This window comes from Corythoichthys intestinalis, chromosome 6, assembly GCF_030265065.1.
Source record: "Corythoichthys intestinalis isolate RoL2023-P3 chromosome 6, ASM3026506v1, whole genome shotgun sequence".
NCBI classification, from domain to species: Eukaryota; Metazoa; Chordata; class Actinopteri; order Syngnathiformes; family Syngnathidae; genus Corythoichthys; species Corythoichthys intestinalis.
The window spans coordinates 56,235,388-56,523,745 of record NC_080400.1 but is presented as its reverse complement, the minus strand read 5'-3'; the positions used below and the strand labels follow the sequence as shown (position 1 = coordinate 56,523,745).

Sequence of the window (288,358 nt, the reverse complement as noted above, 5' to 3'; positions counted from 1 at the left end):
GAACTGTTTAAGTTGAAAATTCTTGTAATTAAATGCTTAAATTGCGCAATTTGTATAGATATCAACGCAAAACGGTCTAGATTATTGGTTAAAAGCACAAAAAAACAAAACAAAAAAACAGGCAGTTATCGTTCATTTTACGTAAATATTTCAAGCAAAAGTTACGGTATTGTGTAATCCAAGATGGCAGCCGTCACGAAACAAAGAGCTGTTTAAATTGAACATTCTTGTAAATAAATTTTCTATAGATATGAACGTAAAACAGTCATTCTTGGTTAAAAGCAAAAAACAGGCAGTTGTCGTTCATTTTACGTAAATACTGTATATCAAGCCAGTTTCACAAATTATATCCATTGATGTTTTTCACAACGTTTCAAAGTGCATGCATGGTGCTATTTAATATAATGATTACCATAATTACCATTACCAAATTACTCTTTAGACACTTCCTCCCTTCTTGTATAAAGTAAAACCTTCGTCCTGTTTCCACCTAAATCCGATGTTAGAACGCTGGGTGTGTTTGAGTTTATCACAGTGAAAGCCAACTCAACGTTCTGCCTGGGTCTGCCGCCTACGGGAAGGCGTGGAGCAATGTTTGTGTGAGTTGTCTTGTTAACTGATGGTGGAGTCTATGGTTTTTCAGCCATCAATAATCTAACATCAAAATTGGGAAGTCCCTTGTTGATAGTGAATTCACCTCTGCTCATGGTCATCAATTTCCATCTCTCCTCCACCTCTTCCTGCACTCTGCTGCTCTACTTTGTCTGGACAGAAATGGGGATATATCATTGGAGCATATTATGCAATGAATCAGTGTTTCTCAACTGGTAGGTTGTGACCTAGCACTTATCTATCATAAAAAGTCAGAAATAGCGCTTGAAACTACAGGTAGGTCGTGGAATGAGTAAATAACGGTGGAAGCGGATTACACTATACAAGCACTTTATTAGGTTTGTTGTTAACACTTGTGTATGTAGGATCAAGTAAGTACATTGTTTTCTTCTAGGAGATGCATGTGTGGCAGCTTAGCACTTTTCTTTTAACATGGGGTTTTGACAATTGGCGTCATATTTTGGGGATCAAAGCACCGATCCGACCCCGAATCTTTTACCGGAACTGCGTTCCGGCCCACTTTCACCCCTTAGAATGACGTACAATACATGTTTTTGAATAGTTATTTTGAGATTCAGGGTGTATTTAGGGGTATTTAAAGGGTTAATTCCGATTTACGCAGAAATTCAGGTTAAATTGCCAGCGTAGGAACGGGTACTACCTGTATAGCTTTAACAGAGGGGACAAATTATTATCAACCACACAGAATGTACTTTATAAAACTGCAAAATCAGATTTAAAACAAATTAAAAATAAAACAAAAATAAAATAAAATTGCTTACCATAGTTTAACTTCCCGCCACGGGTGTGATGTAATCGCCGAAGAGTGATGTCATAAATAAATGGGGAATTTTCTTAAAGGGATACTAACGCAACTTAACATAGTGGACAGATATTATATCCAGGACAATAAAATCCTAACAATTATTTATTTATTTTTTTTCCTACTTACATTAGTTATTTTATTGACTCGATTTGAATGAAAGTCACTGGGGACATAGCAAAATTGCATAACAACCTTTCACTAGAAGTAAATTAAATGAAAAATAGAATTTAGGAGCCTATACACTTGAATTTATAATAAACAGCAATTAATAATACACCAAAAAAAATAAAATAAAATGAATGAGTATTTGTCCAACTTTCGTAAAAATACAGCTTCATTTATACTGGGGACACGAACGGTACTCTATTAAAAAAAAAAAAAAAACTGGTTCCCGTCCAGTGGAGTTTACACTGAATGGGTTTTCTCCAGGTACTCTGGTTTCATCCCAAAAATGTGCATGACTTAAAGTGCCTACGATAGGATAAAAAAATCTTAAATAGCATTATAATGTGAATTAGAATTAAAGGACCTGCGCAAAGTTACGGACATTACAGTATGATCAATATTTGTTGTTCAATGTTAATGACCTGAAGATCAACATTCAAGCATTCCATCTCCGTTGGCGTTGCTGTGTAACCGGAAGAAAACTAGAGGAAATCGACAAGAGTCCCCCGAAACCATTCAAACACAATGCCACACCCCTCTAGTGGCTTGGCAGTGAATTACAGAGCACTGCATTCCCTTGCCGCAGAACTATTGAATTTTAATTGACGCCGCAGTCGCCACGCCATCACCGCAGCCCAGAAGCATAACTCAGGGTTTAGTCACGGCTTTTGTCATTTCCCTACCCCGGCTTTGGAGAGTGCAAACAAACCATGAGACGTGACAGCTAGCTGCCATGCTAACCCGAACCCAGTGATGTTTCAAATTGTTATTCTCGGCTGCTGCGGGCAAGAGAGCTCGTTTGCCGGGGAAGCAGCTGGACAAACCGGCCGACGTGGGACGAGCGCCTAGCTGCCACATGGTCCACACGAATATGCCGTAAAATAATGCTTTACTACAGGGCGAAGACGTAAACAGTGAGAGAGCGGCGTGCAGTTGTTGTGCTTGTACTTTTCCACATGTCTGTCAATGATCAAACGTAAGTAAAAAGTCCTTTATTTAAAGTAGTGATGCACGATAATACATTTTTCAACCGATACCGATAACCGATAATTTCCTCCTCATTCCAACCGATAACCGATAATGTCAAGCCGATAATTCTATTAAAAGATTTATGTAAAATTTTAAAGTATACACAAAAGAAAATATTACTGTGCAAAAATATAATTTATTGCTCTTTTTTTCAACATAAAATATGAACAAGTCGTCAATTCAAACATCTAAATAATGACAGATTGTCTGACATTGTGTAATGGTAAACCTTTGGCAACAATTACTTACAGAGTAAATACCTAAGTTGCACAAAAATGCCTTTAAAAGTAAGCCATTCCTAACATATATAACATTAAAACACTGCAAAACACACCTCCTTAAAACTAGTCAGTTTTAAGTGTAAATCTATTGGCAATAAGTGAAATTATCTGCCATCCCTTCAAGTGTATTTCTCTCAGATTTCTTGGAAGAAAAATAGCTAGCTGAAAATAATCTTAACAGCCTTGTTTTAAGCAATACATTATTATACTTAATCCTAAAAATGAAAAAAAAATGGAAGAAGGAAAGATTTTGAATAATATTTGTGGCTACAGAATATTGATTTAAGAATTTGATTATCTACTGTGACTGTAATTGAGCAGAGAAATAAGTTAAATAATTTGAAAAGTGATTGCTAATGGTATATGCTTTGTTGCACACTGTGAAAATGATTAACTCAAAAGGGCGAGATGTCATGTACCCATTCTGCAGCGCTTTGTTTACATTTGCGGCTTTCACGACATTTGCTTTACAGCAGCTAAACTGCTACACGGCAGTACTATTTGGACGGAGTTGGAGCTCGCATCCGCGTGCGTGTTGTTTTGTGCCTGAGTTTTGTTAAGCCGAAAATAAAGGCAGTGATACAAAGTCATCTGACCGATCGTCATTTTACATACTGAATGCATTATTGACTGGCTGACTTCGTTTTCTCCATGTTTAAATTATCATCGAACTACTGTGCCGTCATGATAAGCTTGCTTACTGGACATCACTCTTTCAAGAAGAATGGTGGTCGTATAAACTGCATTATATTTTTATCCAGGGCTTTGGTTCTAGGGTCATTTAGGTAAAAAAAAAAAAACGTGTCTCGTCTCGGCGGCGGTGGCAGCTACGTTCGTACCGGATAATCCGCCCACCCCGGCCGGTTCGCCGCGGCGTATTCGGGTCCTGGCTCTGCTCGCACGCCGTGGGGGAACGCTCGAGAAACCGGGGTGTTCGCCGGAGGTCCCGAGGCCAGGGAACCGGGCTCGGCCCGCCCCACCTATGGAGAGGCGGCGGCCTGCCAGACCGGCCAGAGCGGCAGGCTCCGTCCGAAGACGGCTACTTGCCGACTATCGGTCTCCAGTCGTGCCGGTGTTTAGCCTTAGATGCGAATTTACCACCTGCCTTGGGCTGCATTCCCAAACAGCCCGACTCTGTATCGTCACAAGCCCTGTAGTTTAACTTAGTTAGTGTTTACAATAGCTTTAGCATTCCCGCTAGCAGCAGCCTCGTATTCGTTCCAAAAATCTTTGTGATGCAATTTTAGATGGCTGCTGGGTTAGTGGTTTTGAATGAGGATGCTTTCTTTCTGCCTCGTGGAACTTCTATGGCACATGTTTCGCAGATGGCGAGAGCGTCGTTTTTTTAGTAACAGCCGCCATAATATTCAACTACTTCTTCAATTCAATTCAATTCAATTTTATTTGTATAGCCCTCAATCACAACAGAAGTCTCAAAGGGCTTTACAGAGGCAATATGATACACAATTAGAAATGAAGCAACAAAGATGAATAGATACAGTTCAAGTCCTGGGTATCCCCTATCCTTAAGACCCTCCATGCCGGCAAGGAAAAACTCCCAAAACTCCAGAGTCAATTGGGAGAAAAATGAGAAACCTTGGGGAGTACCACAGTCAGGAGAGATCCACTCCCAGGACGGATAGACAGGACCCCCAGAACTGCTAATGGGAATTAGCAAGCGAAGTTATAGTCCGTAAAAATACAGTGGAGTAAAGGAGCAAGAAGAGGTCCCTCTAGTCAGATGAGACGGGGGTAGCAGCGAGGACGTCTATCCAGCCAGGGGTCCGGACAGTCAGGAGGCTGCAGCTGAAAAATAGCCCCTCCCCAGAGGGGAGGGGGGAAAGGGGACACCGGGTGACTAGTGATGAAGAGACTAGACAACTAGATATTAACATTGGAAAATAGAAATAAAGTAAGACATGTGGTAGGTAGAGTAAGAAAAGGAGATAGAACTCAGCGGCTGTACTGCCCCCAGCATTATAGCTTCTAGTGCAGCTTAGACTAAACTGTGAGTCTACTCCGACTTCAACTAGCCTAACCATAAGCTTTGTCGAATAGGAACGTTTTTAATCTAATCTTAAATGTGCAGACTGTCTCGACTTCTTTAATACTAGCTGGAAGCTGATTCCATAAAACAGGAGCTTGGTGGCTAAAGGCTCTAGCTCCGACAGTACTTTTATAAACCCTGGGAACTACCAGTAGACCTGCATTCTGAGATCGGAGTGTTCTGTTGGGGCGGTATGGAACCAGAGCATCGGTGAGATAAGGTGGCCCCAACCCATTAATGGTCTTAAATGTAAGAAGGAGTATTTTAAATTTAATTCTAAACTCGACTGGAAGCCAGTGAAGTGCCTGGAGCACAGGGGTGATGTGCTCTCTTCTATTGGTTCCTGTTAAAAGTCTTGCTGCTGCGTTTTGGACTAGCTGAAGACCTTTTAGAGAGCTTTTAGGACAAGCTGCAAGTAGGGAGTTACAGTAATCCAATCTCGATGTAACGAACGCGTGAATTAATTTTTCTGCATCGCTGTTAGATAAAATATTTCTAATTTTGGCGATGTTGCGCAGGTGAAAGAAAGCCGTTCTACAGGTTTGTTTAATGTGTGCTTTAAACGATAAGTCAGGGTCAAATAAAACTCCTAGGTTTTTAACTGTGGCGCTGGAGGCTACACTTACATTATCCAGAGTGACTATCTGGGCAGCTAAAGAGTCTCTAACACTTTTCGGGCCGATTATAAGGACTTCTGTCTTTTCAGGGTTAAGTAGAAGATAGTTAGTGCTCATCCAGGTATTTATATCTCGGACGCAGGCGTTTAGTTTTTCTACTTGCCTGACCTGCTCAGGTTTAATTGATAAATACAGTTGTGTGTCGTCAGCGTAACAATGAAAGTTAATGTTATGTTTTCTGATGATATTACCTAGAGGAAGCATATACAGCGTAAAAGAGATGGGCCCGAGGACAGATCCTTGCGGCACACCATAACTAACTCTAGAGTACGATGATGATTGCTGGTTAACATTGACAAACTGGTATCTATTAGATAAATATGATTTAAACCAGCAGAGGGCTGCTCCTCTAATGCCTATGTCACATTCTAATCTCTGCAATAAGATATTATGGTCGATTGTGTCAAAGGCTGCACTCAGGGCCAACAGAACCAGGATCGAGACTAATCCAACGTCAGCGGCAAGTAACAAGTCATTAGTTACTTTAACTAATGCAGTTTCAGTGCTATGATGAGCTCGAAAGCCAGACTGGAACTGTTCAAATAAACTATTGTCCTGTAGGTGCTGACAGAGCTGTTTAATTACCACTCTTTCAAGGACTTTGGAGAGAAATGGTAAGTTAGAAATAGGTCTATAATTGGCCAAAATATCAGGATCAAGAGTAGGTTTTTTCAAGAGCGGTTTAGTAACTGCATATTTAAAGGACTGCGGCACGTAGCCAGTAACTAATGAGGTATTTATCATATTCAAGATAGTGTCAATAGTTAGAGGCAGGGTCTCTTTAAAAAGTTTGGTTGGGATTGGGTCGAGGAAGCACGTTGATGGTTTGGAGGACATTATAATTGAAATTACATCAATTTGGTCTACAGTGGTAAAGTTATTTAATATTTTAGAGGGGTTTATAGGAGATTCCGAATTCTTTGTCTGCACTTTATCAGACCTAATAACTGGAAGTGATTCATTTATTTTATTTCTAATAGTTGCGATTTTATTGTTAAAAAATTTTAGGAAGTCATCACAGCTAAGGGTGGTTGGGACATAAGGTTCTATTGAGCTGTGACTGTTTGTCAGCCTTGCTACAGTGCTGAACAGAAACCTAGGATTATTTTTGTTTTCCTCTATTAAGGATGAGTAATATCTGGTTTTAGCCGTACGCAAGGCCTGCTTATATGTCACTAAGCTGTGTTTCCAGGCAGAGAGGGTGTGCTCTGTGTTGGAACGGCGCCAAAGTCTTTCTAATTTACGTGTCGATTGTTTAAGAGAGCGTGTTTCAGCATTATACCAGGGAGAGGCTCATCTCTGCTTGACAAACTTTAATTTGGAGGGAGCGACGACATCGAGGGTAGTACGAAACGTAAACATAACACGATCCACAAACTCGTCATTAACAGCAAGGCCGGACATTATTCCTTCATAATTAGATGACATGGAGGCAAATATAGGCTGAATTATCTGTTTATACTCTGAAACAGAGCGATCACCTAATGTCCTTTTCATCTGAGTTCTAGTCACTAGTGGCGGATTATCTTGAAGCACAAACTGAAAGGTAATTAGAAAATGATCAGACAGTACGGGGTTGTGGGTATGGACACTAAGATCACTAATCTCCATACCGTAGGTTAAAATCAAGTCCAGGGTGTGCTTGTGACTATGAGTTGGTTTATTTACATTTTGAATGAAGCCAGTCCCGTAGGTCATTAAAGGCCTTACCAAGGGAGTCACCTTCATCGTCAACATGTATATTAAAATCCCCTACAATTATAATTCTATCCCATCTTAGCAAAATACTAGATAAAAAGTCAGAGAAATCTAACAAAACTGTGAGTAGGGACCAGGGGGATGGTAAACCACTATGAAAAGAACTGGTTTTTGGTTCTTCCAGTTAGCATCTATAATTGATAGTGCTAGACTTTCAAAGGAGTTATAAATGTAATTAGCTTTACTTTTTGGGCTCATACCTAAACAAGAGTGTGATATTACTGCCACGCCCCCTCCACGGCCCGTCCTTCTAGCTGTGTGAAAATTCACGTGACTTGGGGGTGTGGATTCATTAAGTCTAACAAAGTCATCCTGCTGAAGCCAAGTTTCAGTCAGGGCCAAAATATGAATATTATAATCCCCAATTAAGTCATTAACTAACAGAGATTTGGGCGAGATTGACCTGATGTTTAATAATCCGCATTTTATATATCTATTAAGAGCTATTTTATTTTCACTGCTATCAGGGGCTATATGTATTAAATTCTTTGGTCTCGTTCCTATAGTACTCTGTTTTCCCCTGTTCACTATACGAGGCACGGACACAGTCTCTATCTTCTGTCCTGAATGTTGGATTTGTGACAGCTCGGAAAGAGGCGAGTGGTCACTACTAACAGAGTTGTGTTTTACACTTGTCGTGTAACTCCGCCTCCTCAACCCCTCCTCCCTCAGGGGCTTCAGAGAGGGGAGGGGTTGAGGAGGCGGCGTGTTGAATTCTTCGGTTGCGCACATTTGGAGGCTAAATCAAGTAGATAATTATCGGATTGCATTATCGGTTAAATCATTTTATTATCTGGATTATCTGTGTGACGTCATAATTGCCATTATCGGCCGATAATTATCGGTGACCGATATTATCATGTATCTTTAATTTAAAGAAAGTTTGAAATGTTTACTTTGTAATCGCTGTATTCGCAGCTATTTTAACACAAAGTTGCAATTTCTGATGGGGTTGAAAATGTGACGGTACACCGGGCACACGAAGAGGGCAATAAGCCGAGTATAGTGCTCTACCGGCGGGCACGCGAAAGACCAAGGAGGGTGTGCGACAAGCCGCCGGTCGTCGGCCGAGTGGCATTCTCGGTGGACAATCAGCCAAAAAATGCAAGCCACCACCATACTAAAACGTGTGCCATGATTCCAGTATTTGACATAATACCAAATACGATGTTTACTCACTTCCTCACTCACATGCACAAAATCAGCTGAATCTGCAGTCCATCTGCATGCTATAAAGCAATGCTGTATTGTGAGATGCTGACCTGGGTAACGTCACATTCCTCCTCAAAACAGGAAGTTGAAGAAATAAAACGATTGCTTCCACATCCAAGTGGTCCATTTCATTCAGGAGCATAAAATACCATATGAAATATGAAATAAACATGCTTTTTGGTGTCATATACACTTTAAAGAGTACAATATATAGTGTTAATAAAGTAAAATTGCAGCCGAACACTTCTTATGTTACACTCGTGACATTGAAGTTTATTTGAACCGCAAGCTCCTCTCACAGTACAGCACACAAATATGTCTCTTATCATCCCGCGAGCAAATTTCCTCTGAAAAGACTGATATCTACTGATTCGCCACCAGATTGAAATGCTGCAAGTCTGATGGGCCGTTTACATGGTTATTCTGCAACAACAAGACGTAAACAATTGTTTTGCAGACTGGTCTCGTCTTTACATGGTGACAGTGAAAACGGAAAGTAACAACCTTTTGATTCTGGTGTCCAAAGCGAAGGATTCTCTTGCGGGGCTTGCTCCGCAACCATATAAATGGAAAGCTCTCGCTCCGATGGCGTCAGCAGTCGCACACGTCAATTTGGGCATGCGCAGCACTGCTCCTGAACATTCAAAACAGCAAACAAGACGGAACGTCGGCTTTAATTTACTGTTTTTAATAATATTTTTAATTTAAATAAAGACAAGCTTTCGAGGTACTTCCGTTTTACTTCCGCATTTCTAACCAAAACAACAATGGAGTGGAGTAGCGTCACTTATCAAAATCCCTTAAACAAGACAATCTGGAAATCCCGCATCCATTTGCCATCATCACGACATGGGAGGACAACATGGAGAAATGGTTAAGAGTCACCTCAACCAAAATATTATTGTATTTTATTGATTTAATGGCAGTGGAAGGAAACATAATAAGGAGCCTGAAAAGCTCCAACACAACCAGTACCTGCACAGCAACAAAGTTGATGAGTCAATGTGTCCAAATACATGAACACGGGAATTTTGTGTTCATGAAGGCAGATGTGAAACCAAGACAGTGCCACAGAGGTGGGAGACGTCGAGACTGCAGGCTGCACGCGTTTTCCAGTTCTCAGGCATTCGTAAAGCTATGCTGCCGCTGTGTTATGAAAGGTATGTTCTTCCTATCCTTGCATTTTCATGTGTCCAGTGCTCCAAAAATACGAAAGCTAAAATCATGAAACTACAAGTTGTCTTTGATATCGTTATTACAATGATGATTTTAATTATGATGATGTTTAATGTTATTTACTACAACTATAGGGTGATAAAATGATTAAAAAAAAAAAAAATCATATCATGCAGACCCATGGAAATGTCCAGTCAATACACACAAACAGTAGGCTATGTGCCAACTAAACATTTTTGTAAATGACTATCACAGCAGCTGTCGTTGACAAATTATTATACCCACTCAGTTTTTGTTCTCATTCAGTGTTCTAGAATCTAGTGTGCACGCAAACAGTAACCTGTACCGGATGGTATTATTGAGTCTCGTCGTTTGTTGAGTAGAGTTCGTGTTTCCAGTTCGGCCATTCGTGTCTCTTCTAACTCTCTCGTGTCTCTGTAAAAGAGTTCCCCCCATAACACAAAATACCTCAAATTAGTTCCACGGGTGAATTATGAACACAGAATGAAGGGTCACCACACACATCCCCCCAGAATTCACCCACACAGGAAGCCAGGCCACACAGGAAGCCAGGCATAACCCGACTTAACCGAACGAAAAGGTCGGACGCCTGGGGCGCCGGTGGAAGACGACTGAATGGGAGGACGTCCAGAATGCCAGGTGTGGGACTTCTGAGCAGGACGATCAGGAGGACGTCCGGATAACAGGCATTGGACGACAGAGCAAGACGATCGAATGGAGGTCCGGGATGCCAGGCGTTGGATAAATGAGCACGACAATCTGGTGGATGTCCAGAACGAGGAGTGCGTCGTGCAGTACTGTCCAGGCATGGCCAGAGAATCAGGCAACCAGAGAGGCGGCATGCGTTGCTCAGCCATGGCTGAAGACGAGAAGCGTGACGTGCAGTGCCACCCAGTCGAATCTGGAGACGAGGGCGACAGGCGCGGCGGTCGGAGTTGACCGGCTGTGGCCAGGGACGAGGGCGACGAACCAAGTCGACCGGTCATAGCAGGAGCGAGGGAAGCGCCAAAACCGGAGTCGAAGCGACGTCCTCGTAGTCTAGAATCGGCGAACGAGGACAGACGTCGGTGGCGGCATTCGCAGGCCTGGCTAAGGAGCGACCTCGGAGACTTCCGGAAGCACTGGCAAAGCAGCGAGGTCAGCGGCGGTAGCATCCAGCTGCGCCGGTAGAGGGGCGACCTCGGAGAATTCCGGAGGTGCGGGTGCTGGACTGACCTCAGCAGTGGCCAGAGACGCACTCACAGGATTGACGTAGTTATGAAGACCAAGAGCAGACGCTGTGTCGAGGAGAAAACCAAGGCCAGACTGGACGTCGTGTAGAAGGCCAGAAATGGACTGGACACCGTTGAGAAAGCCAGGAACGGACTGGACGCCGTTGGGAAGGCCAGGAACTGACGGGGCGTCATTGAAAAGGCCAGGAACTGACGGGGCGTTGTCTAGAAAGCTGGGGGCAGGCGCGTCAGCGTCGAGAAGGCCGGAGAGGGGCGCGACAGCATCAAGAAGGCTGAGGACGGGCGCGACAGCGTCAAGAAGGGCGAGGACGGGCGCGGCAACGGGCAATACAGCATCATCGTAGAGCAGCGCCGAAGCGGAGGCAAGCGAGAGTGGCCTGGAGAAGAGACGGGAACGTCGTTGTCGGGAAATGCCAGAGCGGGAGTGAGCTTTGACGGCGCGGGCACTGGGACGGAAGTACGACTGCGAGGAATCGGGGCGGAAGCACCGCCATTGTCGGAAGGAACCTCGGGCAGTAGGGCTCTCGTGGCGGGTCTTTGAAGTCGATAAGGCATACGATGGTTCAAAACGTATGAGAAGGTCCGCCTTAAGCGCCTCATACTTGTCCTCCTTCGGTGGAAAAGCAACAAAGCGCTGAACTTTGCCCAGCGTCGAGTACCAGAGTGCGGCCACCACGTGGTAGAGGCGCATGGTGTAATCTGAAATACCACAGAGGATGAACTGCGCCTCCGTGCACGCGAACCACGCGGCCGCAGAAGACTCACTGAACATCGCAAGCTTGAAAAAGCCTGGTCAGCACCTCACAATACAGCATTGCTTTACAGCATGGAGATGGACTGTGGATTAATTTGTTTATTTTTCACATTACACCAGCCAAATGTGCTGTAAGGTTTTGTTGCCGCACCAGGGAGAGGCGTTGAGCCTTTTTGGGTTTCAAAAAGTTCCCGTTGACCCCGAGACTGGCCAAAACAAGTCCGACAACTGTGGGACCGTTCTACTTACGAGGAAGTGAGTAACCGTCGTGTTTTATATTATGTCAAATACTGGAATTATGGCACACGTTTTAATACGAAGGTGGCTTGCATTTTGTGGCTGACAATGCTCCTTGTCCATCAAGAATGCCATTCGGCCGACAACCGGCGGCTTGTCACACACCCCTCGGTCCTCTTCACGTGCCCGCCAGGAGAGCGCTATACTCGGTTTATGCTCCTGTGGTTCTCCATATCATCCAGACTTCCAGCCCCCTCTGCCCTCTTTGTGTGCCCGGCAATAGACCACTATCCTCGGGTTGAGCTCGAGCAGCAATGCGCTCCTCCGATGTCGGCCGGTTTGTCCGGCGGTCATTCTCCAGCTGCTTCTCCGGCAAACAAGCACTCCTGCCCGCAGCAGGGGAACGATGAGCTGTAACTTGCGCGCCGCCGTGTGAGACGATCCGGGGTAGGGTTGTGTGATGTTTTGCTTCGAAAGACGAAAGAATAAGACGTCGCTTTTTTGGGTTAGCAGTTCAGCTAGCTGTCCCGCTTCCTTGGTTTGTTTACGCTCACCGAAGCCGGGGCAGGGAAAGTGAAAAAAGGCAGACTACCTACGCTGGCATAAAATATAGTTCCGGAGGTGCAAGAAGTTGACAGTTTTGACTGTTATGAAGTAATTTTGCCATGTCGTACTGAATACATGCATTTTTAATATTTTATATTCCATTTAGCACAAGACTGTTATTTTTCATGACCACACCATTTATTTAGCAATTGGGGGAAAATGAATGAATGAATGAATGAATGAATGAATGAATGAATGAATGAATGAATGAATGAATGAATGAATGAATTTATTGTCATTGTCATCATCATCATAATCATTGACAGTTTCAGAGTGTGGAATTTGCCCAAAAGAAAGACGATGACAGACAAAGGAAAGACGGGAAAAAGCAAATGCTTATCGATACCCGTCCCCCAAAAGCCTGGGACACACAGTCAAGCATGTTTGTGTTAGAGTCCAGTTATTATCAGTTTTTTTTTTTTTTCTTTTTTTTTTACTCACATATCATTCAAAAGTCATTGATTGCCATGGAATTTCACATATTGTCAATTTGAGTGGGTTCATTGTATCAGTTGATGTCCAAGTTGGTGTAGGGATTTTAGCTTATTTCTATATTTCATAAACTTCTCCTCAGCAGGCCTTGTCCTTTGGGAATTAAATACTTACACAGAGCTGTTTTCTTTTTGCAAGCGTTGATAAGCGTCTTGGTCATCCAAGGTTTGTTTTGCATTCTTTTTTTTGTGGGAGTCAACTTAACCGGGCAGTGCTTATCGTGCTGAAGTGTATTCATAAAGCACCCATAAGCTGCATTCACATTGTTTGCATTGTTAACATCATTCCAGTCTTGAGTTGAGAGAACTTTTTTCATGTATGTATGTTTTTTTTTCAAAATACTTCGATAAAAAGAATATCCTGTAGAAATATTGGAGTACACAGATTGAAACAATGACATTTTGCTGCTTTCTTCGTCGTATTTTCATCGTTCTGAATAATTCCCCCTCAATGAGCTGAATTTCAAATGAGATGAAATCGGGACCCTGCCGACGTCATCCTCCAGTTGGGGACGCTAGAGCGCTATAATGACAGGCGGGGCTAAACGGCAAATTAAAAGACTAATTTCTCGACATCTGCGCTTTGCCAAATTGTTGTATATAGTCGAATCGTCTCAAAATATGTTTCTAATTCACATATTAATGCTATTTAAGAGTTTTTTTTGCTGTCGCAGGCACTTTAATGTTCACATTTTCGTTCCTTTTGGAGCAAAAGAAAAAGAAAAAAAAACAATTGCTTGGAGTGGGCGGGTATGTTGTCTTCCGCGCTGAAGAAGTTGTTGTCAAGGAAGTGCATCACTGACTGTCACCTTGAAAACTGCACTACCCCCAAGGGCCTGGCATGAATAATACATCGTTTTCACATGGAATTGTGACATCGTTTTAATGGAAACGGAACAAAGACAGACCCATATAAATGCAAATATGAAATTTATCGTATTCTTGGAGCGTCACCACGTAAGCGGCTCCTTCGTTTAACACTATACTATATTGCTCTCAGCTGTTCACATCAAGTAAGCGGCCCCTTCGTTTAACACTATACTATATTGCTCTCAGCTGTTCACATCAAGTGACGTCACAACTTTACTTGGATGACGGAATTTTCCGTTTTTTTTCGCTATCTACCAAAAACCAGTGCACTTAGCTTGACGTATATACTTATTCATATGTATAGCTGAAGTGTTGGGTTAAAAAAAAAAAAAAAAAAAAAGAATAGAGGAGCATTTTATGGATTGAGCTAAATTGTATCCACATTGACGTTATAAAACATTCCATGTGAATCTTTTGTAGCTGAAGTTGAATACAACTGAACTGGGTTGAATAAATGGGGGAGGGGGCATTCTACTGTATTTATCTGATGAATCAAAAAGGACATTGCATTCACCCTGGAGAACCCTTGATTATTGCAAGGAAGTGTCATTAAAATATGTCTGGAGGTTATTAGGAAGTTGCTGATGTATGCTATGGTTTTGACATATTGACAGATTTTGCCATCTGTAGGTTTTACTGCTTTGCCTCATAAATCTGAGCTCCCAAGACACTTTTGTGTCAAGGACTCTGTCCATTTTAGGAGTTATCCTCCTGTTTTCCTTTTATTGTCTCTTTCAATCACATTACCAAAAGGACAGCACTTACATAGCACATTTTATTTTTCATGATCAATATCTCATCCAACCTTTTTGAATGAGGATTGTTGTTTGTTTGCTTGAAAAGCTTATCTGATAATCTTAATCAATAAATTCTTCTTCTGGATAACAACAGAAAAAAAGGAATCTAATTTTGTCTCCACAATCATTACTCTCACAAATGGTGTTGGAAGCCATGTTTTATCTCCACGTAATGTTCAACAAAAAGTTGTGTGCCTGCTGAAGCCTTAGAAAGAGACCCCCAAAAGTCATTTTGTACACCTGTTTAAAAGGGGCTGTGTAAAACTATTGTGTTTAAAGTTATATGTATGGTTTGTTACTTTGTGTGTTTGTTTGATTGATTGAATGTTGTGTGAAGCCTCTGTTGAATAGTTTTTTTTATTTTAGTTTTTTTTTTAAACAACACACAAAAATAGTATATGCACAGTAAACATCCCAAATACAAAACCACCACTGCGAAAACTAACCTACTAACATTCCCTCAGGGCCGATAGCAGAATAAATAGTAAATAATAAAAAATTAGACAGAAATACTCATTGACGTTGATGAGGAAGTCTTAAGGCTGGTTTATGCTTCTGCGGCGGACCTACGCCGTCAAGGCAGACCCGATTTATGACCCTCTGCTGTAGCCTGACATGCACCTCCCCAAAATCCTGACTACGTGTCACATCAACACATGGTGATGTGACGCAAATGGACTGTGATTGGTCCGCTCAGCGCGAAATCACTGCCATTTACAAACAATTCTTGCGCGACACTCAAACATGGACCAAGCCAACGAAAGAATCATCGAAGAAGTCTGCAAGTACAGTGGGCCAAATAAGTATTTAGTCAACCACCAATTGTGCAAGTTCTCCTACTTGAAAAGATTAGAGAGGCCTGTAATTGTCAACAAATCACATTGTTTGATTTTTAAAGAATATATTTCCAAATTAGAGTGGAAAATAAGTAATTGGTCACCTACAAACAAGAAAGATTTCTGGCTGTCAAAGAGGTCTAACTTCTTCTAATGAGGTCTAACAAGGTCTAACGAGGCTCCACTCGTTACCTGTATTAATGGCACCTGTTATAACTCATTATCGGTTTAAAAGACACCTGTCCACAATCTCAATCAGTCACACTCCAAACTCCACTATGGCCAAGACCAAAGAGCTGTCGAAGGACACCAGAGACAAAATTGTAGACCTGCACCAGGCTGGGAAGACTGAATCTGCGATAGGTAAAACGCTTGGTGTAAAGAAATCAACTGTGGGAGCAATTATTAGAAAATGGAAGACATACAAGACCACTGATAAGCTCCCTCGATCTGGGGCTCCATGCAAGATCTCACCCCGTGGCGTCAAAATGATAACAAGAACGGTGAGCAAAAATCCCGGAACCACACGGGGGGACCTAATGAATGACCTACAGAGAGCTGGGACCACAGTAACAAAGGCTACTACCAGTAACACAATGGACTCAAATCCTGCACTGCCAGACGTGTCCCCCTGCTGAAGAAAGTACACGTCTAGGCCCGTCTGCAGTTCGCTATAGTGCATTTGGATGATCCAGAAGAGGACTGGGAGAATGTGTTATGGTCAGATGAAACCAAAATAGAACTTTTTGGTAGTAACACAGGTTATCGTGTTTGGAGGAGAAAGAATACTGAATTGCTTCCGAAGAACACCATACCCACTGTGAAACATGGGGGTGGAAACATCATGCTTTGGGGCTGTTCTTCTGCAAAGGGACCAGGACGACTAATCTGTGTAAAGGAAAGAATGAATGGGGCCATGTATCGAGAGATTTTGAGTGAAAATCTTCTTCCATCAGGAAGGGCATTGAAGATGAGACGTGGCTGGGTCTTTCAGCATGACAATGATCCCAAAAACACAGCCAGGGTAACAAAGGAGTGGCTTCGTAAGAAGCTTTTCAAGGTCATGGAGTGGCCTAGCCAGTCTCCAGATCTCAACCCCATGGAAAATCTGTGGAGGGAGTTGAAAGTCCGTGTTGCCCAACGACAGCCCCAAAACATCACTGCTCTAGAGGAGATCTGCATGGAGGAATGGGCCAAAATACCAGCAACAGTGTGTGAAAAGCTTGTGAAGAGTTACAGAAAAAGTTTGGCCTCCATTATTGCCAACAAAGGGTGGATAACAAAGTCTTGAGATGAACTTTTGGTATTGACCAATACTTGTTTTCCACCATGATTTGCAAATAAATTCTTTAAAAAACAAACAATGTCATTTTCTGGGTTTCTTTTCCACATTCTGTCTCTCATGGTTGAGGTTTACCCATGTTGACAATTCCAGGCCTCGCTAATATTTTCAAGTGGGAGAACTTACACAATTAGTGGTTGACTAAATACTTATTTGCCCCACTGTATGACCACCAGTACAATGTATATTCAAGGCATTGTAAAGATTGCCAAATGGCAAGCAATTCATGGAAGGAGATTGCTGAAAATATGTGGCTGGAGGTCAGCGAATGCATAAAAAAATGGATAAATCTCCGAGACAAGTATGTGTGTAGCGAAGAGCCACACGAAGCGGTGACCCAGCCGGCCAAAAACTGCCAGCTTTTTATCACTTTATGTCATATTTTTGGCCGGTGCACTTTATCATATATTTTGTACATATTTTTGCTATGAGTCTACGGCTTATTTACATTTTACACTTCAAGTATTTGAAGAATAAAGCACATGTTTGGTGTCAAAAGAGTTGTTTTGATGTTTAATTTTCAACAACAAACAGTTTACGTGCTTGATACATCATCCCTGATTGAGAGTGACTCAGTGCTATTATGATAACGTTTTTACCTATCAAGGCTTCCAATGCAGTTTGGGGAGTTCCATAGCCTCCAGAAATCTGCTATGGCTTCCCACTGGCTGGTTGTAGGACACAGCAAAGATATCAGACAAAACGCTGGACACATTGCTCGACGCCAGTTTGTAGTTAGCCGCCACAGCATGCTGGCTTCCACTCGATGCTAGAATTTGTAATGTGACTGCAAGTCTCTGTGCGGCATCAAAAGTCGGACAGACCACCTCCGCAACTGTCTTCTGCATCGCCTGCGCCTTAACATTTGTATGATCAACATTTGTTGTTCATTGCTGATGAGCTCAAGATCCACATTGAAGCATTCCATCCCCATTGCAATTGTTGTCTAACCGGAAAAAAACTCGAGGAAGTTGACAAGAGTATCCCGAATGAAGACAAAAAAAACGCAACACCCCTCTAGTGGCTTGGCGTTGAATTATAGAGGAACGCGTTCCCTTGACGCAGAACTTGGAATGCTCGTTGACAACGTATGGTCTACGCCGTCGCTACTCTGTCACCGCAACGCAGAAGCATGAATTAGGCTTTAGTAAAGACATAAAATGAACTACAACGGGCCGGCTCCCTTTACTGGATAACATGAACTTACAGGCAACAAGAAGTCCGTAGTCAATTCATGTGATTAACCGGTACTGAGACACTCAAACATCATTTCCACAGTTATCTACCCAAATTTCCACACTATAAGACGCACCTAAAACTCTTCCATTTTCTCAAAAGCCGACAGCGTAAAGTAATTACACTTCTTTGAAACAAGAATAAGAAGTAGGACTCCGACAATCGTTGCATATACATACCTAGAATATATCGACCAAATTTAATTCTTAACCACCAATGAATAACGAAGGGATATCAATTTCTAATCTTGCAATTACTTAAAGTAATATATTAGCCCTGAGATGAAAAAATAAATAAATAAAGGTTTGGCGCCGAGAATCAATGTATATACATCCCTCTAATAAAACTACCGAATCGCAACTTGATCCGTCCACGAGTAACAAAGGAATAGCAATTTTAGTTATTGTCATCCTCAAGAAGGAGAAGAACAAGAAGAAGCACAAGCTCGAGATACTTTTACACTTATTTATTTTAGCCCCACCCCTCGCCTACCACGCCCCCTTTAAATTGGCAAACTAGGCCCCATGGAGGCCGGGGCCCAGATGGGGGCTCACCCCCCAATTCCGCCCCTGCCTCAACCCATTTAATTAAAGAATACTGCATTGGCCCGAATATAAGACGGTGTTTTTTGCATTGAAATAAGACTGAAAAAGTGGGAGTCATCTTATATTCGGGATCTAGACATTATACCCATTCACGACGTTAGATGGCGCCAGATATCACTGAAGTGAATGCTGAACTTGGAGTAATGTTCTGTCATGACAGATCTCAGCTACTCTCAAGTTTAACCAGTTTGCATTATTTTATTGCAATGTTTTTCCTTATTCAGATTTGTTTCAAGACAGCAGTTACAGTTAGACCTCACTTTGATGGTTAATGCAGTTATTGCAATTTTGTTGTTTTATTACAATAGAAAAACAATTCAAAAACCAGAAGCCATTTATATACGAATATGATCGCACTTTAGTTTACATATTTAAATGTTCAGATATTAAGATTTGAATGAGGCAAAATAACATGCCTTTTCTCTCAAATTTATTGTTATAATCATTTGTTTTGGATGTACTGTAATTATTTTATGTATAAAAAATAATTTGGTGTTCAAAAAGTCTTTTTTCAAACTTGAGTCTTGAAAAAGAGGGGGTCATCTAATAATCAGGGCCATCTTATATTCGGGCCAATACGGTATTTCATTTTCTCCAACCGCTTGAGAGACAGGACTACCTGGGTTATTATCATTCTACTATCTTTAGCTGCTGTATCAAAATTTCATTTTGAATATGCACTGCTGTAGCTTAATTCAAACGACAATATAGAAACTAATTTATCTGCTGGTTTGCCAATTTATCATAAATAATATTTGTACTGTAACTTAAGCAAATGATGTTGCTTTATTTTGTGCATTTTTAGTATCTATGTTAATGCGACGTCTAGCATGTGGGTCTATACAGGGCAAAGTTAGCGTCTTTACCTACTGTAGGTACATACAGTATACAGTGGCTCCTTTATATACGAAACTAATTCGTTCCAGGACCTTGTTTGTAAGTCGAAATGGTCATATGTCGACCAGGATTTTCCCATAAGAATACATTATTATTACATTAATTCGTTCCACAGCCTGAAAACCTACACTAAATCCTTAATAAAAACATCCCTAAAAAAAGTTTCTTTGCTAAAGCCATGCCTACCCTGAACCGCCAAATGTAACACCACAACACCAAATGTCCAATATTCATTTACATTCAATATGCTACGTATGTGCAATACTTACCGTATTCTCCGCACTATAAGGCGCACCAGATTATAAGGCGCACTATTGGCTTTTGAAAAATTTTGGGGATTTTAGGTGCGCCTTATAGTGCGGAAAATAAGTTACTTACACGCAACATATTAACGTGCAGTATTCAATGCATTGCCTGAACATAGGACAATCCCATGCACATTTTATATTTATATTATATTATTTAGAATTCATATTTTTATACTTGCAAGTCACTTTTGAGATTTTAACTTGTCCTGCACTGTAAAGGGAGAGGCTCCACAATTTCATTGTACAACTGTATAATGACAATAAAGAGCTATTCTATTCTATTCTATTCTATTCTATTTTATTCTATTCTATTCTATTCTAATAAATGCTGCTGATACTATTGCAAATAGCAATTCCACAGAACAAAACAAATAAATTATCAAAATAAATAAAAAATAATAATGGTAGTAATAATGATAATAATAATAATACCTGTAATAATGTAACAAATGGGGTTCTAATGTGGCGAACGTGTTTTGCGTGGTGTACCTGAACGCACCGCGTGGCTGACTTGACAGAGTGACGTAGGGAGGACTTTTTCCTTTCAATTTGTAGGCCTACAGGTGGGGCGGACAATAGGCATGTTATGTTGCACAAGTTCTGAAATAAATGATTAAAAACCTGGCGAAACAAGGTTTTTTGGCAATGTTACCACAATAATAATTGCCACCTTAAATAATAAAGACTGGCGAACGGAGGCCGGAGGAGGACAGTCACGATTCTAGACAAATTGTCAAATCAGCTCACGGACGCGCCCACCACGCTCATATTTTTGTATCATTTCCAGCTTTGTTTCAATGGTAAGCCTCACCTTTTCCATTTTACACCACCTGCACTAACATTCTTGGAACCCATGTTGATTTCTCTCACAAGAAAATCCACTGTGCGTCAGTCTTGCGGGAAAACAAAGTAACTGTGGTGCTGTTATAAATCGTCATATTTCGAGCATGTCGTCGGATGTAGAAACAAATGGCGAGTCAAATTTTACGTTGAATGTCGAAAAGATTGTGTGTCGAAGCGAGGTACCACTGTATTGGTGGGTAATTGAAATATAAAAGGATTGAGGAGAAAAAAAATTATGTTAGTTTCCCCACTTGATATGACGATCGCAACTAACCTATAGCTTGTAAGTTTGTAACTCCGCTCTTATTTTTGTGTTAAGCAAGCTAAAATGTCTGGCCAATAACAGGCATATTTGTTAAGATTAAATTCAATGTATTGTTGTACAAGTACTGAGCCAACGGTATGTTGTTTATCATCAGCATAGAAGTGCAAAGAGCAAGTGCAAAATGTGTTTACATGAATGGCAGTGAAACATACATATAAAACCCAGAAATGTATGAAACAAGGCAAAAGTGCGAAAATTTTATCCTAGCAAAAGGTGCATCATCTAATGGTATAAGTAAGAAATATGCAATAAAATGTGCAATGAATACTATGGGAAAGATTTAGAACTGTAAAATTTTATTTTTTAAAAATGAAGATGACCCATACATTTCGATGCAGGCATTTATTCACTCAAGAGATGCTGTCTGAAGTTACAAATTTCTTGTCAATCACAGAGAATTATTGAAGAAGAGGAAAGTTGATTGATTAAGATGAAAATAAAAGGATGACTCTAAGCTTTGATAGTGTCTCATGATTAGCAAATTCCATTGCGAGAGGATGATGGTAAGAGGAGTGATCAGTGGCCACCATGTTCTGCACTCATGAGGCAAACATATTCTTGCAGGTTTGTGCATTGAGAAGTTCGCCAAAGTCCAGCTGTAAGAAATATATGGTGCAGAAAAAGAGCATTATATTCTTAACAAACTTTAAACACATATTTAACTTACCATTCTCGGCAATCTCAATGCAGTCACCGTTGGCAGAATTATGCCAAAAAACACCGCTACTTTATTTGAGATATCTAGATGATATATTTGGTATCTGGGATGGTACAACAGATGAATTTAATACATTTATTGAAACATTAAACTCATACCATCTGAATATTAAATTAAAATATAGTATTAGTTACGAATATATAGAATTCTTAGATACGACAGTATTTGTTTATTATAATAATACCTATATGAATATCTCTAAATATTTAGCCACCAAAGTCTTCTTCAAATCAACAGACAGACATGCATTACTATTTAAAAACAGTTATCATCCGGAACACACGTTTAAAGGTATTATTAAATCTCAACTCATCCGCTTCCACAGAATATGCACCTTCCCTGAGGATGTAAAAGAGGCCACAAGCACTTTGTGTAAAGCCTTGCGCCCGAGAGGGTACTCCAAACGATTTCTTCGCACATTAAAATCAGATATCGCAAAATCATATAAAGAAAGTCATTAAAACATAGAATCACAAAACAGAACTCAACAGAATAATAAAAATAAAAAATTAGTACCCATGATAACGACATACTCTAATTATTTAGCAATATTTAATTTTAGGATCAAGAAAAATTTTGAAAAATTACGGCAGGTTCAGGAAGACATGGGGGGTGTTCAATTAATTCGAGCATTTAGACGAAGTAAAAATCTGAAGGACTTATTGGTACATACGGCCTTTGGCCGAAACATGGAGAAAACTAAATTGGAATCGATGATGATGGGGTACTCACCTTTCTTGTTCAACAGAATCACAGGTCAGGGCTTACCTATTTTCCAAAAATTAAATATGCATACCTCAAATATTATATATGCAATACAATGTTATAAATGTCATAAAATATATATAGGAGAAACGGGTAGACCTTTATTAACACGCATTAAAGAACATTTATATTTTATTAAACATTATAATAGAAGATCCTATGTTTTGTATCAACATTTCCAAACTTGCGGGGTCGAGAACTTCAAATTTAAGGGCCTACAAAGCGAGGTCACGTGGTCCAGAAGGCAAAGGCTCCGCTTCGAACATCGTTGGATCCAAAAACTGGGCACAGTGCATCCTAAGGGGCTAAACGAAAAAACATAATTTATTAATTTGACAGTTGTGTATATGTATGTTCACCTCCTTCACGTGTTCTGGTCCATTCCTGGGGAGACGGGGTTCCTGTTGGACAAGGTCCATCCATTTTGGGTTTTTTTGATTGAATTTTGTAAATAAAATTTTGTGAATTGCTTTATTGTTTGAATTGTTACGGCTTTGGCACTTTTTTTGTATAGCACTTAGGACACCAGCACTTAGGTTGGACTTTGCTGATCGGGTTGCCCACTGTACACCGTATCGGGACTGGTCGAATTTTTTGGTGTGTTGGGGGGAGAGTGGGGGCCCTGTTCGACATGTAATGCCGTTTTTTGGCACTTATATTTATTTTTGTATATATTGTAAATAATGTAAATATGTTTTTTTTGTATAGATGTGTTATGTGGATAAATAAAGATATCCACCTGTATATAATTGGTTTGTATATAAACAATTGTTCATATTGAATGTTATGGTGTTGCATGTCGGACGGGGTCTCGATTCTTCGGGGTTGTAGGGAGGCTCCTTTGCGGGGGTATTCCCCCCACCCGACCCCCCCACACTAATCCCAAACCTCGAAGCCCCTTTGGGATTTCGGGGGGAGGCAACATTACTCCCCTTCTCTATGGAGAGGGGAGGGAAGGAGGGGTGTTATTTTTTGCGCGATTTGTTAAATTTATCTTATCTTTCGTTTAAAAGTTGAATAGAGGTAAACCCTACCCTTTACTAAACTTAACTATCGGAAATACTTGCCCTCCTAACTCTAATTAATTAATAAATAACATAATATTTAAAGCCTAACCTCAATAGGGCAAACAATTAACCCTAGGTGATAAATGAACCCTAATTGAATAAACCCTAGAGGTTAAAAATAATCCTAGCCCATATTACCCCTAATATATAACTAATGGAATTGATTATATGACATATTATTTATACCTTTATCCTATATTATGCGTGTACCTAATAATATGGCCTTAGTTGCGCCTGATGATGGGACTGCGTCTAGGCCTAATAATATAATTTATTATATAAAATATTATTTAGATCTTCACTCTATATTACACCTGTACCTAATAATAAGGCCGTAGTTGCGCCTGAGGATAGGGCCGCGTGGAGGCCTAGTCCTATATATAGTGAGATTTCAGATTTATGTGTATATATATATGTTGATGTGTACATATGTATATATATGGATATGTGGAGGTGTGTATGTCGATGTATATATATATATAAAAATGGGCTTATTCGATTCTATGGTATACTAGGTAAAGGATATTATTATTATTATTATTATTGTTTCATACACATATTGGTGGGATATAGGATAACTGGGTCATAATAGTAAGATAGGGGATCGATATTGTATTGGAAATGTTGTTATAATCTGGATTGGATATATATTATTAGGTGAAAATTTTCTCTATGCGGTTGAGATAGTATAATAATAATAATAATATATGATATAAATCAAAACCTAGTAAGGATATTCGCCTGTTTCTCTGTATGTATTGCATAGTGGGTCCTGACCTGTGATTCTCGGGTTCTCAATGTATCCCTGTATATGAATTAATATAAATTATATTCTGGACATTCCCCACCAAAATAATAAACATAGTAGTTGCTGAAGTAACAATATGATGATTCAATATGTATGGAATATAGATAAAAGGAAAGGAAGTATTTATATGTAGATCTATGTGGGTTTTATATGTGTGTATATATATATGTGTATATGTGTGTATATATGTATATGTATGCTCATGCATGTGAATATATTATATCCTATAACACAGTTCTTATTTTCTTCTATGTAACCATATATTAGACTTGAGCCAGTGCCAGTGAAATTTTCACTCTATATACATATGTCATCTAAATTAAGTGCACTAAAGTTAAGGAAATCCACAAGTGAGCCATCAGTCCACATGAAGTCATCAGCCCGTAAGTAATACAGACATTTGAATGATTTACATTACTTAAACGATGTGCTTTTTCTTGACAAAATGGAGTCAGTAAACGTGATTCTTGAGGGGTGTCGGTGGGGGGGATTGTTTAATTAAAGTAAAGTCCTGCTGTTAGATATTTGGCCCGTGCTCAAAGGCATAAAATGCAGCACAGGTATATTTTTGTACCAGTGTAGACCAAGCTACATGTGTTTTGTGGTAGACCAGTGAAAATGAAAGCTTCTTTCGGCTGCTTTAAGACCACATAAATAAAATAAAAATGAAAATTGGGGAGAAGGGTTATACCTCGGTTCACTACATTTCTCACAGTTTAATGTTATGCTAACTCTGATGCAAGTCGGACTTTCAGGAGCGAAATTTGTAGTGTGTTCGCCACCTCTACAACATTGTTATCTTTTTACTAGGACTGTCAAACGATTAAAATTTTTAATCGAGTTAATTACAGCTTAAAAATTAATTAATCGTAATTAATCACAATTCAAACCATCTATAAAATATGCCATATTTTTCCATAAATTACTGTTGGAATGGAAAGATAAGACACAAGATGGATATATACATTCACATACAGTACATAAGTACTGTATTTGTTTATTATAACAATAAATCAACAAGATGGCATTAACATTAAAATTCTGTTAAAGCGATTCATGGATAGAAAGACTTGTAGTTCTTAAAAGATAAATGTTAGTACAAGTTATAGAAATTTTATAATAAAACCCCTCTTAATGTTTTGGTTTTAATATAATTTGTAAAATTTTCAATCAAAAAATAAACTAGTAGCCCGCCATTGTTGATGTCAATAATTACACAATGCTCATTTGTGCTTAAACCCATAAAATCAGTCGCACCCAAGCGCCAGTAGAGGGCGACAAAACTCCAAAGAACACAAGTAACAAGTGGGCATTGCACTCAATGCACTGTGCTGTCATTTTAATCTGTTTGAGCGGGGCATGTGCGTTAATTGCGTCAAATATTTTAATGTGATTAATTTAAAAATTTAATTACCGCCCGTTAACGCGATAATTTTGACAGCCCTACTTTTTACATTACTGGAATTTCTGGACTACCAGCCGCTACTTTTTGATCTCATTTTGAATCCTGCGGCGTGTGCAATGATGCAGCCAATTTATACGTTTTTCTAACGGCTGCCAGGGACACTTCAGCATAAAATGTAAGAGTGAGACATGTGGGGTATACTGTATGTGTCGAGGAAGACGCTTCTTTGGATTATTACTGGTAATTGAACTTAGTAGCAGACCCTCATCGTTGTGCATGGCTAAAATTAGCAGACCCGCATCATGGTGAATGCTAGAAGAAATGCATATGACGCAGGTTTTAAGGTAAGACCAACAAAAGTGGCTGATCAAGAAGGAAACAGCGCTGCTACACGTAAGCAGCCATCATGGGGACAAACTCCCTTCCAGCTGTGATTCCTGGGGGCACAACAAAGTGTTTGCAGCAACTTGATATTAGTGCAGTGCTTCTCAGTTATTTTCTCTTACGCCCCCCCAAGGAAGACGTAAATGTTTCGCGCCCCCCCAAACTCTGCCGCCACTGTAAATAGTATCATTTGTCTATAATATTGCTATTATAAGTATGCCTCTGCCTCACATTGTATCCTGTTTTTTCTATTAGAGAAAATAACAGAGATCAACTTAGAAAGTATAACTATTAACATTGTTTTGTATGTAACAGAAAAGACAACGCACATCAATTTGCCTAAATTTACAAAAAAAAAAAAAAAAAAAAAAAGTCACATCCAAACTGTAAAAATACACTCAAGGTGCATTTTTGACCATTTGATACTGAAAAATATAATCAGTAAATAATAACAAATTCAAATTGATTAGAAACATTAACTCATGAGGACAATATGCCAAAAAAATTGACTGAAAAAACAAAACTGAATAGAAGAAGGGGGAAAAAAGTGTCTTTGGACAGAAGGACAGTTTTTATTTTTGCTGCTCCCAGTATCACCTCCAGTTTGCAATGATGTGGGGTTATTTTGCACTGAGCATGCTAACAGTGCTCAATGGTTTACTGATATCACACTGACAAAGCGGGACGATTGTTGGCAAAATTCGGCACGTTTTCACTGAAAAACAACCAAGCGGCTTATCAATGAGATTGGGGTCTAATGTCTTTAAGTGGCGTCATAATTGATTTGGCTTCCGGCTGTCCGCTATAATCATTTTTAGACACAGTAAACAGTGGTCTTTCCTCTTCTACCACTGTATTAAATGTCGAAGCCAAAAGGCAAACGGCCCGAAAAAAAGCGCATTCTCAGCGGCCGAGGGAGAACCGTAGGTGAGGGCGGTCGTCGTGACGATCGCAAGTCGAAAATGGCACTTCTCGGGCGGACACGTGAGAACTGGAGAAGACAGTGGGTCGCTGCGTGAGTCCGGCCGGAAAACGGCTTTCGAAAACGGTGCACAGCTCTCCAGCTCTTCATGAGTCTCTTCCGTGAATCCGTGTGTTCTTGCTTACTTCAAAAATACTGCGCGCACTTTGAAAATGAGAGCGCCACTGCCACCCACTGAGTGGATGTGCAAGTACACTTTATTCTAGTACGGCAAAAAAAAAAAAAAAGTTCCCCAAGGTCACACGCGCCACCCCTGGCATCGCTCTGGGCCCCCCTAGGGGGGCGCACCCCACAATTTGAGAAGTACTGTATTAGTGTGAATCGTGTATTGAAAGTGGCCTTCGAGTTGAATGGGAGGCTTGGATGATCAGCGGCGAGAAATCATTTACCAAAACTGGCTGCATGCGAGGAGCAACTTTTGCAAGTCTGCCAGTGGATCCTGATAGCATAGCACAGTGTGAAAAAAATCCCCATCACCAACGGGTTTCGAAAAGTCGGTCTGCTACGTGACGAAGACAACAGCACAAGCTCAGGAGTGAATTTGCCTCATTATGAGAGACATTGAAAGTGACAACGAAAGAGAGACTGAGAAGGTGTGTGGCGAAGTTTATCTGAGCCTATTCATATCCGACACTGAGAATGAAAACTTCCATGGTTTCAGTGCACAGGAGGAAGATGAGGATGGCTAACATTTACTTTTCTGTAGTTTACATCCAGCCCAGTTAGTGCTGTACTGCCGTGTTGCTGCTATGTAACTGCCGTATTCCTGGCACTGTTTGGAAAGAAAAGTTAAGGTACTGTATGTTATTAAAATTTTGAAAACTGTGTATTTCTTAGTAAATATCTCATGTTACTATGTGGGCATTCGCAGCTTTTCGACATGAGAGGCTTATGTACAGTATGTACAAATTGGTTTTTCCTTCACAAATGTACTGGGTGAGGCTTGTAATCAGGGGCGCCCAATAGTCCACAAATTATGGTACTTAGTGCCAGGCTGTCGGGGATGTGTACTTGTGTTTGTGTGTGTGGGGGGGGGGGGTTTGGCCCATTCAGCAAGTGAAAAGGGGTAAATATCAGTCTTAACATAACGAAAATACTCAATAATGGTATGGTCAGTTCTATTCTTACAACATACGGGACGACAATCTAAATTACCCTTATTACTGAACTCATTACATACCTGTCAAGTTGTACGGTTTCGGCGTAATTTGTACAACTGAGCACTGATTTTTTTAAATGTGTACGGTGTACGATCAAAATCTGTACGTTTTTCGTGCATTACGTTTTTTTTTCTCAGTTAGGATTTTGTCACCGTTTCGGAAAGGAGACAATGTGCGTTACTATGCGTTACTACATTAATCCAATGACGCGAGAAAAGTCAGAGACACCGAGAGAAAAGAACGGGAGTGGGAAGGAGAGAAGAGTCTTGTGACGCTGTTGCAAACGCGATGCTAGGCTAGGTGGCTCCAATATTTCCTGACTGTAGCCGACAGCACACTAGATATCACATGCATATAGAACTACATGCGAAATGACAGACTCGGCGGCGTTAGTAAACAGCTGCCATTTTAAAGCAGGAGACTTCACAGAAAGACTCCGTTGTTGTTTTATTTATTTGTTTATTTATTTTAAACCTGTCCTGTTCAGCTGTTTGACACGGAGAATTGAAGTCTAAGTGCCTGGTTGGTCTGAACAGTTTTAATGTTTCACATTGAGAGTATGACATTCTCCCATTGTGATCATTCAACATACCTCGTTTATGATGACAAAGCAGCGAACAGGAAGGGGTAATGGGGGAACAGAAGAAAAGGAACACAAGAGAAGAAAGAAAAGAAAGACAAACAACAACAAGAACTACATTGAACGTCTACACTAACTACTAATATGTTGGTGCTATCGTCAGCTAGATGTATTTCCGGTTGACACCATGTGGGGGGCCTGTTGACCAGGGAAAGAGGGTGACGGGGGTAAGGGAGTCTATAAGCTAAGTGATGGAAAGGGGTAGAGTGTACACAAATCAGCTCTGTGATCTAGAACCCAGTAATCGTGTGAATCCCTTGTGAGTGTAAGCCCATTGGCGACCGACCCTACACCACCCCATCGCCAATCCCAGCACCGGGACCCCCACCCGAGTGTGCCCACAACTATTGTTGATCACTTCTCAGAATTAGCAAAAGAAATGTTCCCTGACTCAAAGATCAAGTTAATTTTATCAATTGACCTTTTTAATTTATAATTGGACACACTAACGAACTTCCTTCAAGTCAAACTGAATTGCAAGCTGAAGTGCAGCCATCAAAAGACATGATAGAAATTGCCAAAAGTGTTACTTACAATTATAACAAAAGTCACTGTTATATTTTAGTAATCATGATGTAGCTGAAGATATTGATTGTTCTTTGATTGCACCAGGTTATATGCGACAATATTAACATTAAATTCATAGTATTTTAAAAACTGAGTTTTATTTTTGTTTCATATTGCACGCTATATAAAACGTTGTAAGATTTGTCACCAATTTGTAAAGGCATATGTCACTATTTGTAAGATTGCCAACGGCCTCGGGTTGACAGGTATGTCATTATATAATGCAAATAAGGTTGCTTGGTGGGGACAATTTGAGCATCCTGAAGAGTTGGTAGTGTTATATATCCCTACCGTCCCTATGCTAACCTACGCCCTTTGCGTGCAAGTGACAGTTTCTTTAAGAAAGATGCGCTTTTACTGCACCGTCAAATATTGAGTTTGCAGTCCGATGCAGGGTAGACTAGATGCCTTGCACGATGGCAGTGTTGCCAGATTGCACATATTTTCAAAGACTCCAGCGGGAGAAAAATGCATTGGGCAGGTTGATCAAATTTAGGCTACTTATTTTTATTTTATTTTTTTACATAAGTTGACAGTATTTGGAAGGAACCATTTTGATTAGTTTTAACAGTTAAACCTGTATGTCTAGACCTGGAAGTTCAGCTACTTGCTTTCTCACGGCAACATCTGTTGCCCTAATTATATCTGGCATTTCAGCACCTCACAGTGTGTGTAGCTGTGAACTGCATATCATTTCTCATTTGGAAGTTCATGGTCAAATTCAACAAAATAATTCGAAAAATGACAAAACATTTTTATAGTTTTATTTGATATTTTTTGCTTAAAAAGTGTATTGCTGGGTATTATGGTTTGTTTGGAATTGATTCCTCATTACAAGTGGATTTGCTTCAATTTCTGACACCAACCTCAGGAGAATTATTTTACCCAGAATGCACAGAATGAACTTTGAATCCAATCAGGAAAATCTTGTCTAAGATTTGCTTTGACAGGTATTTCTATTGTGAAACATGGATTTTGACATCTAATAATGAAAAAAAAAAAAAAAAAAAAACGAAATTAATCATTACCTGTTTTGTTTATTCAAATGAAAATGATACAATATTTTTAGCCTAATGCAGCTAAACAGCACGATTCCTCTGTAATGTGTCTCCCACTGTTGATATTTTTACTGGTAATAATGTAAAAATATAGATTGAGTTGTCCAAAGAAACATCTTATCTTGAAAAGGAGGATTTAATTTGGGCTGGTTTGTATTGGAATGGGCATATTTTACAGTGTGATTGGGGTGGAAACTGTCCTTCCGATCTGGCAACCCTGCACTAGTGACGGGATCTGTCGTTCACTTGAGTAAACGAATCCATTCCGGATCGTTCAGTAAAAAGATTCGTTCAAACGAATCGTTCAACGAATCGTTCGCCCCCCTCATCTCCCTCCCCGCCCAAATGAATCGTTCGGTTAGTGAACGGGAAGTGACGTTGCCGAACGAATCACCAAAGACCGCTTCGCAGTATAACTGAACGGGAAGTGACATTCTTGGTCCCTCCCTCTCTCTTGCACACAGGCTCCTCATTGACCGCTCGTCGTAGTTTCAGTAATGAGTGACAGGCAATATCATTCTGCTTTCACAGACAGCCTCGTCTCCCTCCCGCTGCTGCAAAAGCGAGGGAGAACTTCCGCGTCGTCTGTCCTAGTTCTATGGGCTCAAAGTCATGGCTCGTGCTTGCATTTCGATTGAGGACACGGTTAAACATTTTCCTTTTGTGGGGGGAGCGGGGGGTTGGGGTCGGGGGCGCACGGACTTTCTTTAGCATGTTCTTGATCACATTTACAATGCTTGCTGTCACGAAAATAAAAATAAATCGAAAGTTTAATTTCAAAATATGGAACGACCAACACATCATATTTACCTCTCGCTCTGTTGTAATTTTTGTTTTTATGCTCATCACTATTATTTTTAGTTACTATTGTTAAAACTATAAGTGTAAATAGCTAGTTGTCGAATGTGCTGCTCTGAAATAAAGATTTTGATATTTGACAGTTTAATTGCAAATCAGTATTAAGATGATGGTATTGAATTTTTGCACTGGTATTAATAAATAAAATAATCCGGTCAACTCCCCCTGTCGTCCCCGCATCTCAGATCGTCAAATGCTGACAAGAAATGATTGCTTGCTCTTTACGATGTCGCCTTTCTACCCTCATTAGTCTGTTATGAAAAATGTAGACATATTGCGACATCTCCCGTGTCCATGTGCGTTGTTTTGGGGCGCTTGAGTAGCACATGATGGACGGATTGACATGATTTGTCAAACCAACCAACACCTGACACGAAAAAAAAAATAAAACACTTGGGAAAAATGGACATGTATATACCGTTTCATTGCAAATCAGTATTATGGTGATCATACTAAATATTTTTTTCTGTGCACATATGAGGTAAATATCGCTGCCATGAAGCCTCCTTATAGTGACAGTTCTTTGCCCCCTTCATTGCGGTCACGCAACCGCAGCTCAGCATTTGCTTGCCTCGTAGCTACCCGTGTTTTAAATTGCTGTAAATTTGATAGTATGTGGTAATAGGTAGTCGCGAGTCTGTTGAGAAAAGTAGTACACTAAACCATGCTCGCTAGATTTGTGTGGTGTTTTTGTCTTTTTGAGCTGCATTTGATAGGCTCCACGTTAACAAATATGTGACAAAGTCCTTTCCTTTCATTTTTTGATTCGTTCACCGCATATTCATTACTGGAAAGTCAAGTTAGCAGCAAGCTAGGTCAGGAACCGGAGGACCGAGTCACTGAACGGGAAGTGACAAAACTCAGTCTTGCCCCCCTGCCTGCACGCTGGCTGCTCATTGGCCACACGTGGAAGTGAGTGACATACGCCCTGATTCTGTTTCCAGTCCCTCCCCTGCCCGCGATAGGCTGGCGTCTGATTGGTCGTGTGCGATGTCAGAAGACGCTGCCGCTTGCTCAACGCCCTCCCACGCAGTGAACAAGCACCAACTTCATAGAACGAATCAGTGCAGATGGTGATTAGTTCGGTCTCGTTCACCCAAACAATTCGTTCAAAAAGAACGAATCGTTCGTGACCGATACAACACTACCCTGCACATGGGGCCGGAAGCAGACAAATGCAAACCTCCATCTACATAAGGTGGATTTCAAGCTATTTCATTTTTATACCATATTGTTTAAGTGAATAACATGCACCGATTCTCCTCTGAAGTCTTGTATAACTACAGTATGTATAACTTATTTGATGCATAAATGTTCTTTTCATTATATTTCTATAACCATCTCACTGAGCAGTTCTCCCCACCTAAAATCATGTTATCTCCCCCAGCCGTTAAGTCTGTTCATCATCACAGCAAACGCGTCAACCTTACACTGGGCAAACAAGTTTCTCCATCTGTCAGGCGGAAGATGAGCAGCACAGACAAACCTGCTGGCACACACAGGGGATAGCCTAGTCATTGGCGAATGAGTCGGCGAAGCTCATCGTACAGTACCCTACCTGTCCACGAAATTATCAAAAACCTAAATTATGGCTCAAGATGATGACGTTCAAGTTTTTTCACAAAGTACTCAACTCTATACCTACTACCCCTTGGCTTCTTAAAGGAGCACTATTTAAGAATTGCACTTCAAGTATTCATTGAATGTCTCTAAAATTTTAACAGACATTAAAGGAAGTCCAGTCCAGGTTGCCAGAGCACTGTAGACTTCGTAAAACAAGGTTGCTGAAGCTTTCACAAACAGTCATAAGTAACAAAAAAAACTTGTTACGAATCTCAAATGAGTCATGACCAAATCAGAAATAAGACAAGGATATGCATAGATGTCGTTCACTTGTACTACAAGCACGTTTTCTTATACAACAAGAACGTGTACTTAATTGTACTAAACGATGGTTATTTGAACTACAAGTACGTGTACTTGTACTACAAGTATGTTTACTTGAATGCAATTTTACTAAAGGTATGCATGTACTTTCACTACAAGTATGTGTACTTGTGCGTACTTGTACTACAAATATGCGAGCACTTTTACTACAAGTATCTGTACTTGTGTGTAATTTTACTACAAGTATATGTACTTGCGTGTACTTGTACTACAAGTATGTTTACTTGTACTAAAAGTTTGTGTACTTGCGTGTACTTGTCATACAGGCACGGGTACTTTTACTGCAAGTATCTGTACTTGTGTGTAATTGTACTACAAGTATGTTTACTTGTGTGTACTTATACTAGAAGTATGTGTACGTGCTCTAAAGTATGTATACTTGTGTGTACTTGTACTACAAGTATCTGTTCTTGCATTACAAGTTTGTCTACTTCCGTGTACTTTTACTACAGAACCTGAACCTTTACTACAAGTATCTGTACTTTTACTAAAAGTATCTGTTCTTGTGTGTACTTTTACTCTAAGTATCTGTACTTGTGTACTACAAGCATGTGTACTTGTGTGTACTTGTACTACAAGTATGTATTCTTGCGTGTAGTTGTACTACAAGTATGTGTTCTTGCTTGTACTTGTACTACAGGGACGTGTATTTGCATGTACTTGTACTACAAGTATGCGTGTACTTTTACTACAAGTATCTGTACTTGTGTGTACTTTCACTACAAGTATGTGTACTTGCGTGTACTTGTACTATAGCCATGTTTACTTGTGTGTACTTGGACTAAAGGCGCGTGTACTTGCATGTACTTGCACTACAAGTATGTGTACGTGCACTACAGGTATGTAAACTTGTACTACAAGTATGTGTTCTTGCGTGTACTTGTACTACAAGGACGTGTACAGTATTTGCGTGTACTTGTACTAATAGTATCCGTGTACTTTTACTACAAGTATCTGTACTTGTGTGTACTTGTACTATAGCCATGTGAACTTGTGTGTAGTTGGACTACAGACGCGTGTACTTGCATGTACTTGCACTACAAGTATGTGTACGTGCACTACAGGTATGTGTACTTGTACTACAAGTATGTGTTCCTGCGTGTACTTGTACTACAAGTATCTGTGTACATTTACTACAAGTATGTGTACTTTTACGACATGTATTTGTTCTTGTGTGATAATTGTACGACAAGTATGTGTACTTGGGTGTACTTGTACGACAAATATGCGTGTACTTGTACTACAAGTACGTGTGCTTGTACCACAAGTGTGTGTACTGGTACTTGTGCTACAGACACGTGTACTTGCGTGTACTACAAGTGTACTAACCAGCACAGCTAAGCTTTCTCTTGAAATTGAATTTTCTAGTTTTTTTCTGATTGAAATGCAACATTGGTATGATCATGCAGCTTGGGTTTAAATTCCGAAGCACTTCTCTGGCAGCCCAAAGGGGGAAGGGATGTTTTGTATGTCATTATTTAAAAATTTTTTTTTTTTTATCCTAGTTGCAATACTACTTTTGTCTACCAATCTTAAATATTGCTCCTTTAAGCTGGTACAAAACTGAGTCAGTTTCAGTGTGGCAAAAGTACTACTGAACACAAGTGATTGGATTCAATCAGAAAATTTCTACTGGTTAACATTTCACCTCAATTGTATCATGGAGTCCAATCCAGACTTGTTGGGAGTCACCACCCTCTCGAAGCAGTTCAAAAAACGACTTCATTTTCCAGCTTACTGTGGATGGAGGCCAGATTCCCACCAAGAATGTTGCAGACGGCCTAATACAAAAAGTGTATACAATGAGTATCTATGTATGGTTCACATATTATAAAAGAGTCAACAATTTTTTTCTTTACCTCTGCATCTGCAAAGGTCCTCTTTTCATCTTGGTAGATATAACAGTTACAGTCCAACTGAAGCCAGCCTTCAGGACAAGTATTGTCTGCAACACAATTGTTGTTTGGGCGGAAGGAGCCACTAATTAAATCTGCTTTCAATACCAACAAAACTAATAAATTGTTCATTTGCATGTATATCGTTTGCAACAACCAACCTTTCATAAACTGTGTGGGGAAAGGCCACTTTAAAGAAGTAAAGCACAGGATTAATATAGGAACACTTGAACGAAATAAACAGTTAATTACAGTAATTATGTATTCATGAGAGAAACTAGGATTTTAACTTACAACACCATTCAAAAGTCCACTGATCCCACAGAGAAGAAACAAAAAGCGTGGAGTCAATGACATCTTGCCCTGTAAAAAAAAAAGTATGTGATTAACATTCAAAGTGTCATGAAATTGAGTTTGAAAAGTATGTTGTAGTTATCTACGTAGTCGTGATGGTTGCTGATGAGGATGACAACTGACATCTTTTTATATGATCGGTTGGCAGTCTTGGAATGTTTCTAATGTCATATGACTTATACAACCAGATTTCATAATTAACATTTCACTTAAGAAAACAAATCACTGCTACTTCATCTTTTTCAAGTGACTGAATGGAACCCACCTGGGGATTAATAAGGGGATATTTTAGTAATGAATTACGTGAAACTACTGTTAGTTCATGGTTTTGCAATTAATTTTCATTCATACGTTGTTGTAAACCGAATTAGTCAGAACAAATGAAAAAATTTGAGGTGGTAACTATAGGCCAGGCGTCAGCAACCCAAAATATTGAAAGAGCCATATTGGATCAAACATGTCTCTAGCCACAAAATATTAAATACAGTATAAGCCTTATAATGAAGGAAACACATGCTGTATGTATCTATATTAGCCAACTATCCAAATGACTAAGTTGGCTACAAATACATAATAAGCCTCCATGATTAGGCATATATTTTCACTGCAGTGCGTCTAATAGAGCAATGTTTTACAACCTTTTTTGAGTCACGGCACATTTTTACATTGGAAAAAATCTCACGGCACACCACAAACCAAAAATGTTCCAAAATTATTTTCTGTACAGTATATTTAATTATAAAATAATTTCTCAGTATGTATACTTACTCAGTGTGAAACTTAAGCCTGTTTAGATGAACACAAAGTTGATATCCTTATTCTTCAACAGCTGTCAGTCTTTCTCTGTTTTTATTTTTTATAGCAGTTAGGCTTGCAAAAGCTCAGAATTATCAGACAGGGGGACTTGAGCAATGTCTTTAACCACATCAGGGCTGAGCTTCTCGCAAACAATGGCTTTGCAGGCAGGTAGTATTAATGTTTTCACGAAGGCAAACAAAATATTCCATCGACTTGTTTTGAAGTGTTTTGTTTGGAAATGACATTTAAACTTGCTTGGCACCATGGCGCTGTTGGATAGCTGCTCGTGCCGCGTTCAAGAACTACTCGCATTTCTAGCCATTAGCCACCTTGCTGTCCTCAACAATGTGTTGGAATAAAACTCAGGGGAAGGATTGGCAGTCGTCACAAATGGATAAAATAAAAAGGACTCTTTCGATTATATCAACACATGATGTGTCTAACCAAATGATGTGCAGTAGACGTGCGGGGGTCCATATTGTCGCGGACAGCAAGGTTGCTGATGACTAGAAAACCGAGCAGTTCTCGAATGCAACACGAGCAATACCTCGCTTATCTTGCACACGACCGAGAACTTTTATCCTACTCCTTCTTTCCTTCCTACTGCAACTCCGCCTGACGACGTAAAAAATAATATATATATATATATATATATACAGTGCCTTGCAAAAGTATTCAGCCCCTTTGAACCTTGCAACCTTTCGCCACATTTCAGGCTTCAAACATAAAGATATAAAATTTTAATTTTTTGTCAAGAATCAACAACAAGTGGGACACAATCGTGAAGTGGAACAAAATTTATTGGATAATTTAAACTTTTTTAACAAATAAAAAACTGAAAAGTGGGGCGTGCAATATTATTCGGCCCCCTTGCGTTAATACTTTGTAGCGCCACCTTTTGCTCCAATTACAGCTGCAAGTCGCTTGGGGTATGTTTCTATCAGTTTTGCACATCGAGAGACTGACATTCTTGCCCATTCTTCCTTGCAAAACAGCTCGAGCTCAGTGAGGTTGGATGGAGAGTGTTTGTGAACAGCAGTCTTCAGCTCTTTCCACAGATTCTCGATTGGATTCAGGTCTGGACTTTGACTTGGCCATTCTAACACCTGGATACGTTTATTTTTTAACCATTCCATTGTAGATTTGGCATTTTGTTTTGGATCATTGTCCTGTTGGAAGATAAATCTCCGTCCCAGTCTCAGGTCTTGTGCAGATACCAACAGGTTTTCTTCCAGAATGTTCCTGTATTTGGCTGCATCCATCTTCCCGTCAATTTTAACCATCTTCCCTGTCCCTGCTGAAGAAAAGCAGGCCCAAACCATGATGCTGCCACCACCATGTTTGACAGTGGGGATGGTGTGTTCAGGGTGATAAGCTGTGTTGCTTTTACGCCAAACATATCGTTTTGCATTGTGGCCAAAAAGTTCAATTTTGGTTTCATCTGACCAGAGCACCTTCTTCCACATGTTTTGTGTGTCTCCCAGGTGGCTTGTGGCAAACTTTAAACGAGACTTTTTATGGATATCTTTGAGAAATGGCTTTCTTCTAGCCACTCTGCCATAAAGGCCAGATTTGTGCAGTGTACGACTGATTGTTGTCCTATGGATAGACTCTCCCACCTCAGCTGTAGATCTCTGCAGTTCATCCAGAGTGATCATGGGCCTCTTGGCTGCATCTCTGATCAGTTTTCTCCTTGTTTGAGAAGAAAGTTTGGAAGGACGGCCGGGTCTTGGTAGATTTGCAGTGGTCTGATGCTCCTTCCATTTCAATATGATGGCTTGCACAGTGCTCCTTGAGATGTTTAAAGCTTGGGAAATCTTTTTGTATCCAAATCCGGCTTTAAACTTCTCCACAACAGTATCTCGGACCTGCCTGGTGTGTTCCTTGGTTTTCATAATGCTCTCTGCACTTTAAACAGAACCCTGAGACTATCACAGAGCAGGTGCATTTATACGGAGACTTGATTACGCACATTTGGATTCTATTTATCATCATCGGTCATTTAGGACAACATTGGATCATTCAGAGATCCTCACTGAACTTCTGGAGTGAGTTTGCTGCACTGAAAGTAAAGGGGCCGAATAATATTGCACGCCCCACTTTTCAGTTTTTTATTTGTTAAAAAAGTTTAAATTATCCAATAAATGTTGTTCCACTTCACAATTGTGTCCCACTTGTTGTTGATTCTTGACCAAAAAAATTAAATTTCATATCTTTATGTTTGAAGCCTGAAATGTGGCGAAAGGTTGCAAGATTCAAGGGGGCCGAATACTTTTGCAAGGCACTGTATATAGATGTATATTAGGGCTGTCAAAATTAACGCATTAACGGGCGGTAATTAATTTTCCTAAATTAATCACGTTAAAATATTTAACGCAATTAACGCATGCGCGGGACGACCCACTCAAGCATTGCCAAGAACAGATTACAATGGCGCCGTTTGAAGTATATTGAGAGCTAAGGGCAGAGACAAGCAGGTGGAGTGGACGCAGGTGTTACCGGAACCCGGCAAGGGGGTCGCTGTTATTTTCAATGTGACCGGCATTGGCAGATTGAGCAGTGAGGAAGAAAGTGGTCGAGCGAGGGAGGGAGCGAGAGAGTAGTAAAATTGCGCAGTTAGCGCAGGCCCGAATGCTGCGTCTCCCACATGCTTTAGTTTTGTTAATAAAAGAATTCACAAAAAGCCATCCAACACCTCTCGGTGTTTATATGTATGCCGCAGTTTTCCTCAGGAGGAAATCGGACGAACCGAACCAACCAACGATAACGAGCCAACATGAATGGCCGGTCCATAGCTCCGTCAATTTTCAAGAAGGGCGAAATGGTAACGCAGACTTTTATTGGAGCCGTGTTATTTAATGGAATAACCGGTAGCATCTCTTCCACAACTGTCATAACTATTGTGACAAGCAACATGTGGAAGAATAACTGGAGATGACCTTTTCTTATAACCATGTATCGTACAAAACGCAGAGAACATATACCCTTTGCAGCAACCACTGTGACTCATGGTTGCTCAAATTACCATCATGCATTTGGACAGTTAAGAACATTTAAGTCGCTACAGTATCATTTAATGAAAGCACAACAAAAATAATATTCCTATCTCTCAAAAATAAAAGAATGTTCACAGAAAGAAAAGCGCTCAATGCAAAGAGATCTGGCATTCCCAATCAAAATGGCTATGCAAAATAATACTCTATTCAAACATTAAGTTTAGCTCAACAAATACACTAGATAGCAATATTTAGTCACAATATACAAACTATCAAAATTACTATAACTTGTACTCCCATTTATCTTTTGAGAATTACAAGTCTTTCTATCCGTGGATCCCTTTCACAGGAAGAATGTTAATGTTAATGCCGTCTTTTGGATTTATTGTTATAATTAACAAATACAGTACTTATGTACAGTATGTTGAATGTATATATCCGTCTTATCTTTCCATTCCAACAATAATTTACAGAAAAATATAGCATATTTTAGAGATGGTTTGAATTGCGATTAATTGCGATTAATTACGATTAATTAATTTTTAAGATGTAATTAGCTTGATTAAAAATTTTAATCGTTTGACAGCCTTAATATATATATATATATATATATATATATATATATATATATATATATATATATATATATATATATATATTAGGGCTGTCAAAATTATCGCGTTAACGGGCGTTAATTAATTTTTTAAATTAATCCCGTTAAAAAAATTGACGCAATTAACACACTTGGCCCAGCTCAGACAGATTTAAATGACAGAGGAATGAAAGGCCCACTTGTTAATTGTGTTTTGCGGAGTTTTGCTGCCCTCTGCTGGCGCTTGGGTGCGACTGATTTTATAGTGTAAGTAATTATTGCCATCTGCAATGGCGGCCTACAAGTTTAGTTTTTGATTGAAAATTTTACAAATTTTATTAAAACGAAAACATTAAGAGGGGTTTTAATATAAAATTTCTATAACTTGTACTAACATTTTTCATAAAGAACTACAAGTCTTTCTATCCATGGATCACTTTAACAGAATGTTAATAATGTTAATGCCATCTTGTTTATTTATTGTTTTAATAAACAAATACAGTCCTTAAGTACCGCATGCTGAATATATATATATATCCATCTTGCGTCTTATCTTTCCATTCCAACAATAATTTACAGAAAAATATGGCATATTATATAGATGGTTTGAATTGCGATTAATTGCGATTAATTACGATTAATTAATTTTTAAGCTGTAATTAACTCGATTAAATTTTTTAATCGTTTGACAGCCCTAATATATATATATATATATATATATATATATATATATATATACAGGGGTGCACATAAGTGGTCCGCATGCGCGCATGCGTACTGGACCTAGACAAACGCGCTGGCCCTCAACGGCTTCCATACGTTTTTGCGTACCGATGGCTGACCACTGTATTTGCGGCGGACACGAGAAAATAACTTCTCAAAATGTCGAAGAGGCAGGCCACACTGAGTAATTACTTCCGTGTTCCCCCACCCCCGTCAAAAGACAGACAGACGACAGAGACGTCACCGGAGCTACCGAAAAAAAGGATTTTTGCTGAAAAGTGGCTACAGGAGGTACCATGGCTAGAAGCAAATGCTGCTCGCACGGAAATGCGGTACAAAATGTGCCGTGAGAATTCCAATGTCGCCGATAAGAGCAGCGCATTTTATGTAGGGTCAAAGAATTTCAGCCATCCAAACTTTGAAAAGCACGAAAAAAACAGAGAGCATGTGGCAATTAAGCAAACTATCAATGTAAGACATGACCCCACCCGCCCTATCGACAAGTCGCGGAATAAAGGTAATGAACAGCGACATGCACTGACAAACGTGTTTTTGCTCGCATTTTACAAAGCTAAACATGCACGTTCAATGAGGTCTTATCAGGAGGACATCCCACTTTTAAAAAGGCTTGGAGTTAATGTGGGAGCCGCATAATGCCCTTTATTTTGAATTGGTGCTTTTATGTTTATTTCTTTACATTTCACTTCAAAGTAATGCCAATTTTGTTGTGCCAGTTGATGTTAATCAAGCATTAATTGTTAATATAATTAATTAAAGTTAATTGGCTCTAAGTAAAGCTTGTCATAAATTTATCGCATCAGGCGGGTCGGCTCTCAAGCCCAATGAGGACCAAGTCACATCTCCAGGTCCTCCTCTGAGAACCTGGGCGAAAAAATTATGTGCACCCCTGTATACACACACACACATATATATATATTATTTGGTATTTCTGTGTGTGTTTGTGATTCCTCCGATAGCTATTATGATGGTAAAGCATTCAGCATAAAGTACAATTCAACAGTGTATATATATAGTATGACCGTTTAATGGCCACAGCTATTTTTCAGTATGTGTTTGCTTTATTCTATGTCATTACTGCCATCATAAATTCTTTAGGGCTGTCAAACGATTAAAATTTTTAATCGAGTTAATCACAGCTTAAAAATGAATGAATCGTAATTAATCGCAATTCAAACCATTTATAAAATATGCCATATTTTTCTGTAAATTATTGTTGGAATGGAAAGATAAAAGACAAGACGGATATATACATTCAACATACTGTACATAAGTACTGTATTTGTTTATAATAACAATAAATCAACAAGATGGCATTAACATTATTAACATTCTGTTAAAGCGATCCATGGATAGAAAGACTTGTAGTTATTAAAAGATAAATGCGAGTACAAGTTATAGAATTTTTATATTAAAACCCCTATTAATGTTTTCGTTTTAATAAAGTTTGTAAAATTTTCAATCAAAAAATAAACTAGTAGCTCGCCATTGTTGATGTCAATAATAATTATGGTGCTGAAACCCATAAAATCAGTTGCACCCAAGCGCCAGCAGAGGGTGGTAAAACACCAAAAAACACAAGTAACAAGTGGAAATGACACTTTGCTGTCATTTTAATCTGTTTGAGCGGGGCATGTGCGTTAAATGCGTGAAATATTTTAACGTGATTAATCAAAAAAATTAATTAACGCCCGTTAACGCAATAATTTTGACAGCCCTAAAATTCTTAAATGTTTCATTGGCATAAGAGCAATATAGCTTTAATGTGTGTGTGTGTGTGGGGGGGGGGGGCATGTGTGCGTGCATGTATTATAAAATGGTGTGGAGAAAAATGAAACCTGAAACCTTGAAGTAAACACTTGTGTTGAGTAATTATGTCTCAGCAGCCATTAACATTAAGTTTTCTGTTTGAAGTGGACTGTTCAAGCTGTAAGTCATTTGTGTTACAATGGCATGTTTGCACAGTCGTTGTATTGATTTTTATAATGTTGTACATTGTTCAAGTCATACAAGCTGTTATAATTGTTCATACTTGAATTCTTATTGTTTACAAGAAATGTTTATATACTTCGTGTTTAGACTGCATGTACAATTGCTAAATATGTTACATTGAAAGCTGGTAAATAAATCAACGAGAAACGGTTAATTTGTATTTAATGTTTTGATTCAGATTTTCAAATTATATAACAGTCCGCCTGGTCGAATTGATCGTCATTTATTGTTATCGAGGTAAGTCTGCTCAATTTACCTTGATACGTACTTAAGGCCACATCGCCCAGACCTAGTTCCAGCTATAGAGTCTGGTGACTGTTCCGCGGATCAAATTCCCAGGGCGGAGCAAGCCACAGCAAACAGACAGCGGAGTCGACCAATCAGCGACAGGCGGACGTGACGTTGGTAAAGCGACAAGAAACTCTAGCATGAGGACGTAAACATACGAGGAGAGCGGAGAACGGAGAAGTTTATTCAACATGGTTAGAGCGAAACAGACTGTTGGTTTTAGCGACTCAGTGTGTTTTTGGTCATTTAAAACTGAATTTACTGCGGCTAGGAACATTCTCAGCTCTCCCGTTCACCATCTGTGTTGTTGTGGAGACGACTTCCGATGCGCAAGAGTGATGTTGCTCGTTAAGAACTCGTCACGCAAATAAACAAATCTGATTGCACGGAGGATTTCGTTCGGGCTCGAGAGGCCAATAAGGAGCTGGGTCCCAGACTCTATAGCTGGAACAGCAGTGAGTCTGGAGTTCAAGGCTAACTAGTATGTACCACCGTGAAGTTAGCCCCCCCCCATAGGATGCAAATTTATAGAACAATTATGTCATTTGTTTGTGCTAGGTTTGTGCTTAAAAAAAAATTGTTTGCGCTGTTTTTGAGATGGTGATATTAACAATATTTCTATAGGTCAATATGAGGTTAACCAGTCCACATCTTGATTAAAAATTGTGTCAATTTTGAGATATTAATTTTGAGTGATGACGTCACGCAGCAGCCCAGGCATTGCAAAATGGATTCGAAATGGTGCCATGCATTTGTGCTAGGTTTGTGCTGTAAAAACCTTTGTTTGTGCTATTATAAATATCGAAATATTAATTTCGAGTGATGACGTCAATCGCACACCAGTTTGGCACACGCACCGTAATATTGATGCTGCATTCACGTATTGTTGGAGTCAACGAAAAAAAAAAAACGATTCTCTACACCACACAAGAAGCCCGGACTTGAATAGTTGATCTGAGAACTGTGATGCAATTGCGCTAAACACTCTCACGTCGTGCCAATAAAAATAAATAAATAAATCCAGTTAAAAAGTACAGTATTTATTTAGATTTATTTCTGTCCCCAAAGAAAGAAAAGAAGGAAGAAAGTCCTTGAGGAAACACTCTACACATTCTTGCGCACAGTCTCTCTCTAAACAATGTTCATTAATTGAGAACCCTCGTTGAACCTGCCAATCTTTTGTGCGTTTCCTTGACCTGGATAGTTTAGAATCAACACCGAAAAATGGTGGTGGGGGGGGGGGGGGGGAACACACAACTTTCTTTTGCATGCTTCTATCTGTAGTTGTAGAAATTATGTGAAGTATTTAGAGTAAAGAAACTTTTAATATAGTGAGTACAGCTGCGTTACACATTTTCACACATTTATGAGAGGGACCATGTTGGGTCCTTAGAAGGTTTGATGTTCATTAAAACAAAGGATGCCTGAGTAGTAGGTTTAACACTTCTAATTTGTTTGCTCCTCTGGTATGAAGAGGTGCTGACAGCTGGCAAAGCACAGCGTGTAGAACGCTACTCAACAATGAGGAACTAATCATAAATCCTGAAAAACAATTTCCAAAGTCGGTTAAACAGATCAGACATAATGATGTCCAAAAGTTGAGAAAATATGAGTATGAATATAAAAATATATTTTATTTTAAATACAATGACTGCAAAAACATTTCCCCCACCCTAATGTTTGCATGACATGACATGGCAAATCATCAAATTAGATAAATATCTGAAGTACACTTGTCATTTTCCAAGATGACAATGCACAGAGCTAAAACTGTTAAAGCATTCCTTGGAGAAAGACTCCTGCAAATAGCCCAGATCTCAACCCTATTGAAAACCTGTGGTGGAAATTGAAAAAAATGGTCCACAGCAAGGCTCTGACCTGCGAGGATGATCTGGCAATGGCAATCAAAGAGGGTTGGCACCAAATTCATTAAGGAATACTCATCAAGTCCATGTCTCTGAGACTGCAAGCTGTCATAAAAGCCATAGGTGGTGCTACTAATTACTAGAAATGTGTTTTGATTGTTATTTCTTTGTTTCTTTTGATTCCACATTTTTCCCCTCAGAATGGAGTGATTATATATATATATTTCCCTGCACTTGCTCTATAAAAGTAACATTTACTGACAACACAATGTTTTTTTTTTTTTTCCATTTCTTTTAGTGTTTCTGAATGCTAAAGAGTTGCACTTTTGAACTAATTCATTATTCTTTTCAAGCTTTTTATCTGAGTTTGTTCTACATGATAAAAAGTCTGAGTGAGTGCTCGTCCGAGACTGGTGATTCCATACTTTTTGCTAGGGGTTGTATATCTTCTTGGAGATGCGTGTGTGTGGCTGCCTGGCAGTTTTTTTTTAACATGGAGCTTTGACAGTTGCGGTCATATTTTCAGGATCAAAGCACTATTCCGCCCCAGAAATTAATACCGGAACGGCGTACCGGACCATTCCGGCCCACTTTCACCCCTGGTTGTAACCTATCCATTGTGTCAACTTTGTTCATTCTATCTTTGGGTTTTAGAGAGAATGCACATTTCAATTATCTGTATGTCATTTACATGCTGTATAAATGAAATCTAGGTATCTATCTGTCCGTCCATCCTTCTGTCCGTCTATCCATTCCTTCTGCTAGCTACAGCTCATCTTAATTCAGTTATGCTGTGACTGCTTCTGCACATGAGTGCTCACTGGCAGGGTCTCTCAAGGTTTTCATGTCCGATATGCTCGAAGCACTTGGCTGCAGGGCTTATATAGAGTCCAAAATGATGGCCACGGTCTACGCACGTTGTGTGTTGATCACTTGAAGCAGCCTGGCCATTATTGAAGTATTATTCCACATGCGGTGCGGGTGGCCCATTTGGCTGCTTTCGAGTCAAAAACTAGGAAACTAGATAATGAGGAATCCGCTCAGTTAACAGCCCTCACATTTGAAAATCTTTCCAATGACTATCCTTTCCTCCCTTTCCCCTGATAAATCAGGATTGGGCCTTGGAGCTTGGAGTAGCTGACTGCCCATACAGATCATCTCATGGCAGAACTGTTTAAAATTACAGCACTGTTACAGAATGCTCGTCCATTTCCTAAAGGGAATGTTCGTAGCTCTGCTTCCGTTGCACAGCGGAGGATCACTGTTTGTGACAATAATACAATACATACACTGCTGGCCAAAAGTATTGGCACTAGAGGTGGGAATCTTTGGGCACCTAATGATTCGATTACAATTACGATTCAGAGGCTCCGATTCGATTATAAATTGATTATTGATTTTAACCCACCCCCCCATTCCCCGCGCCTTTAATGTGTTGTACATTAGTTCCAAAATTCTTCAAAATTCCTCTCGGGCTAAACCAAACTAATATTTCATTAAGTTAACAGTTAGAAACAGTAAATAAAATACTCAAATCCCCATTCTGTATCAGCAGCTTTAAACTACATTCAATTAATCTAATGATGTGAATCAACCATTAAAGTTGTTAAAATTGCTATCGTTATTGCATAATTTCCCTTCTGTTTATTTTCGACATGCCAATGTTTTAAAACTGTTTCTTCATTTAAAGATAGATTCAAGCCAAGATTTTGTCGATTTAGGAGTATTTTAGATAAAATGTTATTTAGGTTGGCTGCAACAGAGCCTTCTAGAGAAGTCTACTGCTTTAAGATGGTGGCTGTTTACAATGCGGCAACTACGAAACTCCAAGTCTGTCATTTCGTATCTAGTTCTCTTTATATGTTTTAACACCGCCATCGTCTGTCATTCTTGCATCTAATTCTACGTATATGTGATAACTATTATAGCCGTATGTGTCCGTATGTTTTTAGCAACTAGCAACTGGGTATTGTCTGAAGCAGCTGTCTGCCGCAGTCAGGTATTTTTTTTTTTTAATCTAGCGGCATGAGTTGAACATGATATTTACTCTCGTTCTGTTCCTTATTGCGTCCCCAAGACTGCGCTGACTGTGTTTTAGTTCTGCTTTACCTGGTATAAAGCAATAATCGGAATTTGGATGGTTTTGAATCGTTCTCGAGTGCTCACGGCCGAATCGCAAATAATCTAAGAATCTGAAATTTCGCACGCCTCTAATTGGCACCCCTGCAATTCTGTCAGATAAAGCTCAATTTCTCCCAGAAAATGATTGCAATTACAAATGCTTTGGTAGCAATATCTTCATTTATTTGCCTTGCAATGAAAAAACACAAAAGAGAATGAAAAAAAAACCAATGATTATCATTTTACATAAAACTCCAAAAATGGGCCGGACAAAATTATAGGCACCCTCAGGCTAATACTTGGTAGCACAGCCTTTAGACAAAATAACAGCAAACAACCACTTCCAGTATCCATCAATGAGTTTCTTACAATGCTCTGCTAGAATTTTAGACCATTCTTCTTTGGTCAACTGCTCCAGGTCTCTGAGATTAGGAGGGTGCCATTTATTGGATTCAGGTCTGGACTCATTGCTGGCCACTTTAGAAGTCTCCAGTGCTTTCTCTCAAACCATCTTCTAGTGCTTTTTGAAGTGTGTGTTTTGGGTCATTGTCCTGCTGGAAAACCCATGACCTCTGAAGGGAGACCCAGCATTCTCACACGGGTCCCAACATTATGCTGCAAAATTTGTTGGTAGTCTTCAGACTTCATAAAGCCATGCACACAGTCAAGCAGTCCAGTGCCAGAGGCAGCAAAGCAACCCTATAACATCAGGGAAGCTTCGCCATGTTTGACTGTGGGGACCATGTTATTTTCTCAGAATGCCTCAAGTTTTTTTCCCTGTAAACTATATGTTGATGCCTTTTCCCAAAAAGCTCTACTTCTGTCTCATCTGACCAGAGAACATTCTTCCAAAACATTTTTGGCTTTCTCAGGTAAGTTTTGGCAAACTCCAGCCTGGATTTTTTTATGTCTCTGGGACAGAAGTGGGGTCTTCCTGGGTATCCTACCCTTTTCATTCAGACGCCGACGGATAGTACGGGTCAGCACTGTTGTAGCCTCCGACTGCAGGACAGCTTGAACTTTGGATGTTAGTCGAGGTTCTTTATCCACCATCCGCACCATGTTTCGTTGAAATTGCTTGTCAATTTTTATTTTCCGTCCACGTCTAGGGATATTAGCCACAGGTTACACTTAGTGATGACACTGCGCACGGTAGACACAGGAACATTCAGGTCTTTGGAGATGGACTTGTAGCCATTAGATTGCCCATGCTTCCTCACAATTTTGCTTCTCAAGTCCTCAGACATTTCTTTGGTCTTCTTTATTTTCTCCATGTTCAATGTGGTACACACAAGGACACAGGTTGAGTCAACTTTAATCCATTTTAACTGGGTGCAAGTGTGATTTAGTTGTTGCCACCACCTGTTTTGTGCCAAAGGTAAGTAATAGGTGCTGTTAGTTACACAAATTAGAGAAGTATCACATGATTTTTCAAAGGGTGCCAATACTTTTGTCCGGCCCATTTTTGGAGTTTTGTGTAAAATGATAATGACTTTTTAAAAATTCCCATTCTCTTTTGTGTTTTTTCATTGCAAGCAAAATCAATGAAGTTATTACTCCCAAAACGTTTGTAATTGCAACCATTTTCTGGGAGAAACTGAGCATTTGACAAGGATGCACTAAAGGACCCAAATGCTCGACAGTTCAATCCAAACAAAGATTTATTTTGCAGTTCATAAAATTCAAAAAAGGAAGTTAACAAAAATTCACAGCATCGGCTGAGCATCAATCAACAAAAATTCACAGCAACAGCTGGACATCAATCAACTGAGTAGATTTCACTAAAAAACAAAAAAGGCATTTTTTCAAAAACTTGAATCGTTCTCAAGAAGGGGCTTACACAAGGACGTGGCAGGATATCAGACAAACCGACACTGGGCAAGGTTAGAAGCAGGCCATTTATGCAGAGGGTCACAGGTGGGCGCAATCAGCCTGATTGGCAAGGGCAGGAAGTAAAGTTAACTCTAGGAGGCACGCCACTACCAAAATAAAAGAATCTGACATGAATCAACACAAAACATTAACTCTTTCACTCCCAGCCATTTTCACCAGAGCAAGGCCCTTCGCTCCCGGCCGTTTTTTCTGGATTTTGACTGATTTTGCAAGGCCCACAGAAAATTCTGTTCTATTGCTATATAAACTTTGAACCCACCAAAAGAAAGATTGGACTCTCTTCTTTCAGCAGAAAAAAAAGTAGGTTCGTATCTTTTAGCTTAGTTTGAGCAATTTTCCAATTTCTGATGAAAAAACAGAGAAAATGAGCTTTTTGTAAACGCATACATTTCAAACATAACTTTGACTTTAACAAAGCTATTTTTTGCATTAGTTACATCCCAAACATCTGAATAATGTTTTCCTTTTACAAAATACTATGAACAACCAGACAAATAGAGCTTTAGATAGAATAGTAACAATTTATTCACACACAACGACTGAGAGATGACGGTTTGTCGCCGAGATGACGCCGTTGTCGCCACGTCAGCTGTGTAAACTTTTCCCTCATCGTTGTCTGTCTCACAAAGATGGATTATTTTTGCATTTCTGCGGGGTCTGCTAGGCGAGCCGCTCCACGGGGGGTTTCACTCGTTTTGCACGATCGTCCAGCGCCTGGTGTCCCAGGCGTCCTCTCGTTGTTTTGTCCGGTCGGAGCGCCGCCTGGGCTCAATCCGCCAGCGCTTTGACAATGCTGGCCGGCCGTTCACTGCTGTTGAATCGGCTTGTCTAGTCTTCCAAAATGCGCTACTGCCCTCCAGTGGCCAGTTTTATTGCTTTAAAATTGGTTTGGAGCATTTTTCTTTGTTTCTCAGATACAGCGGAAGCTATATATGCTTCTTATAAAAAAAAAAAAAAAAAACGCAAAAGACGTATAAATACGGTTGCGGGACAGTTGAGCATTTAAAAATAAAACGTATTTATACGGTTCCGGGAGCAAATGAGTTAACAAGACTTCCGAGACGTGACAGTATTGACTGACAGAATTGCAGGGGTGCCGATATTTTTGGCCAGCAGTGTTGGACACCGAATTCCGACAGGATTCCCGGAAATAAGGGTAGCATGCCTTTGAAACTGGACTCGGAGACTAGAGAGAGCTAATGCTCTTTGGACAGCTGATATTCAAGTGTTGTTCTGGTCTGAATTCGATGATTTTTGTGTCATTTTTTTGACCTAATATGGTTATTGATATAGGTTATAGGACACTATAAGAATAACAGTTCATATTGATGACGTCGTGCCGGGAAAAAAAAATAAATAAATAAATAAATCAGACATTGTAAGCAGTCGCTCACAATGTTACCCGTTACTTGAGTATTGTTTTCAACTAAAATTTGGTAGCCACCACACATGTACTTAAGTGGAATTTGGATGGCTACTTTTACTTTAGTAATATTATTTAGAAGTAACGGAACTTTTTCTGGAGTAAAATTTTTGGCTACTCTACTCACGTCTGGCAGTGACTAAATCATAAATTTGCCTTGTGTATCATTTATGCACAGGGGATTGTGCATGTGTACTGTGACTTGTTATTATTTATTTTATCTGTTGCACCCAATATATATTCCTTTGTACACCTTCGCAAACATCCAATGTACAGTATTGTTATTACCATATTCATATATGTTCAGAATGAATTGCTGTGCAATGTTTTAAATGACATGATTAACATTGAGAGTGTGCTGCCTCCTTCTCTTGTAATGCAAACTGAGAACCACATAAATTCTAACCTCAGGGCTCATTCTTAGCAATTCTTCATTAGGGACTGATATTAGTATGACATGTTAAGTCATAAATAAGTAATGAATTTCAAAAAAAAAAAAAAAAAAAAAAGCAAAAGCATGAAAATAAGTTTGTCATTCTGGTTTTAAATCAGTCTTGTTCTCAGCCTTGTCTGTGAAATATTTGTTGAGTATCTGAGGGGGGAAAAAACTGCATGTACACATTGAATTTTAATGATATGTAAAACCAGAAATTGTCGCCTTACTTCTGTGTATCTTTTATTCATCATAGTGCTGACTTAGCTTTTGCTGTACGTTGTGCGACAGGCTTCTTGATTGAGCACCTTATGTTCCAAAATCCAAACAATCTTTCAGCACAGATATAAGATGTGGTCCATGAGGCACATTCGTGGACACATACAGTAGATAGTGTAAATTGGTGTAAGTGTTAAAACAGTGCCAGTTCAGTAACCTGAAACGGCAAGCATGGATTCTGATAGTTGAAGCATTTGATCACTGAAGAGAAGTCAGACTTTGCTAGACCAATTCACTGTAGAGCAGTGATCCCCAACCACCGGGCCGCGGACCAGTACTGGTCCGTGGCGCATTTGCTACCTGGACGCAGTGAGAAATAATAAATCATTTGTTACCGACCGCAATCTGGCTTGTGACTGTGGCCTTGACGCATCAATATCGCTGTCTACTCTATAGACTAATCTGATTAAAACTTTGTGTAGGTTGCCATCTAGTGGTTGGCCTCAATGACTAGTGCGTTTGCACACCTATAGCAGCCCAGCGCCAGTAAATGTAAACAGTAACCTAAACTGCTGTTGGCTGTGTGGTGCAGGCGGCCACATCTTTGAACAGCTTTTTTATGGGGAAAAGGCCACCTGCTGAGCCAGAAGAGGAGCCTCCAATCAAGCTCATTCTGCATAATATGTGGCTAAAAGCTTAAAAACGAGGCAACAAAAGCGAATGCACTGAACGCATCACACCTCATGGCGAACCGCATTGCTAATGCCAAGAAACCTAATAATGCTTGCGACCATGGATATTTGCCTTCAAGTTTCAGGAGAGGCCGCTGTTAAAAAAAGGTTAATTCAGTGTATGGTGAGTGACATTTTCCCTGCACTTAGTATTCATTTTTAGCCCCGTCGTGTTATTTTATATTTATTGTCATTTTCTGCCACACATTGCCGTTCCATGAAAAAAAAGGCCCACATTACACTGGTCTGTGGTGCAATAAAGGTTGGGGACCACTGTTGTAGAGGTTTGCCACGTGTCATCAGCCCACTTCTGCCCAAATAGTGTGCTGTCATTTTATGTCTCTGGCCATGTCTACACCTAGCAGGGTTTCAAAAAGCTTCCACAGCCAACCAAATTCATTCATTTTTAAGTAAATACTGTAATTGTGCATCATACCAGCATCCTTCACATGTGTTCTTCAATATGAACCATTGCAGGAGTTTGTATATAATTGGAAGCCAAACAGCACCTGTCTAATTTACTCCAAATGTAAACATTGGTCTCATGAGTGACGTAGGGACAAAGCTTGTTGCAGTCAGTGACGTTTCAACAATTTAATCTTCTTCTATCAGTGTCCACATGATGGCTCGCTAAGGGCGTAACATAACGCGAGCCACACATTTACAAATGGACACAATTTATTTAAACAAGTGGTAATCCCAAGTAACAATTGGAAGAAGACTGCGTTCAGGGTAAGCCCAGGCCAAAACAACAAACAAAAGGAATCTACACTTAAACCCCACCCGCTAACTAAACCCTGATCGTACAAAAAGAAATAACAAAAAGACAGCCACTACCCTGGCAGTAGAAAACGGGTTGAACAGAAATGGCAGCTTACCTCTACTGCTTCGGTGCCCTTATTTACAATGGTGAACAAAAACGATCCGAAAACGAGCAAACACAAAAGACCTCAACAAAAAAGTGTGAGTGTAACTAGCAAATGATCGAATGTGAAGGCAAATGGATGGCGAGCAAACAGCTGGCGAGGAGGAACGCGGCACGGACTCTGTCAATGTGACCTCCCAGAGCGTCGATAGCAGCTGTTTGTTGAAGTTGTTGGCGTCCTACAGTGACCAATCAGCGGCGGCCACGACGTCTGCCCACTCGGCATCAATCAGCACACGTCACGTTGGGAGGGGAGGCAGCATAAGCGGATTTTATGGGAGGGGCGGGGAGGCCAGGCCCCCCTAGTGGCCAAAAAGTGTCATTGCATGTAATTGCCTTTCCTATATATGATTATACAATTAAGCGTTTTCCAGTAAAAATTGTAGATAAAAGTTGTAAAGCAATAAAACAAACAACAAAAATGAATGAAATGAACAGATATTTTTATAACGGGTCAAAATTTGTCTCCTCCGTGAGTCATCACACTATCGTGGTGGAGGGGTTTGCGTGTCCCAATGATCCTAGGAGCTATGTTGTCAGGGGCTTTAAGCCCCTGGCAGGGTCACCCATGGCAAACAGGTCCTAGGTGAGGGGCCAGACTAAGCATGGCTCAAACTGACCCCTTATGATGAGAAAAAGAAATGAACTCCAGTTTCCCTAGCCCGGACGCGGGTTACCGGGGCCCCCCTCTGGAGCCAGGCCTGGAGGGGGGGCTCGAAGGCAAGCGTCTAGTGGCCGGGCCTGTCCCCATGGGGCCCGGCCGGGCACAGCCCGAAAAGGCAACATGGGTTCCCCTTCCCATGGGCTCACCACCTGTGGGAGGGGCCAAAGGGGTCGGGTGCATAGAGAGTTGGGCGGCAGCCAAAGGCGGGGGCCTTGGCGGTTCAACCCCCAGCTGCAGAAGCTAACTCTTGGGACATGGAATGTCACCTCTCTGGCAGGGAAGGAGCCTGAGCTGGTGGGTGAGGCAGAGAAGTTCCGACTAGATATAGTCGGACTCTCCTCCACACACAGCTTGGGTTCTGGTACCAATCCTCTCGAGAGGGGATGGACTCTCTTCCATTCTGGAGTTGCCCACGGTGGGAGGCGCAGAGCAGGTGTGGGCATACTTATTGCCCCCTGGCTTGGTGCCTGTACGTTGGGGTTTACCCCCGTAGACGAGAGGGTAGCCTCCCTCCGCCTTCGGGTGGGGGGACGGGTTCTGACTGTTGTTTGCGCTCATGCACCGAACAGCAGCTCAGAATACCCACCCTTTTTGGAGTCCTTGGAGGGTGTGCTGGAGAGCGCCCCCTCTGGGGACTCCCTCGTTCTACTGGGGGACTTCAACGCTCACGTGGGCAATGACAGTGAGACCTGGAGGGGCGTGATTGGGAGGAACGGCCCCCCCGATCAGAACCCGAGTGGTGTTCTGTTATTGGACTTCTGTGCTCGCCACGGTTTGTCCATAACGAACACCATGTTCAAACATAGGGATGTCCACATGTGCACTTGGCACCAGGACACCCTAGGCCGCAGTTCAATGATCGACTTTGTAATCGTGTCGTCGGACTTGCGGCCACATGTTTTGGACACTCGGGTGAAGAGAGGGGCGGAGCTGTCAACTGATCACCACCTGGGGGTGTGTTGGCTCCGATGGCGGGGGAAGTTGCTGGCCAGACCTGGCAGGCCCAAACGTATTGTGAGGGTCTGCTGGAACGTCTGGCAGAATCCCCTGTCAGAAAGAGTTTCAACACCCACCTCCGGCAGAACTTCTCCCTTGTCCCGGGGGAGGTGAGGGACATTGAGTCCGAGTGGGCCATGTTCCACACCTCCATTGTTGAGGCGGCCGATCGGAGCTGTGGCCGTAAGGTGGTTGGTGCCTGTCGTGGCGGAAATCCCCGAACCCGCTGGTGGACACCAGCGGTAAGGGATGCCGTCAAGCTGAAGAAGGAGGCCTATCAGTCCTTTTTGCCCTGTGGGACTCCGGCGGCAGCTGACAGGTACCGGCTGGCCAAGCGGACTGCGGCTTCGGCGGTCGCCGAGGCAAATACTCGGACATGGGAGGAGTTCGGCGAGACCATGGAAAACGACTTCTGGACGGCTTCGAGGAAATTCTGGTCCACCATCCGGCGTCTGAGGAGAGGAAAGCAGTGCACCATTAACACTGTGTATAGTGAAGATGGTGTACTGCTGACCTCGACTCAGGACGTCGTGAGTAGGTGGGGAGAATACTTCGAAGCCCTCCTCAATTCCACCGACACGCCTTCCTTTGAGGGAGCAGAGTCTGGGGACTCTGAGGTGGGCTCTTCGATCTCTGGGGTTGAAGTCACTGAGGCGGTTGGTAAGCTCCTTGGTGGCAAGGCCCCAGGGGTAGATGAGATCCGCCCGGACTTCCTAAAGGATCTGGATGTTCTAGGGCTGTCATGGCTGACACGCCTCTACAACATTGCGTGGACATCGGGGACAGTGCCTCTGGATTGGCAGACTGGGGTGGTGGTAAATATACCAGGAGTAAACCATCAGAGAACAAAACTGATCAAAGTACACATGCAGGACCTTTAATTCAAATGTTCTCCATATTGGTCCAGTAAAATGCATAGTTTTTGGGAGTTGTCAGAGTGCTACAACTAATATTTACCTACCTACCAAATTTATTCAGAATTTTGGATTCACAGTACCACAAAATGAGAATTGTAACCTCTAACCAGATCAAAGTTCACATGTAGGACTTTTAATTCATTTTGTCTAAGTGTTGGTGCATCAAAAATGCAAAGTTTTGAGTATTGGAGTAGTCATAAAGGTCCACTACTGATATTCACCAACCTTGGCCAGAATTTATTCAGATTTGTGGATGAATAGTGCCACAAAAATAAGAACTGCAACCTGCCATCTACGAAAACAACCCATTGCTAAGGGGAATCGCATAATATTGTACTTACGTGACAGCGTACATAACGCACAGTTGGAGCAGTTTTTAGATCAGGTGACTCAGTTAGGGCCCGAGCACCAACATGCACCAGACCCTGTTGTTTTGCAAAGGATTATTATTCCTTTTTCAGAGTAAATGAAAATGACCATATTGGAGGTCTGAACATGCTCAAAAACTCACTAAAATTTGCACATTGATGCGGTTTTGCGTAAATTTTGACAATTTTGCAACATTGCAAAAAAATGTCACAAAATGGCTCAGTGGCACACCCTTGAATTTTTAAAAATGGCCTCTCCATTTTGTTTTTCTTCACTGTAGAGCAATGACATTTGGGGAGTCAATACGTTGTGCCAAACTGCTTCAAAAAGTCTCCTGCACCCATATTCCAAACCCAACAGGAAATCGGCTAGTTTGGACTGTATGTTGAAAAACATGCAACTTTAGTCGAAAACCAGCGTGCACGTTTGAGACCATTGCGTCAGGTTGTTGGATCCTCCTCAAAATTGGTGAGACTATTCATGAGACATATGAGATGCTAAGTTATCAAAATGGTGAATTTTCATTCACGGGACTGACCTGGGCGGGGTACCAAGGTTGGGCGTTTTTTTGGCAACACTCCAAATTCAGTAAATGACTAATAACTTCCTGATACAAGCTGCATTTTTTTGTCATATCTGGCATGCATGAGAGGTATCCCAGCCTGAACACGACTGCATTGAAATATTACCCATTAGGCCTGCCCCCCACACCCAGTGGGAACAGGAAACACCCCTTTTTTATGAGAAAGGCTACTCCTCCTCCGTAAAAAAAAATCAATTGATCTCAAACCTGCATCACGAAGCCTTAAGACATGTGTTCAGGTATTTGATGAAAAATACTGAGTTTTCGTTCAAGCGGCGGGGTCAAAACAGGAAAGTGAAAAGACCCTCGGCATTTTGTCTCTCCAAACATTTTGAACAGTCATAACTTGGCAGATATACAACATATCTGCGCCCAACGCCCCATGCTTGTTGAGAGTTATACCCTGAAGGGTCCAGTATAGGTCATTTGCCTCAAATCTGTAGCGCCAACTTGTGGCAACAGAAAGTCACTCATTTTACTTATACATATCCAGTTCTTTTCAGGTTAATCATTGTAGTTTAAAGACCTTTTGTAACACAACATTTTAAGGCCTATGTCCACATTTCTCTGTCTGTTGCCATGACCACCATTTGTTCGCCATTAAGAGGAAATATATTTATTCAGGGACTTAGGCAGCTTACAGAGCCACAGAATTTGGCACACTTTGTCGAATTGGCCCAAATTTGAAACAAGTTTGCGTGACATCCGAGTTGCGCCGGACTGCGAGCGCGAGGGCCCATTCAGTCCTGCTTGCAGGGCTAGTTACATTTGAAGTGCTTAAAAACCATTTATCAAAATATATATACATTTTGTGCTACTTTGCAGCTTTCCACTTATCGCGGCGGGTTCTGGTCCCCATTAACGAATATTGAGGGATCACTGTATTGTTCTATGAAACACAACAGTTCTTTTGACTCAACAGCAGTTTATTTTAAAGAGGGGTGCAAGAGCAGAAACTGCTTTTTCAGCCTTGTCTGTGTTTTCCGCCATATATATATATATTTTTTAATGTAAATAAGCTCCGCCTCTACTTTTCGGATTTTTTATTTTCGCGAGGGGGGAAGGGCATGGTCCCCGTTAACCGCGAGAAATGTCTGTGGCAACAAATATGGATCCGTTGACCCAATCTGGGTAATCTTGTGAATGTACCGTTCCCAATGAATGTCTGTTAATCATTGTAGATTTTCAGACAACACAACAATTTCCATTTCTTTCTGTGTAAAATTGAATTGTCAATACACGCCACTGGAAGTCCAAAATGTCTTTCGGCTGGAAACACGTCACGAGTCAGGCAACGGTGAAAAACCTCTATATAGAGTAGCTGCTTGCAGCTCTAATTAAAGTTGCTTTTTTTTTTGTTTGTTTGTTTGTTTTTTTGCAACCCAATATTTCCCCTTGCCCAGAGCATTTGCCTAAATCCTCTCATGTGCAAACTAGACCTGGACATACGCTATATGTGCTGGCAGCAAAAATACTATTACATGCTCCTTCCATATCACAAGTGTATGAGTTTCCCGGCAGCCTCTAACAAATAAAATTGATTATGCCGGCAGCACAAACACTAACGTGCACGCTTGGGACACATGCATGCATACACACACACACACACACACACACACACATTTTGTATAATAATAGGGAAAGATTGGAATGAGAAATCAGCTTCTGGCTATTTCACGTATGCACATAAATACATTCTTTACTGAATCCCAGAGAGAAAGCTTGGTTTTGCATTTATTCAGTACTACACATTCCTATCTATCACACAAGATAAATAAAAAAACAACATCAAATGAATATATATTTTGTGCACAATGGTGAGGAAAGTCTGCTCACAGCTGGTATATTATACAGATTCACACTTGTAAAATACTGCCCTCCCATAGACCCAAAACACACGTCAATTGGCAACCCCGCGTTTCTCCTAAGCGTGATTGATTTTCTTTAGCTGCGAGACTGACACAGTCCAGAAAATAAGTCTCAATTCCATTGGTGTACAAATGATATTCTGAGGGCCTTTTAAACCGAGCTATTCATTATTTTTAGTAGTCCATGATATTTACTAAAATATGAAATATATAAAAATAACATTTTGACTGGGCTTCACTGCAACACTATTCAACCCTATAACCAGGGGTGAAAGTGGCTGGAATTTCTTGTCGGAACTCCCCGACGTGAAAGTCGCCACAGAGCCAGAAATTTGATTTATTTTTCATTCAAAATTGTATTTTTTCAATGATTTGCAAAATAAAAGTTAACAAAAACAGCCATAACCCCAACCTCCATCTCCTAATTTTTATTTTACCTAAAAGTCTAAAAAATGTTTAAGAACAACAACATTTTAAAAGGCATTAAAATATATAAAGTTAAAACCAGTTCATGCTCTCTGCCTGGAGCCACGCCTGCCTCCTTCTCGCCTCCTCTTGCTTCTCGGTCCTCTCCCTGTCCGGTCGTCTGGTCTCTCTTATAAACCTGTCACAGCCAATCATCTCCTGGGGGGGTGGCATGGTCCCTCAATCAATCAAAATCCCTCTCAGCTGCCAACAATAAAAAAACACTACTAAAACCAAGCCATATCAAATACTTGTAAAAAACACTAAAGTGACAAACAAATAAAACCAGATATAAATCACAAAATTCAAACTAAAACCATTAAAACATAATATGGTAGCTGAGATAAGAATAGGGTTGTCATGAGCCTGTCCCATTTTCACTGATGGGGTAATATTCCAACACACTGCTGCCAATCCACCTATCATGAAGCTCATCTCCCAATCACACATATTTACTACCACCTGCAGCCTGTTAACAGCTGTGCATTTAAAGTGCCTGTGACACCAAAAAGCATATTACACGCGGTATTTTATGCTCCTGAATGAAATGGACAGCTTGGATGTGTGTGGAAGCGATCAATATATTTTCAGTTTTTTTAATCCTGGACCATTATGAATGACTTTCGGCTCCGGCCTTGGGTTGAGAAAAAAGGCGAATGTGACGTCAGTGGTAGAGATTATCTTCACAAAACAGCCATTACTATATAGCATACAGAAGGACTGCGGATTCAGCTGATTTTGTGGATTAATTTGTTTATTGTTTGCGTCACGCCAGCACGATGTTCTGCAGGCTTTTGTTGCTACACCAGGGAGAGTGATTTGAGGCTTTTTGGATTTCCAAAAGATCCTTGTTCACCGAAATGGCCTAAACAAGTCCGACAACGGAGGAACCATTGGACGGACAAGGATGTGAGTAAGCTTCGTTTTTTTATATTATGTCAAAAACTGGGATCATGGCAAACATTTTAATACGGCGGTAGCTTGCATTTTGTGGGTGATAATACTCCTCCTGTTTTGTTTACACTTACGGCGTTTCCCCTTCTCTTCCCGACGACGAGCACTGCCTGCCCGCCGGAAGCCTGGCTTTGTGTGACATGAGTCGAGTAGTTTTGTCTAATTTTTCGTTTTAGAAAGGCAAAAAAGATTGGAAACGCCACTATTCTCCTGCCCACAGAAGGGGAACGACGAGCCGAAACTTGCTCACCGCCGGGGGCTGGCCAATCGATTAAGGCTGTCACCCTCGCGGCCATATGTGACATGAGTCAGGGTAGTTTCGTGTGATTTTTCGTTTTCGAAAGGCATAAAAAAAGAAAAGCCGCTTGGTTCGGGTTAGCATGTCGACTAGATGTCAGGCCTCCTGTTTTGTTTACGCTCTTTCCTCCGTCTACGAAGCCGGGCGAGGAAATGACAAAAGCCGGACGAACTCCGCTGGCATAAAATACCATTCGGGAGGTTTAAGAAGTCGGCAGTTTTGACCATTATATAGTAATTTTGCCGTGTCGTACTGAATAAATGCATTTTTAATATTTCATATTCCATTTAGCACACGACCATACCATTTATTTAGCAACTGGGGAAAAATAATAGATAAAAAGAATATCCTGTAATAATATTGGAGCAGAGAGATTGAAACAATGATTGTATTTTGGCGCTCTCTGTCGCATTTTCCTCATTCTGAATCTTCCCCCCTCAATGGGTTGAATTTTAAATCAGCTGAAATCGTGACCTGCCGACATCATCCTCCAGCTGGGGACACAAGAGCGCTATAATGAGAGGCGGGGCTAAATGGTAGATTAAAAGACTAATTTCTCGTCATTTGCGCTTTGCCAAATTGTTGTAGTATATAGTCGAATCGTCTCAAAATAAGATTTTAATTCACATAATAATTCTATTTGACTTTTTTTTTTTTTAATCCTGTCACAGGCACTTTAAGGCACGGCCACCAAACAGTCAGTGTCAGATCGTCAGCAATACAGTACATTTCTGCTTGTCGACCGTCCTTAACCAATTGACCTGCTCAGCTTTTCTTGTGCTTGACTACACTGGCTCTCCAGCCAGCTCTGCCTGTCCTGCTAGTCCCAAAGACGCCAGGTCGACAACCCAATCACACTGCTTAGCCTGACCTCCTCGACCCGACCACACCATCCCTCCACTTCCTGTTTGTGTTAACTGCCTGCCAACCTCAATAAAACCTAGTGTTCGTGGTACACAACTGGTTCCCACGTCTCGTACCTGACAAGGGTCCATTTTGAAAATTGTTTACCACAGCGTATTGAAGGAATTTGGCCCCCCCAGCCAAGCCGCCGGAAGGGCGACAGCCAAACCGGTAGGTGTGCCGCCTGCGCAGCCCCAGCAAGTCGACCGGAAAGGCCAAACTCCACGCGTCCACTCCAGTGTTAACCCTTTGTATTGACTCCATTTTGAACGGTTTAAAGAAGGCTTACCGAAAACAGGTTGACAATTTATTCGTCGACAGTGACCAAAAAGCAAGGCAAAACAGACGACGGAGAGGCAATACTGGATCCAGGGTCCGCCAAAACAACAGATACATCGAAATGTCCCCGAGAAGCGACAGTTGTTAGCTAAATGTTCAGTCTTTTGAAAGCTGCGGTGGAGTGGGCCGGGCAGAAGGCGTGCCTGGGTGTTGTCTTTGGACAATCCTTCTGTGGCAGGTTTGGGCAGTCAAGTTCGTGTGTCATCTTTCGTGGCTGGGACGTGGTTGCCACGGCAACTGAGGCATGTCTTGCCGTCTTAGGCGCCACGCTAACAACATGTTGCCTTGGTAGGGCGAGGGTCTTCTGAGCCCACTGAAAAGATGCTGACATCCTTTCCTTCGCTTAGCAGGCGAGGGCTGATAAGCCGGTCAACTTTACTGTGTCAAATGACATGGAGTACCTTCTCCTTAATGCTTTACTATAATGAATGTGTTAGAATAATGTAAACAGTTATACGGTAAGGTAACTATCCCCTTCAATATTCATATTTTATTGCATAGGTTATTTGCTTTTTAATCATTTTTTTAGATGATTTCCATTTCCAATTTCAATTATTTGTAATTCTCTTGATGATTTAATGTGATTTTTAATTTTAATTTATTTCCTGTTTCAACTGTCTTTGTTTTTAACTTTGTTTTTGATTTAATGTGATTTTTATAAATCATTTTATGTCTGTTTGTGGAACTTAATGTGATGTAAAGCACTTTGAATTGCCTTGTGTTGGATTGTGCTATACATATAAATTTGCCTTGCCTTGCCAAAAAGTAGTAGTACAGGACATTCAAAAATATAAAATAATTTCAACTCAAAGAAATATGAACCAATAAATTATGGACATTGTATGTTTTAAAGGAATTGTTTAACATTTATAATTCATTCTATTATTTTACAAATCAAATCAGCCATTGCAACCTCAACACTGATGAAAATAGAGATGGTCCCTATTGTATTGTTTCACATTTTATGCAGTATTTTCATACACTGGAAAAAAACAAAGGAAATCATATAAAACAATCCAAGGAACTGCGGATGTAATGTCTGAACACCTGTGTATTTCCTTTGGGAAATAAAGAATTATTTTTCTGTTTTTTCCATTATTACGATGTTTTCTTTTGTTTGCCCCATCAAGTGACATCTCAACCATTTGGAAGCAGGTCAAATTTAATAAAACAACTTATTTATGTCAGGAAGCAAATGTAAAATGCAATGTTTTTTTTTTTTTTTTTTTTTTTTTTTTTTTAAACATTGCCTGTAATAGGGTTTAGGGAAAAGTGTGATTTGATTGAAACGTCTGGGTGATATAAAAAGAGCAGGGCCTGAAACACCCACAACCATATAGTAGACTTTTAAAAAAAAATGGATAAACCCTTAGTGAATTCACTCATAGCGTAATTTCACTCCATTTACCTGGGAAGTGTCATGACATTGTGCAATGTTTTCAGTCTACATTCGTGAAGCCCATTTAAGGGCTATTTGGGGCTGTGTGAGAAATATCCATGCTGACGTTCTTTACGTCGCTGGCCGCTGTAGGAAGTAAACAAATTCCAACAGTTTTGACTATTGCTGTTAGTGTGTTAATAAAAGCGTTAAGGCAACAACACTCTGTCTCTATGAACTATATTTATTTATTTACAAGGTCAGTGCATATTGACATTACCACTCACTGTAAAATATGCTACAATCAGCCAAAAGGCTAGTTTTGATCTGTAGTCTGAGGACAGATGTACTGTACATAGGCACAGCGTCTGCCAAAACCGACATTGTCTCTTCAGTAAATTTACGCGAGATAAACATTTTACTATTTTGTCTTTTTTTTTTCTTTTTTGTCAAACCTATCCTGTTCAGCTCTTTGACACGGAGAATGGAAGTCTGAGTGTCCGGTTAGTCTGAACAGTTTTAATGTTTCACATTGGAGTATAACATACTCCCATTGTGATCATTCAACATACCTTGTTTATTAAGACAAAGCAGCAGACAGGAAGGGGTTATGGGGGAACAGAAGAAAAGAAGGAGAGAGAGTCAAAAGAAACGCAAACAACAACAAGAAATAAATTTAATGCCTACACTAACTATGAATATGTTGGCGCTATCGTTAGGTAGTTGTATTTCCGGTTGACACTATGTGGGGGGGGCTGATGACCAAGGGGGGGGTCAGAAATATAAGTGATTGGGAGAGGTGGAGTGCACACAAATGTGTGAATTCCTTGTGAATGTGAGTACGTTGGCATCCTATTCTATGCTGTCTGATCGCTAATTCTGAGTTTTTCTATTTGTGTCTTATTGCACCTAGTTACCTGGGGGGGGCAGCGCAGCCCATTTCCCTCCTCCCGGAGCCCAGTAAAGGGGCCATCGTCACCCACCAGGGATCCACGGTGGTCCCTCGAGCCACCCGCACCCCCATCAAACGGCCTTCAGGGATGAGAAGAGGGGACGCACCACCAACCCCCATGCCTACCTGGCCCACAAGCCACAGCCGCAGCCCCCCAACCGGCAAGGCATATCGCAGGACCCCCGACGGCCCACCAAGCCCAGGGCAGGGCCCCCCGCTGGAGCAGGCGACACCCAGCCGACCCACGGTAGCGCAGGCCAGATACCCAGGCAGAGAAGAGAGGGGAAGTCGGAAGCAGAAGAACGCCGAGGAGCCGCCGCAGGGTGAGGCGATATCGGAGCCACGACCTCCCCCAACAGCCCAGGCAGCCCAGGCAGAGGGAAGGCCACACCCCGGGAGCCACGCCATAGAGAAAAAGTGTGAGACCCACCTACCACCCTATTAATGTGACTGCCACGTCCCCAACTAGCAGCCATTACCCAGCACCATGGGGGGATTGTGTGGGCAGGGTAGTGCGATGTATGCATTAAAATAGGAGAGCTCGGCTTGGGCCTGTGGAACCGCTGCATGGAATTTCTACCCGTCCGCCCATCCCACCGTTCTTTGCTGGAGCTCTCCCATGGAGTATGATGTGTGTTGTGCGTTAAAAGAGGTGCGGGAATGGCGGGGCCTGCTGTGAGGAGGTAACCGTGATGTTACCCCGCCCTAACAGGTCCCATCTGTCCCAAAACCTTGGTGTGTGATGCATCAAAATCAGGTGGGAGCCGGGCCGGGACTGTATGGCCCCGTCCCGACTCTCCTCAGAGGCGTGAATGGGTATGTAGGTGCCAGGGTGAAATATATTTGCAGTGCAAATTGAGGAATGTGTGAATTAAGGGGGAGGCTCCTGCAGACATAACCCTTTCCGCCAGAACAACCGGCCACAGGGCGGGCGAAGTGCCAGGGCCCCGATCAACCCCTGCCCCAGACCACACCCAGCGCCCCTGCATCCGCCCACCCGCGCTGCAGCCGGCGTGGTCCCGTTGAGCCGGACAGGGTCGGAGACAGACCAAGGGGACGGAGGCAAGACCCCCCCCCCCCCCCCCCCAAAAAAAAAAATGTACTCAAGTACAAGTAAAACAGTATTTGGAGAAAAAAATATTCAAGTAATGAGTAACATTGTGAGTAACTGCTTACGATGTTTGATCTTTTTTAAAACAATGTTGTTGGGGTTTTTTTTGTTTTATCAGCACAAAGTTATCTGTATACTGTTGTTATTATCGTCCTATAATCTATTACAGAAACTCGTTAAGCTAAAAGAAAAAAAAAAATTAATAATTTAATTTCTGGCGAGAGAAAAAAAAATCTGCAGAATTGAAGCATCATTTGTCCAAAGCACATGAGTGCCCTATAGAGGAGAAAATAGTTCCGAGTTTGAATAGTTGAATAGTTCATTCATAGTTACTATTATTAAATTAAAAGGATCATATCTCCGGTTTTTCGTGGTCAATCGGTGCCAAATAAAGACTGGGAGAGAGATTAAAATCCCTAGTTTTTGTGTCATGTTGAGGGCAGCGCTCTGTGTCAAATACTTATTTTATTTACCGTGCTTTAAAGACGCCACGTGAGATTGAACAGGCCGTCGTGATCATAGCAAGCTTGAGTCTGATTGATATAATGGAGCCATGTGATTATTGTTGCAACGTTTCATCAGAAAAAATGGAAGAGCTACTGTTGGCATCGCAGGAAGAAAAGAAAACTAAATCTAAAATGTAGAATAAAGAGGAAAAATATAATGACTGGTGTAGCCCAAATTAGCTGAGTAAGAGTAGCATCTGTTCTCGACAAATCTACTTAAGTAAAAGTATGGCTTAGTAAAGCTACTCTTAGAAGTACATTTTTCTCAAAATGTTACTCAAGAATGTAACAGGGTAAATGTAACGAATTAGTACCCATCTTTGCTCTCAAGATTGAGTACTATAAGCGAAAATAAGGTGAAATGTTCTCTGGTAAATCTAATTTGGTTTTGGGCCAATTTTTCTCAATCTGATGGTTCAACACTATAAATTCAGGAGAATTTTCAGATACAGCAGTGGCCTCTGAAAGAGTAATGGCACACAGTGACTCTTTGAATACAGCAGCAATCATGTCTAGCTCTGTCTTCATTTGCAACAGTCAGTGGCAACCTATGGCAATATGCAGTCACATGCAGATGACCTGGGCAGTACGTATTAAACATAAAAATTATAATACTGTAGTGTTAAAAATGTGTACAACCCGGACCGGACTGCCCCTTCTGGCTGGCCGACCCAACGGGATTTGTCCCGATCCTCCCGATTAGCCACTCTGGGCTTGATCAGTAGGGTCTCTGATCACTGTACGAAGTAGCTGAGCAACCATGGAAAAATCAGGAATTAATTTACTATACCAGGATGTGAAATCTAAGGAAAGATTTCAGAGAAATTTTGTCATGTAGGGCAGGAGTATTTATGACTGCTGTAATTCTATGGTGGTCCATCTTTTGAAATGTTACGTCTCAAATAGTTCAGAGATGGTTGGTTGAACTTATATTTGTGTATGTTTAGCTTGAGTCCAAAATTTAGTCAAGGTATTGTTGTGTTGTGAAATTAAGTGAACGCTAGGGGGTACACTTGGATAGGATAAAGAAGGGCATCCTAAAATGCTGTGTGGAAAAAAAAAAAAAAAAAGAAAGAAGAGTAAAGAGGAATTGAAGCCAATACACGTCTCCTGCTTGCTTTGTTATTTTCCTTGCTACAATACCACATTTTTGGCGACGAGGATGTCGATTTCAGTGCCTTTGCCTGCTCCATTCATGTCCTGCCCTGGGGAACCGACTATTCCATTTTCAACATGGATGAAAATGTTTGAAAACTACATGTTGGTGATAGGAGCTACGGGAGACGCCTGGCCTGACGAGAGAAAGCGCGCGGTACTCCTTCATGCTTTGGGAACGGAGGGCCAAAGAGTTTTCTACACCCTGCCTGAAAATTGGACTACATATGCTTCTGCTATTACGGCGCTGAGAAACCATTTCGTGCCCAAAGTGAACGTCATTGCTGAGCGGCACAAGTTTCGTCAAAGAGGCCAGAGACCAGATAGACGGTAAAACAATTCCTAGCTTCGCTACGTGAGCTAGCTGCAGCATGTGATTTTGGTAACATGGAAGACCAAATACTTCGTGATCAGCTAATCGAAGGTTTTGCTAATACACGCATAAGAGACAGACTCTTACTCGAGGCGGATTTAACACTGGACAAGGCTACTACATTAGCGCTGCAGATTGAGAGTGGATTGAGAGATGCTAACGTCCTTTCGGATGCTAACGCTATGGCGGCTGCTGTTGCTGCTCCGGTGAGAGCTCTTCAAAAACAGCCCAAGTCAAGTCGTCGCAGGGATAAAGAGAAACCAACGACTTCTGGTCCTGCCAAGATTCAACCTGCTGTTAACAACCGCTCTTGTTATCGTTGTGGCTCTACTGCTCACCTGGCTAATAACCCTGCTTGCCCAGCTGCGAAAGTTACCTGCAACAAGTGTCAAAAAGTGGGACATTTTTCACGTGTGTGTCGTTCAAGTCAAAAAGAGGTACGTGAAGTTGTGATGAATGAGCCCACAGTTCTTTACATGAACAATGCTACACAGGATAAGATCCTATGCACAGTACAAGTAACTGTTGATGGACAATGTAAGGACATTGAACTGATTGTAGACACAGGATCTTTTGTTTCTATTGTTCCCGAGAGTATTTGCCGCACTCTTTTTTCAAAATGTGTCTTAACTGAACCTACATTTGCTCTTGTTACATATGCAAAAGAGAAAATCGCTGTAAAAGGCTGCTTGAAAGCGACTGTTACACATGATGCTCACTCTACTGTTGGCACATTAGTTGTAGTTGAGTCAGGAGCTGCTCTCCTTGGCTTGGACTTATTTGAAGCTTTGCAAATGAAACTTGAAGGGAGGAAAATTTTAACTACAGGTCCTTCTCAAGTTCAAGTGCCTACTCCTGCCACTGTTACTATGCGATGTGAGCCTACTATGGTAAATGCTGAACCGAATAATGCTACAGAGGTTCTAGTGCAGGAAATTGGATGTGCCAAGAATTTTGTCCATAAAGTGCAAATACTACCCAATGCTGTTCCAATCCAACAAAAACTCAGAAGACTCCCACTGTCAGTGAGACAGGCAGTTACAGAGGAGCTACATGATCTTCAACAGAAGGGGATCATAGAACGCATTGACGCTTCTCCTTGGGTCTCTCCCATAGTTGTGACACAGAGGAGAGATGGTGGCAAGCCACGCATGTGTGTGGATTTGAGAGAACCAAATAAAGCAATCGTTGCGGATTGTCATCCCTTACCTCATATGGATGAACTATTCTCAAATCTCAGAGGGTCAACTGTTTTCTCCACAATTGACCTGGCTTCTGCCTACTACCAAATGCCACTACATCCTGAAAGTCGTGATATTACTGCATTTATCACACATGATGGACTGTTCCGTTTTTGTAGCGTGCAATTTGGTTTGGCTTCTGCTCCATCAGCGTTTCAGAAAATGATGTCAATCCTGCTTCGGGTTTGCCTGGTGTACAGGCGTACCTTGATGACATCATCTGCTATGGGAAAACACCAAAAGAACATAATGATAACTTACGCCAAGTACTACACACATTGACCAATGCCGGCCTCAAACTGAACAAGCAGAAATGTAAGTTCAACCAACAATCTCTGAACTACTTGGGACACACCATTTCCAAAGATGGACTTCACCCGGACCAGGACAGAATTACAGCTGTCATTAATGCTCCAGCCCCACGTGATACATCTTCGCTGAGATCTTTCTTGGGTCTTGCATCTTGGTATAGCAAGTTCATTTCGGATTTTGCTACGGTTGCTGAACCACTACGTGCAGTGCTCAGAGACTCTAGTGATGTAAACTTCAGATGGTCAAGTCAAGCTGACACTAGTTTTGCTGCACTTAAAAGCCTGATCGTGAATAGCCCTGCTTTGGCTCTGTATGACCCTGAGTTGTCTACTTATGTCACTACTGATGCTTCTGACTACAGACAGGGAGCAGTACTGACACAAATGCACGTTGATCAGACTGAGAGAGTTGTAGCTTTTGCCTCCAGGACTCTCTCCCCGGCTGAACGGAAATACTCTACTGTGGAATGTGAAGCTCTTGCCTGCGTGTGGGCTGTGGAAAAATGGAGAACTTACCTCTGGGGACGTTGTTTTGTGTTGCGCACGGACCATCAGGCGCTTACGACACTACTCACCTCCAAAGGTTCTAGCCGTGCTGGACTGAGAATCGCTAGGTGGTCAGCGCGCCTGCTCTGCTTCACTTATGATGTTACATATCGCCCAGGCTATATGAATGTGACTGCAGATTGCCTTTCTAGGTTGCCACTGGCTGATACAAATGAGGACTGTTAGGTTTTGTGTTGGTTTCTCCTAGTGTGACTTGTCCCTGTGATTACCCATTGCTCTCACCTGTGTGTGTTTTCCCAGTGTATCCTGCAATCTGCATCCACCTGTGTTACCCAGCTGTTCCTCGTCTCGTTACCCCTTGTCTGCGTATATAATGACCCAGTTTCTTGTCACTCCTTGTTGCGTCATTGTCTATGTCAATGTCCGTGTCTACATCAACGTTCAAGTCAAGCCCCGTCCAAGTCCTCGTGTACCTGTCCCTTCGCTTAAGTAAGTTTTGTTTGAACATTGCCTCTTGAGCCCTAGCCCTTTTGTTTGTACTTTGTGATTTTGTTAGTTATCATTAAAAGGTTTTTTTGAGTTCACTGCCACCTGCCTCGCTGCATTTTTTGTTTCCCTGCATTTGGGTCCATACAACCTGCCTGCCCGCGTTCCTGACAGAGGACACTGATGAACCAGACATGGTTGCTGCTATATTCAGAGAGTCATTGTGTGCTATTTCCCTTACAGAATTCACTGCTGCATCTGAAAATTGTCCTGAGTTGATATTATTATGGCGGCAGATTCAAGAAGGTTGGCCTAAAACAAAAGAAGACCTGCCACAGTATGTTGCACCTTATTTTCAGTTACGGGATGAACTATCGGTGCACGATTCGCTTGTCTTGAGAGGCACTGACTGCCTAATTGTTCCAGTTTCGCTCAGGGCTAGAGTAGTTGATTTAGCACATGAGGGACATCAAGGCATTGTCCGTACTAAACAGAGGATCCATCAGCTTTACTGGTGGCCACGACTAGACGACCTAGTTCATTCTGTCATTTCATCTTGCATTAACTGTCAATTCAGTGATAAAGTTGCTATTACTGCTCATGCACCACTTACACCTGTTGAACTTCCAAGTAAACCATGGGAAAAAGTAGGTGTTGACGTTACTGGCCCATTTGAGCTAATGCTAATTGGGATTGTCGTTATGCCATTGTACTTACAGATTATTACAGTAAATGGCCTGAGGTTGCATTCCCCTCTACTGTTACTACAGAAGTTGTGATTTGCATTTTAGCCACTGTGTTCAGTAGGGAAGGAAATCCGAATTTCCTTGTCTCTGATAATGGTGCTCAGTTCACATCCCATGCATTTGCAGATTTTCTAAAAGAGAGGGAGATAAAACACCTGAGATCCAGTGTGTACTATCCTAAAGCAAATGGCGCTGTTGAAAGATTTAACAGAGTGCTAAAGGAGTGCATACAGACAACTGACAGAAACCGTAGACCATGGAAGGAAGCTGTTACAGAGTTCTTACACAATTATAGAGCTACTCCTCATGCGACAACTGGTGCTACTCCATTTGAGTTACTCCGTAACAGGAAAATGCGCACCAAACTAAACATTCTTCCAGCTGTTAACAAAAACAGAATCCATGAACTTGTGAAAGAAACGGTGAAAAGAAAACAAAACAAAATGAAAGAATACACTGACAAAAGAATCCGAGCAAAACAACCTTCATTTAAAGTGAGTGATACTGTTCGTGTCTGCAGACCAGAACATGTATCCAAAGGATCTTCAAAGTTTACAGAACCGTTGACCGTAATGAGAAAAGTAGGACAGAACACCTATCTTTTGAGTGATGGACGTAAGTGGAATGTTTCAAAACTCGCACACTTTCCAAAACAAGCTGTAAACGTTGCCACTGAAAATCATGACGCCATATTTGATTCTCTTGCATTGCCTGAAAACCCTAATGTACCTGATCCTGTTCCTAGACGCAGCCAGAGATCTAGAAACACACCAAGATGGTTGACATGTTTTGTAAGATAGAGGGAAAAAATAATAATACATTGCTGTCACTGTTCTAAAGGTAAAATAAGAAGTTAAAAACACAAATGTTTAAAATAAGGTTACACAAGTGTTAGTAACCATTTCAAATGTCACTGTGTAATGCAGGTTGCAAAAATTTGTTATTGTACTAATTCAAATGTTACGTTGTACAGTTTGTTGTATGATACAAATTAGAGCTGGGAATCTTTGGGGACCTCACGATTCGATTACGATTCAGAGGCTTCGATTCAATTATAAAACGATTATTGAAACATCATATATTTATTTTAAAAAAAAAAATTTTTTTTTTTTTGATTGTGCTTTTAATGTTTTGTACATTAGTTACAAAAAAATAGTACAAAAAGTCCTCTCAAGCTTAAAGAAACTACTGTGTTTTAGCATCAACAAGCCAACATTTCAAAACGGTAAATAAAATAAAATACTCAAGTCCTCATTCTTTATCTGCAGCTTAAAACTACATTCAATCTTCAACAGAATAAGTCGTAGCATTTTGCAGAAATATATTATTTTTTTCCAACCAAAAGTGCACTCAGGTATAAATGAACGACAATGTGTACTCTTACTTCAATACAAATGGCTCCAAAAAGTGCTTTTCTGCTTTTAAAGTTGTGCAAACATGAACAAGTGCTTTTCTGCTTTTAAAGTTGTGTAAACATGAACTTGTAAACATTAACATGTTTCCCTGAGGTAAAAATAATGATTAAAAAAAAAAAAAAGTCCTTTTGCATCCGAACTATGCATGACAGGTCAAATGTGTTTAGCTACTGAGAAAATTCCATGTTCTTGTATAAGAAAAGGAGTTGATCCACATGCTCAGATGAAATTGTGCTGCGCTGTGCAGTGACAATATCTCCATCCATCCATCCATTATCATCCGCTTGTTCCGGGGTCGGGTTGCGGGGGCAGCAGCTTTAACAGGGAAGCCCAGACTTCCCTCTCCCCAGCCACTTCAACCAGCTCCTCCGGCGGGATCCCAAGGCGTTCCCAGGCCAGCCGAGAGACATAGTCTCTCCAGCGTGTCCTGGGTCGTCCGGCCTCCCGCCGGTGGGACATGCCCGGAACACCTCTACAGGGAGGCGTCCGGGAGGCATCCGAACCAGATGCCCGAGCCACCTCAGCTGGCTCCTCTCTACGCGGAGGAGTAGCGGCTCGACGCCGAGTCCCTCCCGGATGACCGAGCTTCTCACCCTATCTCTAAGGGAGAGCCCGGACACCCTGCGGAGGAAACTCATTTCGGCCGCTTGTATCCGGGATCTTGTTCTTTCGGTCACGACCCAAAGCTCGTGACCATAGGTGAGGGTAGGAACGTAGATCAACTGGTAAATCGAGAGCTTTGCCTTTTGGCTCAGCTCCTTCTTCACCACTACGGACCGGTGCAGAGTCTGCAATACTGCAGACGCCGCACTGATTCGCCTGTCGATCTCCCGCTCCCTCCTACCGTCACTCGTGAACAAGACCCCAAGATACTTGAACTCCTCCACTTGGGGCAGGATCTCATCCCCGACCCTGAGAGGGCACTCCACCCTTTTCCGACTGAGGACCATGGTCTCGGATTTGGAGGTGCTGATCTTCATCCCATCCGCTTCACACTCAGCTGCGAACCGCTCCAGTGAGAGTTGGAGGTCACAGCTTGATGAAGCCAATAGCACTAAATCATCTGCAAAAAGCAGAGATTCAATGCTGAGGTCACCAAACCGGACCCCCTCAACGCTTCGGCTGCACCTAGAAAGTCTGTCCATAAAAATTATGAACAAAATCGGTGACAAAGGGCAGCCTTGGCGGAGTCCAACCCTCACTGGGAACGAATTCAACTTACTGCCGGCAATGCGGACCAAACTCTGACACCGGTCGTACAGGGACCGAACAGCCCTTACCAAGGGGCTCGGTACCCCGTACTCCCGGAGCACCCCCCACAGGACTCCCCAAGGCACACGGTCGAACGCCTTCTCCAGATCCACAAAACACATGTAGACTGATCGGGCGAACTCCCATGCACCCTCGAGGATCCTGCCGAGGGTGTAGAGCTGGTCCACTGTTCCACGGCCGGGACGAAAACCACACTGCTCCTCCTGAATCCGAGATTTGACTTCTCGGCGGACTCTCCTCTCCAGCACCCCTGAATAGACTTTACCAGGGAGGCTGAGGAGTGTGATCCCTCTATAATTGGAACACACCCTCCGGTCCCCCTTCTTAAAAAGGGGGACCACCACCCCGGTCTGCCAATCCAGAGGCACTGTCCCCGATGTCCACGCGATGTTGTAGAGACGTGTCAGCCACGACACCCCTACAACATCCAAAGCCTTCAGGAACTCCGGGCGGATCTCATCTACCCCCGGGGCCTTGCCACCAAGGAGCTTTCCAACCGCCTCAGTGACTTCAACCCCAGAGATCGAAGAGCCTACCACGGAGTCCCCAGACTCTGCTTCCTCAAAGGAAGGCATGTCGGTGGAATTGAGGAGGGCCTCGAAGTATTCTCCCCACTGGCCCACGACGTCCCAAGTCGAGGTCAGCAGTACACCATCTTCACTATACACAGTGTTAATGGTGCACTGCTTTCCCCTCCTCAGACGCCGGATGGTGGACCAGAATTTCCTCGAAGCCGTCCGGAAGTCGTTTTCCATGGCCTCGCCGAACTCCTCCCATGTCTGGGTTTTTGCCTCGGCGACCGCCGAAGCCGCAGTCCGCTTGGCCAGCCGGTACCTGTCAGCTGCCTCCGGAGTCCCACAGGCCAAAAAGGCCCGATAGGCCTCCTTCTTCAGCTTGACGGCATCCCTTACCGCTGGTGTCCACCAGAGGGTTCGGGGATTGCCGCCACGACAGGCACCAACCACCTTACGGCCACAGCTCTGATCAGCCGCCTCAACAATGGAGGTGCGGAACATGGCCCACTCGGACTCTATGTCCCCCACCTCCCCCGGGACAAGGGAGAAGTTCTGCCGGAGGTGGATGTTGAAACTCTTTCTGACAGGGGATTCTGCCAGACGTTCCCAGCAGACCCTCACAATACGTTTGGGCCTGCCAGGTCTGGCCAGCATCTTCCCCCTCCATCGGAGCCAACACACCACCAGGTGGTGATCAGTTGACAGCTCCGCCCCTCTCTTCACCCGAGTGTCCAAAACATGCGGCCGCAAGTCCGATGACACGATTACGAAGTCGATCATCGAACTGCGGCCTAGGGTGTCCTGGTGCCAAGTGCACATATGGACACCCCTTTGTTTGAACATGGTGTTCGTTATAGACAAACTGTGACGAGCACAGAAGTCCAATAACAGAACACCACTCGGGTTCTGATCGGGGGGGCCGTTCCTCCCAATCACGCCCCTCCAGGTCTCACTGTCATTGCCCACGTGAGCGTTGAAGTCCCCCAGTAGAACGAGGGAGTCCCCAGAGGGGGCGCTCTCTAGCACACCCTCCAAGGACTCCAAAAAGGGTGGGTATTCTGAACTGCTGTTCGGTGCATAAGCGCAAACAACAGTTAGAAACCGTCCCCCCCACCCGAAGGCGGAGGCAGGCTACCCTCTCGTCCACCGGGGTAAACCCCAACGTACAGGCGCCAAGCCGGGGGGCAATAAGTATGCCCACACCTGCCCGGTGGAAGAGAGTCCAACCCCTCTCGAGAGGATTGGTACCAGAACCCAAGCTGTGTGTGGAGGAGAGTCCGACTATATCTAGTCGGAACTTCTCTGCCTCACACACCAGCTCAGGCTCCTTCCCTGCCAGAGAGGTGACATTCCATGTCCCAAGAGTTAGCTTCAGCAGCTGGGGGTCGGACCGCCAAGGCCCCCGCCTTTGGCTGCCGCCCAACTCCCTACGCACCCGACCCCTTTGGCTCCTCCCACAGGTGGTGAGCCCATGGGAAGGGGAACCCACGTTGCCTTTTCGGGCTGAGCCCGGCCGGGCCCCATGGGGACAGGCCCGGCCACCAGACGCTTGCCTTCGAGCCCCACCTCTAGGCCTGGCTCCAGAGGGGGGCCCTGGTAACCCGCGTCCGGGCAAGGGAAACTGGGGTTCATTAATGTTGCTCATCATAAGGGGTCTTTTTGAGCCATACTTTGTCTGGCCTCTCACCTAGGACCTGTTTGCCATGGGTGACCCTACCAGGGGCTTAAAGCCCCAGACAACATAGCTCCTAGGATCATTGAGACACGCAAACCCCTCCACCACGATAAGGTGATGACTCACGGGGGGCCTCCTGCAGTTGAAAAAACTCGTTCTGCAGCAACACTGGTCCCTGGGATACATAGGTACCTCTTGGCAAGCTTGGCCATAAGAGGAAAATGTACTGCATTCCTACCCCACCAGTCAAGAGGGTCCTCAGAGAGACCGAGAGCAGGAGTACTCGTACAGTACTTGTTAACTTCTTGCTGAGCCCTGGCGTAGGCAGACAGGGGCTGAGGCTGCCTTTCGGCCTTCCCTAGCAGATCCTCCAACAGGGAGGATGACAAAGGTGTGTGTTCTTCTTTCATCTCTATGTTTGGTGGGTCGTCCTCTTCCCCTGCAACAGGTGTTTGTTCCTCGTCCTCTCGCTCAATTTGCTGTGGGTTAACACACGATGAGGAAAAAGGTAAACAAAAAGGCTCAAATGTTTATCACAACTTCATTGTTAACTGGACATTTGTTACAAATAATTAAATTTGAAATATTAGATCACAAATTGAATTACGCACAAAATAAATAAATGTTATATTATGGAAGAGTAACACTTTACAGGGAATATTAAATAATATATAATAAAAATAGCAGAATTACCTGTAGTTGTGCAGCAGCCTCAAAAGTGACTCTTTCATAAGTCCCCTCTCTGTCCTCCTCTGACAGGAAGGGCAAGCTTTTAAAACGAGGATCAAGAGCGGCAGCTGTCAGAAGAGTTTGCTTCTCCTTCTCGGTGCTGTATCTCTTGCTGAGGTCCTCATGTATGGCTCGTTTTATCTCCCTGACCAGTGAAGACACCCCAGGACTGTCTTTTGTCTCATTGAGAAGTTTAGCTTGCAGAGGAGCAATCAGAGAAATGGTTGGGCTTCTCTCTGCTGACATGACATTCGTTGCATCCTTTAGGGGCTTGAGGGCTGCCATAACATCCTCAACATTTGTGACATCAGCCTCACTGAGTGTGCATAGGTCTTTATCTGATCTTCTCACCTGAGGAGAAAGGAGTGTGGCGGTGATGGCAGGCTGTTGCTCCAAAAACCTGCTCACCATCTCAAAGGCACTGTTCCATCTAGTACAGCAGTCGACCCCACGATTCGGTTTGAATCCCTGTTTTGGGATCACGGTTTCGGTTCGATTTCTGTTTGCAATTTGCTTTTTTAAATTTTTTTTTAACCTGCCTTTATTTTGCTTTTAAGAAAATAAAATAAACACTTAAAATGTAAACATTTTCAACTGTTAAAATGCCTTTTAGATCTTTGGCTAGTTTAGTGACTGACTACTGAAATACACACACAGTAGTAAAAAAGTTACTTGGCAAAGTAACTGGTGTTACCTTTCATGTTTTTGTTTTTTTTTCTCTTTTTTTTTCATACAAAAAAACAAAACAAAAAACATAGTAACCTTTGCTATGTTTGGAGGTCATTTAATGTTCTGAATCAACCGTTAAAGTTGATAAAATATACTTCCGTTTTTGCATTAGTTCCCTTCTGTCTACTTTTGACATGCAAAAATTTTAAAACTGTTTCACCATAAGATAGACTCAAATCAAGATTTTGCCGATTTAGGAGTATTTTAGATAAAAAGTTACTTAGGTTCACTAGGCAGGTTCACTACAACAGCGCCTTTCTGAGAAGTGTACTGCTCTGAAATGGCGGCTGTTTACTAACGCTACCGAGTCTGTCATTTCGCATGTAGTTCTATATGCATGAGATATCTAGGCGTAGGTTGTAGGCTGTCGGCTACTGTCAGGAAATATTGGAGCCACCTCGCCTAGCATTGCTTTTGCTACAGTGTCACAACAAACATTCCTCCCTCTCCGTGTCTCTGACTTTTCTCGCGTCATTCAACCAACGTATTAACGAACGGAGGAAAAAAAACGTAATGCATGAAAAACATACAGATTTTGAACGTAACGTACGCCATACACATTTAAAAATCAGTGCTCACTTGTACAAATTACGCCGAGACCGTACAACTTGACAGGTATGAATTATAGTGGACCATCACAGTTAGGTAGTAGCACTCTGTAGCACAGGACGTCCAACTATCAGTGGTCACGGGGAAACTATGTGTTGTAGCGAAGTCATCTTGGATATCTTTGCGTGCCATTTCATACAGTGCCTTGCAAAAGTATTTAGCCCCCTTGAATCTTGCAACCTTTCGCCACATTTCAGGCTTCAAACATAAAGATATGAAATTTAATTTTTTTGTCAAGAATCAACAACAAGTGGGACACAATCGTGAAGTGGAACAACATATAAATATAAATAAAAAACTGAAAAGTGGGGCGTGCAATATTATTCGGCCCCTTTACTTTCAGTGCAGCAAACTCACTCCAGAAGTTCAGTGAGGATCTCTGAATGATCCAATGTTGTCCTAAATGACCGATGATGATAAATAGAATCCCCCTGTGTGTAATCAAGTCTCCGTATAAATGCACCTGCTCTGTGATCGTCTCAGGGTTCTCTTTAAAGTGCAGAGAGCATTATGAAAACCAAGGAACACACCAGGCAGGTCCGAGATACTGTTGTGGAGAAGTTTAAAGTTTATTTGGATACAAAAAGATTTCCCAAGCTTTAAACATCTCAAGGAGCACTGTGCAAGCCATCATATTGAAATGGAAGGAGCATCAGACCACTGCAAATCTACCAAGACCCGGCCGTCTTTCCAAACTTTCTTCTCAAACAAGGAGAAAACTGATCAGAGATGCAGCCAAGAGGCCCATGATCACTCTGGATGAACTGCAGAGATCTACAGCTGAGGTGGGAGAGTCTGTCCATAGGAGAACAATCAGTCGTACACTGCACAAATCTGGCCTTTATGGAAGAGTGGCAAGAAGAAAGCCATTTCTCAAAGATATCCATAAAAAGTCTTGTTTAAAGTTTGCCACAAGCCACCTGGGAGACATACCAAACATGTGGAAGAAGGTGCTCTGGTCAGATGAAACCAAAATTGAACTTTTTGGCCACAATGCAAAACGATATGTTTGGCGTAAAAGCAACACAGCTCATCACCCTGAACACACCATCCCCACTGTCAAACATGGTGGTGGCAGCATCATGGTTTGGGCCTGCTTTTCTTCAGCAGGGACAGGGAAGATGGTTAAAATTGACGGGAAGATGGATGCAGCCAAATACAGGAACATTCTGGAAGAAAACCTGTCCGTATCTGCACAAGACCTGAGACTGGGACGGAGATTTATCTTCCAACAGGACAATGATCCAAAACATAAAGCCAAATCTACAATGGAATGGTTCAAAAATAAACGTATCCAGGTGTTAGAATGGCCAAGTCAAAGTCCAGACCTGAATCCAATCGAGAATCTGTGGAAAGAGCTGAAGACTGCTGTTCACAAACACTCTCCATCCAACCTCACTGAGCTCGAGCTGTTTTGCAAGGAAGAATGGGCAAGAATGTCAGTCTCTCAATGTGCAAAACTGATAGAAACATACCCCAAGCGACTTGCAGCTGTAATTGGAGCAAAAGGTGGTGCTACAAAGTATTAACGCAAGGGGGCCGAATAATATTGCACGCCCCACTTTTCAGTTTTTTATTTGTTAAAAAAGTTTCAATTATCCAATAAAGTTCCACTTCACGATTGTGTCCCACTTGTTGTTGATTCTTGACAAAAAATTAAAATTTTATATCTTTATGTTTGAAGCCTGAAATGTGGCAAAAGGTTGCAAGGTTCAAGGGGGCCGAATACTTTTGCAAGGCACTGTAAATGTCGGGGAATACGTTGTTGGAGAAATATGTCCGCGAAGGAACAATGTAACGCGGGTCAAGCGTTGCAAATAAATTAACGAAGCCCGCCGTGTGTTTTCACTGGTTGTCCTGCTCTGAGAAAGTGATATCTGTGGGTGATGCCGGCTGAGGTGCCGGAGTCATGTTATAAGTGTTGCCATTAGCATAGGGAACAAGCGCTGAGCAATGCTTGCAAATACTTTTGTTTTTTTTTTCTTAATATTTTCTCTCCCTCCTATTTTCTCTCCCTTCGCATTGTAGTCCACGGGGAAACCTAAATGTTGCCACACCGCAGATTTGAAAGAAGCCAGTGCTTCCTTCAAAATTCGGTCTCTCCACTCCTCGGCTTGCCATAGCCTTTTGTTTTCTTTCTTGACTGACTTTCACTTCGCTTGTAAGCGAGAGAGGGCGTTACTCGGCTTCTATTACACAGGTGCTTGACAGCGATCGGACATTTACTTGCAGCGGGGCGGGAATTTCTCCACAGCTGTGCTTCACGTCACACACAGTCACACAGAGCTCGACCAATTCATTCCACAAGCGTTCGGAATAAATTAATTGCAAAACCGAAAAGGCGCGGTTCATAAAGGCGTATTGAACCATACTGGGTGAACCGTACGGTTTGCCTTTGAACCGCAAACCGTTGCACTCCTAGTCCTGTAGCATACAAAGTAAGTTATTATCATGGTTCATTGGTGTTGTACAGTAGCAGATGATTTCATCAAGGTAGACTGGTACACCAGGAAAACCTGCATGTATGATTGTTATTTTCAGGCTCGTGGAACAGAATCCAAGCCAAATGCTAGCATACAAAATTGTAAAAGTAAACATTTGGTAGTATTCAGAAGCCAGGTTGAAGATGGAGAAAACAGTCCGAACCTCTGAGATTTGAGAACAGTTCATTCATGCATTGTAAAGGCTGACAACCCATAACAATTGCCTTATTTGGTTCTTTTAGAGAAGTGTGGTCGGTGAAATTTGTGTTGTATTGGAACAGCATTGGGTAGTATTTAAACTCTTAAGCACATCCTATCTCCTGCTCTAGAACTGCTCTGGCGTTATTTGGATCAGTATTTGACACAGTATGCTCACAACATAAAGTACAAGAAGCATGAGCAGCGTTTTGAAACTAAGTAGAGACTGTGGTTAAAATGTTTCTCTCTTCAAGTTTCATTAGTAACGCCCAAGCTTAGGAGGGCAGCTCCTTACTCAACCACAACTAATCTGCCTCCTGTAGAATGACATGCGAGAAAATTACTGTAAAAGCTTGAAAGCAGTAGCTTTCGAGCTTTTACAGTAATTTTCTTTTTCGCATAAGTAACGAGTGGAAATATACTTAAGATACATTTTGGAAAAAGACTGTGCCAAATAGTCTCTGAAATAATAAAAACAGAAGACCCTTCATCCACAATCAGCTTAATGTTCTTACATTGTCCATTAACAGTCGCTTGCACAGTGCAAAGGATTTTATCCCGCACAGCATTGTTGATGCAAAGAACTGTGAGCATCACAACCTCACGTATCTCCTTTTAGCTTGAATGGCAGCCGCATGAATAATGGCCAGAATAGAGGAGACCCTGGTCCTGAGACCGCTATGAGCCCTTTTTTTTTTTTTTTTAAAGTCCGACATGGGAGGTGGGGCAAGTCCATGTAACACCTTGTACATTAGACAAGCCGTTTAAAATAGTGATGCACGATAATGCATTTTTCAGCCGATACTGATAACCGATAATTTCCTCCTCGTTCCAACCAATAACCGATAATGTCAAGCCGATAATTTTACTAAAAGATTTATGTAAAATTTTAAAGTATACTCAATAGAAAATATTACTGTGCAAAAATATTATTGCTCTTTTTTTCCAACATCAAATGTGAACAAGTAGTAAATTCCAACATCTAAATAAAGACAGATTGTCTGACATTGTGTAATGGTAAACTTTTGGCAACAATTACTTACAGAGTAAATACATAAGTTGCACAAAAATGGCTTTAAAAGTAAGCCATTCGTAACGTATAACATTACTACACAGCAAAAACACAACTCCTTAAAACTAGTTAAATTCCCTTGTTTTCAGTGTAAATCTATTGGAAATAAGTGAAATTAACTGCCAGCACTTAAAGTATATTTCACTCAGATTTCTTGAAGAAAAATAGCCAGCTGAAAATAAGCTTAACAGCTTTATTTTAAGCAATAAATTATTATACATAATCCTAAAAAAAAAAAAAAAAAAACTTGTCAGAAATGTTCTTTATTCAAGAATATGTATGGTTCAAAGCATTGTTTGAAAGCATTCTTGAAGAAAAATAGCCAGCTGAAAATAAGCTTAACAGCCTTATTTTAAGCAATAAATTATTTTACATAATCCTAAAAAAAAAAAAAAAAAAACTTGTCAGAAATGTTCATATTCAAGAATATGTATGGTTCAAAACATTATTTGAAAGCATTTTTTTTCTTGATTTAGGTGAAAAATGACATTTTTTAGATGTTTGGGCTTAATAAGAACAAATGGCAAAATTTAGTTCAAGTAAGTGGAATAATCTGGCGCATTCATCTGTTAACTAATCTTCAACACTCAAACAAGATTACAAGAGACTAGATTTAAGAAGAATGATCTGATTAAGACGTCATAAATTTAAAGCGTACTGAATGCATTACTGACTGGAAGACTTCTTTGTGTGGTTTGGGGAATGTTACAATTATCAACTAACCACTGTGCCGTCATGATAAACATGCTTTCTTGACATCACTTGTGTAAATGTCCGTGGTAAAACTGATGTGATCGGCATGTCTTTCACGAAGAATCGTGGTCGTATAAACTGCATTATTTTTTCATCCAGGGGTTTGGCTATCGGGTCATTTCGGGAATTTCCTCCCGCCTGTGCCCTTCAGTCCGCCCGGCTGCCAATTAGCACCCGCGCCAGGCCTCTGTCTTGAACCGGGGTGGCAGCGGCAGTTCGTAACGGACCTGGCCGCGGACCTGTACCGGTCCGTGGCGCATTTGGTACCGGGCCGCAAACGAAATAATAATTTATTAACAACTGCATAATGGCCAAATTAACTTTGACCTGTGCCCCTTAACACACAAGTAGCCCTGTCTATGCTAGATATAATACTACAGGATGGAATGTCGTCATAGAAATCCATTGATTTGACTACTAGCAGTACATCTTGTTTTGTATATCTATGTGTGCTTGTCCTCGATAATAATGTCTGATGTAGGGCGGGCGAATTACATTTGTTCCCGGAAATAATTAGCCCTCACACTAGAATGACTGAAAAATAGATGTCTTTGGACAGCTTTTTTACGGGGAAAAGGGCACCTGACAAGCCAGAAGACGAGCCTACAACCTCGAAGAAAACAAAGTCTACGCTACTTCCCAATCACTAAAGGCCCACGAACTGCGAAGGAGTGGATCCGTGACACGTTTGTGAATGAACCGAATGATTCGACCATGTTTGTGCAACAGGAGGATCAATTTGTAGAGATCACAAATGACGGCGACCTTAAACGTACATTTGAGACAACAATTCTACCAAGGTTCTGGATTAAAGTCACTCCGGAATATCCTGACATTGCTAGGAAAGCATTGAAAACCATGCTACAATTTCCAGCATCGTATCTTTGTGAAGCGGGCTTCTCTCACTCTCCCATCACACATTGATTGATGGAACCATCTCGTCTCAACGAAACAAGCTCAGGCTTCCCACTGATTCAGCGGGTGAGTTATATTTTCCCTGCACTTAACACAACCGGACTAAAAACAAATGTTATTTTATATTTGCTGTATTTTTCTGCACCACATTGCCGGTGTTCTGAAAAATTTTGTATGCGCGTAAAGTAGGGTTGCCACCTTTCAGAAATAAAAATAAGGGACGCCCCCCTCGCGCCCAAAGCCTTACGTGTGAAAAAAATGGGGCATCCCCAAAACTCCTAAAATGCATAGAAATGTATTTCTAGATGAGAAAACTGTATTGTGCACGATGTGGGCATGGCAGTTTCCTTGCAGCAGATTGTTTTGTTTTTTTGTTTTTCTACAGGTTGGATAAAACGAAGTTGTGAATTTTGTAATTAACATTTGTATTGTCGGCGCTGAATCCGGTCACGTAATCCATTGACAAGCCAAATTTCTTAAGGGAATGTTCCAGGAGAGCTACAATTCCAGCAGCTGACTGATCTGCATATCTATGAAGTCCAGCATTTTGTTGGTGAGCCCAGACTCTGGACTGAAGTACTGGACAGCAAGGGGAAGCATCTTCTGCTCAATTTATTCGAGGCATCGCTCTGTATGGAGAATGGGATGGGTGACGTTAAGATCTTGAGCACATCACCCACTGTCTTTGGACCCAGGACTTGTTTCAACAGTGCCTCTTGCTTTGTTCTCTCCAAAGTCATTTTCTTCACCATTTTGGAATCACCTAAAAATCTTCTGATTGAGCCTGTGTCCACAGTCAGCACTATTGTAGCTCTAGCTGGCTACGTTTTACTGTGTGGTATACCTGTGTCACCTCAGCTGCAGTGATTTAGAGGGTAGGAGTGGGATGATGTCAAATCACTATCAATCAATCAATAGATAGTATATATCCGCAGTAGGACTATTTATTCAGTGTTTATTTGCTGTTATTATATTAGGAATGATTCCAAATAAGGAGCATTAGTTAGCGTAACAAAATATGATGTTCTTTATGGGTACATAAATTCATTCCATATTGATTCCTTCCATATCCATATTGATTGATAATAAATACATGTTTCAAAAAAAAAAAAAAAAAAAACATTCCTGAAAATAATCAACCATAGTAGCAACTGAAATAGCCTAGCTATGTTCCTATCAATGCAAGATGTATGAAGGTAAATATAAATATAGCCTATTTGTTATCCATATACAAGAGCATAATAACATACCAAATCAAGCTCAGGGGATGTTTCAGGTACAAATAATTGTGACGAAAGTTCTTCTGGGATCTTATATTCCGTTTGTGGAGGTCCCCTTTTTACACGTTTTACACTTCCGTGAGATGCTGCAAAAACTTTCCTGCCTGCCTTGCAGTTCGCTTTATAATCATCATCAATGACTCTATCGAGCCACGGGTTCCCCTCTTCCCACTCCGCTGTATTTTTTGGAGACGTTTCCCCTTTTGAGGATGAGGTGGGGTGTCCTGAGCTTCTGCTGCTGAAGAAGACATTTTTGTTTTGAAAACGCGCAGGGCGGTGCGCTGAACAGAGCGAGCGAGGTAACTAGGCAACGAACCCGGAAGTGGAGCACAGTGCAGGGCAGACAGCAGCGGGCAGGCAGATAACTATCTTGCTGTCTAATATCTACTGCCCTTTTTGTTTGTTATTGTTGGCTCAGTGGTCATTCATGAGCGCAGGTGTGTGTTTGTGTGTGACAGACGTGCATGGGCTGGGCGCACCGCCGCCCGCCACTCCCTGCCACCGGAGCCGCGGGTCGCGCAGGGTCGCCCCATGGGACAATTGTGAAATACGGAAAAACTGCGTTCCGTATTGAACCAATACGGAACGCAACTTTTCATTCCCAATTACGGAACGATTTCGTATTTCAAGGGACGGGTGGCAAGCCTAACGTAACATTAAAAATGGCCGCGAATGCAGCAATTCCAAAGTAAACACTACAAACTTTCTTAGGTTTGCCATATTAGATGTACACAACAACTGCACGCAGTTCTCTTAACGACTTCGGCGTGTCGTTAAGCATTAATTTACGCCATTTTCGTGTTGCACATGTATGTTTATGATGTAAATAGTTTTTAGCACCGTTGGATAACATTGAGAGTCCAAGTGAATATAAAAGAGGGCTTTTTCACCGCCACAAAAGCTTTGGGAGCCTAAGGGGCTCTTAGAGTCTTATCAGTTGTGTTATCATTTGGATATCGGGCGTTCTCCGGTGTTCCTTGTGTTGGGACAGGGCGTCCCGCCATTTGTTCTGGACTGTCCGGGAGAACTGATTGCAAGAGTTGGTGGTGCAGACGTTGGCTTGTCAGCGTCAATCTTGCTCAGTCAGTTGCATGACGCACACGTAGGGCTTCTGTGATAAGAAGGCATCATGTATCTTTTATGCCCTATATTCTGCTTGTTTTCCTTAAACTATGGTATAAGTGCTATTTATTTTAGATTGGGTGTGTTAGAGTAATACAAACAGTCGATCGGTAAATACAAGAAAATATACTATTCCCTGATTGATTATATTAAGTGTGTTAGAATAATGAAAACAGACAAGAAAAGGTACTATCTCCTTCAAGCTCCGTTGTTCACTCCATGTCATAAGACATATTCAGTGCGCTTCATTTTATGTATGTACTGTATGTATATTTCTCGAATCTAAATTTTATAGTCTTTGTATTGAAGATTTCACTTTTTTTCATCTCCTCCTGAGCTTTGGTGACATCACGAGCTGTGGCCTTAGCAGAGGTGACTTGAAAATTTGGAACTCAAAGAGTAAGAGAGAGAAAGACAGAGATGGGGAGGTAGACTTGTACTCACAAGCTTTGTCAGCATGGATTATGAGTGGAAAGGTCAGTGCGGTCTCCTCAGCCTGCCAGCATAAATCAACTGAAGGAAGGTGAAGTGTCACAAAAATGAAACAAAGCACTAAGGCCCCAGTGAATTTAAAGTGGGCAAAAAGGTGAATCAAGAGTCAAGAGATTTTTTTTCTTTTACCCCATAAGTTTGAAGGAGGAGCTAGTTCTCTTTGTGGTCCACCTCTTTAGTTTTTGCTGTTCATGAATGTAAACTAGTTCTTAACATCCTGTTAAGTCATTTCAATAATCTATTTCTAAATACATGAAATCTGTATGAAGTGCTGAAAGCATATGGAACGACTGAGTATAATTTGTTGTTGAATTGCTGAGATATCACTGTATAGTATACAGTGCCGGATCCTGCCGGAACAAGATCCGCCACCTCTTGATTTTGGCCTCCCTGTGTTCCGGGACTTATTTGGGCAGATCCGGCACCGTTTCGTGTATAGAAAATAATATGTGGACCAGCGATTTTCGTGGCTCGTTCGTCGTCGCTCTTACGTCCGGTTCTTCCTTGGTGTAGTCCAGAGGTCCCCAACCTTTTTTGCACCATGGACTGGTATTATTCGGGTCTTTTTTTCACGGGCCGGTGTTCTGACAAATTTTGCAACCCATCAAATATTGCAACGATACGGTTCTGCGCATGTGCGTAGTGTTAAACATGGCCGCAAATACAACGATTCCAAAGTAAACACTACAAACTTTCTTTAAAGAAAGGAATAGTAACTTACGTTTGATCATGGAAGGATATGTAGAAAAGTTCTGCTCAGATACATACTGCCATGTTAGCTGCACACAACAACTGCACACCACTCTCTCACCATTAATGACTTCGCCTTGTCGTTAAGCATTAATTAAGAAGCCCGTGTCGCAAAGATACGATGTTGGAAATTGTAGCAATGTTTTCAATGATCTCGGAGCGATGTCAGGATATTCCAGAATTACTTTAATCCAGAACCTCGGTAGAGGTTTTGTCTCAAATGTACATTTAAAGTCGCCGTCATTTGTGATCTCTACAAGCTGATCCTCCTGTTGCACAGACATGCTCGAATCACTCGGTTTATTCACAAACGGGTCACGATTCCACTCCTTCGCAGTTCGTGGGTGTTCGAGATTGTAGGCTCATCTTCTGGCTCGTCAGGTGCCCTTTTTGCCGTAAAAATATCTCCAAAGACGTCTGTTTTCCAGTAACAATGTTGTTTATAAAAATTTAACGTCATTTGAAAGAGTCATAGATTTGTTGATGCATTGAAAAGCTGCACCAACAAATCACGCTCCTGACATAAAAACAAAAAAAAGCTTGGGAAATTTGCGGCATGTGGGGAGCAAGCAGCCAGGATCAAACAGTATTTCAACATGCCAAAAAAGACAGTTGCATTTACTGTTATTTTTCAAAAAGAAGTAGGATGGTTCAAAACGAGTCAGAAAAGCTACACTTCAAGTGGGAACAGCGACATCAGCTCACTTACGGGCTATTCAGAAGGATAGGAGAGCGCACGGAGCGGTAAAGAATATGGGAGATCCACCGACAGGTCAGGGATGGGATGCACAACTGTTTGGACAGCAGCTCAGTTCAAGGTGAATGCAGTGAAGTAGACGACGCTGTTTTGAATTTTTTCAATTTGCTTACATGAGATGCTGGGCCTTTACAATAATTACAACTGTGTGAATGGGAATAAATTATTATTGAAGTGTAACGAATTAGCGGATAAATATGTTTGTAAACCACATACTCAAGGCACGAATATAACGGCGTAGTGATACATTTGGTGATCAGGCCCTAAGCATGTATAAATAATCAGCCGTGTTATATCGTCATTAATACACAGCAAATGACCAATCCGAGAGCTTCCTCAAATTCACCCGTTATTATAGTAAATAATAATAATGGGAGATTTGTGTTATTTATTGTAACCTCTGTTTTTTTTTTTTTTTTAATGTTTTACAAGCTAGACCTGTACAGAAATTATTTGCTGACTGTGTACTGTGAGTCCCTCCTGTGGTTATGTGGGCAATTGCCCATCCTGTGCAGAGTATAGCCTAAATAATTGTAAATTGTTGTCATAACATTTATACCATGGATATTATCTGAAATTGAGGCTTGTGAGTCCCACAGCATGGCAAGTCGGCATTTGCGTGTTGTTTTCAGCACCATTTTCTGCGTGTGTTCCAGGGCCTGTGCCCGTGTCATCATCATTGCGCTGTCATATATACTTTGCGTTCCGGCACCTTGTGATTTACAACTTAAGCACTGCTGTATACTGATTTTCATGTCCTCAGTCAGCAGAATTTTTTGGCTGAGGTTAAACCGGGGCACTAGTTAAAACATAAGAACTGGCATGTGTAGGCACTTCCTCACTTTACAGGAACTAAGTGCTGTCATACATACAGTGAATGACCTAATTAACAAACGTAGCTTCTGTGTTGTTTTTGCCAGCCCTTTTAATTAGTCTTAGGGGCGCTGTTGACCTCAGATTGACCTATTAAAGAATCATTAATATCTTATGGCACAAATTACATGTTTTGCTGTGCAAACCGGCACAAACACAGCACAAACGACTGACATGGTTTTTATGTGAAATTTACAATATGCGGAGCCAAGTTCTCTCTAAAAATGACGGGTTATTGGACAACACATGTACATCCACATACAGTCTGGAACTAGGAGACCTCAGGAAGGCCGGCCGGACGGGTTCACAGGTTATTTGGAGCAGTCATTCATAATAATTCAACCATAATTACCATTTCAACGACTAGCCATCAAGCAATACTTACAAATTACGTTCCCCACAAAAGCACATCTTCCCTCGGGTGTTGATGTGTTTTGTGAGCTGGGTTTAATAACACATGGGAAAATAGCCTGCCAGCTGCGCCGCGTCATAGAAAAATAATCAGCGCCTCGGGTGGCCACCCTCTTAGACCTTCGCTGTGACACGGGTCAAGCAACCGCCCTCTGAGGCTTCCTCAGCATGAGGTGTATGCCTACTGTGTATTAATGGCTAACATTGTGTGGACTGTGTAAAGCTACAGTTTCACCAATGACTGGGTGATGCATGAAATCTTAAGGTCTGCAAAGGGGAGGTGGCATGCAAATTTCACAACTTTGAGTGTTAAATCATGTTAATTGGTCATTCCCTAGCTAAAAACACATTCAGAGTCGTTAGCTGAAACATGTACCTATGTTTGAGAAATCATCAAATCTTTTCTCTGGTGGGAGCTGCATAAACGCTCAGTCATACTTGCCTCCGCCTGCCGCGGAGCACGCCCTCCTGTGCTCTGATGTGTGTACTGTTCGGTCTGCTAAAGTGTAACTTCACGTCGGAGTACCAATGCCAAGTTATCAACGGTCACCATATTTGTGCAACTAGTTCTTATTTTCTGTTGGCATTTCACATTAGCACAATTATAAAAGGGAACCTTCACTAATATGCTCAAAAACACCCCCGTTGAAAATGAAAGTGTTTAAGAGGAAGCAGGTGGTTCTCAAAGAGACAGAGTCCCTTTTCTAGCTGTTTGAGAAAGTGAGGCAATTTTTATTAAGTTGTGAAGGAAATATGTACTGTAGCTTTCACAAATGAACTCAAGGTAAAATTGTAACATGAATGTGCTTTAGAACAGAGATCCCAACCTACCGGGCTGCAGAGAAAAAATAATTTGTTAACAACCGCAATCTGGCCTGTGCCTCTTGACTAATCTGAGTAGAGATTTGCGTACGTCGCGCTGTAGTGGTTGGCCACCATTACTGGGGTGTTTGCACACAAAGCATGTGCCGGTATGAGATTTTGACAGAATGATAACCTTAAGCAAAAACACAGCGGTTTCACAGTATTACAGTATTGCAATTATATCTTTAAAATGTGTTATTTTCAGATGTACAGGTTTAAAAAAAATCCATTGAACTGGATTTTTTTATTTTCACAACATATTTGCAAATTGGAACATGAATATAATGTTAAAATTACTAAATAAATTATCAAAAAATAACTGAAATATTTTAAATAAAATTAAAATAAATAGAATTTGTAGACTATAGCCACAGCCACAGCTGAAAATGTTCAAGAACAAAAATAATTATTTGCCATAAAAAAGTAAAAACACTTTTAAATCAGATTAAAAATGTATACTGTATATTTACTGCAGGCACTTCACTGACTTTAAAGCACCGTCTCAACATTTTTAGAAGCTCATTTTCTACATATTTCTCTCTTATTCCAAGTTATGATGCAGGAAAGTGAGCGTGTTCACCTCTTCTGGGTAAAGTTTGGAGCGGTGAGGTGAGAGGAAACTAGCTAGCCGTTTTGGCATGCTAACTAGCCACATTATCTGCCTTGTTTACAAGCTTACATGATAGCAGTGTTTTTCAACCTTTTCTGTGTCACGGTACGTTTTTACATTAGAAAAAATCTCGCGGCACACCACAAACCAAAAATGTTCTAAAATTACTTTCTGTACAGTATATTTAATTATAAAATTATTTCTCAGTATTTATACTTATTCAGTATAATTATAATTATAATATTATAATTATTTAGCCGATATCCTAGCAGGAATCTTCGTTAACAGCTCTTAGTTTCTCTCTGTTTTTATTTTTTACAGCAGTTAGGCTTGAAAAGCTCAGAATTGTCAGACAGGGGGACTAGAAATGTCTTTAATTGCAGCAGGGGCTAGCATCTCGCTGACAATGGCTTTGCAGGCAGGTAGTATTGTCTCTTTTTGGATTCAGCAACAAGTTTAGCAACAAGGTAACTGGCTTTGAGGGCTTTCTCATTTACTTTTGTAGTTTTTCTCAAAAAAGATTTTCGTTTCTGTTTTCATGGAGACTCGCTCAGATTTCTAGCCATCAGTCACCTTGCTGTCCTCAACAATGTGTTGGAATAAAACACTGGAGGAGGATTGACGGTCATCAGATATGGTTAAAATGGAAAGGACACTTTTGTGTATATTGACACTTGACGACTCTAATTGAATAATGTACAGTAGACGTGCTGGTGTCCACATTGTCGTGGACAGCAAGGTGGCTGATGGCTAAAAATCGGAGCATTTCTTGAATGCGACACAAGCAATACCTTGCTCATTTGCACACGACTGCAACCTTCTACCTACTCCTTCTTTCCTACTGCAACTCCGCCCGACGAAGTAAAAACAAAATGCGATTTTGGATAACTTCTCGCGGCACACCTGACGATCTCTCACGGCACTCTAGTGTGCCGCCGCACACCAGTTGAAAAACACTGCTTTATAGCATTTGTTTTACCATCGGCAGACACACTAAACACTCTGAACTCTTGTAGCTGGTGGGAAGTGGAAAGTGACGGATGATTGTCACGTAAATGTAAAATCATGTTTGAGGTACTGACCCCCGTGCAACCACCCTCCGCAAGCTTGTCTTGCACGTTGGCTATCCTTCATCCTCTAAGCCACGACTGTCTGTCTCTTTTGGGTAGCCGAAGTACGAGTGACTATGTTTTTTTTTTCTTGACGGGGGGAAAGTCAAGTTTTGCCACTTTCAGCCTCGGGCAATTTACATGGTGACTCTGCGACACAAAGACGCAATGACTGAGTAGCGGACTCGCCTCGCGTGCATATGGTGTCGGCGAAGACGGAACGCGAAGACAAACAATTCTGAATCCTGCCTCCAAAGTGGAAGAATTCGATTGCGGGGGATCGAGGGGGGCTTGCTCCGTATGAATATCAAAAGCTCCCGTGTCGCGAGACCGCGCCGATAATGTCAGCACTCGTACATGTCACATACATTGGGCGTGCGCAGCATTGCTACTAAACATTAAAAACAGCAAATATGGCGGAATGTCGGCTTTAATTTACTGTTTTAATAATATTTTTAAATGAAATATGTTGAATGCTTCCATTTTTGTGTCTTTTTGAACAAAAGAAAAATGCCATTTTTTCGAGTGGGCGGGCATATTTTTTTCCGGGCTGAGAAGTTTGTTCGGGTCAAAGTGCATCATTCGCTGTTGCCTTGTAAATCCGCACTGCCCCCTAGGGCCTGCCATGAATACTACATCATTTTCATGTGGAATTTTGACATAGTTCGAATTGTGCGACATTGCACGCCTATAGCAGCCCAGCATCATTCAATGTAAACAGTAATGTTAGCTACTTTTGGCTGTGTGTTGCGGGCTGCGAAGACTTTGGACAGCTTTTTTACAGGGAAAAGGCCACATGCTGAGCCAGAAGAGGAGCCTACAACCAAGTCCATTCTGCATAATATGTGACTAAAAGCTAGCAAACAAAGCAACAAACTCGAATGCACTGAGACCACCATACCTTGTGGCGAACCGTATTGCTATAGCCAAGAAACCTTTTATGATTGGAGAAGAACTCATTGCGACCAAGGATATTTGCCGTGAAGTTTTAGGAGAGGCCGCTGTTAAAAAAGTTGATTCAGCGTTTGGTGAGTTTCCCCTACACACTAATGGCTGGATTCATACCACAGGTCTTGATGCATGAATTCGATTTTTTTCGTGTTTTTCCAACTCGAGTGAGACATTAACTTGGCGGTCTGAATGGGACAGGTTACATAGAATTGGACCATTTCAAATCTGAGCTGGGTCAATTTCGTATGTGGTTTAAATCCGATCTGGGACAGAATGTGGCGGCAGTCTGAACTCTTTCCCAAATGGGAATTCATGCAGCAATTTCATCAGCTAAGAGCAAGAGCAGCATGCAAGATGGCAGCGATGTACAGTAGCTGTTCATTAGCAATAGCGCCTAGCTTGAACTTGGCTTCTACTATGCAGGAGGCGGGCTTGACCACAGTCATAAACAAATACAATGAAGGATAAGCCTGATAATGCTCGGTGTCTTACTGTGCGCAAAATGAGCAATATTTCGGTATTGCTTACATGGCCGAGTCGCGTCAAACTGAAGCACATACATAAGCCTTATGTGTGTTCGTCGTTCACGCACAGTACGTAGTTATTTGTTTTGATTCTTCTGCGCATGTGGGTCAGTTTGCTGAGCGCGCGTCGGACTGCGAATTAGTGCGCATGTGTGATACTTGACGGGCTCAATGGACAAAGGCAGTCTGAATGGGCACGCCAAAAAAACAGATATGACAAAATAATCGGAATTGTGCATTAAGACCTGCTGCATGAACCCAGCCAACGTGGTGGGGTGGCGTGGCTCAGTGGTAGAGTAGTTGTCCCCCAACCCAGAGGTTGTGAGTTCGATTCTTCGCCCTGATGAACTCGCCTAAGTATCCTTGAGCAAGATACTGAACCCCATGTTGCTCCTGGTGCTGCGTCACCAGTAGGTGAATAGTGAGATAGTGTAAAGCGCCTTGAAAGGTGGAAAAGCGCTACATAAGTATAACACCATTTACCAACGTTCGTTTTTAGCCCCTTCATGTTATTTTCTATTTACTGTATTTTTTTGCACACACGTTTCCAACGTGGAAAAACGTGGTGCAAAAAAAGTTGGGGACCACTGGGCTATAGTACAGTATAATAATACCAGTTCATCTAGATCAGGGGTCAGCAACCTTTTTGGTGGGGAGTGCCACTTTCAAATGTTCTTGTCAATCAGTGTGCCACCCCAAGATTAATGACGCGCATCCGAATTTTTATATTCAGCAGAGCTGTAATTTTACTCCAAATAAAAAAAAACATGGACATACATTTAATTTGTATAACTACCATTCGTCTTCATCAATTAACTAAAAACTAATGCATATTGTCAAAAATATCAAAACTTGAAAATAAGTGCAACAGTAATAACAGCTGTACAGCTGCACCATTTACTGCAAACATATCACACACACACACACCCCAGCACGCAAAGGGGAACAGGTGTGATTCTCAGTGCAGGTCTCTCACAGTACAGAGAGCCTTCAAAGTCAGAACAGCCGACTCTTACATTTTGTCTTGTTCACTAGCAACTTAAACAGTGAATTATATATATACAATTTTAGATTTTATATTACAAATATAAAAGATACCTACTTTAATGTGTTCCTTGGACCTGCTTTCTATGAATTTTCATGTTTTGTCTCGTAGTGGCGTTTGACACCTGTTGTGCGACACACAACTCTCTCGAGGCATAATGCACAAAAAGAGCTACCAGAAGTAACCAGGCAACCATTTGTTACCGGTATCCCCAAGGGGCCGCTGTCCCCTACAATATGATCGGCTTGCTTGTTAAGCGTAGAAGAAGAATTGGGCGTCTGGGCGAGAAAAAGAGAGGGAGCGATGGAAGGTGTTGAGAGAGAGCAGAGAGCGCCGTGAAAAGGAGAGAAGAGGCTGTGTCCCCCGCTGGTTTTTGTTTTGTTTAATAAAAGTCTCCAGTAAAACGCCATCCAACGCGTCACAGTGTTTTTATACACGTTGCCACCTCTCCGAAAGTAAGCACCGGACGAATCGACGGCAATGAGCCACGTTAATCGCCGGTCCACTCCATGCTACAGTGCAAGCATCGCTTCACCCGCTGCCCTGACCTGACGGCTGGCAATCGGGGTCCAACCGGAGTGTTGCGATGCACCGGGACAGGGGTGTACAGCCCCGTATCTTAAGCGACCGGCCTCCGCGCCGGGGCGAGGGTGTGACATCGGGATCTCAATTCAAAGTTAAAGCGACGGGGCTCCCGGCGCGGACGCCGGCGATTCGCCGGCTGTCTACTCGCTTACTGGCCCGCCAGCCTCCACGCTGGGGCTTGGAGTAACAGTACCAAAAAGTGCAGACTGGTAACACTGTGTACTTCCACCAGCTCTCTGAGTGGTTGGCTTCGTGACACGTTAGTAGCGGGTGCTGAATTGAGCGCGCAGAATTGAGCGCGCAGAGGAAAAAAAAAAAAAAAAACGACGAGCGCAGGAATCGAGAAATTGAAGAGCTGGAAGTGTGCTCAAAATCCATAATTGTTCGCAAATAACGCTATAGGCAGAGGGGTCGGGAGGGACGCTCCTGTAAAGCCCTAAATAACAGGGCGTGCAACTAAAAATGTCTTAATTTCAGGTTAAAAAAAAATTTATTTTTTTTTAATTATTTTGCCATGCGCTCGCGTGTCACTGGTTAACCCTTCGCGTGCCAGTGCTGACACGCGTGTCATAGGTTGCCGACCCCTGATCTAGATGAAGTTGTGCTGAGAAAAAATATATACCATTATCATAAGAAAACAATCATCAGACACTGTAAGCAGTTACTCACAATGTTACTCATTACTGACATTACTTATAATGTTATTAACACTTTTTTACTTGAATATATTTTTGGATGACTACTTTTACGTTTACTTGAGTAATATTACTTAAAAGTAAAGCTACTCTCCTGGACTGGCTAATCAGTGAGTCTCACCAAGAAAGTAAGAAAACTATTGTATGGTTATTCTTTCCTAAGTAAAGTGACCGAGTGTTTATTTTGTTGTAAGACATCTACTGCGTTTTTAAAAATGTGTTTAAATTTCTAAAATGTAGTTGAAGGTACTATGACACCAACCTGGTGGGTTTCACCTTCACGGCAGGTCCCTTCCCCCTCCTTAGGACACAAATTTGGTCTTGTTACTGTTACAATGGCCACAATTCATGCTCCATGCCCCCGATTCAGTCCTTCTAAACTACAGACACAATTCCTGATTTACACTCAAATTGCAGTTCTAAAACGCTTTTTTTTTCAAAACAATGTACAAATTTGAGCCGTTTTTTTTTTTTCTGGTTGTGTGGAGTATAAGAGTAATTTGAACAAAGGAGCTAGGCACATTGTAGCCAGCAGTCGTAGGCTCATCCCTTGGGTCGAGCAGTTTATTCAACAAAGGAGGCTAAATGCCGTCAATTTTCATCTTGGAATGTGATTGCAAAAAGGCTCTGGTCAATCATTCATATATATCAAATAGTCCCAGGAAAACCTAAAAATGACTTGATAACCTTTCAACGAGTGCAGTATAGAGGACAGAGGGTGTATTAGAGGTACATTTGTGTGTGTTTTCTATAGTATTTCATAGTTTTGATTTGCTGTGATTACACTTGTTTGAATCCTGTGCATCAATAAATACCAAGAAGAAAAGACAAACATAAACTGTGTCAGACTCTTATTTCAGTTTTACATTGAGGGTGGGACCCAAAAAAAGCTCGGCTTCTTCGCACTCCTTTCCGAACAAAATATGTACAGTATGTATTTGTTATTAATTTTGTTATAATCATCATTTCAGTTGTTTTTTTGTTTCCACTCTTGTTGTATTTTGTTATTATGGTCGGTCAATCAATCAATCAATCAATCAATCAATCAGTCACATTTGATACTGATTCAGTGTTCTATTTTTTGCAGGCATCGCAAACATACTGTTATAACAAATATGCTGGCATATACAGGCCCCACAGATACACTGTCATAAATATTTTTTCCAACAGTAAAATTGTAAAACAACACACATTAATAGAATGTACAAAACCCCATATATGTAGCTTGACTTCAACTGACACAAACTATCACATGAATAGTTCAACCCTGGTGTGTTCTCCTCCATTTTGGGACATACCAACACAACACAATATATGTTGAGTTGTTGCATTTCCATATGAATGGCTGTTGTCTGCCGGACAACAACTTGCCAATTCAAAAGGACTTGGGTCATTTTGCCACCTATGGGTTTTTCCGGGGGATAGGCCAAATCGGCCATTGCTTGGGACTTCAGTAACATTTTAGGGTTTCGTCAAAAGTGTAGGAACTAGGGCTGTCAAACGATTAAAATTTTTAATCGAGTTAATCACAGCTTAAAAATTAATTAATCGTAATTAATTGCAATTCAAACCATCTATAAAATATGCCATATTTTTCTGTAAATTATTGTTGGAATGGAAAGATAAGACACAAGACGGATATATACATTCAACATACTGTACATAAGTACTGTATTTGTTTATTATAACAATAAATCAACAAGATGACATTAACTTTAACATTCTGTTAAAGCGATCCATGGATAGAAAGACTTGTAGTTCTTAAAAGATAAATGTTAGTACAAGTTATATAAATGTTATATTAAAACCCCTCTTAATGTTTTCATTTTAGTAAAATTTGTAAAATTTTCAATCAAAAAATAAACTAGTAGGTCACCATTGTTGATGTCAATAATTACACAGTTCTCATGGTCATAAAATCAGTGCACATAACCCTGTGCTGTCATTTTAATCTGTTTGAGCAGGGCATGTGCGTTAATTGCGTCAAATATTTTAATGTGATTAATTTAAAAAATTAATTACCGCCCACTAATGCGATAATTTTGACAGCTCTCGTAGGAACGGAACTCGTTTGTAACCTGGGGACTACCTGTATTAGCAGAAAGATACAACTACGTGTGCAACTACAGTTTATATCTCAATGCATGCATAGATATTCAATTTACTTAAACTGCTAGCCTTTTACTTGACAGCTCAGTGAAAGGTTGACTTAAACTTGGTATTAAAGAAGTTCAACCCTACAGGGCAGTATGTCGCAAGGCAGTATTGCTATGCCAGCACACCTGTATTGTTGCAGACTGGTCTATCAATTTCTAAAACGTGCAGTTTGTACTATGCTGGCACTAAAACACGCTGGTGACGCATTTTATGTCACCATAAAAGGGTACACAGCGTGCGATGCAGGGGCGTTGTGGTAGAATGAGATTGGTATTCGTAAAAAACAAAATGGATCATCAGAATTCAAAATTATATGCAAAAAAAAAAAAAATATATATATATATATATATATATATATATATATGTTTTACAGTTATGTATTGTTTTAGTGTGTTTTTTGTCTTTTAAATTTGGAAGGGAAAAAAATGCTTTAACGTCCAACATAGATTTCATAATAAATTGACGGGGCGCGGGGCCGATTCATAGGGGGCCTATTTTCGTCAAAGCTGACCGAGTGGAAACACAAAGAGCTTTGAAAATTCTTCTGAATAAATGCTTGAATCCCTGAATTTTTTTTATAGATATGAACATAAAACAGTCTTGATTCTTGGTTAAATGCAAAAAAAAAAAAAAAAAAGTGTGGTCAGCATTTATTTTGGTAAATATGTCTAATGTGATGCTAGTCTTCAAAGTGCCTGTGACACGAAAAAGCATGTTTATTTCATAATATGCGCGGTATTTTATGCCCCTGAATGATATGGGCCGCTTGGATGTGTGTGGAAGCGATCGCTATTTTTATTTAGTTTTTTGAATCCCGCGCCATGAAAATGAGTGACTTCCGGCTTCGGTCTTGCATTGAGGAGGAGGGCGCTGTGACGTGTACGGTAGAAGACGTCCTCTTCACGCTACAGTGTACTGTTGTGTATGAGAACGAAGGATTCAGCTGATTTTGCGGATTAATACGTTTATTTTTCGCATCACGCCAGCCAAACGGCTGCAGAAAAATCATTCTGTATGAGGGAGAGGCATATGCGCCTTTTTGGAGTTTCAAAAGGTTCCCATTCACCGTGGATATTTACTGTGGGACCATTGGACTGATGAGGAAGTGAGTAAACATCTTGTTTTGTATTATGTCAAATACGAATACAGCGATTACAAAGTAAACACTTCTAACTTCCTTTAAATGAAGGACTACTTACGTTTGATCATTAATAGGCATGTAAAAAGCTCTCCTAATGGTCATTAGCAGCAGCACGTTAGCTGCGCAACAAATCCAGCCACCCTCCTCCGGGGAACGAACTGTAAATTGCTCTCCGCCGGGCGGTTTGCCGATCCACTAAGACAATTGACAACCGGGTCGTCATGTCAAATAATCCAGGATAGTTATGTGTGATTTTCCACTTCGAAGACTTTGAAACATCACTCGGTTCGGGTTAACATGTCGGCTAGCTGTCACGGCTTCTGGTTTGTTTACATTCTCCGAAGCCGGGGAAGGGAAATGACATATGTCCGATTTAGGTGTCATAAAATATCGTTTGGGAGGTGCGACAGTAAAGGTGAAGTCGACATTTTTGACCATTATGGAGTAATTTTGCCATGTCGTCCTGAATAAATGCATTTTTATTATTTCATATTCCATTCAGCACAAGACTGTTATTTGTCATGAACATGCCATTTATTTAGCAATTAGGGAAAATGCTTGGATAAAAAGAATATCCTGTAAAAATATTGAAGTAAAGAGACAGAAACAATGACATTTTGCCGCTCTCTTCGTCGCGTTTTCCTCGTTGGGAATAGTTCCCCCTCAACGGGCTGACTGGTCCTTCTCAAGCCATTGATATAGCTATTGGGGAAAATACTTGGATAAAAAGAATATCCTGTAAAAATATTGAAGTAAAGAGACAGAAACAATGACATTTTGCCGCTCTCTTCGTCGCGTTTTCCTCGTTGTGAATAGTTCCCCCTCGACGGGCTGACTGGTCCTTCTCAAGCCATTTATATGGGTATTGGGGAAAAATACTTGGATAAAAAGAATATCCTGTAAAAATATTGGAGCAGAGAGACTGAAACAATGACATTTTGCGGCACTCTTCGTCGCGTTTTCCTCGTTCTGAATAATTCCCCCTCAATGCGCTGAATAGTAAAACCGATGAGCCCAGTCTTCCGCTGACGTCATCCACCTGTTGGGGACGCTAAAACCCTATAATGGTAGGCGTGGCTAACCGGCAGATTAAAAGATTAATTTCTCGTCATCTGTGCTTTTCTAAATTGTTGTATATAGTCGAATCGTCTCAAAATATGATTCTAATTCACATAATAATGCCATTTAAGACTTTTTTTCTCGTGTCATATGCTCTTTAAGCCAATGTGGCGCCACCTTATCACAACAAAGAGCCTTTTACAATGAAAATTCTTGTGAATAAATGTTTGAATCCCTGATTTTTTTTATAGATATGAACATAGAACAGTCTCGATTCTTGGTTATAAGCAAAAAAAAAAAAAAAAAAGGGCAGTTAGCATTTATGTTACCTAAATATGTCTAATGTAATGCTAGTCTTTAAGCCAATGTGGTGCCGCCTTATCACAACCTGGAGCTTTTTATGATGAAAATTATTTTGAATAAATGCTTAAATCCCTGAATTCTTTATAAATATGAACGTAAAACAGTCTCGATGCTTGGTTAAATGCAAAAAAAAAAACAAAAAAAAAAAACGTGGAGTTCGAATTTATTTGACATAAATATGTCTAATGTGATGCTTGTCTTTAAGCCAATGTGGCACCGCCTTATCACAACAAAGCTTTTTACAGTTAAAATGATTTTGAATAAATCCTTAAATCCCTGAATTCTTTATAGAGGTGAACATAAAACAGTCTCGATTCTTGGTTGTAAGCAAAAAAAAAAAAAAAACGGGCAGTTAGCATTTATTTTACGTAAAAATGTTGACTGTGATGCTAGTCTTTTAGCCAATTCGGCGCCGCCTTATGACAACAAAGAGCTTTTTAGGATGAAAATTCTTTTGAATAAATGCTTGAATCCCTGAATTTTTATAGATATGGACGTAAAACGGTCTCGAAACTTGAATGAAAGCACAAAAACGGGCAGATAGCATTTATTTTACGTAAATATTGCTAAGTAGGACGCAAATGCTGTAGCGGCTAATTTCTCCCATTGATTTTTTTTCACAACGTTTCAAAATGCATCCATGGTACGAAAAATACAATAATTACCTTGAACCCTCGAACAAATCACTCCTGAGACAATCCTTCCTGTTTGTATGCGGTACAGCTGTCATATTTTTTCAACCTAAATCCAGCGTTAGATCGCTGCATGCATGTGTTTGAGAATAACTCCTCTTGATGCTAGGTGTGGGCAGGCCCCCTACCTGAAGGCGTGGCGCAGTGTCAGCGCCTTGTGTCCCGTCAATATATTATGAAGTCTATCCATCTAATTACAAAGGGTTGAGTGAATACACTTGTGAAATTTGCAGGTAACCTTCAGCAACGTTAAGAATAAGAACTACGGATTTAAAACAACTGGCTATTGTTGATCGTACCCTGCGCAGAATTTCTACAATTTCTGATCACAGTTCACATCTGTATTTTTCCTTCCAAATCTGGAGCATATAGTACATACTATATACTGTACTCTTTGCACTCATGGAACACCTCATACAGCAGTCCTCATTCCTTATTCAGTGGTCTTTTACTTGACTTTCAGCCCACACATGCTGGCTGTTTGTCTGAGGACAAGTCATGAATGCCAAACACCTCAGCATAAAGGAAGGCAAAGGTGACACTGGTAGAAAATGACCCTTCACCTTTTGCTTAATCCCTAATTTTCCTTTTCAACGTGCGTGAATCAGAGGCTTTTTAAAACTACACAAATAACGTAATGATAAGGGTTGTGCGACATGTGTTCTTTGTCTATTTGACATTGCTTTGTGTGTGTGTTGGTGCTTGCTTGTCAGTGTGTATAATGAGCCAATCTGGTGCAGTGCCATCCCCCCCAACTCACATGCTCAATGAAGGGCAATACAAGGGTATATGAATGATGGCCGCTCCCTCCACAGGATTCCAATTCAGTATCATGCCTACTTGCGCATGTGCATGTCAACACACACTCTTTGACTTAAGCAAATACATCAGTGTCTGGGTGTGTAATGTATGCATTTCCCATGTCACACTGTGCTATGGGAGCTAAAAGTTGGTTTATTATTTTCATGAATTCAGTGTGGAAAATTATACCGTTTCACTTAATCTTTATGTATGTCATTCATAAATATCAATTTTGTATAAATGCATTTGTGTAATAATGACTGAGAAAACAATGGGTAAATCCCCCATGTGCTTATTGTGGTGCTTTTTGTTTAGTTCAACATTCTTAACTGGCATAGAAATACAGTGACGCTGTTGGATTGAGATAATACCCATAGCAAGGCAAAACTGAAGATGTGATCTTGTTCATGTCTCATTTCCATCTCTGAGAAGTAAATCAGCAACAATCGAGACCAGAGTAGTTTTCTCAGTTTTCTCAAATTTGTATCGTGGGAAGTTAGTCTCACAGTGTGCATTACATGAGAAGGTCTTGAGAAATAGTTCTATTGGCATGATGTCTCAGAACCTTCTCCTTTCAATATCTCACCAAGAGACAACTATGAGATCTTGTGTTGATCTCTAATGCGTTTGAATTTGATCTCCTTACTTGGCCTCACTATCTCAGTCATGTCTCAGTGAAAAATATGGATGAGTCTTGCCAAGCAACCCTGTTTTGTACTAGTTATAAATATTTTTCAATTTGATCTCCTTTCAGTCTGTAATTGCTCATTTTGGGTTCTCAAGATTCTTTCATTGTAAAGCCAGAGTTATGCTACTGCGTTGCGGCGATGGCGAAGCGACTACGGCGTCAATGAGCATTCCTTAGTTCTGCGGCGTTGCTCTGTAATTCACTGCCAAGCCACTAGAGGGGTGTGGTGATTCGTCTGTAGGGTTTTGGGGGACTCTTGAGGAGTTCTAGTTTATTCCCCAGTTACACTGCTATGCTAAAATGCTAACGGAGATAAAACGCTTCAATGTGGATCTTCAGCTCATCAGCATTGAACCACAAATGTTGATCATACAAATGTTTATTTGACGCAGATGACTGTTTCAGGGGCGGTCTGTCGGACTGTTGATGCAGTCACATTACGAATTCCAGCCACGGGTGGAAGCCAGCAAGCTGTGGCGGCTAGCTTCAAACTGGCTCGAGCACTGTGTCCAGCCTTTTGTCCAAGGTCTGCAAAGAATTGTGGACAGCCCTCCAACCCGCTTTTTTTTCTGTGTCCTACAACCAGCCATTGGGAAACCAGAGCAGATTTCTGGCGGGTATGGAACTTCCCAAACTGTGTTGTAAGCCTTGATGGTAAACACGTTATCATAAAAGCACCGGGGCACTCTCAATCAGTGATGATGTATTAGGTGTGTGAACTGTCTAGTTGAAAATAAATCATCAAAACAACCCTTTTGACACCAAACCTGTGCTTTATTCTCCATATACTTGAAGTGTGACACGCAAATAAGTCACAGACTGCAAACATACAGTATGTACACAATAAATGATGAAGTGCACCAACCAAAAACACGACATCAAGTGATAAAAAGCAGGCAGTTTTTGGCCGACTGGGTCACCGCTTCGTGTGGCCATTCGATTCCGAACACACACATACTTGTCTCGGTGGTTTTTCCATTTTTTTATTCAATTGCTGGCTGACCTCCAGCCCCGTATTTTCAGCAATCTCCTCCCACCACGAATTGCTTGCCATTTGGCAATCTTCATGATGTCTTGACAAGAAACTGTAGAAGTTGTCGTACTTGCTCTCGTCGGCTTGGTCCATTTTTGCGTGTAGCAAAATAATATAGGACAATGGCGGTGATTTCGCGCTAAACCGGAAACAACAGTCTGAGCAGACCAATCACAGTCCATTTCCAGCTCGTCACATGCGTTGACGCGACGCAAAGTCAGAAAATTGTGAAGGAACAAGAGGGGCTACGGCGGAGGGGCATAAATCAGGTCTTCCTTGAAGGCACAGGTCTGCCGCGGAAGCACAACTTGGCCTTAAGAAAAGAGAAGGCAAGGCAAGGCAAATTTATTTATATAGCACAATTCAACACAAGGCAATTCAAAGTGCTTTACATCACATGAAGACCATAAAAATCACATTTAAATCAACACAACGTAAAAACCAAGACAAAAGATCGCATTTAATCACAGAATAAAAATAAATAAATAAAATAAAAATAAAACAAAAACTACTACTAATAATAATCATTGAAATCAGCAACGGAGATAAGCACAAGAGGAATAGAAAGCAGGTAGATTGAAATATATAGACAGTTATGGATATGCAGTGCTAAACAAAAGCGTTTTTAGCCCTGATTTAAAGGAGCTAACAGTTTGAGCATACTTCAGACGTTCGGGTAACTTGTTCCAGAGGTGAGGAGCAGAATAACTAAATGCTGCCTCACCCAGCTTGGTTCTTGTTCTTGGAACATGCAGAAGACCGGTTCCAGACGACCTTAGGGGTCTAGATGTCTCATAGGAATCTAACAAGTCTCGCATGTATTTTGGTCCAAGGCCATTAAGTGTTTTGTAGAGAACCCCAATAGCAGGTGACTGCGTGTCAGATCCGGCCTTAGCTCGCCAAATTCGCATAGCAATCACACCCACTTAACGTCAGTGCGCCAGATGCGCCCGGATCAGCACTATGATAGTCCAAATGGTAGTTTATGCACTGTTCTGGGGCAGACCGTGCTGACCAGACATGCTCAAACTCCCGCTTCATGTCAGTGCGCCAGATGCGGCCTGCATCAGCACTATGACAGTTTTGCCTTAATTGTCACCTTGATTGCACAGATGGGTGAGCCTGGGACCAGTTTCCGCTGATCATCGACGGCAGTTTACTTAAACTGGTCCGAGGCTTCATATTATCGCCAGATCAACAACTCACCTACAGCTATGTGACTTTCAGCTGACAAAGAATTTTGTAATCCTGATACTGAGCTCATTTTTGTGTTACCCCCCCTAGATCCTGTACTGCTTGTCTGGCAAAATGCCTGCCTGACCGTTCACCTGTTCTATCACCAAATTGCCCACCAGATTCTTCGGACACTATCTACCACCACCTCTCATCGTCAATGAATTACGTCCCACGTTACCTCAGCACCTTAACAAATACAATATGTTGTTTATAGTCTAAAAATGGGTCATCTTTAATGTTGACTAGCTTGTTCCAATTAAGATAGTTTGTGAAAAAGCAATGTTATATTGTTATGTTGATTTATGTTGCATTAATATGTTAGCATTAATAAATGGCATGAAAAAGATGTGTTGTCATTATTGCTTTTAATAGACAAATTTAATTTGCAATATAAACACATTACAGTATGATACTTTGAACAAAATGGACTACAAATTTAATACTGATAACGGCTTGGATACAAATCTGGCCCCGACTGGGTAACGTGTGCCATATCCGGGCCATAGATTAATGTCGTGTCTGCTATTTTGGACCAGTTCTGGCCCAAAACTGGTTGCTGATCCAGCAAGTGACTCCTTACTGAGTTTGGGCCATTGCTCAAAAAGACACTGGGGCGGATACGTTTTACGAAGTTGGGCCGAAATTTGCAGTACATCTGGCCCATGTCCGCTCCAGTTATATTTTGCTATCTGGGTAGAGTCTGTTCTGACATGTCCAATCACATCTAAATTAATCTCTTGCGTACGGCACCGATTAAAGTCGCTACCTCAGAGTAGGAATTAAAATGGCTCTCGGAACTCGAGTTCCTGGTCCCTAGTTCCTACATGTGCGAATGCACAAAATGTTGTCATCATCCTCCAAAAGGTTCTAGGAACTGCGAGTAGTTTCTACTGTGCGAAAGCAGCTATAGTCAACATTCAAAGACGTCTTAATGTGTTTTAGCTAATGAAACAAACCACTAAACTAAAACTAAAAAAAAAGATTTTTCACAATCATTTTCAAAGGCATAAAAAAAAAAAAAAAAAAATTCCCCAGTTCAACAGTAAATGACCAGATATTAATAGGACGTGTCCCACAAATGTCCCCGATTCCACTGACGCTTATGGAGGGTGCTGCCATTGACGTCCAATTTTTTCCCCATTCATTTTCAGTGGCAAAAAAAAAAAATGTCCCCAAATCAACAGGAAGAGACCTGATATTGTCCCTGAAATGTCTCCAAGCCAACCTGGGCGGGGTTAAGATCTGTATCACCACAGAGCAAAGACCCAGAGTAATTTCTCCAGAATTGCAGTTTCTAGTATGATATTTGGTATTTGAACTGTATCAAAATTGATGCCACTTATTGTTATTTATGTATATGACCAAAATGAATAGAAACAATCTCTAATTTTGTATGTGTGCTCATCATAATTTCCAGCTGTTTTACAAGCACTATATTTGTTACTGTAGTCCCTGTAATCTGTAATCTATTTTTATTTGACTCAAACAGGGTTACTCCTTCAAATGGATATTAGAAAATTATTAGCGTGCAGCAAGGATAAATCAGCGAGGAGGAATGAGAGAGGTAAGCTAGGTAACATAAACCACTTTTAGGTCAGAACCTACCAGTTGAGAAACACTAATTAGTTGCATAACAGTTACAGTAATATGTATCACAATTTCTGTCCAGACAAAATAGAGCAGCAGAGGTGAAGGAGTTGATGAGCATGAGCAGTGGTGAATTGACAATCAATAGGGGATGTCCCAATTTTGATTTTCAATACTGATGGCTGAAAAACAAAAAAACTTTTATTGTGGTCAAGTTACTGGTCAAAAGGAAGGGTGAGAATAAATTAAACTATATATTGTTTAAAGCACTATTTCTGACTTTTTGCGCTCCCGCTAATCCCTACTATTAAAGAAAAGTTTTCGAGGTATTTCCGCTTTACTTCCTTATGTCTGCAAGCAACTTTTGTTTTAGAATTTCTTGACCCAAAACAACAGTGGAGCTGGAGTAACATTACTCATCCAAATCCCTGAGAAAAGACAATTTGGAAATACCGCATCCATCTGCCATCATGACGACAGGGGAAGACAACATGTTCATGAAGGCAGATGTGGAACCAAGCTCACGACACCACAAAGACAGTGTTATGGGTGGGTATGTTCTTCCTATCCCTGCATTTTCATGTGTCCGGGGCTCAAAAAATACGAAAGCTCAAATCTAGCGCATGGAATGACTTGTTGCCTTTGATATTGTTATTACAATGATGATGTTCTTTATTATTTTACTACAACTACTGTATCTGGTGCTAGCCTGTTGCTAATCAGTACGTGTAGCATGGCACAATTAAATCAACGCATAAATGCAAGTGTTAGAAGTTTTTTGTACATTCGTTTACTGGTGGAAAACGCTGTTAGGCAAGAAAAGTTGATGTGCCTCACAGCAACTTACTGTACATTGATGGACATATGTTGAGACTACGTCGTTCTACCTGGTGGCTCGCCTCACGGCGGACTGTCAGCTTTATCCTGAGATCCAACTATGAGCTTTTTAACTGCAGCCTTAACTTTTTAAACTTTTTTTAACTGCTGCGGAGCTCTGCTGTCTGATATCACATTCTCGTATGCTATTTTTCCAATAATTTAAAATTTGTGATTTATTGACCTGTTTTGCACATGCACCAATTGATTTAAATAAAACAAGAAATGGAATCATGTTGTCCAAATGTTTTATTGCGATCAATATTGACAATAAAAAAGAATGACATAGTTTTTTTGTTTATAAGTACATACCTTTTAGTATTTCCTTGTAACAACAAAATCCATGTCAGCCCTTCTGCACTCGGCAAATGTAATATAATTTGGAATTTCACCTCATTTTGGTCACTCAAGTGCCTGTGTATCACTCTATACCTCACGTCAACACAGGCTGACAGGTTTTTATAATTTTGTCCATGAATGATCAACAAAGTGATAAGAACAATCATACAATCTCATCTACGTCTCATCTACGTCGTGCTGAAATCATTTGTGGAGATTCTGTGGGTTCCTCTGGCTTGATTTTGCAGTTTTAACTTCATCAACTCACTGCTAACTTCAACCGCAACTCATAAGTTTTTTTCTAAACGGAAGTTCGAAGCAGAAATTTTCCAAGATGGCGCCGCCCATATTTCACTCTAGTGACGCGGCTGATTAGAATGTTTAATAAAGTTGGTTAAAAACATCTGCTGTTGAATAGAATTTGTGAATTCATTGATGCACCCATGAGAGGACAAGTGCACAGCAAAAATACACCTCTTTAAAACTAGTTAAATTCCCTTGTTTTCAGTGTAAATCTACTAGAAATAAGTAAAATTATCTGCCAGTGCTTCAAGTAAATTTTACTCAGATTTCTTGAAATAAAAATAGCTAGCTGAAAATAATCATAACAGATTTATTTTAAGCAATAAATTAGTATATTTAACCTTAAAAAAAACTTGTCAGAAATGTTCTTAATTCTATAATAAATATTGTTCAAAACATTATTTGAAATCAAATTCTTCTTGATTTAGGTGAAAAATTACCAACTTTTAGATTTATGGGTTTATTAAGTACAAACAGTAATATTTACTTAAAGTAATAATCTGACGCATTCTGACGCATTCAACTAGTCAGCAGTTGACTAGTCTTTAACGCTCAAAACAAGTTGGAGAAAATTATTTGACTAGATTTAAGAAAAAATAGTCTGATTAAGATGTTAGAAATTTGCAATATGGTACAGATAATAGATTGCATTAGCTAATTAGTATTTCAGCACTTAGCAAAAGAACAATATTACGACTTGCAGTATAAATCAATGAAGAAAACGTGGGCAAATAAAAAGCACAAAGTACTTATCACGTTCTTAAAAAGGAAAAGAAACTTCTCTCACCAATGAACAAATCGATACGAGTAACATGGACCCCCCCTCCCCCCAAGTCTTTATGCAGTGTATGAGGATTTGTTGAAAGCTTTACTTCAGGCTTTTCTTCATCAATGGTTTTAACTAGGACACGTTCTTAGAAGAGGATGTTCTATAAGCCGTTTCATACCAATGAGTGGTATCTTGCACACAAATGGTAAAATGAAAAACGCCGTGTAGGAGGGAACTTTGAAAGCCTATTAGTTTTTTTTATTTTGTTTTTTCAAACATTTCTCGAAGAAATGAAGAAATGTGTTGCTTGGGGGTCACATCGCACTGAGGCATTTAGGGAAGATGAATGAGATGAGAGGAAAAAGTGAGTAGGTGGAGGAACAAACAAGAGGCACTAAATAAATTGGCAAAATTAAATAAAAATATGGATCAAGTTGAAGGGAACTATATTTCCCTCATTTTTGCAGAGGGCGTGTTCGGAAATTCAATCTCAGGACTTTGAAGGCACCATTTTCGTAAGCTTCACTGCTTCTCTTTGGCCTTGAAATGACGTGAAAGCGATGGTACAGTGGTATAAAAAGTATCTGAACCTTTTGGAATTTCTCACATTTCTGCATAAAATCGACCATTAACTGTGATCTGATCTTTGTCAAAATCACACAGATGAAAAAAACAGTGTCTGCTTTATCTACAGTGACCCAAACATTTATAGGTTTTCAAATTTTAATGAGGATACCATGCAAACAATGACAGAAGGGGAAAAAATAAGTAAGTGAACCTTCTGCCCAAAGAGACTTAAAGTGCATGTGACACGAAAAAGCATGTTTATTTCATAATACACACGGTATTTTATCCTCCTGAATGATATGGACCGCTTGGATGTGTGTGGAAGCGATCGCTATATTTATTTAGTTTTTTGAATCCCGCGCCATGAAAATGAGTGACTTCCGGCTTCGGTCTTGCATTGAGGAGGAGGGCGCTGTGATGCGTACGGTAGAAAGCATCCTCTTCACTATACAGCGTACTGTTGTGTATGAGGATGAAGGATTCAGCTGATTTTGCGGATTAATACGTTTATTTTTTGCATCACGCCAGCCAAACGGCTGCAGAAAAATCATTCTGTATGAGGGAAAGGCGTATGCGCCTTTTTGGAATTTCAAAAGGTTCCCATTCACCGTGGATATTGGCCAAAACAAGCCCGACTACTGTGGGACCATTGGACTTACGAGGAAGTGAGTAAACATCTTGTTTAGTATTATGTTAAATATTAATACAGCTATTACAAAGTAAACACTACAAACTTTCTTTAAATAAATGACTACTTACGTTTGATACATTGATACATTGATAGGCATGTAAAAAGCTCTCCTCATGCACGTTAGCAGCACGTTACCTGCACAACAACTGCAGCCACCCTCCTCCGGGAAACGAACTGTAAATTGCTCTCCGCCGGGCGGTATGCCGATCCATGAAAACAATCGACAACCTGGTCCTCATGTCAAATAATCCAGGCTAGTTATGTGTGATTTTCCAGTTTGAAGACTTAAAAACATCACTCGGTTCGGGTTAGTATGTCGGCTAGCTGTCACGCCTTTTGGTTTGTTTACATTTTCCGAAGCCAGGGAAGGGAAATGACATATGTCTGATTTAGGTGTCATAAAATATCGTTCGGGAGGTGCGACAGTAAAGGTGAAGTCGACAGTTTTGACCATTATGGAATAATTTTGCCATGTCGTCCTGAATAAATGCATTTTTATTATTTCATATTCCATTTAGCACAAGACTGTTATTTGTCATGACCATGCCATTTATTTAGCAATTGGGGAAAATACTTGGATAAAAAGAATATCCTGTAAAAATATTGAAGTAAAGAGACAGGAACAATGACATTTTGCAGCTCTCTTCGTCGCGTTTTCCTCGTTGTGAATAGTTCCCCCTCGACGGGCTGACTGGTCCTTCTCAAGCCATTTATATAGCTATTGGGGAAAAATACTTGGATAAAAAAAATATCCTGTACAAATATTGGAGTAGAGAGACTGAAACAATGACATTTTGCGGCTCTCTTCGCCGCGTTTTCCTCGTTCTGAATAATTCCCCCTCAATAGGCTGAATAGTAAAACCGATGAGCCCAGTCTACCACTGACGTCATCCACCTGTTGGGGACGCTAAAGCCCTATAATGGTAGGCGTGGCTAACCGGCAGATTAAAAGACTAAATTCTCGTCATCTGCGCTTTGCTAAATTGTTGTATATAGTCGAATCGTCTCAAAATATGATTCTAATTCACATAATAATGCCATTTAAGACTTTTTTTCTCCTGTTGTTTGCTCTTTAAAGAGCAATTTAAACCTTTTTTTTTTTTTTTTAACCAAACAATTTAAGTCAGGTGTGTGCCAATTACTGATGAGTGGCTTAAAGCTGCCCTGCCAACTATAAAAACCACACCTGGTAAGAAATGTCTTGATGAGAAGCATTGTCGGATGTGCATCATGGCTCGGTCAAAAGAGCTTTCTGAATACCTGCAATCAAGGATTGTTGATTTGTATAAAGCTAGGAAAGGTACAAAACCATCTCTAAAGGTCTGGATGTTCAATCAGAGAAGTTGTCTACAAATGGAGAGAGTTTGGCACTGTTTCTTCTCTCCCTACGGGTGGCTGTTCACCACAGATGACCCCAAGAGTACAGCACAGAATACCCAGAGAGGTAAAAGGAAACCTAGAGTGTCAGCTAAAGACTTACAGAAATCACTGGGACTGTCCAATATCTATGTGCACACAACAACTATATGTAAAACTATGGCCAAGAATGGTGTCCTCCACGGAGGAAGCCATTGCTGTCTAAAAAAAAAAATTGTTGCTCATTTAATGTTCGCAAAAAGGCACTTGGAAACTTCACAGAGGTTTTGGCAAAATATTTTGAGAATGATGGAAACAAAGTTGAATTGTTTGGGAGCAACACACAACGTCATGTGTGGAGGAAAAATGGAACAGCTCAACAATATCAACATCTTATCCCCACCGTGAAGCACGGTTGAGGGAGCAGGAGCATCATGATTTGGGGCTGTTTTGCTCCCTCAGGGCCTGGACAACCTGGAATCATTAATGGAAAAATGAATTCAAACGTTTATCAGAATGTTTTGCAGGAAAACCTGAGGCTGTCTGTCAGACAATTGAAGCTAAAAAAGAGGATGGATGCTGCAGCAAGACAATGATCCAAAACACAGAAGTAAATCAACTTCAGAATGGTTTCAGAAGAACAAAATACACGTTCTGGAGTGGCCAAGTCAAAGTCCAGACTTGAACCGTATTGAGATCCTGTGGCATGACGTAAAGACAGCGTTTCATGCCAGACACTGTAACAGGGGTGAAAGTTGGGGGGAACGGTCAGGAACGCAGTTCCGGTATAAGATTCAACACTAGCATTTATGCGTTGATTTAATTGTGCCATGCTTCATGTACTGATTAGCAACCGGCTAGCAGCAGATACAGTAGTTGTAGTAAAATAATAAAGATCATCATAATTACAATCATCATTGCAATAATAAAATATCAAAGGCAACAAGTCATTCAAAGCTTAAGATTTTAGCTTTAGTATTTTTTAAAGATGCACCGATACCGATACTAGTATCGGCAGGGGGCGCCGATCCAGCCCGAAATGGTTGTATCGGTATCGGCGAGTACCAACAAAGACGGCGCCAATACCATTTACCAGTCCATTATTATAACATTTGACCGTAGCCTTTTTTTCCTCCTGGCGCTCACTACACTCCGTCTCTGTGTTGTGTGATGACACGTGAACACCAAGTAGCTATCGCTATTGGCCTGCTCCAGACCAATGAGAGTGGGCCAATAGCCACTCCTAACCAATGACAAGGCCGCTTTTTCATATGGAGAAACCAGGAAAAATGGCGGCGATCGGGAAGTATTTCAAAATAGAAATCCCGTCGATTAAAATCAATGGCTGCATGCAAGACTTGTGGCCTGAAAGTTTCCAGATGTGGAGTTAAATCGGCCAACTTCAATACCTCGAACCTGATAAAACATTTGAAGACGAAATGTGAACGAACACAACGAGTTTGAGCCTGCAAGAGCAGGACTGCCATCCAGAGGAAGGGCGCTGGATCGGAGCAACAATCTCTAGTCAGTTCACTACGTCTACTTTACTTTTATTGTGTTTTACTGAAAGAAATGCTGTAGTAATTTGGGAACTGTATCCCAAGTAGGGTTGCCACCTTTCAGAAATATAAATAAGGGACTCCCCCCTCCCGAAAAAAGGAGGCTAATAGAGAGACGGGATGCTGTGGTCAATTATTATTACTTATAATTGTTAGCGTCCGCAAATGCGGAAACAAGGTTTGACCTCGAAGCGGACAACAAGCGGGGGATACGTACAAGGGTTTAATGATTGCAAACAAAAAATAACACGCGATTGCGGGATAGTAGAAATAACAAAAGGAGTCCGTGAGAGCAGGTCGAAGGAGCTCAATACTACAAACTCGAAGGTTAACTAAGACGATAGACAGCGAGCCAAAAAGCCAAAATAAAAACACTCAAATACCTGCACTTGGTAGAGGTTACAAACGAGAGCAGCACACTAACAGAAAAAAAAACAATGCAGGGGCATAACAAGCAAATGTAGCGAGACTCTAGTGCGAGATGTCAAATGGCGATCAGCAAGGCAAATATCTTTGAGACCACCCGTGCTTAAATGTTGCGCTGATGAGCCTGCATTGGATTCAGGTGCGACGTCAGGAACGCCCCCACGACCAGCCCAGCAACAAAACACAGTCTAACCAGCAGCAGAATGTGACAATAATTTCATGAAAGTTGCACTGTTTGGCCTTTGAGAGGTTTAAAAAAAAGTTTATTCAGTTCATTCAGAGTTTATTATTATGAATTTATTTTCACTTTCTTACTGTTGGGCTAGCATTAAACATGTTTTATTAATTTCACAAATGTAGCACTATTTTGGCCTTTGAGAGCCAAAGGTTTATTCAACTATTGTCTACTAGGGTTAAGGAGACTATTCACTTTGTACTAGTCTTTTTCCTATTTTGCAAAGGTAAGCAATAGCCTGACAAAGCCTTGATAGAACGATTTCACATCCAATTATGTAGCTCTTTGGAAAAAAAAAATATATATATATATATATCAGGGGTCGCGTGAACCGAATATTTTCCGTCGTTGACCGATTTTTTTAAAACGGTGACGGAAAAAACTGAAGTCCATCTGTCATTTTGACAGGTTGCAATTCACACCCCAGACCACAGGGTGGCGAGTGAGCATATTATTAGCTATTGTCTCTCTTGATGAATGACGTCGTTGGCCTTACTCTGAAAAATGTCAAGGCAACTGAGTGTCCGAAGTTTCTTCAAAAGCCCCAAAACGACGATGGTGTTGATAAAAGAGGTGAAAAAACAGGGACTGCACAAGCGAGCATGCAATTCAAGTCCATGCGCACCAGGAGGAAGGTGTAAGACTCCGTTCAGGCAACTGTTAATTTCATTCTTCCATATGTAGCCTAACTACTGGGGCCACAGTCAGTTGTTTTTGTCACTGCGGAGAAAAAGTTAAATATTCATCTGCTTGATGTGTGATGGCACGGTGTGGATTCTCTGTTAAGCTTCTTCGGACAGAATACTAATTTAAAATGAATGAAAACTAAATACTATTGAATATGTTGAGGCGGTATGCAATGTTAAGAGTCTTGTTAGCTCGAATTGCTGTGTCCAGCCGCTGTAGCTCTGCTGCTCTTTGTGAACTCTCTATTCAAGCCGGAACGCGCGCGGCTCTTAAGTGTCTCTGTCACGTGACTGTGTCGTAGCCGGTAACGTGCTCGGCCAAATGGACACACAAGTACGGAAGGTGAATTATGCCAAACAAAGGGTCACCACAATGTCATTATCATCATTTTAAAAATTTAAGTGACGGGTAAAAATAGATTATGACCGGATTTTTATGACCCTGTCAGTCAAAATGACACACAACGAAAAAGTCTAGCGCAACCTCTGATATATATATACTGTATATATAACAGGGTGGTATTGGTATGGTATCGGTATCGGCCGATACTGCACAGCCAGGTATCAGTATCTGGGCCAAAAAATGGTATCGTTGCAACACTAGTATTTTTTGAGCACCGGACACATGAAAATGCAGGGATAGGAAGAACCTACCTACCATAACACTGTCTTTGTGGTGGCACGAGCTTGGTTCCACATCTGCCTTCATGAACATGTTGTCTTTCCCTGTCGTCATGATGGCAGATGGATGCGGTATTTCCAAATTTTCTTTTCTAAGGGATTTTGATGAGTAATATTACTCCAGCTCCACTGTTGTTTTGGATGGAGAAATTCAAAAACGGAAGTTGCTTGCAGACATAAGGAAGTAAAGCGGAAGTACCTCGGAAACTTGTCTGTAATACTAGGCCTCAGCGGGAGCACAAAAAGTCAGAAATAGTGCTTTAAACTATATATAGTTTAATTTATTCTCACCCTTCCTTTTGACCAGTAACTTGACCAAAATACTTTTTTTTTTGTTTTTTTTCAGCCATCAGTATTGAAAATCAAAATTGGGACCTCCTCTATTGATTGTCAATTCACCTCTGCTCATGCTCATCAACTCCTTTACCTCTGCTGCTCTATTTTGTCTAGACAGAAATTGTGATACATATTACTGTAATTGTTATGCAACTAATTAGTGTTTCTCAACTGGTAGGTTGTGACCTAAAAGTGGTTTATGTTGCCTAGGTAGGTTACCTAGATTACCTCTCTCATTCCGTCTCGCTGATTTATCCTTGCTGCGAGTAAATAACGTTCTAATATCCATTTGCAGGAGTAATCCTGTTTGAGTCAAATTAAAAAAAAAGACATCATTTACAGATTACATGGAGTACAGTAACAAATACAGTGCTGTTAAAACAGCTGGAAATTACGATGTGCACACATGCAAAATTTATTTTTCTATTCATTTTGGTCATATACATAAATAACAATAAGTAGCATCAGTATTGATACAGTCAAAATACCAAATATCATATTACCACAATATTAGACAAAGCTCACTCAAATCGCATTTAATTATCATTGTATTCACAAAACAATCTTTTTAACTCATTTCAGCCTGGATTTCGGCCACAACACAGTACCGAGACCGTGCTTACCACAGTCCTAAATGATATCCGTCGGAATACCGATGCAGGCAAATCATCTGTTCTGCAACTATTGGATCTCAGCTCCACATTCAACACTGTTGATCACAACATACTACTCAGCAGATTGGAACAGTGGGTAGGGCTTACTGACACTGGTCTTCAGTGGTTGACATCTTATTTACATGATAGGGATTTCTTTGTGTCATTCGGAAACCATCAGTCAGAACGAACCAAATTCACGTGTGGAGTCCCTCAAGGGTCAATTCTTGGACCACTCTTCTTTAACAGCTCAGATAATGGAACAGTATGACATCTCCAATCACACCTACGCAGATGACACACAACTCTACATTTCTGTGTCCCCACATGATTATAGTCCCTTAGTCTCCCTGAGTAAATGCATTAATCAAATCAATGAATGGATGTGCCATAATTTTCTCCAGTTAAATGTGGAGAAGACAGAAGTGATAATTTTTGGGCCAAAAAAGGAAAGTTCAAAGATAAGCAGGCACCTTAGCAAAATGTCACTTACAGCTACAAATCAAGTCAGAAACCTTGGCGTAATTATTGACTCAGACCTAAAATTTGATAGCCATCTAAAGTCCGTCACTAAATCTCCTTATTACCACCTAAAAAATATAGCCAGAATTAAGGGGCTTCTGACTCAACAAGACATGGAAAAACTTATGCATGCATTCATTTTCAGCAGATTGGATTATTGCAACGGTATATTCATAGATCTTGATAAAAAAATCAGTCAGGAAGCTGCAGCTAGTACAGAATGCTGCAGCCAGAGTCCTCACAAATACAAGGAAACTGGTCCACATTACACCGGTTTTGAAATCGTTACACTGGCTTCCAGTGAGTCAAAGGATGGACTATAAAATACTACTACTCGTCTACAAAACACCTTGGACCAAAATACATGCTTGATTTGTTAGATTCCTATGAAACATCTAGACCCCTAAGGTCATCTGGAACCGGTCTCCTGTATGTTCCAAGAACAAGAACCAAGCAGGGTGAGGCAGCATTTAGTTATTATGCTCTGGGGTGAAAGTGGGTGGGAACGGTCAGGAACGCAGTTCCGGTATAAGATTCAGGGCCGAAACGCAGTTCCGGTATAAGATTCAGCGCCGTAAGGCTGTTCCGGTATACGGTACTTTGAATCCGAAAATATGACGGCAACTGTCAAAACGCTGTCAAAAAAAAATACAAAGCTGCCACACATGCATTTCATCTCCAAGAAGAAAAAACAATCTACCAACATCAGAGTTACATACACAAGTGTTAACAACAAGCATAATAAAGTGCTTGTGTAGCGTAATCCGTTTCCACGTATTATTTATTTTTTCCACGGACCGCATGGAGCTTTCCCCAGCTGCTGCAGTTATCCGAGTCTGACGATGACGAGTCACGTCAATGTGCGAATGCACGCAGCACATCAAAACGCCTGGACTCATTTATCCGTTCAACTGGCTGACATACTGACGTGTGATCACCAGAGATAGTTAGCTCTGACTGGTACAAATGTGCATGTTTTCTGAAACAGAAAAAAAAAAAAAAAAAGGGCAATGCAACAGAAAATGGATCAAATCTTTAAGAGCAAGGAAAAAGTTAAGGTACTTATTTACCATATTTAGTTTTATTTGCTCTGATGGAGAGGTTCGGAGCATCTTAGCTGTCAATGTGCACTTTGGACTTACTGGGTGACCCAAAAAAAAGTTTACACTCAGTTGACTGCTTGTTTAAAAGCCATTGAAAGATATCTAAATAGGTTGTCATGCTTAAGTGATTCATTAAGGTCACTCAATGCAACTGGTAATCTCTCGTCTCTACAATTCCTGTGCTTCTGCTGAAAATGAAGAAAACTTTAGCTGTACCTGAATTGCTGCGTGCCGGTCTGACACCTACTGAGATTGCAGCAAATCTGAGAATATCCAGATGTGCAGTCTACAAAGTTAAAAAGAAGCTGAAAGATACTGGAACAGCCTCACGAAAACCTGGGTCTGGAAGTGCCGATCTGTGCGGACCAAAAAGTTGATTGACAAGGTGATATGTGGCCACCCCAGAGTCCAGATCTCAATCTCCTGGATTATAGCATATGGGTAACTGCGGAGGACAGTGCCTGTAAGAAGCCACAAACTTCAGTGGCAGCCTTGGAGAGGTCCATTGTTACATCTTGGGAAAAGATGACAGCATCCTACATAAAGAAGACCTGTCAAGCGTTCCGCAGGCGCCTGGAGGCTGTTGTGACACTTAAGGGAGGACACATTGAAAAATAGAGTGTACTGTACATGTTCTTTACAATATTGTATAATTTGTGATTAAATTCTAATTCTAAGATGAATAAACATGGCATTTAAGTTGTATTATGGCAGTGTAAACTTTTTTTTGGGTCACCCTGTATATTTGTTCAATTATGTTAAGCTACTTATTCATTTCTGTATGATTTAAAAAAGTCAATGTTTGCGCGATCTTCAAAATATATTCCATTTCCCTCTGCATAAGTCATTTGTACTTATTTTTCTGAATGTATGTTACTTATATCTTTATTATTAAAAAACAACAAAAAGTAAATGTTTACATTATCTTCAATTTTGAAATACATCCTCTGTTTTTAAGTAGTTAAAATTGAGATTTGGCATTTAGTGTGTGAAGAAATGAGGGAAAATAAAAATTAGGAGATGGAAGTTTGGGTTTTTCGCTATTTTTTCGCTAACTTTTATTTTGCAAATCATTGAAAAAATACAATTTTGAATGAAAATTAGTTTTTGTATGTGTTATAGAAATAACTGACCAAAACAGTTTTCTTTGCATTTCTGTAGTTTTGACAAGCCCCCCCCCCAGAGCAAAAAATAAATGAAAAAAAATTCTGGCTCCGTGGCGACCTTCACGTCGGGTAGTTCCGGCAAGAAATTCTAGCCACTTTTACCCCTGGACTGAACTACAGAAGTTTTGTAGAGAGGAATAGGCCAAGGTTAGTCCTGATCGATGTGCCAGACGGATCTGCTGCTACAGGAAGCGTCTGGTTGAAGTTTTTGCTGCCAAGGGGGGTGCACAAAATATAAAATGTGATGGTTAACTTACTTATTTTGTTCCCTTCTGTCATTGTTTGCATAGTATCCTCATTAAAATATGAAAACTTATTAATGTTTGAGTGGTTTTAGTTAAAGCAGAGACTTTTTTTATCTGTGTGATTTTGACAAGGACAGATTACATTAGATGATTTTATGTAGAAATATGAGAAATTCCAAAAGGTACAGATACTTTTTTATACCACTGTACCATCGCTTTCAAGTTTCATGTCATTTCAAGGCCAAACGGGAGCAGTGAAGCTTACGAAAATAGTGCCTTCAGAGTCAAGTAAAAGCCTGAGATTGAATTTCTGAACACGGAAATACCACTGTATGTACTTGCACAGATGCCAGATGCCAGTGACAATTTTGTGGGCCAAAGGCACTTTTACTAGGCACTTGGGAAAAAAATTTAGAAGTCATATTTTTCACTAATTCACTGCCACACTGCAAAAACACACTTCCTTAAAACTAGTTATATTCCCTTGTTTTCAATGTAAATCTACTAGAAATATGTGAAATTATCTGCCAATGTTTCTAGTAAATGTTACTCACTTAGATTTCTTGAAATAAGGAAAATAGCTAGCTGAAAATAAGCTTAAGAGACTGATTTTAAGCAATAAATTACTATATTTAATCTTAAAAAAAAAAAAAAAAAGTTTGTTCGTCAATAATCTTCTTAATTCAACAATAGATATTGTTCTAAGCATTTGTAAGCAAAATTTTCTTGATTTAGGTGACAAATGGACAACTTTTAGATATATGGGCTTAATAAGGACAAAGTTGTAATTTAACTTAAAGTGGAATAATCTGACGCATTAGTCTGCTAACTAGTCTTCAACACTCAAAACAAGATTGCGAAAATTATTTGACTAGATTTAAGAAAAATAATCTGATTGAGACGTTATAAATGTGCAGTGTGGAAGCTTTCATTGCAAACAAAGTAACAAAGGCTTTATCCATTGCAGCAGCGCTTATCAATTTTTTTCTATTACACCCCATACCCCCCAAAGAAGATGTAAACGTTGCCGCCAGTACATACGCTTCGTCATATATCCTCGCTTAGCTGTTCATATCTCAAGTGCTCTTTGCTGTGTGCTGTTGTTTGGTTAAAAAATAGTGTGCACACTCTAAAAGTGAGCATGCCACTGATACCCACTGGGTGGGTGTGCAAGTACACTTTTCCCGAGCAAAAAAAGTATGTTTCCCCGAGGTCACATGCGTCAACCCCGGCATGGCTCTGAACCTGTGTTATTGCACTTAATTCAATATAATTAGTTATGGACTTAAACTTTTGTGATTTTTCACATGTGAATTATTTGAGTTGGTCCAAATGTCAGGTAAAATTTTTTGTGATTTTAAATTTAAGACATTTTAAGGACCTGTGGGAACCCTGAATAGATACATTGTCTTGTGAGCAACTGTCTTAAAATCTCTAACACTGTATCCATTTAGAATGGATGTTTGTGGGTAGAATGCTTGAGTTGGTTGTTGCAATTTTTCTTCCCTCACTAAATGCAGGAAAGTGTCCTTTTTGGTGTTGTGTAAATGGCTACTCTAGAGAGAAGGTGGCAAGACAAGTGCACACGTAGCAGTTGGCTGAAGGTTGCGAAGTGACCTTTCAAAGTTCTGACCTAAAAGTAGTATTTTGATGAGAAAGGGAAGCTACACAGCCAAATAAAGCTATGTAGCTGTGGATGTTGTTTACTCGGCCACTGAACAGTCACCCCCCGCCAAGAAGAGATCGGTGGGCCTGTAAAGGAAGGACATTATCCACTATTATCCACTATCCACTATTAGCCTTGGAGAGCCATCCCTACATTCCCCGATCACAGTCTGGTACTGCAGCAGGAAAGAGCAGCAATATAATGCCCCAATTTCATCAGAAGTCTCAAAGAATATAATGAAGGAGAGGGATAAGTGGCACAGAAAAAATTGAGGTGTTAAATATTACTATGTATTCGGAGGTGGGTAGTTATGCATTACATCTACATGGTTTCTACGGGTATCAGCAAATCTCATTTGGAGATAGTTTCACACACAAATTGTGAGTTGTCCAAGAATGTCATTTTACCCGATAACCGATATTGTTCAACTCCATAAATCCGATATCAAACCGATACCGATATATGCGGCCGTGGACTTAAAGTGCCTATGACAGCAAAAACATGTTTAGTTCATATTTCACACGGTGTTTTATGCTCCTGCAGGAAATGGATCGCTTGGATGTGGAAGCGATCGATATATTTATTCAATTTTTTGAATCCCATGCCATGAAAATGAGTGACTTCCTGGATTGACGAAGAATGGGAATGTGACATCAGCGGGCTAATCAGTGTACAACCAATACTACAGTATTCAGAATGACTGCGCATTCAGCCAATTTTGCGGAATATTTTGCTTATTTTTCGCATCATGCCAGCCCAATGTGCTGCAGGCTTTTGTTGCTGCACCAGGGAGAGGCGTGTGAGCCTTTTTGGGTTTCACTTCCCGTTCACCGCGGATAATGGCCGAAACAAGTCCGACAACTGTGGGATCATTGGGCCGACAAGGAAGTGAGTAAGTGTTTTATATTAGGTCAAATACTGGGATCATGGCACTCGTTATAATAAGGAGGTGGCTTGCATTTTGTGAGTGACAGTGCTTCTTGTCCACCGAGAATGCCAATCGGCCGACGACCGGTGGCTTGTCACACACCATGGTCACTTCCACCCCTTGGTCCTATTCGCGTGCCCGACAAGAATGCGCATTCCTCGGCTTGGCCACGAGCAGCCCCCCGCTCCGACATTGGAAGGTTTGGCTGGCCGATCCAGCCTGCCCAGTCCTATTTGCGTGCCCGCCGAGAATGCACTTTCCTCGGCTTGGCCACGAGCAGCCCCCCACTCCAAACGTCCGCCGATTTGGCTGGCCAATCCAGCCCACTTGGTCCTATTCGCGTGCCCGCCAAGAATGCGCTTTCCTCGGCTTGGCCACGAGCAGCCCCCCGCGCCGACGTCGGCCGGTTTGTCCACCAAGAATGGGCTATTTTCGGCGGTCATTCCCGGCGACGAGCACTGCCAGCCCGCCGTTGCCGCAGCAGAACGACGAGCCGTAACTTCTCGCTGCCGGGGGCTGGCCGATCGGTGAATACAATCAACCCCGCCGCCGTGTGTGACATGAGTCAGGGTAGTTTTGTATGATTTTTCATTTTCGAAAGGCGAGAATAAGACTTGGTAAAGCTGCTCGGTTCGGGTTATTATGTCGGCTAGCTGTCACGCCTACTGTTTTATTTACGCTCTTTCCGCCATCTCTGAAGCCGGGGCAGGGAAATGGCAAAAGCCGGACTAACTCCGGTTGCATAAAATACCGTTCAGGAGAGGAAGAAGTCGGCAGTTTTGACCATTATGCAGTAATTTTGCCCTGTCGTACTGAATAAATGCATTTTTAATATTTTATATTCTATTTAGCACAAGACTGTTTTTTGTCATTACCATACCATTTATTTAGCAATTGGCGGAAATACTTATATAAAAAGAATGTCCTGTAAAAATACTGGAGTAGAGAGATTGAAATAATCATGACATTTTGCTGCTCTCAGTCATATTTTCCTCATTCTGAATCTTCCCCCTCAATGGGCTGCATTCTAAAACAGATGAAATCGTGACCCTGCAGACTTCATTCTCCTGTTGGGGACGCTACAGCCCTATAATGGTAGGCGTGGCTGAACGGCAGATTAAAAGACAAATTTCTCGTCAAATGCACTTTGCCAAATTGTTGTATATAGTCAAATCGTCTCAAAATATGATTCTAATTCACATAATAATGCTATTTAAGGTTTTTTTTTTTTTATGGTGTCACAGGTACTTTAACATATTATGGCTAATTGTATTGCCATCGCAATACAATTACCACTAGATACTTTAATGGTAAATGCAACAGCTTCAGGGTTTTCCAATAAGCATTCTGTGAAAAATAAGAGAACAATTTCAACTGAAATCATGGAAAAAGTGCCTATGTTGTACCAATATAACTTTTGTTGAAATCAAAATAGTGCAAAAGTCAGTTTTTTTGGATCAAGTTCAAGTGCAAAGTGCCAATAAGGCACCCCCATATTACATATGGCTCACACCGTGCTTCTGGCTCAAAAGAACAGCAAAGGCACGCAGTGTCAGTAATGACAAAGGTATGTAATGAGTTTATAATTCATTATTTTAAAATAATTTATTATTCATTTAATATTTACACCATGAAGGCAAATGGTCTGCTCATAAAACAAATCCCAAGCATCTTAGTTTGGAGACATCAAACGGTCTATAAGCATAACTGCATAACCAAGCTGTGGCCAGCCTTATATAAAGGCAGAAGGCACATTCAGTTTGAAGACTACATGCACATTGGCCCAAAACCGGTAATGAACAGCCGATTTCGATATTATCCGAGAACATTTTAAAATGAATTTATCAGGAGATATTGTCGGGTATAGCCAATTCACTATGGAAAAAAAACCGCAAAACAAACAAACAAACAAAAAAATACATTTGTGGGTCGTAATTATGATCCATAGAAATTGTATAAATTATACTTTTTAAAAAATTTGGTAAACAAGTGAACTATATTAAATTGGTTAAAATTAAGTCTCTTTACCCGATTTTAAATAATACATGAGTAAATAATACTCAATTTTAATAGGTATTAAGCTATATAATCTGACTCAAAAGGTTAAGTAAACTTTACCCAAATTATTTGAGTATACAGTGGGGAGAACAAGTAGTTGATACACTGCCGATTTTGCTGGTTTTCCCACTTGCAAGCCATGTAGAAGTCTGTAATTTGTATCATAAATTCTCTTCAACTGTGAGGGACGGAATCTAATACAAAAATCCAGAAAATCACATTGTATAATTTTTAAATAATAAATTTGTATTTAACTGCATGAAATAAGTATTTGATACATTACCAACTAGTAAATATTTCGGCTCTTAGTTCTTTTTTTAAGAAACCCTCCTGTTCTCCACTCATTACCGGAATTAACTGCAGCTGTTTGAACTTGTTACCTGTATAAAAGACACCTGTTCACATGCTCAAACAAACAAACTCCAACCTCTCCACAATGGCCAAGACCAAAGAGCTGTGTAAGGACATCAGGGATAAAATAATAGACCTGCACAAGGCTGGGATGGGCTACAGGAAAATAAGCAAGCAGCTTGGTGAGAAGGTAACAACTGTTGGAGCGATTATTAGAAAATGGAAGAAGTTCAAGTTGACGGTCAATCTGCCTCGTTCTGGGGCTCCATGCAAGATCTCACCTCGTGGGGCATCACTGATCATGTGGAAGGTGAGGGATCAGCCCAGAACTACACGGCAGGACCTGGTCAATGACCTGAAGAGAGCTGGAACCACAGTCTCGAAGAAAACCATCGGAAACACATTACGCCGTCATGGATTAAAATCTTACAGCGCACGCAAGGTCCCGCTGCTGAAGCCAGTGCATGTCCAGACACGTCTGAAGTTTGCCACTGACCATCTGGATGATCCAGAGGAGCAATGGGAGAAGGTCATGTGGTCAGATGAGACCAAAATTGAACTTTTTGGTCTAAACTCGGCTCGTCGTGCTTGGAGGAAAAAGAAGGATGAGTATAACCCCAAGAACACCATCCCAACCGTGAAACATGGAGGAGGAAACATCATTTTTTGGGGCTGCTTCTCTGCCAAGGGTACAGGACGACTGCACCGTATTGAGGGGAGGATGGATGGGGCTATGTATCGCCAGATCTTGGCTGACAACCTCCTTCCTTCAGTGAGAGCCCTGAAGATGGGTCGTGGCTGAGTCTTCCAGCATGACAACGACCCAGAGCACACAGCCAAGGGAAATAAAGAGTGGCTCCGTAAGAAGCACCTTAAGGTCCTGGGGTGGCCTAGCCAGTCACCAGATCTGAACCCGATAGAAAATCTATGGAGGAAGCTGAAAGTCCGTGTTGCCCGGCAGCAGCCCCGAAACCTGAAGGCTCTGGAGAAGATCTGCATGGAGGAGTGGGCCAAAATCCCTACTGCAGTGTGTGCAAACCTTGTCAAGGACTACAGGAAACGTTTGGTATCTGTAAACACAAACAAAGGTTTCTGTACCAAATATCAAGTTCGATTTTTGTGATGTATCAAATACTTATTTCATGCAATTAAATGCAAATTTATTATTTAAAAATCATACGTGATTTTCAGTTTTTTTTTTTTTTTTGTATTAAATTCCGTCCCTCACAGTTGAAGAGAACTTATGATACAAATTACAGACCTCTACATGCTTTGCAAGTGGGAAAACCAGCAAAATCGGCAGTGTATCAAATACTTGTTCTCCCCACTGTATTATTGTGTACGCATTTAGGTAATACTGTATTTAAAATTGGGTAAACGTTACACTATGAAACTGAGTAAATTGGTACCTCAATTTTATTTAGTATATTCTATAGGTTGTTTTTCCACAGTGTAGCTAATAGTATTGGCTCTCTTATCCCGAAATGATCTTATGGTCACTCACGGCCACCCGATAATATCAGACAACTCAAATAATGTTAAAGAAAAAAAAAGTTTCCTTTTTAGCCGTCAAGTTTACATAGTTTTTAATGCCTCAAACATTTAGTTTAATGCTTTTTAATGCCTGTTGGGACAAATTCAACTTAATGACTTTTAATGATTTTTAATGACCCGCATAAACCCTGAATTCCTCAGTTATTTACTTGAGTGACTTTTTGAGAAACATGTACTTCTACTACTTAGTTTTATCATGCGATACCTTTGAGTAGATTTGTGAAGAAGAAACACTACTCTTACGCCGCTACTTTGGGTTAGCGTTGTTACGTTTTTCCTCTTTATTCTACATATTGGTTTTCTGCCAGAGATGCCGACAGTGGCTATCTCAGTTTCACCAATTAGACATCGCAACAAAAACCACGATTCCATTATACCAATCAGAGGTGAGTGTTTTTCTCCACTAGAGGGCGCTCATACTCTTTGGACTGGCGAAGTGTTGTGCTATTATTATATATATGTTATTTTCGTTTGATTTTAAGTTTTTTTTTCCTCTCAGCACACACTTATATATATGATCCATTGTTATAATGATGCTGTACAATAAACCATTACACAACCACATTAAACTAAAAAAAAAAATACCCCACTCAAAATAGCCTGTTTAGCCCAAAGTAGCAGAGTAAGAGTAGCGTTTTTTCCTCACAAATCTACTCATGTAAAAAGTATGGCTGGGTAAAACTTCTCTTAGAAGTACATTTTTATCAAAAAGTTCAAGTAAATGTAACGGAGTAGATGTAACACGTTACTACCCACCTCTGCTTGGGAACCAGTTGAATGTCAATGCCCTGTAATGTTAAGTGTATTGTCAAAATTCATAACCACACATTATTGCCCCATTAAAAATGAATGGGAAATTTGGAGATGGCTGTCAATGGCATGGACTTGCATGGCTGTCAATGGCATCGACTTACTTGGGCGCCAGTTGAATTTCAGTGGGCTGTAATGGTAAGTTTTTGTTCATAAATCGCAACCAGAAAGGTTTTTCTGCCATTGAAAATGGATAGGAAATTTGGACGTACATGGCTGTCAATGGCATTGATTTACATGGCCTCCAGTTGAATGTCAATGGGCTGTCATGGTAAGCGGTCAAAAAATCACAACCATCTAATTTCCTGCCATTAGAAATGAATGGAATGATGCACATGGCTATCAGTGGCATCCTATTAGAAATGAATGGGCAAGTTTTTGGCGAATTTTGGGGGAAATTCTGTATACAACTTTTATGCTCCTTGTCGTTCTGGATTTTTTTATGTGATTTGGTCAAAAGGGGTGGGACTAGATAGATTTTGAAATATATATACTGTATAATTTTTTAAAAATCCATATTCATGGGCAAACGGGAAATTTTTGAGGGTCATTCAAAAAATTCCCGGCATTGGATGAAAATTCTGGTCATTTTAATATTGGAACCGGTGACGGTCAGTCAAATGGCTTGGGCTGTGCGCCAAATCTTTGGCTCCTCTACCCACCTCTAATGGTATTTTGGTTGTCTCAACAGAATCAATGGCTATGGCAACTGATTCGACATAAACTTATCTTAAATGTAATAGTGCAATAATAATGTGTTGAATAAAAATACAAGGTCATACTGTATAGAAAAAAATATTTCTATGTGACCTTATAGTCCAATCCAATATGCTCTGTAGAATAATAGACTCATAGCAGTAGCATTTCATAATTTTACTCACCTAGAAATTTATCAGTGCACTTTTAATGTCTTACTTTTTGCAACATACTTGACTTTACATTTAAAAAAAGAGACAAAACTATCAAAACATTAAGAAACGCTAGACAACACAGAAAACAGGCTATAGTTTCTGTAAGATAACACAATGTGAGCTCTTGTGCAGAGCCAGCAAAAATAAAGTAGCTATTGGGGCATTTTTCCATCACGTTTAGGATTCTTGTTTCAACAATGAGAGGGAAACTGGAAATTATTCATTAAAGCCTGTGTCCAGCACAGGTTTGTATTTTCTTCAAATGCAAAACAAATCGAATAACGGGACAGGTAGAAAAACGACAACAGTTGCAACCTCAGCTGCAAGGTGTGGAATACATAACTGAATCCAATGTGCCATTGAGAAAAATGAGACTTCAAAGATGATGAACGATGCGTGCCCTTCGTATAGCACCACATAATGAAAACTCACAGTATAAGCAAATCATTTGTACAACTGATCTCTAATGTGAGATTTTGAGGAGCATTAGTGTAGTGCTGCCATTCGTTCTCCCAAATCCTCAGAGGCTAAAAGGACTTGACAATTTGTCAGCCCATCAATAATGGTAAACTCTGATTTGGTCCTTGTCGTCGAGGCCGAGCTGGACGAGGTTGCTTTGGGAGGAAGGAGCCTGAAAGCGAGTGAACAGAGGTCTGAGGAACTTAGTTAAGGACACTTATGGTTCATAGTGACCCAACAGTCATTTTTTTTAAATGTAACTTGGAACAACTTTGCTGTGCAACAGTAGAGTTTTACAGACTCCTTCATTTGCTATTTGTTTTGTCATGTCCATGATAGCAATGAATATTTAGTTGAAATGCAGTCGCGCCAAGCGTTGTATGGGAGAGTAAACAGAAAAAAACAATAACCGCATCCAAAGATAACAAAAATAGCATCACATGCAGCAGTACCTCAAGATATGAAATTCATTTGTTCTGGAGTGGCTTTCCAGGACTCCAGACTAACATTTTTTTACTATGAGCACTGTGGCCCCTGACTTAAAATTTTAGGAGCGCAAGCATAAGATTCGGGGGCGCACACTGAAAATCGACATGCAAAGTTTTCCTCCAATTTTCAATGTGTAACCGATAAATACTTTTATAATAAATGCATAAAACTACAAACTTATGACTCTATTTGTTTGGCAGTAGCCCTAATACATGCATGTAGGAGGGCGCAGGAACACAAAGTGTGGGTAAGTAAGTAAACTCTGAAGATGGCGACGCCACCGCACAAGAAAGTCGGCAGCGTTTAATTGTATTAAATTGCTAGTTTTCTTACTTATAGACTAGTCGCAAATAAAATCTGAGAATAGTCGGCAGGGAAATTAGTCAAAATTCCTATCATTAGCACAGTGGCACCTCTACAATTTGTTCCAGAACCTTGTTTGTAAGTCAAAATGGTCGTATGTCGAGCAGGATTTTCCCATAAGAATACATTAAAATTCATTAATTCGTTCCACAGCCCGAAAACCGACACTAAATTCTTAATAAATACTGATGTTACTACTGCAAATGTCAATTACAAAGAGCAAAACAAATACAGTGTATCACAAAAGTGAGTACACCTCTCGCATTTCTGCAGCTATTTAAGTATATCTTTTCATGGGACAAAACTGACAAAATGACACTTTGACACAATAAAAAGTCTGTGTGCAGCTTCTATAATAGAGTTCATTTATTTTCCCCTCAAAATATAGCCATTAACATCTAAACCCCTGGCAACATAAGTGAGTACACCCCTTAGAAACTATATCCCTAAATGTCAAAATTGAGTATTGCTTGTCATTTTCCCTCCAAAATGTCACGTGACTCGTTAGTGTTCCTAGGTTCAGGTGTGCATAGGGAACAGGTGTGTTCAAATTTGTAGTGCCGCTCTCACACTCTCTCATACTGGTCACTAAAAATTCCAAAATGCCATCACATGGCAAAGAACTATCTGAGGATCTTAAAAGATGTATTGTTGAGCTACATGAAGATGGCCAAGGCTACAAAAAGATTGCCAACACCCTGACACCAAGCTGCAGCACAGTGGCTAAGATCATCTACTACCGGTAGTAGTTACATATAATTAATACAACACAATATGACTATGATTATACTATTCATAAATTAATCCACCTCATTATTGTTGATGTGTGCACCAATGTGTGATAAAAGGATACATGCTGGTGTCTTTCTTCTTCATCTCCAGCCACCTCTTGTTGTTATCAATCAGTTTCTGCAGTCTTCGGCCATCCACTTTTACAGACTTTTGAACATGTAGGCTATGGAGAGACACAGGGTTGTGATAAAGTATTAAAGAAGCAAACTCCAGCGAACTCTATGATTTAAAGGAATGGGTGACTTACATAGGAGGAGTATAGGATGCATGTGATGTATATGTCCTTAGGGAGTTAGCGTTGAGTGCTGCTGCTTCTGAAGAACAACAACAAGTGACAGTCATAACAAGAATGATCACCAGCTACATCAAAGAAGTGATGCGGAATGGCTGTACAGGGCAAGTACCAGGAAAGATCTCTCGCCATCTGCGTTGTGTGACATCTTCGGAAATTTTCAGTCCACTAGTGACTGAGCTGTCTGGGTAAGTGGTTGGTCCGAGGCGGTCAGTCCAAAGTGGATTAGGTTGGCCTGGAGTGGGTGAAGCGCTTCTGGCGGGAGTGGATTGAGGCAAGGCTATGGAAAAGGCTGGGTGAAAATCGTTGCTCTGCTTATGTGCTAAAGATCCCAGAGCACCTAAAACAGTGTTGAGCTGGCCTGAGATCTGCTGTTGGGACTCTGCAAACTCCTGGACCTTGGCCAAAAACGTCACACTCCCTACTGATTAAGTGACGTGATAAGACAAAAGATGAAACTCGTTATAATACTTCTGATTCCATTTTCTTGGGTTAGGACTATTGAGTGTCACCTGTCTCATTGGGTGTATCAACAGTGCTACTGAGGTCTGAATCCGTCACGTCAAAGGTAACCTTTCTCTCTCCAGTCAAAAGTGATGCCCCTTGAAGGAAGGACTATAAAGGAAATACAAAAATACAAAGTGAGAAAGAAAGTGTCCAATTTTCAATGTGTGAAAAAAGAAAGTGCTGGTCATCTAATGAGGACTCATTGCATGTTTTATGAGAATAACAGTATTTATCTTTCAACTGTAAAGGACATCCCATAATGATGACTAAAGATGTGTTCTTTAGTTTCTAATAAATTCAACTTTTTTTCTAAATAATATAAGGCCAGAGATTAAAAAAATAATAATAATAATAAAAATACAGTGGTATTTCTACTTACGAAAATACGAACTTTCAGGTTAAGACACGCCTCAAAGTAAAAAATATATCTTTACGAAAGAAATTTCAGGACGCGAAAGGCAAAAATACAGTACGGCTGGTAGTCGCCGTCCCCAGAGTTAACTTACTACACTTGTATTGCGCATTTCCACCTTTTTAAGGCCCTCAAAGCGCTTCACACTATATCCTCATCTACTTACTGGTAACGCAGCACTAGGAGCAACGTAGGGTTTAGTATCTTGCTCAAGGATACTTAGATGAGGGTAATCAGGACGGAGAATCAAACAAACTTCTGGGTTGGAGAACGAACCACGCCACCCTGCATGATTATCTATTCAATAAAGTTCAGTGTTTGCATTATTCAATTATATTTTTACGTCAATTTTTACACTTTTACTGCAAATGAATATGAATAGTGAGGGGGTGGCACAAAATATTAAATATGATGGTTCAGTTACTTATTTTTCCCCCTTCTGTCATTGTTTGCATGCTATCCTCATTAAAATATGAAAATTAATTAAATGAAAATATTAGTTTAAAAAAACTATGAATGTTTGGGTGGTTTTAGTTAAAGCAGACACTGTTTTTTTATCTGTGTAATTTTGACAAAGATCAGCTCATATTTGATAGCGATTTTATGCTGAAATGTGAGAAATTTCAAAAGGTTCAGATACTTTTTCATGATACTATAGTTTCACCCACACAAATTTTAAGTAGAGTTGTCCGCTAATTACTTTTTAACCGATATCCCGATATTGTCCAACTCCAAAAAAACGATACGGATATCAAACCGATCCTGATATATGCAGTCATGGACTTAACATATTACGGCAAATTGTATCGCGATGCCCAACTGGATACTTTTATAATGATAAATGTACTTTGAGGCAGATTGACTGGCGCAAAGCCTCTATATTCCTTCCCCCACTGCTGAAAAAAAATCCTAAAGAAAACACTGAGAAATGCATAAAAGTCATTCTAAGATTTATGTTTAATGTCGCTTATCGTCAGGGGTTATTTTGGTTTTTTCCAGGTCGATCCGAAGTTATTCGGTTATAGATCGGCCTAGACTGCCAGTGAACCTACCATGGCATGTGATATAATGCTCAATGCTCACCTCCTCAGGTATGGAACTGTCAAGCTGCTTGTGTTGCTCTTTTCTGTGATTGAAAACATTTCCACTCTTAAACATTTTCTGCAGCTCAGAAAAACTTGTCTCCTGGCAAAAGAAAGGAAATGCAATCAGACATTTATATGGTTTCTTTAAACTTGCAGCGAATAACCGCTGAATTACCTTTCCTTCGATGTCAGATTGCTGTGTGGAGTTGACCTGTGCCATGTGCAGAGTCTGTCTCTGCAGTAGCCTGTTGCTCTCTTTCTCCAAGAAGAGTTTGGTCTTTTCGATGGAGGCACATTGTGAGGCATTCAATCCGCCAAATCTGAACAGACAGTTGTGAAAGCATTTATTAGTATTTTGAAATAGTGAGAAAATTCTGATATGAACTGATCATTTGTTAAAATCAGTGTTAGTGTCTTAGTCTTTTGGACGATAATACTGATAAGTCTTAGTCATATTTTAGTCATTTCAAAATGTGTTTTCGTCTAGATTTGGTTGACTAATTTCGCCAACTTTTTAGTCGAAGTTTTTTCAAATTTAAGGCCGCAACAACTAATAGAAGAAATTGATTTATATATTAGTTGCCAACTAATTTGATAATCGATTTTTGCCAGCAGCTATAAGCAGTCCTGTTTGGGCCCTTGTTTGTGTGTAATGTGAGGATGCACACGCGCCAGTGATTAATGCAAGAGAGTTCACTGCTACACTCAGGTTTGGTTGCTGAATATATACTACAAAGTAGTAATATTACAAAGTGTCCAGAGTTATATTGTCTTTTGTGTTGTTAGAGCCAGTGTGCCTCCATCAGAGGTGAGTACCGGTAAATGAATCCAATTGTATTGTTTGTATTATTTGTTGATGAGACGTTACTACTTAGGACGGAGCGCTAAGCTAGTTAGTGATTATGCTCATCAGTGTCTTTAGTGCCCGTTTTTATTGTTTTGGAGAAGCATATTAGTACTTGATTTATTGTTAGTAAAGTTGTCTCATTTCTTTTTAGAAAGAAACCGCACACAAAATCCCATTCATATAACAGTTTCCAACACAAACTCCCATTCAAACTGTAAATTGTCATACAAGAGAGTGTGCTTTGAAATTTGATTTGGATTGTATTTATGAGCGCTTTGCCCACAAGAATAAATACTGTCAATCAACAGCACTTTTTTAAATTTCTGAATGAACAGGACTTTGGGCTGATTTATGTACTGAGAATTTTTTTTGTTTACACTGTGAACCTTTATTAAAAACATGAACAACTTTTATGTACTTAAAACGGTACAGTTGTAGACTACAGTTAAGTCAAGAAGCAGTAATAAAATATTGTTTGGGAAGGAAAGTCATCCATTTAGTCTTCATTGTTACTTACAACATGCTTAAAACAACTTAACTGGAAAAAAGTGACATTTATCCAATTCGTTGTTTAATTATTCACTCAATCAATCGATCATCAAAATAATCGCTAGTAGCAGCCCAACTCAAAACGTTTTTGTCAGTAAAATCAAAAGTTTTACACCAAATATAAATAAAAGTTTCCCCACAAATGGAATGAACACTGACAGACGAGCACATATTGTAGCGTCTACAAGGACAACGCCAACTTCCTGATATTTTACACCCAGCAGGAGAACAGTGCATTATTTTCAATTAATTATACCCAGCTGGACGCCATGAACTGTATAAAAAAAAAAAAAAAAAAAAAAAAAGTCTGAGCCTCAGAGGACGCTCGCTATGCTAACGCTACGAGTTACATTTAGGGTGTCATGATCTCTCAGCACATACCTTAAAAGGCTACAGCAAAATTGCATATTCTCTCTGGCCAAGATAAGAAAACAAATCTCACTGTGTGTGCGTGTGTGTGTGCAAGCCCGGAGACTGGAGAGGGCACTGCACTGGTGAGGAGTGGGGACGCAGCACGTCACATGAGTGACACAACCAGACACTGCTACGATGTAGGCTAACTAAACATAAATGTCACATATTGTGAACCAGACGGAAAGTATGGCACATTTCCATTTTGTCAGACGAAAGCTGGCATTCTCGTTATGTTTTAGTCTCCTAAGACACGTTTTTAGCTCGTTGTCGTCTCGTCGTTGTAATGAAAAAATTGTTCATTGACGAAATATTTTCATTATAGTCATTGTTGACAAAAACAACACTGATTAAAATGACAAAAAGTTTTTGATCTGACAGATACAAATAAATATAGCATTTTTAAAAAACTATCACCACCCTCAGAGCATAGCTAGGATAATATGCAGTATTTGATATAGAATAAAAGTGAATGAATACCGATCAGGGATCAGTAACCTATGAACTTATTGCAATGTATTATTTTATTTAAATTTAAAAAAAATAAAATAAAAAAAAAAAAAAAAAAAAAAAAAGGTCGACTGCACATACTCAAGGATGTCCCCATTACTGTCTGGTACAGAAGAATGGAGCTGGTCCCCCAAGTCATCAACATGGAGTGAGGAGTCCCTTTGGCCACTTGGAGGTGACGTCACCATGTTTCTGTCTTTCTTTTGCCTGGACGTGATTCCCTCTTCATTCAGTTCCATTTCACTGACAAGATACAGTAAGTCCAATCGATAAGAAATTGTTTATGCTCTTCAAATACATTTTGAATTTAATGACTAAATTCCTGAACCTTTCATTTCATACCTGACTTTGCGAGTGAGCTGGTTGCATCTTTCCTCCAGGATAGCCACCTTCCTCTCTAGGTGCTCTTTTTCCTCTTTTGACTTTCTGCTTTCCTCCCTGACTTTGTCCCTCTCCTCCCGCATCTTCTCCTCTTCTTGTCGGGCTTCGTTCCTCTCCTCCCGCACAACACGCAAGAGTTCTCGGGTTTCAGCTTTCTCCTCCCTCGTTTTCTCGAGCTCCAACTTCAGACAGTCTCTTTCCAGAGTCACTTTGTGTAAAGCCTAGACAAACATTAAATCTTTTTCTCTTTGTAATTGAACTTTCTTTTCAACGTCACAAAACACCCCACCTCTGCCCGTATGTCTAGATCCTCCTCTTCTTCTCCAAGTATCTTCCTCTTGCTCTTAAGATCTGCTATCTAAAAGTAGACATTATTAGTCCAAATCGCTTTGAATGTATCCTGGTCAGTTAATGAACAAATAGTAAGATAGAGACCTTGCTGAATAGCATTTCCTGCTCTTTCTTGAGCTCTTTGCCTCTCAGTTCTAACTGAGCGATCAGATCCTGAAGTTCTGACTTCTGCAGGACAAATAAAACAATTTGGAGTGATTGTGCACTGTTCTTAACTCTTTATAGGGCATCCGTTTAATTCATTTCAAATGTGATCTGATCTTTGTCAAAATCACACAGATGAAAAAACTGTTTTAACTAAAACCACCCAAACATTTATAGGTTTTCATATTTTAATGATAGCATGCAAACAATGACAAAGAGGAAAATAAGTCAGTGAACCCTCTGCCCACGGAGACATACAGCAATTGAAATCAATTTTTACCAACCATTTTAAGTCTGGTGTGTGCCCAATCATTGATGAGTGGTTTAAAGCTGCCATGCACACTATAAAACACACCTGGTAGGAAATGTCTTGATGATAAACATTGTCTGATGTGCATCACAGTTCGTTCAAAAGAGCTGTCTGAAGACCTGCGATCAAGGATTGCTGATTACTGGGTTCTAGATCACAGAACTGATTTGTGTACACTCTACCCCTTTCAATCACTTAGCTTATAGTCTTATAGACACCCCCACCCCCATTCTCCTCTTTCACTGGCCAATTGGCCCCCACATGGTGTAAACCGGAAATACATCTCGCTGACGATAGCACCAGCATATTAGTAACTAGTTTAGATGTTCAATGTATTTCTTGTTGTTGTTTATGTGTTTCTTTTCTTTCTTCTCTTGTATTTCTTTTCTTCTGTCCCCCCATAATCCCTTCCTGTTCGCTGCTTTGTCATAATAAAAAGGTATTTTGAAGGATCACAATGGGAGTATGTCAGACTCTCCATGTGAAACATTAAAACTGTTCAGAATCCGGGCACTTAGACTTCCATTCTCTGTGTCAAACAGCTGAACAGGACAGGTTTAAAAAAAAAAAAAAAAAAAAAAAAAAAAAAAAAAAAAAAAAAAGGATTGCTGATTTGTTTGAAGCTGGGTAAGGATACAAAACCATCTCTAAAAGTCCGGATGTTCATCAATCGACAGTCAGAGAAGTTGTCTACAAATAGAGAGAGTTTGGCACTGTTGCTTCTCTCCCAAGGAGTGGCCATCCACCAAAGATGACGCCAAGAGTTCAGCACAGAATACTCAAAGAGGTAAAAAAGAACCCTAGAGTGTCTGCTAAAGACTTACAAAATCACTGGCACAGTCCAATATCCCTGTGCACACATGAACTATATGTAAAACTGACCAAGAATGGTGTTCGTGGGAGGACTCCTCGGAGGAAGACAATGCTGTCTAAAAAAACATTGTTGCTCGTTTAACGTTCGCAAAAAGGCACTTGGACACTCCACACAAGTTTTGATAAAATATTTTGTGGACCGATTAAACCAAAGTTGAATTGTATGGGAGTAACACACAACGTCATGTGTGGAGGAAAAATGGAACTGCTCATCAACAACAACATCTCTTCCCCACCGTGAAGCATGGTTGAGGGAGCATGATGAATTGGGGTTTTGCTGCCTCGGGGCCTGGACAGTTTGCAATCATTAATAGAGGAATGAATTCAAAAGTTTATCAGGATGTTTCGCGGGTGAAGGGAAAAAAAAAACACTTGTGACCTTTTTGTGACCCGAACTGGATCCACATATTACAATAACTGCCTTTGAGTATTACTGCATGCCAGAGCGGTTAAGGTGGCCACCTCACAAGCAAGAGTGTCGTCGGCGCGCGGGTCCGTGGCCCAGCCTCGCCAAGAGAGGTGTGGGCTGGGAGCGAATAGCGGGGCGATGCTGAGACTGCTGAGGAGCCGTCAGAGTCAGCCGTGGATTAACGCAGGGGTTTTCAACCCAGTCCTCAAGGCACACTGTGGGTCCTGGTTTTTGTTCCAGCCGATCCAGCAGAGACAGTTGAACCAATGAGGCTTCTGCTAAAACAAGCCACACCTGACTGCAATCAACTGATTGCACTTGTAAAACACCAGATTGGGGAAAAAGTGTTGTCATCTTGTTTGGTAAGAATGAAATCCTGCACCCACAGTGTGCCTTAGTGGAATAGGTTGGGAACCCCTGGATTAACGTACGAAATCGCTCGGCCGCGTTCCATAGCCACTCTGACCCGGGGTGTTTGGCTCTCCGCTCATTTGTCAACAGGTAGGAGCTTCTTTCATTGCTAAGGGACATCTTGTTATGCTTTAACGGTAGCGTGGGGATTTAGGATTGACAAACTATATCTAGCGCTATTGTTTCTTGTGCTTGTGTGCTTTAACTGTAGCGTGGGGATTTTAGACGTGACAAGTGACAATCTAGATCTAACGCTGTGGTTATTCTATGTTATACTCGTTTTTCTGCTTGCTTATGTGGGATTATAATCAATAAACCTCATTTAGTTGCAATTTCTAATCAATAAACATTGTACATTTAGCAAAAGTGTGCCTGTTACTGACTCACTGCGAACCTTGACATTTCGGAAAACAGCGGGAAAACCTGAGGCCTTCTGTCAGACAGTTGAAGCTAAAAAGAGGATGAATGCTGCAACAAGACAATGATCCAAAACACAGAAGTAAATCAACTTCAGAAGAACAAAATACAAGTTCTGGAATGTCCAAGTCAAAGTCCAGACTTGAACCCCATTGAGATGCTGTGGCATGACCTAAAGACTCATGCCAGTCATCCCAAGAATCGCACTGAACTACAGCAGTTTTGTAGAGAAGAATGGGCCAAGATTATTCCTGACCGATGTGCCAGCCTGATCTGCAACTACAGGAAGCGTCTGGTTGAAGTTATTGCTGCCGGGGCGGGGGAGGCACTAAATATAAAATGTGATAGTTCACGTACTTATTTTTTCTGTCATTGTTTGCATATTATGGCTCCTTAATTTATTTTATGTAATTTATGCATGTAATTTTGGCTGTGATTGCTATATGAGTTGACATTTCTGCAAACCACCATTGGGAGATATGCTGCGTTCATGTGTATCGGTTGATCTGAGTTTCCAAGTTGGAAAATCGTTCTGATGTGTTGTAAAGTCGTAATGTGAGAAAAACATGGTTGCTACAAAGTAGGGCAGCCTATTTTATTGCTCCAACAATACATCACAAATTGAGTGACTGTTTAGCGGTTTTATAGAGAATCATTTTATCAATTACTTCAACACGTGAATGCAGCATCAATATTACGGTGCATGTGCCAAACTGCCAATCATACAGTTGATGGTGTAAATTACATATTTCCTTTACAGGTTAGTGCCAGATAAACTGCCTATCCTTGTTGTTAGTTTTTACCTCTGTGTTGATGTTTGTTTGGTCTCCTAGTCCTATTTCCATGTATTGTGAATTTAAATGGTTCAACTTTACCCTTTACGTATCAGGCAGTAAACTGCGGTGAACTCCTCTGTTCGCAAATTGATGTAGCAGATTAGTTGCCGTCTTATAGCTAACTGGCTATGAATAAATTGACAATTAAATCCAATTTGAGTGAGAGCCTCTAAAGAGCTAATATTGTGTTGATATGATACTGTGTGTGGTATTTGAACTGTATCAATACTGATACTATTAATTGCTATTCATTTATTTCACCAAAATGAATACAATCAATCTGTATTATTTAATTGCCAAGCTTCGGGATATAACCTTTAACAATTATGTATGTGTGCTCATCAAAATTTCCAGCAGTTTTCCAAACATTTCATTTGTTATTGCAGTCCCTGTAATCTATAACAAGATGTGTTACCGGTATTTGTTATTTGAATTATACAGCATTACTCTTGCAATTGGATATTAGAAAGTTATTTGCTTGCAGCAAGGATAAATAAGCAAGGAGTGAGGTAGCTAGGTAACCCACCTAGGCAACATAAACCACTTTTAGGTCACAACCTACCAGTTGAGAAACACTAATGAATTACATTACAGTTATAGTGATATACATATCCCCATTTCTGTCCATACATAGAGTAGCAGAGTGTAGGAAGAGGTGAAGGAGGGATGGAAGTTGATGAGCATGAGCAAAGGTGAACTGACTATCAACAAGGGATGTCCCAGTTTTGATTTTGAATACTGATGGCTGAAAAACAAAAAGCATCAGTTTTTTTTTAACTAACTTGTATTTTGCTTTGATTATATATAGTTTAAAGCAGTATGTCTGATTTTTTTTATGTGGTATAAGTGCTAACAAATTTTTTGCTCACTCAGTAGAGCCCCGTTGTGCCTCAGTATTTTAATAGGTCTAGTGACACCCTTGCTTGTATACTAAATGTTAATAGTGTGGCCTCATCACTCAAAATATGATGTCCACGTAAAGTCACTGGCCCTTTAAAAAGTTATTTGGGAACTTAGATAAGGTCATTGGGAAAAAAAAAATCTTGCCGCAACCTTTGCTTACTGTGTAAAAACTTATTTTACACCTGACCGAATTTGCTTTCGCAGTCGTGTTGATCACAAGATGTTCTTGGTTCAATGTCTTGAACAGCACGCCATGAACTATTTCTCGCAGTAACGTAAAAATTTGTAATCATGAGGCACAAGAAGGCACACTCAATGGACATGTTTTACATAAAAATAGTTTGTCATCATGACATAAAACGGAACCAAACCCAAAGTTTTTTTAAAGCACAAAAATGCATATGCACTCGCACAAATAAAAGCATAAAAGATCTCTGATAAACTCATTCACTGCCATTGATAGCGATAGACATCCAGTCCATTTGAACTTCGCTGTCAACAGCACTGAAAAGTGATTTTGTTGGCTCTTTTCCATCATTCTTCTCGTTAAAATGTTAACATTTTTCTTCACCATACGACACAGATTCAATGTCCGAGTCTAACTCATTTTACCCTGTGTGAATGTTTCAGCTCAGCCTTCTCTATCTCACTGTCAAGCTCTTTCTGGAGCCTCTCCAGCTGAAGCGCATGTGAGGCCTGAAGATGCTCTCTTTCACTTTGCAGTGTAGAAAGCAAGCGGTCCCTCTGGATACCTTCCTGCAATATATATACAAATCCATAAAATCAAGAAGTGCTCCACCATGTCACTAAAGAAATACAACCTGTGGTACAATTCTTCATTTATTATGTGGGTTGGACAACCTGCATATCAAACATGCACCGTTTGCTTGGTTTGATTCACTTAATTTTGTTTTTTTAATTCGTTAATTTTTTTTTTTTTTTTTTTAACAAATAGACTTAATTGCATCACCTATTCGTATATCTTTCAATGGAGCCTTTTCCCAACTGAACTGAGCAACTCACCTTTCTAAAATGCCCTAAAATGCCACAAGATGGCCCCAAAACCTTTTCTAAATAGAAATGACTGTACTTTGAATTCATGAATGATCAACACTGTGAGACAAATATCATCCTGTGGAAACACAAACCTCAGCCTGACTCCTTGGGGTAAAAAATACAAGAATTATGTAAGTACGTATAAATTCAGACCTGGTGTCTACTATATGTGGGCATCAGAGTCTCATACATGTAAACAATCACATGCATACATGGCATCGCCAGACATATTTCACTGGGGCACGTGCAAGTGAAATATTGATCTGCAATACCCCAGTATAAAATTCACCAAGTGGTAAAAAAATAAAATAAAATAAAATGAAATACTTTGAAGTTTTAAGTCTACATAGCATAATCAACTAGAATAAGCTGATTTACAGTGGTATTTAAAAGTATCTGAAACTTTTGGAATTTCTCACATTCCTGCATAAAATCACCATCAAATGTGATCTGATCTTTGTCAAAATCACACAGATAAAAATACAGTGTCTGCTTTAACTAAAACAACCCAAACATTTATAAGTTTTCATATTTTAATGAGGATAGCATGCAAACAATGAAGGAAGAGGGAAAATAAGTGAACCATCACATTTAGTCTTTTGTTCCCCCTTTGGCATCAATTACTTCAACCAGACGCTTCTTGCAGCTGCAGATCAGTCTGGCACATTGATCAGGACTAATCTTGGCCCATTCTTTTCTACAAAACTGTTGAAGTTCAGTCAGATTCCTGGGTTGTCTGGCATGAATCACTGTCTTTAGGTCATGCCACAGCAAAAATAAGTAAGTGAACCCTCTGCCTAAGGAGACTTAAAGAGCAATTGAAACCAGTTTTTACAAAAAAATTTAAGTCAGTTGCGTGCCCAATCACTAATGAGTGGTTTAAAGCTGCCCTGTTAAGAAATGTCTTGATGAAAAGCATTGTCTGATGTGCATCATGGCTCGGTCAAAAGAACTGTCTGATGACCTGCGATCAAGGATTGTTGATTTGTATAAAGCTGGGAAAGGATACAAAACAGTCTCTAAGAGTCTGGATGTTCATCAATTGACAGTCAGAGAAGTTTGGAAAATGGAAAGAGTTTGGCACTGTTGCTTCTCTCCCAAGGAGTGGTCGTCCACCAAAGATAATGCCAAGAGATCAGCGCAAGAATACTCAGTGAGGTAAAAAAGAACCCTAGAGTGTCTGCTTATGACAAACATCAACTCTATGTAAAACTAAAGAATGGTGTTTGTTGGAGGACTCCATGGAGGAAGCCACTGCTGTCTAAAAAAAACAACAAAAAAAACATTGTTGCTCGTTTAATGTTCGAAAAAAGGCAACAGAAGTTTTGGCAAAATATTTTGTGACTGATGAGACCAAAGTTGAATTGTTTGGGAGTAACACCCAACGCCATGTGTGGAGGAAAAATGGTACAGCTCACCAACATCAACACCTCATCCCCACCATGAAGCATGGTGGAGGAAGCATCATGATTTGGGGCAGTTTTGCTACCTCAGGGCCTGGACAACTTGCAATCATTAATGGAAGAATGAATTCAAAAGGTTATAATGATGTTTTGCAGGAAAACCTGAGACCGTCTGTCAGACAATTAAAGCTAAAAAAGGATGAATGCTGCAACAAGACAATGATCCAAAAAACAGAAGTAAATCAACTTTAGAAAGGTTTCAAAAGAACAAAATACACGTTTTGGAGTGGCCAAGTCAAAGTCCAGACTTGAACCCCATTGAGATGCTGTGGCATGACCTAAAGACAGGGATTCATGCCAGACATCCCAGGCTTCTGACTGAACTACAGCATTTTTGTCGCGAAGAATAGGCCACGATTAGTCCTGACCGATGTGCCAGACTGATCTACAGCTACAGGAAGCATCTGGTTGAAGCTATTGCTGCCAAAGGGGGTGGGGCCACAAAATATTAAATGTGATGGTTCACTTACTTATTTTTCCCCCTTCTGTCATTGTTTGCATACTATCCTCAATAAAATATGAAAACCTATAAATGTTTGGGTGGTTTGAATTAAAGCAGACACCGTTTTGTCATCTGTGTAATTTTGACAAAGATCAGATCACATTTTATGGTGATTTTATGCAGAAATGTGAGAAATTCCAAAAGTTTCAGATACTTTTTCATCCCACTATGATATGGTCATATTACTCTATTCGCTTCATATACACAGCACATGGCTCCTTAATATGGTAATTTATGCACGTAACTTTGGTTGTGATAGGCATAGGAGTTGATACGCTGCATTCATATGTATGCTGCATTCATATGTATCGGGAGATCTGAGTTCCCAAGTTGGAAAATCGTTCTGATGTGTTGTAAAGTTGTAATGTGGGACAATAACATGGTTGCTAAAAAGTAGGGCAGCCTACTTTAATGCTCCAACGATACATCACAAGTTGAGTGGCTGTTGGTTTTTATAGAGACCATGTAAAAGAGAATCATTTTTCAATACTCTAACAGCACATGAATGTAGAATGTTGTTATGTGTATGCTTAGTTGCACTTGGGATATCAATTTGATGGAAACCCCGAATCGACAGAACACTGGCACTACTTTTCGCTCATTGAAATTAAAGGCAAGAATGAGTCCTTTTACCCAAGTTTACGTTTGTGGATATTGGTTTTTGTACTTCAATTATTTTCAATATTTAATGTTGTGACTTGACGGAATATTCAAGGATAGTGTTATGCTTATTGTGCAGTAGGCCTAACATACAGTTTGAGAATTGCACTGGTTAATGGTGGTTTACATTTGTGTTTTCTTAACAGAATAATATATTTGATCAAAATCAATAGCAAATGTTCTAAAATACTGTATATAGTGTTTTTATTCTTCAATCAGATAATAGAAACATCTCTGATGCAAAAGCTTTTCTAGAGAGTATAATGAAATAACATGTAGAACATAAAAAGTAACATCAGTTACTTTGCTGAGTAACTAATTACTCTTACACTGAGGTAACTGAGTTACTAACTCAATTACATTTTGGGAGAAGTAGTTTGTAACTGTAACCAATTACTTTAAAGTAAGATTAACAACACTGCTGTTTACATTGACTGATGCTGGGCTGCTACTGAGGTGTGTAAACACCCCATTAATGGCGGCCATCACTAGAGGGCGACATCCAGATATCTCTACTTGGACTAGTCAATAGAGTAGGCTGACAGATTCGTGTGTCAACACGCACAGGCCAGAATGCGGTCATTAATAAATTATTTTTTCTGTGCGGCCCAATAGTGTATGTGCCACGGACCGGTACCGTGGTTGGGAATCACTGGATAAGACATGTGTTGATGCCTTTATTAAATCAAACACAATTATCTTTCCAGAATATTGCTACCGTTAGTCCTTCTCTGAAGCTGTAGAAGGCCCCCGAGGGTTCTGGACTGGTAAAAACCTTCTTCTTCCTGCCTTCGACGGGGACGGACGTGTTTCCTCCCTGCTGCTGCTTGCTGCTATCTTCGTCTGTTCTAGTCTGTCTGCTTTTTTTTTGTATTTCCTCTGTGGATCAACCACGGTTTCTCATACGAAAATGGATCTGATTAGTTGGTCTCTCAGCGCAATTGATAAGATTTTTTCAACAAGACACAGTGCACCAGGAGAGCCGTTTTGCCTGGACGGGACCTTTGCTGTTGGTTATGTGAGAGATTCATGGGATCACTGAGAGCCAGCGTGTCTTACTGTCCTGTCCGTAGAAGATATCGAGGATATTTGGCTGTTTGGAGTGATGGTTGTGGGGTTCTTTCTGCTTGGCTTAGGAGGTGCCCTGCTTTACCGGAAAGTTTCCAAGACGGCAGCTTTCAAGGAGATCAACAAATTGAACACGAATCAAACGGTGCGATTCAAGGCATTGGAAGATTGTGTCGAAGCTCGGACCGAGAACTGGCTCCATGGTCTCATGGTTCGGTCCGAGGAAGGACTAAGAAAAGTGTATGCTACCTTGAGCCAGATGACGGAACTGTCGAGGCAGACCGTGAGTACTGGCAAAGACTTAATGGACCTGAGATCTCGCCTACACCATAAGGAGCGAGAACTTGACTGAAGAACAACCGTATTTGGACATATTAAATTACTTATTCGGCTTAATTTGATCATAATTTTCCTTTCCTTTCCCGAACACCCTTACCCCACCACTCTCTTCTCCTGGAGAGAGCTGCGCAGATGGCCCTATCTCTTGATCTCTTCCCAAGGCCAGTCGCAGGGCCCTGTGACTCTTATTTTGTCTACGTATAAATAATGATACACTTGCGCATACACACACACTCACACACCACCCCCCACTTTAGTCCGCCACCGCCTTTCTCTTCTATCACTTACCCCCCTCCCCCTCCTCCAGCCATGACTGGTAGTTCTCCTTTTTTTCGTACAAAAAATCCCTGCACCTGACCTATGCGTCGTGTCATACCCTTGCTATGTTGTATGATATATGTGTGTCTACTTGTAACTTGCTCTGTAATTTCTGAAGAAAAGAAAGAAGTGGCAGCGCAGAACAAACTCTGCAGCGGCACGATGCTCACTCATCGAACGGAATTTCGTTGCATCTGTTGTCATCTTGTGAGAGTTGGTGTCAATGATAAATAAATCTCTGAATCTGAATGCGTTGTTGCTGGACAGTAAGATTCCAGATAGATATACAGTATGTAAATGCAGGCTTGCTGATATAATTGATTATTTTAGATGGGAGTATTTCTCTTCACAATAAGACAACAGATAGTGACAGATAGACCTTACCTCCTCCCGTTGCTTTGCTCGGATGTTGTTCAGCTCTCTCCTGTGTTCCTCCCTCAACTGTTCCAACTTCTTATCATGGTCACGCTGAACTTCCTCCCTTACTTCCAGGAGCAAATCAGACAGCTGCAGAGGTTAAGTATAGATCAATTTAATTGTAAGAAAAAAATCTGTACAATTGTGTTTAGCTAACCTCTCTGCGGTACTCCTTTAGTTGCTGTTCAGGACGTACGCCTATCAGTGATGGCCTCCTGTCTGTGCTAATTACCTTTACACACAATATAAATCATGATAATAACATTATGTGTTGTTCACATGTTCATTGCCGTTTTTTTAACTGCCCCCAAAAAACAAAATCACTAACTACCTCCTGTTTAAACAACTTCGCATTTTCCTCCTGGAGTATCTTTTTCTGTAATTGCGACTTTTCTTCCGACTCAGCCTTCAATCGCTCAAAGTCTAGCCTATTCTGAGCCTCCAACTTGTCACGCAGTGCTGCCTTTTCTTCTTCTTCAAGTGTGCTACGTAATTTTTTCAGCATGGTTTCACTCTCCTCCCTGAGAAAAAAAACAAAACAAAACACAAGACTCAGTGCAACAAGGTCCGTTAGAAAAAACTATGCACTAGGGGTGTGAAAAAATATCAAAATGGTGATAAATCGTGATACTTGGTATCCCAAAAGGTTATCGAAATGCTCCTGCCAAGAGTCGATACGGTATATAGTTTTAAAAATGTGTCAAAATTTTAAAAAATGATCATTTTAGGGCATTTACAGGTCACTTCCTGTTGAGTTTGAGTCACTGCTTATTCATTAGGGGATATTGCCAGGTAACTTCCTGTTCTGCAACCCAAAATTAAAAGGAAATGACCCTGAAATGACCTAAGATCAACAGGAAGTAACTCAGAAATACCCCAAAATCAACAGGAACTGAAAATCAACAACAAATGACCTGAAATGCCCCAAAATTAAACTCAATCTTTGCCTTTGACAGCCATACACATCAAATCCGTTTGAAGTGTGTGTGATACCAGCCACCCGGTTAAAATGGATTGGACGTCTACTATTGATAAACTCAATACAATTCACAGCAGAAGAATAAAAAGAGCTTGTTTTTCGGTTTATTAGTCGTTTTGTATAATATCCTAGAGTAATTTCCTGACCCATGTATCGATAATTGTATCGCCATAACGTGAGATCATCGTTATTGTGAACCTTATATCGCAAATCATATCGAATCATATCATGAGGTACCCACCCCTGTTATTCACCAATAATAAAAGATTTTCTTACAAGTCAGCTGTAATTCTTTTGTTTCATATTCATCTTTTAATATGAAACCCGAATGTCTTTAGTATACAACAAAAACATTTATCGTTTAACATTTATAGTATGTGTCACTCTGCTTCCAGTATGTTATGTATTTATTAGGGCTGTCAAAATTATCGCGTTAATGGGCGGTAATTATTTTTTTTAATTAATCACGTTAAAATATTTGACGCAATTAACGCACATGCCCCGCTCAAACAGATTAAAATGACAGTACAGTGTAATGTCCGCTTGTTACTTGTTTTTTGGTGTTTGGCGCCCTCTGCTGGCGCTTGGGTCCAACTGATTTTATGGGTTAGTACCATGAGTGGGCATGATGTAATTATTGACATCAACAATGGCGAGCTACTAGTTTATTTTTGAAAATTTTACAAATTTTAATAAGAGGGGTTTTAATATAAAATTTCTATAACTTGTACTAAAACTTATCCTTTAAGAACTACAACTTTTCTATCCATGGATCACTTTAAGAGAATGTTAATAATGTTAATGCCATTTTGTTGATTTATTGTTATAATAAACAAATACAGTACTTATGTACCGTATATTGAATGTATATATCCGTCTTGTGTCTTTCAATTCCAACAATAATTTACAGAAAAATATGGCATATTTTGTACATGGTTTGAATTGCGATTAATTACGATTAATTAATTTTTGAGCTGTAATTAACTCGATTAAAAATGCTAGTCGTTTGACAGCCCTAGTATTTATTATTATGTTTGTGCCCAACTTAATTTGGGATACAATCTAGTAGTGTGTGGTACATCTTATTTTAAATATCCTGCAGCATGTTCATGTTAGATTATCTGGCAAGAGAATCTGAAACGATAATCTTCTAGTGTATCATCAGGTAGACAAGGTTGTTGTTGTCCTTGTTGTGAAAGACCACGTGCTCTAATGGGAGGAAGTGGAATTACAGAGGAAACTGCGGTGGCTTACATACACCAAAATGTGCGTTTTTTAAAATCGAACGCACAGATTTCAACGTTTTTAACGTCGTTTTAACCAGAAAAGTCTGTTTCGGTTCAAAATCGATTAAACAAATAGCCATAATTAAAGAATTAAAATCATAATTCACGGGAATAAAGATGTTTTATTGCCTATTTTTACATTATGTAAACCGGAAGTCGTTTGGTTTCACCTGCTGAGACGTTTCCCAAAGTATGGTTTTTATCAACACAAAAATACTTTTGGCATAATATTAGGACAATGAAGTAATATTTGAAGAAAAAAAGTAGTAAAATTATGAGAGTAAAGACATTATATTAATTATATTTACGTTATGTGAACCGGAAGTTGTTCAGGGTACACAGACTTCAACTTTTGGCTACGTGAAGGTCGGTGTAAACACAAAACCCCATTTAGTGACAGCGTAAGGCAAGTGGCAAGATGTTGTGCTACACATCGCTGCCGGTCTGAACGCAGCTTAACTCTGACCTGAGCTCAAGTAGCTGCTGCTCTCTCTCCTTTAGAGCAGACTCTTTCAATGCTTCCAGTATCCTGTCAGATTCCTTTTTCAACCGGGCCTCCTCTTCTTGCCTCTTGGACAGAAGTTGCTGTTTAAGACTCCTGACAATGTAGGAAAAAACCTGTTATTCCATTGGGCACAATTGATGGCAATAATTGAGTGGGCGTCAAACACTGTCACTAGCACTAACATTAAAGCAAACGTTGTTAAAAATGAGAGTCATGAAAGTATAGACTAGTGCTCAGAAGAAATCATGTGCCAATCAGTGTTGTTTTCGTCAACAATGATGAGAACGAAAATATTTCGTCAATGAAGAATTTTTTCGTAAACGTAAAAACGTAGCTTCGAAGACAAGACCGCAACGTGACGAATGACAGTTTTCGTCAGAAGAGACGAAGAAAATGCAACATCGTTTCTGTCATATGTCCGCAATGTGTGACATTTTCATATTAGAGTACGTCAGCTTGCATCATAGTAGTGTTTTGGTCATGTCACTCATGTGAGATGTGCAGCGCCCCTCCCTCACTCTTCTCACCGGAGTTTAGGATACAGTATGTCTAAAGCTAGGCTGCGCTCAATCTTGCTTGTTTGGAGACACTGTAAGATTTGTTTTCTTATCTTGGAAAGAGAGAAAATGCAATGCTGCTTAAGCCTTTTAAGGTCTGTGCTGTATGATCATCAGTTGCTAAATGTAACTAAGCGTTAGCGTAGCGTTCGCATTAGCTTCAAAATGGCAAGCATCCTCTGAAAACGCTGGCTAGTCTTAAGCAGAGCCACTTGGCTTTTCTGGTCAGTAAGTCTAGAGGAGAGCCAGTTTGCGAAATGGCATTTAGTTAATAGTCCACCTTCAGCTGTTTTTTCCTTTTTTTGTAAATGAGCAATTACTGGGAAATACTGATTGCTTACATAAAGTTTGAGGCTTCCAGATGGGTGTAGTTGAAAAAGATGTACTGCTTTTCCCGCTTAGTGTACATATCATAATCGTAAGTGGAGCTTCCAGCACCACAGTTAAAAACCTAGGAGTTTTATTCGACCCTGACTTATCGTTTAAAGCTCACATTAAACAAACCTGCAGAACGGCCTTCTTTCACCTGCGCAACATAGCCAAAATTCGAAATATTTTATCTAAAAGCGATGCAGAAAAATTAATTCACGCGTTCGTTACATCGAGATTGGACTACTGTAACTCCTTACTTGCAGCTTGTGCTAAAAGTTCCCTAAAAGGTCTTCAGCTTGTCCAAAATGCAGCAGCAAGACTTTTAACAGGAACCAATAGAAGAGAGCACATCACCCCTGTGCTCCAGGCCCTTCACTGGCTTCCAGTCGAGTTTAGAATTAAATTTAAAATCCTCCTTCTTACATTTAAGACGATTAATGGGTTGGGGCCATCTTATCTGTCCCATGCTCTGGCTCCATACCGCCCCAACAGAACACTCCGCTCTCAGAATGCAGGTTTACTGGTAGTTCCCAGGGTTTCGAAAAGTACTGTCGGAGCTAGAGCCTTTAGCCACCAAGCTCGTTTTATGGAATCAGCTTCCAGCTAATATTAAAGAAGCCGAGACAGTCTGCACATTTAAGATTAGATTAAAAACGTTCCTATTCAACAAAGCTTATGGTCAGGCTAGTTGAAGTCGGAGGAGACTCAAAGTTTAGTCTAAGCTGCGCTAGAAGCTATAAAGCTGGGGGAAGTACAGCCACTGAGTTCTATCTCCTTTTTCTCACTCTACCTACCACTTATCTTACTTTATTTCTATTTTCCAATGTTAATATCTAGTTGTCTAATCTCTTCATCACTAGTCACCCGGTGTGGAGGGGCTATTTTTCAGCTGCAGCCTCCTGACTGTCCGGACCCCAAGCTGGATAGGCGTCCTCGTTGCTACCCCCGTCTCATCTGGCTAGATGGACCTCTTCTTGTTCCTTTACTCCACCGCATTTTTTACGGACTGTAATTTCGCCTGCTAATTCCCATTAGCGGTCCTAGGGCTTCCTGTCTATCCGTCCTGGGAGTGGATCTCTCCTGACTGTGGTACTCCCCAAGGTTTCTCGTTTTCTCCCGAAGACTCTGGAGTTTTTGGAGTTTTTCCTTGCCGACATGGAGGGTCTAAGGATGGGGGATACCCAGGACTTGAATTTATTTATTCATCTTTGTTGCTTCGTTTGCTGTTTCTGATTGTGTATCATATTGCCTCTGCAAACCCTTTGAGACGACATTGTTGTGATCCAGGGCTATACAAATAAAATTGAATTGAATTGAATATCATCACCGAGTTGGCGTTATCCTTGTAGACGCTGCAATATGTGCTCGTCTGTCTATGATCATTCGAAACTGTTGGAAACCTTTATTTATTATTAGATTAAAACTTCTGAATTTTACTGAAGAAAGCATTTCGAGGAAGTGTCGACTAAAACTAAACAAGACATTTGAAATAACTAAAATATGACTAATACACACAGTCATGTGAAAAAAAAACAGGACACCCCATTAAATATTCAGTTCTCTATTAAGAAATGTTCACATATCAATGTCTGATCTTGTTTTTCTTTATATCTGGAAAAGAAAGTGATTTGATTGCAGGTAAACAACAAAAATCAACATTGTTTTACATATTCAACCAAATACTCGTATATTATCAAAAATGCATGTTATAACTGAGGAAAAAGTTAGGACACCCAACCACCTAATAGCTAGTGTTATCCCTTTGGCTGAAAGGTTAGGGTTAGGTGAGGCGCTTTTTGTAGCCATCTAGCAGTCTGCCATCGGTCTGAAGAAAGTTTGCCCCACTCCTCAACGCAGAATACTTTCAGGTGTGAGATGTTTGAGGTGTTTCTTGCATGTACAGCCCGTTTCAAGTCACCCCACAGCATCTCAATATGATTAAGATCTGGGCTTTGACTCGGCAATTCCAGGACTCCCCATTTCTTCCTTTTCAGCCTGTCCTTGGTGGATTTACAGGAATGTTGTGGGTCATTGTCATGTTGCAGGGTCCATTTTCGCTTCAGCTTTAATTTTTTCACAAATGATCTCACATGTTCCTCAAGCACTCTGTGATACATGATAGAATTCATGATGGAGTCAATGATGGTGAGCTGGCCAGGTCCTGCTGTAGCAACGCATCCCAAAAGAATGAAACTTTCTTTTCCTGGAATGGTGTATTGGGTTTATGCTAAACAAGTCCTCTGCTCTGGTGTCCAAATAATTCAATTTTAGATTCACCTGTCCAAAGAACATTATTCCAGAAGTCCTGGTCTTTGTCTACATTCACTCTGGCAAACTCCAATTTGGCCTTCATGTTCTTCTTGGAGAGCAAAGGTTTCCTCCATGCACACCTCACACGAAGGTTAAATTTGTGAAGTCTCTTTCTGATTGTAAAGGCATGCACTTTCACATCAACAGTAGCAAGAGCCTGCTGTTGGTCCCGTGATGACATTTTAGGGTTTTTGGAGACTTCTTTTAGCATCTTGCGGTCTGCTCTCGGGATGAACTTGCTCGGACGGCCAGACCTGGGCATGCTGGCAGATGTTCTGAATGTCCTCTATTTATAGACTACTTTCCGGACAGTGGAATGGCTGATTTTATATTCTTTTGTGATATGTTGAAATCCCTCACCAGACTCATTAGCGTCTACAATCTTCTTTCTCAAGGCCTCAGACAGCTCCTTTGATCTCACCATGGTGATTTCTCTCACTTCAACAGTCAGTCACTGTTTTTGTGTATTATGTGCTGAGGAGTGGTGCAAACTTTCTTCAGACCAATATCAAAGACTGGTAGATGGCTCCAAAAAGCGTCTCACTGACGTTATTTCCGCCAAAGGAGGTAACCTAGCTTTTAGGTGGTAGGGTGTCTCAACTTTTTCCTCAGTTAAAATATTTTTTGTTGATATATTTGGTTCAATAAGTACAACAATGTTAATTTTTGTTGTTTACCTGCAATTAAATCACCTTTTTTCCAGAGATAAAGAAAAACAAGATCAGACATTGATATGTGAACATTTCTTAATAAAAAACTGAATATTTAATGGGGTGTCTTATTTTTTTCACATGACTGTAAGTATTTTTGTCCAAAAGACTTAGAATAAAACAAATTAAAAGGGGTGCTAAAATAAACACTGGTGCCAATAGACTGTACTTACACCTACCTCAATTTTTCTTCGCTTTCTTCTGTTAGCTTCTTTTCCTCCTCTTCTTTGTTTCTCAAATCCTCTTGAAAGAGACACTTTTTCCTCTCTCTTTCCTGCCTTAACCGGTCCTTCTCTGCCTCCTCCTCGGTCTTTAACTCCTCCATGAGGAGAGATATTCGCTTCTCCTTCTCTCTTTTCAAACTTTCCTTCTCCTCTTCTTCCTCTCTGATCATTGCCTCCCGGAGATGAAGCAATCTATCGTTCTTCTTCCCCATTGTTTGCTCTTTGCTCTCCCCTCTCTGAACGGCATCCCCATTCTTTTTGTCTTCCTGCCTACTCCTCTCTTTCTGGTGATTTTCTTTTTCATTCTTCCTCAACTCCGGTTCTTCAACTTCCCTCTTTTCTTTCCTTTCATTTTTCCAGATTGTAAAGTCTGATTCTTTTTCTAATGGGCTCAGATCATTCTTAGTGTTAGTTTCTTCTTCATTGATTGGAGTGTTGGACATTCTGGACAGTCGACCTCTAGATGTTTCAGGCCTGTGCAGATTTAAAGCTGAGTCGAGACCTGCTGCTGTTTCTTGGTTCCAAACACTCGAATGGTGGAGCACGAGTCGGTCTATCTTTTCCGGTTTGCCTGCAGGGTGCAAAAGCCTTTGGAAAAAATAAAATTTGAAAATGAATTCTGTAAAGCAATACGGCTTCTATATTACTGTGTTCATTTCTTTTTGTCAGTCTGAGAACAGAAAATGTGAGCCACTAACCTCTTGGCAGTCTCTCCCTTCAGACACATTTTCAACTCATCTTCCAGATCTTCTCCATCATTATTGTCGTCCAAAGGACTCACAGAACCAGAGAGATTATCTAAGTCCAAAACCTTATCAGACATCTTGATGAAACAAATCCAAAGAAAATGATTGATTACAAGTTGCTCCAGAACCACAGGACCAGTTACTGTCATTACATGTGCAGGCCCTCATTGTTCAAATAATGTAAGCAAGCAAACCGAACAGATTATGGATTTGAAGGAGACAAAATATTAAAGGTACTCGTAACCAATCTGATGCAAGGGTCGACAATATAAATGGCCCGGACATATTTTTAAAACCGTTTTAAATGCTCCCACCACTTGCCCGGTGGGGACAGTACAAATAATGCGTCGATTAAAAAAATAAAATCTTACTTCACAATAATTCCCAGTGGTTCCATTTTTTGATGATGTTACACTGTTCCAATCAAACCCAACCTTTACAGTCTATGCAGCAGCAGTTGCTCTCCGTGGGGCGTAAACACTCCTCGTTCGCTTGCTCCCTCCCACATGAACGCGCGCAACGTGATTACTGCTGCTGATTGATTGTTAGTATCTCAGTACCAACCTATCGTTATACTACCAGACGACATGTCACTGAAACACCCAGCACCTGGCCAAGCACTGGGGAAAAAAGACCAATCAAGAAAGAGAAAGTCACTGGAGGAGGTGAGGAAAAGTCAAATCCAATATGAAAAGGAGAGAAAAAGTTTCAGCCCCTGTGGCGACACCGCTGGAATTGGTTCGGCTATGATGAGACAAAAAACGAGGTTTACTGTGAGGTGTGCAGATCAAAGCCAACATACAGTCATGGACGACATTATTGGCACCCCTGGAATTTTTCCAAAAAGTACAGTTTCTCCCAGACATTAATGCAATTACAAAGGTTTTCAGCAGGAATGTGTTTATTTATTGGATTTGTGTTAGGAAAACACATAAAAGCTGAAGAGAAAAGCCAAAACGTACACAATTTTACACAGAATGCAAAAAATGGGATGGACAAAATTGTTGGCACCCTCAACTTAATATTTGGTTGCGCATCCTTTAGAAGAAATAACAGAAAGCAATCGCTTCCGATAACCATCAACAAGTTTCGTGAACCTCTCAGATGAAATTTTGGAACACTCTTCTTTTGCAAACTCCAGGTCTCTCAGATTTGAGGAGTGCCTTCTTGCAACAGCAATTTTGACATCGCTCTATAGGTGTTCAATGGGATTTCGATTGTCTCCATATTTCATGACTCCTTGCACACTGTCAAGGCACCCAGTGCTAGAGGCAGCAAACTACCCCAAAACACATTGGACCTCCATCATGTTTGACTATAGGCATTGTGTACTTTTCTTTGTAGGCCTCATTCTTTTTTCTGGCACTGGGTGCCTTGACAGTGTGCAAGGAGTCATGACATATGGAGACGATCAAAATGTTTTGTGTCTGTCATGGCACAAACATACATCAAATAGCACCAAGAAATGGTTGGAGACAAAGCACTGGAGAATTCTAAGGTGGCCATCAATGAGTCCAGATCTAAATCATATTGAAAACTATGGAGAGATCTCAAAATTGCTGTTGCAAGAAGGCACCCCATTAAATCCGAGTCTGCAAAAGAAGAGTGGTCCAAAATTCCATCTGATAGGTGCACGAAACTTGTTGATGGTTATAGGAAGCGACTGCTTTCTGTTATTTCTTTCAAATGATGTGCAACCAAATATTGAGGTGAGGGTGCCATAAGTTTTGTCCAGCCTATTTTTTGAATTTTGTCTAAAATTATGTCAATTTTGACTTTTTTCCACAGCCATTTTGTGTTTTCCCAATGCACATCCAAGAAATAAACACACTCATACTGAAACATTTGTATTTGCATTAATATTTGTGAGAAATGCTGTATTTTTGGGAAAAATTCCAGGGGTGCCAATAATTTCGTCCATGACTGTATGCATACATGTAAGTTCGAGAAAAGTTAACGAGTATGAAACCTTTGGTATGTGCATAATATGTGATCATTCATCCACGTGACTTCGAAGAAATGTAATTACGACGATTAGCTTGAAAATCGATAGCCATAATTGCCTTAGTCATATTGTCACGACAACCGAGCCGGAGGAGACTTCCACAGGGCGGTAAGGGGAAGACACGAAAGCCAAGCCCCCCCCGGAGCTCTCTCAGGCGGCGAAAAAAAGGGACATCCCCCAAACTCCTAAAATGCATAGAAATGTATCTATTCCGTATTGGTTCAATACGGAACGCAACTTCAAATTCCCAATTCAGTACAATTCCTTATTTCAAAGGATGGGTGGCAAGCCTATTCAAAAGTACTGTAGAAGTAAGCTAAGTGGCTAAGTGTCTGTTGGTGCTGGTGCACAGAGAGAGGTTGATAGAGAGACAGGATGCTGTGGTCAATTATTATTACTTATAATTTCATCAAAGTTGCACTGTTTGGCCTTTGAGAGCCAAAACTGAGGATTTGAAAAAGTTTATTCAGTTCATTCATTGTGTTTTTACTTATCTCACTGTTGTGCTGGTATTATACATGTTTTAATTTCACGAATTTAGCACTATTTTGGCCTTTGAGAGCCAAAGGTTTATTTAACTATTGTCACCCATACCAGGTATGCAATAAAATGTTCTACTGGATTCACTTTGTATACATACATATATATATCAAACGAAGTAGTATGGGTATGGTATCGGTATATGCCGATACTGCACAGCCAGGTATCTGTATCGGGGCCAAAAAATGGTATCGGTGCAACACTATCAATAACTGACGCGTTGACTGGGCCAGCGGTTTTGATAGTAGGGCCAGTGAACTTTAAAAGCCACGGCTAATTTCTCTTATTGTCTACCCCTGCGATGGTTACGCCACAAATTGCATTGCTGTTTGTTTTAATAATAATATAATGAGCAACAAGAAGGTCCATCAATGCAACATGGAAATGTGACAGGGGAAACCTTTAACTCACTGGCTGCCATTGACGGCAACAGACATCCAATCCATTTTGACTTTGAATAATTGCTTCTGACCTCTCCCATTGTAAATGGATTGTACGTCTATCTTTGTCAATTGAAATATAATATAATCATTCAGCAGATTTTAAGAAATGGCACCATAAGTGGACAAGATGTCATACGAGTACACAGCACACAAAAATAGTGAGCCCTACCTCGGCAGGAATGGGAGATCTCAAATTCAGACATTCCATCTTGCCAGGTTCCCCTTTATGCTCGCACAGTTCAAGGACACCTTGTTGTGCCAATGTCGGTTTCTCTCTTTCCATTTCAGAAAGGTCTACGGCCTCCTCATTCAGAGATGCTGATTGTGCCTTTTGGGCATCTGATTCATCTTTCAACTCTTTTTTCTCCCATTGTGTTCCTCCGTCACCACTGGCAACACAACTTTCCAACACCTCTTCTTCATCATCCGTCAATTTTCTCTGGCTCAAGGAGCATCGCTGCAAGTCTCCATTACTTTCACCATCATCTTCCTCTCCCCCATCTTGTCCATCCTCCTCCTCATCTACATCATCATATGCATTATGTTTATCCAAAACTCCCTTAGGGTCAGTTTCAGTTTCTTTCACATCTGTGTCATTCTCTTGAGAATCCCCACTAAGATGACTACCTTTCGCTTTTTTCTGAACACCTTCTTTTTCCAACACTTCAAAGACAATATTTACCTTCTCTAAGATCTCATCAAACTGGACTCTCTCAGATCTGCCATCTTGGTCTTGCAAACTGTCTATCCCTCCACCATCTCCTGTATTTTTCATTTTACCCTCATCACCACTGGATTTCATACGCTCATTTTCTAGAGTCCAATGAACCCCTTCCTGCTTTTCGACATCATCATCATCATCATTCCCGTTTTTGTCTTTACTTTTCTCATCTGCTTCTTCATTTTTATCTTTGGCCTCTTTTGTGTTCTCTCTCTCCTCAAAAGCCTTTCCTCCCTTCACCACAGTCTCACTGAGATGGTTTCGAACTGCCAGAGGAGACATGGGCCGGCCCCTCAAAGAGTCCTTGGTGTAGATAACCAGTCCGTCCATTCCAAAAAGATGCAAAGAAGAGAAAAATAGGGAAGGGTGGTGAGGGAAGCAGGCAGACAGACATGTCAGATTATTTTAACAAGCATGCAAAGATAGTGGCAGTGATTATTTTGACATGAATTCATGCAGGACTGACAGATTTTCGGCAAGACATGAGAGGACAAACAGTTAGTATGCATGGAAAATATCGGACGGACCAAATCAAGACACGTGCATTAGATAAAACAAATTAATTGTATGAGGGAAAAACATGTACACTGCTGGCCAAAAGTATTGGCACCCTGAAATTCTGTCAGATAATGCTCAATTTCTCCCAGAAAATGATTGCCATTACAAATGCTTAGGTGGTAATATCTTCATTTATTTTGCTTGGGGGAAAAAAATTTAATTATTATCATTTTACACAAAACTCCAAAAATGGGCCAGACAAAAGTATTGGCACCCTTAAAAAATCATGTGATGCTTCTCTAATTTGAGTAATTAACAGCACCTGTTACTTACCTGTGGCACATAGCAGGTGGTGGCAATAACTAAATCACACTTGCAGCCAGTTAAAATGGATTAAAGTTGACTCAACCTCTGTCCTGTGTCCTTGTGTGTACCCCATTGAGGATGGAGAAAAGAAAGTAGACCAAAGAACTGGCTGAGGACTTGAGAAGCAAAATTGTCAGGAAGCATGGGTAATCTCAAGGCTACAAGTCCAAAGACCGTGCGCAGTGTCATCAAGAAGTGTAAAGCCCATGGCACTGTGGCTAACCTCCCTAGATGAGGACGGAAAAGAAAAATTGATAAGAGATTTCAACGAAAGATTGTGCGGATGGTGGATAGAGAACCTTGACTAACATCCAAACAAGTTCAAGCTGCCCTGCACTCCGAGGGTACAACAGTGTCAACCCGTACTATCCGTCGGCGTCTGAATGAAAAGGGATTCTATGGTAGTAGACTCAGGAAGACCCCACTTCTGCCTCTGACAAAAAATAGCCAGGCTGGAGTTAAACAAAACTTACCTGAGAAAGCCAAAACCATTTTGGAAGAAACCTGTCTTGTCAGATGAGACAAAAGTGGAGCTTTTTGGGAAAAAGCATCAACAGAGTCAAACAGGGAAAGAGGGAAAAAAACGAGGTCTTTAAAAAAAAGAACACTGTCCCCACAGTCAAACATAGCGAAGGTTCCCTGATGTTTTGGGGTTGCTTTTCTGCCTCTAGCACTGGACTGCTTGACCATGTGCATGGCATTATGAAGTCTGAAGACTACCAACAAATTTGGCAGCATAATGTAGGGCCCAGTGTGCGAAAGCTGGGTTTCTCCCAGAGGTCATGGGTCTTCTAGCAGGACAATGACCCAAAACGCACCTCAAAAAGTACTAGAAAATGGTTTCAGAGAAATCACTGGAGACTTCTAAAGTGGCAAGCAATGAGTCCAGACCTGAATCCCATAGGACACCGGTGGGGATCTCTAAAATAGGCAGTTTGGAGAAGACACCCTTCAAACCTCAGAGACCTAGAGCAGAAGAATAGTCTAAGATTCCAGCAGAGCATTTTAAGAAACTCACTGATGGATACCAGAAGGGGTTGTTCGCAGTTATTTCGTCCAAAGGTTGTGCTACCAAGTATTAGGCTGAGGGTGCCAATACTTTTGCCCATTTTTGGAGTTTTGTGCAAAATGATCATGATTAAATTTGTTTTTTTTAATTCTCTTTTGTGTTTTTTCATTGCAAGCAACATAAATGAAGATATTACCACCAAAGCATTTGTGATTGCAATCATTTTCTGGGAGAAATTGAGCATTATGTGACAGAATTGCAGGGGTGCCAGTACTTTTGGCCAGCACCGTAACTGAAGAAGGCAGTTTACAGTGTGTGTAATTTATCTCAGCCGTCATTTTTCCTCTCCTATTTGATCGTTTATGAGAAAGCAGATTTGCTGGAGGTCAAAATGGATTTTAATGGCTAAAATAAAAAACAATTTGTTGCAATCTTAATATTTCTTTACATTCGCTTGGAACGCTTTGAGGTCGCAACTGGTAACATCCAATGGGATTAGTCCGACTTCCCACCTTCCTTAAATGCAGCGTAAGAGCACATGTACACACGAAGAACGTATTTGCGCACACATGAGGAAGAGCGCATTTGCCCCCACAAAAGAGTCGCGCAGCCGAGTGAGAGACAGAGAGTGAGGAGAAAGATTACAGCTTAGCTCATTGTCTAGCTAGGACTGAGCTTTAACGTCTCGGCGAGGACAGTACAATGACGTATAATACATGTTTTTGGATATTTACTTTGAGTTTTAGGAGTTTTAGAGGTGTAATTAAAGGGTTAATTCCGACATACGCGGAAATTTAGGTTATGCCGCCAACGTATGATTGGAACTTGTTCGTAACCCCGGGGCTACCTGTATACTGTTAAATTTTGTCTAATGAGCGCCGCTGTGTATAAGACTATGAGCTCCTTTAAATCAGGGCTAAAAATGGTACCGTTGACAACTGCATATTCATAACTGCCCCTCTTAGTGATATACTTAATTGTATGACTTTTGCTTTTCATCCACTTATTTGGTTATATTTCTTTTTCCTTTCCCTCTCTTACTGATTTAATGTGACATTTATGGATTGTTTGTGTTTTTATTTCTATTCCTTAATTGTCTCTCCTTTTTTTGAATTGTGCTATACAAAAAATGCCTTGCCTAAAAGTATAATTATAAAAAAATGAAGTTTGTAAATTAAAAATCATTAATTTTTTGTCATATTTCTTTAAATTGCTTATGAAGTATTAGTAAGCTGGTTGAATTAAAAAAATAAATAAATTGATAACATTTGTTTTTATGGTAACACACCAATACTACGATAAGTCACATTACCATCATACCTGCCCTGGCTAATGTCAGCTTGTATCTAGTGCTGCACGTACTTTACCTTGTAGCTTGCTAAGCTAAAGGAAGCTTTTGTTAGCACTAGAATGCACAACGCATGACTGTCTGCAATGGGGCTGGCCTAGAAAGTTGTTCAATACCAAGTAAGGTAACTAAACAATTTTTTTTGAAATGCCATTTTGTTTCTGTAGTAATAATAATAACCATGTTTAGCTACTTGGCGAAGGCAAATAGTGAACGACAAACATTTTCCCCCCAAAAGTTGTAGTCTTGTGCGACTTACTGTAATATAGTTTTGTTTTCATAATAACTCATTTTCTGAATAGTGTGACTTAAACTACAGAGCGATTTATAGTACGCAACATACGGTAACTCATTGACAGCCATTGTCGGTGATAGATGTCCAATCAGGTTTGACTAGGAGGAATGGCAGTGATCACTCAATGTCAGCATCGCCCAGTCAAAATTGGTTGGACATCTATTGCTGTCAGTTGCACTAAACGTGATCATGGACAATATACATTGTGTATATATGAAGGACACAGGTCCACAACTACAGGCTGATTCACAGATTTGAAATCGTTAGATTTAATAAACCATTGGTTTCACATCAATTCCACAAAGGCTAAGTGGGTACACTGTCTGCTCACCCACTTTGCCCTTTGTGGATTTGACTTGACATCCCAGATATAAACTATGAAAAACAAAAAAAGTCAGGGTGACGATTCTGTTAAAAGTCAGATGGCAAAACAGTAACAGTGACAATAGGTAGACAATAGGACAAAGAGGAAGGTACAATGGCAGCCATGCCCATAGGACAGATCCCAGCAGCAAAGAAGCTACTTGGAAAAACATCCTGGGTCATGGTGCAATGTCATACAAAATAAAAATAAAAGAGAAGGACAAAAGAAAGATGCACAGGAGGAAAAGATTAAAATGTGATTAAATTAGAAAATGGTAAAAAGGTAGTGAAACTGAAAACACTAAAGATAGAACAAAAGATAGTTTTACCAAAGCTAGAAAAAGAAAAAAATGTAGTAATAAGTGACAGGATTATGGGTGCTTATTGAAAGTTGGCTAGAATAGTTAGCAGTTGTAGAGTAGCAGAGATTTAAAAATAATAATAATAATCATAATTAATTAAAAAAACATACCAGATGTGATGTTTTACACGTTCCAGTTTAGGCATTACTAAATTAAAAACATTTTTGCTAATATACTACATATATATTGTTAAACTAATTCAATGACCACCTCTTACAAAAGATACCACCCAGCGTAATGAAGCTCAATTTCAGCGAGCTTTTAACTTCCTTCAAACTAACTTTCAAACTAGAATGACACCATAAACTTCATTAATATTGACGTGGCACTTCGTCATTCTTTGCATAACACCTTATAAGAGGGAGCCAAGCTTCATTTAGTAATAGCCGAAGACGGCACACGCTAATATCGGATTTAAGCTTGGATTTACTTACAACTGGATTTAACTACGAAAGCTGTACCGCATACAAACAGGAAGGATTGTCTCAGGAGTGACTTGTTCAAGGATTCAAGGTAAATATTACATTTTTCGTACCATGCATGCGTGATTGAAGCATTTATTCGCCGGAATGTTCTTCTTTGTTTACACATGGAGGCGACTGACTAGCCTCATAGTTTACTTTTAACCAAGAATCGAGACTGTTTTAAGTCCATATCTATAAAGAATTCAGGGATTTAAGCATTTATACACAAGAATTTTCGCCAGAAAAAGCTCTGTTTACATCAGGCGGCCGCTAGCCTCATTCACTAACAGAATAGCATTGTACTTCGACAATATACAGTGGGGCAAATAAGTATTTAGTCAACCACTAATTGTGCAAGTTCTCCCACTTGAAAATATTCGAGAGGCTTGTAATGGTCAACATGGGTAAACCTCAACCATGAGAGACGGAATGTGAGGAAAAAAACAGAAAATCACATTGTTTGATTTTTTAAAGAATTTAGTTGCATATCATGGTGGAAAATAAGTATTTGTATAAAATAAGTACCCTAACCCTAACCCAATTCCAAAAAGTTAAATCTCAATACTTTGTTATGTACCCTTTGTTGGCAATAACGGAGGCCAAACTTTTTCTGTAACTCTTCACAAGCTTTTCACACACTGTTGCTGGTATTTTGGCCCATTCCTCCATGCAGATCTCCTCTAGAGCAGTGATGTTTTGGGGCTGTCGTTGGGCAACACAGACTTTCAACTCCCTTCACAGATTTTCTATGAGGTTGAGATCTGGAGACTGGCTAGGCCACTCCAGGACCTTGAAATGCTTCTTACGAAGCCACTCCTTTGTTACCCTGGCTGTGTTTTTGGGATCATTGTCATGCTGAAAGACCCAGCCACGTCTCATCTTCAATACCCTTCCTGATGGAAGAAGATTTTCACTCAAAATCTCTCGATACATGGCCCCATTCATTCTTTCCTTTACACAGATCAGTCTTCCTGGTCCCTTTGCAGAAAAAAAGCCCCAACGCATGATGTTTCCACCCCCATGCTTCACAGAGGGTATGGTGTTCTTCGGATGCAATTCAGTATTCTTTCTCGTCCAAACACGAGAACCTGTGTTTCTACCAAAAAGTTCTATTTTGGTTTCATCTGACCATAACACATTCTACCAGTCCTCTTCTGGATCATCCAAATTCTCTCTAGCGAAGCGCAGACGGGCCTGGACGTGTACTGGCTTCAGCAGGGGGACACGTCTGGCAGCGCAGGATTTGAGTCCCTGGCGGCGCATTGTGTTACTGATAGTAGCCTTTGTTACTGTGGTCCCAGCTCTTTGTAGGTCATTCACTAGGTCCCCCCGTGTGGTTCTGGGGTTTTTGCTCACTGTTCTTGTTATCATTTTGACGCCACGCAGTGAGATCTTGCTTGGAGCCCCAGATCGAGGGAGATTATCAGTGGTCTTGTATGTCTTCCATTTTCTAATAATTGCTCCCACAGTTGATTTCTTTACACCAAGCGTTTTACCTATTGCAGATTCAGTCTTCCCAGCCTGGTGCAGGTCAACAATTTTGTCCCTGGTGTCCTTCGACAGCTCTTTGGTCTTGGCCATAGTGGAGTTTAGAGTGAGACTGACTGAGTTTGTGGACAGGTGTCTTTTATACCGATAATGAGTTAAAACAGGTGCCATTAATACAGGTAACGAGTGGAGCCTCGTTAGACCTCGTTAGAAGAAGTTAGACCTCTTTGATAGCCAGAAATCTTGCTTGTTTGTGAGGTGAGCAAATACTTATTTTCCACTGTAATTTGGAAATACATTCTTTAAAAATCAAACAATGTGATTTTCTGTTTTTTTTCCCCACATTCTGTCTCTCATGGTTGAGGTTTACCCATGTTGACAATTACAGGCCTCTCTAATCTTTTCAAGTAGGAGAACTTGCACAATTGGTGGTTGACTAAATACTTACTGTATTTGCCCCACTGTACGTAAAATAAACGCTAACTGCACGGTTTCTTTGCTTTTAACCAAGGATCACGACTGTTTTACATCTATATCTATGAAGAATTCGGGGATTTAAGCATTTATTCACAAGAATTTTTGCCAGAAAAGCTCCTTTTATGCCAGGCGGCCGCTAGCCTCATTCGCTAACATAGAGGTATTGTACTTCATCAATATATGTAAAATAAACGCTAACTGCACAGTTTCTTTGCTTTTAACCAAGAATCTAGACTGTTTTACGTCCATATCTATGAAAAATTAGGGGATTTAAGCATTTATTCACAAGAATTTTCACCAGAAAAGCTCTATTTATGCCAGACGGCCACTAGCCTCATTCGCTAACAGTAAATAGTGTATAATGATAATAGAGGGCTATTGTATTCTATATGATTGTATATAGACTTTATTAATAATTTATTTACATATTGTTTATAATTGATTCTGCATGTTTTCCTCAAGTATTAAGTTTCTGATGTTAAATTGAGTGATTTATTAGCTGATGAAAACTTGCAGTTAATTAAAAAAAATAAGTTGCTATTTTGGTCAAAAACTTTCATGATATATTAAATATTGCTATTGATCCTAAAAATATAGGCGATAAACTCTGCATTTGGTGATTTTTGTGCATCTAGTGTAAAATCTGAGACTTTTATAGCCATTTTAAGTTGTGTTATACTTATATAAAAAATAATCGGGATTTTATAAGGGAACGACTTTGAATTTTTTGATGCAGCTGCTCATGGAGACTCATATGTGGCTAAGGTAGGTGCCTGTTTTGGTTTTAGGTCTGTAGCAGCTTTGGTTTTAAAAATATTTGAATTGGAAGTTTTTGAAAATAGGCTCCCTATGAATCGGCCCCGTTTCCCGTGTCATGTCAATAGGTTATGAAGTCTATGAATGACACATTTCAAACTAAATCCTTTTTTAAGCCATATCTATTTCTTTTATAGGAGTGAGAACTCTAAACAAAGCATTTAAACACTGAAACATTCTTTTCTGCTCAGGAATAAAAGTAAACAACTATAATTTGACATGAATTTGTATTATTATATGCTTAATATTTTCTCTTTTGATAACTTACAGAAAATGACTATTACGGTAATAACTTATTACTATCACTTCAAAATAAATCCCTACGGATAACAAGCTCTTTTTCAGAAGTATATTAGCTATTACAGAGAAAAGACAAAATTATGTTGGTCATTTCCAAAGTTGCAATACATACTGAATATTGAATAGTGGTCCTATGAATTTGATGAGCACTTATAAGTAAAATGAATAAATAAACTGCATTTTCAAAGTGGGGCCACATAATAAAAAGCAATAAAAATGAGATTTTTACTTCCTACATTGGGAGCGGAAAAAACTGGTATAGATAAAAATATATATATATTTATTAAATTTGGGGGTTTGCAAACAGGGCTTCTTCGCTATTGTACTACTAATCATTGCAAAAGAACTCTTCATTTAATTATATACTGAATGTGTGTGTTTTCAAATAAAAAAATCAAAGCCCTGAAATTTTTGGCAATAATTAGTGTTTGGAATATTCATCTTAAATTTCAAGAGGAAGCTAAAAGGCACTACAACTGTACATAGCTAGGGAACATTAATTTCATTTTCTCTTAAGTTGCATGGCTAAGGTTACGTTCACACTGCAGGTGAACTCTGATTGTTTGCCCCTATACAACACGTGTCTGGTTGTTATCATGTTGTGTTAACGTTCCAATTCTGTTTTTTTTTTTTTTTTCAGATCTGTCCTTTGCTCATTCATATGTAGAGAAAATCTATCCAACTCTCTGTAGAAGAACGCATATCCGTATCGAATGAGAGCAGAGGTGGGTTGTAACGCATTACATTTACTGTTACATTAAAATTTAAATTAATGAAAAATTATATCAAAAGCGTTTTTATTGTCCCTTAACATACTGGTGAACGGAGGTCAAAATAAAACAGATAAAAATAAACAAAATAAACAGAAAGTGACCCATAAATACCCTAATATCAACAGTAAGTGACCCTGAAATGCCCCAAAATCAACAGTAAGTGACTGAAAATCAACACCAAAGGGTCTGAAATGCCCCCAAATTAAACTCATTGGTTGCCCTTGACCGCCATTGACATCCAATCAGTTTGAAGTGGGAGGGATGGCAGCAAATAAACAAATGTTCATTGCTGCCACCCTCCCAACTTAAACAGGTTGGACGTCTACTAGTGATAAACTCTATCCACTTCACAGCAGAAGGATGAAAAAAGCTTGTTTTCTGTTTATTAGTTGTTTTGTAGAATGATTAGAATTAGAATGATTAGAATGACCAATGTATTGATAATTGTTGTTTCGCCATACCATGAGATCACCGTTATCATGAGTTTTGTATCGCATATCGGATTATGAGGTACCAAGAGGTTCCCACCTCTACGCAAAACCACGCCCACAAATAAAAAAAGTCGGACACCTACAGTGGTGTGAAAATGTATCTGAACCTTTTGGAATTTCTCACATTTCTGCATAAAATCACCATCAAATATGATCTGATCTTTGTCAAAATCACACAGATGAAAATACAGTGTCCGCTTTAAAGTGCGTACGACAGGATTAAAAAGAAAAAGTCTTAAATAGCATTATTATGTGAATTAGAATCATATTTTGAGATGATTCAATACAACAAATTGGCAAAGCGCAGGTGACGAGAAATTAGTCTTTTAATCTGCGTTTTAGCCACATCTACCATTATACGGCTGTAGCGTTTTAGCCACATCTACCATTATACGGCTGTAGCGTCACCAACAGGAGGATGACGTCGGCAGGAGAATGGTTTCATCTGATTTGGACTTCAGCCCATTGAGGGGGAATTATTCAGAACGAGGATAATGCGACGAAGACAGCAGCAAAATGTCATTCTTTCGATCTCTCTACTCCAATATTTAACAGAATATTCTTTTTATCAAAGTATTTTTCCCCAATTCATAAATAAATGGTATCGTCATGACAAATAACAGTCTTGTTCTAAATGGAATATGAAATATTAAAAATGCATTTACTCAGTACGACATGGCAAAATTACTCCATAATGGTCAAAACTGTCTTGCACTTCTTGCACCTCCCGAACTATATTTTATGCCACCGGCTTTTGTCATTTTCCTGCCCGCCCTGGCTTCCGAGACGCAGGAAAGAGCGTAAACAACGGCAGGCTGGCAGTGGTCATCACCGGGAATAAACGCCAAAAATTGCCCATTCTCGGTGGAAAAAAAACGGCAGACATCGGACCACAGAGCTGCGCGTGGCCAAGCCGAGGAAAGCGCATTCTCGGCGGGCATGCAACGAGGACCGATCAGGCTGAGTCAGCCAACCCGTCATTGTACTGGGGCCACGGCAGGCTGCCAGGGCTCGTCATTAAGCCGACGAAAATGCATTCTCAGCGGGCACGTGAAGAGAATCTGACGAGCAAAATCGCCGTTCTCCTGGGGCAGGGCTCGTCGCCGGGAATGAACGCTGAAAATAGCCCATTCTCGGCCGACATCGGAGCACTGAGATGCTCGTTGCCAAGCCGAGGAAAGCGCATTCCCGGTGGGCACGCAAAGACAACCGGGGGTGTGGGGGGCGACAAACCGCCGATCGCCGGTCACAAAATGCAAGCCACTTCCTTATTAAAACATGTGCCATGATCCATGTTTTTTGACATAATACAAAACAATGTTTATTACCTTCCTCGTAAGTCCAATGGTCCCACAGCTGTCAGAATTGTTTACAACAATCTCGGGGTGAACGGGAACTTTTTGAAACCCAAAAAGGCTCATACGCCTCCTGGTGCAGCAAAATTTTCCTCCAGCACATTTGGCTGGCGTGATGCGAAAAATAAACAAATTAATTCGCAAAATCAACTGAATCCGCAGTAGTTCTGCATGCTGTAGTACTGGATGTATACTACATATGACTATCCCGCTGATGTCACATTCGGAATCCTCATCAATCCAGGAAGTTGCTCATTTTCATGGCGCGGGATTCAAACAATTGAATAAATATATCGATCGCTTCCACACACATCCAAGCAGTCCATTTCATTCAGGAGCATAAAATGACGCGGAAAATATGAAATAATAGGTTTTCATATTTTAACGAGGATAGCATGCAAACAATGACAGAAGGGGGAAAATAAGTAAGTGAACCCTCTGCCTAAGAGTATAAGGCGCTTCTTATGAGCAATTGAAACAAATTTTTACCAACCATTTTAAGTCAGGTGTGTGCCCAATCATTGATGAGTGGTTTAAAGCTGCCCTGCACACTATAAAGCACACACCTGGTAAGAAATGTCTTGATGAAAAACATTGTCTGATGTGCATCATGGCTCGTTCAAAAGAGCTGTCTGAAGACCTGCGATCAAGGATTGTTGAATTGTATAAAGGTGGGAAAGGATACAAAAACCATCTCTAAAAGTCTGGATGTTCATCAATCGACAGTCAGAGAAGTTGTCTACAAATGGACAGTTTGGCACTGTTGCTTTTCTCCCAAGGAGTGGCCGTCCACCAAAGATGGCGCCAAGAGTTAAGCGCAAAATACTCAGAGAGGTTAAAAAAGAACCCTCAAATGTCTGCTTAAGACTTACAGAAATCACTGGCTCAGTCCAATACCTCTGTGCAGACATCAACAAAATGTAAAACTATGGCCAAGAATGGTGTTCATGGGAGGACTCCACGGAGGAAGCAACTGCTGCCTAAAAAAGCATTGCTGCTCATTTAATGTTCGCAAAAAGGCACTTGGACACACCACAGAAGTTTTGGCAAAATATTTTGTGGACTGATGAAATCAAAGTTGAATATTTTGGGAGTAACACACAACGTTAAGTGTGGAGGAAAAATGGAACAGCTCACCAACATCAAAATCTCATCCCCACCGTGAAGGTTTATCAGGATATTTTGCAGGAAATCAGACAGTTGAAGGTAAAAAGAGGCTGGATGCTGCAACAGGACAATGATCCAAAACACAGAAGTAAATCAACTTCAGATTGTTTTCAGAAGAACAAAATACATGTTCTTGAGTGGCCAAGTCAAAGTCCAGACTTGAACCCCATTGAGATGCTGTGGCATGACTTAAAGACAGCGATTCATGCCAGACATCCCAGGAATATGACTGAACTACAGCAGCGAAGAATGGGCCACGATCAGTCTGGCACATCGGTCAGGACTAATCTACAGCTACAGGAAGCGTCTGGTTGAAGTTATTACTGCCAAAGGGGGTGGGGCCACAAAATATTAAATGTGGTGGTTCACTTACTTATTTTCCGCCCTTCTGTCATTGTTTGTTGACTACCCTCATTAAAATATGAAAACCTATAAATGTTTGTGTGGTTTTAGTTAAAGCAGACACTGTTTTTTCATCTGTGTGTTTTTTTACAAAGATCAGATCGCATTTGTTGGTGATTTTATGCAGAAATGTGACAAATTCCAAAGGGCTCAGATACTTTTTCATACCACTGGACCCGTAGAGTTGCATAGGAATACTGTGTGGTTGTGACTTAAAGCATTTTTTTTTTTTTTTTTTTATTTTAACTTAACAATAAAACAGCAAAAACCTGATGGTTTAAAGCAGTACGTGGGGTACCTTTAATTCCAAAACCAAATTTTTTTGGTGCCTTTTTCAAACCCTACAAGAAAGCTTGCAAAATGCAAGCTATAGATAATGCTCTGTCGTCGACCACATGACCAACTGAATGTCAAGCCAGTCACCCGAGGATTTTTATGCTTGCTCAAAGGTAAGTTAATGATCAATTTGTAAAAAATAACATTGGATAGCATGTAGTAAAAGCGTAGACTTCACTATTAAGTTAGTTTGCCAACATTTGACTGCCTACTTGTTTACTAGCTTGTCACTACACAAACAGAAAAAAATATATCTAAACTGTCAAGACCCTAGCTCCACTGCATACTGCAACCCTCTATTTTTAGACAAAATTCATTTAAAAAGAACAAAAAAAAATCATTTCATTAAAAAAAAACAAAAAAACAGGTCTATTGCCAGCTGTAATAGTGGAAATTCAGAAATTTGAACTCCTGCCATCATCCATAAATCGTTCGTTCACTCAATCACTGCCACTGAGAGAATTTGACAGAGCCTCGGTTTACCAGTTTTACAAGGAGGCGGGGCTTTGCGATAGGTCCATTGGCAAATGGTAAGCATCATCTTTCCCAGAGCATGTGAAGGTAGCCTTAATTCCATAAACACTGTAACAAGTGACAACGAGTCAGTGTGCGTGCGTGTCGTTTCCCAGCCGCATTACATTCACAATGCAAGTCACATATCTTTTTGCCAGATAAATCTGAGTTTTTATATATCTGTTTAACAAAAAATCCAAATTGGGCATCACGCCCTGCAGTGTGACCATAGCCTACTAAGTGTTTCGTTTCTATTTGCCTAAATCTCTATTCAGCAAAATTCACAAGTTATTTTTCCCCACCCACTCTGTATTCATTCAGTCTCACTGTATCTCTGACCTGCTAAAGACACTGTGTGACACAGTGGCAAGACTAGAATGCATCAAATGCCTGTTGTGAATGAAGACATTCTACTCCATGAAGGAAAACAGTACAAAACAACAGTGTAGCATTTTGGTGCTATCTATGAGCGTACCTGTCGTGACTGCGGCTCAGAGCTCTGGCCCCCAGATATGTCCTGCATTTCTGGTTCAGTTCTTTCTTCTGCTCGAGCTGCACCACTGATGTCACTATCCTGACCCATACATGTAAGAAACAGACAGTCATAAAATGAAGTCTAAAGGGCAAAAAAATATTCAAACAAATCAAGCGTATGACTTTTTTTTTTCTCCAAACTAAGTGATATTATCTGCGCACAACGCCATCACTAGGCTCAAGTGTAAAACAACTTTTTTGTGCGTTTTTTATACCTCATATTGTATGCCCCCTCCAAGGTCATCAAGATTTAGGTGGAGGTTCATCAGTTGCCGGTCTGAAGACCGTTGACTTGACTGAGAAAAAAAAAATTATGAATATAAATCATCACGTCATATCATAAACAAATGCTGTGAACCACAAAGTACAAATGCTATAGTATTAATATTAATTAATATAGTAGTAAATGTATAGTACATATGTACAGGGTGACCCTAAGAAAACAGGAACTTTTTAACAATCCAATAAAACCAAGAGTGATGGAAGAAAACTAATTCATAGTAATTGAAACCTTAAACATGCCAATTAAGAAACCATTATGGATTTTTTTTAAATTACGCCCTCCTGTACGAATGCATTCCTGAAATCTGTTCAGATTCCTCATTGACCGCTGTAACATCGCCGCAGGAATACTGTGAATTTCAACCTGAAATCACTATGCTTACTAAAATTGCAGTGTCTCGCACTGCTGCCACTTGCTCATGTGCACACTTCAAAATTCCCGTTTTTTTTCTTTCTAAACATTGGTCATCAGCAGTTCAAGAATGCATTTGTACAGGAGGACACTTTTTTAAAGGACATAATTTTGAAAAAAATTAAAATTCCATGATTGTTTTTTTTTAAATTGCATGTTTTATGGTTTCCATACGGTGAATATTTTTCCTTCATCACTCTTGTTTTTTTTTTATTGGCGTGCTAAAACATTTTTGGGAGTCTCCCTGTACAATGCGGAAAACAAGTATTGAACATGTCAACTGTTGTCAGTTGTTTCCAAAGCTGCAGTTGAATTAACATTGTAATAAAACTGTAATGAGAAAATAGTTGATGTGTTCAATACTTATTTTCCCCATTGTATGTTTAACAGTTGCAGTACTGTACCTCATTTTCTAAGATTTCATCACCATCATCAAATCCAGGCATGGCGAGATAGACTTTTTCTTCCTTCTTAGAGCTTAAAACACTTGCTGCACTGCTGCTACGGAGAGCCTGACAAAAAGGAACATAAAGTAAAGTAAGTATGTAAGTAAGTATGATTAGTGGTAGTTCAGATTTGTCTTCTGAGGAGTAAAAAGTGGTATGAAAAAGTATCTGAACCTTTTGGAATTTCTCACATTTCTGCATAAAATCACCATCAAATGTGATCTGATCTTTGTCAATATCACACAGATGAAAAACCAGTGTCTCCTTTAATTAAAACCACCCAAACATCTATAGGTTTTCATATTTAAATGAGGATAGTCTGCAAACAATGACGGAAGGAGGAAAAATAAGTAAGTGAACCCTCTGCCTAAGGAGAATTAAAGAGCAATTGAAACCCATTTTTACCAAACAATTTAAGTCAGGTGTGTGCACAATCACAATCAAGTGGTTTAAAGCTACTTTACCCACTATAAAACACACACCTGGTAAGAACTGTCTTGATGAGAAGCATTGTCTGATTTGTGTCATGGCTCGGTCAAAAGAGTCTAAAGACCTGAGATCAAGGTTTGTTGATTTGTATAAAGCTGGGAAAGGATAGAAAACCATCTCTAAAAGTCTTGATGTTCATCAATTCAGTGGAAGAATGAATTTAAAAGTTTTTCAGGATGTTTTGCAGGAAAACCTGAGGTCATCTGTTAGTTGAAGCTAAAAAGAGGATGGTTGCTGCAACAAGACAATGATCCAAAACACAGAAGTATACTGTATCAACTTCAGAATGGATTCAGAAGAACAAAATACACGTTCTGGAGTGGCCAAGTCAAAGTCCAGACTTGAACCCCATTGAGATGCTGTGGCATGACCTAAAGACAGGGATTCATGCCAGACATCCCAGGAATCTGACTGAACTACAGCAGTTTTGTAGAGAAGAATGGGCCAAGATTAGTCCTGATCGATGAGCCAGACTGATCTGCAGCTACAGGAAGCGTCTGGTTGAAGTTATTGCTGCCAAAGAGGGGGGGTGCACAAAATATTAACTGTGATGGTTCACTTACTTCTTTTCCCCCCCTTCTGTCATTGTTTGCATACTACCCTCATTAAAATATGAAAACCTATAAATGTTTGGGTGGTTTTAGTTAAATGCACAGTGTATCACAAGTATTTAGTCACAATATACAAAGTCACAAGTCTTTCTATCCGTGGATCCCTCTCACAGAAAGAATGTTACAAATGTAAATGCCATCTTGAGGATTTATTGTCATAATAAACAAATACAGTACTTATGTACTGTATGTTGAATGTATATATTCGTCCGAGTTTTATTCATTTTTTTCTTAATGCATTGCCAAAATGTATATGATCGGGAAAAATTATCGGGAATGACTGGAATTGAATCGGGAGCAAAAAAAAGCAATCGGATCGGGAAATATCGGGATCGGCAGATACTCAAACTAAAACGATCGGGATCGGATCGGGAGCAAAAAAACATGATCAGAACAACCCTATCAGATACTATTATATAATGTCACTGCCAACAGGTACCTTTCTGGAGAAATGTGAATCTCGAGCAAAAAAAAAAAAAAAAAATTCCCTACAATTTGTTATGTTCCAGTTGTTACTGCTAAGGATTCAAAGCTTACTGTATTGCATATTTAGTGATAACTTTACCATTGTTTCAATTGCTTTTACATTTTGTGAAATGAGTATAATTTATTTGAAATATCACCCGAAAGGGCCACAGTTCCACTTTTTTTGGACTCGGTGTCACAAGACTGTCATAATGATGACATGACACCTATCATGAATATACAGTAGGGAGAACAAGTATTTGATACACTGCCAATGGGTTTTCCCATTGTGAGTGTATCAAATACTTGTTCTCCCCACTGTAAATTAGGGTTTATGACAGATGTCATTGAGTGTCATCTAGTAAATTATGTCACTTTTGGTGCAATATTGAGATTTTTTTCAAATTTCTTTGGGTTGGGATTAGAGTTTAGGAACTGTGCTAGGTTTAGGACACTCAGTTCGATTGAATTTTTAAAAATAAAAGCATTTAAAGTAATTTTCCCCTGCCTTTTTTTATACAGAAAATCGAACCATGCACTTCCAAAACTGAACCATAATTATATTTTATTGTACTGCTACACCCCTACAACAGAGTAGTTTATAACGTAAAAATCCAGTACATAATTTAATAAGAAATACCCCAAGTGGCCGAGGAGATGCTTTGAGGGGTTCCAGTCCGCCAGATCCAAGGGAACATGAGAAAACCGATCCTGGGACTCGACGAAGGCCAGGAGCATCTAGACTACCAAGAGGAGCCAAGCTTCCAAGTGGAGGTGGCAACAATCCCAATGTTGTTCCCTACAAGGTATAAGGCAAAAATTACAAAGTCAGACACATCCAGAAATGCCAACCCCGAGTCTGACCTCTCAGCAACATTGTGGATAGTTTGGTCGGAACATTTTGACTTTGTGAAAAACACTTGCATCTCATCCAAAAGAGAAAAATGGCAACAAGACCCCAAACAATACTAGAATGTTTTAATTACCGGTATTTTTACATTAGCACAATAACTGGGCTCTGCAAGTGGTCTTTGAGGGCCTTGTTGTTGCAGTCATTGCATTTCCTTAAAAGTGTAAGTCTGTGGAAAGAAGACACTTTAAACTTGTCCGTGATGATGAGGAAAGACTCAAAAAATTTTGTGGCACATCCTGCATTGGCCATCGGGATGAGAAGAAATCTTTGCACGACAGTACACACTTTCTGGAATGTAAAAGACATGAAAACAAAAGTATGGTCTACATAATGAAATATTCACAGCACGTAATAATTTTAATTTTAATTTTGGTGGGTGGGGCCATCAAATTATCGTGGTGGGGAGGTTTGTGTGTCCCAGTGATCCTAGGAGCTATGTTGTCTGTGGCTTTGTGCCCCTGGTAGGGTCACCCATGGCAGACAGGTCCTAGGTGAGGGACCAGACAAAAAAATGCCTCAAAAGACCTTCTATGATGAACACCAATATTGAACTCAGTTTTCCCTCGCCTGCACGCGGGTCACCAGAGCCACTCTCTGGACCAGGCCTGGAGGTGGCGAGCGCTTGTTTGCCAGGTGTGCACCCATGGGGTCCAGCCGGGCACAGCTCGAAGAGGTAACATGGGTTCTCATTCCCATGGGCTCACCACCTGTGGGAGAGGCCAAGGAGATCGGGTGCGCAGACTGATGGGTGGCAGTCGAAGGAGGGGTCCTTGGCAATGCAATGCCCGGCTGCAGAAGCTGGCTCTTGGGACGTGGAATGTCATCTCTCTGGTCGGGAAGGAGCATGAGCTTGTGCCTGAGGTTGAGAAATTCCGACTTGATGTAGTCGGGCTCACCTCTACACATTGCTTGGGCTCTGGTACCACTCTAGAGTTGCCCATAGTGAGAGGCGACAAGCAGGTATAGGAATACCTGTTGCCCCCCGACTCGCCGCCTGTACATTGGGGTTTACCTCAGTAAACGAGAGGGTAGCCTCCCTCCACCTTTTGCACAAAACAGCAGTTCAGAGTACTCACCCTTGTTGGAGTCCTTGGATGGGGGTGATGAAGAGTTCACCCTCTGGGGACTCCCTCGTTCTGCTGGGGGACTTCCATGCTCACATGGGCAATGACAGTGAGACCTGGAGGGGCGTGATTGGTAAGACTGGCCCCCTCGATCAAAACCCGAGGTGCTCTATTGTTGGACTTCTGCGCTCGTCGCAGATTGACAATAATGAAAACCATGTTTGGGCATAAGTGTGTCCATATGTGCACCTAGCACCAGGACACTCTAGGCTGCTGTTTGATGATAGACTTTGAAGTTGTGTCATCGGACTTGCGGCCACATGTATTGTACACTCGGGTGAAGAAAGGGGCGGAGCTGTCAACTGATCACCACCTGGTGGTGAGTTGGCTCCGATGGTGGGGGAAGATGCCAGTACGGCCTGGCAGACCCAAATGTTTTGTCATGGGAGTTCGCCCAATCAGTGTTTTGTGTTCTTGGAGAAAGCATTCGACCGTGTCCCCTGGGGAGTCCTGTAAGGGGATCTCCGGGAGTACGGGGAAAAGGAATAGGATACAGGGGGTCTGGTCCCTGTATGTCCGGTGTCCTTCTGTGGTCCGTGTAGCCCGTTTTAAGTCGGATCCGTTTCCAGTGAGGGTTGGACTCTGCCAAGGCTGCCCTATGTCATTCATAACTTTTATGGACAGAATATCTAGGGGCAGCCGAGGTTGTTGAGGGGGTCCAGTTTTGTGGCCGTAATATTGCATCTCAGCTTTTTGCAGATGATGTAGTGTTGTTAGCTTCATCAAGCTGTGACTTTCAAGTCTCACTGGAACGGTTCGCAGCCGAGTGTGAAGCGGTCGGGATGAAAATTAGCACCTCCAAATCAGAGACCATGGTCCTCAGTCTTTGGATCTGGTCTGTGGGTTCAATTTGACTCTTCTCACCATCTTTTACCCCTGCTTATCCGAGATTTGACTTGGCCTGCCCCTCCTGACCTTAACTCAAACTGTGCCTGCTCTTCCATTTCCTTACTATGTCCCTCACAGTGGAAAATTACAGCTGAAATTTCTGCAACAGCTTTTTGTTTCCTGTCCTTGAACTATAATGTTGAATAATCTTGTCTTTCAGAACATTTGGAAGTCGTTTTGAGGCTCCCATATTTCCACTCTTCTACGACGCAAAGAGGAAAACAGTTTGCCACCTTAAATACCCTTTCTCATGGTTGGCTTCACCTGTGCATGTAGATCGTCAGTCAGCTTGTCAAACAAATTACGAGTTCCAAAAATTAGTACTAAAGATTTTCCAATCAATAAAAACCCAATGGGTTCCCAAATGTATGCACCTATAAACTTAATTTCCCTTCTCAAATACTACCGTGTTCATCTGCTATACATTTTTGTTTCAAACAATCAGTGATTTAAAAGGAAAATCTTGAAAATAACAGGGTTGCCCAAACTTTTGCATACCACTGTACACGAAATATAGGAAAAAACAAAAGTACATCACCTGTCGCGGAGAAGTCATGCAACTTTGTAGTATGTCGCCAGTTTTGTCTTCCTTTTCAGTTGTATCCGTTGATCAAAGACATCCCAAATGCATATCCTTTGATTATGATTTTATCATGAGTCATTTGAGATTCCTAACTTTTTCTTTTTTCTAGTGGTCGACAAAATCATTAATTCAGAGTGTTTTAGAAGGTTATAGCAGCTTTTGTTGAAGTAGCCTACACATTACTGAGCTGTGGCCAAGTCATGCAACTTTGTAGTATGTCACCAGATTTTTCTTCCTTTTCAGTTGTATCCATTGATCAAAGACATCCCAAATGCATATCGTTTGGGCCCGCCACAGTCTCGTTTGCCCCCCCCACCGGGGGGAAAAAAAAAAAAAGAAATCAGATGCGTCAGTCAGCCGATTACACAGCTGTAGCCCACTCCACTCTACTACCCGCGCGAGCGAGAGCGCGCGTGTGCGTGCGTGCAAACACACAGACACGCGCCAACAGGTCGCGCTCATAGGCGGGACTACTAGCCTGGTACACCAGACTCATAGCTGTGCTATGCAGGCATGAAAATCTCTCACCTTTCGGCGAAATTCGCCGTTTTGAAGTCAAAAAGGGCGACCTACGTGAATTGCGTAGATCCGAGGAGAAATTCTTTTTGGGAGGAGTGGGGGGGGGGGTCGGGAGGTTTTATTTTATTATTATTATTATTATCATCATGTGATTAACTTAGTACGTAAACTAAGCACTTAAGAAATCGGTTCTTTAAAATAGTGACACTTGGACAGTCAGCAAATCCTTCTAGATGCTTCGCTGATGAGAACCAATCATCGGCCCAAGCTGCGTTCCATTATTCCAAACGCGCGCACTCCTTACGTGACCATGGAGTGTTCGGAGAGCCTTTGGTTGCATTGCAAAGCTGCGAAAACAAAAAGCAGGCCTTATCCACACCGGGGCAGACCAGCGCGTAGCATACACACTTGCCTGTATTTGCCAGCAGATTGAATTTGGTGAGTAATGGTGTCAATCGTTTTCACATTTTGCGATATAAAAAAGTTACTGCCATTCGTTGCAGCTTGCGTTGAACACTGCCAGAGCTAGCCAAATCTCCCATGAAAAAAAATAGCTCCCGTTAAATTGGCGTCAAGCTTGTGTATTTAGCGGTAATATAAACGAAGAAACACACTGTTGAGTCAAATTAAGCGGCATGCTCTCGGATGGAGGGGGCGCCTCGCATCGCTCCCGTCGTCCGCCTGAGACGCGTTATTTTCGGCTGAGACTTGAACTGACGGCCGGTGTCGGCACAACACCGGCCCGACGAGTGGTGGGAATGAGTCCTGCTTCTTAAAGCTTTTCAGAAATACAGGGATCCCTCGTTTTTCGCAGTTAATGGGGACCAGAACCCACCGCAATAAGTGAAAACCGCGAAGTAGCCCCCCCCCCCCTTTTTTTTTGTGCGTGTTCAATGCATTTATTCAGATTTTACATTGGAAAAAAGATACATATATATGACAAGTTTTTTTCACTTTTTTCACCAAAGTATCATTTATAAATGGTTTTCAAGCACTTCAAAATGTAAGAATTATGAAAAGTTTTAAACATGTTACTGCCCCATCGAATTATTTTTAAACAAGAATAAAGTAGTAAGAAAATGCTTGGCTTTATTAAATGCTTCATAGTGAGTCTACTCAAACCCTCTCAGGCTTTGGTAAACGGTGATTGACACATGTGCAAAGTTTTTCTTTTTATATATATTTTTTGTTTGAAGCAACTTATTTGATTGAATAATAAAGACACAAATGTCCTAGCCAAAATGTGGCCCAGACGCAAAACAACATTACTTCAATGGAAAAATTTGTTTCAATCAAGAAAAATAGTTTTCAAATGCTTTTTTTGTCTCAAATTTATTTTTGCAATCAAAAACAATTTTTTTTTATTTAAGTGACTTTTTGGGGATTAAAAGTATATACTGTATTTTGATTGAAGCAATTTTGTTTTTGATAGAAGTAACTTTGTTTTTTGATTGAATAATAAAAACACAAATCTACCTCCATCGTTATTGAGAGAGAAAGAAATTAAGAAAGCTTTAAAACTAAAAGCCACCGGGGAGTCTGTTTTTTTGTTTTTTTAAATATTTATATTTCATTACATAGACATGCCTCGTAGGGAAGGGAGATTGAGGGATAAAAAAAGGAGTTAGATGAGGCTGCTAAAGGCAGTGGATACCTCATCAGCTGGGTGAATAGCAGACCTGGTAAGAACAAGTTTGCAAGGATAGTCGGGTATTAAATACAATTATAAACACAATTACAATGTTATTTTTCTATAAGATTTTATGTCATTGCTTTATTAATCATTAGGTGCTAGAGTTGTTAAGTATGGATAATAATGAAATAATAGTTTTAAGAAAACTGTGCTGTTGGTGGTTCAGTGACCATCTGATGTGGTTTGTTCTCAGATGAACAAGTTGAGGAAGGAAGTTTTGATGCAGAGGTTGAAGGAAGAAAATAGGCAGACTGACTGAGTCACAGCCAGAAAGTGTTGATGACAGTTTTGATTTCTATTCACTGTTGCCCCCTCCCAATTAAAGTATGTCACAGTCGCAGCCAATTATTATCTAAAGCTGGTTAAAATTGAAGTTATGTTGTTTTAAGGTGTATTAAATACCTGTTCATGTGCCCCTTTTGATCTACGAGCACCCGCCCCTCCACCGGTCTCTGCACGGCCCTGCTGAAAGTGAATCGACAGAGCTCAATATTTTGTTGGGGTGTACAGTGTACTGGAACATATTTCCTCCACACCCTTCTCACCTTTTTAACCCCTGACCCATTTTCATGCCTGGCTATGAGAGTATGAGTCTGGCCACCATTAAGCAGAAAAAAATTTCCAGGGCAGAGCCAGCCACAGCAAATAGACAGCGGAGCGGGCCAATCAGCTTCGGGCTGACGCGACGTCGGTTAAGCGACAAGAAACTAGCGAGAGACATTTCAACATATTCAACATGGCCAGCGCGAGACAGACTGTTGGTTTTAGCGACTCGATGTGTTTTTGGTGATGTAAAACCGAATTTACCACGGATTGGAACATATTGCCGCTGAGTCTGGTGTACCAGGCTACGGGACTGCTGTCTGCTGCATTCTGCTGCATTTGGCGTGATCCGACGACACCGGATACAGCAATTTATATTACATTCAGTGGTCTCAAAATGCCCTAAAGAGATACACCAGGCTTGAAAATGTACACACACACCCTACCCCGAGGGTCAGAGACCCTCCCACCACAGTCTCCTAAAATCCTGTGGGAAACACTGCATATCCTTTGATTATGATTTTATCATAAGTCATTTGATATTCCTAACTTTTTCTTTTTTTCTAGTGGTCGACGAAATCGTTAATTCAAAGTGTTCTAGAAAGTTATAACAGCTTTTGTTGAAGTAGCCTACACATTACTGAGCTGTGGCCAAGGGCGTAGGTTTGCATAGGGACGGTAGGGACAAAACACTAGCAACTTTTCAGGATGCTCAAATTGTCCCCACCAACTTTTAAGCAGCCTTATTTACATTATATAATGTGTTCAGTTATATAAATCATTTAGCTTATGTTCCCATTTGTTGTAATGATAGAATTGACCCTACCATTATTTTGTGTTAATTATTTTCACTATTTTCAGACTTACATTTACCGTATTTTTCGGACTATAAGTCGCAGGTTTTTTTCATAGTTTGGCTGGGGGTGCGACTTATACTCAGGAGCGACTTATGTGTGAAATTATTAACCCATTATGATATCATTTCACATGTTATTTTGGTGTTTTGGAGTGACACTGTTGGTTTGGTAAACTTGTTAGCATGTTCTTTAGGCTATAGTTATCTGAATAACTCTTAATAGCTATGGCCACGTTCGCGTTCTGTCTTTGGCAATGTGTGTTCAATAGTATTATTGATTTTTTTATATTGAAATGCATGCTTTTAGTTTGTGGTGCTTTCACGCCCACGTGAGGGCACATTCGCACTTGTTTGCATGAAGAAGACCGCTCACACGCCAGAAGAAGACGGGCAGGCGAGTTAGCGAGAGAGAAACACAGCTGCAAACCTACGTTCATTGTTTATGCTCGTAAAATATCTACAGAGGCAACGCCTGTGTGTATCATCTTTTCCGTTGTTGTTGTGTGTTTTCCACCCACGATCGGACACTTAAAGCCAGTTGTGTGGTTGTTTGAACGATGTGCTAATGCTAGCGAACGCATGCTAACCGTTTGTGTCATTGCTGTAACAGCACCTAATTATCATTTATTTACGTTGATGCAAATCTGTTTGGTATCGAGGACGAAATTGATTCCGTAAGTTATACAGACGTCAAGCATCGTCATTTGGGAGTTTAGCTCGCTGTATAGCCAGGACCGAGCCTTAGCGTCCTGGTGAGGACAGTATATTCGCATTTCGTTGTTCATGCACTGTACACTTATTCAGCATGTTGTTCTCTTTTGTATTTTTATATTAAATTTCCTTTCAAGATGACAGATCTGTTCTATGTGTGTGTTGGATTTTACCAAGGAAATGTCCCCCAAAATGCGACTTATACTCCGGTGCGACTTATATATGTTTTTTTTCTCTTCGTTGGGCATTTTATGGCTGGTGCGACTTATACTCAGGTGCGACGTGTAGTCCGAAAAATACGGTACCCCTTTTTCACTTTCTGAATGAGCCAGTCCATGTTTTTATTTTCCCCTCAAACGCACATTTGATTGGCTGCTGACTTGACACCCCACCCCCTGCACTCTCACAATACAGAATTACGTTTCATGTCGACATGCCGCCTCCTTCTCTCGATTCAAGAAGGACAGATATTAGAAGTTTTTTTTCGGCCAGCAGCCGCTGTAAGTAATGTAAGTCATGTGAAAGCCTGAGGAGGAAACTGCTTCAACAGAAGTGTCCTCCTGTATGTGTATCATGAGTAAACGTTAATTAAACTGAGAAATATAGTGAACTCTGCTCAGCTGTAAGAAATGTAGTGAACCAAGGTTTTTTTTTAGTACTTTTTGAAAACAAAGGTTTGAATCGAACAGTGTATCACCTGAACCTACATATGCACTGCAAAAACCCATCTCCTTAAAACTGACAAAAAAAGGAAAACTTAAATTCCCTTGTTTTAGTGTAAATCTTCTAGAAATAAGTGAAATGATCTGCCAGTGATTCAAGTAAATTTTACTCGGATTTCTCGAAATTAGAAACATAGCTAGCGGAAAACAAGCTAAATAGACTTATTTTATGCAAAAAGCTTCTTTATTTAATCTAAAAAAAAACATGATTGTCAGAAACCCCCCCACCCCTCATAAAATCCGCTTATAACTAAAAGTAAGTGGAAGACTCATTACTCTGTTAACCAGCCTTTAAAACTCAAAACAAGATGAAGAAAATTATTCGACTAGATTTAAGAAAAAATATCAGATTAAGATGTTATACTGTAAAATTGCAGAGTGAAAGTTAGTATAAGTCAATACAGATTTATTTTACATTAATCATTTAGCCTATCAATTAATTAGGTTCTTATTGGTGAGAAATGTAGCCCTGACTGCCATTCACCTAATGTCCCGTCCCCAGCAAAAAGTGTACATGCAGGTTGTGCTGTTCTATCGTCCCTACCAATATTGAAACCAAACCTACACCCTTGGCTGTGGCAACCTGGTCGAAGACAGAAATTATCTCGTAATTGGCTGATTGGTGGAGGATTGGACATTCGCTGTAAACACAGAATAAAAACAATAATAACATAAACTGGCTGAGTGTTGAATTTTAAAATTGGAAATCTCAACTTTGCCATTTTTCCGCAAAATTGATGGCACACTGCATGGGTATTAGCTTGCCGAAAACTAGTTCAAAGATCCAACTCGATAATGGTCAATTACTCGCCTCTCTGCTCACGACGAATCACATGTCGCTGTGAAAAAGTGCATGATTGCTGATGGCAGTCAATCAAAAACCATGTTGTACATTTGCAAATCTCCCAATCACTTACGTACTTGTATTCAAGTTATGGGCAACTAGAAGACAAAGAACTTTTAAGCTTGGACGTGAGAACGGATCACACAGAAACCGATCGTAACAAAATGTATTCAAAACAGAATGGTTGGCATCCTTGCATCACAAAAATGCATGTCATCTCTTTAATTTGAGCAAAGATGGTTATCCAAAAAGAATTGCTTGTTTTTTTAATGTTATTTTTAAATGTTCGTAAAATTCATGTAAATAGTAGAGCTCAGTATCAAGTTTATCAATTTATATCACGGTATGTACTACAAATTACTCAAAATCGACGAACTTACTCCACTTTTAGCTGAATCCTTCTTCTTCTTATCCTTTTTTTCCTTCTTTTCTTTCTTCTTCTTCTTAGGCCCTGAGCCCCCGACAGCAGCGGCCCGCTGCAGGCGTTCCCGTTCTTGGACAACGAGGCGGCGGTAGTGTTCATCACAGGGGTGATCCCATGTAGACTCACCAGAGGAGAAGTTGTAATAGTAGATGTCTCCTGTAACATCTTGGCTACATGCAGCATGGCACAAAAAATGATAACATGAGTAATCAAATTGGATATTTTCTCCATCAGAAGCTAACAAACACATCAAACCTCTACAAGGTTGCAAGACAATGTTAGAGAACAATAGCTAACAATATCAATGCAATTACAATATTACTATGACCATGGGCATCGCCAGACTTATTTCACTGAGGCATGTGCCCCAGTATTGATCTGCAATACCCCAGTATAAATTTCACCGGTAAAATAAATAAATAATACAATGGAGTTTCAAGTCTTCATAGCATAATCTACTGAATGTGCCTATTAAATATTGCCATATTACTCTATTCACTCCATATTCACATTCTGCACATGGCTCCTTAATATGGTAATTTACGCACATAGGCAAGGCAAGGCAAGGCAAATTTATTTATATAGCACAATTCAACACAAGGCAATTCAAAGTGCTTTAACTAGTGATGTCCCGATCACATATTTTTGCACTCGAGTCAGAGTCACGAGATTTTGAGAATCTGCCAATACCGAGTCACGATCTGATACCGAAAAAAGTTTTAAACATGTTACTGTCCCACCGTGTCGCCTTCACAATGTGATTTTTAACCAAGAATAACATAGAAAAATGCTTGTCTTTATTAAATGTTCCATTGAGTGAGTCCACTCAAATCCACTCACACTGCTGAGAACAGCCGCTCACTGACACACAAACACAGTGAGTTGCCACAGCACATTACTGCTAGTGTTTACCAAGCTAAACAATGATTGACACATCGTTTCAAAGGGTAAATAAATGAAAAAGAAAATCTCAACCACTCCTCGATGTCTGCGATTTCTGCATCGCGACCCTTGTTATATGACCATGTTTCACCCATAAAATCCCCCTAAAATCTGGCTGTGGCCATTCACAGCGGTGTCTTCACACTCGTTGATACATGCTATATGGAGTTTTTGGATCGAAAAGAGGTAAGTGCGCGATAATATCTCGTTAAAATCGTGGAGTCTTTAATCATGCTCTCATGCTCGCACCTCCATTTAAGGTTTTGCTGTTTAAAAAAAACAAAAAATTATTTTGAAAAATGCCCTCTCGTTCAAAATGTTTTATTCCCCCAGAAAATTGAGATTTTAAGCTTTCCAGTGATATATCACACATGCATATAGGACAATTTTGAGTTTTGCCAAATTGGGGGTCTCAGAGCGGACTTCAAGTCACCTGAGTGTTTTCCGCCATATACTAGTATATATACAGCACATTATTTTTAATATTATTGTATAAATAAGTAAAATAACTGCTAATGACGTTGCCATATGTTGTTTGTTTGTGGCCTGCGGCTGACATCTCCTTGGAGATGACAGATATGCGTCCATTGTGACTCCTGGATGTCAGGAACAGTATTTGACCCTTGATCAGGCACTAAATTATTGTCCAGTAAATAAAAAGTGGTGGATTCACACAATCGTGGAACAAATTGCTCCGGTTACAGATTTGGGATTATTAAGATTTATATGATCAGGATGATGGGAAGAGTGGAGTATGGTGAATAAAATGAATGAATAACAAGTGAAAGCATATTATATGCCTGTTTGAATATGGCGGAGAGAGTGCGGCAATGCAACAAATGACTCATTGTGCGACAATACGCGCCACAGGATTAAAGGTGAGGTGTAAATGTCCATACCTTCTTAGATTCGGTCGTTAATGCAAGTAATAATAATGTTGATAATACACACTGAGCAGGAAAACAGTTATTTTCAGTTAATTAACGTGAATTCTATGCTAAAGCTACGAGTTCCATTGGGGGTGATGCCGGTGGTTGAACAAGTTGTCCACAGATTGAAGGATCGGGAGTTCGATTTCAGCTTGCACCTGTGCACATTCTTGTATCCTAGAGCAACAGACATCAGCCTACTTGTAGGTGTGAAAAGAGTGTGAGAACGAATAGTTGATGGTGGTCAGAAGGTCCGCAAATTGGCTGCCTCGCTTCTGTCAGACTGCCCCAGGGTAGCTGTGGCTACAATAGTAGCTTACCACCATCGAGTGCGGAGTGAAAGAATAATGCAATATAAGGCGTCTTTGAGTGTCCAAAAAAAAGCACTATATAAAATCAATGCATTATTTTTATTACATTTAGTTTGTGATGACCAATCAACACACACCTTTAAAGGCTAAAGCAAAATCGCATAGTTTCTCTTGCCAAGTTAAGAAAGCAAACCTTACCATGTGTTTCAAAATAAGCAAGATGGAGCACAGCCTAGCTTGAAGCACATCCTAACACAGGTGGGGCAGTGTCACCAGTGACACAGCCAGCGCACTTCAACAATGAAGGCTGATATACTCCACGAACAATATCTCATGTGACGTGCAGGCCCCCCCCAACCAACCCACCCACCAACTCCACACACACGCTTACTCACCAGTGTCCTCCAGGCTTCAGACTTGCCTTTTGTGAAACACATGTCAGGTACTATTAGGTAACTTTTGTTTTGTTATCTTGGCTAGATATGACATGTTGCTTTAGCCTTTAAAGGTCTCTGCTGAGTTATCATCACATACTAAATGTAACTTGCAACATAAGCATAGCGTTCGCGTTAGCATTAGCATGGTGATGTCATCTTGAATTCTTGGAAAACTTTATACATACAATTTGTAGCGTCCAGGTGAGTTTAATTAATTGAAAATAATGTACTATTTTCCTGCTGAGTGTGTATTATTATTACAAAGATTGTGATCTCCTTGCAGACTACAATTATGTGCTCGTCTGTCAACGTTCATTTGAAATTGTTAGAAACCATTTATTTATTTATTCGTGGACTAAAACTTCTGAAGTTTATAGATGAAAACATTTTGAATAATTGTCGACTAAAACTAGACGAAGACGAACACATTTTGAAATGACCATTATGACTAAGGCGAGGTTCATACCGCAGGTCTTTATTCGTGTTTTTCCGACTGGAGTCAGGCATTAACTTGACGGTCTGAATGGGACAGGTCACAAAAAAAGTGGACCAATTCAAATCTGATCTAGGTCACTTTAGTATGTGGTTAAAATCCAATCAGGGCCACAATTTTCCAGAATGTGGCTGTGGTCTGAACTGTTAAGTCACCCCAATCGGAATTCATGCAGCAATTACGTCAGCAAAGCGTGTGTGAGACGGGGCGCTACAGTAGCGGTGCAGCTGTGCATTAGCGTTAGTGCCTAGCTTGAACGCGGCTTTTGGGGAAGGGGCAGGCTTGACAGCAGTCATAAAAAAAATACAATAGTTGAGGATAAGCCTGAGAGTGCAGAGTTTTCTCTCTGCTCTAAAAGAGCAACATTTCAAAATTGCTTACACGGCCATAAATCGGGGCAATCAATCCGTATAAACTTTGAATACAAGCCTAAACGGGCATTATAGATGCCTGTTATTTGTGTACTCTTTTTGGAAATCAAAATATGATCACCCTTGAATGACGTTGAGACAGCATGTGTGGTCATTTGTTTTGATGCTCCTGCGGGTCAGTTTGCTCAGCGTATCTCAGACTGCGCATGCATGATACTTGAATGGGCTCAATGGACAAAGGCAGTCTGAACGGACGCGCCCAAAATAAACAGATATGACAAAAAATGGGAATTATGCATGAAGAAGGGCGGCATGAACCTAGCCTAAGACTGATTAGTATTTTCGTCCAAAAGACGAAAATTAAAAGGGCTGCCAAAACAACACTGCTGTAAACATTAGCCTGGTCGAATGTAATTTCACCTTTCTATCATGACATGAATTACAGCTATTTACCTGCTAAAAACACAAGAAAAACAGACTGTAGTACAGGAGATACACTGACTTACCAAGGCTTCCACTGCGGTGGAAGAGGAGCAACAATGCCCTCCCTGGCCAGCCACATGAGCTCCGCCTCATTGTCAAGATCAATGCCTATCTCCTTTGCATACTCTCTGATGTCTGATAAAATGGGAGAAATTAAAATAAAAGAAATAATAAAATGTAAAATTGTGGGATTGTGAGAGTCAGGCAAGACCAATAAATACATCGCTGTATTTATCTCCAATGTTTTGCGTATCATGGCTGCATTCAATATATTTTAGTAATATTCTCTCTATGCGTACCTTTGTCATTGGGAATATAGTTTTCATCGAAGTCTTCTTCAAGGATGAGCTGGTCGCCGATGACCCTAGGCGCACTCATGATTACTGCAGGTAGAAATAATAGGAACGTATCAAAAAAAGTAAGGCGCTTAATATTTCATTCATTAAATGCAAATATTGCCTAAAATGCAAACGTGGGGGGGGGGGAGTGAAACGTAAAGTTAGTTAAATGCAATAATGAATGAACGCGTAAATTAGAAAGGGGAAAACATCTGAAATACATTGAACTTAGCTAATGTAGGCGCCTTTTTAGCTGCGATGTAGTTTAAAAAATAAAATAAACAGCCTGTGGGTTGCAAATGAATTTACCTTCACACTATCCAAATGCCTCAAGTTTGTGTCACCTGGTTAATGTAGGCATTGCTTTCGATGAGGATGCAAAATGCGAAGCTTAAGCTAATAATTGTAACGTCTCCAAGGACGCTACTCTCATTTCCTGTTGACGCTGATGTAGCCCTAGATATCAAAGATATGAGCTAGATGCATTTCACGAGATGTGAACCAATAGGGACGGGCGTAATCACTTGTCGGCCATTTTGTGTCGGTGGAAACGGCTGTAAATTGCTCAATTTCAATCGATTTTCAAACGGCGTGGTATTTTGTGAACGTCAGAGATGCAGAAAATTAACTATATAAGTAAATTTTTTTCCCCAACATCCATCCTGGATCAGTGCCACATTTACATGGTTTGTTATAAACCAAACCATTTGAAAGTCCGATTTCGCAGAGTTAAAGAATATCTTCGTGGTGAAAATCGCTCACCAAAGGTTCCCCACCAAAGGGCCCACCAGAGATGTGCACTGATCTAACATGGCATTCGGTTACTAACGCCGCCGACTCCGTTTTGTTGCATCTGATATGTATGGACAGTCATTGGCCAGGGGCGTCACTAGCCCTAATACTGGGGCACAGCGGGGCACTTGCGAGCGAGCAATTTTTTTTTTTCTAGCACTTATCTATCATAAAAAGTCAGAAACAGCGCTTCACACTATATATAATAATACCAAAATGCAAGTTTTTGTAAAAAAAAAAAAAAAAAAAAAAAAAAAAAAAAAGATGACATTTTTAAAATTTTCGTTATTGTTATTTTAACGTCCTGAAACCACAGAAATGCTACATTTATTTGGCACAGTTATAAACATAAACAATAAAACACAACAGGCTTCACACACACAGGAGTTAGCACGTTCCCCTCACACTTCCGAGGTCAACGGTTCAATCCCGGGCCTTCATGTGTGGGGTTTGCGTGTTCTCTCCGTGCCTGCATGAGTTTTCTCTGGGTACCCTGGTTTCCCCACACATCCTAAAAAATGCGTGGAAGTGTTGTGTTACGGTAAGAGCACAAATGAACACACGCTTGGCATTCTGAGAACTCCTTTACTTCCGTGTCCCACACATGCTAACAACACACTAATTCCACCCTCATATTCCACAATCCCACTGTATTAAACTGTCTACATACAGTGGGGCAAATAAGTATTTAGTCAACCACTAATTCTGCAAGTTCTCCCACTTGAAAATATAAGAGAGGCCTGTAATTGTCAACATGGGTAAACCTCAACCATGAGAGACAGAATGTGGGGGAAAAAACAGAAAATCACATTGTTTGATTTTTAAAGAATTTATTGGCAAATCATGGTGGCAAATAAGTATTTGATCAATACCAAACGTTCATCTCAATACTTTGTTATGTACCCTTTGTTGGCAATAACGGAGGCCAAATGTTTTCTGTAACTCTTCACAAGCTTTTCACACACTGTTGCTGGTATTTTGGCCCATTCCTCCATGCAAATCTCCTCTAGAGCAGTGATATTTTGGGGCTGTCGTTGGGCAACACGGACTTTCAACTCCCTCTACAGATTTTCTATGGGGTTGAGATCTGGAGGACCTTGAAATGCTTCTTACGAAGCCACTCCTTTGTTGCGCTGGCTGTGTGTTTGGGATCATTGTCATGCTGAAAGACCCAGCCACGTCTCATCTTTAATGCCCTTACTGATGGAAGGAGATTTTCACTCAAAATCTCTCGATACATGGCCCCATTCATTCTCTCCTTTACACAGATCAGTCGTCCTGGTCCCTTTGCAGAAAAACAGCCCCAAAGCATGATGTTTCCACCCCCATGCTTCACAGTGGGTATGGTATTCTTCGGATGCAATTCAGTATTCTTTCTCCTCCAAACACGAGAACCTGTGTTTCTGTCTTTTATACCAATAATGAGTTAAAACAGGTGCCAATAATACAGGTAAGGGGTGGAGCCTCGCTAGACCTCGTTAAAAGAAGTTAGACCTCGTGGACAGCCAGAAATCTTGCTTGTAGGTGACCAGATACTTATTTTCCACTCTAATTTGGAAATAAATTGTTTAAAAATCTAACAATCAAATTGTTTTTTTTTTTCCACATTCTGTCTCTAATGGTTGAGGTTCACCCATGTTGACAATCACAGGCTTCTCTCATCTTTTCAAGTAGGAGAACTTGCACAATTGGTGGTTGACTCAATACTTATTTGCCCCACTGTATATCTTGCGGACACAACAGGTAGGCTGATCAAACACACTAAATCAGTGGTCTCCAAACTATTCCACATAGGGCCGCAGTAGGTGCAGGATTTCACTGCAACAAAACAAGACCACACTTTTTTTTATCAATCTGGTGTTTTATAAGTTTATTCAGTTGATTGCAGTCAGGTGCTGCTTGTTTTAGTAGAAATCACATTGGTTAAAAGGTCTGTGCCTGATTGGTATGAACAAAAACCAGGACCCACAGCGGCCCTCGAGAACCGGTTTGGAGATCGCTGCTCTTAATTGTCCCTGAATATGGCTGTGTGCGCGCAAATAGATGTTCATCTACTTGTGCCCTGCGACTGGCTGGCAACCAATTCAGGGTGTACCCGCTTGTTGCCCATACAGTAGATACAGTGGTATGAAAAAGTATCTGAACCTTTTGGAATTTCTCACATTTCTGCAAAAAATCACCATCAAATGTGATCTGATCTTTGTCAAAATCACACAGATGGAAAAAGTGTCTGCTTTAACTAAAATCACCCAAAGATTTATAGGTTTTCATATTTAAATTAGGATATCACGGAAACAATGTGAGCCAAAACATTAATTAACATTATTGTCTCTTCATCACTAGTCACCCGGTGTCCCCTTTCCCCCCTCCCCTCTGGGGAGGGGCTATTTTTCAGCTGCAGCCTCCTGACTGTCCGGACCCCTGGCTGGATAGACGTCCTCGCTGCTACCCCCGTCTCATCTGACTAGAGGGACTTCTTCTTGCACCTTCACTCCACTGTATTTTTACGGACTATAATTTCGCTTGCTAATTCCCATTAGCCGTTCTGGGGTTCCTGTCTATCCGTCCTGGGAGTGGATCTCTCCTGACTGTGGTACTCCCCAAGGTTTCTCATTTTTCTCCCAATTGACTCTGGAGTTTTTGGAGTTTTTCCTTGCCGGCATGGAGGGTCTTAAGGATAGGGGATACCCAGGACTTGAACTGCATCTATTCATCTTTGTTGCTCCATTTCTAATTGTGTATCATATTGCCTCTGTAAAGCCCTTTGAGACTTCTGTTGTGATTGAGGGCTATACAAATAAAATTGAAATGAATTGAATTTAAAAAAAACTTTTACAACATACATATTTAATCACCAAAGTCAAATATGTTATTGTTTCAATGTTTATTTAATATTAAAAAAAAAAAAAAAAATCTACCATTACTTCTCCCCTCCAACACAAGGGGGTGCTACAGCACCCTCAGTATCACACTTCCCTCGCCACTGGATTGCCACCATTAAAGCAGAGCAGTTAGCTTTTCAGGAGCTCACAAGTATTAGGATTGAGATTGACAGGATGTTTTAATGAATTTTTAAAAATCTAATGAAACATTCTCACAGATGGTCCTTTATCCAAATTAGATACAATTTTATTCCACAATTTATTGTTCATAACATCTGTTGACTGTACATCAGACACCGGATCTGATAGAATCTCCGACAGGAAAATGTACAAAAAATGATGCTCTATTGGAAAAACAACATTAACTCATTGGCTGCCATTGATGGTTATAGATGTCAGATTCATTTGAACTGGTAGGACTGGCAGTGAATCGTAATTATTCAATGCTACTCTCAGAGACAGACATCCAATCCATTTGAACTGGGACCGCTCTCTCACTGCCCACCATCCCAGTCAAATTGGCAGGACATTAATTCCCAACAGCGGCAGCCAATAAGATAATAATAAGCAAATAATAGATACATAGACAATTTTTTAGGCGTTAGTCCTGTACTTGGCATTTCTTGGTTCATACCATGATTTCGTTTTCATGCAAAAGGTCAAGAATATCTACTGTTGTTGTTGGACGAGTCGTCGTTAAGTGTTCCCCCACTCTGAACCCTGCAGTTTATAGTCCAAGGTGGATAATTTGGGATTTTTACAAACCAATGAGCTGTACTTCTTTTGGTGTAAGTATCCCATAACACATTGAAGACACTTCTATCTTATAGTCCAGTGCAGCTTATATATATATATATATATATATATATATATATATATATATATATATATATATATATATATATATATTGTATAATATGGAGGGTGTGTCTTCTAGCCCAATTTTTCTTTTTGAGGCTTTTGGTTACAAAATTATTACTTCCACAGGTGATCTGAGCTTCCAGATAAGGAGAAAATCCACGTTTTCCTAGGATTGTGTGTGTGTCGTGTGCTCTTCTGGCTCTTGCTTGCTGTCATCACCATCTGACTGCTGCTCTGCCAACAGGGCTGATAACTTTAGCCCCAACACTGGATCCCTGGACTCGCCTGACACCTGCAAAACGGAACACAAAACAATCACGTGTTTAAACGTGCGGTTTCAGCCTTCGTCTTATGCGGTTATTCGACAATTTTAACAAATAAATACTTGATTGCCTTAAATTACTGTATTATTTTTAAAGCAAGTCATTGGAATGTGCCTTAGTCTGTATTCTGTAATCACCAACATATGCCAATGTGGCTGGAAAGACATTTAGAGAAAATATTTGTACTGTATGAACAAAACCATTAAAAAATAATTTATAACTTGTCTATGCGTCAAACATTAGCTGTGTTTATATGACAGTCAGCAGTGTTGGAACAAACACCCTTACATTCGTTACATTGCTGTAACTTCTAACGTAACTCTTTACGATTTCTCATTCTATAACGGCCCAATAGTTATCGTACAAGCGGTACCCAAGATATATATGCCGCGTGAGCCAAGTTAAGTCTGCAGCACCATAGTTACATAGCCTTTCGCACGCTAAGAGTACATAGCACGTCCCAGAAGAGGTTATTGATTAGCTAACCTAGGGCAAGATGTCAGGGTAAGCCAATCAGAGACAGCCTTGGAGTAGGGGGGATCTTGTTAACAATGTCGTCAATTGATTATTTTTATTGTTATTATTTTATTTATTTCCAGAGGTGGGTGGTAACGCGTTATTTACTTGAGTAACTTTTTGAGAAAAATTTACTTCAACCATCGGGCCGGGGACCGGTACCGGTCTGTTGCGCATTTGCTACCGGGCCGCAGAGAAATAACAAATAATTTCTTAACGACCGCAATCTGGCCTGTGCCTCTTGACTAATCTGAGTAGAGATTTGCATACGCCGCCATCTAGTGGTTGGTCGCCATTACCCTGGTGTTTGCACACCTATAGCAGCCCAGCATCAGTCAATGTAAACAGTAACATTATTTGCTGTTGGCAGTGTGCTGCAGGCGGCGACATCTTTGGACAGTTTTTTTTTTTTTTAATAGGGAAAAGGCCACCTGCTAAGCCAGAAGAGAAACCTACAACCAAGTCCATTCTGCATAATATGTGGCTGAAAGCTAGCAAACGAGGCAACAAAAGCGAATACACTGAGAGCATCATACCTTGTGGCGAACTGTATTGCTAAAACCACGAAACCTATCACGACTGGAGAAGAACTCATTATGCCTACGACCAAGATTATTTGCATTTTAAAAGTTTTAAAAGAGGCAGCTGTTAAAAAATGCTGATTTAGCGTATGGAAAGTTACACGTTCCCTGCACTCAATGTTCGTGTTATTTTATATTTACTGTCATTTTCTGCCTTACATTGCTGTTCCATGAAAAAAAAAGGCCCATATCACACCGGCCCGTGGTGCAAAAAAGGTCGGGGACCACTGGGGTATAGTACAGTAATGACAATTCATATCGATGAAGTTGTGCTGAGAAAAAAAATCATTTTTCGTGGTTAATGGGGACCTGAATCCGCCGCGATAAGTTAAAAACCGCAAAGTAGCACCCCCCCAAAAAGTAAATATATATAGATACATACACATTTTTTCCAATGTATTTATTCAGATCTTTCATTGGAAAGATACATTTAAGACATGTTTTTTTTAACCTTTTCCCCCAAAGTATAATTTAAAAAACTTTCATGTAAATATATATTTTAATAAATGTTTTTTAAGCACTTTAAATGTAATAATTATGATAACTTTTAAACATGTTAATGTCCCACAGAATTATTTTTGAACAAGAAAAAAAAAGTAGACGCCCAATCCATTTAAAAAAGTAAAAAAAAAAAAAAAAATGCCTGTCATTATAAAATGCCTTATTGAGTGTCCACTCAAATCCGCTCCAGCTGCTCACTTACACACAATGAGTTGCCACAGAAACTGTTTACCGAGCTAAACGATGATTGATGCATGAGGCGCTTTGAAAGTCGAGTTTCTGGCAAGATCAAAGTTAACCATCTGTCACTTATCGTTTACTTTAATATACCTGTCAAATTGTAGGGTTTCGGCGTAAATTGTACAAGTGAGCACAGATTTTTAACTGCGTACGTTCAAAATCTGGACGTTTTTCGTGCATTACGTTTTTTTTTTCTCCGTTCGGATTTTGTCACCGTTTCGGCAACGAGACAATGTGCGTTACTATGCGTTATGGTGGTTGAATAACGCGAGAAAAGTCAGAGACACGGAGAGAAAAGAGTGTTTGTTGTGATACTGTAGCAAACGCAATGCTAGGCTAGGTGGCTCCAATATTTCCTGACTGTAGCCGACGGCCTACAATCTATGCCTAGATATCACATGCATATACAAATACATGCGAAATAACAGACTCGGCGGCGTTGGTAAACAGCCGCCATTTTAAAGCAGTAGACTCCTCAGAAAGGCTCTGTTGTAGGTAACCTTCCTAGCTTAAACTAAGTAACTTTTAATCTAAAATACTCCTAAATCGGCAAAATCTTGACTTGAATCTATCTTTAAATGATGAAACAGTTTTAAAACTTTCACGTCAAAAGTAGACAGAAGGGAAATAATAGAAAAACGGGAGCAATTTTAACAACTTTAACGGTTGATTCACAACATTAAATGACTTCCAAACATAGCAAAGGTTAATATGTTTTTTTTGTTTTGTTTTGGGGTTTTGGGGGGAAAAATTAAGAAAAGAAAAAAATGAAAGGTAACACCAGTTACTCTGCCAAGTAACTAGTTACTCTTACATTCAGGTAACTGAGTTACTAACTCAATAACTTTTTGGGAGAAGTAATTTGCAACTGTAATTAATTACTTTTTAAAAGTAAGATTAACAACACTGGTCATAAAGATGAAGTCTGCAGAATGAAAAGTGACGAAAGCGGAGATTTTATTCTGCCAATTTGTTGTTGAACACAATTTGCCCGCAACTACTGTAGACCAGGGCCGGCCCAGCCTATACGCAGACTATGCAGCTGCTTAGGGCCCCTGACCACTAGGGGGCCCCCAATCTGGCAATTGTTTAATTTATATTCTATTTTGTTTACTACAGTTTGCTTTACTTTTGTGAGTTTTGATACTTGATTACAAGCCTAAAAAAAATTAAAGTTCTTCCTTAACTTTTTTCTTTCCTCTTTTAGAAAAAGGTTTGGCGCTATCTACTGTGAGTACTGACAATCATTTGGGGTGAGAAGTTTGAAGTATGCGGTGCAACAAAATCTGATTAATATACAAAATATGGATATATAGGTTGGATTGCATGTATGGGTTTCACAGTACACAGTGACAAAATGGTGGGCCAAAAATATGGGTCCCTTTGCATTATTTTGCTTAGGGCCCCCAAATGGCCTGGGCCGGCCCTGCTGTAGACTACTGCTACAGGATGGTAGTTGGTATACCTCAAACATACCAGGAGGCCATGAGTTCAAATAATTCAAAAGATTGGTCAAAAGCCATGGGTGAAGAAATTCAGTCACTAAACGAAAATAAAACATTTACCTTGACAACACTGCCAAAAGGCAAGAAAACAGTGGGGGGTAAATGGGTTTATGCACTCAAAAAGGATGAAGATGGGAGAGATAAGTACAAAGCACGATTTGTGGCTAAGGGACTTAACCAGAGAATGGGAATAGACTATGGAGAGACATTTTCAACCACAGCAAATTTGACAAGTATGAGAGTGGTGTTACAGAAAGCGGCACAAGAGAGTCTGTTGTTACATCAGATGGACGTTAAGACAGCATACTTACATGCTCCTATTGACTATATCATATACATAAACCCACCTGATGGCTATGAAGAAAAAGATGGTCTAGTCTACAAACTTGAAAAATCACTGTATGGTCTCAAACAATCAGGGCGAAATTGGAACAGAGTTTTACATGAATGGTTAACTGACAACAATTTCACACAAAACCAAGCTGAACACTGTGTTTATACAAAAGAGCAAAATGATGAGAAGGTAATCATCGTCATATGGGTCGATGACTTACTTATTGCTGCGAGCAATGATTGTATCCTGAAGCAAACAAAGGAGATGCTGGCAGAGAAGTTCAGAATGAAAGACCAGGGACAGCTTAAACATTTTCGATTTCATTCAAACTCAAGATTGTGTAAAAATGTCACAGGAAAAGTATTCAAACAAGATACTAGAGCGCTTTGATATGATTGATTGCAAAATCAGAGAAACACCCTGTGAACAAAAACTTGACTATTCCGAGGATGCAATAAAAATGACCAACGTCAGGATCTATAGGGAAGCAATCGGAAGCCTTATATACAGTGCTGCTCGAAAGTTTGTGAACCCCACAGCGATGGTCAGATTTTTTGTAAAAAAAACTAAAATAACCTTATTAAATGTTAAGTTATACCCAAATCCACAATACTGACATTCCAAATAATGGACTGAAACAAAAGAAATAGTTATATTGTCATTCTTTATTTGACAAAAGTGGTTGATTTAAAGAGCATACGACACCAGAAAAAAAGTCTTAAATGGCATTATTATGTGAATTAGAATCATATTTTGAGACGATTCGACCATATACAACAATTTAGCAAAGCGCAGATGACGAGAAATTAGTCTTTTAATCTGCCGGTTAGCCACGCCTACAATTATAGGGCTTTAGCGTCCCCAACAGGTGGATGACGTCAGCGGTAGACTAGGCTCATCGGTTTTACTATTCAGCCCATTGAGGGGGAATTGTTCAGAACGAGGAAAACGAGACGAAGAGAGCTGCAAAATGTCATTGTTTCAGTCTCTCTACTCACAATATTTTTACAGGATATTCTTTTTATCCAAGTATTTTCCCCAATAGCTATATAAATGGCTTGAGAAGGACCAGTCAGCCCGTCGAGGGGGAACTATTCACAATGAGGAAAACGCGACGAAGAGAGCGGCAAAATGTCATTGTTTCTGTCTCTTTACTTCAATATTTTTTACAGGATATTCTTTTTACCAAAGTACTTTCCCCAATTGCTAAATAAATGGCATGGTCATGACAAATAACTTATGCTAAATGGAATATAAAATAATAAAAATCCATTTATTCAAGACGACATGGCAAAATTACTCCATAATGGTCAAAACAGTCGACTTTACCTTTACTGTCACACCTGCCGAACGATATTTTATGACACCTAAATCGGACATATGTCATTTCCCTTCCCCGGCTTCGGAGAATGTAAACAGACCAGAAGGAGTGACAGCTAGCCGACATGCTAACCCGAACCGAGGGATGTTTCAAAGTCTTCGAAGTGGAAAATCACACATAACTAGCCTGGATTATTTGACATGACGACCCGGTTGTCGAGTTTCTTTGCGGATCGGCAAACCGCCCGGCGGAGAGCAATTTACAGTTCGTTCCCTGGAGGAGGGTGGCTGGAATTGTTGTGTAGCTAACGTGCTAACAGCTAACTGCTAATGACCGTGAGGATAGCTTTTTACATGCCTATCAATGATCAAACGTTAAGTAGTCCTTTATTTAAAGGAATTTTATAGTGTTTACTTTGTAATCACTGTATTCGTATTTGACATAATACAAAACAAGATGTTTACTCACTTCCTTGTAAGTCCAATGGTCCCACAGTAAATATCCACGGTGAATGGGAACCTTTTGAAACTCCAAAAAGGCGCATACGCCTCTCCCGCATACAGAATGATTTTTCTGCAGCCGTTTGGCTGGCGTGATGCAAAAAATAAAAGTATTAATCCGCAAAATCAGCTGAATCCTTCGTCCTCATACACAACAGTACACTGTAGCGTGAAGAGGACGTCTTCTACCGTACACGTCACAGCGCCCTCCTCCTCAATGCGAGACCGAAGCCGGAAGTCACTCATTTTCCTGGCGCGGGATTCAAAAAACTAAATAAATATAGCGATCGCTTCCACACACATCCAAGCGGTCCATATCATTCAGGAGCATAAAATACCGCGTGTATTATGAAATAAACATGCTTTTTCGTGTCACAAGCACTTTAAGAAAAACTCAGATATCATGTGTGCAAAAGTATGTGAACCCCTTCAGTTAATAGGATATTGCGCCTCCTTTTGCAGAGATTACCTCAACCAAACGGTTTCTGTAGTGACTAATCAGCCTCTCACATCTACTTTGGGGGATTTTTGCCCATTCTTCCTTGCAGAACGCAGTCAGTTGAGAGAGGTTTGATGGGCGTCTGGCATGAACTGCTCGCTTCAGGTCCCGCCACAGCATTTCAATGGGATTTAGGTCAGGACTTTGACTGGGCCAGTCCAGAACACGAATCTTCTTCTTTTTCAGCCATTCCTTGGTTGTATTGCTGGAATGCTTTGGATCATTATCATGTTGCATGATCCACCTTCTGCCAAGCTTTAACTTCAAAACAGATGGCGTCAGGTTATGTTCTAGGATTTGACAATATTCCTCAGAATTCATGATTCCCTGGACTATGTGGAGTTGTCCAGGTCCTGAGGATGAAAAGCAAGCCCAGATCTTGACATTCCCACCTCCATGCTTCACTGTTGGGAGAAGGTTCTTTTGGTGGTATGCAGTGTTGACTTTTCGCCAGACATGGCGGTTTTGGTTGTGACCAAACAGTTCAATTTTGCACCTACATCAGTTGATGAAAACTCTTTTTAATTTAGTCTCGACAACACAACTGTTAAAAAAACAAAAAAAAACTACTGAATTGATTGATTAGGAAATCAGGTTGAAATAATAGAAAATTCCAAAATGTTGAGGGGGTTCACAAACTTTTGAGCAGCACTGTATCTAACTGTTTGCACAAGACCAGACTTAAGCTATGTGGTAAGCAGGTTATCGCAGTACTTTAATGAACCCACGGAGGAGCAGTGGACTACTGTGCAACATGTCTTACGATACCTAAAAGGTACTTCCGAAAAAGGCCTTAGTTTCAAAAGAGACAACAATGCAAAACTTGGTATTCAGGCATATAGTGATACTGACTGGGCAGCTGATACTAGCGACAGGCGCAGTACTTCAGGATACTGTGTTTTCTTGAGCAAGAAGAGTTCTCCAATTTCTTGGAAAACAAAGAAACAACCTACAGTCGCACTATCTACCTGTGAAGCTGAATATATGGCACTGGCTTCAACCATACAAGAATGCCTATATTTAGAACAACTACTACATAGCATTGATCATTATCAGTACACTCCAACAATTGTACACGATAAAAACCAAGGGACAATCGCTCTTGCCAAAAATCCTGTTAATAGACAGAGATGCAAGCACGTAGACATAAAATATCATTTTATTAGATCTACTGTGAATCAGGGAAGAGTAACATTGACGTATTGTCCAACGGATGACATGATAGCTGATATCATGACAAAACCTGTAACTAAGTTAAAATTGAAGAACTTTAACAGTGTTATTTTTGGAATTTGAAATATAAAGTTCATTTGGGTGTTAAAAAGGCATCAACATGAGAACAAGTGGGGGTGTTGAGAGAAATGGTGGAGGAAATGTTTTGTATTCATAAATGTGTCCTCAGTTGATGTTGAAATAATGTTCCTATTGCTTGTTATTATTGACATATTATCTTTTCGCCACAAGATGGCAGGATGGGACTTAATTGTCTAAAGTTCTACTTTTATTACTTCTTTTTGTTTGACTTTGCTTACTTTGATTTTGGGGGATTGCCTGTGAAGACTGCAATGAGAGAGGATGTATACGCATGTAAGTGAAAATTAAACACGCCAAGTTTTGGCTAAAAGACAACTTATTCTCCGTCAATTCTTCTACGAATGCAACGTTGAGCTGCAACCACCTCAACATTTTCATATTGCACGGCAACTTTTGTTTTGAAGGCAAGTAAACATGCTTGTATAAATTTCTGCCCGATGTATTATTCCATTACATTTCATTGTGGAAGGAGGGGGTTGTCTTTTCTCTTACTGTATGACAGATCACAAAATCACGTTTTTGAATAGTTTATTTTCTAAGTAACTTAAAGTAGTTAGTTTCATAACTTTTTTTCCAGAGTAGTAACTATAACTCAAATTTTCAAAAGTAACTTGAACAAGACTGACAGTAACACTTTCATGATGACTATTGCTTGTTATGCGATTACGTAAAAGAGCATTCATTTCTCTTCTGTGCATGGTCCATTTGCATGGACAATTACGGAACTACGTAAAGGTAGCCATTATTGCTCCTGTACGCAATTAAGCCTGTCACAATATGCAATAATTCCATTTATCGCACGGTAAATGAAAATGAAGGCGGTAATTTTTCCGCTGCGATTCATCGCCTCGTGTGCGCACGCGCGTGCGGCAGACGTGCTGTTAAAAGTTCGGCTTCTTTGTTACCAACTACGCAAAATGCATCTTCGTTACGGGTCTGGCAAAAAATAGCGCCGGAGCCTATCCGTTCCCATTATATCCTACTGTTCAACGTTTACCTGCCGCGTCAGTGCTACAGATTGACTGCGGACTATCTCTGGCGTGCCGGAGCCCGCCGGAAGGTTTAGGGTATTTTTTAGTTTTGCCGGAGACGCAGCCGTCAAAATGGGCGGAGCCGGGCCTGGAGTCAACAGCCCAGTTGCTTATTCACGGTTTAACCAGCAAACAAGGACGAAGAATGCTTCATCATATAGGTGGAAAGTCACAAAGTGATTTATGATGCAGCAGATCATCATTATAAGGAACACAATAAAAAGGAAGCTGAATGGTGTCCTATTATGTGCGTTTTTCTGGCAATGATATCAAACAAAGTTAACAAAAACAGCAATAACCCCAACTTCCATCTCCTAATTTTTATTTTCCCTCATTTCCTCACATACTAAATGCCAAATCTCAATTTGAACTACTTAAGAACATAGGATGTATATTAAAATTGAAGTTAATGTAAACATTTACTTTTTGGGTTTTTTTTTTTTAGTAATAAAGATATAAGTAACATACATTCAGAAAAATAAGTACAAATGACTTACATTATGCAGAGTGAAATAGAATATATTAAGATCGTGCATTGACTTTTTTTAAATCATAAGGAAATGAATAAGTAGCCTAACATAAATGAACAAATATAAGTCCAAAGTGCACATTGGCAGATAAGATGTTCTGAACCTCCCCATCAGAGCAAATAAAACTAAATATGATAAATAAGCCTCCTCAACTCTTTCGTTGCTCTTAAAGACCAAATGTGAAGTAAGGTTGGCCAACCATGTTTTTGAATAATATCAATGGCCAAACCATTATAAGCATATTTTCGTTATTTTTTTTTTTTTTTAACGCAACCCTTCCAGATTCTTTGTTTTAACCCATAGCAACGCCCTTGACAACGAAAATGCTTTTCTTCGACAATCTTCGAAAATTACGTCACAGAGAAATGCAAGAGAAGTCCGCTATAGAACAGTATTGCTTCTCGGTAATATGCCACGGCGGTGTGTGGCGATGTATTGTTCTCAATCTAAAGAAAAGTTGTATGAGTGGCCAAAGGATAGCAGGGCACGTAAATGGATATCTTTCGTTTGCACAAAGCGAATGAATTTCACGCCATCATAGAGTAGTGCTCTCTGCTACAAACACTTCAAAGATGCCTGCTTCCTCAGCCGGTCTGCTTATGATCACGGATTTGCAAAAAAGTGTGATTTTTGGATAGATGACTGATGACTTTGTCAAAGCAGAGCTGCCAACTGTTGTGGAATGAACAGTAGGAGGTAGCGACGTGAGCCGAAAGGTAACTCGAGGCAAAACCCCGATTGTGTTGCGGAATGAACAAGCGACTAGAGCTGTCCCGACTAGTCGACATAGTCGACGTCATCGATGACGTAAATCCGTCGACGAGCACAACATCCCGTCGACGGTTAATGAAGGGTTAAAAAAATATATGCGTGGAAAGTTAGAATGTCGGATGCTCTGTTTTCAAGCGGGGAAAGCGGCACAAAGCCAAAAAAAGCACACCAGAGTGTCCAAAACATTGACTTATTTCAAAGAAACAAAGGAGAGCTGCCAAGCTTGGCTGCACGTCGGCCGTGAATTAACACCTCAAGCGCCTTCACCCAGTTTGCAATTTTTTTTTTCTTCATTTTTTGTACACCAGAGGGTGCTGTCGCCTTACTAAATAATAATGTTTCATTGACAATGGGCATATAAGTTCTATTAGTATTGTTCTTAATGCTAATTGAAAGGTTTATTTCATGTTATGGTTTATTTTATGGTATAGAAAATTATATAGGGTTAAAAGGTCATAAATATATACAGTATATACAGCGATTGCACTCAAGGGAGAGATTGTCAATGATAAGGTAATAAATTAAGGTAAAGGCAATTCATATAGGCAATTCATTGATATATAAATAAGGTTTAAAAGGAAAAAGGTGAAAAGTTTTTGTTAATTTCTAATTGTGTTGCTTTATTTGTGTGCACCGTAGCTCTTACAGTGTGTTTACATCAAGGATGGAATAAAAGTTGTAAACCATCAGTTTAAGAGACCATCTTTTCAATCGGGATGCTACACTAGTTAATTCTATCAGCATTTGAACTCATTGTTTATTTGTGATTTATTATTGTTATTTACGTGTTTATTTGTACTTTAATAAATAATTTGAGTGTTCCAATATGTTTTGTGTGAATTGATAAGCGTCAACAAAAATGTCATTGCTAAATTAGTAAAAAAAAAAAAAAAAAAAAAATATATATTAGATTAGTCGACTAATCGTAAAAATAGTCGGTTGACTAATCGGGAGAAAATTAGTCGTTTGGGACAGCCCTACAAGCGACGTTAGCCGAAAGCTAACTCGTGGCAATCCCCGATCATAGTTGTATTGAGTTCATTTTGCCTACACTTATAAATTCGTCAAAACTTTTCTTTTATCCCAGGCAATAGTAGGTGGTTTATTTACCTGACATGTTTCGGCGAACACTTCTGCCTTCGTCAGAGGGTCCGAAGGCGTAAGTGTTCGCCGAAACATGTCAGGTAAATAAAAGCTAACGTCGCTAGCTTCTACTTTTATCCCAGGCAATAGTAGGTGGTTTATTTATATGACATGCTTCAAATCATAAAAATAATAACAGCCTTTATTTTACCAATCTTGTAATCTTGATGGGTCTTGTCTCCATTCCATGTCAGGTAGTCTGGGCACATTGTTTGCATCCTGATTAGCGTGTGGCTACTACATGTACGGTCCAACATAAAATTCCATCCTCCTCCTTTTCATCCAACTCTTCAAAAACTTCAATCTCCTCACTTGTGCTCGATCTGTCGCTTATATCGCTGTTTGAATCATTGTTTGAAGGGTTCTGTATGGCGGCCGTATGAAGCGCTGCCATCGCTGTTATCGGTGTGACGTATCACTTCCGGGTTCGTCCCCTTCCAAGCTCGAACTTCGGAAACGCGATTATTTTGTCAAATATACAACATATATTTTTTCATGCTTTATTTGTTGGACAATGTTTAAATACTTTAATTGTGACCCTATTTGGCATTTTATGAAATTACTTCACATTTGGTCTTTAAAGATTTGATACATTTTATGTTGCATTGCCCTTTTTTTGTCGCATCAATTCAATAACCATTTTTTTTTGCTGTTCTGCTGCTAACTATCTCTGCTGATCACATGTTAGTATGTCAGCCAATTGAACAGATAAATGAGTCTAGGCGTTTTGCTTTGCTGCGTTCATTCGCACACTGACGTGACTCATCATCGTCAGACTCAGATAACTGCAGCGGCTGGGGAAACCTCCATGCCGTCCGTCGAATAAAATAAATAATAAATATTGGTGGAAACTGATTACGCTACACAAGCACTTTATTACGGTATGCTTGTTGTTAACACTTGTGTATGTAAATCTAATGTTGGTAGATTCTTTTCTTCTTGGAGATGAAATGCATGTGTGGCAGCTTAGCATTTTACTTTTTTTACATAACGTTTTGACAGTTGCCGTCATATTTTTGGAATCAAAGTACCGTGTACCGGAACAGCATTCCGGCCCTGAATCTTATATCGGAACAGCATTCCGGCCCTGAATCTTATACCGGAACTGCGTTCTGGCCCTGAATCTTATACCGGAACGGCGTTCCTGACTGTTCTGGCCTACTTTCACCCCTGATACTTACCGCTGATGCTCCTCTCCTTCTAAGTATTACACCCTCTGCAAGTAAAGCCTTTGCAGTTTCCTCAAACAGAACAGAGTCCTCCATCTCTGATTGGCTCTTTAACTCTGCATACTTGTCTACAAACCTAAAAAAAACGAGTAGAAAGGTTGTGTGTCATCCGTCTGCTGTCAGTCTTAAAAATAATAGCACTAACACAAAAAAACAACCATTTAACATTGCTTGTAACTTAGCTGGGAAAATATAATACATACCTTTGACATGTGGAGACAAAGCTAGATTTAGAAAGATCAAAAGGCCGAGAACCCATTCCGTATTGCTCATAAAATTTCCTGAAATCAGACAGTTATACACAACGATGACTACAGAATGCAGTATTTTCTATATTATCTTTGTAAAGGATAAACTCATATAGACACAATCTAACTGACATCAACTTACGCTCTAACTTTATCTTCTGTGTAGAAAATTGCAGGCACCGGGTCTAGCTTCTTCACCCTGGGTCTTGTGTAGGGCTTTACATACAGTGGTTGTCGTTTTGGGGGAAAAGCTTCATAGACATCATACCAGATTGGTTTCTCGGTTTCCTTTATCACTCCAGAGCGCATTAGATCCCGAATTCTATTAATCGTATAAAATTTAAAGAAAAAAATAATGACTGATTTGTTTACAAGAATGTTGCTGTTAAGAAGACCCTGTATTTGTTTAGAGATGCAGTATGTTGCACTAAAAATGTTCTCATATTCTGTAAGGAATATGAATCTTTTTTGACAGATTGTGAAAGCACAAATTTAGTTTTAGAAATACCTTGTTTGTCCCTTAAATAGTTGTATTGTGGATTTCTTAACATTCTCGTTCATTTTCTTATTGAAAATCTAATGCCATATCCAGAGGTTATCGTGATTATGAAACTTGTTTTGCAAATCTTATCATATGAGGTACACAGAGGTTCCCACTCCAAGTGGAGGTAACAGTTGGGTGACCAAACGTACTCTTTTGCCCGGACAAGTCCTCGTTTCATATCCTCTCCGTAGCCTCCGGCCGGGTTTTGTCAATTCATGAAAATGTCCGTTTTTTTATGATTTTTCATCCGACCAATTTGAAGAGAATCCCTCCGGCCGCTGGGGGGTAGCGCCTGCCTACGTTGACGCGTCTCCTACTAGTACGGAGGGAAGGAGTAGTTCTTTTTCTTGTTTTTGTTGGCAGTTTACCTCTTGTATTATAGGGCATTACTGCCATCTACTGGGTTGACAATTTGGCAAGAGATCAGGCAGTTAGTTGCCTGTGACGTGTTCCCAGAGCGCCTGCCCAGTTGATAATTTTTTTACGACAAATATGTATATAACAGAAACTGTTAACTTCTGTCGGAGCTTTGTACTGGCGTGATCTGTAAAATTCCAGTTAGTGTCACATTGTTGCGCTGCCAATAATTGTAAACTTTTATCAGCAAAGTTTGATTTTCCCTCGGCTCCCGGTACTATCAGTGAGCTAAGTTGTGCTAGGCATTATGGAAATTTAGTTTTGAACTGCTGCATTTGGAAACATGCAGGCTGAATACTTTCTCAGTTTATTTCAGTTATTGTTTGCGTGCAATCTAGAACATTGAATGAGAATAACAATTCAGTGGGAATAACAATTTGTCAACGACAATTGTCGTGATAGTAATTTATAAAAAATTTTAGTTGGCACATAGCCCACTGTGTGTGTGTATTGACTGGACTACATTTCCATGGGTCTGCATTATATATATACTGTATTTTTTTATCATTATTTCTTTTTTTCTTTCCTTCTTTTTTTTCAATAAAAGTGAATTTTTCTATCCAGATGGAGGAGGCACACTTTAAATATATTAAAGTGAGGCATCTTTGAGTGAACTTCGAGTAAAATTCAAGTATCTCGAGGCCGGGCCGAGTGTCCTCTTTTTTTGGCAATCAAAATATGGTCGTCCTAGGAAACAGGAGCTTCTTAAAGAAGTTACAGGTACGCAAAAAACAGAGATGTTGCTTCTCTGTGGGTGACCTAATGCCAAGTACCGTATTTTTCGGGATATAAGTCGCATTGTTTTTGCCTGTAGTTTGGGTGAGGGTGCGACTTAAACTCCGGAGCAGTTTATGGTGGTAAATTTGAATTAGTTTAGTTTACTTGATGATGATTTCAATAATGTAGTACTTGCATGTAAAATAGGAAGTTGCTTTGAGAATGCCATATAATGCCACGCCTTGCCATATTGACTCGTACTAGGACTGTGTGTGAAAAGGTCGAGTTGTCGGTTCAAATGTCAAGTACATGAAATTAATGTCATAAAAATTATGTACTGAATATTGGATTAAAATATAAAATAAAATTGGCCAAGATGTGGCTTAAAACATTTTAAATCCACTAGAATTGCCCTAATTTGATCACAAAAATCAATGGACTCTAATTGTGTCAATTGGCCACATAATTTTTTGCAATTTCCCCCTACAACTTCGATTCTTTTTGGATTTTATCAATGAAATTAAAAGGGCATCCAATGGTTGGGTTAGCCTTGTAGAATGCAAACAAAAAACTTAAAAACAGAAAAACAAAGTAGTATTTTTTTTGGTAACACTTTATAATAACTGTCCGTTTTACTAGTTAATAGATCATTAGTAAACTGTTGATAAATGATTTATTGTTGATTTGTGAAGTATTTGTTAACAGTTTGTTAAGCATTTACTGGGTGTTTTCCATAAGGTTGACCCCATTCTAAATGTTCGTGCTAGTTGATGGCTCTTAATAAAACTATATACACTTTATGTTGAAGGTCATAAGTTTTATTTGTTAAATATACAAAGAAAAGTACAAATATTTGTTGGTTGTATGGCAGATTTTCATAAATGTGCAACATGAGCGCTGCCTGCAAAATGCCTTATCAAAATGCCTTTTCTTTTGAAGTGAACGGCATTTCTTAACCTGAAAAGATAGAAATGCTAAACGTTCCACACAAAAACTTGAAACGTTTCTACACAAACTGTGTTTCAGGTTAAGAAGACCCTGTAAATGCTCAACAAACTGTTAACAAATACTTCACAAATCAACAATAAATCATTTATCAACAGTTTACTAATGATCTATTAACTAGTAAACGGATAGTTATTATAAAGTGTTACCTTTTTTTTTTTTTTTTTTTTTTTAAATCCAAGAGCCGAAAAATATGGAAGCCATCAGTTTGAGGACTGCAAAGAACATGATATTTGGTCACTTGCGGCGAAGCAGACCACCTTCGTTTAGTTACGTGGAAGTTTCTGACTGAAATAATAATTTCTTCTTCTTCTACTTTGTTTATTGGCAGAATAATAATTTTAATAACATTTTACATCTTAAAGTACGCCTCGAGAGAGAGAGAGAAGGGACTACTTTTGTCGCACGTCTATGTCGTCACTCGTCAGCCACTGACGCTTCACGTGTACAGATATAACCTTCAGATGCTCCATAATATTGTCTTTACACATAAAATCTGGTAACCAGTATAAAAGCAATATATACGCAGTAGCTCAAGTGAGGTACACGGAAAAACTCATACTAATGACAACTGCTGCAGATATTATTTTATTGCATTATATTACATGTCATTTCAGGCCAACGCTAACGCGAGCCACAACGGCTACACTATGGTTAAGTAACAAAACAAATGGATAATTTAAAAAGTATTCTTACCTCGTAAACACGGTTCCTACCCTCTCAAGTCTGCTCCCGGCCATTTTTGTCTTTTGAGTTGGAGGTTGCACCGCAGCACATGAGCACAACAGCTAAAGTTCCGCTTCCACCTCAGCCTTCTCGTGTGTGGGTAAGAACAGTACTTCTGGTTGTACGTTCGTCTCCTTCAGAATAAAAGTCATTGTAAGCTCATCACGGTTAAGGTTATTCAAGTATTTCTGTATTGCTAGGCCTGAGTAAATTTGTGACAGGAATTATTCGGTATATCTTGGTTTATTTTACATACTTTAATACCATAATGGCGAGCGTAATACTGAAATCTGCCACTTGGAGGCGATCAAGCTTGCCTGACGTGAACCTCCCTCCCTCGCCTCTTCTTTTGATTGACTGTATACTAACATACTATTCCTTCTAAAAAAAAATTAGCATATTGTGATCAAGTTCATTATATTCTGTAATGTACTGATAAACATTCGGCTTTCATATATTTTAAATTCATTACACACAACTGAAGTAGTTCAAGTCTTTTATTGTTTTAATATTGATTATTTTGGCAAAAAAAAGTCAAGAAAATTCATTACACACAACTGAAGTAGTTCAAGTCTTTTATTGTTTTAATATTGATTATTTTGGCAAAAAAAAGTCAAGAAAAACAAAAAATCCCTATCCCAAAAAATTAGCATATTTCACCCGACCAATACAAAAAAGTGTTTTTTAATACAAAAAAAGTCAACCTTCAATTAATTATATCAGCTATGCACTCAATACTTGGTCTGGAATCCTTTTGCAGAACTGACTGCTTCAATGCGGCGTGGCTGAGGTGCTGAGGTGTTATGGAGGCCCAGGATGCCTCAATAGTGGCCTTAAGCTCATCCACAGTGTTGGGTCTGGTGTCTCTTAGCTTCCTCTTCACAATAACCCACAGATTCTCTATGGGGTTCAGGTCAGGGGAGTTGGCAGGCCATTTGAGCACAGTAATGCCATGGTCAGTAAACCATTTACCAGTGATTTTGGCACAGTGAGCAGGTGCCAGGTTGTGCTGAAAAATCAAATCTTTATCTCCATAAAGCTTTTCAGCAGATGGAAGCATGAAGTGCTCCAAAATCTCCTGATAGCTAGCTGCATTGACCCTGGCTTCAATAAAACACAGTAGACCAACACCAGCAGCTGACATGGCACCCCAGACCATCACTGACTGTGGGAACTTGACACTGGACTTCAGGCATTTTGGCATTTCCTTCTCCCCAGTCTTCCTCCAAACTCTGGCACCTTGATTTCTGAATGACATGCAAAATTCGCTTTCATCTGAAAAAAGTACTTTGGACCACTGAGCAACAGTCCAGTGCTGCTTCTCTGTAGCCCAGGTCAGGCGCTTCTGCCGCTGTTTCAGGTTCAAAAGTGGCTTGACCTGGGGAATGCGGCACCTGTAGCCCATTTCCAGCACACGCCTGTGCACAGTGGCTCTGGATGTTTCTACTCCAGACTCGGTCCACTGTTTCTGCAGGTCCCCCAAGGTCAGGAATCGGCCCTTCTCCACAATCTTTCTTAGGGTGCGGTCACCTCTTCTGGTTGTGCAGCATTTCCTGCCACACTTTTTCCTAACCATAGACTTCCGACTGAGGTGCCTTGATACAGCACTCTGGGAACAGCCTATTCGCTCAGAAATTTCTTTCTGTGTCTTAGCCTTTTGCTTGAGGGTGTCAATGATGAGGCCTTCTGGACAGCAGTCAGGTCGGCAGTCTTGCCCATGATTGAGGTTTTGAGTAATGAACCAGGCCGGGAGTTCGTAAAAGCCTCAGGGGTTTTGAGTTAATTCGTTGATTCAGATGATTAGGTTAGTTGCTTCTTTAGTGTATCTTTTCATGATATGCTAATTTTTTGATATAGGGATTTTTAATTTTTCTTGACTTTTTTGCCAAAATCATCAATATTAAAACAATAAAAGGCTTGGACTACTTCAGTTTTGTGTAATGAATCTAAAATATATGAAAGTAAGGTTTATCAGTAAATTACAGAAAATAATGAACTTTATCACAATATGCTAATTTTTTTAGAAGGACAATAGATAGATGAATAAACATAGATGAATAAATAAATTAATGAATTATTTTAAAGCTTTTGAAGATGTCAATGTCGATACAACAATTATCAATGCATGGGTCAGGCAATCATTCTGGGATATTTTACAACACTAATAAATAGAAAAACAAGCTCTTTTCATCCATCTGCTGTGAATTGGAAGGAGTTTATCATTACTAGACGTCCAATCCGTTGAAAGTGGGAGGGTTCATTTGCTGTCGTCCTTCCAACTTTAGATGGATTGGACGTCTATGGCAGTCAGTGGCAGCCAATTCCACGCAATTTTGGGGCATTTCACGTCATTTCCTGTTGATGTTTGGCCAATTCCCTTTCTCGTTGTGGCATTTACGGTTAACTTCCTGTTGATTTTGTCGCATTTCCATGTCACTTCATGTAGATTTTGGGTTACTGAAAAGGAAATGACTCAAGAATGTCCCCAGACAAATAGGAAGTGACTCAAAATCCACAGGAAGGAACAGGAAGTTACCTGTAAATGCCTCCAAAAGGCTGTGAATGCTATGGTTTCTCTGTGCCATCGTCTAGAGCCTTCAATGGCAGCCAGTGAGCTAACACTATTCTAATGGAAGATTCTGCTGTTGCTGACGTACGCCGAGGTTGTGGACAACATAACATATATTAATCCCAAACTTTCCTATTTAGTGCACGGCCATTAATAAAACAAATACACACCATTAAAAGTTTTACGGCAAAACGACAGTGATTTCCCAGGCATTAAACTGCAATTTTCCATTAAATTTAGTAAAATTTAAGACCTTGATTATCCGGATTTTAAATGTAAGACTTTTTAAAGACCCGCGGAAGCCCTGCATTAACTACCATTGAAGGCGATAGACATCCATCCCGTCAATGAAAATCATGCTTCGGGGCCATTGACAGGCTAGCATTACTAGCCGTCACAGTCCAAATGGATTTGACATATATTGCCGTCAATGGCAGCTAAAGAGGGTAAAGGGACTAGGAAAGGGCACATACACTCTGACTCTCGCTTTTAACTCTTGCTGTTTGCTGACCACGGGGAAAAAGGATCAGGAACATTACTTGTAGTTCTCAGCCCACATTTTCACACAAGGGAAATCACTTACACTACCAGCTAGCAGTTATTTTAGTAATTTCTTCCTTTGCTTTTGGTGTGTAATTTTACTTTTCTGGGGAGAGAGAGGAGAGAATCGAAAATGTAAAGCCACATTCTACTGTAATCTGCCAGCGGTTGACTTTTCTGGTTCGGCAACAGTGCATTTTAGGGCAGAGAAGTAGGCAGGCAGACCAGGTTGACTTTAGGAATGTCAGCGTGTTAAAGGGTGGTGTAGTGAGAGGGACGGAGCCAAACAGAGGAGGGACAAAGAGCAGGAGAGGGCGAGCGAGTCATAAATGCAATAATTACAGCTTAGGTAGAAATAAGCAAAGCACTCCAGTCTCACTGGCTGCCAGCGTAGCGAACAGACAGGCATATTGGAGCAACATTTACTTTTTGTTTTGTTGCTTACTCTACAATTCACTGCTGTGCTTGGGATTTATACGAGAATATATTCAGGGAAACCAAACATTTCTCAGGATGGATTTTCTTCTGGATTCTGGCTGATTAGGATGGATTATTTTCATGCACTTTTTTCCAAGTCTTACTGAATTTCCTGAGCAAACTTGAAATTTGTGAAACTGTACATTCATGATGTCTGTGGCCGCTCTGTTTCGGGGCAAGTGGGGGACTAAACCCCAGGAAAGCCCTGACAAGCATGCGACCACTGCAGCTCTACCCACCCACGAGGAGGACTATGATGATGATGATGATGATTCCAGGGTGGGCTTGAGCAGAGAGCCTATTCGCAGAAACTCACGTTTTTACCGCTCAATGAGGAGGAAGAGAATGGCTGCCTCTGAAAACTCTGAAAGTAAGAAAACATCGAGTGATCTAGATTTAGAGTCTTAATACATTATAGCAGCCAGTGTTTCTCAAAATGTGGTCCATGTAACCGCCAGCGGTCCCTAATACATCAGGATTAGCAACGTAATATTAGAAAGTTTTTATGACAACGCCTAAAACTACAAATATTGCACAAGTATGGAACACTGCAGCAAAATTCAACATTCTGTGTGTGGACCTTTTCTTGCTAGAACTAAATCATTCAAACATGTCACAAAATTGAACTTTAAAGTACCTCTGGCTTTTGACTAGGGGTGTGACAAAATATCGAAATGGTGATATAACGTGATACGTTGCATCCCAAAAGGTTATCAATATGCTCATGCCAAGAATCGAGATACCGTTTTAAAAAGGTGTCAATGTTTAAACATATACTTCATAATGTATTGACGGGGCGCGGGGCCTATCTCCGTCAAAGCTGACCGAGTGGAAACACAGACAAAGACCTTTGTCCGTTGAAAATTATTTTGAATAAATGCTTAAATCCCTGAATTCTTTATAGATATGAACGTAAAACAGTCTTGATTCTTGGTTAAAAGCAAAAAAACATGTAGGTTGCATTCATTTTACGTAAATATTGCCAACTATGAGGCTAGTCAGTCAGGAAATTAGTGGCCGCCATATGTAAACAAAGAGCATTTTCTGTTGAAAATTCTTGTTAATAAATGCATAAATCCCTGAATTCTTTATAGAAATGGACGTAAAACAGTCTCGAATCTTGGTTAAAAGCAAAACAAAAACAAATGTGCCGGTAGCATTTATTTTACATAAATATTGCGTACTTTGAGGCTAGTCAGTAGGAATTTAGCGGCCGCTATATGTAAACAAAGAGCTTTTTCCGTTGAAAACTCATGTGAATACATGTTTAAACCCCTGAATTCTTTATAGATATGGACGTAAAACAGTCTCGATTCTTGGTTAGAAGCCCCAAAAAATAAATAACGTACAGCTAGCATTTATTTTATGTAAATACTGCAAACTATTGCTGAGTATATTGCCCATGCTGTAGTGGTTAATTTCTCCCATTGATTTTTTCACAACGTTTCAAAATGCATGCTTCGTACGATAAATATAATAAGTATCTTGAATCCTTGAACAAATCACTCCTGAGACAATCCTTCCTGTGTGTATGCAGTACAGCTTTCGTACGTTAGGTCACTGCATGTGACCGACTGCTAATAAATGAAGCGGAGTGTAGGATGGCCCGACTCGGGAAGGCGTGACGCAGTGAATAGGGAATGTGTCACGTCAATGCATTATGAATTTTATGGTTTAAAAACAAAAGGAACCAACAAGTTGCTACCAAAATCTTCCTTGATAATAGTGTCTCTATGGCTGCAATTGACGGCACTCAACACCCAATCCATTAAGACTGGGAAATGCGAATTAACTTTTGTTCATTCGAAACCAGAGCATTCAGTCACTCTTTCTGATTTTCGGGTCATGTACAGGTCACTTTCTGTTCATTTTGGGGAATTTAAAGTTCACTTCCTGCTGAGTTAGAATCACTGCCTATTCATTTGTGAGATTCCCGGGTCACGACCTGCTCTGCAAACCAAAATCAACAGGAAGTGCCCCAAAAAACAAGGAAGTGACTGAAAATCAGTCACCTGAAATGAAACCTAAAATGGTCCAAAATTACCTCGTTGCCTGGCATTGGCTGCCACTGACGGCCATAGAAGTGGGAAGGGCCTGTTTAGAAGTGGGAGGGGTTCATTCGCTGCCACCCTCCCAGTTCAAATAGACTGGACGCCTACAAGTGACAAACTTGCAGCAGGATGTTTTTCCATAGACTCAGATCGGTCATGCACTGCGCCTCCTCTTAAAGTAGGGGCCGCCCACATCAAGAGGAGCTATTCATAAACAAAGCACACAGCGATCTAACGGCATATTTCTGTTGAAAATGTAGAAGTAAGAAATTAGCCGCTACTGTATTGGCATCATAGTTAGCAATATTTACGTACAATAAATGCTAACTGCACGGTTTTTTGCTTTTAACCAGGAATCGAGACTGTTTTACATCCATATCTATAAAGAATTTGGGGATTTAAGCATTTATTCACAAAAAATTTTACCGGAAAAGCTGTTTTTACAAAAGGCGGCCGCTCGCGAAATAAACTAAAAGATTAGCATTGTACTTTGACATATTTACGAAAAATAAATGCTAACTGCACCTTTTTTTTTTTTTTTGCTTTTAACCAAGAATTGATTGATTTGCGTCCATATCTCTAAAGAATTCAATGATTTAAGCATTTATTAACAAGAATTTTCAACTAAAAAAGCTCTTTGTCTGTGATTCCACTCGGTCAGCTTTGACGGACTCGCCAACAATGCAGGCCCCCTATTTATCGGCCCCGTGTCTCGTCAATACATTATGAAGTCTATGGTTTTTTAGTTGCTTTGTAGCATATCCTAAAATGATTTCCTGACCAATGAATCGATAATTGTCGTGAGATCATTTTTATCATGAGCTTTGTATTGCATCAAGAGGTTCCCACCCCTACTTTTGACAGGTTCTGTAGTTGCAAAGTAGCATTATATACTGTAGTAATAGAGGAGAGTGAATGCATAACAAAGTCATTTGCTGTTGTTTATTTAAGTTTCTGAGTTCCCCCAGGGGATTTAGGCCAGTTTATGTGTGAACATCGCCTTCGTAGTAGATGTAGCAGTTTTCCATCTGCTTTACTGAATGCTTAACTTCAGATGCAATATTAGATTGTTCTGTGCCACTGTCAAATTGGCAAATACTGTACAATCAGACTGTACTAAAAGTGGAACAAAGGTTTGCCCTGAAACCTGAGTAACCTGTTAGGTTAAAATAACACAATTGTACGCATATACCTAAGTGTTACGTGTCAACTCATCAGACTCCGCAAAATAGTTAGGAATAAAATGTTTAACTTGAGCTCGCTTTTTATTCACACACTCAACAACCGTGAATGATGGAAGCCGCTTCATGTTTTACTGTAAAGAAACCATTGTTCTCAACAGGAATTAACAATTTTCCTTGAGCCACACCAAAGTGCTTGGATTTGGACTTTGCCCCTGCATTGAACATGCCTACAAGGGGTTATAATGTGATAATACACAACGAGACAGGCTTGCATTACGGCAGTAAAAAGTCATAAAAGTACCGAGGCCTGTCAAAATGCATTGTCAGAGATCCGTTGATAAGCTTGTTGATTTTGCAGGACACATAGAAAAGTGGGAGTGCTGGTAATCAGATCATTTCTGTGTGGACTTTCACTCGACATTAAACCAAAAATACAATATGCAAACTTGATAACTTGTATTTATATTCAGTATTTTATTGGGATTTGCTGCTTGGGCGACTGCATAAATATGTTCCTAGTGAGAATGAAAAAGTATAAACACTTAAATTGGACACATTTATGCAATGAAAAATGGTTTCTTAATTTTGCCTTACATCTGTGACAATAAGTCAAACATTTGTTTTGAAATGCACTGATGACACATCCTAAAAGGTGAAGGGATAGTTTCTCTGGTAATTTTTAAGGAGTATTCTGCTGCTATTAAACAACATGTTTTTTTCTTCAATACACTGAGTATGATGGCCAAACTAAAAAATAATAATAATGAAGCAGTACAATCTTATATATAGACAAGTTTCCTGAGCGAAACATGGGCGGCACCATCTTTGACATTTTCTGCTATGGACTTCCGGTTTAGACAGAAAACTATGAATTGCGGTTGAAGTATACAAAGTTTTAAACTACCAAATAAAACCAGAGGGGCCCACAGATTCTCCAAAAATTGATTCGGCACGACGTAGATGACACTCCGGGACTTTCTGTGCTGTGCTTGGTTGTGTGAACTCCTGGAAGCGCCTATATATATGCTTGGAACTGGAATGTTTTCAACAGCTGATTGTTCATGGACAAAATTCTAACAATCTGTGCAGCCTGTGTTAATATGGGGTGTAGATTGATATACAGGCCACTTGAGTGACCAAAATGAGGCGAATTCACAAGTATTTAAGTATTCACAAGTGGGACAGTCACACGACTGTGATGCAACACACAGAATTGTAGTCAAATTGAACATAATTGTACCTGTTATTGCTTTGTGGTGGCCTTGTCTTGGTTCCACATCTCCCTTCATGAACACAAAATTCCCATATTCATGTATTAGAACTAGGGCTGTCAAACGATTAAAATTTTTAATTGAGTTAATTACAGCTTAAAAATTAATTAATCGTAATTAATCGCAATTAATTGCAATTCAAACCATCTATAAAATATGCCATATTTTTCTGTAAATTATATATATATTCTGTAAAATAAATTGTTGGAATGGAAAGATAAGACACAAGATGGATATATACATTCAACATACGGTACATAAGGACTTTAGTGGGCATTTCACTCTACTGTCATTTAAATCTGTCTATGCTGTCCTCACTCCGAAGCGTCTACTTTTTCCAAAGCTAGACAGCTAGTGAACAACGCCTTAATAATCAGACTTCTTCCTTTTTCATCTGAATTATTAATAAAATAGCCTCAAACCATTGTCCTCTTTAGACCGTCGTAAAACAACAACAAAAAAAGTACACAAGCATTGCATTAGCAACAACATTAGCTTAGCACGTTATACAGGTTCACTAAACATAAACAAAAAGCGTCTCATACAAAAAATATAACATTTCGCTTACTAACATAATATGTACATTTTTTAGAACAACCATACTTACGCACAAATCTTGTCCAAGGATCATATAAGCACAACATTACAACGTAGGCGTCAGCCCGAGACGTCGTGCAGCCATATTGAACTAGCAAGAAAACAATAAACCATGTCGCAAAGCGACCACAAGAGTTCGCTGTTAGACAGCACAAAAAGCCTTGCTGTAAAACTTACCAAAAGGCAGAATACTGTCTGAGCGGGACATGTGCGTTAATTGCGTCAAATATTTTAACGTGATTAATTTAAAAAATTAATTACCGCGCGTTAACGCGATAATTTTGACAGCCCTAATTAGAACACATTCAACTGGATGCTTCGAAGCTTTTCAGGTCCGTAGTGCGTTTCCGTCCACTGCCATTAAATCAATAAAATACAAATCTATTTTGGTTGCGGCGACTCTTAGCCATTTCTTCATGTTGTCATGTCGTGATGATGGCAGATGGATGCGGCATTTCCAAATTGTCTTTTCTGAGGGATTTTGATGAGTAACACCACTCCAGCTCCTCTTTTATTTTGGTTAGGAAAAAGTGTAAGATGGAAGTCGCGAGCAGAAATGCGGAAGTACTTCGGAAACCTGTCTATAAATGGGGAGACTGTGTTCATGTTTGTGAGAAAAGTTTGTCATATACTTTGTTCAAATCGCTTATTTTAGTCTAAAAAAATTAATTGAATTTATTACAGCTATTAATATATGTATGTGTATATATATATATATATATATACACATATTAGCATAAAAGTTTTTTTTTAATTATATATTATATGTATATCTTTCCTATGTTAAATCTGAATAAATACCGTGAACACACAAAAAATATATTTTTTTGGCAGGGGGGTGCTACTTCGCGGTTTTTCACTTATCACGGTGGGTTCTGGTCCCCATTAACTGCGAAAAACGAGGGATCACTGTATATGTATACAGAGGTGGACTGGCCATCAGGCATACCAGGCACTTCCTGGTGGGCCAACACACACTTGTGGGCCGGTGACTGTTTAGTAATAATGAAAAAAAAAAAAGTTTCTTAGCTGTGGCTCGCGGCCCATTCGTTGGTCCAATTTTTGTTAGTCCAATAAAATATCTCATTGCTCCGGTCATCCCACAGGACAACTGAGATGGAAATTAATGAGTTGGAGGTGCAGAGATGCGGCAGAAAAGCCTACTGGTTGATGCAGCAAAATTTGGAAGAATAACTGGCATGTTTTTATTCACACAAAACACTTTATAGCGTCAGCAAAAATGAGTACGTCGACAGGTGCTGTCACTAAAGTGGCAATAAAAACTTGTAATTCTGGGACATTAAAAAAATGTGCATGGCTAATCAATTGAGTACAGTACCATTATGTTCATAGTTGCAATTTTTTTCCCCACCAGCCTGTATTTTGTACGGGAGTTTCACAGTCTTTTTAACAGATACAGCGCATAGTAAACATCGTACGGGAGAACACTTTACAGGCTACGCTACACTGGCACCACTCCCGCCCGGGTTTTCTTTTTTACGGGTTTTACGGGGGGAAAAAACAATGTTTCATAAGGGCTACGTTTGGCCAAGGTTGACAGGTATGTGATAGAGGAAAGCGTTATATATTGTCCAGTCAATAATGCGTTAAACTGACAGCACTTTTAGATACATACAAGGAGAGAAATGTCAGGGCCATTTTTTGGTTCCAGTCTACCCCTGTGTGTATATATATAAATATATAGATACAGATACACAGTATATATGTATGTGTGCACAACAAGTATTAAGTAATATCACACAGAATTGTTGCTAAGTATTATCAAACAGACTTGTTGCATAATTGTTGTCAGTTAGTAGACCGACTGGTAAAATGTCCTGATTCTTTGCATTCCTGGAGAAAACATCTGTTGTGGTGGAACAATATTCAGGTTGGAGCGTGCAGTGAAATCACTTACAGTTCTAGGTGACACGCAGCAAGTTCATGTTGACTGACCTCGCTCCCACAATGACTCCCCTCCAAAGGTATTAAAAGAATGAGGCCAATTCATTTAGTTTTTGTTGCAGGCCCAAAAAAACTGTCAGACAATATTTTTGTAGAGTTTACTATTTAATTAGATGCTCATAAGAACATCTAAGTCATTACATTACCTCAACCGAATTTGACAGATTGGGTTGTACGGTTGGCCTATGTTTGGTATCATGAACAAATCCTGCCTTTCTTGAAGTTTTTTTTGTTTGTTTGAATCAATCCATCTATCACATATCCTCTTTGTTGGCAGCTAGGGTTGCCAACTCCCTGTAATTGGTAGAACCGGCCGGCCCGATAACCGTCACCCTTTAATAATTTTTTTGTCTGTAAAAAGTGATTTTTTAATTTTTATTATTTGGTTATGACTATAATATTATAATAATTTTAATCAAAACTAAATGAATTAGGTACATATTTGAGTTATATAAGCACATGTAAAAACAATAATTATCAGCAATGTATTCTTAATACAAAATATAATAGAATTAAATCTGTACTGCTAAATTTTAAATGGTATAATTTAACACTTAAGATCCTAAGCCTTTATGTATATGTTTGGGTGGGTGGGTGTTTTTGGTGTTTTTTTTTTTTTTTTTAAATACTGTACTTGTTTTAAAAGTACAAACAAACTCTCAATTGAGGTGTGTTCAAATTCCCCTCAGCAATAACATTTTTTGCAAATGATCACTTCAAATATTATGAATTTGACAGAACACAAAAAGTATTAGGGATGTTCCGATCACCTTGTTTTGAAAATCTGCTGATACCAAGTCCCGATCCGCTACTGGGAAAAAAAATTGTTTCTTTTAATTTGAACAAAAGTTTCAAACATGTTCAAATACTGTACTATTTACCACGGCTGTAGGTTTGGTCTCAATTTGGTAGGGACGATATAACAGCATAACACACATGTACACTTTTTGCTGGGGGCGGGACATTAATAAGACCAAACAGATTGGGCTAACGGCGGTCAGGGCTACATTTCTCACCAATACGAACTTAATTAAATGATTAATGAAGTTCAATGATTAATGCAAAATAAATCTGTATTGACTTATACTGTCGCACTGCAAATTTACAGTATAACGTCTTAATCTGATACGTATTTTCTCTTAAATCTAGTGGAATAATTTTCTTCATCTTGTTTTGAGTTTTAAAGGCTAGTTAACAGATTACGTATTAATGCATCAGATTCTTCCACTTACTTTAATAAATATTACCATTGGTTCTTATTAAGCTAAAAGTCGGCCATTTTTCAACTAAATCAAGAAAAATAATGCGTTCAAATAATGTTTTAAACAATATCTTTGAAATAAGAACTTTTCTGACATTTTTTTTTAGATTAAATGTACAAACTTTTTTGCTTGAAATAAGTCTTTTCAGCTATATTTCTTATTTCAAGAAACCTGAGTTTTTACACTGAAAGCGAGGGAAGTTTTTTTTTTTTTTTGTGTCACTTTTAAGGAGGTGGGTTTTTGAAATGCATATGCATTTGTTCAGGTGATCCACTGTATGATTCAAACCTTTGTTTTCAAAAACTACTAAAGAAACATTTTTAAAACTTCCAGAATAAATGTCTGGATTTTATTAGCAAATTTAAATAGCATTATTTGAACACAAATTATATTAACATACACAAGAAATACAAACTTGTTCATCATCTCTTAAGTATCCAGGAATGCAAAATGGGAAAAAAAAACTTTTGTCTTAAGACCACTCAAAATTGTCTGTCTAAATAAATTAAATACTAGTATAACAAAAAAAAAAATTCTTAGTTTGGAAATAACACCAAAAACAAATGGAGCCTTCCTTCTGGAAAAACTACTGCTTTTGTCCACTAGCGCAGCCGAACTCAATAAAAAAATGAATGCTCCTTTGGGCTGCTTTACGACGACATAAGCAAAATAAAGATGAAAACTGGGAAGAAGGGGGTAAACCTTGGTTCACTACATTTCATACAGCTGAGCAGAGTTCACTATATTTTTCACAGTGTATGTAACGTTAAGATAGTAGAAAACACATACAGGAGGACACCTCTCCTAAGCAGCTTCCTACTCAGCAAGTTCACACAGTTTAAGGTAATGGTAATGGAGTAATACTGTGATGCAGGTCGGACTTTCAGTAGCAAACTTAGTGGTGCGTTTCCCACCTTCACAACAATGACTTTTTACATTACTTACAGCGGCTGCTGGCCGAAAAAAAACTTCTAATATCCCTCGTCTTCAAAGCGGGCGGAGGAGGCGGCATGTTGACATGTAACGTAATTCTGTACTCTGAGAGTGTGCGTGGAGGAGGGGGTGTCAAGTCATCAGCCAATCAAACGTGCGTTTGAGGGGGAAAAAACATGGACAGGCACATTCAGCAAGTGAAAAAGGGGTAAATGTAAGCCTGAAAATAATTTACTTAATCTTGGTTAGGTCAATTATATCGTTACTTCATATGGGAAGACAACCTAAATGACCTATATAACTAAACACATTATATAATACAGGTAAGGTTGCTTAAAAGTTGGTGAGGACAATTTCAGCATCCTGAAAAGTTGCTAGTGTTTTGTCCCTACCATCCCTATGTCAACCCACACCCTTGCTATTTACAGTACTTCCTCTTCCACTATTTCCTGGAGTGTTGTGGAGCTTAAAAAGTATATATTCTTGTTTCATTTGGCCATTGCAATTCTCAATTATTTTGTTACTTTTTTGCCCTTAAAAATTAAATAAAATAAAATAAAAAACCCTATCCTTTTCATCTGATTCTCTGAAAATGGCAAGATCGGCACGATTTCCAATCACGTGATCGGATTGGGGATATCCCACTAAAAAGTATCATACAATTACTGAAAATAGAGTACACAGAGAATAACAAAAAAACAAATGAACATTTTTATTACTGAAAGTAAAGAACACAGAGAATAACAACAAAACAAATTTTCATCATTTTGAACATGCTTTTTACGCTTGCTTCACTCAAACCTCCCACACTCTTATGTTGTCTTCTGTTAGCAACAGTACCTCGACCAGTGAGGGATTTCGTATTTTCATTGTTCCGTCAGCTCATTGGGATCTTCTTGTAAAGCACCATACAGTGGTATCAAAAAGTATCTGAACCTTTTGAAATTTCTCACATTTCTGCATAAAATCACGACCACAATCAGATCTTTGTCAAAATCACACAGATGAAAAAACAGTGTCTGCTTTAACTAAAAAAAAAAAAACATTCATACGTTTCCATATTTTATTGAGGATAGCAGGCAAACAATGACAGATGGGGGAAAAATAAGTAAGTAAATCCTCTCCCTAAAGAGACTTAAAGAGCAATTGAAACCAATTTTTACCAAACATTTTAAGTCAGGTAAGTGCCCAATCACTGATGAGTGGTTTAAAGCTGCCCTGTCCACTATAAAACGCACACCTGGAATGAAATGTCTTCATGAAAAGTATGGTCTAATGTGCATCATGGTTTGGCCAAAAGAGCTGTCTGAAGACCTGTGATCAAGGATTGTTGATTTGTATAAAGCTCGGAAAGGATACAAAGCCTTCTCTAAAAGTCTGGATGTTCATCAATCAACAGTCAGAGAGGTTGTCTTCAAATGGAGAGAGTTTGGCACTATTGCTTCTCTCCCAAGGAGTCGCTGTCCACCAAAGATGACGCCAAGAATTCAGTGCAGAATACTCAGAGAGGTAAAAAAGAACCTGCTAAAGTCAAAATAGTGTCTGCTAAAGACTTACAGAAATCACTGGCACAGTCCAACATCTCTGTGCACACATCAACTATATATAAAACTATAGCCAAGAAGGGTGTTCATGGGAGGACTCCACAAAGGAAGCCACAGCTGTCTAAATGAAAAACATTGTTGCTCGTTTAATGTTCGCAAAAAGGCACTTGGACGCTCCACATAAGTTTTGGCAAAATATTTTGTGGACTGATGAAACCAAAGTTGAATAGTTTGGGAGTAACACACAACATCATGTGTGGAGGAAAAATGGAACAGCTCACAAACATCAACACCTAATCCCCACTGTGAAGCAAGGTGGAGGGAGCATCATGATTTGGTGCTGTTTTGCTGCCTCAGGGCCTGGACAACTTGTAATCATTAAAGGAAGAATGAATTCAAAAGTTTATCAGGATGTTTTGCAGGAAAACCTGAGGCCCTCTGTTAGACATTTGAAGTTAAAAAGAGGATGGCTGCTGCAACAAGACAATGATCCAAAACAGAATTAAATCAACTTCAGAATATTTTCAGAAGAACAAAATACACGTTCTGGAGTTGCCAAGTCAAAGTCCAGACGTTAACCCCGTTGAGATGCTGTGGCATGACCTAAAGACAGCGATTCATGCCAGACATCCCAGGAATCTGACTAGACTACAGCAGTTTTGTAGCGAAGAATGGGCCAAAATTTGTCCTGATCGATGTGCCAGACTTATCTGCAGCTACAGGAAGCGTCTGGTTGAAGTTATTGCCTCCAAAGAGGGGCCCACAAAATATTAAATGTGATGGTTCATCTACTTATTTTTCCTCCTTCCGTCATTGTTTGCATACTATCCTTATTTAAATATGAAAACCTATAAATGTTTGGGTGTCTTTAGATAAAGCAGACTCTGTGTTTTAATCTGTGTGATTTTGACAAAGATCAGATCACATTTGATGGTGATTTTTTGCAGAAATGTGAGAAATTCCAAAAGGTTCACATAGTTTTTCATACCACCGTACCAGTATACGTTCCTTGTACAAAAAAGACATTATTTCCGAGTTTGATGATAGTAAGGGACAAAGCGCCTCCCTTGAAAGCTCAATAAGGGACGCAAACTTTTCTGTTTCTGTTACTGTTTCTGAATACCGGACAATTACCTTTGTCAAGTAACAGTTGAAAACCCTATTAGAAGTTAACTTGCAAGAGGACTCATCAAAATCTTCATGGATCCTGTTTCCTTCAAATTCTTTTCGCATATTGTAGCATCTAAAAAAACAATTATATTTTTAGTTAATCTGATTGCTACATAATTAAAGAAACACTGTCATTTTCATTGCTCACTAACTCAATTCATCCAGAAAAAAAATAGGCTATTTCACGTTGTCATGTCAGTAACTGTTTGTTCCCCTCTCTTTTTGATTATGTGTAACTTTTTCCCCCCTCTTCACAGCAGGTTCTCCCAGATCTGGTGTGGACAACACCACATCAACAAACTCTTATTCTAATACTCCCTCACCCCATAAATCATTGGAACTGTCCTCGGCTGCTCGGTAAGTTAACTTAACTTGACTAACAAAACCAACACCGCAAAACCAATTTTTTAAAAATTACATGTTGTGTCATAAATTGAGCCCGAAAGGAGTATAAGCAGGCCCAATTTCTGTCGGTATGTGTAACATTCCATTTAAACAAAAATCCTGCAAAAAAAAAAAAATATATATATAATAATAATAATCAATTGTGTAGCTACAATATTGTAAAGCCACCTTCCTGTTATGATTCTCATTTAGTTACACATCACAAACTCCATGGTCTTTGAGATATCTTTTTGGACAAGTACCTTCTAGGCATGCGGTTGTGTATATTTTTGAACACAGAGCACACATTCCTTTAAATTATCACAAAGATTGCAAACAGGCGGAAAATATCCCGATGTAGAACTGTTGAATACCTTCCATTGGAATTTGTTAGAATTATTTGGAATTAGCTGCAAAGGTGTGCACAAACAATATAATGTTTTGTCATAAACAGTCATGCAATCGACTTTACTGCTGCTGATGTCTTTTGTGCTTGTTTGTGAAGCTACCATTTTGTTTTCAGGAACTTAAAAGCATACACGAACTCAAAAAAACAAACAAAAAAAAACATTAATTTATTTCCGAATACAAAATGTTTATTTTAGACTCTAAACACGCTCTAGTGCAACAGTGACAATGAATGCTGCTTTTTAGCTGGTTAACAGAGGTGGGTAGAGTAGCCAAAATTTTACTCAAGTAAGAGTAGCATTACTTAAAAAATAATACTACTAAAGTAAAAGTAGACATTCATAAAATTTACGCGAGTACATGTAGAAAAGTATTCGGTGAAAAGAATACTCAAGCAATAGGTAACGGCTTGCAATGTCTGATATCTTGTAAACATTTTTCCCCTCAGTCCGAACTGAACTGAAATGAACTGTTAATATTATACTGTACTATAACCTATTAAATGACCATATAAGGCCAAAAGTACTACACAAACATCATTGAATTCTGTCTTGAAAAAAATGACAGAAATGAAACATCACTTCCCCAAATACTGTAAGTGCATTCTAGTGAAATTACCTTGAAGTTAAAACGATCATATGTCCGGTAGTCCGTGGTCTATCGGTGCCAAATAAAAACTGGGTGACGGGTTGAACTCTGCGCTTTTGAGTGAAATACTCAGGGGTGAAAGTGGGCCAGAACGGTCAGGAACGCAGTTCCGGTAAGAGATTCAGGGCCAGAACGCAGTTGCGGTATAAATTCAGGGCCGGAATGCTGTTTTGGTATAAAATTCAGGGCCGGAATGCTGTTCCGGTATAAGATTCAGGGCCGGAATACTGTTCCGGTACATGGTGCTTTGATTACGAAAATATGACGGCAACTGTCAAAACGCTACGTAAAAAATAAAAAATAAAAATGCTAAGCTGCCACACATGTATTTCATCTCCAAGAAGAAAACAATCTACCAACGTCAGATTTACATACACAAGTGTTACAAACAATCATAATAAAGTGCTTGTGTAGCATAATCTGCTCGTGTAGCATAATCCATTTGTGTAGCATAATGCTATAGCAATATTTATTATTTATTTTATTTCACGGACGGCATGGAGGTTTCCCCAGCTGCTGCTGTTATCTGAGTCTGACGATGAGTCACGTCAATGTGCGAATGCACGCAGCAAAGCAAAACGCCTAGACTCATTTATCCGTTCAATTAGCTGACATACTGACATGTGATGAGCAGAGATACAGTAGTTAGCTCTGATTGGTTCAAACGTTGGATGTTTTCTGGAACAGCAAAAAAAAAAAGTTGAATTGATGTGACAAATAAAGGGCAATGCATCATAAAATGGATCAAATTTTTAAGAGCAACGAAAGACTTGAAGAGGATTATTTATCATATTTAGTTTTATTTGCTCTGATGGAGAGGTTCAGAACATATTAGATGTCAATGTACACTTTGGACTTATATTTGTTCATTTATGTTAGGCTACTTATTCATTTCCTTACGATTTAAATTTTTTGGGCCAATTTTTGCACGATCTTCAAAATATATTTCATTTCACTCTGCATAGTATAAGTCATTTGTACTTATTTTTCTGAATGTATGGTACTTATATCTTTGTTATTTAAAAAAAAAAAGGAATGGAAATGTTTACATTAAATTTTAATATACGTCATATGTTCTTAAGTAGTTAAAACTGAGATTTGCCATTTAGTATGAGAGGAAATGAGGGGGGAAAAAATTAGGAGATGGAGGTTGGGGTTATTGCTGTTTTTGTTAACTTTTATTTTGCAAATCATTGAAAAAATACAATTTTGAATGATAATCAGTTTTTGCGTTATAGAAGTAACTGTTATAAAACAGTTTTCTTTGCATTTCAAAAATGAAATAAATAAATAAATAAAATTTCTGGCTCCGTGGCGACCTTCACGTCGAGGAGTTCTGGTAAGAAATTCTAGCCACTTTCACCCCTGGAAATACTGTAGTTATTTTTTTTATGGTGCTTTAAAGACGCCACGTGATTAAAGAGGCTGGCGTGCAAGCTTGTATGTGGTCACGTGACTATATTGTTACGTCTTATCGGCAGTGGTGGAATGTAATAAACTAAAAGTACTTTGTTACAGTACTTAAGTACATTTTTGGTATCTGTACTTAAGTATAAATATGAAGTGGTACTTTTTAGTTTTACGTCACTACATTTTATAGCACGTACAGTATCTGTACTTTTAGCTCCACTAATTTTCAAATTGTCACCTGCATTACACGTTACTTTTGTTTGTTTTCTTTTTTTCTCACTGTGAATTGATAGTTTTCATGCCTCCGGCACAATCGATAAGCCCCTTGCGACTATACTATAATTGACTAGAGACAGCAATACAGTACCTATCCTTCGTTTTTCGCGGTTAATGGGGTCAAGAAACCGCTGCGATAAGTGAAAAAACCGTGAAGTAGCGCCCCCCCCAAATATATATGTTCATTGTTCATTGCATTTATTCAGATCTATCATTGGAAAGCGATACATATAAGACATGTTTTTATTGCCTTTTCCCCCAAAGCATACTTAAAAAAAAACTTTTATGCAAATATATATTTTAATAAATGTTTTTTAAGCACCCTAAATGTAATAATTATGATAAGTTTTAAACATGTTACTGTCCCACAGAATTATTTTTAAAGAAGAAAAAAAGTACACGCCCAATCCATTTAAAAATAGTATTTAAGAAAAAATGCTTGTCTTTATTAAATGCTTCATTGATTGTCCACTCAAATCCGCTCCAGCTGCTCCCTTACACACAATGAGTTGCCACAGCAACTGTTTAACAAGTTAAACAATGATTGACGCGTGTCGCGCTTTGAAGGTCGAGTCTCTGGCAAGATCAAAGCTTAACTGTCTGTCAATTATCGTTTACTTTAATAAGCAACTCCAGTTCACTCTCTGACGAACAAACAGCAGGGAGAGGGAGAGAGGGAGGGTGCAAGCATTAGACTGCGCGATCAGCTCGGCACACCTCATCTGTACTGTGTTTTAATTGAAAAAAAAATTTCGCGATGGACTGGGGATGTAAAGTTTGAAGCGCGAAGTAGCGAGGGATCACTGTACATGTAAGATTAGGCAGGTGAACAAGATATTGACCAATAAAAACCAACATTGAGAGCAGCGCCCCTTCAGATGGGTGTTGCACACTCTTGAACAGTAGGTAGGGGTATGTACCTGATAGTTGCTTGCAATCCGCCGTTAAGCAAAGTTTTGGAGTTTTAAATAAAATATAACTGTCGGCATCACTGGCAAAAATAAAGTAAAATCTAATTTGTAGAATAAAGAGGAAAAATGTAAGGACTAGCGTAGCCCAAAGTAGTGGAGTAAGAGTAGTATTTATTCTTCACAAATCTACTCAAGAAATAGTAAAAAGTATTAGAAGTACATTTTCTCAAATAAATGTAACGTGTTATTACCCACCTCTGCTGGTTAACCATTGTCTTATAAATAACCTCAGCTCAAAACCAAAGGAAACAAAGCATAACAGTTAAAAAATAAATAAAAGTAGTAAAAAGTAATATGATAAAGAAAAAGGAAAAACAGCATATAGAATGTTTTGATGAAAGGATGGATCGAAAACCATGACTTTTTTCAACAAATTTCTGACTCCACTGTGAACTTACGGTATAGTTCTGTTTTCGAGCTTCTATTGAGATGCTTGGCATTACAATCAGATGACAAATTGCCTGTTGTATCCTTTATGATTATTCTCATTGTTAAAGTGACAACTACTCAATTACTTTTGGTTTCTACCTATTAAAAAAAGAAAATAATCAAAATACTCGACAACTGTTTATGTGTAATCCGTGACCCATTATTGCTGTGCCGAGGTGAAATTCCACCAATTGCTTGTATATATGGCTCGACTTCTAGCACGTGCTTGAAAACAAACCAACACATGTACGGATAACGATCACACTCTGCTTTGGAATTTGTGTTCCAAGGTTGACTTGGTTAGTTATGACTCTTAAGTGGCTTTTGTGTTATGAAATGCAAGCCACAGATTTCCCTACATCTCCCTCTTTCCAGACCTGCGTTGCCAAGCAATGGTGAGGCCAGCAGCAGATATTATTCTTTGTACAACATGGATGCTGTGAATAAGGAAAGAGGAAGTGTGGGAGGAGGGAACGTGGACATATCTGCTGCCTCCTACCACCACAACACAGTCGTAACAGCTCTCGACTCGTTGTCGTACCGAACTCACAGCATTCAAAGTGGAGACATTAGAAAGCTGTCTGAGCAAACAACCGCAGCCTGCACCGTACGCGACACTGGAAGGACCATGAGTTCGGGAATGCCGAGCGCTGGTAGAGTTGACCGGGATAACCTCAACTACAGGTTTGACTAAATTTCACTGAAAAAAGGGGAGACGGGCAAATATTTAAAGCTTGTGGGCTCCTGCTTTAAATAAATGAACAGCATACAGGTAAAATAAACAAGAAGCAAAAATGGATTCTTTTCTTCCTATATTTAGAGCAATTTCAAATTAAATTGATTGATAGGCTTCTGTAATATCGCTGCTGTAGGGTGAATCTTAATGAAAAGTCAAACGCAAATAACGGTGTCCTCATTTCGTTTTATACATCATTGGACACATACTGAACATATTCTTCCACCTGCTTGACAGCTTGTCTTAACAAGTTATCTGTGTGCTGTTCTCTCTTTTCAGAATGCGGACCAATGGAGCTTACTCGAAGACAATCGGCCTCAACCTTGTCAAAAACATAGGTGAGGACACTAATCACAGTGTACAGCGCGTTCTCGGCATGTTATGCCCTCCGGGGCTGCCCAAAAAAATGAGAGTTAATTCACCTGTAAGACTTGATAAGACTCGTGGTGGTGTTAACAGTGCTATAACTAATGACTTATGTGTTATGAGTGTCTAAAACCTTCATGTTTCATGTAAATAATCATGCCTGATTTGAAAATGATTGGAAAATAACAGCGCCATGCTGTTGTTTACTCATATGTACATCTTCCATCCTTTTCAGCTGCGTTTTTTTTTTTTTTTTACTCTTATATAACTCAAAATCCATTTCGACGCCCACCAAACCAATCTGCAGTATACTGTATATCTGAGGGAGATTATGCAACACGCTCCTCTTTTTTCACATTACTTTACCTTTTGGTATACACAGTCAATACAGCATGGAAGAATGTTTGTTCTTGTCAGTGAATTTTAAAAACTTAAAAACATGGTGTGCTCCTTCAACCCCCAACCTGAATCTACTGTAGTGCTACTTACGACACAATAGTTCAAAACCATTGCTCAACATTGTACTTTATGCTTAGACTCATGGTCCCTCAACAACAACAACACTGCACTGCAACTTAATTGTGGGGATGCCATGCAAAGCAATGCTTCCCACAAATGACACAGTGGTATCTCGGGGCAATGGAAGTCACTCACAGCAAGGGGAGCTGAGGATCTTATTTTGTTTTTCTCATTCAAAACATTTTCAGTCCAAATTTGTCATGCTCACACTTTTTCTCCATGCAAGGTGAGCACAATGGCAGTACACATGCATACTGGATAGTTGACGTACTACTACTAGGCTACTACAAAGACAGCGTTCTATTTTACATACAGTGTGTGTTGGAGTTTTTGTATTGAAATAAAAGCGCTCCTGTATTATAATGCAAATCCCCACAGCTTAGCGCAATGGCACACAAACACATTTGAAAACTACAAATTGATTTCTGAATATTATTTTTCTCATGGCAAAAACACTAAAATGTTCAAATTTAAAATGTATCTTGTCCTACATTTCTTATCTGATTCACACAACATGCACAAAAGTTGTATAGTTTTTTTTGCCCAAAACATACAAGCCTATACTAACTGTTGGGCAAGGAGCATCATAAAAGACTTAACACACTCCTGCTTCCACCTCTTCAACCTGTTGCCCTCTGGCTTCAGGGCCTTACCAGCCAATCAAACAGACTGAAAGACAGTTTCTTTCCAAGTTTGCACTGAAATGTCAATGTGTCATTCCATTGCTAATGCCACAACATTGTCACATACATCTCATTAAGTGATATGTTCTCAGACATCTGTCTCAATCTGGGTACTGCAGAATCTGGGCATTGCATATGCCATATTTGCACTGTTAAAGTGTCATATAAGCACTGTTAGATTACCACGACCTCACCACTTTCTGCTACTCACTTATTCACTTTATTCGCAATCTGTTTACACTGTAACCTGTGTTTTTATATCAGCCTTATTGTACTTTTGTTTTATGTTGTTCACGTTATGGTGAAGCTTTAAATCTCGTTGCACTCTGTATAATGACATTAAAGGCTATCTATTTATTTTTATATCCTTTTTGAATTTTTTGGCAGACAGCTGAATTCATGGGTCTTTCAGGTCCTGAAGCAGCAGAACTGCCTCAGACTCCCGCACTAGCACCACCATTTTTTATGTCTGTATGATGTTCATCCTCTGAAATGTGATGTTAATTGTCTGCCAGATGTAATGGGGCACACACCTTCCAATTGTCGGGGGGCTCGGCATTGAATTTGGAAGTCTGCCATGCAGCCATTTTTGACCAGTGTCTCGGTTATGGTGGAATCATGAGCACTGACTGAGACAAATGAGGCCTGCAGTTGAGGATTTTGTTCTGGTGTCTTTTGTGACCTTTGGGAGTTGTCATTGGAGTGATTTTACTCCGTGAGTGTTTACCACTATTATATGTTCCTGGCATTTGTGGATCATGGCTCTCTCTGTGGTTAACTATAGTCCCAAGTTCTAGAAATTTCTTTGGAAACTAATAAGCTAGATCTCAAAGGCTTTTAAAGTAATTTCTTCCTGAATTTCTTAAGATCACCACATATCTAGATTTTGAGGACCTTTTGGTCTGCTTCGTTTTGGCTGCATTCAGACTGCAGGCTAATCTGATTCCAATCGGATTCCTCCTCAAATCTGGTTTTTATGGCTGACTGTTCACAGTATTTTTAGCAAGTGTACATATCGTATCTGGGCCTGTTCAGATTGGGCAACATTATTGACCCATCTGACAGGTTGCTGTGGAAACGAAGGCGTCATCCAGTGAAGAGTGACATCAAGGACAGTCAAAACCCATCTGAGCTGTTCAGACAGAGAAGCATCTTGTCCATATCGGATATGAAGCTACCTCCCGTATGTGGTTTCAATCCGTCTGAAAGAAAAAAATTGGATTTCTGTGCTTTGTGACTGTTCAGACTACAGAACAGCCATCCCGTTTTAGTCTGCATGGGTTAAAAATCAGATTTTGACTGCCAGTCTGAATAAAGGCCCAAGTACACCAGATGCATGATAGTTGCGGTTCCGGTCCGGTTCAGTGTTGACTGTGTGCCACGCAGTACGTCAAAAACAGGCAAATCATACCGGCTGCGCGCGGCTGCGGTCTGCCAACTCCGTCCCCTCGTGAGATCTCGCGTGATCGCGCGCGATAATGTGCCATTTAAAACAACGACAAACACACGGAGTCTGTACTCATCAGAGAAAGAGCACTTTATTTCCCTTGCATATTGATATTGTAACATTTGCTAAGCGGAAGTTTGGCCGCGAAAACAACACACGAGCTTCAACGCCTTTTTCCTCTTTTTCTTTATTAACTTCCCGCCACCTCACCAATGCAAAAACAACAACTATATACACTGACGCTATCTAGTCCACCAATCGGAGCGTCGCGCTGGTGCACCAGCACACCAATGACAGCCCCGCGTTGGTGCATAAATTAACCCACCGATGACAGCCCCGGCGACGCTACAATACGGTATTTTAGTTGTGTCTGTCTCTTAATTCCAGATTGACTGCATCATGTTGAGATCAGGGCTCCGTGTGTGGGGGGAAAGGGGGCTATTATGCCCTTGGTTGTGTCGGTGGGTTTATATCTCTGTGCACATTTAAAAATTATGGCACATAACATCTCATAGAGCTGTTATAAACAACTGTTAAATAATCTGTAATATTTATAAAATGGATAGCGAATTCTATATTACACGAACTAAAAAACAGCGTACTTGGAATTGGTGTCTCAACACTGCAGATTCCTGTGCCCAGCGCAAACTGTTGTTTTTTCTATGAAGAGTCAAGTGAAATGTAGGAAAGAAAGAGAAACGTCTTGAATAGACCACCAGGTCGAAACTTGTGTGGGTCTCTTTTTTCTCTTTCGTACTTTTCCCCCTCGACTCTGTATACAAACCGACATTGTGTGTGCGCCGGACATGAGAATTTCTGCAGTGGAACCACTTCCAGATACGCAGCTTTTTTTTTTTTCGCTCAAAGTTGTCAGCATGCCGTGTGTTTGATATCATTGCCAGAAAAACACACATAATAGGACACCTTGCAGCTTTGCTTTTAATGCTGTCCTTATAATAACGATCTTCTGCATCGTATATTACTTTGTGACTTTCCAGTTTCCACGTCCATGATGAAGCGCTCATCATCCATCTTCGCTCGTGTTTAAACCGTGATTAGGCACCTGGGCTTTAGACGTCAGGCCCAGCTCCGCCCATTTTGTCAGATGCGTGTCTGGCAAAAATAGAAAATAGCCTATACCATCCGGCGGGCATGCGGCACGCCGGAGGTGGTTCGCAGTCAATCCGGAGCACTGACGCGGCCGGTATACGTTGAACAATAGGATATGATGGGAACGGAACGGATTTGCTCCGGCGCTACTTTATACCGGAGTCGGACCGGAACCGCAACGATCACGCATCTGGTGTACTTGGGGCCTAAGGCCCTAGTCAGACAGGTCCTCACGTTAGTTACTGATTAAGAACAGGTGCGACAGTATCAGGCTTGTGTGTGGCTAGAGAATTTGAACTCAGGTATGGTAACTCATAGTCATTGGCTGCCATTGAGCCATCCATTCCATTTGTACGGATAGGGCTTGTAGTGAATGATCACTCCTGCAAGTTAATGCCATATTATATTGTTTTCCAGGCTTTTTGTATCAGGAATACAGAGATACATCAAAGAAGCAGGAGATTGAGCAAAGGCGTCAGCGCGAGTATGGCCTTCCTTCCTCCATGTTGGCAGGATCCAACATCTCATCCCGTCCGGCATTACAACTACAGCTGAGGAACAATACCCGAGCGCTGAGCTTGTGGCAGAACCTGGATGTGGTGCAAGCCAGTGGACTACTCAACGAGCTACCACAAAAAGAGATTATAATGCAAGAGGTGAATTTTGTTAATGTTGTGTAAATTGGACGGCCACAGCTATCATTTATTGATTGATTTATCTACGTAATTTATCATGTAGTTTGACTTTGCCATTGTTTTTGAATGTGTTTACTACAGTGCCAATGGATGGGTTTTAGTTATTTTCTTTCAAAAGTGCATGGTTTCGTTAGACCACAGGGAGATAACCTCCCTGAACACACTGTCAACGAGTCTTAATTTATTGGTAAAGTGAGGCAAATTTATTTGTAAAGCACAGTTCAACACGAGGTAATTCAAAGTGTTTTACAAAGCATTAAAATCCAAAAACACAAATACAATGATTTATAAAAATCCCATTAAATCATCAAGAAAGTTACAACAAAATCACATCAAGAAAGTTACAACAAAATCAATAGGAAATAGAAATAAAACGTTTTATTTATATATATATGTAAAATAATTTAATGAAAAGCAAAAGTCACGTAACTTAAAATCTGACGTATATGGGCAGTAGCGTTTTTGGTAGGGATGACCCGATCGCATATTTTTGCACCTGAGTCTGAGTCACCTGATTTTGAAAATCTGCCGATACCAATTCGATACCGAAAAAAAACTTTGAAAAAAGATTCTCTGGCAAGATAAAAGCTACAAACCTGTCAGTCATCGTCAACTTTAAGTACCAAATGCAAGCTGGACAGTTTGGCTGCACTGCTTAGGAGGGGAGGGGGTGAGAAGCTATGGCACTGAACGAGCATGAAGAAGAAAAACATCAATATATTTTTTAAATTAAAAACCCGATCCTTATCACCTGACTCAGATCCTCTGAAAAATGGTGCGATCTGCCCGATTTCCGATCACGTGATCGGAAATCAGGACATCCCTAGTAATTTTACATGTAATAAAAGGTTTTAGCACTCAAATCTGGCTGTAGTTACTCCACCCGCCCACTTTTTTTCAGCAATTATGATTGTGACATCACAACCAGAATTGATGATAATGCCTAGCTTTATATTGCTGCATTAGCTAGTACATGTTGACAGAACGACAGAACAGTCAAACGGCAACAAAGGAATAAAAGCTGCTCATTTGCTGTGGTATTTCATAGCATGTTTAAAGTAGCTAACAAAACCCGGGACTAAACTGAACTGACTACAGAAGGTAGCAACAGGAATTAGAGAAGGTACCAGACAACACAGCATCAATGAAACGAGCAAGTCTGAAAGAAAATAAAGAACTAAAGACAAACAAAAAATTAGAAAATTGAACAGCTGGACAAGCTGATAGGTTAACGCCAGAGAAAGGCTGATGAAAACACGTGCTGAGACTGTACTTTCAATTTTATTTTTGTCCAGGCCATGTTTGAACTTATCACTTCGGAAGCATCCTACTACAAGAGTTTGGAGATTCTAGAAACTCACTTCTTAAAGAACCCCTCATTGATAAACACACTCAGCCAGTCAGACATGCACTTTCTGTTCTCCAACATTGAAGAAGTTATGAAAGCCAGTGAACGGTAGGATAAAAAGCTTTGCTCAGTACAAATCACTGATCGTACTTGCATGATGTAATCCATTTAAAAAGATCAATTTCAGAAAAATCGATCATGAAGCTTTTCTTATCTTTTAAGGTTCCTGATGGATCTCGAACACCGAATTGAAAAGTCAATTGTGATTTCGGATGTGTGTGACATTGTTTACAACCATGCTGTGGGGCACTTCCATGTCTTTATCAAGTACGTCATTAATCAGGTTTACCAGGAGAAGAACTACAGGAGAATTTTGTGAGTATTCATTATCGTTCATATTATCTGTTGCATTCGGCATTAACTATAGTCGTTTGAATTTTAAAGGGATCCACGGATAGAAAGACTTGTAGTTCTTAAAAGATAAATGTTAGTACAAGTTATTATAATTCGATATTGAAACCCCTCTTGATGTTTTCGTATTCATACAATTTATAAAATTCTTTTTACTAGTAGGTCGCCATTGTTGTTGACGTCGCAGTGCGGTGACGTCACAGGGCCACACTGCCAGAATTCTACCTGTCATTCTAAAAAAAAAACAACAACAACAAAAAATATGTGCCACTCTTTAATTATGTAAGGTAGGGATTTAAATACGCCACATGGTGTCAATGGCGAGTTTATATTAATTAGGGATCAAGCCAATGAGTGCGTTTTGTCCCTTGACTGACGCTGCAGTTTCTTCAATCCACAGTGGGAGAGAGAAAGGAGAGTGGACACAGGCATACAGGTTCGTAGCTCGGACCGCGCCGTTTATTGGCATAAGCTTCGGCAACTCTTTCACAACACACATAAGTATCATATAGTGAAAATACTACAAAACTAATATTCATATCTCTCAAAAAATGTCACCAACAAGAAAAGTGCTTTAATCTGTATTACTTAGGCCCTATTCTCACACAGTAAACACAACAATGCAAAGAGAACTGGCATTCACTTAAAAATAGATGCGCAAAATACACATAAAACTTACTGACTTTTGTCAAACTTTATTTGAACATTTTAGCAACTCCTTTAGCTCAACAAATACACTGGATGGCAATATTTAGTCACAATACACAAACTATGACGCTGGGAGCCATTTTTTAGGAGTCATGTGAAGACAACACTCAAATGAATGTGAATCACAACAGACCCAGTCTATAAAAAATAAAAAAACAGGGAGGTACGGTATCAGTCGAGGAGCAGAACGCACTCATTGGCTTGATGTCTTATTAATCTAAAACTTGCCATTGTCACCTTGTGGAGTATTTAAATCACTACCTAACATAGTTAGAGTGACTGCGGCCCTGTGAACAATGGCGAGCTACTAGTTTATTTTTATATTTAAAATTGTATAAAATATATTAAAACGAAAACATTAAGAGGTGTTTTAAAATCAAATTATTATTACTCGTACTGACATTTATCTTTTAAAGAACTACGTCTTTTTATCCGTGGTTCCCTTTAATATGGGTCGTTTGTTGACACCCTTCTGATGAGCTCTAGCTATGTAAAGGGGTGACAGTGGCGCAGGTGGTCCACTCACTAAAAGATTGGGGGTTCAATTCCAGCTCCCACCCACTCCCACCTGTGCCATTGTGATTGTGTCCTTGGGCAAAATACTTCACCCTACTTGCCTGTGTGAAAGTAGTGTGAGAAAGAGCGGTTGATTGTGGTTGGGAGGGGCGATGGCGCGGATTGGCTGCCTTGTTTCTGTTGGACTGCCCCAGGGCAGCTGTGGCTACAGTAGTAGCTTATCAACGTCGAGTGCGGTGTGAAAGAATAATTCAATGTAGAGTGTCCTGGAGTGTCCAAAAAAAAAAAAAAAAAAGACTAACCCGTTTCTGCACCATGCTCCCTCAGTTATACAGTTATACCCCTACCAAAAAGTATGGAATCACCAGTCTCGGACAAGCAATCACTCAGACATTTTATCATGTAGAACAAACTCAGATAAAAACCTTGAAAAAGTAACGAATTTGCTCTTTTAACAAAGAAATGAGACTGTTTTACATCCATATCTATAAAGAATTCAGGGATTTAAGCATTCATTCACAAGAATTTTAAACATAAAAAGCTCTTTGTGGTGATAAGGCGGCATCACAATGGCTTAGACTAGCAGCACATTCGACATATTTAGGTAAAATAAATGCTAGCTTCCCAGTTCTTTGCTTTTTTAACAAAGAAATGAGACTGTTTTACATCCATATCTATAAAGAATTCAGGGATTTACGCATTTATTCACAAGAATTTTCAACATAAATAGCTCTTTGTGGTGATAAGGCGGTGTCACAGTGGCTTAAAGAGTAGCAGCACATTCAACATATTTAAGTAAAATAAGCGCTAACTGCACTTTTTTTTCCTTTGCTTTTAACCAAGAATCGAGACTGTTTTACATCCATATAATTTTTAATCATTTCAGCATTTATTCACAAGAATTTTCAACGGGAAAACCTCTTTGTCTGTGTTTCCACCCAGCTTTGACGGAGATAGGCCCCCTATGAATTGGTCCCACGCTCCGTGTCCCGTCAATACATTATGAAGTCTATGGCCATATTTAGTTGTAGAGGTAAATGACATTCAGTACCATCGATTGATTCGCGGTTCACATGGCTGACTTATCAAAAGATTTTTTCTATTCTTCACGTACAGTTCTGTTCAAAATTATTCAACCCCCACAGTGGATAAGTGTTTTTGCAAGTTTGACATTCATATTTCATCTAGTTTATAATCACATCAAATAACGACGTGTCAAATAGACAAATGCAACTGAAATAACAAAAATATTTGGGGAATATTCCAATTAATGGCCTTTCTGTCATTACCTCATTGACAAAATTATTCAACCCCCCACCCCAAGTCCACCACTCTTATGGACAAAGGTTTCCATTAGGTGTTGTCAAACAGCTGATGAAAATATCTTTAGATGTGAATGAAACCCTAATGAGCAGCAATTAAGCAGATTTAAATAGACTGTGACACATGGCTCTTCTTGGCAGTTAATGACATCTTTACAACATGGTGAATTCCAAGGAAGGTCAAAAAAGTTCAGAGAGCACGTCACTACACTTCATAAGCAAGAATATGGATTATGAAAAGATAGCAAAAGGACTAAAAATTTCAAGAGACACAAATGGGAGCATAGTTCACAAGTTTAAAGCAAAAGGCACAGTGGAAACGCTACATAGGCATGGTCGAAAGAGGTTACTGTCTGCAACTGCTGTGCGATACCTGAAGTGAAAGGTGGAGAAAAATCCCACAGCTGAGGAACAGGACATGGCATAGGAAGGTATTCAGATTTCATCCTGGACAATAAGACACACACTGAGAAATGATGGCTTTAATACAAGAACTCCCAGGCGCACCCCCCTGCTGACTCCAAAAGAAGTATGGCAAAATCCATGTAGACAAACCACAAAGGTTTTGGGATAATGTTCTCTGAAGTGATGAGACCAAACTGGAACTTTTTGGGTCAATGGATCAACGGTACGTGTGGAGGAGAAAGAATGATGCTTATAAAGAAAAGAACACCCTATCTACTGTGAAGCACGGTGGGGGGTCAGTCATGTGCTGGGGTTGTTTATTGCTTCTCAGGTACAGGGAATCTTCAGCAAGTGCAAGGTATTATGAATTCAGTTCAATACCAGGAGATCTTGGATGCAAATGTCATGCAGTCATTGACAAAGCTGAGGCTTGGGTGAGGTTGGACCTTCCAACAGGACAATGATCCTAAGCATGCCTCAACATCTACCACATCTTGGTTGCAAAAGAAGTGCTGGAAGATTCTGGAATAGCCATTAAAATCACCAGACTTAAATCCCATTTGAAATTCCTGGTGGTACTTGAAAAAGGTAGTTGCAGCATGCAAGCCCAAAAATGTTAATGAACTGGAGGCCTTTGCCTATGAGAAATGGGCAAAGATACCTGTGGATCATTGCAAGAAACTTGTGTCAAGCTATGCTTAATGTCTAAAGGATGCTATTGTTGCAAAGGATGTTGTACTAAGTACTAAGGTTATACATACCCAAGGGATTGAATAATTATGTCAATGACGTAATCACACTAAGGCCATAAATGACAATATTCCCCAAAAATATTTTTGTTATTTCAGTTGTCTTTGTCTATTTGACATGTCATTATTTACAGTGCTGGCCAAAAGTATTGACACCCCTGCAATTCTGTCAGATAATGCTCAATTTGTCCCAGAAAATGATTGCAATTACAAATGCTTTGGTAGTAATATCTTCATTTATTTTGCTTGTAATGAAAAAAACACACGAAAGAGCATGGGGGAAAAAATAAATCTTTATCATTTTACACAAAACTCCAAAAATGGGCCGGACAAAAGGATTGGCATCCTTTGAAAAATCATGTGATGCTTCTCTAATTTGTGTAATTGACAGCACCTGTTACTTACCTGTGGCACATATCAAGTGGTGGCAATAACTAAATCACACTTACAGCCAGTTAAAATGGATTAAGGTTGACCCAACCTCTGTCCTTTGTCCTTGTGTGTACCACATTGAGCATTGAGAAGAGAAAGAAGACCAAAGAACTGTCTGAGGACTTGAGAAGCACAATTGTGAGGAAGCTTGGGCAATTTCAAGGCTACAAGTCCATCTCAAAACACCTGAATGTTCCGGAGTCTACGCAGTGTCATCAATAAGTGTAAAGCCCATGGCACTGTGGCCAACCTCCCTAGATGTGGATGGAAAAGAAAGCTTGACGAGAGATTTCAACGGAAGACTGTGCAGATGGTGGATAAAGAACCTCGACTAACATCCAAACAAGTTCAAGTTGTCCTGCATTCCGAGGGTACAACAGTGTCAACATGTACTATCCGTTGGCATCTGAATGAAAAGGGACTCTATGGTAGCATACCCAGGAAGACCCCACTTTTGACCCAGAGACATGAAAAATCCTGGCTGGAGTTTGCCAAAACTTACCTGAGAAGACCAAAAACGTTTTGGAAGAATGTTCTCTGGTCAGATGAGACAAAAGTAAAGCTTTTTGGGGAAAGGCATCAACATAGAGTTTACAGGGGGGAAAAACGAGGCCTTCAAAGTAAAGAACACGGTCCCCACAGTCAAACGTGGTGGAGGTTCCCTGATGTTTTGTGGTTGCTATGCTGCCTCTGGCACTGGACTACTTGACCGTGTGCATGGCATTATGAAGTCTGAAGACTGCCAACAAATTTTGCAGCATAATGTTAGGCCCAGTGTGAGAAAGCTGGGTCTCCCTCAGAGGTCATGGGTCTTCCAGCAGGACAATGACCCAAAACATACTTGAAAAAGCACTAGAAAATGGTTTGAGAGAAAGCACTGGAGACTTCTAAAGTGGCCAGCTATGAATCCAGACCTGAATCCCATAGAACACCTGTGGAGAGATCTGAAAATGGCAGTCTGGGGAAGGCACCCTTCAAATCTCAGAGACCTGGAGCAGTTGACTAAAGAAGGATGGTCTAAAAGTCCATCAGAGTATTGTAAGAAACTCATTGATGGATACCGGAAGCGATTTTTTTGCAGTTATTTTGTCTAAAGGTTGTGCTACGAAGTATTAGGCTGAGGGTGCCAAAACTTTCGTCCGGCCCATTTTTGGAGTTTTCCGTAATATGGAAATGATTTAATTTTTTTTTTTCATTCTCTTTTGTGTTTTTTCATTGCAAGCAAAATAAATGAAGATATTACTACCAAAGCGTTTGTTATTGTAATCATTTTCTGGGAGAAATTGAGCAATATCTGAAAGAATTTCAGGGGTGCTAATACTTTTGGCCAGCACTGTAATGTGATTATAAACAAGATAAAAAATAAATGTCAAACTTGCAAAAACACGTATCTACTGTGGTGGTTGAATGATTTTGAACACAACTGTAGCACATCGTGAAGTCCAGGACGGTATTCTATCTGGATACTTGTCAAAAAATAGGTGGTTCATGACACATTTACCCTACAGTACACGTAAAGAAATCAAACCTGTATTGCTTGATGACATACAATCCTCTCTAAAGTTGTCTCATCTTAATTATCGCATCATTTCTTTTTGTTCATCTTGGCAGAGTGTTTCAATTAGTTTGACAGTGTTTCCCACAAAGAATACAATAGGCAGTAGCGAGTGCAGATTCTACACTAGACCTCACCTTGATTAGGCATCAATCTTGCTGTAGTTTGAAGTCCTCTAGACTGTCTCTGTGGACACTAATATTGTCAAATAGGCTAATTACGTATTGTATTAGCTTAAAAAATGGGTTTATTACTCTGTTTCACAATAGTACTACAATGATAAAAGCAAGGCATCTTAACAGCTCTCGCTGTCAGTCCAAAAAAACCCCCATCATCATCCCCTTTAGGACAGATGTTTACATAATGTGTGCGTATGAGTGGAAAGACACAAAAGTCAGACTAAAATGTAAGGAGCCATGAACCTTATCTGTCTGTTCCTTTTTCGAAACTGGAAAAACTAGGTTTGACAGTGACTGACGTTACAGTTGTGTCACCGCAGGAGGGAAATATCTGTACTCCTTTATTGTCAGGTTGAAATCGACTATTTGCTAATCGTGAAACTATTTTTCGAAGTCCATTCAGAAACAAACAAACTCAATAAATGTGGAACCGTGGATACAGTTGAAAATACTGTAAACAAAAAAAAACTGTGTATAGAGGGAGAAATAGAGAGAGGGAGTGGTCTGGAAGAGCCGGCTTTTGAAGTCAAAGGCGCACCTACCTTACAGGTGTGTCTGAGGTGGCTCACACACTGAAACCGGTGCTTTGTGAAAAGATTATACACGAGATTGTAAGCTATCATATTGCACATTGCTCCCATGATAACATAGATACATACAGTGAATGATCATCTATGTAACTGTTTGGTAAATCATTCAAAAATATCTCCAGGATGTTAGTTGTTTTGATTTCAAGGTGGAACCTGTGAAGCTAGCTACCTAAAGGCAGCTATATAGCTACAGCTATAAGGAATTTTTATTATTAATTTAAATTTAAATTACATTTTTATTGTTAATTTAACCCTTTAACACCGAAAGTGTCGGCGGCGATGTGTTTACGCATATCATCTTTGAAGCCTCGTTACGCTGTAATTACGTGACCCACGTGCCGCTGGTTGCTCTCGTTTGAAAGTACAGAAGTTGCTGTCCACACCAGTTTTTATTTGAAGTCAAACGACCAAGTAAAACGGGAGATAATGTCATTTGAGTTTTATAGCTGTATTGCACTCATAAATAACCATTAAAACACTGCATGGACCATGTGTTTATCTCCATATTTCCTTCATTTCTTGTCCTTTTTCAAAACGGAAAGCAGCACGAAAGACTACATTTCCCAAGAGCCGTTGTGAGGTCAAGAAGGACTAACCTAATGTGAACATTTTTAATAAATTGCCGACCGAGGCGCCACCTAAGGAAAGGGAGGCATTCGGAGTGAGCACCAGCCGGTTGGATTGAGCGAGCGACTTTGAAACGTGCAGAATGGATTGAGCGAGCGACTGAAACGTGCAGAATGTAATGAAAACTAAATTTAGCGCAAGCCAATGCATTATTTAATTAACTCAAGGAAAAGGATGAGCCATATTTGTCGTTGTTTTCCTCGGATGAGTCGGCGTCTCAGCGAGTAGAAGTGACAGCGCGCAAACTGCGAAAGAGTGGGCTGTGCGACGTGTGTTATGTAGCTCATTGTCCTGTTCAAGAGGAAACTTTGGAGTCACAAAAAAAAAAAAAAAAAAAAAAAAAAATTTCAGTCGCTTGCTGGAAAAAAATTGAACTGAACTACTTGCCATTATTTTTGTAACTTTTTTTCAAGGTTATATATATATATTTTTTTCTTCATTATCAATCTTTTCAATTTGTATAAAGATGTGTGTGTTCGAGAAGCTTGATTGCATGTATACTTTTGATAAGGTAACCTAACCTCACAAAGAGATATCCTCTAAACCCTTTTTGTGTTAGATTATATATATATATATTTATATATATATATATATATATATATATTAGGGCTGTCAAAATTATCGCTTCAACGGGCGTTAATTAATTTTCTAAATTAATCATGTTAAAATATTTGACGCAATTAACGCGTGCACTGAATGAGCCGCTCTCGCATTGCCTCAAACAGATTTCAATGAGGCCGTTTATGGACATTAAGAGTGAAGAGAATGCCACCGGCCGCTTGGGGGCAGCGCAGCGCCGTTCCATACTAATGTTATTCCTTCTAATAGTGGGAGAATTAGTAGTTGTGAGACGTTTATGCTGTTGCTTTGTGCTCCACACATATTTCGCTAAGTTTGCTTTCTTTTAGTGGAAATTATGTGTCTCTTGTTGTATTTTGGGTAAGATATGCACAGAGATATATCTTTTATAAAGGCGAGTGGACACAGGCGTTCTTTGGGCTGCGCCGTTTATTGGCATACGCTTCTGCAACTCCTTCACAACAAACAGAAGTATTGTGAAAGCACAACAAAAATAATATTGCTATCTTTCAAAAAAAAAAATAATGTTCACAAAATGAAAAGCACTTCAGTCTGTAGTAATGAGGCCCTATTCTCACACAGCTAAACAACAATGCAAAGTGAACTGGCATTACTCAGAGTTTGGTCACTCAATTCTTATTATTGTTATTTTTATTCTTCTTATTATTATATTAACTCTACTTTTGATTGAAAATTGTACAAATTTTATTAAAACGAAAATATGAAGAGGGGTTTTAATATAAAATTACTATAACTTGTAACTATAACATTTATCTTTTATGAACTACAAGTCTTAGTATCCATGGATCACTTAAACAGAAAAGAATGTTAATAATGCCATTTGTGGATGTATTGTTATAATAAACAAATACAGCACTTATGTACAGTATGTTGTATGTATATATCTTTCCATTCCAACAATAATTTACAGAAAAATATGGCATACTTGAGAGATGGTTTGAATTGCGATTAATTGCGATTAATTACGATTAATTAATTTTTAAGCAGTAATTAACTCGATTAAAAATTTTAATCGTTTGACACCCCTAGTATATATATGTATATGTATGTATACATACATACATACATACATACATACAGTGGGGCAAATAAGTATTTAGTCAACCACTAATTGTGCAAGTTCTCCCACTTGAAAATATTAGAGGCCTGTAATTGTCAACATGGGTAAACCTCAACCATGAGAGACAGAATGTGGAAAGAAAAACAACAGAAAATCACATTGTTTGATTTTTAAAGAATTTATTTGCAAATCATGGTGGAAAATAAGTATTTGGTCAATAACAAAGGTTCATCTCAACACTTTGTTATGTACGCTTTGTTGGCAATAACGGAGGCCAAACGTTTTCTGTAACTCTTCACAAGCTTTTCACACACTGTTGCTGATATTTGGCCCATTCCTCCATGCAGATCTCCTCTAGAGCACAGTGATGTTTTGGGGCTGTAGTTGGGCAACACGGACTTTCAACTCCCTCTTCACCCCGTGGCGTCAAAATGATAACAAGAACGGTGAGCAAAAATCCCAGAACCACACGGGGGACCTGGTGAATGACCTATAGAGAGCTGGGACCACAGTAAGGCTACTATCAGTAACACAATGCGCCGGTAGGGACTCAAATCCTGCACTGCCAGACGTGTCCCCCTGCTGAAGAAAGTACACGTCCAGGCCCGTCTGCGGTTCGATAGAGAGCATTTGAATGATCCAGAAGAGGACTGGGAGAATGTGTTATGGTCAGATGAAACCAAAATAGAACTTTATGGTAGAAACACGGGTTCTCGTGTTTGGAGGAAAAAGAATACTGAATTGCAGCATACCCACTGTGAAGCATGGGGGTGGAAACATCATGCTTTGGGGCTGTTTTTCTGCAAAGGGACCAGGAAGACTGATATGTGTAAAGCAGGGGTGTCCAAACTTTCTGCAAAGGGGGCCAGATTTGGTGTGGTAAAAATGTGGGGGTCCGACCTTGGATGACGTCCTTTGCGTAGAACAATATATTTAACCAAATTTTAGGAAGCCATTCTGTGTGTCACATTTAGTTTATTATTTTTTCAATTAATAATTTCGACAATCTCGCAACTAGCCTTTGTGGTGTTCTCTTTCGACTCTCGGGCTCTTGCGAAATACTGCTGCTGCGAAATTAAACTAGCTTCAAGTTGCTTCATTTTCTCGCTGCATATCTTCCCAGTAATCTTGTCATACAGTACATGTCAGGGTGTTTTGTTTGGTAATATCGCCTGATTCGCCTCACATTGAACTCTTTAAAAAAGAGCGACTGTCTCTTTGCAAATGAGGCAGACACAGTTGTTGCGTATTTTAGTGAAGAAATAGTCCAATTTCCACCTATCCTTGAAGCGTCGGCCGTCGCAGTCAACTATCTTTTTTTTGTTGATTGTCTCTATTTTAGAAAATTGGAAGTAAAGGATCACACGGGGTAATGTTGCTTAGAATGCTACTGCCTTTTAGTGGGTAAATGAGGAGCAGCATTTAGTGTGTAAGGTACTTCATATGCTGGTAGCAGTACTGCTGACCAATTTATTAAGTCTGTGTGCGGGCCAGACGTTATTGATTTTATGACAGAGGCTGGGGGCCGGATGAAATTTGACCACGGGCCGCATTTGGCCCCCGGGCCGGACTATGGACACGTCTGGTGTAAAGGAAAGAATGAATGGGGCCATGTATTGAGAGATTTTGAGTGAAAATCTCCTTCCATCAGCAAGGGCATTGAAGATGAGACGTGTGTGGGTCTTTCAGCATGACAATGATCCCAAACACACTGCCAGGGCAACAAAGGAGTGGCTTCGTAAGAAGCATTTCAAGGTCCTGGAGTGGCCTAGCCAGTCTCCAGGTCTCAACCCCATAGAAAGTCTGCGGAGGGAGATGAAAGTCCGTGTTGCCCAGCCCCAAAACATCACTGCTCTAGAGGAGATCTGCATGGAGGAATGGGTCAAAATACCAGCAACAGTGTGTGAAAAGCTTGTGAAAAGTTACAGAAAACGTTTGGCCTTCGTTATTGCCAACAAAGGGTACATAACAAAGTATTGAGATGAACTTTTGGTATTGACCAAATACTTATTTTCCACCATGATTTGCAAATAAATTCTTTAAAAATCAAACAATGTGATTTTCTGTTTTTTTTTTCCACATTCTGTCTCTCATGGTTGAGGTTTAACCATGTTGACAATTACAGGCCTCTCTAATATTTTCAGGTGGGAGAAGTTGCACAATTAGTGATTGACTAAATACTTATCTGCCCCACTGAATATATATATTTAAATTTCTCGCTATTTTGTGCTGTATATAACCTATTTTGACCATAGTACGTGTAAAGGCCAAAAACGCCTATGGCCATACCTGCTGTTTGTGTTGAATTGTCAAACATAAAACTATTCAGTCCTATTTTTTTCTATTGAATGTTTATGCTAACAAGTTGAATAAATATTATCAAGCTTCAAAACGGTTGGTCGAGCATGTTTGGTTGTCAATGGGACATCAACATGACAAATTTTGAAAAAAGATTTTGCAATTTTTTTGTTGTCTTTTTGGGTCCAAAATGTTGATTATAATTGGTCAGTGAAGAAAACAACAGTTTAGACATGGAGGTTATGGTGTCCTGAAAAAAGGGACCCAACCTGGCCATTGTGAACAATTTTTTCTTTGAAATATAAAGGCAACATGAAAGGCATGCAAATCGGCCAAAATAGGCTTAGGTGTTAAAGGGTTAAAATACTTTTCTACTCCACTCAGGCTTCACCGATGCCCTGATAAGTACACACAGCCCTGATATTTTAACAGAGACTGCTCCAAAAAGCCCTTTTTTTCCCGTTCAATAGAGAGTGTTTGAGTCGAACACTGGGCGAACAAGCGCCTATGCACGTCAGTGCGTGTCCCCATGGCAGCAGCGCTGTTTCACCGAGTCTCCACCTCGTCTCCGCTTGGCAAGAACACTTTTTTAACCCACTTTTGTAACCAACTTAAGACTTTCTACTAATAGTAATAAATCTGTTTTTACGTTTCTGGTGCTGATTTGATGGGCCAAACACTTATACATTTATATGTACAGTATATATATATATATATATATATATATATATATATATATATATATATATATATATATATATATATATATATATATATATATATATATATATATATATACTGTCTGTATATATATATATTGGGCTAGGTTCATACTGCAGGTCTTAATACACAATTCCGATTTTTTTGTCACATCTGTTTTTTTTTTTTTTTTGCCCTGCCCGTTCAGACTGCATTTGTCCATTGATCCAATTCAAATATTACGCATGCGAACTAATTCGAGTCTGACACGCGCTGAGCAAACTGACCCGCATGCACAGAAGCATAAAACAAATAAATACGCACTGTGCGTGCATGACGGACACATCACATAAGCTTTATGTGTGTGCGACAGTTTGCACCGACTCTGCCATGTAAGCAATTCTGAAATATAACCCATTTGGAGCACAGTAAAAAACCGAGAATTATCGGGCTTATCCTTTTCTTCATTGTATTTTTTTATGACTGTGATCAAGCCAGCCTCCTGCGTATTAAAAGCCGAGTTCAAGCTAGGCACTAACGCTAATGAAGAGCTATATCGCTGCCGTCTTGCGTGCTGCTCTCGCTCTTTACTGACGTAATTTCTGCATGAATTCTGATTTGGGAGACTTGACAGTTCAGACCGCCGCCACATTCTGGAAAAATGTAGCCCAGATCGGATTTAAACCACATACAAAAGTGACCCAGATCGGATTTGAAATGGTCTACTTCTATAAAACTTGTCCCGTTCAGACCGTCAAGTCAATGCCTCACTCAAGTTGGAAAAACACGAAAAATCGGATTCTTGTTTTAAGACGTGCTGATTGCACCTAGCCTTTTAGTCCGATATGAACTTTTAAACCGATATCCAGACATTGTCCAACTCCAAAAGTCCGACAATGATATAAAACTGATAGCGATATATGCGGTTGTTGACTTAAAATATAATGGCTAAATGTATTGTGATGCCCCACTGGATACTTTAATAATGATAAATTTAACAACAGGTTTTCCAATAAATATTCTGTGAAAATAAAAACTTCAACTGAAGTTATAGGAAAAACTGCATCTATTGCACCACTATTATTATTTGTTGGAATCAAAATGTGAAAACATCAGTTTTTTGGATCAAGTGCCTGTGCAAAGTGCCAATAAGGCATTGCCATATCACATTCAGAGTTCTTCTTGCTCAAAATAACAACAAAGTCTCACAGCTTCTAAACAGTAAATGAGGTATATAATGAGTTCATAATTTGTTTTCAATAATTTATTGTTCATTTAATTTTTGCACCATTAATGCAAATGTTCTGCTCGTGTAACAAATCCCAAGCATCTTAGTTTGGAGATATCTAATGGTCAGCGTATTGCCTTATATCTAGCAATACTAGTCATATCAGGATTCTCAGGTCATAATTCGTTTCGGTCCTGATTAATCCCGACACAACACTTTAAGACGATTATTGCGATTTTTGTATATCACTTAGAAAAACCAAAATGGACATAAAAGTACATTTATATCAATTTATTCTTGAACCTCATCCAGCACTCACGTAAACATGTTTTTATTTTATGTTTGGTAATGGTACTTATATAGTGCATTTATCTGCATGATACCATGCCCAAGGCGCTTTCCATCAGCACACATTCACACACACCAAAGGGGCTGCAGCCATGCAAGGTGCTGTCAGCCCATTGGAGGCAAATCAGGGTTCAGTGCCTTGCCTAAGGGCACTTCAACAGTGGGCAGTCGTAACCGGGAATCGAACCGCTGACCCTTCAGTCCAAGGACCACTCCAGCTACCAACTGCGCCACAGCTGCCCTATATTGAACAATATACAGTATGGCTTTCATTATAACATCTTCTCTTTTCCCCTGCTTTAGTGCGGACCAGCTTTAGTCCAAACCTGCTTAAATGCAGGATTCAAAATATGAAAAGAAAAACTCTCAAAGCATGTTAATAACAAACAGTTTTTTTTTTTTTTAAATGCCGGCCAAAACATTAGCTCCAGCATCCAGGAATATCAACCAGTAAAAGGCCCAAAGACCACCAATATTTATTTTGCATTGCACAGTTTGCATGTTGTGTGGCTTTTGTCACACTGTATCGCTCAGTTTTTGCAGTAAAAGCCAAAATGAGCCCAAATTTCAGATTTATAAAGGTGCTTCCAGGCATCGCGTATTTCCATCCCCGATATATTGAAACTTTTGCTCCGTGGCGCCAAATCCCGCAAGACTATAGTGTAAAGAAGCCACCCGGCATAACTCTCGCAAGATACTGTTACTTCAGCAAGCAGATTACAATGCAAGGCAGCTGCATGCTGCCGACTAGTGGACGGGAGTAGAAGTGCAGCCACTGTATTGTTTATCTCCACCAAAAACACACATGTGAGGATCAATGCAGACAGATTTTGAATCGAAACTTCGCGTCCCAAGTCCATCGCGGATTTTTTTTCAATTAAAAAAAAAAAAAAAGTACAGATGAACTGTCCTGAGCCGATCACGTAGTCTCTCTACCTCCCTCCCTCCCTGTTCTTTGTTGTTGGCAATGCACTGGAGTTACTTATTAAAATCAAAGATGATTGACAGACAGTTAAGCTTTGATCTTGCCAGAGACGCGGGGACGCCGAGACTTCAAAGCACTGCATGCGTCAACATCGTTTAACTTGTTAAACAGTTGCTGTGGCAACTCATTGTGTGTAAGTGAGCGGATTTGAGTGGACTCACTCAATGAAGCATTTAATAAAGATAAGCTTTTTTCAACTTTTTTTAAAATGGATTGGGCTTCTATATTTTTTCTTGTTTAAAATAATTCGGTGGGACAGTAACATATTTAAAACGTATCATAACTATTACATTTTAAGTGCCTAAAAACCATTTATTAAAAAATACTGTATAAATCAGTGTTGTCAAATTCATCGCGTTAACGCGCGGTAATTTTTTTGATTAATCACGTTAAAATATTTGACGCATTGATGACGCATGCGCGGATTGACCCGCTCATGCATTGCCTCAAACAGATTACAATGACGCACTTGAGAGCTAAGAGGCAGAGAAAGGTGTCTTGTTTTGTGCTTTTTCTTAACAAAGGTATACCACACGCGACGTGCTGGCACTTTGTTTCTTTATTAGCACATTCAGCTTCAACATTAACACAGCTTACGGCTCTCGGCAGGCCGTAACTCTAACTCACCCCTGCATCATGTGAGTAAACAGCATTGGAGCCGTGTGCACTCGTGCCTCGGATAATTCTTTATCAGAATATTGCAAAAGGCGAGTGGACACAGGTGTTCATTGGACGGCGCCGTTTATTAGCATAAGCATCGGCAACGCCTTCACAACAAACATGAGTATCACTTAGTGAAAGCACAACAAAAATAATATCTCTCAAAAAATAATGTTCACAGAAAGAAAAGCACTTCAATCTGTATTAATGAGGCCTTATTATCAAAACAACAGTTCAAAGAGAACTGGCATTCCCAATCAAAATAGCTAAGCAAAATACACATAAAACTTACTCAGACTTTAGTCAAACTCTATTCAAACATTTTGTTTAGTTCAACAAATACACTGAATGGCAATATTTAGTCACAATATACAAACTATCAGAGGTCTCGTACGTTGTGAAGCCAGCACTCAAATGACCGTGAGGTACAATGCATGGACCAGTAAACGGGGAACTACGGCGTCTGTCTAGGGACAAAACACACTATTTGGCTTGATTTCTAAGTTAATTTAAAACTCGCCATTGACACCTTATAGTGTATTTCAATCACTAACAGAAATAATGTTAATAATGTTAATGCCATCTTGTGGATTTATTGTTATAATAAACAAATACAGTATCTATGTACAGTATGTTGAATGTATATATATACTGGACTGTCTCAGGAAATTAGAATACACAATATTCTAATTTTTTGAGACAGTCCTGTGTACATATACAGGACTGTCTCTGGAAATTAGAATACACAATATTCTAATTTCCTGAGACAGTCCAGTATATATATATCTTTCCATTCCAACAATAATTCACAGAAAAATATGGCATATTTTAGAGATGGTTTGAATTGTGATTAATTACAATTAATTACTTTTTCAGCTGTGATTAACTCGATTAAAAATTTTAATCGTTTGACAGCCCTAATATATATATAAAAAAACTTTGAGAAATAAAGTGAAAAGACATGTCTTATATGTACTATCTCTTTCCAATGATAAATTTGAATAAATACATTGAACACACACACCAAAAAAATGAATTTCTTTTTTCTAGGGGCGCTGCTTTGCCGTGTTTCACACATCGCGGCGGGTTCTGGTCCGCATTAACCGCGAAAAATGAGGGATCACTATATAGCGATATACTGTATATCAGAATCGATTTTTTTAAACTCTCTCTCTCTCTCTCTCTCTCTCTTTTGCACAGTACTGTATGTATATATATATATATATATATATATATATATATATATATATATACATACATATATATATATATATATATATATATATATATATATATATATATATATATATATATATATACAGTGGGGCAAATAAGTATGTAGTCAACCACTAATTGTGCAAGTTCTTCCACTTGAAAATATTGGAGAGGCCTGTAATTGTCAACATGGGTAAACCTCAACCATGAGGGACAGAATTTGGGGGAAAAAAATGTGGAAAAAAAAAACCCAGAAGAAAATCACATTGTTTGATTTTTAAAGAATTTATTTGCAAATCCTGGTGGAAAATAAGTATTTGGTCAATACCAAAAGTTCATCTCAATACTTTGTTATATACCCTTTGTTGGCAATAACAGAGGCCAAACGTTTTCTGTAACTCTTCACAAGCTTTTCCCTCACTGTTGATGGTATTTTAGCCCAATCCTCCATGCAGATCTGCTCAAGAGCAGTGATGTTTTGGGGCTGTCATTGGGCAACACGGACTTTCAACTCCCTCCACTGATTTTCTATGGGGTGAAGATCTGGAGACTGGCTAGGCCAATCTAGGACCTTGAAATGCTTCTTACAAAGCCACTCCTTTGTTGCCCTGGCTGTGTGTTTGGGATCGTTGTCATGCTGAAAGACCCAGCCACGTCTCATCTCCAATGCCCTTGCTGATGGAAGGAGATTTTCACTCAAAATCTCTCGATACACGGCCCCATTCATTCTTTCCTTTACACAGATAAGTCGTCCTGGTCCCTTTACAGAAAAACAGCCCCAAAGCATGATGTTTCCACCCCCATGCTTCACAGTGGGTATGGTATTCTTCGGATTCAATTAACTATTCTTTCTCCTTTAAACACGAGAACCAGTGTTTCTACCAAAAAGTTCTATTTTGGTTTCATCTGACAATAACACATTTTCCCAGTCCTCTTCTGGATCATCCAAATTTTCTTTAGCGAGCCGCAGACGGGCCTGGACGTGTACTTTATTCAGCAGGGGGACACGTCTGGCAGTGCAGGATTTGAGTCCCTAGCGGTGCATTGTGTTACTGATAGTAGCCTTTGTTACTGTGGTCCCAGCTCTCTGTAGGTCATTCACTAGGTCCCCCCGTGTGGTCCTGGGATTTTTGCTCACCGTTCTTGTTATCATTTTGACGCCACGGGGTGAGATCTTGCATGGAGCCCCAGATCGAGGGAGATTATCAGTGGTCTTGTATGTCTTCCATTTTGTAATAATTGCTCCCACAGTTGATTTCTTTACACCAAGCGTTTTACCTATTGCAGATTCAGTCTTCCCAGCCTGGTGCAGGTCTACAATTTTGTCTCTGGTGTACTTCGACAGCTCATTGGTCTTGGCCATAGTAGAGTTTGGAGTGTGACTGACTGAGGTTGTGGACAGGTGTCTTTTATACAGATAATGAGGTGCCATTAATACAGGTAACTAGTGGAGCCTCGTTAGACCTCGTTAGAAGAAGTTAGACCTCTTTGACTTTTTTCCACATTCTGTCTCTCATGGTTGAGGTTTACCCATGTTGACAATTACAGGCCTCTCTAATCTTTTCAAGTAGGAGACCTTGCACAATTGATGGTTAACTAAATACTTATTTGCCCCACTGTATATATGTATGTATGTATATATACAGCATATTAGTAATTAGTAATTTTCTGGCCGATTACTTTTTTTTTTTTTTTTATAAGTCTGCCAAACCGATCTCTTTTGCTGATCCCGATTTTTTTTTTTTTTCCAGGAACAACAGCATACACCTTAAATATTCCAATCACCATCCGATTACCCGTGAACTAAAACTGCATTTTTACTGCACATGCCGTAGTTCTCAGAAGAAAAAAAACTTTCATCCAAAAATGTCCGTGATCAAATGCCAGTGGGCTGATGTGGCTAACTGATTGTAAACGCGATCAGCAAAAAAAGATCGGCTATATTTTTAGAGATGCACAATTAAGTGTAAGGCACACTACATTTAGGCTAAAATGTGTTGCTACATGCGTCATCCATTGAACAAGAACTTCTCCTTGAACTGTGGCCTAAAAATGCAACAGGTGGTGCCACTGTGTTCGTAATTGTTAATGCTAATTACTGTCGCCATGTTACCACAAAGTGATACACCTACAATGCTGCACCCTCATACATTTAGTTTCCACTACAGGTGTGTCAAGCTGGGTAAAGACTATGACATAACAGCAGTCTGATGTGTAACTCTGAGGTAAAACACCACAACCTTGTCTTACACCCATCAATAAGTGATCAACATGAATAAGCATAGTGTAATTCATTACAAATTACAGTATACATCAGCATACCTCGTTGGGGTGTTAATCACTAATTTAAAGGGAAACACCTAGGATGTGAAAAATGGTTGCTCAAAGTACACTGCTTTGCACTGGTCTAAGAAATTCACCAGTTGCATACTTAAATACACTGCTTAAATTAATAAATGGAACATTATGTAACACATTGTAGATTGTAGATCTGAATAAGTGAAATACTTTTTATTAAATACTTTGTTCATTCCATAGTTGAGTGTGCAGACAACAAACCCAAAATGAAAGTGGAAAAACAACCTACAGGCTGATCCAACTTTGATGTAATTCCCTTTAAACAGGTCAAAATGAGGCTCGGTAGTGTGTGTGGCCTCCTTACAATGCCTGGGCATACTATTGATGAGGTGGATTTCCTTCCAAATCTGGACCAGGGCATCACTGAGCTCCTGGACAGTCTGAGGAGCAACCTAGCAGCCTGGAGGAGACTCCAGGACAGCTGGACAGGGCTGGGAGGTCCTTAAACCCTCAGCAGGATCGATATCTTCTCCTTTACTCACGGAGGAACAGGATGAACTCAGCCAGAGCCCTACAAAATGACCTCAAGCAGGCCACTGGTGTGAATGTTTCTGACCAAACAATCAGAAGCGGGCTCCATGAGGATGGCCTGTGGGCCTGATGTCTTGTAGTGGGCCCCGCGCTCACTGCTCAGCACAGTAGACCTCGAATGGCATTTGCCACAGACCACCAGAATTCGCAAATACGCCACAGGCCCTGTACTTTTCACGGATTAGAGCAGTTTCAGCTTGAGCACATGTGACAGACGAGAAAGGTTCCGAAGATGGCGTTGAGAACTTTGTGTTGCCTGCAACATTATTAAGCATGACCGGTTTGGTGGTGGGTCAGTGTTGGTCAGGGGAGGCATATCCTTGGAAGGACACAAAAACTTCTACAGGTTAAATAATGGCACCCTGACTGCTTTTAAGTATCGAGATGAAATCCTTAGACCCATTGTCGTAAGCCAGGCAGGTGCAGCGGGACCTGTGTCCCTCCTAGTTCATGACAATGCCCAACCTATGAGCTAGAGTATGCAGGGAGTTCCTGAAGGAAGAAGGAATTGATAACATTGACTGACCCCTACATTCACCTGACCTAAACCCAATAGAGCACCTCTGGGACATTATGTCTAGGTCCATCTGGTGCTGACAGGTTGCTCCGCTGACTGTCCAGGAGCTCAGTGATGCCCTGCTCCAGATCTGGGACAAGAGCCCCTGGACACGCTTCGTCATCTCATTAGGGCAGTACTTCTCAAACAATGGGGCACTGCACCCCCCCCCCCCCCCAACCCCCCAAACGTTTATGTCTTCGTTTGGACGGGCGTAACAGAAAATAATTGAGAAGCACTGCATTAGGGGCATGCCCAGGTGTTGTAGGGAGGTCATACAGGCACGCAGAGGCCACACACACTACTGATCCTCATTTTGACTTGTTTAAAGGACAATACATCAAAGTTGGATCCGCCTGTAGTGTGTTTTTCCACTTTCATTTTGAGTGTAACTCCCAATCCAGACCTCCATAGGGTGATACATTTGAGAGGGGTGGAAGCCTCTACAAAATCGCGTTTTCTCAGTGTACATGGAGCATTGTCACCGACAAAATGCAAGACACCTCCTTATTAAAACTTGTGCCATGATCCCACTATTCGACACAATATAAAACATGTATTTAGTCACTTCCTTGTCCATCCAATGGTCACTCCATCGTCGTACTTGTTATGTCCATCCTTCGCGGTGAACCGGATCTTTTTTATACCCAGAAAGGCTCACACCACTCTCCCTGGTGTAGCAACAAAAGACCTGGCGCACATTGGGCTGGCGTGATGCGAAAAATAAACCAATTAATCCGCAAAATCAGCTGGATCCGCAGTCCTTTTACATACAATAGTTAACTGTATCATGAAGATACAGCCACATTCGCCTTCATCCTCAATTTGAGACCGTGGCCAGAAGTCTCTCATTTTTGTAGCACGGGATTTAAAAAATTGAATAAATATAGCGATCGCTTCTGCTTACATCCAAGTGGTCCATTTCATTCAGGAGCATAAAATACCGCGTGTAGTATGTAATAAACATGCTTTTTTGTGTCACAGGCATTTTAAGTATGCAATTGGTGAATTTCTTAGACCACTTATAATGGAAAAAAGAAATTGTTAAAACACAAAAGATGACACTTCTTATGAGCGCAGCCATTTTGTGATGTAGTTTATACCAACACACAAATACACTGATAGGCTCGAGCACAGGAGCATTTGATAATTGGTATTAATGCGGTGGAGTTTGACTTTTAGAGCAGGGACGGCACAACATGTTGATGACCCCTGAGATGCAATGTCAGCAATAGAATTAACTTTCAAGAATATTTATAATAATAAGTTGAAAATTAGTGTTTATGTTTCCCATCATTCTTAGGGGAATTCTAAATCAGGCTGCCTAGGACAGCTATACTTTTCGCCAAGATCGTCATCCATTGAATATGGTACGCCTGCCGGTGTCGTGCCAATGAAGTTACCCCTTTCAAAAATTGTATCCCCTGTGCGGAGCCACTGCGCTGCACTGATTTGCTTGATTTCCGTGTTTTGGTGATGTAGTTATCTACGAGGTTTTAAAACATGGCCCATCCATAAAAAAAAAAAATTAAATATAAAATATAAATAAAAAATATTTTTTTCTGTCATATAACGTAATATATGTACTGAACGTAAAAAAGGCAATGTTTTACTGTTTTACTCTTAGGATAACCTATAACTGTAATTAGTGTAATTCAAATCCTGTACGGAGTTTCTCCAGTTTAATAAACGTCGATGTCAAACATTTATAACTGTGGTTCTTTTCTGGCTTCAATTAATTGTTTAAGTCGACATAACTCATAGCAACCGCAGCCAGGGGATAGAACTTTTGACGAGGTTACTAAAGTGGGGCAAATTGAAACTCCTCTCACCATTTTGGCGGTGCTTTCTGGCGTTTCATGGTCCAAATTTTCAATCCTTGGTTCTTGTTCAGTAGTTGTTGCTGCTTTTGAAAGCTTAGGTTTGAAAAAATTACATATATCCACCTCGTCTCTTCGTTCCTCGGGTGGTTTTGGCTAAGCAAAGCAAATGACCGTCTAAGGTGCTAGTCACATGATCTGTTCGAAAAATAGTTTTGACCATTATAAAAATATCTTTTTTTTTTTATTCAATTCATTTTTTGTTATTTTTTTTATTGCTTTACAACTTTTATAGAAAATATTTTACCGTAAAACTCTTAATTTTAATAACTCCGCGTGTGGTAATGGGGAAGGGCAGACGATCTAGGATACTTGCATTTCATTGGCTGATTAGTGATGATAAAATGTATGGCCCAAAGTAATGCAACCATTTCCTGGAAATCCTGGCTTTTGTCTACCTTTTTCTCCACTATTACATGAGAAAATGGAATTCTGTTTTTGTTTTTTAATTAATTCAACAAGATTCTTGACGCTAGCGTGCACATGATAGAAATGACTTTTACTTTAATGACGATGCGATATTATTTAGGCAAGAATACAATATTTACTGTTTTTTAGTATGATTGAAAGGGATTTCGATTGATGGATGGCAACCAATTTAGGGTGTAGCCTGCCTCCTGCCCATATTTAGCTGGGATAGACTCCAGCACCCCTGCGACTTTTGTGAGAATAATTGGTACGGAAGATGAATGAATGAATTATGTGCACATTTAACACAATCGTTTACAGTTCACCAACAACAATAGAAAATACAAAATATATTTTTGACAGTTTTGTTGCTGAGACATTTCAGACATTTGAGTGGAAACCTTTCTTTCCAGCAAGACGTCATTTGCAAAATATGATATTGTGATCCATGTTTTGTGTTCGCTTGACCAATCAATGTATCGTTACACCCCTAATATCTCATGGAATGCTCACTACAGCGGATAAATAATCTTGCCTCTTGTTTCTCCAGAGAGGGAAATCAGGCATTCCGGGAGACAATGACACAATTGGAGAACCATCCGTGTGTCCGAGGGCTGTCCTTTACGTCATTCCTCATCCTTCCTTTCCAGAGGATCACAAGGCTCAAGTTGCTTGTCCAAGTGAGTATGCCAACTTGAGTTAAAGTGATACAGTTGTCCTAGTTTTGAAGTGGTGGTATCACTTGGTTTTTCGTTTGACAAACTTTTTTCACACAGAATATCCTGAAAAATGCTGAAGAACACTCTGAGAGGGAAGCAAATGCAATTAAAGCTCACCAGCGACTGGAGCAGGTAAGCAAAAGAAATATTAACTCGTTGGTTGCCGTAGACATCCAATTCATTTTGAGTGGGAGGGGCTTTCATCATAACAAACCATGGACTAATAGCAATCATGTATTCACTGATCTAGAGTAATATTTCAAATATTTGTATGTGTGTCTCTTACAGATTGTGAAAGAGTGTAATGAGGGTGTTCGAAAAATGAGTCGCACAGAGGAGCTTATCAGCATTGAAAAGACATTGGAATTCAAATCCAAGGTAAAGAGCTGTTCTGTTCAAGAAAAAATATTTTCCCCTTTCCTAAATTCTTTATTATGGTTAAGATCATCAGTCAAATGTAAATATTAGATCAAGATACAGTTCAGTGGTACCTCTAAATACAAATTTAATTCCCTCCAGGACCTGGCTTGTAAGTCGAAATGGTTGTATGTTCTGCAGGATTTTCCCGTAAGAATACATTGTAATTCGATGAATTCATTCCACAGCCCAAAAACCTACGCTAAATCCTTAATGAATACTGCTCGTACAATTACAAGTAGCAATTACACATACCAAAACAAATAAATTATAAAAACAATACGTAATACTACTACTACTAATTAGTAACGAATATGATTGTAACATGGCGGTTGTGTTTTGCATGCTGTTTCTGAACGCACAGCACGACTGACGAGGGAGAGAGAGGGAGAGAGAGAGAGAGAGAGAGAGAGAGAGAGAGAGAGAGAGAGAGAGAGAGAGAGAGAGAGAGAGAGAGAGAGAGAGAGAGAGAAAGAGGTGCGGTAAAGTGGGAAGTTTTTACTTTTTTCATGTTGTTGTTGACATCGGCTACGGCGGACAGTAGCCGTGTTGTGTTGCACAAGTTCTGAAATAATTGATTAAAAACCTTATAAAGCTGGCGACTTCCTTGCTGATATTACAATAATAATAATAATAAATCGGAAGTAAAAAAGCATTTTATTGTCACCTTAACTTATAGAGAGACTGGCGAACGGAGGTCAGAGGAGACCGGCCATATCGTCGAGCCAGTTCACTCAAACGCACACCACGCTCATATATTTATATCATTTCCTTCTTAATTTCAATGGTAAGCGTCACCTTTTTCCTTTTTGCACCGCCTGCACTTACTTTCTTAGGACCCATGTTAATTTCTCTCACAAAGTCCCTGCAACACCGAACAACCAACGTGGCACAAAGCATTTAGCTTAAATTCCCAGCTACAGCTTGTATTAAAATCAATATATGACATTTTTAACACTGTCACGATAAGGGTTGCCAACTCCCTGGAAAAAAAAAAAAAAGAAGGGACATCACCATCACCTTTTAATTTGTAATTTTGCATGTAAAGGGATTTTTTTTTTTTGTTATAATTGTAATTTTTATAATAATCTTACTCAAAACTGAAATAATTAGGTTGATATTTAAGTTATGTAAGCGCATGCACATGGAAAAACAATAATTATCAGCAAAATATACTAGAATTATATCTGTCCTGCTAAAACTGCAATTGTATCAGTGGCTCAGTGGTAGAGTACCGGTAGTTGTCCCCATACACAGAGGCTGTGAGTTCGATTCTCCGCCCTAATGAACTCGTCTACGTATCCTTGAGCAAAATACTGAACCCCATGTTGATCCCGGTGCTGTGTCATCAGTAGGTGGATGGTGAGATATTATGAAGTGCTTTGAGGGCCTTGAAAGGTGGAAAAGCGCTATACAAGTATAACACCATTTATCAACACCTAAGGTGTTGATAAATGTGTGTATTTTTGGCCGTTTATTTTTATTTTTTATAATTTCTATTTTTAATTTAGGTGCATTCAAAGTCCCCTCAGCAAAAACATTTTCACAAATGATCACTCCAATTATAATGAATTTGACAGAACGCACAAATATAATACAATTTGTAAAAATGGAGTACACACAGAAGACACACAAAGAAGACAAGAAAACAAATGATCATCATTCTGAACATGCTTTTTACTCTCGTGTCACTCAAACCTCTTATCTCTCAAACCATAGACTTCATAATGATATTGACGGGGCACGGGGCGTGGGGCTGATTGATGATTGATAGGGGGCCTGCATTGTTGGCGTGGCTGTCAAAGCTGACCAAGTGGAATCACAGACAAGATTTATTTTTTTTGTTGAAAGTTCTTGTGAATAAATGCTTAAATCCCTGAATTCTTTATAGATATGGACGTAAAACAGTCTCGATTCTTGGTTGAAAGCAAAAACAAAACAAAACGTGCAGTTAGCATTTATTTTACGTAAATATGTCAAAGTACGATTCAAGCCTGTCAGTTGATGTGGCGGCAGTCATATATAAACAGAGCTTATCCGGTGAAAATTCTTGTGAATAAATGCTTAATTTCCTGAATTTTTATAGATATGAATGTAAAACAGTCTCGATTCTTGGTTAAGAGCAAAAAAAACAAACAAACGTACAGTTAGCATTTATTTCACGTAAATATGTTGAAGTACCGAAGAGCAAAAAAAAAAAAAACCTACAGTTAGCATTTATTTTACGTAAATATGTCGAAGTACGATGCTAGTCTGTCAATCAATGTGGCGGCCGCCATATGTAAACAGAGCTTTTCCGGTAAAAATTGTTGTGAATAAATGCTTAAATCCCTGAATTATTTATAGATATGAACGTAAATTAAGTCTCGATTCTTTGTTAAAATAGCAAAAAATCGGGCCGTCATCATTTATTTTACGTAAATATGGCGAAGAATGATGCTAGTCTGTAGCGGTTAATTTCTCCCATTGATTTTTTTCACGTTTCAAAATGCATACATGGTACGAAAAATATAATAATTACCTTGAATACTCGAACAAATCACTCCTGAGACAATTCTTCCTGAATGCGTTTCCCTATACTGTATATTCTTTTAAAGCACCAAGCCAGTATTTGTTCATTCTACAAATAAGACACTATTTTCGAGTTTGATGATAATAATGGACAAAGCGCGTCCCTTGACAGCTCAATGAGGGACACGTACTTTGTTTCTGAAAACCGGACGATTCCATTTTTCAAGGGACAGTTGGCAACCCTAGTCACGATAATTACTATATTGACTTATAGTCCGATATAGTAAACACTAAAAGTAACGATTTTGCTTTTTAGGGCAAAATAAAGTCCCTGTCAAAACAATTATTTGCGCTGCCTTGTTCTCTCCCTATCGCTATAAGGAACTAGCTCTCTTCTCGAGATGGGACCTCTAACATATTGGCATTCTCCACTGTTTAGTGCTTTCCATGTGTGTAAGTCCCGCGAGACTGGCGTCATTCCCGTGGGATTCCAGATGGCGAAAGCGTAAACAAAAGAGTTGAACCGAAGTGCCCGGGTTTTATTCACTGACATAAATGATAAGTACCAAAGGGTAAAACAATACAGGACTCAGGCACATACACACAGTTTGTCTGTAGAATAATGTTGAACATTACTGCGTACATGGTCTGTATTGTCAATACAGATACTATTTAAAATTTAAAGTAGAATCAATGATATGATCGTTTATCACGATGATTTCTAGGGTGTTATTGTGACAGGACTATGGTAAGCTTGTACAAGATACAAAAATAGAGCCCAATGTGTCTCCAGTGGGTGCTTGTTCATCTGAGATGTTGCTGGAATATACTACTATATATGGTACACTAAAAATTCCTTTCTTCTCTCGCAGTCTGTGCCCATCATCTCCCACTCCCGCTGGCTGCTCAAAAAGGGTGAAGTGCAACAGATGTCAGGTCCCAAGACCACCAGGACAATGCGAAGCCGTAAGCTCTACCAACCCGTCGTCTTGTTTCTCTTCAACAACCTGCTGCTTATCACCAAGCGCAGCTCAAGGTAAGAAGCCTTTACACCAGTCTCATTCAAAATGCAATGAGTCAGTTTCAGTCTTGAGCACGATGGCAATGTCTTTCCAGTGGGGACAAATTTCAGGTTCTTGACTCATGCACACGAGCTATGCTGCGGACAGAAGATCTTGAGGACCAAGGCCAGATGCTGGCATGTGTCTTCAATCTCAAATTGCTGGAGAATCAAGAGGACCGTGAAGTCAACTACATGCTCAAGACATCAAGCATGTAAGTTTGTGAATCACATATCGGAATGTTGAAAAGGCTGGATTCCTGGTCTCTGTGCCCACTTCTGATTGAGAAGTTAAATACAAAAGACTTAGAAGAAAGAGGCAGAAGCAGCAGACGTGACCAGAAAGCAACTATCTGGTTGAATACAATGTCAGAGTGTAAAGTGATTCTTGTATATGGGTCAATATCGTTTTTTTGTCTGAAATGCACTTAATTTCCTCATTAAAAAAGAGCAAAGAACGTCATGAAAATATTTTTTACGTTTCGTCTTCCGCAAGCCAATTCGTCAAACTGTGGCTTCATGTGGATTGGTCGGCTTCTGATGGTGAGCCAATCATGGGAAAGAGGCGGGAGCTGCAGATGTGACTAGCAACCGACAGTCCACTTGAATACGATAGCACAGGGGTGTCAAACCGGTCCTCAAATGGATTTCATTCCAACTAAACGAGATGAATACCTTTTCACCAATCTGATGTCTTACAAGTGTAATCAGTTGATTGCAGTCAGGTCCTGATTGTTTTAGCAGAAACCTCATTTGTTGAACTGTTCCACTGTGGCCCTATGTGGAATTGGTTTGACACACTTGCTGTGGCAGATTGCAAAGCAGTTCTTGTAGATAAGGCACTTACCCAAGTTTTGTCTAAAATAAACTTAATTCCCTCATTAAGACCAAAGAATGTCACTAAAAGCTTTTTTGATGGGAAATCGCGAGTGTGACGACAAGATCCATCATCCAATTAGGAGCCGTATATCTTTTGAAGATTCCTCCCATTAAAATGTGTCAACTAGATATTGCCCAGATTGTTCGTGTAATATATTCGTAGCGGATCTACAGTAGTATGAAAAAGTATCTGAACCTTTTGGAATTTCTCACATTTCTGCATAAAATCAGCATCAAATGTGATCTTATCTTTGTCAAAATCACACAGATGAAATAAGAGTGTCTGCTTTAACTAAAACCAGCAAAATATTTATAGGTTTTCACATTTTAATGAGGATAGTATGCAAACAATGACAGAAGGGGAAAAATAAGTAAGTCAACCATCACATTAATATTTTGTGGCCCCCTCTTTGTCGGCAATAATTAAAACCAGATGCTTCCTGTAGTTGCAGGTCAGTCTGACACATCGATCAGGACTAATCTCGGCCCATTGTTCTCTACAAAACTGCTGTAGTTCATTCAGATTCCTGGGATGTCTGGCATGAATCGCTGTCTTTAAGTCATGCCATAGCATCTCAGTGGGGTCAAGTCTGGACTTTGACTTGGCCATTCCAGAACGTGTACTTTGTTTTTCTGAAACTTTTCTGAAGTTGAATTACTTCTGTGTTTTGCATCATTGTCTTGTTGCTGCATCCACCCTCTTTTTAGCTTCAACTGTCTGACAGACGGCCTCAGGTTTTCCTGCACAACATGCTGATAAACTTTTGAATTCATTCTTCCATTGATGATTGCAAGTTGTCCATGCCCTGAAGTAGCAAAACAGCTCCAAATCATGATGCTCCCTCTAACATGCTTCACAGTGGGGATGAGGTGTAGATGTTGGTGAGCTGTTCCATTTTTCCTCCACACATGACGTTGTGAGTTACTCCCACACAATTCAACTTTGGTTTCATCAGTCCACAAAATATTTTGCCAAACCTTCTGTGGAATGTCCTTCTTGCGAACATTAAACAAGCAACAATGTTTTCTTAGACAGCAGTGGCTTCCTCCGTAGTCTTCCAATGAACACCATTCTTGGCCATTGTTTTACATATAGTTGATGTGTGCACAGAGATATTGGACTGTGACAGTGGTTTCTGTAAGTCTTTAGCAGACACTCTAGGGTTGTTTTTTACCTCTCTGAGTATTATGCGCTTAACTCTTGTCATTATCTTTGGTGGACAGCCACTCCTTTGGAGAGAAGCAGCAGTGCCAAACTCTCTCCATTTGTAGACAACTTCTGCCACGTTCGATTGATGAACATCCAGACTTTTAGAGATGGTTTTGTATCCTTTTTCAGCTTTATACAAATCAACAATCCTCGATTGCAGGTTCAGGCAGCTCTTTTGACCGAGCCATGGTGCACATCAGACAATGCTTCTCATCAAGACAATTCTTTCCCGGTGTGTGTTTTATAGTGGGCAGGGCAGCTTTAAACCACTCATCAGTGATTGGGCACACCCCTGACTTAAAATGTTTGGTAAAAAATGGTTTCAATTGCTCTTTAAGTCTCCTTAGGCAGATGGTTTACTTACTTATTTTACCCCCTTTTATCATTATTTTCATGTTATCCTCATTAAAGAGTATTAAAACACCAGGGGGAAAGCTAATATTCCATCATTTATCCATAAACGCATACCTTTTGGATTCATATCATGCCACTTCGTGTAATTACACACATCACAACACCAAGAAAATGATAGAAATGTGCATTGATTGTCAAGCTAAAACGACCGGCGTCCGAGATCCCGGACATCTAGCATATTGTATGTATGACGTCACAACTAGGAAACACCGGGCTCAGTGCTTGGGTCCTGACAAACTACTGAATGGCGGCGATGATGGCGGACAATTTTGTTTCTAGTTGCAGCGACGAATCTGACATAATGAACGTTCTTCTAATGGTGACGAGGAGAGTTATGAACCTTTCTTTGGTGTTTTGGGTTATCATTTTGAGCCCAAACAAAAGCAAATGCAGCCTTATGAAACGATCATTGAGGGGAGCAATCACACTGATGAAACACCGGCAACAGATCATGTGGGAAACACCGAATGGTTTGTTTTGCATTTCTTTTTGTGAAGCTGATACACCGTGACCGCAAAATAAAGTAATGTATAGAATAATTATCATTTATTGTGCTATCATAGGTTTTCGCTATGCCAACAGACACAAATATGAATGGGATTAAAGGATTTGTTGTATATATTTTACGAGCGATAATTTATACATGTGTCCAGTCCTATATCCAATGCGTGATATGTTTTTTATTATAAAAGAGTACTCACTCTGGCCATTTCGAGCTTGGCTGCTCACCTCCTTTGCTTTGCCTGGGGTGGTGGGGTGGTCTTATCAGTGCCAGTCATCGTCCTCTTTCTTGATACCTCGGGACATTTAGGTGGCTGCGTGTGTATGGTGGGCACCGCATCTGCTTTCAACAGCAATTTCTTAGCAAAACCTGATTTCATTTGTCCATAGTTCGAATAGCTTTCAGACATAAAATGCGCACCACACAAAACAGTGCCGGAGGCTGGGTCTGCAAAATTAGCCTTCTTTGCACGGACGAACTTTAATCATTGTCTGCGTAGTCCAGCTCTTTTTCTCGCATTCAGGAACTCATGGGTACTACATTGCGACAAATGGCTATTTGTACACCACATAGCACGACAGGTTTGAACCATTGTAGTGATTTTTTGATAAAACACGAACACAACTCTCTCGTCGATAAACAACGATGGCACCTGCCTCAACCTTTTGTTTCCTGGCTGTGACGTCACAGCCCCATTCGGCTGTTTCCGGGGTACGTTCGCAAATGTTTGTAAGTTTCGATCTATTTTCGATAATTGGTCATGAATGTGATTTATTTTTTTATTAACTTTATCAATATTTGTTATCTTGCCACATAACGGTTCTATTGATATCTCACAGCCCCTTAGTATTATAATTCTCTTTAAAAAATGAAAACCTATAATTGTTTTAGTTAAAGCAGACACTGTATTTTCATCTGTGTGCTTTTGACAAAGATCAGATTACATTTGATGGTGATTTTATGCAAAAATATGAGAAATTTCAAAAGGTTCAGATACTTTTTCATACCCTTGTATTTAACAATCAGGGCACTTTCACATTTCAGTAATCACTCTGCGCCAACCAAACTTTCTGAGTATCATCACATGGACGAATGCCACACTCATTGATTGGACAAATTTAGAAGGGGAAATACCTCTTTCTTGGGATGGAGCGTGGAGCGTCACAGCAGCTGCACGTAATGTAGCATAAGCGCACCCTGGTCAGCTTGCATTCAAAAGCGAAGCAGGGTGCGCTTAAAGTGGACAGAAACCCACGATTTTTGAGTGGAAGAAATTTCGCGCGTTCACATTTACAAAACAAGCGGACTACAGTATCTGACAAAAAGAATTCTGGTCCATTTAAAATGGAACAAACAGCCCCTCAAAGCGCCCTCAATCTGGCGGATCAGTTTAGAAATTTTGGAGTGTGGCCAGAATGTGTTCAATGAACTACATCATTGTTAAATTCTTGATTACAGAATGCTACCTGCTCCAATGTCTGGGTCATGCCAGTTATCTCAGGCAGTGTTGTTTTTGGCAGTCCTTTTAATTTTCGTTTTAGCCAGGCACATCTACGGCATGTCAACGTTGCCGCCGCGTCAGCACAGTGCAACGCGGCTGTTCAAGTCAAGCAGGGAGTGTACACCAGTCACAGTGTGGCCGCGTCCTAAAAAAGGTTCAACGTGTCGCACTCGAAACGAACTGCAGAGTTTATTATTTGACGCGAGACGCAACCCTCCTGCGTCATTACTACTCGGATGGATCAGGCAGACCGGAAGTCATTCGTGTAAAAATGCTGTGGATCCGGTTGATTTTGGAAATAATATGCAATTACTTTTATTAATTTATGTGTGTCGCTTTAAAGTACCTGTGACAGCATAAAAAAATCTTAAATCACATTATTATGTGAATTAGAATCATATTTTGAGACGATTCGACTATATACAACAATGTGGCAAAGCGCAGATGACGCTTCTGCCGTTTAGCCCCCCTGTCATTATAGCGCTGTAGCGTCCCCAGCTGGATGATGACGTCGGCAGAGTAACGATTTCATCTGATTTAAAATTCAGCCCATTGAGGGGGAAGATTCAGAACGAGGAAAATATGACAGAGAGCAGCAAAATGTCATGATTGTTTCAGTCTCTCTACACCAATATTTTTACAGGATATTCTTTTTATCTACTGTAAATATTTTTCCCAATTGCTAGATAAATGGTAAGGTCATGACAAATAACAGTCTTGTGGTAAATGGAATATGAAATATTAAAAATGCATTAATTCAGTATGACGGGAAAATTACTGCACAATGGTCAAAACTGCCAACTTTTTACTATCCCAAACAGTATTTTATGCCACCGGATTTAGTCCGGCTTTTGTCATTTCTCTGCCCCAGCTTCAGAGACGAAGGAAAAAGTGTAAACAAAACAGGAGGCCTGACAGCTAGCTGACATGCTAACCCGAACCGAGCAGCTTTTCCGAGTCTTATTCTCGTCTTTCGAAAAATAAAAATCACACAAAACTACCCCGACTCATGTCACGCACGGCGGCAGAGTTGTCTTCACCGATCGGCCAGCCCCCAAGTTACGGCTCGTCATTCTGCTGCGGCCACTGCGGGCTGGCAGTGCTCGTCGCCGGGAATGAATGCTGAAAATAAACCATTTTTGGTGGACAAACCAGCCAACGTCGGAGCGGGGGGCTGCTCGTGGCCAAGCCGAGGAAAGCGCATTCTCGGCGGGCACGCAAATAGGACCAAGCGGATGGAAGTGACCATGGTGTGTGATAAGCTGCCGGTCGTCGGCCAAGTGGCTTTCTCGGTGGACAAGATGTAGGCTCCCTTATCATTAAAACATGTGCCATGATCCCAGTATTTTACATAATACAAAACATGTAGTTTACTCACTTCCTCGTCGGTCCAATGGTCCCACAGCCCGCGGTGAACGGGAACTTTTTGAAGCCCAAAAAGGCTCACACGCCCATTGGCGGACTTGGCAATTTTGGGGCCTAAGGCGAACATATCCAGGGGCCCTCTTCATGGGTCAGGGGTTAAAAAGGTGAGAAGGGTGTGGAGGAAATATGTTCCGGTACACTAGGGCTGTCCTAAATGACAAATTTTCTCCTGATTAGTCAGCGGACTAGTTTTACCATTAGTTGACTAATAATTTTTCATTAAAAAAAAAAAAAAATATTCAGCAATGAATTTTTTGTTGATGCTTATTAATTCACAAAACCATTTTGGAACACTTACATTTTTTATTAAAGTACAAATAATCATGTAAATAACAATAACTAATCACAAATAAACAATGAGGTTAAATGCTGATAGCATTTACTAGTGCAAAAGAATGGAAAGTAAACAGATTCAGAACACTGACTTTGCATTATCTATCTAGCATTATTATTATAGTATACTACTATATATAATAGTAGTATATTAATTATAATATTTATTCATTGCCAATCAAATTTGTCATTAAGATTGTCATTTGAAAGCTATTCTTACTGTAGAATCTGTATTCTGTAGTTTTTACTCTACATATTATAATATCAATTCTGAAGTATGTGGTATTAACTCCAGAAATCGTTATTTATATGACAAACATAATGTGCTTTTATTTAGAAACCGGAGGTACGTTCGCTAAACCGCTAACCGAAAGCTTTCCACTCCGTAAAAAAACATGCTTCATCATTACTTGTGGTGTCACTCATTGATTTAATTTTTTTTCTTCAATTTTCAAATGCTATTAACCAGCTGTTGAGTGTTATTGTATCACTGATTGGAACTGTACTGCATTGTTTCGCCACAGGGTGTGTGCTGTCGTGTATTTTATGTTCGGTGTGAAGATGAAGAAAGTTAAAAGAGGCATTAGCGGCCTGTTCTCATCGTCTACCTCAGGGGTTCCCAACCTATTCCACTAAGGCACACTGTGGGTGCAGGATTTCATTCTTACCAAACAAGATGACAACACTTTTTCCCCAATCTGGTGTTTTACAAGTGCAATCAGTTGATTGCAGTCAGGTGTGGCTTGTTTTAGCAGAAGCCTCATTGGTTCAACTGTCTCTGCTGGATCGGCTGGAACAAAAACCAGGACCCACAGTGTGCCTTGAGGACTGGGTTGAAAACCCCTGGTCTACCTCACTGCACTTTGGCTCTCATGGAGAGCATGTTCGCTCATGTGTTCGAAATAAACGATAGCAGACGTGCAAAGTAGCAAGTGAGGTGTAAAAATAGCTAGCTTAGCGGCGTGAAAACCGCGGGAGAGCTAAGTGAAGCTAACGAACAGCTAAGCGGAGCTAAGCAATGCTAAACGGAGCTAAATGAAGCTAAATGACTGATACTCAGTTCGTCATCGTGGAACAGTCCATTGTAGTGCGTGTGTGTGGGGGGGATAATATAAATGCAGCATTTAAAGTGCTTGTGACACGAAAAAGCATGTTTATTTCATAATACACGCGGTATTTTATGCTCCTGAATGATATGGATCGCTTGGATGTGTGTGGAAGCGATCGCTATATTTATTTAGTTTTTTGAATCCCGCGCCAGGAAAATGAGTGACTTCCGGCTTCGGTCTCGCATTGAGGAGGAGGGCGCTGTGACGTGTACGGTAGAAGACGTCCTCTTCACGCTACAGTGTACTGTTGTGTATGAGGACGAAGGATTCAGCTGATTTTGCGGATTAATACTTTTATTTTTTGCATCACGCCAGCCAAACGGCTGCAGAAAAATCATTCTGTATGCGGGAGAGGTGTATGCGCCTTTTTGGAGTTTCAAAAGGTTCCCATTCACCGTGGATATTTACTGTGGGACCATTGGACTTACAAGGAAGTGAGTAAACATCTTGTTTTGTATTATGTCAAATACGAATACAGTGATTACAAAGTAAACACTATAAAATTCCTTTAAATAAAGGACTACTTACGTTTGATCATTGATAGGCATGTAAAAAGCTATCCTCACGCTCATTAGCAGTTAGCTGTTAGCGCGTTAGCTACACAACAACTCCAGCCACCCTCCTCCAGGGAACGAACTGTAAATTGCTCTCCGCCGGGCGGTTTGCCGATCCGCAAAGAAACTCGACAACCGGGTCGTCATGTCAAATAATCTTCCTTTATCACATGATTTAATGCTGATGATGATGATGATGATGTTGATGATGATGATGACAAATGACAATGACAATAAATTCAAATTCAAATTCAATCCAGGCTAGTTATGTGTGATTTTCCACTTCGAAGACTTTGAAACATCCCTCGGTTCGGGTTAGCATGTCGGCTAGCTGTCACTCCTTCTGGTCTGTTTACATTCTCCGAAGCCGGGGAAGGGAAATGACATATGTCCGATTTAGGTGTCATAAAATATCGTTCGGGAGGTGTGACAGTAAAGGTAAAGTCGACAGTTTTGACCATTATGGAGTAATTTTGCCATGTCGTCTTGAATAAATGGATTTTTATTATCTTATATTCCATTTAGCACAAGTTATTTGTCATGACCATGCCATTTATTTAGCAATTGGGGAAAGTACTTGGGTAAAAAGAATATCCTGTAAAAATATTGAAGTAAAGAGACAGAAACAATGACATTTTGCCGCTCTCTTCGTCGCGTTTTCCTCATTGTGAATAGTTCCCCCTCGACGGGCTGACTGGTCCTTCTCAAGCCATTTATATAGCTATTGGGGAAAAATACTTGGATAAAAAGACTATCCTGTAAAAATATTGGAGTAGAGAGACTGAAACAATGACATTTTGCGGCTCTCTTCGTCTCGTTTTCCTCGTTCTGAACAATTCCCCCTCAATGGGCTGAATAGTAAAACCGATGAGCCCAGTCTACCGCTGACGTCATCCATCTGTTGGGGACGTTAAAGCCCTATAATGGTAGGCGTGGCTAACCGGCAGATTAAAAGACTAATTCTCGTCATCTGCGCTTTGCTAAATTGTTGTATATAGTCGAATCGTCTCAAAATATGATTCTAATTCACATAATAATGCGATTTTTTTTCTGGTGTCGTATGCTCTTTAAATGGCTTTCTTTTTTGTTTTGTTATTTGTTTGTTTGGTATGCTGACATATTTATACATGACGATTAGTTGGGGGTGCTGCTGGCTCCGGTGGCCCAAGCCCTTGCTCGTTAGAGCAAGGTCAGCTGGTTGTGGGCCCCCTACTGGTTGTGGGCCTAAGGCGATCGCCTACTTCGCCTGAATAGTAGATCCGCTTATTCACACGCCTCTCCCTGCTCCAGCAACAAAAGCCTGCAACACATTGGGCTGCAAAATCAGCTGAATCTGCAGTCCATCTGCATGCTATATAGCAATTGCTGTATTGTTCGATGGTGACCCAGTTGACGTCACATTCGCATTCTTCCTCAATTCATACTCCGGCTGGAAGTCACTCATTTTCATGCCGCAGGATGAAAAAAATTGAAGAAATAAATCGATCGCTTCCACACAATCCAAGCGGTCCATTTCATTCAGGAGGATAAAATATAGGCACATTAACTTGAGAAAATTCATCAATAAAGCAAAACAAAGATTCATTGAGGAATTTATTTGTAAAATACATGTTAAATCTTTGTCATTGCGATTGTTTTTCGCTTTAGCACAGGACTTTATTTTTTCTTCGTTTCTTTCAAAAAGAAAGCTGACTAATACGCGGGGTCTGAAAGGCAAATGGTTGTTGTATTATTATCTTTAAATACCGGTAACTCTCGCGCGATCTTGCAATCACGTGAACTGATCCTGTGGAAATTGGGGGCGAGCTTCAGTGGTGCGATGACGCACCGGCAATGTTGACGTGCCATAGACTTGCCTGGTGTATTATCAGGGTCAGTCATATTTTAGTCATTTCAAAATGTGTTCGTGTAGTTTTAGTCGAAGATTACTCAAAAATGTTTTCGTCTGTAAACTTCAAAAGTTTTTGTCCATGAATAAAAAAATAAAAGATTTCCAACCATTTCAAATGATAATTGACATACGAGCAGATAATCGTAGTGTGTACAAGGACATCAACATCTTTACGATGATAATACACACTCGGCAGGAAAAAAGGACATTATTTTAATTAATGAAACTCACTTGGACACCACGAACTGTATGTAAAAAGTTTTCCAAGAGTTTAAGACGACACTCCCCACGCTAAATGCTAATGCTACGCTAACGCTACAAGTTATCTTTCGTGTGTGACGTTCACTTAGCACAGACCTTTAAAGTCGAAAGCAACATGGTCTATCTAGCCAGGATAAGAAAACAAAACTTACCAAGCACATGTGTTTCACTAACGATGCGTGCTAACTACAGACGATATTGAAATGTCACACACTGTGAACTTATGACTGAAACTATGGCGAATTTTTGTTTCGTTCTTGTATCATCAAACTAAAACTGGCATCTCCTCATGTTTTAGTCTCCCAAGACACGTTTTTAATTCGTCATCATCATAAAAAACATATTTTCTTTATCATCATCGTTGAGAAAAACAACACTGACCTCAGGAAAGAACTTTCTGGCTTTTGGGACAAGGCACGATGCCAAAACGTTGAGGTAGATGTTGTCAGCTGACAACAAAGATTTTTAAAATGATGTATGAGTTAATGCGAAGAAATGGTTGACTTTAAGTAATGAGTAAAAATCTGTTATACTAACAAATAAATTTATCTGGACAGGAGTGATAAGCTTCGATGGATGTCGGCGCTGACGCCAAACCCCCGCACGCGTTTTATGTCATCCAGCGCACACCAATCAGGTGAAGTGTAGAATCACATAACCAGTTACAGTAATATGATTAAGTTAGTGCTATTAACACAACCTGTCTGTTGTCATTTTAGACACTTTACAGGTGCAATGTATTCAGTCTTACTCCTCTCAGGAGCCAGATGAACTCTCCATTGAGATGGCCGATGTTTTGAATCTCCTAGAGAGGACCGATGATGGTATAAGACTTTATTTCACAGCCGAAGCTGTTTGTTTTTTAAGTTTAGTCATCATGCGTTTTGTACGGGGTTTCTTCTAGGATGGATGATGGGGGAAAGGCTCCATGATGGCGAAAGAGGATGGTTCCCAAGTCGACTCGTGGAGGAGATCCACAGTAAGGAGGTGCGAGCTCAGAACCTGAGAGAGGCGTTTAAGGTTCATCATGCTCAAGAAGGAGGAGGAGCCCTGCAAGGTGGAGCAAGGATTGGCTCAAGAGGGGGGAGACCCATGCCAAAAGCCTCCAACCTGTTCAGTATGTTGAATGATTCAATAGGAAAGAAGTAAAGCAGAGAGCTTGAAAAAAGATGTATGTACAAAAAAAAAATGTGTCCTTAAAGAACTTGAACTACAGCAGATGACTTTCAAGCGTCACTGTCTTACTCTCAGTAGCCTCGTTTACACCGAAATTTCACAAAATTGACCTAACGCAAGAGCCAACATTGGTGAAGAAAAGCATGATGGAATGGACAACAGTGCAAGAAAGTAACCCTCGCTTGTGAATTCACTAACCCACAGTTTCCTGATAAGATTCTGACACTACCTACTGGAGATGTCCCGATCGCGTATTTTTTTCACCCGAGTCTGAGTCCGAGTCACCTGATTTTGAAAATCTGTTGATACAGAGTCCCGATCCGATACCAGGAAAAAAAGGTTTTTTTTTCTCACAAAACTTCCAAACATGTAACTGTCCCACCATGCCACCTTCATAATGTGAATTGCAGGTAGTCCCCAGGTTACGACGTACCCGACTTACGTGATTTCGACTTTATGATGCCAGAGTATAGTCCGCAATTCTGTCTTCAATGTTTTAAAAAGTACCTACTGTAGTTCCCGTTGCCGTTCTTAATGTCAGCATCCCCTCCTCCCCCAGCAGTGTCGTGGCTGTCCTGCAGTTCTTGACGGCGTCAGGTCCCATTTCCTTGTTCTCATGCTGCTGCTGCTGCTGAGAGTCCCGATTTTGAGCTCGCACGGCGGGCTCACGTTGAGAAAGGCAACGTTGGTGACCTGAGCGCCCATGATATCCCCCCTCTCTCGCCTCCCTACTCTTTCCACAGTGTCCTTTTCTCTCAGCAAGGCGACTGACTTGAGAGTAAAGCCCGAATAGTCATTGAACATAACAGCATTTGACACAACATACATCACAGTGTCCTATTTTTTTACTTCATTTTACAACCCTTAGCAAAAAGTATGGAATCACCAGTCTCAGACGAACACTCACTCAGACATTTTATCATGTAGAACAAACTCGGATAAAAAGTTTGAAAAAATAATTAGTTTTCAAAAGTGCAACTCTTTAGCATTCAGAAACAATAAAAGAAATGAATAAGAAACATTGTGGTGGTCAGTAAATGTTACTTTTATAGAGCAAGTGCAGGGAAATAAATATGGAATCACTCCATTCTGAGGAAATTATATCAGAATCATGATAAACAAACAAACAAAAAATGACAATCAAAATACATCTCTAGTATTTAGTTGCACCACCTCTGGCTTTTATGATGGCTTGCAGTCTCTGAGGCATGGACTTGATGAGTATTCTTCATCAATTTGGTGCCAACTCTCTTTTATTGCAGTTGCCAGATCATCCTTGCAGGACCATGGACCTTTATTTTTTTCAATTTCCACCACAGGATTTCAGTAGGGTTGAGATCTGGGCTGTTTGCAGGCCATAACTTTGACTAGATGAGTCTTTCTCCAAGGAATGCTTTAACAGTTTTAGCTCTGTGGCATGATGCATTGTCATCTTGGAAAATGACAACCATATTTTCAATTGAAGGGATAAGAAAGCTGTCAAAAATTTCAATGTAAGATTTAACCACAACCATCTCCCCAGTGCCTTTGTCTGACATGCAGCCCCATATCATCAAGGACTGAGGGAATTTTGGCGTTTTCTTCAGGCAGTCATCTTTGTAAATCTCACTGGAGCAGCACCAAACAAAAGTTCCAGTATCATCACCTTGTCCAATGAAGATTCTTGACACCTTGTCCATTGCAGATTCTTGACTCTTGACAAGGTGATGATGCTGGAACTTTGGTAAATGCATTTGCAAATGCGTTTACATTGAAAAAAAAACTGTTAAAGCATTCCTTGGAGAAAGACTCATCCAGTTAATGTCATGGCCTCAAAATAGCCCAGAACTCAACCCAATTGAAATCCTGTGGTGGAAATTGGACAAAAAAATGGTCCATGGACCTGCAAGGATGATCTGGCAACTGCAATCAAAGAGAGTTGGCACCAAATTAATGAAGAATACTATTTGTCACTCATCAAGTCCATGCCTCAGAGACTGCAAAGTGGCATAAAAGCCAGAGGTGGTGCTACTAAATACTAGAGATGTGTTTTGATTGTTATTTCTTTGTTTGTTTCTCATGATTCCATATTTTTGTCCTCAGAATGGAGTGATTCCATATATATTTCCCTGCACTTGCTCTATAAAAGTAACATTTAATGACCACCACAATGTATTTTATTCATTTCTTTTATTGTTTCTGAATGCTAAAGAGTTGCACTTTTAACTAATTAATTATTTTTTCAAGCTTTGTATCCGAGTTTGTTCTACATGATAAAATGTCTGAGTGAGTGCTTGTCCAAGACTGGTGTTTACATACTTTTTGCTAGGGGTTGTATTAATATAATGTTTAATTAGGCACGTTTTGACAGTATGATAAACTTAAGCAAAAATACCACGGTTTCACGGTATTTCAATTGTAGTTCTAACGTGTTATTTTGAGATATGTTTTTTTTCCATTGAACAGGATTTTTTATTTTTCACAGAACATCAACATGAATATTATGTTTGAATAAATACAATCATAACTGAAATATTTTAAATAAAATTAAAATATAACTTACAGACTAAACACACTGCCACAGCTCAAGTTGCTAAACAATAGAACAACAGTAAATATTTTCCATAAAAATGTAAAAACACTTGTAAATAAAATTTTAAATCATAGACTTCATAATGTATTGACGGGGTGACAGGCCGATAAATAGGGGGCCTGCATCGTTGTCGAGGCTGTCAACCTGACAGAGTGTCATCACAGACAAAGAGCTTTTTTTCATTGAAAATTCTTGTGAATAAATGCTTAAACCCCTAAATTCTTTATTGATATTGACGTAAAACAGTCTCGATTCTTGGTTAAAAACGCAAAAAAAAAAAAAAAACGTGCATTTATTTTACGTAAATATGTGTAAGTACAATGCTAGTCTGTTAGTAAATGTAGCTAGCAGCCGCGTTATGTAAACAGTGCTTTTCCGGTGAAAATTCTTGTGGATAAATGCTTAAATCCCTGAACTCATTATAGATGTGGACATAAAAAAAGTCTCGATTCTTGGTTAAAAGCAAAAAAAAAAAAAAAACGTGCAGTTAGCATGTGATTTACCTAAATATTGCGAACTATGATGCCAATGCAGTAGCGGCTAATTCCCCCCATTGATTTTTTTCACGTTTGAAAATGTATGCATGGTACGAAAAATATAATAATTACCTTGAATCCTCGAACAAATCCCTGCTGAGACAGTCCTTCCTGTTTGTATGCGGCACAGTTTTCGTACTTTTTTAACAAAAATCCGGCGTTAGATCGCTGCGTGTGTGTATTTGCGAATAGCTCCTCTTGATGTGGGCGACCCCTTACTTGAATGCGAGGTGCAGTGCATTACCGATCTGACCCGTCAATACCATTAAGACTTGTTCTTTTTCTACATTTTTCTCTCTCAGTCCAAGTTATGATGCAGGAATGTGATTATGATCACTTTTTCTGTTTTACTATCCCACTACTACTATTAATAATAATTAGTTGAATATTAATGGAGCGTGACAGCAAGAGACAGTGTTTGCGTGTGACTTGTATCATTATTTTCATATTACACATACACATCCTCTCTCAACACAGAAAGTCGCCAGTGAAAAAAAAATTCGACAGGCTGTATTATGAAAATGTTTTTTGAACAGATGTTTACAATGGTGGAAGACTTCACAAAAGCGCGCTAATAGTGAGGAAACTATTGGCTATTTTGGCATGCTAACTATCTATGTTAACAGCCACGTTAACAAGCTTACGTTCTAGTATTTGTTTTACCATCACTGGGCACACGGAACACGCTGGCGTGAACTCTCAAAACTGGTAGGAAACGTTCGTGACAGCGTTTACTTACCTTAAATTTTGTGTAAAGTGACAGCCGATGGTCACGTAAATGTGAAATCATGTTGCTGGTGTTGCATGCACGTCAGCTGTCCTTCCTCCTCTAAGCCGCAGCTGTCTGTTTCTTTTCGGAAGCCCAAATATTCCCATACTAGAATAGACATTTTTGAGTTGAGGTGTAGTTTTGAGAGCGACAGCCGTGTCATTGACACGCAAGACAGAACAACAACCTGGGGGGTTCTCGCTGCAGTTTTGGGACATAAAAAATAGCTAATACGGTACTACGGTATGACGGAAAATTTTAGTGGTTTTAAAACTGTGATGTTTTCATACCACGGTAAACATTGAAACTGGCTCATGCCTACATATCATGCATGTTTTTGGATAGATATTTTGAGATTTGGGGGGTAAATACGGGTTAATTCCAATTTACACGGGAATTCAAGTTGCATCGCCAGCGTAATAACGGAATTTGTTCCTAACCTGAGGACTACCTGTGTTTTTAAACAAGAATAATGTAGAAAGATGCTCGTCTTTATAAAATGCTTCATTGAGTGAGTCCACTCAAATCTACTCACGCTTTGGCGCTCATGCTGCTGAGAACAGCCTCTCACTTACCCAATGTGTTGCCATAGCACACTTATGCAAGTTTAATGATGATTGACACATTTGGGCCTTTGATGGTAGAGCTACCAAGCTTCTCTGGCAAGATCAAAGCTACAAACCTGTCAATCATCGTTAACTTTAAGTACCAAATGCAAGCTGGACAATTTGGCTGCACTGCTTACCAGGAGGGAGGCTGTGGGGATGTATGAGCATGAAGCAGAAAAGCATAAATATATTTTTTAAATAAAAATCCAATCCTTTTCACCTGATTCCGATCCTCTGAAAGATTCCCGATCATGTCATCGGATCGGGACATCCCTACTACCTGCACATTTGGAATAGTGTCCACTTTTTATACTCTCATTCTATCTCGGTGACATTTATACAGTGCATAGAAAGTATAGTCTTTTGCAGGCAGTGTAAAAGAGGCTATTGATTACAGACCTGTAAAAACAAAATCATGCCGCATGGCTCCTAACTGCGCAATGGTTTTGGGGAGTTGTTTTTGCGCCTAATGCCCTTAATGTTTTGTGGAATAAATGAAGAATCTACAGTTGAGAAATAAGTTATTTGAGGGTGTAATGGCCGTTACTCCCCAAAGTTTCTTGTTGTTAATTTATTGTGAAGTCACTGTAAACATCTATCAGATGCATGGGCAGGCTTTAACCATTTGATTGTGTTCATTCATTTCATTCTATAAATGCATAGTAAATGGTACAAAAAGCTCAAATTATTTCCCATGCAGGTGTTGGCCGATGTCTATTAAACAGTGAATCAGCAAACTTTTTTTTTTTTTTTTTTCTGGGATGAAAATGTACGTTTTACACCTCAAACATTTGCATGCATCCATAGAAAAAGACACATACAGTCAATACACATGATGAATCCTGTTTTATTAGATGTAAGCTGTAAATGTGTAAAATGAAAGATGAGGTGTGGGATAGCTTGATTGTAAAGCCTTACGTGCTGTACATGTACATAAATGACAACATTCAAACTTAAATGGCATCATTGTGATTTCGTACTTTTTGGAACAGGTTCATTAGTGTCGCTAAAAAAAGTTTTTAACAGTGTTGTTTTCGTATACGATGACGATAACGTAAATATTTTGTCAACGAACACTTTTTTTATGACGGCGAGACGATAACGAGCTAAAAATGTGTTTTAGGAGACTAAAACATGACAATGCCAGTTTTCGTCTGACGAGATGAAAATGCCCAGTAGTTTCAATCGTCACATGTTGATGATGTGTGACATTTTATATGTAGTTTGCCTGCATCGTAGCAGTGTCTGGTTGTGTAACTCGTGACGTGCTGCGCACCCCTTCCTCCCCGACTCAGTAGTGTGTCGTCTCCAGTCTACATGCAGGCTTGCACACACGGTAAGATTTGTTTTCTTGGCGAGAGAGAATATCCAATGTTGCTTTCGCCTTTAAAGGTTTGTGCTGAGTGATTATCACACACTAAATGTAACTCGTTCCGTGGCTGAACTTAACCGTGTACAGACGCACTCTCTGAGCTCCTGAAGCACTCTCTTATCTTAACCCATAAGCGCTCAGGGCCAGCAAGCTCGACTCCCACTATGGCTCCAAAGAATTTGAAACCTGGAGACTTGGATGAAATAAAATCCTGCATACAGAAGTTGGAGGTCTCCTTGACTGGCTTGATTCAAAACCAGAATCAAGAAATCGACAGAGAGCTCCAGTTAATTCGCGCTGAAAACGAGAAACTCAAGCAGGCGGTCGAGGAGAGAGATGTTCGCATCAAGAGGCTGGAAATTTTGGCTGACGATCTCGACCAGTGCCGACGCGCAAATGAGCTCATCATTTCTGGATTACAACTGACGCCTAGCCCACGTGACACAGTGTCACGACCAGTGTTGTTGGAAACGGCGTTACAATATAACGGCGTTACTAACGGTGTTATTTTTTTCAGTAATGAGTAATCTAATTAATTACTTTTCTCATCTTGGCAACGCCGTTACCGTTACTGAGGCGGGAAAGGCGTGCGTTACTATGCGTTACTAAGTTGGTTGAATTAAAAAAAGTCAGAGAGACAGACTCACGGAGACGAGAGAGCAGAACAGGAGTGGGGAGGACGCCGTTGCAAATGCGATGCTAGGTGGCTCCAATCGGTCTTTGTCAGTCACGTGCCCAAACTAGCGGACACGCCTCCATGCGCCATTTTGAGTGTACCACGGATGTAAACAAACCAGAACAGGAGTAGCTCCGACGCCACATAACTGCTTCCAAGTTCATCGCTGGATATAAAATAAACTCCCTCGTTTACCTGAGTGTAGCCATAGCCTACAAACTACGCCCACATGATACGGTAGATATCACATATTATAGAACTAGATGCAAATGACAGACACGGCTGCATTGGCAACATGTTTTAAGGACTACATGCGTTAGTTAACAGCCGCCATCTTAAAGCAGTAGACCTCGCAGGAAGGCTCTGATGTAGAGATCCTTCCTCGCGAACCTAAGTAACTTTTTTATAATTTTATTTTAAAATGCTCCTAAATCGGCAAAATCTTGACTTAAATCTATTTTTAAAAGATGAAAACTTAAAACTTACACATGTTGACTGTTGAAAGTTGACAGAAGGGAACTAATGCAATAACGGGAGCAATTTTAACAACTTTAACGGTTGATTCACAACTTTAAATGACTTCCACACATAGCAAAGGTTACTATCTAGTTCGCAAGACCCTTGTGTCTAGTTAAGTGGAGGGTAAAGAATTGGGCTAGGGCCAATTGTTCCCCAAACCCTTTAAACTTCACATTGTGTGACCTTTTTTTTTTTTCTTTTGAGAAAAAAAAACATGAAAATTATCACTAGTTACTTTGCCAAGTAACTAATTACTCTTACATTCAGGTAACTGAGTTACTAACGCAATTAGTTTTTGGGACAAGTAATTTGTAACTGTAATTAATTACTTTTTTAAAGTAAAATTAACAACACTGGTCGCGACTGGCAATTGCTAAGCTGAAAGAGTATGGAACAAACATGGAGCCGCTGGACATCCGTCGCTGTTTTCTGCTCCCATCTGGGGGAAGAGGACCGGCGACGGTGCACATGAAGCTGGTAGACCACAAGACCAAGACTGCCCTGCTTAACCAGCGCCACCATCTGAAAGGGTCGAAGATTTTTTGGGATGACAACTTGACTCGCCGAAATGCTGAAATTGCAAGAAAAGCACGTCAACTCAAGAAAGCTGGGAAAATAGCCAACACCTGGGTCTCGGATTGCAGGATCCTTGTCAAGATGCAAGATATGAAGATTAAAGCTATTGCGAGTCTTGACCAGCTGACGAAAATTAATGATGACATCTGAAACCACACTTCTGGACCACAACTTCTACAATAGCTGGATAACTGTAAATACTACACAGCGGACCAGTACAACAACTCGTGGATGTGGACGGTAAACTGAAACTTACCAACGGTAGGATTCTCTACAAGAATCTTGAACACATTAAGGATTATCTACTAAAGATAACAAAGGCTCTGACTTTAATTTGCACGGATATAACATGACACGTAAAAACATAATTATCTGCTGTATCTACCGAGCTCCTGATTCAAATGTCTAGTTTACTGAGTATATGGAAAAGATACTGTATAAACCGAATAATAAGCATGTTTTTCGCTGTGGAGACGTCATGTCTGATGAAATTGTTACAGTGATCTTTGTGTGCGCCAGTTGTTGCCACCATGTACACCTTAGCAATGTATCCTTTTAGGAGACTTATAAGAAAGGCATTTTGAGTCGCTACTCATACCAGCTGTGATAACACATAATCACTGTTGCCACACACATAGCCACAACAAAATGTTACCACAGCAAACAGATGCAAAACTGTCAGGGACATGACAAAGCCATAACCTTGTACGCCCTGAAATTAATCGAGCTGCTTGACTGGATGCTGAGTTACTAAACCCAGATTGTTTATTGTACAGTTTTGTGGCCATCTGATGTATGTACCATGTCTGAATGTGCGTCTTTAGTTGTATGGGGGACGGGAAACTGATAAGCATATGCTTCTTCCCGTCCGCCTTTGTCTTCTTCTTCGGTTCCTTCGGGCAAATCGTATCACATTTTGTAATTGTCAATAATTGCCAATGATACCGATGATGATGACAATAAAATTATTCCAAAAAAAAATTTTTTTTTAATCGTAGCATTAGCATAGCATTCGAGTTAGCATTGGGCTAATACTAACGGCGAGCGTAAACTCTTGGACAACTTTTTTTACTTTACTGATTGCGTTCAAATGGGTGTCATTAATTGAAAATAAAGTACTGTTTTCCTGTTGAGTGTGTATAATCACCAAATAAGCAACAATATGTGTATATCCATCTATGTTCATTTGAAAAAAGTTGGATTTTTTTTAAATTTATTTGATTTTTTTGGAGTAATTTTTTTTTAATTTGCAGACAAAAACTTTCAGTAAACGTCGACTGAAACTGGACAAAATTAGTCAAGTTTTCGTCAACAAAAACTAGACGAAGAGAAACACTATTTGAGATGAATAAACTTTGACTAAGACAAATAAGTATTATTGTCCAAAAGACTTAGACGAAAAGGGCTGCCAAAAACAACACTGGTTTTTAACAGACGTTTTACCAGAATATTTTTACCAGAATACTGTTGTTTCATAAAGTTTTCTTGCATTGTAATCAGTATTTATTATCCTCTATGAATCAAAAGCACAACTTGTCCCTTATTAGTAAGTTATTTTCGGTCTTGTGATTGTGATCAATTACTGTACGAGCCATGATTTTGAAGCGGAAAAAAAAAAAAAACAATAGAGAAGAAAAGATAAGACATGTACAGATGTCTTTTAGTGTCAAATGCTCAGCAACAACTCATAATCATGCCGGCGTAGGTTTGGTCTCCACATTGGTGGGAACGATATAACAGCATAGCCTGGATGTACACCATTTGCAATGACAGGACATTAATTGGACCAAACAGACTGGGTGAATGCAAAAAAATAAACATTTGTCTTAAAGTGCCAGCGATATTATAAAAAAAAATCTTAAATAGTATCAGCATGTGAATTAGAATCATATTTTGAGATGATTCGACTATATAAAACAATTTGGCAGAGCGTAGATGACGAGAAATTAGTCTTTTAATCTGCCGTTTAGGACGCCTGTCATTATAGCGCTCTAGCATCCCTGGCTGGAGGATGACTTCTGCAGGGTCACGATTTCATCTGATTTAGAATTCAACCCGTTGATGGGGAATTATTCAGAACGAGGAAAATGCGACGAAGAGAGCAGCTAAATGTCATGGTTTTAATCTCTCTCCTTAAATATTTTTACCAGATATTCCTTTTGTCTAAGTATTTTTCCCCAATTGCTAAATAAATGGTATGGTCCTTACAAATAACTGTTTTGTGCTAAATAGAATATGAAATATTCAAAATGCATTTATTCAGTACGACATGGCAAAATTACTCCATAATGGTTAAAACTATCAACTTCTTGCACCTCCCGAATGATATTTTATTCCACCGGAGTTAGTCCGGCTTTAGTCATTTCCCTGCCCTGGCTTCGGAGAGCGTAAAAAAAGTAGGAGGCATGACAGCTTGCCGACATGCTAACCCAAACAGAGCCGTGTTTCAAAGTCTTATTTTCGCCTTTCGAAGCGAAAAATCACATATAACTACCCCGGATCATGTCACACGGTGGCAGAGTTGTTGATTGTCTTCAATGATCGGCGAGCGAGTTACAGCTCGTCGTTCCCGGCTGGCACACGTTGAGGACCGAGTGGGGAGTGCAATAAGCCACCGGTCAGTGGCATTCTCGGTGGACAAGGAGAATTGTCAGCCACAAAATGCAAGCCACCTCCGTATTAAAACGTGTGCCATGATCCCAGTATTTGACACAATACAAAACATTATGTTTACTCACTTCCTGGTAAGTCTAATGGTCCCATAATGTCGGACTTGTTTTGGCCAATCTTGGGGTGAACGGGAACCTTTTGAAACCCAAAAAGGCTCACACGCCTCTCCCTGGTGCAGCAACAAAATCCTGCAGCATATTTGGCTGGTGTGATGCGAAAAATAAACAAATTAATCCACAAAATCAGCTGAATCCGCAGTCCATCTGCATGCTATAAAGCAATGCTGTATTGTGAGATGCTGACCTGGGTGACGTCTCATTCGCATTCCTAGTCAAAACAGTAAGTTATTCATTTTCATGGCGCGGGATTCAAAAAATTGAATAAATAAAACGATCGCTTCCGCAAATATCCAAGCGGTCCATTTCATTCAGGAGCATAAAATACAACGTGAAATATGAAATAAACATGCTTTTTGCTGTCATAGGCACTTTAAATAAATGAATATAACTGAAAAAACTTCATATTCAGGGAATAGCAAAAATAAATGAAAATGGAGCCTTAATTTAGGTAAAACACTACTGCATTTGCCCACAAACATCTCTCAAGTGGATCAGTGCCTTGAGCAATTATGGAAAAAAATCTAAATCAGGATTGATTAAACTTTTTACCTCAATTATGATTAATGTATGATTATCTGAAAAAATGAACGGCCGCAAATAAAATATTTTTAAATATGTAATATACAAAATAAATACATTTAACTAAGAAATAAAATGTACTAAGAGGTACAGTATTTAGTTTCAATTGTGCTAAGTCACTATGATGAAATGAAATGAAAGGCCTTCTTTCGTTCTAAACCAGGCTGTTTTCGTTTTTTTTTGACTGTCATCACTTTCCTGTGAAACACAGACTAGGACACAGACCTCTCTCTCGAAGCAGCTTCTTGCTCATGTTTTTCTGGTTCTATAGTTTCTAGCAAAGGTCACTACATTTCTCATGTAGTTCAATAAACGTTAACAGTAGAAAACACCATACAGGAGGACACTTGTCTTTAAGCAGCTTCCTCCTCGAGTTTTGCAGGTTAGCAAGTTCACACAGTTTAATGTTATGCTAACTTTGATGCAGGTCGAACTTTCAGTACCATAATTAGTGGTGTGTTTTCCACCTCCACAACATTGACATCGTTTTACCTTACTTACTGTTAGGATTCATGGAAGGATGAGGATCCCTGAGCAGACTCAAGCATGGTGTAGTGATAAACAAAATAATTCATTTGCATCCAAAACAAGGTAGTGGAGCTTTCTGATCGGGGTGGTCAAGCTGGCGTGAGGTGATGAAGTTCGGGAAGGTGGCAAGTATAAAATCCGACGAGAGGCACACAAAAACAAGACCAGCACCTGTGACCGCTCCGTCTGACATCAAGCCTGCAATCAGATTAAAACACATACATCTGACCAGGTCTCAGGAGTGAGGGGCAAAGGTCCTAACAACTTACAGTGGCTGCTGCTGGCCCAAAAAAAAAAAAAAATTCTAATATCCCTCCTCTTCGAAAGGAGCGGAGGAGGCTGGATGTTGTCGACATGTTGTATTTCTGTCGGGGCTGTGTGTGTGTTTTCGGGGTGAAGTCATCAGCCAATCAAACGTGCGTTTTAGGTGGAAAAAATGGACCGGCACATTCAGCAAGTGAAAAGTAAGTCTTAAATAATTCCCTTAATAGGGTCAATTAAATCCTTGCAACATATAGGAAGACAATCTAAATTACCGATATAACAGAAGTCATTATATAATGCAAATAGGGTTGCCTAAAAGCTGGTGGGGACAATTTGAGCATCCTGAAAAGTTGCTAGTGTTATGTCGCTACTGTCCCTATGCAAATATGCGCCCTTGTATGACAGTAATAACAGCTTTCAAATGACAGTATTTTTTAATGAGGAGTAACGTTCCTAGTCAACATTTGAATTAGCGCTTCTCACATGTCATAAATTCTGTCATGTTTATTTAAGACCCTGACACCTGTTTATTAGAGGTAGGGAATGTTTACTGCATAATAGACATGCCTATGCCTGAACAGCTTGTAACATGTACAGTAAAACACAATAGTTAGTTTTCTTGGTTCTCAAAGGAAACAAGAAAAATAAAAAAACACCTTAACACAAAACAGATTGGAAAGGATATCACATGCATGGAGTTAAATCAAGGCCAAATGTATTGTAATCTGCAAAAAGAAAAGATGGGGGGGGGGGGGGGGTTGAAACTGAAAATTTAAGGTTTGTTCTTTTTTTAATCTTTTAAAAAATGATCATACAAAAAATATTTAAGTTACAGAGTTGATATATTAAGGTTCTTTTTGTTCACCTTCAGACCCAACCTCCTCCGATCTTATTGTTTCAGTTTCAAAATATTTTTTTCACTTTCAGATCTTTTATTTCCCAGTTTAAAACTATTGGGTCTTCTCTTTTCTTCGTGATAAAGAGACAAAGGTGAACAATCAACAATATGATCCAAAAATAAAATAAAACAAACACAAATAAGCCAAGGGGTACAAATATTCTAAACATTGTATATCAAAGAACATAAAAACCCCTCTGCCAAAGGAGACTTAAGAGCCATTGAAACCATTTTTACCAAACAATTTAAGTCAGATGTGTGCCCTGATGAGTTAGCACTGAGGAATTAGCGTGAGGAATTAGCGCTGCAACAATTAATCGATTAACTCGAGTATTCAATTAGAAAAAAAAAATCAAATTAAATTTTGCTGCTTCGAGTATTCATTTAATTAAAGTGGTGTTGTAATGGTTTGTTTTGGAAGTGTTTGCATTTATTTTTATTGATTTAGGTGGCTACACGGCCCTCCAGTCTACCTCATTTCACATGGCTGAATCCATCTGCTCCCTGTCAAGACCAACATAAGCTAAGTTTTTGTTTGAGCTAATGGTTTTTTTGAATGCATTCGTAATTTAGTTTAAAGGTATATTTAGCCATATTTTTGTGGCAATATGTGTCTGAGCCATTTGTTAAGATCATTGTAAAAAAGCGTTAGCATTTTATAGCATTTAAAGCAGAAATGTGAAGTAATTTCATAACATGCCAAATAGGGTCACAATTAAAGTAATAAAACATTGTCCAACAAATAAAGCATGAAAAAATAATTTATATGTTGTATATTTGACAAAATAATCGCGTTTCCGAAGTTCGAGCCTGAAAGGGGACGAACCCGGAAGTGATACGTCACACCGAGAACAGCGATGGCAGCGCGCCATACGGCCGCCATGCAAAGCCCTTCAAACAATGATTCAAACAGCGATATAAGCGATATATCGAGCGCAAGGGAGGAGATCCAAGTTTTTGAAGAGTTGTTGGAGGAAGATGAGGAGGTTGGAATTTTATGTCAGACCGTACATGGGATATTAGCCAGAAGCTAATCAGGATGCAAACAATGCGCTCAGACTACTTGACATGGAATGGAGACAAGACCCATCGAGATTAAAAGATTGGTAAGATATAGGCTGTTATTATTTTCATGATTTGAAGATGCAGGCATTTGCACATAATTTTATGTTTTTGTCTATCTGATGACGTTGTCAATAATACAGTACATAATAATACAATAATCAGACTGCATGTTCATTTTGGCAGGTCCGGCAGCGCTCATGCATATAAAATAATAATATAAAAACGTTGGGGGGGGGGGGGGGGGAGAATGAGATGAGTCCTTGATGGCTTTCTCCATTTTATTGTGGCAACAATAAGAAAACAAAATAATAGCAGACTGCCACCACATTCGACCGCGAAGTTTTGCTTCTCGCTGATCTCCTCCTCGCCTCCTACTACTCTAGCGTCTCTTAAACATAGTATATAGCATAGTATCTTGTTATGAGCTTTTTGTTTACAAATGTATCGAACACACGACGTGCTGACAACTTTGTCTCTTTATTAACACATGGAGCAAACAGTACGAACACAGCTCGGGGCTCTCGGCAGGAAGTGGCGTCTAATGGTGTGAGGAAATGTAGTTTTTTCACACAAGCGAACAGATTACAAAGCACCACTTCAGTGTTGTCCCGAGACTACATTTCCCAGGATTCACTGCGTGACCTGCGTGCTCGCTGATTCGCTGCCAGACATTAAAACCAACACGCTTGCTGTTGTCACCTGTCAGCGATTCTTGTACGTAAAACACAAACTAGAAGGCTATCAAGCGATCACCGTGGAAGAAACGCTGAACCATACAAATGCAATGCAATGCTTGAAGCATGAAGGTGGAAATACATAATACAAATACAAATAAATGTGCACAAACTCACCGGCCGTGTGTGTCTCTTACGGCAACGTGACCGTGAATTACCGCGACGCTGACCCGCTAGCCTTATATGCACATCCACACCCCTTTCCCGATTGACAGTGGATTGACCCTTTCGGACAAGATCGTAGATGACGCACAATTTAAACACGCTTAACCTAGCGAACGCAACAACAACTATGATCGGGGATTGCCACGAGTTAACTTTCGGTCAACGTCGCTAGCTTATACTGTTCATTTCACAACAGTTGGCAGCTCTGCTTTGACAAAGTCATCAGTCATCTATCCAAAAATCACACTTACTTTTTGGCAAATCCTTGATCATAAGCAGACCGGTTAAGCAAGCAGGCATCTTCGAAGTGCTTGCAGCAGAGAACACTACTCGATGATGGCGTGAAATTCATTCGCTTCGTGCGAACGAAAGATGTCCATTTACGTGCCCTGCTATCCTTTGGCCACTCATACAACTTTTCGTTTGAATGAGAACAAAACATCGCCACACACCGCCGTGGCATCTTACCAAGAAGCAATGCAACAAACAATACTGTTCTATGGCGGACTTCCCTCGCACTTCCCGGTGTGACGTAATTTCCAAAGATTGCCGAAGAAAAGCATTTTCGTTGTCAAGGGCGTTGCTATGGGTTAAACAAAGAATCTGGAAGGGTTGCGTTAAAAAAAATTATGAAAATATGCTTATAATTGTTTAGCCATTGATATTGTTCAAAAACAAGGTTGGCCAAACTTAGTTCACATTTCCGCTTTAAGCTAGTGGCCTTTTGCTATCTATGTTAGCCAATTGTTCTTTTGTTGTACATAGATCCTCTTTTTTTAAATATATATAGCTCAGGTAAAAAATTTTGTTCCATATCCGATTACTCGAATATTCGAACTAAATAGTTCATCGATTAATTGACTACTAAAATAATCGATAGCTGCAGCCCTATTTCGAATAAACGAACGTTCGCAGTCTAAATGGATTGGGCGTCGAGCACAGTCAATGGCAGCCTTATGGTGTAAGAGTTTGGTAGCAACTTGTTGGTCCGTTTTTTTTATTTTTATTTTTTTAACATTGACACATTTTTAAAACGATATCTTGATTCTTGGCAGGAGCATATCGATAACCTTTTGGGATACAAAGTATCACGATATATCACCATTACGATATATTGTTACACCCCTAAATAGAGCATTGCCATAGTTTCTCCAACCATGGCCTAAGTTTCCACACATGATCATTTTTGCATGCTCAGACACATTGAGGTTGTTGTGAAAATGAATCGGTGTCAGCAAATCGACCACTAACCCCTGTGCATGTACATACCCAGAATTTGTTTTATTTCTTGAGCATGTGTGTAGACCGTCCGTCTGTTTTTCTGTACACTGTACAAGTTTGTTTCATCTGCAGTTCCTTGAAGTACTTCAGTTAGTCTTTGAAAAAATCTTTGAAATACAGCTATGGTGTCCAGTCAAATCTCTCTTCAGTCATCCTCAACAGATACAACTAAAACATTGTTAAATTCTGAGGTGTGCAAATAACTCTTTGACCTTGATTTCAACTTTTTTTGTACAGCTTACATGGAAATGTGAAAAAAACAACATCTCACTAATTCAACTGTTGGGGCTACTCTAGGCAAAAAGTCATAAAATTTCAAGTTAAAAAAAATATCGTTTAGGGTAATTTCTTTTTGGTTTTGACACAGTGGCGGGTCATTTTGACCCGAGGATAACAGCAGAGCTATGCGATTTCTGTCTTTCGACTGTTCCCTGGCATTTTTAGGAGATTGATTGAACCTGATTCATCCACAAGGTGGCGTGCATAACCAATGCCAAGACAGCCTTTACCATGACCAGCAAAATCCATACACCAATGGTAGGTCTTCCTCTTCTTTTACTTATGGCCAGGGGTGAAAGTGGTTAGAATTTCTTGCCGGAACTCCCTGGCGTGAAGGTCGCCACGGAACCAGAAATTTTATTTACTTATTTAAAAAAAAAAATTGTTTTTAATTTTATTTTATTTTATTTTATTTTATTTATTTATTTATTTAGGTGAGGGTCAAAACTACTGAAATTCAAAGAAAACTGTTTTGGTCAGTTATTTCTATAACACATACAAAAACTGATTTTCATTCAAAACTGTATTTTTTCAATGATTTGCAAAATAAAAGTCAACAAAAACAGTTATAACCCCAACCTACATCTCCTAATTTTTATTTTCCCTCATTTCCTCACATACTAAATGCCAAATCTCAATTTGAACTACTTAAGAACATAGGATGTATATTAAAATTGAAGATAATGTAAACATTTTTGTTGTGTTTTTTAATAATAAAAAAAAGATATAAGTAACATACATCCAGAAAAATAAGCACAAATGACATATTATGCAGAGTGAAATGGAATATATTTTGAAGATCGCGCAAACATTGACTTTTTTAAATCATAAGGAAATGAATAAGTAGCCTAACATAAATGAACAAATATAGGTCCAAAGTGCACATTGACAGCTAAGATGTTTTGAACCTCCCCATCAGAGCAAATAAAACTAAATATGATAAATAAGCCACCTTAACTCTTTCCTTGCTCTTAAAGATTTGATCCATTTTCTGTTGTATTGCCCCCTTTTTTTTTTTGTTTTTTTTTTTGGGCTGTTTCAGAAAACATGCACTTTTGAACCAATCAGAGCTTTCTCTGGTGATCACATGTCAGTATGTCAGCCAATTGAACGGATAAATGAGCCCAGGAGTTTTGCTTGCATTCGCGCATTGACGTGACTCGTCATCGTCAGACTCGGATAACTGCAGCAGCTGGGGAAACCTCCATGCCGTCCGTGGAATAAAATAAATAATAAATATCGGTGGAAACGGATTACGCTACACAAGCACTTTA

The 288,358-nt window shown here is 40.0% G+C and overlaps 3 protein-coding genes across 11 annotated transcripts; 1 reads left to right on the top strand and 2 right to left on the bottom strand.

Moving 5' to 3' along the window:
* Positions 1-123,941: 123,941 nt before the first annotated feature.
* Positions 123,942-185,896, bottom strand: LOC130917549 (centrosomal protein of 164 kDa-like). 8 transcript variants are annotated; one of them, XM_057839087.1, is made up of 28 exons: positions 185,379-185,896; positions 185,031-185,114; positions 184,755-184,866; positions 180,722-180,935; positions 171,586-171,744; positions 169,339-169,446; positions 168,456-168,536; positions 168,182-168,280; positions 154,332-155,186; positions 151,127-151,251; positions 150,384-151,016; positions 146,217-146,348; positions 143,817-144,006; positions 143,643-143,717; positions 143,453-143,575; positions 138,275-138,418; positions 133,444-133,527; positions 133,298-133,366; positions 132,970-133,229; positions 132,709-132,870; positions 130,486-130,630; positions 130,309-130,410; positions 128,819-128,921; positions 128,647-128,727; positions 128,419-128,586; positions 128,262-128,328; positions 128,076-128,177; positions 123,942-126,564 (listed from the first exon to the last, which is right to left on the bottom strand). In XM_057839087.1, exons 2-28 carry the CDS (start codon positions 185,107-185,109, stop codon positions 126,468-126,470), a joined length of 4,569 nt encoding a protein of 1,522 aa, XP_057695070.1. In that variant the 5' UTR covers positions 185,110-185,114; positions 185,379-185,896; the 3' UTR covers positions 123,942-126,467. The 8 variants fall into 8 exon arrangements, with proteins under 8 accessions (XP_057695070.1, XP_057695071.1, XP_057695072.1 ...); XM_057839086.1 differs by having other exon boundaries at positions 123,943-126,564; positions 128,647-128,730; positions 185,379-185,895; XM_057839085.1 differs by having other exon boundaries at positions 123,943-126,564; positions 128,419-128,727; positions 185,379-185,895.
* Positions 185,897-188,978: 3,082 nt separating this feature from the next.
* Positions 188,979-205,728, bottom strand: mrps23 (mitochondrial ribosomal protein S23). Its single transcript, XM_057838665.1, has 5 exons — positions 205,570-205,728; positions 202,333-202,512; positions 202,146-202,223; positions 201,895-202,018; positions 188,979-189,896 (listed from the first exon to the last, which is right to left on the bottom strand). Exons 1-5 carry the CDS (start codon positions 205,611-205,613, stop codon positions 189,771-189,773), a joined length of 552 nt encoding a protein of 183 aa, XP_057694648.1. The 5' UTR covers positions 205,614-205,728; the 3' UTR covers positions 188,979-189,770.
* Positions 205,729-209,007: 3,279 nt separating this feature from the next.
* Positions 209,008-271,805, top strand: ngef (neuronal guanine nucleotide exchange factor). 2 transcript variants are annotated; one of them, XM_057838664.1, is made up of 15 exons: positions 209,008-209,555; positions 221,423-221,519; positions 226,064-226,372; positions 226,704-226,762; positions 230,967-231,205; positions 232,540-232,700; positions 232,815-232,967; positions 255,463-255,592; positions 255,689-255,763; positions 255,920-256,009; positions 259,432-259,595; positions 259,676-259,834; positions 270,256-270,335; positions 270,418-270,522; positions 270,603-271,805. In XM_057838664.1, exons 1-15 carry the CDS (start codon positions 209,333-209,335, stop codon positions 270,845-270,847), a joined length of 2,289 nt encoding a protein of 762 aa, XP_057694647.1. In that variant the 5' UTR covers positions 209,008-209,332; the 3' UTR covers positions 270,848-271,805. The 2 variants fall into 2 exon arrangements, with proteins under 2 accessions (XP_057694647.1, XP_057694646.1); XM_057838663.1 differs by having other exon boundaries at positions 221,420-221,519.
* Positions 271,806-288,358: the final 16,553 nt, after the last annotated feature.

Bases quoted from the DNA above. Each gene is read 5' to 3' on its own strand.
- LOC130917549 (XM_057839084.1), bottom strand. From the start codon at position 185,109: ATGAGTGCGCCTAGGGTCATCGGCGACCAGCTCATCCTTGAAGAAGAC. The intron at 144,007-146,216 runs GTCAGAGTTAAG...TTTTTTTCTCAG, and splicing joins CAGCAGCTACTTGAGCTCAG to GGAGGAGAGTGAAACCATGC. The intron at 132,871-132,969 runs GTATGAAATGAA...GTATCTTGTCAG, and splicing joins CAGCTCACTCGCAAAGTCAG to TGAAATGGAACTGAATGAAG.
- mrps23 (XM_057838665.1), bottom strand. From the start codon at position 205,613: ATGGCCGGGAGCAGACTTGAGAGGGTAGGAACCGTGTTTACGAG. The intron at 202,224-202,332 runs GTAAGTTGATGT...GTCTGATTTCAG, and splicing joins ACAGAAGATAAAGTTAGAGC to GAAATTTTATGAGCAATACG. The intron at 202,019-202,145 runs GTATGTATTATA...CGTTTTTTTTAG, and splicing joins TTTGTCTCCACATGTCAAAG to GTTTGTAGACAAGTATGCAG.
- ngef (XM_057838663.1), top strand. From the start codon at position 209,333: ATGATGTCTGTGGCCGCTCTGTTTCGGGGCAAGTGGGGGACTAAACCC. The intron at 270,336-270,417 runs GTGAAGTGTAGA...TTGTCATTTTAG, and splicing joins ATCCAGCGCACACCAATCAG to ACACTTTACAGGTGCAATGT. The intron at 270,523-270,602 runs GTATAAGACTTT...GGTTTCTTCTAG, and splicing joins CCTAGAGAGGACCGATGATG to GATGGATGATGGGGGAAAGG.